The sequence below is a fragment of the Bombina bombina genome, chromosome 1 (genome assembly GCF_027579735.1).
Source record: "Bombina bombina isolate aBomBom1 chromosome 1, aBomBom1.pri, whole genome shotgun sequence".
Taxonomy (NCBI): Eukaryota; Metazoa; Chordata; class Amphibia; order Anura; family Bombinatoridae; genus Bombina; species Bombina bombina.
The window spans coordinates 100,322,974-100,611,331 of NC_069499.1; the positions used below are offsets into that span (position 1 = coordinate 100,322,974).

The 288,358-nt window shown below is 37.4% G+C and overlaps 2 protein-coding genes and 1 long non-coding RNA gene across 3 annotated transcripts in view; 2 read left to right on the forward strand and 1 right to left on the reverse strand.

Moving 5' to 3' along the window:
* The first annotated feature begins 69,229 nt into the window (after positions 1 to 69,229).
* FBLN5 (fibulin 5) lies at positions 69,230 to 216,613 on the forward strand. Its single transcript, XM_053697550.1, has 11 exons — positions 69,230 to 69,394; positions 96,352 to 96,406; positions 111,208 to 111,259; positions 112,262 to 112,489; positions 129,136 to 129,258; positions 174,605 to 174,721; positions 187,758 to 187,877; positions 199,568 to 199,690; positions 206,050 to 206,176; positions 207,052 to 207,247; positions 213,684 to 216,613. Exons 1-11 carry the CDS (start codon positions 69,381 to 69,383, stop codon positions 213,843 to 213,845), a joined length of 1,317 nt encoding a protein of 438 aa, XP_053553525.1. The 5' UTR covers positions 69,230 to 69,380; the 3' UTR covers positions 213,846 to 216,613.
* A 59,013-nt stretch (positions 216,614 to 275,626) lies between these two features.
* Positions 275,627 to 284,333, reverse strand: LOC128644903 (uncharacterized). Its single transcript, XR_008400059.1, has 2 exons — positions 284,125 to 284,333; positions 275,627 to 277,233 (listed from the first exon to the last, which is right to left on the reverse strand). It is a non-coding gene; the product is annotated as an uncharacterized LOC128644903 (long non-coding RNA).
* Positions 284,327 to 288,358, forward strand: part of TC2N (tandem C2 domains, nuclear) — a 135,352-nt gene continuing 131,320 nt past the window's right edge. The window contains exon 1 of the mRNA XM_053697551.1: positions 284,327 to 284,493. The gene's annotated coding sequence lies outside the window, so the exon portion shown is untranslated. The remainder of the gene's footprint in view (positions 284,494 to 288,358) is intronic.

Sequence of the window (288,358 nt, forward strand, 5' to 3'; positions counted from 1 at the left end):
AATAAAGGGCTTATTATGGGCTATAAACTGGTAGACACTTTTAGGGGCTAAATCGATTGCTTTATTTAAGTATTATATGCAGTTTGAAGTTGTATTTCACACTTTTATAACATTGGGGAACGTTTTTAGCACCAGGCACTTGTTAAGACACCTTCCCAGTCAGGAAGGGCCTTTCTCTGTAGTAGGCAGAGCCTCATTTTCGTGCCATTACTGTGCAGTTAATATTGAGTTCAGTACATGCAGCTGCATGTGTGAGGGTCTGGAATCCACTAAAAACGTTCCTAGAAGGCTTCATTTGGTATCATATACCCCCCTGGGATTGGTGAAGTTGCAGCAAAGGCTGTGTCTGGGACTGTAAGGGGGTTAAAATTAAAAACGGCTCCGGTTTCCACATTTTAAGGGTTAACAGCTTGAAAATTGGGGTGCAATACTTTGAATGTATTAAGACACTGTGGTGAAAATTTGGTAAAGATTGGATAATTCCTTCATAGTTTTTCACATATTCAGTAATAAAGTGTGCCCTGTTTAACATTTAAAGAGACAGTAACGGTTTTGTTTTAAAACGGTTTTTGTGCTTTATTAACCAGTTTAAGCCTGTTTAACATGTCTGTACCTTCAGATAGATCATGTTCTATATGTATGGTAGCCAATATGGTTCCCCCTTCAAATATGTGTGATAATTGTGCCATAGCGTCCAAACAAAGTAAGGACAGTACTGCCACAGATAATAAAGTTGCCCAAGATGATTCATCAGATGAAGGGAGTAGACATTGTTCTACATCATCTCCTTCTGTGTCTATACCAGTTATGCCCGCACAGGCGACCCCTAGTACTTCTAGCGCGCCAATGCTTGTTACTATGCAGTAATTGACGGCAGTAATGGATAACTCCATAGCTAATATTTTATCCAAAATGCCAGCATTTCAGAGAAAGCGCGATTGCTCTGTTTTAAACACTGTAGAGCAGGAGGGCGCTGATGATAATTTTTCTGTCATACCCTCACACCAATCTGAAGTGGCAGTGAGGGAGGGTTTGTCAGATGGGGAAATTTCTGATACAGGAAGAATTTCTCAGCAGGCAGAACCTGATGTTGTGACATTTAAATTTAAATTAGAGCATCTCCGCGCATTACTTAAGGAGGTGCTATCTACTCTGGATGATTGTGACAATCTGGTCAACCCAGAAAAATTGTGCAAGATGGACAGTTCCTTTAGGTCCCGGTGCACCCTGATGCTTTTCCGATACCTAAACGGGTGGCGGACATAGTGAATAAGGAGTGGGAGAAGCCAGGCATACCTTTTGTCCCTCCTCCTATATTTAAGAAATTGTTCCCTATGGTCGACCCCAGGAAGGACACATGGCAAACAGTCCCTAAGGTCGAGGGGGAGTTTTCTACTCTAGCCAAGCGCACGACCATTCCTATTGAGGACAATTGTGCTTTCAAAGATCCTATGGATAAAAAATTGGAGGGTTTGCTTAAAAAGATTTTTGTACAGCAAGGTTACCTCCTTCAACCTATTTCGTGCATTATTCCTGTCACTACAGCGGCGTGGTTCTGGTTCGAGGAACTGGAAAAGTCGCTCAGTAGGGAGACTCCGTATGAGGAAGTCATGGACAGAATTTACGCACTTAAGTTAGCTAATTCCTTTATTTTAGACGCCGCTTTGCAGTTAGCGAGGTTAGCGGCAAAAAATTCAGGGTTTACAATTGTGGCGCGCAGAGCGCTCTGGCTAAAGTCTTGGTCGGCGGATGTATCTTCCAAGACAAAATTGCTTAATACCCCTTTCAAAGGTAAGACCCCTTTTGGGCCAGAATTGAAAGAGATTATTTCAGTCATCACTGGGGGAAAGGGCCATGCCCTCCCACAAGATAAACCTTTCAAGGCTAAGAATAAGTCCAATTTTCGTTCCTTTCGCAATTTCAGGAACGGACCGGCTTCCAACTCGGCAGCCTCTAGACAAGAGGGTAACGCTTCCCAGACTAAACCAGCTTGGAAATCAATGCAAGGCTGGAACAAGGGTAAACAGGCCAAGAAACCTGCTGCTACTACCAAGACAGCATGAAGAGGTAGCCCCCGATCCGGAACCGGATCTAGTAGGGGGCAGACTCTCTCTCTTTGCTCAGGCTTGGGCAAGAGATGTTCAGGATCCCTGGGCACTAGAAATAGTCTCTCAGGGTTATCTTCTAGAATTCAAGGAACTACCCCCAAGGGGAAGGTTCCACATGTCTCACTTATCTTCAAACCAAGTAAAGAGACAGGCATTCTTGCATTGTGTAGAAGACCTGTTAAAAATGGGAGTGATACTCCCAGTTCCAACTGTGGAACAAGGTCAGGGGTTTTACTCAAATCTGTTTGTAGTTCCCAAAAAAAGAGGGAACTTTCAGACCAATTCTGGATTTAAAAATTCTAAACAAATTTCTCAGAGTGCCATCGTTCAAAATGGAAACTATTCGAACGATTTTACCTACAATCCAGGAGGGTCAATTTATGACTACCGTGGATCTAAAGGATGCGTATCTGCATATTCCTATCCACAAAGATCATCATCAGTTCCTAAGGTTCGCCTTTCTGGACAAACATTACCTATTGTGGCTCTCCCATTCGGACTAGCCACTGCTCCAAGGATTTTCACAAAGGTGCTCGGGTCCCTTCTAGCGGTTCTAAGACCCAGGGGCATTGCAGTGGCACCTTACTTGGACGACATCCTAATTCAAGCGTCGTCTCTTTCAAAGACAAAGGCTCACACAGACATTGTTCTAGCCTTTCTCAGATCTCACGGGTGGTAGGTGAACATAGAAAAAAGTTCCCCGTCTCCGTCAACAAGAGTCCCTTTCTTGGGAACAATAATAGATTCTTTAGAAATGAAGATTTTCCTGACAGATGTCAGAGAGTCAAAGCTTCTAAACGCTTGTCAAGTTCTTCACTCTGTTCTATGGCCTTCCATAGCTCAGTGCATGGAAGTAGTAGGGTTGATGGTTGCAGCAATGGACATAGTTCCTTTTGCGCGAATTCATCTAAGACCATTACAACTGTGCATGCTCAAACAGTGGAATGGGGATTATACAGACTTGTCTCCAGTGATTCAAGTAGATCAGAAGACCAGAGACTCACTCCGTTGGTGGCTGACTCAGGATCACCTGTCCCAGGGAATGAGCTTCCGCAGACCAGAGTGGGTCATTGTCACGACCGACGCCAGTCTATTAGGCTGGGGCGCGGTCTGGGATTCCCTGAAAGCTCAGGGTCTATGGTCTCGGGAAGAGTCTCTTCTCCCGATAAACATCCTGGAACTGAGAGCGATATTCAATGCTCTTCGGGCTTGGCCTCAACTAGCAAAGGCCAGATTCATAAGATTCCAATCAGACAACATGACGACTGTTGCTTACTTCAACCATCAGGGGGGAACAAGGAGTTCCCTGGCGATGAGAGAGGTGACCAAGATCATCAAATGGGCGGAGGATCACTCCTACCACCTGTCTGCGATCCACATCCCAGGAGTGGAAAACTGGGAGGCGGATTATCTGAGTCGTCAGACCTTTCATCCGGGGGAGTGGGAACTCCACCCGGAGGTGTTTGCCCAGTTGACCCAATTATGGGGCATTCCAGACATGGATCTGATGGTGTCTCGTCAGAACTTCAAGGTTCCTTGCTACGGGTCCAGATCCAGGGATCCCAAGGCGACTCTAGTGGATGCATTAGTGGCGCCTTGGACTTTCAACCTAGCTTATGCGTTTCCACCTTTCCTTCTCATTCCCAGGCTGGTAGCCAGGATCAAACAGGAGAAGGCCTCTGTGATTTTGATAGCTCCTGCGTGGCCACGCAGGACTTGGTATGCAGACCTGGTGAATATGTCATCGGCTCCACCATGGAAGCTACCTTTGAGACAGGATCTTCTAGTACAAGGTCCATTCGAACATCCAAATCTAGTTTCTCTCCAGCTGACTGCTTGGAAATTGAACGCTTGATTTTGTCTAAGCGTGGGTTTTCGGATTCTGTGATAGATACTCTGGTACAAGCCAGAAAACCTGTGACTAGAAAGATTACCATAAAATATGGAAAAGATATATCTGTTGGTGTGAATCCAAGGGATTCTCATGGAGTAAGATTAAAATTCCTAGGATCCTTTCCTTTCTCCAAGAAGGTTTGGATATATTGGGATTATCAGCGAGTTCTCTAAAAGGACAGATTTCTGCTTTATCTGTCTTGTTACACAAACGACTGGCAGCTGTGCCAGATGTTCAAGCTTTTGTTCAGGCTTTGGTCAGGATCAAGCCTGTTTACAGACCCTTGACTCCTCCCTGGAGTCTAAATTTGGTTCTTTCAGTTCTTCAAGGGGTTCCGTTTGAACCCTTACATTCCATAGATATCAAGTTGTTATCTTGGAAAGTTCTGTTTTTGGTTGCTATTCTTCTGCTAGAAGAGTTTCTGAATTATCTGCTCTGCAGTGTAATCCGCCCTATCTGGTGTTCCATTCAGATAAGGTTGTTTTGCGTACTAAACCTGGTTTCCTTCCAAAGATTGTTTCCAACAAGAATATTAACCAGGAAATAGTTGTGCCTTCTTTGTGTCCGAATCCAGTTTTCAAAGAAGGAACGCTTGTTACACAATTTAGATGTAGTCCGTGCTTTAAGGTTCTATTTAGAAGCAACAAAGGATTTCAGACAAACGTCTTCTCTGTTTGTAGTTTATTCTGGCAAGAGGAGAGGTCAAAAAAAGCTACTGCTACCTCTCTTTCCTTTTGGCTGAAAAGCATCATACGATTGGCTTACGAGACTGCCGGACGGCAGCCTCCTGAACGAATCACAGCTCACTCTACTAGGGCTGTGGCTTCCACATGGGCCTTCAAGAACGAGGCTTCTGTTGATCAGATATGTAAGGCAGCGACCTGGTCTTCTCTGCACACTTTGTCCAAATTCTACAAATTTGATACTTTTGCTTCTTCGGAGGCTATTTTTGGGAGACAGGTTTTGCAAGCCGTGGTGCCTTCTGTTTAGGTAACCTGATTTGCTCCCTCCCTTCATCCGTGTCCTAAAGCTTTGGTATTGGTTCCCACAAGTAATGGATGACACCGTGGACCGGACACACCAATGTTGGAGAAAACAGAATTTATGCTTACCTGATAAATTACTTTCTCCAACGGTGTGTCCGGTCCACGGCCCGCCCTGGTTTTTTAATCAGGTTTGAAGAATTTCTTTCTCTATACACTACAGTCACCACGGCACACTATAGTTTCTCCTTTTTTTCTCCTAACCGTCGGTCGAATGACTGGGGGGGTGGAGCCTGGGAGGGACTATATGGACAGCTCTTGCTGTGTGCTCTCCTTGCCTTTCCCTGTGGGGGAGGAGAATATCCCACAAGTAATGGATGACACCGTGGACCGGACACACCGTTGGAGAAAGTAATTTATCAGGTAAGCATAAATTCTGTTTTTATTGAATATTTTCGCAAATGAGGGTTAATCTATGTCTTTAGCTATTTTAGCTAGAAGAATTTTGTGATTTTTAAAAAAAAAAAATAAAATCCATATTTCTTTGTGTTCTAAGATAATCAATTATTTGTTTTATAATTGGATTCAATTCTTAACTGTTACTCTGGGCTTCAAGATTGAGTTCTAAGACTAAAACTTTAAGCTTATACTAGTTTGGTTGTTCTTATTAAGGAACAAATTCCTGAGTTCTTTCCCAAGTAACATGTTTATAATTGGGGTTCAAAATCAGCTCCCTAATATTGCGATGTACGTGCCGTATTCCAGCTTGGCTGGTAAGGGGCAGGTTAAGACTAATTTGAAATTTATTTGGTTCTATTTTGTCCAAATGTCTTTGATTTTATTCCAGTAAGGCTAACACTTTCTAATGTGTGTCTCTGTTCTATATATTTTGGGTTCTGTTGAAGCATGGCTGGGCACCCATGGGGTTCAAGCGCTGCTCAGACCTGGAATCTTCTGGGGTATTTCTTCCAGTTCCTTTTTTAGGAACCGGGTTTGGAGTTTTATTCAAACTATTTTGCCTTTTTATGGTCATTGATAGCATTATTTGTTTTCATTAGATACAATAAATGCATATTTTCATTTTTCTGTTTTCATTCAGATTATTTTCTGAGGATGCGGAATCTCATATAATTCACTTGCTCTTCAGGACATAGTTAGAGGATCTTTTTTTCGAAAGCTCTTGATTCCTCACACAAGGGTCACCTTTTTTAGGTTTCCAGATAGTTTGTGTCACTGTCTTTGTCTCTATCAAACAAGGGAAAATTCTATTGGGTTCCGTCTGTCGGTACCTTTAGTCTCTATTATTTCCTTCAGTTGCTATTTATGCATAGAAGTTTTAGGTCTTATGGCTACAGCATTGGATTCAATTCCCTTTGCTCATTTTCACTAGAAAGAACCTTTCCAGTCTTTTATGAGTGTTGTTTCTTCTAGAACATGGTTGAAGGATCAATTTACCAGAAAGTTTGTTGATTCCTCAGACAAGGGTAACCTTTTTAGGTTTCCTGATAGATTCAGTGTCCTTGACTCTGTTTTTGACGGACAAGAGACGTCTGAAATTGGTTTCAGCTTGTCGAAACCTTCAGTCTCAATCTTTCCCTTCGGTAGCCTTATGCATGGAAATTCTAGGTCTTATGACTACTGCATTGGACGCGGTCCCCTTTGCTCGTTTTCACATGCGACCTCTTCAGCTCTGTTTGCTGAACCAGTGGTGCAGGGATTATACAAAGATATCTCAATTAATATCTTTAAAACCGATTGTACGACACTCTCTGACGTAGTGGACAGACCACCATCGTTTAGTTTAGGGGGCTTCTTTTGTTCTTCCAACCTGGACTGTGATTTCAACAGATGCAAGTCTGAAAGGTTGGGGAGCTGTTTGGGGGTCTCTGACAGCACAAGGGGTTTGGGAATCTCGGGAGGTGAGATTACCAATCAATATTTTGGAACTCCGTGCAATTTTCAGAGCTCTTCAGTCATGGCCTCTTCTAAAGAGAGAGTCATTCATTTGTTTTCAGACGGACAATGTCACAACTGTGGCATATATCAATCATCAAGGAGGGACTCACAGTCCTCTGGCTATGAAAGAAGTATCTTGAATGGGCGGAATCCAGCTCCTGTCTAATTTCTGCGGTTCATATCCCAGGTATAGACAATTGGGACGCGGATTATCTCAGTCGCCAAACGTTACATCCGGGCGAATGGTCTCTTCACCCAGAGGTATTTCTTCAGATTGTTCAAATGTGGGGACTTCCAGAAATAGATCTGATGGCTTCTCATCTAAACAAGAAGCTTCCCAGGTATCTGTCCAGATCCAGGGATCCTCAGGCGGAAGCAGTGGATGCATTGTCACTTCCTTGGAAGTATCATCCTGCCTATATCTTTCCGCCTCTAGTTCTTCTTCCAAGAGTAATTTCCAAGATTCTGAAGGAATGCTCGTTTGTTCTGCTGGTGGCTCCAGCATGGCCTCACAGGTTTTGGTATGCGGATCTTGTCCGGATGGCCACTTGCCAACCGTGGACTCTTCCGTTAAGACCAGACCTTCTGTCGCAAGGTCCTTTTTTCCTTCAGGATCTCAAATCCTTAAATTTGAAGGTATGGAGATTGAACGCTTGATTCTCAGTCAAAGAGGTTTCTCTGACTCTGTGATTAATACTATGTTACAGGCTCGTAAATCTGTATCTAGGAAGATATATTATCGAGTCTGGAAGATTTACATTTCTTGGTGTCTTTCTCATCATTTTTCCTGGCATTCTTTTAGAATTCCGAGAATTTTACAGTTTCTTCAGGATGGTTTGGATAAAGGTTTGTCTGCAAGTTCCTTGAAAGGACAAATCTCTGCTCTTTCTGTTCTTTTTCACAGAAAGATTGCTAATCTTCCTGATATTCATTGTTTTGTACAAGCTTTGGGCCGTATAAAACCTGTTATTAAGTCAATTTCTCCTCCTTGGAGTTTGAATTTGGTTCTGGGGGCTCTTCAAGCTCCTCCGTTTGAACCGATGCATTCACTGGACATTAAATTACTTTCTTGGAAAGTTTTGTTTCTTTTGGCCATCTCTTCTGCTAGAAGAGTTTCTGAATTATCTGCTCTTTCTTGTGAGTCTCCTTTTCTGATTTTTCATCAGGATAAGGCGGTGTTGCGAACTTCTTTTAAAATTTTTCCTAAGGTTGTGAATTCTAACAACATTAGTAGAGAAATTGTGGTTCCTTCATTGTGTCCTAATCCTAAGAATTCTAAGGAGAGATCATTGCATTCTTTGGATGTAGTTAGAGCTTTGAAATATTATGTTGAAGCTACTAAGGATTTCCGAAAGACTTCTAGTCTATTTGTTATCTTTTCCGGTTCTAGGAAAGGTCAGAAGGCCTCTGCCATTTCTTTGGCATCTTGGTTGAAATCTTTAATTCATCATGCTTATGTCGAGTCGGGTAAAACTCCGCCTCAAAGGATTACAGCTCATTCTACTAGGTCAGTTTCTACTTCCTGGGTGTTTAGGAATGAAGCTTCGGTTGATCAGATTTGCAAAGCAGCAATTTGGTCTTCTTTGCATACTTTTACTAAATTCTACCATTTTGATGTGTTTTCTTCTTCTGAAGCATTTTTTGGTAGAAAAGTACTTCAGGCAGCTGTTTCAGTTTGATTCTTCTGCTTATAATTTCAGTTTTTTTCATTATAAGATTTAAACTTTATTTTGGGTGTGGATTATTTTCAGCGGAATTGGCTGTCTTTATTTTATCCCTCCCTCTCTAGTGACTCTTGCGTGGAAGATCCACATCTTGGGTATTCATTATCCCATACGTCACTAGCTCATGGACTCTTGCTAATTACATGAAAGAAAACATAATTTATGTAAGAACTTACCTGATAAATTCATTTCTTTCATATTAGCAAGAGTCCATGAGGCCCACCCTTTTTGTGGTGGTTATGATTTTTTTTGTAAAAAGCACAATTATTCCAATTCCTTATTTTTTATGCTTTCGCACTTTTGTCTTATCACCAAACTTCTTGGCTATGCATTAAACTGATTTGTGGGTGTGGTGAGGGGTGTATTTATAGGCATTTTGAGGTTTGGGAAACTTTGCCCCTCCTGATAGGAATGTATATCCCATACGTCACTAGCTCATGGACTCTTGCTAATATGAAAGAAATGAATTTATCAGGTAAGTTCTTACATAAATTATGTTTTATTAACCCCTAATCTGCCCCCCAACGTCGCCGCCACCTACCTACAATTATTAACCCCTAATCTGCCGACCGGACATCGCCGCCACTTTAATAAATGTATTAACCCCTAAACCACCGCACTCCTGCCTCGCAAACACTAGTTAAATTTTTATTAACCCCTAATCTGCCGTCCCTAACATCGCCGACACCTACCTACAATTATTAACTCCTAATCTGCTGACCCCAACGTTGCCGCTACTATAATAAATGTATTAACCCCTAAACCTAAGTCTAACCCTAAGTCTAACCCCCAGTCTAACCCCCCTAACTTAAATATAATTTAAATTAAACAAAATAAATTTACTACAATTAAATAAATTATTCCTATTTAAAACTAAATACTTACCGATAAAATAAACCCTAAGATAGCTACAATATAACTAATAGTTACATTGTAGCTAGCTTAGGATTTATATTTATTTTACATGCAACTTTGTATTTATTTTAACTAGGTAGAATAGTTATTAAATAGCTATTACCTATTTAATAACTACCTAGCTAAAATAAGTACAAAATTACCCGTAAAATAAATCCTAACCTAAGTTACAATTACACCTAACACTACACTATCATTAAATTAATTACCTAAACTACCTACAATTAATTACAATTAAATAAAATAAACTAAATTACGAAAAAAACACTAAATTACAGAAAATAAAAAAAGAATTTCAAGAATTTTAAACTAATTACACCTAATCTAATCCCCCTAATAAAATAAAAAAGCCCCCCAAAATAATAAAATTCCCTACCATATACTAAATTACAAATAGCCCTTAAAAGGGCCTTTTGCGGGGCATTGCCCCAAAGTAATCAGCTCTTTTTCCTGTAAAAAAAAAAAATACAATACCCCCCCCCCCACATTACAACCCACACACCCCTACTCTAAAACCCACCCAATCCCCCCTTAAAAAACCTAACACTAACCCCCTGAAGATCACCCTACCTTGAGCCGTCTTCACCCAGCCGGGCACAAGTGGTCCCCCAGAGGGTCCGAAGTCTTCATCCGATTGGGGCAGAAGAGGTCCTCCAGATGGCAGAAATCTTCATCCAGGCGGCATCTTCTAACTTAGGGGGATTAGATTAGGTGTAACTAGTTTAAAATTTTATTTTCTGTAATTTAGTGGGTTTTTTCCGTAAATTAGTTTATTTAATTTAATTGTAATTAATTGTAGGTAGTTTAGGTAATTAGTTTAATGATAGTGTAGTGTTAGGTGTAATTGTAACTTAGGTTAGGATTTATTTTACAAGTAATTTTGTACTTATTTTAGCTAGGTAGTTAATAAATAGTTAATAACTATTTAATATCTATTCTACCTAGTTAAAATAAATACAAATTTGCCTGTAAAATAAAAATAAATCCTAAGCTAGCTACAATGTAACTATTAGTTATATTGTAGCTAACTTAGGGTTTATTTTATCGGTAAGTATTTAGTTTTAAATAGGATTAATTTATTTAATTATGTTTAATTATGTTAAATTAATTTTGTTTAATTTAAATTATATTTAAGTTAGGGTTAGACTTACGTTTAGGGGTTAATAAGTTTATTATAGTGGCGGCGGCTTCAGATTAGGGGTTAATAAATTTAATATAGTTGCGGAGACGTGGGGGGGGCATATTAGGGGTTAATAACTATAATGTAGACGTCGGCGATGTTGGGGGCATCAGATTAAGGGTTCATTAGTATAATGTAGGTGGCGGCGGTGTCTGGAGCGACAGATTAGGGGTTAATAATTATAATGTAGGTGTCAGCGATAGCGGGGGCGGCAGATTAGGGGTTAATAAGTGTAAGATTAGGGGTGTTTAGACTCGGGGTTCATGTTAAGATGTTAGGTGCAGACGTAAATTTTCTTTCCCCATAAGAAACAATGGGGCTGCGTTAGGAGCTGAACGCTGCTTTTTTGCAGGTGTTAGGTTTTTTTCAGCCAGCTCAGCCCCATTGTTTCCTATGGGGAAATCGTGCACGAGCACGTTTAGCCAGCTTACCGCTGACTTAAGCAACGCTGGTATCGAGGTGAGATGTGGAGCTAAATTTTGCTCAACGCTCACTTTTCTGAGGCTAACGCCGGCTTGCAAAAAACTCGGAATATCAGCGTTGTTTAAAGGGAGCAGTAAGAAAAAAAGGAGCGCTAGCACCGCACAGCCTTACCGACAAAACTCGTTATCTAGCCCATAGTTTGAGGTTGGATCCTGTGAGTAGATACCCTACAGGTTTTTTTTACCACACGTTTGTGTTTGTTTCAAATAAATTGATTTGCACTATGTAGGTGCATTTGTGCGCTTTTCTACTTCTTTTGTTTTTATATATATATATATATATATATATATATATATATATATATATGTATATATATATATATAACTGAAAATATGTTAGAAACAGAACAAGGTTGCAGAAAACATTATGGGTGTTGACAAGGATTCATTGTAGAGGAGTTGCAAACAAAAAGTTCAAGGCTGCAGAAAACAGGACTGGTTTTGACACTGGAATGCAGTTTAAGAGCTGCAAAGTAAATTTCCAGCACAGAACATGAACAAAGCTGTCTCTTAAAGGCACAAAGCATCCAACATATGGTCTTGCATAAATGAGCTTCTTAAAGTAACTGCAACAGTACTGGTAAACCAGGCAAGTCTTGACAATCTCCTTATTAGACTTTTCATCAGGATAATGCTGTTTTACGAACATCATTTAATTTTTTGGCTAAGGTTGTTTCTTCAAACAACATTAGCAGAGAGATTGTTGTTCCTTGTTAGTGTCCTAATCCTAAAATTGCTTCTGAGAGATCTTTGCATTATTTGGATGTTGTTATTACATTGATGCTACTAAGGATTTAGGGTCAGAAAACTTCTGCTATTTCTTTAACCTCTTGGTTAAAACTTTTGATACACAAAGCTTATTTGGAGGTAGGTCAACCTTCACCACAGCAGATTACTCTCATTCTACTAGGTCAGTTGCCACTTCTTGGGCTTTGAAGAATAAGACTTCAGTTGATCAAATTTGCAAGGCAGCTACTTGATCTCCTTTGCATACTTTTACAAATTTCTACCATTTTGCTGTTGTTGCTTCTTTTGCAACAGCCTTTGGTAGAAAGGTTCTTCAGGTAGTTGTCTCAGGTTAATTATTTTGCCTGTTTGCTTATTTTAAGTGCATTAAAAAAAAATACATTTTTTTTTATTGGGGTTGGGAATTTAATTTCTCAGGGGGAAAAAAGATGTTTTTAAAGCCCTCCCTTTATGTTCTTACTCATGGACTCCAGAGCTTGGACTCTTACCGCCTGTATGAAAGAAAATATAATTTATGCTTACTTGATAAATTAATTTCTTTCATGGTGGTGAGAGTCCACAAGAACCCCACCTTTGTGTTTTTTTGGGATTATTTTTTTTCTCTTCAGCACATTTTTTACCTGCTTCTTTTATGGCTCTTAAGGGATAGGAAAGTGCATGATTCAGATAGAGCATGTAATTTTAAGACACTTAAATTCACTTCTATTTTCAAATGTGCTTCGTTCTCTTAGTATCCCTTGTTAAAAATGAATATGCACATATCATACACTAGTGGGAGCTGCTGCTAATTGGTGCCTGCACACATTTGTCTCTTGTGATTGGCTAACTAGATGTGTTCAGCTAGCTGCCAGTAGTGCAATGCTGTCCCTTCAGCAATGGATAACAAGAGAATTAAGCAAATTTGATAATAGAAGTAAATAGGTAAGTTGTTTAAAATTGTATGTTCTATCTGAGTCATAAAAGAAAATTTTGGGGTTTACTATCCCTTTATTCCTTTTTCTTACCTCACTTGCTTGGCTATACTTTAGACTAAGGTATGTGTGAGGAGGGAGGGGTTTTATAGAGCTCTTGGGGTTTGGGTATCTTTGCCTCCTCCTAGGGGTTGAGAAGGGTAATTCCCAAGATTAAAGGATTGTGGACACCACAAAAGAAATTCATTTTTCAGGTAAGCATAAATTATGTTTTTCCCAACCGTCAATCTTTCCATCTGGAAGAGTGGTCTCTTCAACTGATTATCAGATAATAGATCTTTAGAGTCACCCAGAGATAGTTCTGATGGCTTCTTGGTTGAATCTCAAATTTCCCAGGTACTTTGCAAGGTACAGGGATCTTTGAACTGTGTTTGTGGATACTCTGATAGTTCAGTGGCCATTCTGGCTAGCCTATATTTTTTTCCACATCTGGTCTTTTTTTCCCAGGGTGATTGCCAAGATTTGTCAGGAAGAGATTTGGTGATTATAATTTCTCCAGCTTGTTAATGCAGAATTTGGTATGCAGATCTGGTTCTGATGTCCAGTTTCTCTCCTTGACTGTTTCATTTGCACCCAGACCTCCTATTTCAAGGTCCCTTTTTCTATCCAGATTCTATATCTCTCAGCATGATGGCATGGAGACAGAATCAATAACGCTCTCCATCTCTGAACTTTCTGTTCAGTTACTGAGTTTCTTATACAGGCTTGTAAGTCTGTGACTAGGGGGAATGTTTATAAGGTATGGAAGACCTTTTTTTCTAGGTGTTCCAATCAGGGTTTTTTCTTTGCATTCTTTTAGAATTCATGGAATTCTTGCCATTTTAACAGGATTGTTTGGATAAGAGTTTATCTGCCAGTTCTTTAAAAGGTCTTTTTTTTTTTTTTTTTTTTTTTTACTAATGTTCGGTAAGAAGATTGCTAATCTTATTGTCATTCGTTGTTTAGTTCTAGCCTTTTATTATCCACTTTTTCCTCCTTGGAATTTTTATTTGGTTTTTATTTGTTTTGCAGGTTGCTCTTTTTGAGCTTATGCATCAGGTGGATATTAAACTTCTTTCTGGTAGTTTTGTTTCTTTTAGCTATTTTATCTGCTAGAAGAGTTTGAGTTTTCTACTCTTTCTTGTATTCCTTATCTTATTTTTCTTCAGAATAAAGTTGTGGTTTTTTTTACAAAATCAGTTAGGCCATTGTTGTTCCTTCTTTGTCTTAATCCTTAGAATGATTGTGATCTCTTCATGTTATGTAGACACTACTAAGGCTTTTAGAGAAATGTTTAGTTTGTGTCTTCATTTTGCTAGTTCCATGAAAGGGCAGAAACTTCCTGCTGTTTCTTTGGCTTCTTGGTTCCATATAGCTTTTTTGGACTCAGGTCAGCCTCCACCTAGATGGATTTCTGCTCATTCTATCAGACCATTTGCCATTTTCTTGTGTTTTCATTTTTTTTTTTTATCAGTGCACTATTTTTTCATGTCAGGTATTTGATCTTCTTTCCAATTTTTTTGAACCATTTTGATGTGTTTGCTTCTTGTTCAGCTCTATTGGGGTTGTGGATTTAGTTTTTCAGTTAAAAAAAGATGTTTTTTAGATCTCACGCTTTGTGTTATGACTTGTGGATTCTGCAGCTTGGTTATTAGTTCCCAGGAGTAATGGACCATGGACTCTCACCACCTGTATAAAAGGAAACAACATTAAGCTTACCCGATAAATTAATTTTAATTTTTCTGTCTTTTTTTTTTCTTTCAACAAAGTTCAGACCACATTGATAATGCTGCGATCACTTTTTCAATGTTATAATGGAAATGACTCACCCGAATACAAAATATATACTTCCATGATATCCTTTAAAGACTTGAGCTTTTTTGTCTTGTGTGAGACATTTGGAACTAATGGAGGTGATTACTCCAGTTCCAACTTCAGAATTACACCAGGGGTTTTATTCAAATCTCTTTATAGTGACAAAGAAAGAAGGTACTTTTCAGCCTGTTTTGGATGTCAAACTTTTGAACAAATTCCTCTTTGAAGATGGAGACAATTCACAATTTGCTTCCTTTAGTGCAGGAGGGTGGGTCAGTTTATGTCTTCCATTGACTTAAAAAATGTTTATTTGCATATCCCTATTCACAGGGATCATGTAAAGTTCTAGAGATTTGCTTTTCTAGACCAGCATTATCAGTTTGTGAGACCCTTTTGGTCTGGCTACAGCTCCCAGTTTTTACAAAAGTACTGGGAGTTCTGTTGTCTGTAATTCAAGCTTAAGGTATTTTTCTAGGTCCTTACCTGGACGACATTTTGGTTCAGGTTCCTTTGCATCTGGTTGTGTGTCACACTCAGATGGTTCTTTAATTGCTTTAGAGTTGCAGTTGGAAAATAAATATTCTGAAAAGCTCATTAACCCCTCAGAATTGTGTGTCTTTTCTGGGGTTCATAATCAATTCTGTGACTATGTCTTTCTCTGACAGATCAGTGCCGACTGAAACTGCAATATGCCTGTGCCCTACTGCAGTTGATTCCCCTTCCTTCCGTATCTCAGTGCATGGAAGTTGTCTCATGGTGGCTGCAAAAGATGTAGTTCCAGATTTAATCTTCAGGCCATCTAATTGCAGATGTTGCATTAATGGAAATTTCGACCACAGGCAAGGCAGTCCCTGACTTGGTGGCAGACTCATGAATTCCTGGTTCAAAGAGCCTTGCTTCTTCATCCAGTGTGGATTGTCATTTCCCCAGATGCCAGACTGTTAGGTTGGGGTGTAGCCTGGAGGTCTTAGAGAGCGCAGTGAGTTTGGTCCCCTCAGGAGGAGAAGTAACCAATACATGTTCCGGAACTCTTGAAGGATCTACAGAGTTAGCCTGACCTCAGACACAAATCTTTGCTGAGATTACAGTCAGATGATCATCCGGGAAGAATTCCTTAGCAATGAGGGAAGTGTCCTGCATCATCAGTTGGACAGAATGCTTTCATTTGCAGGGTTTATGAGGATGTCGTCTAAGTACACCACAACACACTGTTGCAACATATCTCGTAGGACATCATAAATAAATTCCTGTCAAACAGCAGGAGCATTACATAGGCCAAAGGGCATTACAAGATACTCATAATGCCCGCTCCTGGTGTTAAATGCTGTTTTCCATTCGTGGCCCTCCTTAATCCTAACGAGATTGTATGCTTCTCTCAAATCAAGTTTAGTAAAGCTCCCTTGAGGCGGTCAAAGAGTTCCGTAATAAGAGGAATAGGGTAAGCATTCTTAATGGTAAGACGATTAAGACCCCTATAATCGATACATGGTCTTAACTCGCCACCTTTTTTCTTCACAAAGAAGAAGCCAGCCCCTGCAGGAGAGCAGGATTTGCGGATAATCCCCCGCGACAGAGCATCGGCAACATACTCCTCCATAGCACAATTCTCTGCAACAGACAGAGGGTACACCCGGCCCGAGGAGGAATGGCTCCGAGTTGCAGGTCTATGGCACAATCGTAGGACCGGTGAGGAGGCAACGTACCGGCACGCACCTTGTCAAACACGTCTAGGAACTCTCGGTACTCCTCTGGCAATTGAGAAACCGAAGAAGTGCACAAGACTTTAACTGGCTTCCGAAGACAAGAGGAAATTCATTGCGGGGACCACGACAAAATATCGGACCTGCGCCAGTCGAGACTGGGATTGTGCTTTTGGAGCCAGGGATAACCCAGAACAACCGGAAAATGCGGAGAGTTTATCACCTGGAACAGGAGGGTTTCAAAATGGAGAGCCCCAACAGCCATGGACAACGGAGCAGTTTTGTGAGTAACGAGTGCGGGGTGTAGGGGCCTGCCATCAATGGCCTCAATAGCAAGCGGAACGGACCGAGGCAAAACAGGAATGGAGTGCTTTGATACAAAAGCACTGTCAATGAAATAGCCCGCAGCACCGGAATCAACAAGAGCCTGGGTGACTATGGAGGAGTCCACCCAGGAAAGGACAACGGTGACCAAAGGTTTCTCCTTAAGCGGTTCCAGGGACAAGGATAAACCACCCAAGGTCTGCCCCCGACAGGACCTTTGGTGTGAGTGTTTCCCAGCCGTGTAGGACAAGACTTCAAAAGGTGGCCCTGTAACCCACAATAGAGGCAGGGCCCTTCCCTCCTCCTAAAGGCCCTCTCCGCTGCGGAGAGGCGCGTGAATCCCAGCTGCATCGACTCAGCAGTACCTGCTGACTCAGGACCAGGAGGCATGGGAGGAGAGGGAGGTATGGGTGGGAACGAACATGTACGGAACTCAATAGCATACTGAGCAACAGATCTTGTACCTTGCTGAATGGACATGAGTTGTTTAGCAGCAGAGGGAGGAGCAAGCCGGGACATCAAATACCCTTCGAAAGGAGGCCACAAATTTAGGGTAATTTGAAATCACAGGTTTATTAGTCTCCCACTAGGGATTAGCCCAGGCAAGAGCTGTGTCAGAGAGTAATGAGATGAGAAATCCCACCTTAGCTCTGTCAGAGGGAAACGCCTGAGGTAACATCTCAAAGTAAATGCCCACCTGGTTCAAAAACCCTCTGCACTGAATAGGATCGCCTCCATATCGCTGAGGTAGAGGTGCAGAACCGGACATGCTCCTGGTAGGCATAGGTGCAGCAGCGGAAACAGGAGCAGCCATAACTTGCGGGACACTTTGGTCCAAATGTGCAGTGCGAGTCAGCAGGGTTTGCAGGGCTAGTGCAAATTGATCCAAGCGGTAATCCTGTTCATCCATCCTGGAAATGATGGCAGGTAAAGGTGGATTATTAGCAATATCAGGATTCATGGCCTTTGTGTAATGTCAGGGTGCCAGGAATCAGACTGAGACGAGAAGTGCAAAAATAATCACACCTTTATTAATAGCAGCACATGGCAAACACAACCCTGACACAAACACTGCCAATACAATTTCTGAGGGAATATTTAATGGAATTACAGAACATTGTTGATAATTACATTTGAGAAAAGATGCATCCTAGAGTGGGTAGAGAACACAATGTGTCGTCTTAGATGAACTGGTGGATTGAGATTTACAACTTTAACAAAATACCTCCAAGCAATATTTTTGCAAAGGATTACATAATAGTACACTGGGTATAATACATCTGGGTGAAATTAGAAAATACTAAAGCTTCAGATAAAAATGTAGGTGGACAATGTTGGATATTCCCTGAATTTAGAGTAAAAGAAATAGTACTTATCCAACAATAAAAGATAAGGGATAAGGTAGTGGGCAAATATCAAGTTTTGATATATATACCATCTCCATTGTTATCATGAGTGGACAACAAAGCTCTTTTAGCAGGATAAATACAGTATTTTAAAAGGGATGACTGTTTAGTAACATTATAGTTCATTCAGCAATGATCAATTGAAAGCTTAATATTCCAGATAAATTAAAAGGTCCTATCTGACTATATTGACAACTTGAATATTTTATAGCAACTAAAAATATATAGAAAATCTGGTTAGGACACTGACAGACTTTAAAAAATTATGTTTAATAGGTAAGAAATATAATCTATCCATGATATATAAATTGTCAAAATTCCATTTATATTCACAAAACTGGGAAAAATAGCTTGCTTGCTATAGTGATAAATTCAAAGATATGGTATTTTTTTACCAGTTAACAAGATCTTCAGTTTATGCTAGAATTATTAAAAATGAATTTACAAAATTGAAAAGATGGTATCTGACTCCTTGTAAAAATTAAAAAAAAAAAAAAAAAAAAAAAAATATATATATATATATATATATATATATATATATATATATATATATATATATATATATATATAAAGGATATATCCATGTACCAAGGGATTGTGCTGGAGAATCTCTGATAAAGGTTGGGGATATGGAACATATTTGGTGGTTATGCCTTCAAAAATATTGGTCAGGTATTTTAGCAATAGCTAAAAACAACATGAAGAGATGCAACATTAGATAATTTATGTACAGTAATACTGAACTAACCATGTAAAAATATGGGTAAGGATGTTACCAGCTTAATACATGTTGAACTGTGCTAAAAATTGTATTTAGATTCTGGAAAAAAATATTGTAGGATATAATATGTGGGTTGTAGGGGTTAAAGAAAATGTAATCTAAGAATTTTATTAATCTAGAAAAGGGGAAATAGATATCTATAATTCAAAAGTGGAATAGTGGAAAAAAAACTAGACAACTCAATCTAAGCCTATGAATAAGGCAATATAAGTTTATTGTTTGATACTATTTAGTTCATGTGTCACATGATTTTTGCAGCATAAGTCCTCTACTGGTATTGGGCAAGAAACTGACTGGAGCTAGTGCATGTGTCTCCAAGCAACCACTTAGAAAGGGGAAGCCCCTCTTTTGCACTTGTGGGGCTGTGGCAGGAAGTAATGGACACAAATGAAGTTAAATAAGAAATAATATGTAAAAAAAAATTAAACTGATGAATGCTACATGTTGCAATGGGGTCTATTAAGAAGAGCTCACTGCTTGGGTATTAGTTCCCAACAATATGGAATTGTGGACTCTCACCACCTTAAGAAAGAAAACATAATTTATTCTTATCTGATAAATTCCTTTCATTCTTGGTGGTGAGTCCACAACCCCACATTTTTTTTTCTTTCTTCCTTGTTGGCAGCCGTTCTAGTTAGCACCTCTTTACCCTACTGTCATTCTTACTTCCTTTCTCCTGTTTCTTGGCTTTCTTTGTACGGGGAAGTAGGAGGAATACCAAAGTCTTGATGTAGGGTGTCTTTGCCTCCTCCTGGTGGCCAGGTGATGAATTCCCAACAGTAAGGATTCATGGACTCTCACCACCAAGAAAGAAATAATTTTATCAGGTAAGAATAAATTGTTTTTGAGTAGATGCTGGTGGTTATATTAAACTAGTATGCCACATTGAACTCTTAAATTGATGATTGATACCATGACACAAACTTGATTTTTTTTCGGGAAAAAAAAGACATTTCTTTCTTTCATGTAATTGGCAAGTGTCCATGAGCTAGTGACGTATGGGATATACAATCCTACCAGGAGGGGCAAAGTTTCCCAAACCTCAAAATGCCTATAAATACACCCCTCACCACACCCACAATTCAGTTTTACAAATGTTGCCTCCCTGTGGAGATGGTGAAGTAAGTTTGTGCTTGATTTTCTTCTGTGATATGCACTTCTCAGCATTTTGAAGTCTAATTCCTCTCAGAGTACAGTGAATGTCAGAGGGACGTGAAGGGAGTATCACCTATTGAATTCTATGGTTTTCCTTGTGGGAAATTTTTTCATAGGTTCTCTGTTATCGGTCGTAGAGATTCATCTCCTACCTCCCTTTTCAGATCGACGATATACTCTCATATTCCATTACCTCTACTGATAAATGTTTCAGTACTGGTTTGGCTATCTGCAATATGTGGATGGGTGTCTTTCAGTAAGTATATTTTCATTACTTAAGAAACTCTCAGCTATGGTTTGGCGCTTTATGTATTAATGTAAAGTTGTAAATATATGTATTGTACTTATATTTGCCATGAGTCGGGTTTATGTATATTTCCTTTTGCAGACTTTCAGATTCAAAATTGGGAAAACATATTTAGGAAGTTAATTTTTCTTACCTGGGGGTATAGTCTTTTCTTTAAAATTTACTATTTTTCATTAATTTTCGCAGGCAAAATTAAGCTTGTGAGGCCGCAAAATGCTGATATTTATTGCATTATTTTTAGCATGAGAATTTTTTTGGCGCGAAGGTACGTTCGGTGATGCAAATTTGTCATTTCCGGCGTCTAAGTTGACGCTAGGTCTCCTTGCACAAGGTTGTGTCTGCCATGATTCGAGTTGCGTCATTTCCGGATGTTGTTAGCGCCCAAAAAATTTATTTTGTGTTGCGTGTCATACTTGGCGCAAAATAATTTTATTATTTAAACCCCACTTCCGATATGCCTCTTGCCTTTTTCTATGCTCAGAGGGCTATGCTGTTTGCACTTTTTTCCCATTCCTGAAACTGCCATATAAGGAAATTGATAATTTTGGTTTATATGTTGTTTTTTCTCTTACATTTGCAAGATGTCTCAATCTGATCCTGTCTCAGAAATCACTGTTGGATCCCTGCTGCCTGATAACTGTTCTACCATAGCTAAGTGTATCTGTTGTAAATTAGCGGAGATTATATCTCCAGCTGTAGTATGTAACAGTTGCCATGATAAGCTTTTACATGCAGAGAATGTATCCATCAGTACTAGTACAATGCCTGTTGTTCCTTCAACATCTAATGTACATGATATCCCTGTGAATATAAAAGATTTTATTGCTGATGCGATTCAGAAGGCTTTGCCTGCTATTCCACCTTCTAATAAACGTAAAAGGTCTTTTAAAACTTCTCATAAAGTTGATGAAATTTCAAATGACCGACAATATACTGAATTATCCTCCTCTGATGAGGATCTATCTGATTCAGAAGACCCTACCTCAGATCTTGACACTGACAAATCTACTTATCTCTTTAAGATGGAGTATATGCGTTCCTTGTTAAAAGATGTGTTGATTACTTTGGATATTGAGGAAACTAGTCCTCTTGATACTAAAACTAGTAAACGTTTAAATTCTGTTTATAAACCTCCTGTGGTTACGCCAGAGATTTTTCCAGTTCCTGATGCTATTTTTTATATGATTTCAAAGGAATGGAATAGGCCTGGTACTTCTTTTATTCCTTCTTCTAGGTTTAAAAAGTTGTATCCTTTGCCAGCAGTCAGATTGGAGTTTTGGGACAAAATCCCCAAAGTTGATGGGGCTATTTCTACTCTTGCCAAACGTACTACTATCCCTATGGAAGATAGTACTTCCTTTTAAGAATTCTTTAGATAGGAAACTTGAATCTTATCTAAGGAAAGCTTATTTATATTCTGGCTATCTTCTCAGGCCTGCCATTTCTATGGCTGATGTTGCAGCTGCATCAACTTTCTGGTTGGAAAGCTTAGCGCAATAGGAAACAGATCCTGATTTGTCTAGCATTGTTCGCTTGCTTCAACATGCTAATAATTTTATCTGTGATGCTATGTTTTATATCATCAAAATTGATGTTAAATCTATGTCTTTAGCTATTTTAGCTAGAAGAGCTTTATGGCTCAAGTATTGGAATGCTGACATGGTATCTAAGTCTAGATTACTATCTCTTTCTTTCCAAGGTAACAATTTATTTGAAGTGCAGTAGGGGAATGGTTAAGGTGTATGCACTGTTATTCAAAAAATGTAAAGAGTCTAAATTGTTAAAGGTAACTTATGAATAAGTCCTTGTAAGACCACTGCAAAAGTTAGGCTGTTTGTAGAGATAGGAATGTGACGGTGTTCCCCAAAACAACCCCCACAATATTATTATTCAAAAGGGACCACTCCCAGACATCCGTATGTAGAATAAATAGAATAAATTGACTGACTCACCGCTATTCAGTCTCTTGGTGAAATGCTTCCTCAGATTCGGATGCTGTATCCAGTGTTAATGTGAACAGTTAAGCCATGTAATCCAGGTTTCCTATTTTCTGCCCACTAGTTTTACTTTTGGGGCCATAAAAAACATCCACCTGAATCCCTTGGAAGAAAAGACAGTCCACTAGCTCACCAACCGCAGTTAGTATCCAAATCCTGTGCTCACTGTTTGGCCAAATGATAAGCTAAGCTTCAGAAAAAATGTATAACAGGAGCACCAGGTATATGGATAAAACATCAAACTTTATTAGAACATAAAGGGTATCTTAACCCCTGGGTAAGAACATACATATATAATAGTCAAACAGATTAAAAAAAGGCTGACCGGTTTCGGCTGTTGCCTTACTCCTAGCCTGCTTAAAACTGTCTAGCAGTTCCCTGATTTAAAAACCATCATCTGAAATCCTATTGGTTCAGGAACTCACACCCCTGATTAGTATTCCCTTCAGCTTAAATCAATCAACCCTCCTTTCAATTACAGCTGAAATTGTCCTATTGATTTACCTATACATATGTGATTACTAACAATCTATTTCTAACTTCCTACTTGTCACTAATATTGAAAAAGATGAAAACAGTGGAAAAAATGGAAAAAATTATTAAATAAGTCTAATAAACATTCACTTTACACCACTGTGTAGGAAATCTGTCTTAGGACCTAACCGCTTTATATATAGATATTTGTATTATGTATTCCTGGTAGTTACTTTATCTTTTAAACAGATCTCACTGCTCCTACCTAGTAGCGGTTCCTATTTTGGTGTGTTCATCTTAGACCGCCTTACGTCATTGTAGGACAAATGTATTATGCTTCCAAATCTGTATTCGATCGTGTTTACTATTGACTGCTGGAAACTATTTACTAAATCCTTATTGGACAGATAACGTATGTATCAGCCAATCAGATGCGGTCTAACAAACCCCAGCACAATGCGTGGAGTCTTGAAGAAAACTACAGGTCTCTATTTGCTTGATCCTGATTGGTCGAATATCGTGTTTATGCGCCAATCAAACGTAGCCTGTCACAACACAACATCGTGTGTATAGTATTATACCCTTCCTAAGCTGTCAGCTGTTCAGGCCATGGTCACTCCTATTGTTAACACTATGTGTTCGTGACTCGTGAGCACCATTCTGGAATGTGTGTTATGTAGTCACTACCTGTACTATGTGCATTTACATGATTTGAGTGTGCTTGACAGCTTAGGTGTGGGCTCCAACCTGTATTATAGATTGTTAGAGCCGGATAAACTAGTGTTGGGGGGAGGTTTCCTTACACTTATAATAAACTCGTATTAACATTCAGATCATAAATGAGCTACTTCTTGTCTTGGACCTGGGATGTTTATGCTTTATCTATGTGCTTATTTTGAGGTAAATGTCTTCTCATAAAGTTGATGAAATTTCAAATGACCGACAATATACTGAATTATCCTCCTCTGATGAGGATCTATCTGATTCAGAAGACCCTACCTCAGATCTTGACACTGACAAATCTACTTATCTCTTTAAGATGGAGTATATGCGTTCCTTGTTAAAAGATGTGTTGATTACTTTGGATATTGAGGAAACTATCCTCTTGATACTAAAACTAGTAAACGTTTAAATTCTGTTTATAAACCTCCTGTGGTTACGCCAGAGATTTTTCCAGTTCCTGATGCTATTTTTTATATGATTTCAAAGGAATGGAATAGGCCTGGTACTTCTTTTATTCCTTCTTCTAGGTTTAAAAAGTTGTATCCTTTGCCAGCAGTCAGATTGGAGTTTTGGGACAAAATTCCCAAAGTTGATGGGGCTATTTCTACTCTTGCCAAACGTACTACTATCCCTATGGAAGATAGTACTTCCTTTTAAGAATTCTTTAGATAGGAAACTTGAATCTTATCTAAGGAAAGCTTATTTATATTCTGGCTATCTTCTCAGGCCTGCCATTTCTATGGCTGATGTTGCAGCTGCATCAACTTTCTGGTTGGAAAGCTTAGCGCAATAGGAAACAGATCCTGATTTGTCTAGCATTGTTCGCTTGCTTCAACATGCTAATAATTTTATCTGTGATGCTATGTTTTATATCATCAAAATTGATGTTAAATCTATGTCTTTAGCTATTTTAGCTAGAAGAGCTTTATGGCTCAAGTATTGGAATGCTGACATGGTATCTAAGTCTAGATTACTATCTCTTTCTTTCCAAGGTAACAATTTATTTGAAGTGCAGTAGGGGAATGGTTAAGGTGTATGCACTGTTATTCAAAAAATGTAAAGAGTCTAAATTGTTAAAGGTAACTTATGAATAAGTCCTTGTAAGACCACTGCAAAAGTTAGGCTGTTTGTAGAGATAGGAATGTGACGGTGTCCCCAAAACAACCCCCACAATATTATTATTCAAAAGGGACCACTCCCAGACATCCGTATGTAGAATAAATAGAATAAATTGACTGACTCACCGCTATTCAGTCTCTTGGTGAAATGCTTCCTCAGATTCGGATGCTGTATCCAGTGTTAATGTGAACAGTTAAGCCATGTAATCCAGGTTTCCTATTTTCTGCCCACTAGTTTTACTTTTGGGGCCATAAAAAACATCCACCTGAATCCCTTGGAAGAAAAGACAGTCCACTAGCTCACCAACCGCAGTTAGTATCCAAATCCTGTGCTCACTGTTTGGCCAAATGATAAGCTAAGCTTCAGAAAAAATGTATAACAGGAGCACCAGGTATATGGATAAAACATCAAACTTTATTAGAACATAAAGGGTATCTTAACCCCTGGGTAAGAACATACATATATAATAGTCAAACAGATTAAAAAAAGGCTGACCGGTTTCGGCTGTTGCCTTACTCCTAGCCTGCTTAAAACTGTCTAGCAGTTCCCTGATTTAAAAACCATCATCTGAAATCCTATTGGTTCAGGGACTCACACCCCTGATTAGTATTCCCTTCAGCTTAAATCAATCAACCCTCCTTTCAATTACAGCTGAAATTGTCCTATTGATTTACCTATACATATGTGATTACTAACAATCTATTTCTAACTTCCTACTTGTCACTAATATTGAAAAAGATGAAAACAGTGGAAAAAATGGAAAAAATGGAAAAAATTATTAAATAAGTCTAATAAACATTCACTTTACACCACTGTGTAGGAAATCTGTCTTAGGACCTAACCGCTTTATATATAGATATTTGTATTATGTATTCCTGGTAGTTACTTTATCTTTTAAACAGATCTCACTGCTCCTACCTAGTAGCGGTTCCTATTTTGGTGTGTTCATCTTAGACCGCCTTACGTCATTGTAGGACAAATGTATTATGCTTCCAAATCTGTATTCGATCGTGTTTACTATTGACTGCTGGAAACTATTTACTAAATCCTTATTGGACAGATAACGTATGTATCAGCCAATCAGATGCGGTCTAACAAACCCCAGCACAATGCGTGGAGTCTTGAAGAAAACTACAGGTCTCTATTTGCTTGATCCTGATTGGTCGAATATCGTGTTTATGCGCCAATCAAACGTAGCCTGTCACAACACAACATCGTGTGTATAGTATTATACCCTTCCTAAGCTGTCAGCTGTTCAGGCCATGGTCACTCCTATTGTTAACACTATGTGTTCGTGACTCGTGAGCACCATTCTGGAATGTGTGTTATGTAGTCACTACCTGTACTATGTGCATTTACATGATTTGAGTGTGCTTGACAGCTTAGGTGTGGGCTCCAACCTGTATTATAGATTGTTAGAGCCGGATAAACTAGTGTTGGGGGGAGGTTTCCTTACACTTATAATAAACTCGTATTAACATTCAGATCATAAATGAGCTACTTCTTGTCTTGGACCTGGGATGTTTATGCTTTATCTATGTGCTTATTTTGAGGTAAATGTCTTCTCATAAAGTTGATGAAATTTCAAATGACCGACAATATACTGAATTATCCTCCTCTGATGAGGATCTATCTGATTCAGAAGACCCTACCTCAGATCTTGACACTGACAAATCTACTTATCTCTTTAAGATGGAGTATATGCGTTCCTTGTTAAAAGATGTGTTGATTACTTTGGATATTGAGGAAACTAGTCCTCTTGATACTAAAACTAGTAAACGTTTAAATTCTGTTTATAAACCTCCTGTGGTTACGCCAGAGATTTTTCCAGTTCCTGATGCTATTTTTTATATGATTTCAAAGGAATGGAATAGGCCTGGTACTTCTTTTATTCCTTCTTCTAGGTTTAAAAAGTTGTATCCTTTGCCAGCAGTCAGATTGGAGTTTTGGGACAAAATCCCCAAAGTTGATGGGGCTATTTCTACTCTTGCCAAACGTACTACTATCCCTATGGAAGATAGTACTTCCTTTTAAGAATTCTTTAGATAGGAAACTTGAATCTTATCTAAGGAAAGCTTATTTATATTCTGGCTATCTTCTCAGGCCTGCCATTTCTATGGCTGATGTTGCAGCTGCATCAACTTTCTGGTTGGAAAGCTTAGCGCAATAGGAAACAGATCCTGATTTGTCTAGCATTGTTCGCTTGCTTCAACATGCTAATAATTTTATCTGTGATGCTATGTTTTATATCATCAAAATTGATGTTAAATCTATGTCTTTAGCTATTTTAGCTAGAAGAGCTTTATGGCTCAAGTATTGGAATGCTGACATGGTATCTAAGTCTAGATTACTATCTCTTTCTTTCCAAGGTAACAATTTATTTGAAGTGCAGTAGGGGAATGGTTAAGGTGTATGCACTGTTATTCAAAAAATGTAAAGAGTCTAAATTGTTAAAGGTAACTTATGAATAAGTCCTTGTAAGACCACTGCAAAAGTTAGGCTGTTTGTAGAGATAGGAATGTGACGGTGTTCCCCAAAACAACCCCCACAATATTATTATTCAAAAGGGACCACTCCCAGACATCCGTATGTAGAATAAATAGAATAAATTGACTGACTCACCGCTATTCAGTCTCTTGGTGAAATGCTTCCTCAGATTCGGATGCTGTATCCAGTGTTAATGTGAACAGTTAAGCCATGTAATCCAGGTTTCCTATTTTCTGCCCACTAGTTTTACTTTTGGGGCCATAAAAAACATCCACCTGAATCCCTTGGAAGAAAAGACAGTCCACTAGCTCACCAACCGCAGTTAGTATCCAAATCCTGTGCTCACTGTTTGGCCAAATGATAAGCTAAGCTTCAGAAAAAATGTATAACAGGAGCACCAGGTATATGGATAAAACATCAAACTTTATTAGAACATAAAGGGTATCTTAACCCCTGGGTAAGAACATACATATATAATAGTCAAACAGATTAAAAAAAGGCTGACCGGTTTCGGCTGTTGCCTTACTCCTAGCCTGCTTAAAACTGTCTAGCAGTTCCCTGATTTAAAAACCATCATCTGAAATCCTATTGGTTCAGGAACTCACACCCCTGATTAGTATTCCCTTCAGCTTAAATCAATCAACCCTCCTTTCAATTACAGCTGAAATTGTCCTATTGATTTACCTATACATATGTGATTACTAACAATCTATTTCTAACTTCCTACTTGTCACTAATATTGAAAAAGATGAAAACAGTGGAAAAAATGGAAAAAATTATTAAATAAGTCTAATAAACATTCACTTTACACCACTGTGTAGGAAATCTGTCTTAGGACCTAACCGCTTTATATATAGATATTTGTATTATGTATTCCTGGTAGTTACTTTATCTTTTAAACAGATCTCACTGCTCCTACCTAGTAGCGGTTCCTATTTTGGTGTGTTCATCTTAGACCGCCTTACGTCATTGTAGGACAAATGTATTATGCTTCCAAATCTGTATTCGATCGTGTTTACTATTGACTGCTGGAAACTATTTACTAAATCCTTATTGGACAGATAACGTATGTATCAGCCAATCAGATGCGGTCTAACAAACCCCAGCACAATGCGTGGAGTCTTGAAGAAAACTACAGGTCTCTATTTGCTTGATCCTGATTGGTCGAATATCGTGTTTATGCGCCAATCAAACGTAGCCTGTCACAACACAACATCGTGTGTATAGTATTATACCCTTCCTAAGCTGTCAGCTGTTCAGGCCATGGTCACTCCTATTGTTAACACTATGTGTTCGTGACTCGTGAGCACCATTCTGGAATGTGTGTTATGTAGTCACTACCTGTACTATGAAACAAAAAAAGAAAGGGCGCCTCCTAGTGTAGCCAGTATATATAAGGATAAATAGAATGAGATATAGATTTTGTACTCACATGTAGTGAAGGCAAAGATAATGCCTAGATAAGCAGTCTGGAAACTTATCAGTGTCCCAGTTGACTGTGCATTAGAATGCTAGGGCAGCTCCTCTTAGTAGATTTCCAAAATCATCTGAAAAGTAAGAAGATATACAGAGGGCGACTCCTAGTGTGGAATTAGTAAGCAGAGTGTGAACCCACCAGCTTTACCCTTCAGAGATATACTCACAAAGTATAGAGCACACTGTAGTGCTAATGAAGCAAGCTGGGTATATTAAAAGTGGCCCAGCGCACATACCACTCCGGTGAAAGATGGTCCAATGTATTCAGAAGGTTCAGATAAAAAATTCAGGAGACTCCAGATATATATAAAAAACACTTTATATAAAAATATAACAGTGTACAATAAAAATCAGTAGAATTCGCTACGCGTTTCTCAGAGCTACCACTCTGTTTCCTCAGGCAAGTTATACTGATCTAAAACTGAAGTCTCCTATTTATACATCCTCAAATAAATTAAAACATTGGTCACACCCAATTTACCAATTACTTATGCAAATGTTGCTATGGTGACCTTCACAATACAAACTGACTTTTCTTGATACCAGTATGTGAATATATAACTCATTGTATGCATAGATCTACTTTAACATATACAGCTAGTATCAAAACAAGTATATAGCAGATATTACAATATATCTCATAAACATTTCGGAAGAAAACATATATAGTATGCACAATAGTGTTTCAGCAAAAAAACAAATACAGCACTCATATAGTTGGTTCATTAAATTTTCAGCAATCTCTCTTTATGAAAGTGAATGCACTATTTATTTCTATTTTATATGGTTAATAACTTCTTTATTTCCTGAGGATTTCTTTCCTCCCCTTTGTTCATAGTAGAAAGTCTAATTTATTTATTAATTAAAAGCATTAGCTAGTTTGTTTATATCATATATAAAGCTGTCAGCTTGTGGGTGTGTGTCATTAGCCTATCTCACACTTCCATATGTGTGGGTAATGGCTAGTGGGCGTGTATCATTTATCGCCGGTCTTTAAATACAATTCCTCAACTTTCTTCCTAATATATTCTTACCCCTTTTGACATGATCTCCTACAATAAACTGTTTAAATGTTATCTGAATTGTTGTATTGTGCATATCATAAGCTGATTTTATGAAGGGCTATGTCTATTTGTTTAAAGCTCCCTCTCTGATTTCACAATGTCCAATGTGTAGGTGATAATCCGTGGGCGTGTAGCATAAACCAATCACGCGTCACTATGTGTGTGAATCCCAGCTTATAGGCGTGTGTTTTCTATCGTTAAAAAAAAAAAAAAAAAATCAACTATTGTCTATTTATTTTTTTGGGATATGAACTGCTTTGCTATTATGATATATTTATATATAACCCTATGGCTATGTTCGAGATAGCATCAGCCAATTTGTGTAGCCCTTTGGTATTACTGCTCTGTGAAAGCATATCCTATCCTCACAGTATTCGTCAATTTTTACTGAATCATAACATTCAAAATAATGCCAGTCTCGTAATCATTGCGCTTCAATCGAATAGATGCATATACTCATATATTTTTATATATTGGTAACCTGTATAATGTATATAAATAAAACTATATATATATAAAAAAATATGAATTATAGTCTTCCATTTTTTGTGTGTGCTTTCTGTGCCCTAGTGAATAAATTAATAAATTGTTCTATATGAAAAGACATGTGAAAAAACATATAGAGGAAAATTATGGTTACTATATGCTATAAATAGTGATAATTAGTGAATTCTATGTGTGACTAGTGTTAAGTACTCTAACTATATCTTATTTTATGTAAATAAATATATATAAATAGATGTGCTATTATAAAAACCTATGTGACTAGAGTAATAATATATAAATAATATAACTATAATAATATTATGTGTATGACCATGAATATATCAATTCCTATGTGACTCATATGATTAAATGTGTATAGTGTGACAATGTTAAGTGTTTATAATTAATATAATAAATACTCTATGTGTATGAATATAGACAAATTGTATGTTTATAGTATTCTAAATATACATATCTCCATTAATGTGATTAAATGTGTTTTATAGTGATATGATGCTTGAATGATTGTAAGATGGATAGTAAATACTGAATATATTTTCAAGATGAAACATTACTGGTATATTAAGATATTTACTGGGTGGTGACCTCAGGTGATCTATACTTACATTCCTTCTAAATAATATATATCAATATCAATGAGGATATGATCCATTATATACACATTAATATTAAGTGCACTACTAATGTGAGAGAACAGATATGAAGCTTGTATAACAGAACCCTTAAATTAAAAGATAGAATGAACTGAATGTTTGTACTGGATTGATCTAAAAGGCTGCTGTATCAATTACTTCATTGAGGCCTTCTGGATGTAAAGATGAAAATCTATAGATCCAGAAGGTCTCCCTTTGACGAAGTTTAATCATTCTATTTTGGGAATTACTAGCAGTCACTACCTCGAGTGGGGTTATCTTCATAAGGCATTTGTTAGTGCCATGTGATGCTGTATGATGTCTAGAAGTACTGTATTTATCTAATCCTTTCACAATGCATCTGAGATGTTCAGACCATCTCTGTCTTATCATCCTGCAGGTGCGGCCTATATAATGTAGGCCACAGATGCAGGTGATACAATAGACCACATAAGTAGAACTGCATGTTATTTTTTGTGTTAATGTAAAAGTTTCCCCTGTGTTATTTACTTTGATACTCTTTTGTCCATTGATGGTATATTTACACATACTGCATCTATTTTTGTGACATCTGAAAAAGCCTATTTTTGCACCTTGAGTGCTATCTTGTATGTTTCCTCTATTGAATGGTGCATTTGTTTCCCTTTTGCACATCACTATCTTACTAGGTGCAAGTTTTTCCTTTATTGTTGGGGCTCTCCTAAAAGTGCATATTGGTTTCTCCCCTAAAATGGATCGCAGAACAGGGTCTTTCTTTAATAGTGTCCAATGTTTAGATAAGATCTTTCTAATCTCCCTATGGTTGTCGTTATATCTCGTAATGAATGTTGATTCATATCCTGAATCAAATGTAGATTCTTTCTTCTTTTTACTAGTGAATAATTCATGCCTATTTTGGGCACGTGCCCTATGGTAACTATGTTCAATGAGAGATGCAGGGTAATGTTTTTCTTTAAAACGATCTATGAGGGTCTGGCTTTGGATATCAAATGTATTGATATCTGTACAATTTCTTCGAATTCTTCGAAACTGACTGTATGGTATGTTTATTTTCCAACTGGAGTAATGGTTACTGTGATAGTCTAGTAAATTGTTGCTATCGACTGTTTTGAAAAAAGTGCATGATTCCACCTTATCATCTATGCCCCACATTAGGGAAACATCCAAAAAATCAATTTTATCTATTTGTACGTTCCATGTGAACTTAATCCCCATATTATTCATATTTAATTCATTCTGAAAGGCTGTCAGAGAATCCAATGGACCCTTCCATAAAAAAAGCAGATCATCTATATAACGGCCATAGAAGACCAGATTTTGCTCCCAGTTAGAATCATAGATGTAAATTGATTCAAAATAACCCATGAATAGGTTTGCGAAACTGGGAGCAAATCTGGTCCCCATGGCCGTCCCTTTAATTTGTATATAAAAGTTATCTAAAAACTGAAAATAATTATGGGTCAAAATAAAATTGATGAGTTCTAATATGTAATTTTTTTGAAGGTCCGACATATATATGTCTTCACTTAGAAAATAATCTATTGATTTTAACCCTATGTTATGTGCAATATTTGAATAAAGCGAAGTGACATCACAAGAGACCCAATACAAATTTTCTTCTTTTTTGATGTTAGAAAGTTTGATTAATAGATCAGTAGTGTCTCTAATGTAGGACCTCAGTTGTGATACATATTTTTGAAGATAAAAATCAATATAAGAAGATAGATTGTCAGTGATACTATTCATTCCTGCAATGATAGGCCTACCGGGTGGGTTATTTAGTTGTTTATGTATTTTGGGTAGGTGATAATAATAAGGTATGTTCGGACTTTTGGGAATCAAATATGTTTTTTCTTTTTTATTCAAAATGCCATTTGTATGTCCAAAATTAATCAATGTTATTAACTCTTTTGAAAAGTTGTCTGTGGGATCTTTTTCTAATTTATTATAATATTCTTTGTCAAGAACTATTCTGTATGCTTCATTGATATAATCCAGGTAGTTTTGGATCACTATCCCCCCGCCTTTGTCCGCCTGGCGGATGACTATGTTCTTATCTCTAGTAAGTTCCAAAAGGGCTTTCTTTTCATTGGGCCAAATATTACTATGATTGCTGTTGCGGATGGGAAGTTTTTCCAAATCTTCTAACACTAGACTTTGAAAAATATCAAGATATGCTGTATCCTCTCCTTTTGGATTGAATGAAGATGGTGGTGCAAAATTTGTGTGAATCACTCCCTCAAAAAGTTGTTCTGATAGATCTTCAGGATCAACATATATTACTGTAGTATTCCTACATGTTGGCATGTTATCTGTGAGAATGGGGATACCTATATTTCTATTTGTTTGAAGTGATTTTTTTGCAAAATATCGTTGTAATGATAACTTTCTCGTGAATTTATTTAAATCCACATATATTTCAAACATCCTATGTGGATTTGAGGGGCAAAAACTTAAACCCTTACCCAAAATTCTTATTTGGTCATTAGTGAGAATTTTGTCGGATAGATTGAAAATACCTTTACTTAATTGCTGTAACTTTTCTTCCTGGGAGGCAATTCCCCTTCCCCTCCGTCCCCGTTTGTGTGTGTTCTTTTGGTTTTTCCTGGTTGTTGATAAGGTGTATTTTGCCCTTCCCTTCTCCATAGAGGTGCTAGGGGAATACGTTCCTCTAAAAAAGGAGGGGGATTCTGTGGTAATGGTGAATTGTGTGTCTGTAAATTATCCCTATTGTTAATGTGTTGATCTTCATATGTCCTATTATTGTTATTGGCGTTTACTCCATGGGTCCTTGGTGTTTCTGCTACATAATCCCTAGCTTGGTGTGTTCTATTATGATGTTGATTATCTCTATAATCCGATGAATGATTATCTCTATATTGATTATAAGTGGGTTTATATGTAGAATAGTGATGTGGCTGCTCTCTATAATGAGAGCTAGTGTTCTGTCTATTTTTATCTTGTTGGTCTCTTTGGTCTCTTTGATTGAAGTGTTGTCTATCATATTGTGTGTAATTTTGATCATTAAGTGGTGTGAACCTATTTGAAATGGGTATCTGATAAGGTTGTTGTTCTCTATGTTCTCTAAAATCTGTGTATGCCGTGTTAGTTTTATTATTTTTTTGTTGTTGAGACTGGGTATTAGAATAATGTCTATTTCCCATGTATTGGGGTCTATTAGAATAGTTTTGGTTTCTAAATCTATTTCTATTGTGATGTGTCACTTTAGTCCAAGTAGATTCATCTGGTTCTTTGTTCTCCTTCTTATTATAGGTATAAACTGTTCCCTTTGTATAATCCTCATCATCCCTTTCTTTTTTCTTATTTTTTTTAAAAATAATTTCATCTTGATATTCATCAGTAGCTTTGATAGTTCTCTCATTGAGTGCTGAATACTCAGAATGATCTTTAAATTGTTCAAGTGATTTTTGGATATTTTCAATTTTTGAGGCTATTTCCTCTGCTAATTTTTCTCTATGGGAAATCAAAATGTCTATTAGATTAAAGGAACAGCTGTCCAGAGCTGAATACCATTTGTTAAGTAATGTGTCATCTTCTTTAAATGAACAACTTTTCAGTAGTCTTAAACCTCTTGGTATTTGTTTTTTGTCTCTATAATATTTCAATGAGTCCAGGTCCCACCAATGTCTATGTTCAGTCTTGATTAATTCTTCCAACTGAGAAAATAATTGTTTAATAGACATTGCACCAGTGTGATCTGTACTCATAGAATTGACATTTGGTTGATATATAGATCTCTTGTTGGCCCTTTCTTTTAGAGATAACATATTCTTATCTATCTATATATATAACAAAAATATACAGTGACCTCTTAGATAGATGATCTCTTAGAAAAAAGAACAGATAGTAAAATACTAAACCCAATACATAAATATTACTTAAATATGTATATGGTACCTGTAACTGGTATTATAAACAGATATAAATATAGATCAGCAGTGACCTCTAGATAAATAAACCAATATTCAATGCCAATGCATGAATACAGCTAAAATAAATATATGATACCTGTGGCTTGTATTATAAATGCAGCATTAGCCAAGACAAAGAACAAAAGAAAGTCCAAAAGAAAGTCCAAAGATGATAGTAAATCCGTTTGTGTGTTGATGATCCAATGATTTATTGCAAAGTTGTTGAGCAGCTCCTTTCAAATGAAATCCTCTACCAGAATTCACTAGACAAATGAAACAAAAAAAGAAAGGGCGCCTCCTAGTGTAGCCAGTATATATAAGGATAAATAGAATGAGATATAGATTTTGTACTCACATGTAGTGAAGGCAAAGATAATGCCTAGATAAGCAGTCTGGAAACTTATCAGTGTCCCAGTTGACTGTGCATTAGAATGCTAGGGCAGCTCCTCTTAGTAGATTTCCAAAATCATCTGAAAAGTAAGAAGATATACAGAGGGCGACTCCTAGTGTGGAATTAGTAAGCAGAGTGTGAACCCACCAGCTTTACCCTTCAGAGATATACTCACAAAGTATAGAGCACACTGTAGTGCTAATGAAGCAAGCTGGGTATATTAAAAGTGGCCCAGCGCACATACCACTCCGGTGAAAGATGGTCCAATGTATTCAGAAGGTTCAGATAAAAAATTCAGGAGACTCCAGATATATATAAAAAACACTTTATATAAAAATATAACAGTGTACAATAAAAATCAGTAGAATTCGCTACGCGTTTCTCAGAGCTACCACTCTGTTTCCTCAGGCAAGTTATACTGATCTAAAACTGAAGTCTCCTATTTATACATCCTCAAATAAATTAAAACATTGGTCACACCCAATTTACCAATTACTTATGCAAATGTTGCTATGGTGACCTTCACAATACAAACTGACTTTTCTTGATACCAGTATGTGAATATATAACTCATTGTATGCATAGATCTACTTTAACATATACAGCTAGTATCAAAACAAGTATATAGCAGATATTACAATATATCTCATAAACATTTCGGAAGAAAACATATATAGTATGCACAATAGTGTTTCAGCAAAAAAACAAATACAGCACTCATATAGTTGGTTCATTAAATTTTCAGCAATCTCTCTTTATGAAAGTGAATGCACTATTTATTTCTATTTTATATGGTTAATAACTTCTTTATTTCCTGAGGATTTCTTTCCTCCCCTTTGTTCATAGTAGAAAGTCTAATTTATTTATTAATTAAAAGCATTAGCTAGTTTGTTTATATCATATATAAAGCTGTCAGCTTGTGGGTGTGTGTCATTAGCCTATCTCACACTTCCATATGTGTGGGTAATGGCTAGTGGGCGTGTATCATTTATCGCCGGTCTTTAAATACAATTCCTCAACTTTCTTCCTAATATATTCTTACCCCTTTTGACATGATCTCCTACAATAAACTGTTTAAATGTTATCTGAATTGTTGTATTGTGCATATCATAAGCTGATTTTATGAAGGGCTATGTCTATTTGTTTAAAGCTCCCTCTCTGATTTCACAATGTCCAATGTGTAGGTGATAATCCGTGGGCGTGTAGCATAAACCAATCACGCGTCACTATGTGTGTGAATCCCAGCTTATAGGCGTGTGTTTTCTATCGTTAAAAAAAAATTGATATATAAGGAATTGATATATTCATGGTCATACACATAATATTATTATAGTTATATTATTTATATATTATTACTCTAGTCACATAGGTTTTTATAATAGCACATCTATTTATATATATTTATTTACATAAAATAAGATATAGTTAGAGTACTTAACACTAGTCACACATAGAATTCACTAATTATCACTATTTATAGCATATAGTAACCATAATTTTCCTCTATATGTTTTTTCACATGTCTTTTCATATAGAACAATTTATTAATTTATTCACTAGGGCACAGAAAGCACACACAAAAAATGGAAGACTATAATTCATATTTTTTTATATATATATAGTTTTATTTATATACATTATACAGGTTACCAATATATAAAAATATATGAGTATATGCATCTATTCGATTGAAGCGCAATGATTACGAGACTGGCATTATTTTGAATGTTATGATTCAGTAAAAATTGACGAATACTGTGAGGATAGGATATGCTTTCACAGAGCAGTAATACCAAAGGGCTACACAAATTGGCTGATGCTATCTCGAACATAGCCATAGGGTTATATATAAATATATCATAATAGCAAAGCAGTTCATATCCCAAAAAAATAAATAGACAATAGTTGATTTTTTTTTTTTTTTTTTTTTTTAACGATAGAAAACACACGCCTATAAGCTGGGATTCACACACATAGTGACGCGTGATTGGTTTATGCTACACGCCCACGGATTATCACCTACACATTGGACATTGTGAAATCAGAGAGGGAGCTTTAAACAAATAGACATAGCCCTTCATAAAATCAGCTTATGATATGCACAATACAACAATTCAGATAACATTTAAACAGTTTATTGTAGGAGATCATGTCAAAAGGGGTAAGAATATATTAGGAAGAAAGTTGAGGAATTGTATTTAAAGACCGGCGATAAATGATACACGCCCACTAGCCATTACCCACACATATGGAAGTGTGAGATAGGCTAATGACACACACCCACAAGCTGACAGCTTTATATATGATATAAACAAACTAGCTAATGCTTTTAATTAATAAATAAATTAGACTTTCTACTATGAACAAAGGGGAGGAAAGAAATCCTCAGGAAATAAAGAAGTTATTAACCATATAAAATAGAAATAAATAGTGCATTCACTTTCATAAAGAGAGATTGCTGAAAATTTAATGAACCAACTATATGAGTGCTGTATTTGTTTTTTTGCTGAAACACTATTGTGCATACTATATATGTTTTCTTCCGAAATGTTTATGAGATATATTGTAATATCTGCTATATACTTGTTTTGATACTAGCTGTATATGTTAAAGTAGATCTATGCATACAATGAGTTATATATTCACATACTGGTATCAAGAAAAGTCAGTTTGTATTGTGAAGGTCACCATAGCAACATTTGCATAAGTAATTGGTAAATTGGGTGTGACCAATGTTTTAATTTATTTGAGGATGTATAAATAGGAGACTTCAGTTTTAGATCAGTATAACTTGCCTGAGGAAACAGAGTGGTAGCTCTGAGAAACGCGTAGCGAATTCTACTGATTTTTATTGTACACTGTTATATTTTTATATAAAGTGTTTTTTATATATATCTGGAGTCTCCTGAATTTTTTATCTGAACCTTCTGAATACATTGGACCATCTTTCACCGGAGTGGTATGTGCGCTGGGCCACTTTTAATATACCCAGCTTGCTTCATTAGCACTACAGTGTGCTCTATACTTTGTGAGTATATCTCTGAAGGGTAAAGCTGGTGGGTTCACACTCTGCTTACTAATTCCACACTAGGAGTCGCCCTCTGTATATCTTCTTACTACCTGTACTATGTGCATTTACATGATTTGAGTGTGCTTGACAGCTTAGGTGTGGGCTCCAACCTGTATTATAGATTGTTAGAGCCGGATAAACTAGTGTTGGGGGGAGGTTTCCTTACACTTATAATAAACTCGTATTAACATTCAGATCATAAATGAGCTACTTCTTGTCTTGGACCTGGGATGTTTATGCTTTATCTATGTGCTTATTTTGAGGTAAATGTCTTCAATGAGTTGATGAAATATTTTTATTTTTACATTTTAAGTGTATTATGACCTAAATTTCCTCTGATACAATACACTTGTAATAAACACAGATTAACGTTCAGATCATAAATGAGCTACTCCTTATCAAGGGCCTGGGGTAATTATACTTTATCTATGTGCTTATTTTGAAGTAAATGTCTTCAATAGGTTGGTAAAAATATGTTTACATTTTAAGTGTATTATGACCTAAATTTCTTCTGATACAATACACTTAAAATAAACACAGATTAACGTTCAGATCATAAATGAGCTGCTTCTTATCAAGGACCTGGGGTATTTGTGCTTTATCTATGTGCTTATTTTGAGATGAATGTCTTCAATGAGTTGGAAAAATATGTTTACGTTTTAAGTGTATTTATGACCTAAATTTCCTCTTATACAATACACTTATAATAAACACATATTAACGTTCAGATCATAAATGAGCTACTTCTTACCAAGGACCTGGGATGTATGTGCTTTATCTATGTGCTTATTTTGAGGTAAATGTCTTCAATGTGTTAGTAAAAATATGTTTACATTTTAAGTATATTATGACCTAAATTTCCTCTGATAAAATGAAATGTAAAAGTCAATTAATATTATTCCAAGTGAAAATTACCAAAAATTGATAAGGTCGAATTCTGAATTGAGGCCGTCTGGAATCCTCGTTTTCAAACGAAAGATCCAGAAGGCCTCTCTTTCACCCAATTTACGGGTTCTGTCACCCCCTTTTGTCTGGACTGGTACTTTCTCTATAATGGTCCAAGAAAAGAAAGAATTATCTTTGTTATGTGTAATTGAAAAATGATTAATAAGTGGCGTTGTGAGAACCCCAGCCTTGATGTCCGCTAGGTGTTCTTTTATCCTTACCCTAGCTTCCCTTGTCGTGAGGCCTACATATTGGAGGGCACAATGGGTGCATGAAATCAAATACACTACAAAGGTAGACCTACAGTTAAGGCATAAATTCTTCTGAAATTGTTCTCCCGTAGCCAGAGAGCTAAAGGAGTCCCCTACAGTTACTTTCTCGCAAGCTTTGCAGGATAAATGGTTGCACCTATAGGTCCCATTTAATCTCAACCAGGAAGACCCATCTGTCTGTTCCCTCCTTAATCTCGTGGGTGCAATCATATTGCCTATTGTTCTGTTTCTTTTGTAGGTACACCTAATGCCTTCAGTTACTGTCTCTTTTAGAGCATCATCCGCTGACAAAAGATGGTAATTTTTTCTAATAATCTGACATATTTGTGTGTACTGCTGTGAATATTCTGTCGTGAATGTGATTTTCCTGTCCACAGTCCCTTTTGTCCCTTTTTTGAACTTTGTGTTTTTTTTGTTTCAAAAGATCAACTCTGTTAATTTTAGTGACAGCGTTCCTTTCCTTTGTAATTATTGATCTTGGATAGCCTCTCTCTATGAGTCTAACAGACAGTTCATCGGCCTGTTTCTCATATGTACTATAATTAGTACAGTTCCTTTTCAGGCGAATGAACTGTCCTCTAGCTACACCCCTAAACACCCTCCTTGGCTGGCAACTTGAGGCGTGCAGCAAAGAGTTCCCTGTGATCGGCTTCCGATAGGTCTCTGTGGTGATCTTCTGACCTGTTTTTCCCTTTAGTGTGATGTCCAAAAGATTTACTGTGTGTTCTTGTATCTCGGATGTAAAGCTAATGCCTACGTTGTTGTTGTTTAGTCCCTCTACAAACTTCTCTAGATCATTATGGGAGCCTTGCCAAATGAAAAGGAGGTCGTCAATTAAGCGCCTATACCACACTATCTTCTGCTTGAACAGGTTCCGCTCCCCAAAGACGTGGGAGAGCTCCCACCAACCTATGAAAAGGTGTTTATTACAAGTGTATTGTATCAGAGGAAATTTAGGTCATAATACACTTAAAATGTAAAAATAAAAATATTTCATCAACTCATTGAAGACATTTACCTCAAAATAAGCACATAGATAAAGCATAAACATCCCAGGTCCAAGACAAGAAGTAGCTCATTTATGATCTGAATGTTAATACGAGTTTATTATAAGTGTAAGGAAACCTCCCCCCAACACTAGTTTATCCGGCTCTAACAATCTATAATACAGGTTGGAGCCCACACCTAAGCTGTCAAGCACACTCAAATCATGTAAATGCACATAGTACAGGTAGTGACTACATAACACACATTCCAGAATGGTGCTCACAAGTCACGAACACATAGTGTTAACAATAGGAGTGACCATGGCCTGAACAGCTGACAGCTTAGGAAGGGTATAATACTATACACACGATGTTGTGTTGTGACAGGCTACGTTTGATTGGCGCATAAACACGATATTCGACCAATCAGGATCAAGCAAATAGAGACCTGTAGTTTTCTTCAAGACTCCACGCATTGTGCTGGGGTTTGTTAGACCCCATCTGATTGGCTGATACATACGTTATCTGTCCAATAAGGATTTAGTAAATAGTTTCCAGCAGTCAATAGTAAACACGATCGAATACAGATTTGGAAGCATAATACATTTGTCCTACAATGACGTAAGGCGGTCTAAGATGAACACACCAAAATAGGAACCGCTACTAGGTAGGAGCAGTGAGATCTGTTTAAAAGATAAAGTAACTACCAGGAATACATAATACAAATATCTATATATAAAGCGGTTAGGTCCTAAGACAGATTTCCTACACAGTGGTGTAAAGTGAATGTTTATTAGACTTATTTAATAATTTTTTCAATTTTTTCCACTGTTTTCCTCTTTTTGAATATTAGTGACAAGTAGGAAGTTAGAAATAGATTGTTAGTAATCACATATGTATAGGTAAATCAATAGGACAATTTCAGCTGTAATTGAAAGGAGGGTTGATTGATTTAAGCTGAAGGGAATACTAATCAGGGGTGTGAGTTCCTGAACCAATAGGATTTCAGATGATGGTTTTTAAATCAGGGAACTGCTAGACAGTTTTAAGCAGGCTAGGAGTAAGGCAACAGCCGAAACCGGTCAGCCTTTTTTTAATCTGTTTGACTATTATATATGTATGTTCTTACCCAGGGGTTAAGATACCCTTTATGTTCTAATAAAGTTTGATGTTTTATCCATATACCTGGTGCTCCTGTTATACATTTTTTTCTGAAACAATTTATTTGGTTCTCAGTTGGATTCAATTATTTCAACTGTCGTTGGGGGGAAGGGATTTTTTTTACCTCAGGATAAAAGATCTAAGGGTAAATCTAAAGCTTCTAATCGTTCTTCGTTCTTTTCGACAGAATAAGGAACAGAAACTAAATCCTTCCCCCAAAGAATCTGGTTCCAATTGGAAACCTTCTACAAGTTGGAATAAATACAAGCCTTTTAAGAAACCAAAGCCAGCCCCTAAGTCGGCATGATGGTGCGGCCCTCATTCCGGCTCAGCTGGTGTTGGGCAGATTCAAATTTTTCCAGAACATTTGGGCAGATTCTGTCCAAAATCATTGGATTCAGAGTATTGTCTCTCAAGGGTATCGAATAGAATTCAGAGTAAGACCTCCTGTGAGAAGATTTTTTCTCTTACGTGTTCCAGCAAATCCAGTGAAGGCTCAGGCTTTTCTGAAGTGTGTTTCAGATCTAGAGCTTTCAGGGGTAATCATACCAGTTCCGTTTCAGGAACAGGGTCTGGGGTTTTATTCAAATCTATTCATTGTCCCAAAGAAAGAAAATTCATTCAGGCCAGTTCTGGATCTGAAAATTTTGAACCGTTTTGTAAGAGTGCCAACTTTCAAAATGGTGACTATAAGGTCTATTCTGCCTTTTGTTCAACAAGGTCATTATATGTCCACGATAGACTTACAGGATGCATAATCTTCATATTCCGATTCATCCAGATCACTATTGGTTTCTGAGATTCTCTTTTCTAGACAAGCATTACCAATTTGTCGCTCTTCCATTTGGCCTAGCGACAGCTCCAAGAATTTTTTCAAAGGTTCTCTGTGCCCTACTCTCTGTAATCAGAGAACAGGGGATTGCGGTGTTTCCTTATTTGTATGATATCTTGGTACTAGCTCAGACTTTACATTCTGCCGAATCTCACATGAATCAACTAGTGTTGTTTCTACAAATACATGGTTGGAGGATCAATTTACCAAAAAGTTCCTTGATTCCTCAGACAAGGGTCACCTTTTTAGGTTTCCAGATAGATTCAGTGTCCATGACTCTGTCTCTAACAGACAAGAGACGAATAAAATTGGTTTCAGCTTGTCAGAACCTTCAGTCTCAATCATTCCCTTCAGTGGCTATGTGCATGGAAGTTTTAGGTCTCATGACTGCAGCATCGGACGCGATTCACTTTGCTCATTTTCATATGAGACCTCTCCAGCTTTGGATGCTGAAACAATGATGCAGGGATTATACAAAGATATCACAGTTAATATCCTTAAATCCCAATATTCGACTCTCTCTGACTTGGTGGTTAGACCACCATCGTATAGTTCAAGGGGCCTCTTTTGTTTGTCCAACCTGGACTGTAATCACAACAGATGCAAGTCTTTCAGGTTGGGTAGCTGCCTGGGAATCTTTGTCAGCACAAGGGGTTTGGAAACCTCAAGAGGCGAAGTTACCAATCAATATTTTAGAACCCCATGCTATTTTCAGGGCTCTTCAGGTTTGGCCTCTGTTGAAGAGAGAACCATTCATTTGTTTTCAGACAGACAATATCACAACTGTGGCATATGTCAATCATCAGAGTGGGACTCACAAGTCCCCTGGCTATGAAAGAAGTTTCTCAGATACTTTTTTGGGTGAAATCCAGCTCTTGTCTAATTTCTGCGGTACATATCCCAGGTGTAGACAATTGGGAAGCGTATTATTTCAGCCGTCAGACTTTACATCCGGGGGAGTGGTCTCTCCATCCACATGTGTTTTTTTCAGATGTGGGGTCTTCCAGAAATAGATCTGATGGCTTCCCATCTAAACAAGAAACCTTTGAAGGTATGGAAATTGAAAGCTTAGTGCTTAGTCATAGAGGTTTCTCTGACTCATAATACTATGTTACAGGCTCGTAAATCTGTTTCTAGGAAGATTTATTATCGAGTTTGGAAGACTTATTTTTCATGGTGTTCTTCTCATAAATTCTTTTGACATTCTTTTAGAATTCCTAGAATTTTACAGTTCCTTCAGGATGGTTTGGATAAAGGTTTGTCTGCAAGTTCCTTGAAGGGACAAATCTCTTCTCTTTCTGTTTTATTTCACAGAAAGATTGCTAAGCTTCCTGATATTCACTTTCTTGTGCAGGCTTTGGTCCGTATCAAGCATGTCATCTAATCAATCTCTCCTCCTTGGAGTCTTAATTTGGTTTTGAAGGCTTTACAGGCTCCTTCTTTTGAGCCTATGGATTCTTTGGATATTAAACTACTTTCTTGGAAAGTGTTCTTCCTTTTGGCTATCTCTTCTGCTAGAAGAGTTTCCGAGTTATCTGCTCTTTCTTGTGAGTCTCCTTTTCTGATTTTCCATCAGGATAAGGCAGTTTTGCGGACTTCATTTAAATTTTTACCTAAAGTTGTGAATTCTAGCAACATTAATAGGGAAATTGTTGTTCCCTCAATGTGTCCTAATCCTAAGAATCCTTTGGAGAGATCCTTACATTCTCTGGATGTTGTAAGAGATTTGAAATATTATGTTGAAGCTACTAAAGATTCCAGGAAGACTTCTAGTCTATTTATTGTCTTTTCTGGTCCTAGTAAAGGTCAGAACGCTTCTGCCATTTCCTTGACATTCTGGTTAAAGGGACACTGTACCCAATTTTTTCTTTCGTAATTCAGATAGAGCATCACATTTTAAGCAACTTTCTAATTTACTCCTATTATCAAATTTTCTTCATTCTCTTGGTATCTTTATTTGAAATGCAAGAATGTAAGTTTAGATGCCGGACCATTTTTGGTGAACAACCTGGGTTGTCCTTGCTGTTTGGTGGATAAATTCATCCACCAATAAAAAAGTGCTGTCCAGAGTACTGAACACAAAAAAAGCTTAGATGCCTTCTTTTTCAAATAAAGATAGCAAGAGAATGAGGAAAAATTGATAATAGAAATAAATTAGGAAGTTGCTTAAAATTGCCTGCTCTATCTGAATCACAAAAGAAAAAAATTGGGTTCAGTGTCCCTTTAAAGCTTTTGATTCATCAGGCTTATTTGGAGTCGGGTCAGGCCCCGCCTCAGAGAATCACAGCTCATTCTACTAGATCAGTTTCCACTTCATGGGCTTTTAAGAATGAAGCTTCAGTTGATCAGATTTGCAAAGCAGCAACTTGGTCTTCTTTGCATACATTTACTAAATTCTACCGTTTTGATGTATTTGCCTCTTCGGAAGCAGTTTTTGGTAGAAATGTTCTTCAGGCAGCTGTTTCAGTTTGATTCCTCTGATTATGTTTTAAGTTTTTTCTTTTCAATTATGAGAAAAAATTATTGTATGGATGTGGATTTAATTTCAGCGGAAAATAACTGTTTTTTATCCCTCCCTCTCTAGTGACTCTTCTGCGGAGTATCACATCTTGGGTATTACTATCCCATACATCACTAGCTCATGGACTCTTGCAAATTACATGAAAGAAAACATCATTTATGTAAGAACTTACTTGATAAATTAATTTCTTTCATATTGGCAAGAGTCCATGAGACCCACCCTTTTTATGGTGGTTATGATTTTTTGTATAAAAGCACAATTATATTTCCAGTTTTTTGTATGCTTTTTTACTCCTTTTTCTATCACCCCGCTATTCGTTAAACTGAATTGTGGGTGTGGTGAGAGGTGTATTTATAGACATTTTGAGGTTTGGGAAACTTTGCCCCTCGTGGTAGGATTGTATATCCCATACATCACTAGCTCATGGACTCTTGCCAATATGAAAGAAATTAATTTATCAGGTAAGTTCTTACATAAATTATGTTATTACGTACTATAAACATAATACCAATCTATGCCTCTTACTGCTTTTAAATGAGTGATTTTGTTCATTACGTTTGCTTTTAAACACCTATGACATATGTTTGATATAACAAAAAATAGATCTTTGATGAAGCATAAATTATTGGAACAATTTCAGTTTTTTTTTAAATTTTACAGGTTAATTTCAATCTTCCATAGACTTTAACCCCAAAATCCATAATAGTAGATTCTTGTCAGTATTTGTCAGATTCTGCTGCTGCTTCTCTAAACCAGAATTTATAAAAAAAAATATTTAGGAATATGCCAAAACATTCTTAAAAAATAACCAGCTATAATAAGTTAAAAAAAACACCCTATTTACAATGAGTTACAATGTTCCTAAATTACCTAGAGTCCCAAGTAACTTGTCTGAATTTATGTTCGAAAGCTGTAAGAGGCATAAATCAGTATGTTCCCGGAAATATGCCAACAATAATGGTGCCAAAAATACATAAAGAACGTGAGACAATTTCTGCATCATTTTCCAAAAATTACTGAGAAAAAAATTCTGAAATTTGTAATGCCATATGAATCTAAAGAGAAAATACTTGATTATGATCAGTGACCACCTGTGTGTTTAAAGAGACATTATGTCTAAGCACAGAAATGTAGTTTTGTCAATGACACTTCTGTACTGGTCAGTATATGTCAACTGATTACTTGAGTAAGAGCCATTACCCCCTACATGTACCTGCTTTTACTTGAGTCATTTATGTTTTTACCTATATAGACTGATCTACAGCTCTGCTCTTGCAGAAATTTCCCCTGCCAGTTACCCTCACTTGTTCAGCACAATTAAGTAACAGGCAGGATTGTGTAGGGGCAGGGCCAAGCTTAGCATTTGCGGGGCCCTGGGCAAGAAATAATTTGTGGGACCCATCAGCCCAGTGTCCTTATACCTAGGGTTACCATATTGCTGCTTTAAAAAGGGACACATATGAAAAATAAGTTAGGGTTTTTATACAAAACATTTCTTTAAACAGCCCTGACATATGTATTGTTCATATGTGTCCCTTTTTAAAGCGGCAATATGGTAACCCTACTTATACCCCTCCCCTGAATGCCCTGCCACTTGTATGGCCCACCCATGTGCCAACATTCATTGATACCTATATAAAGAATAGAAAATATTAGACCTCCAGATACTATAATCTAAATAAAACATATACATCGGACCATCTCATAACCTCACCGCTGACATTGCGGGGTCCCCCAAAAAGTGGGGCCCTGGGCAGGTGCCTCTTTCACCCTGCCCAAAGGGCAGGCCTGTGTAGGGGTTTAGCTTACTTCTGGCTTTAATTTTAAATATTTGTTATGTAAATCCTGGTTATAGTACATACATCACATCTACACTAGATTAATTTCTGCTCAGGTAGTCCTTAACTCCATATATAGGAAGTATTTTCCATGTTGTGTATACTGTATCTCAGATAGGAAGTATTTCAACATTCTCTGAACCTATATTCATGAGTGTTTCTGTGATGTATTGTGTAACACTTTTCTCCTTTCTATAGTCTTTTATATGTCATTTATGAATCTTCACAGAAGCGTTCTGTTTCTGAGAATTTTTTTTATATCCTTTTCTTGGCAGTTTAAGCTTGATATATATATATATTCGTTTTATGGTATAGTTAATTGATTTAGGATTGATTTTTTTAGGATTGTTATTTTAGCACTTCCGGTTTGGCGATTTTCACACTGTGTTTTGAATTTTGGCACTCAGCACTGGGGGAGGTAATTACTTGATTATTTGATTGCCTTATTTATGTGGATGCTGTGCATCAGTTTGGGTTCTGAAGAAGGGGAAGAATGTCCCCGAAACGTTAAAATAAATTTGTCTACATTTGAAAAATCCTGGGTCTTCACTGTTCATTGTGCAGTGTATATATATATATATATATATATATATATATATATACACACACACATATATGTTATGGGTAAAGTCAGATATTGGGTAATCCTAGGATTACCCAGGTAAAATGGACATTACCCAATCGGCTTCAGGGAAAGCCCGAAGCTTCAAACATATATACGATGCACTGTAATTCAACCATCTTCACTATCTTTTTTGCCTCCGCCTGGGGGGTTCAAGGGGTGTGAAGCCCCCCTTGTAAACCTCATTCCCTGAGGTTCACTTTGGGTGGATACCAGAGGATTGGCAGGGTGTCCCCTTCAACCCCAAAGGAGGAAGCAAAAAAAAAAATAGTGTAGATGCAGGAATTACAGTACATCGGACTTTACCCAGAGCCACTTGGGTAATGTCCGTTTTACCTGGGTAATCCTAGGATTATCCGAATATCTGACCTTACCCGTAACGTATATATATATATATATATATATATATATAAGTACTGTTGATTATAATTCTGTTTTCTGTACCTCCATGACCACTCTGTCAGTTTTGCATACCTCCTAACATTTATCTTTTTTTGTTTGGACCTGGGGCAAGAAGTTGATTTAAGTATTGGTTCTGGTTGTGCGTCTGGGGGCTTGATATTCAAAACTTCACTGGCATGGAGAAAAATAACACAATATCTTTGGGATTTTTTTAAGACCTTACATTGTAATGTAGTAGTCTCTGTTTCACATAAAGAACACTACATAGCAACATAAACATTTCTCAAGATAAAATTTGTGTTTCTAAAATGTTTAAGGGCCTCGCCGTACCAACGATCCTTCTTATATCTCGCCTGAGCAGCAAGTTTTTGAACCTCATTTTTGTGTAAAGATATTAGCCTAATTATGTTTGAAAATGTTTAAAAGGTTTTTGGAAATCCCGATTTGGAAATCTGGGAATAGGTTCCTGCAACAAGTGTACCTATATGTTCCATATCCATCAGGACCCCTTTCCTTTGAAGGGCCTGGATCTTGTGCAGAAATAATGCAAAACAGCCATTACAAATGTTTTTTTTTTTAACACTTTAGGCTACATTTATATTCCAGCCATTTGGCTTAAATATATTAGGCTGCCAGTATTCTACAAGTGTTTGTATACTTGTCCTCTTTCAGTTTAATATAATGTTTAGCTGCAATGCTTTTTAAAAAGCACATTAAGGTACTAATGCTTCTCTTTTCAATGGCATAGTGCTTATAGTTTGAACTCTGGGCTTCATTTCACATAATCTATTCAGGAACCAGTAAATCATCCTGCAATTCTAATTCCACAATTTTTAGGAAGGCATGAGCCAATTTCATCTCTAGTCATAATTACACATTTGTTAAGCATTGTCCGAAATAACAGGCACTAAGAGTTGGGGGGAAAGGGTTTGCCACAGACACATACATTTTGCAAATCTACCTTGTATTTTTGAAGGCACTGTTTATTGCATACAAGGTCAAAAGCTTCCTGGAGTTCTTATATTAAATAAGATGGAAGCCACAGTCACAGTCCTGAGGCAGAGGACATATGTGTAAGACTGCTACTAACCTAAGTAACATGTCCAAATATCTGTTGTGGGAGCAGGGATGTTAGGAAAATAAATAGGCTATTTGTCATCCCTCATGCACGTCTTCAAGAACTTCCATGTTTAAGTAGATTGTTGTCTATTTTGATGGAATATTAGCCAAAAGGAATTCCAGCTGTGAAAGGTCTCAGGTCTCTACTGTCAACCATGGAGGTATAAACTTTCTGTGCTTTAGAGGCTGATGCAATTTTTTTAGCAGATGTTTGGAAGACACCTCATATCTTTGTTTCCCACTAGGATGTCAGGCAGTCAGGCTCAGCTAAATTAAGGAGACTCATATCTTCTTTTTAGGTATCAGAAATATCCTTTTTTTTCCTTCTAATTTTCAGTTTTTCTACTCCTTTGTACACTGCTTAGTATTGGCAATACAGCTATTTCTATATTTTGGCTCATATCCCTGGCTTATACTGACCAGATTCCCTAGTCTTTTGTTCTGTCCATCTTTCTCTAACTAACAAAGTTTATGGGGTAGTGATTTTGTCTCACCATTTTCTCCCCCCCCCCCCCCCAAAGTGAGGCATCTCTTACTATTGAGTATTAACAAGAGATATGAGTCAAGATCCACACAAAAAATAGCAGTATAGTTCAGTACAGTCTAAACTGTGCTCATTTAACTTATTATGTTTTCATGCACATTTTTTATTTTTTATTTTTTTATTCTTAAGTGAGTATAATGTTTAGCAGCAGTTGCCTTTACTATTTTTTCCCATTTATTTGAAATTGCTTTCACCATAAATTATAGCAAGAACATTTGTCATATTTTTGTTGTATTTTTTTTTGTTCATCATTCCTAGTTTTTGTAAACATGCACTTCTATGGTTATTGGGTAACTCAGTCCAGACTGTGATTTATGCAAATTATATTGTGTCTGTTCACGACACCTCATAATGGAATTTACTTTTTTGAGGCTACCCATAATGGAAGGGGGGGGGGGGTAGACTGGACACAGTATTGTTGAATTGGCTAAAGACTTCCAAAACCAAGCATCTTTAGATCCCAATCTGTTTAATTTGTCTATTATTCTACAGAATCACTAGTTATGTAATACCGCTAAAAAATATTTTATTCTAATTACACTCCACCACTGATGACTAATAATCATTTTTTACTCTACATCATTCTCATTTCTGCCTTTAATTTAGACAAAACACTATCAATAAACACTACATTTCAGTTCTACCCCAAGGAATAGTTGGAATTTTGTATATATTGGGTAGGACAGTGCCAAATTCCAACAGTCCTATACATCCTTATCTCCCTCTAAAATATCTGACATCTTCTGTCTTGTCTTTTTCTCATTTCACTAAATTATTAAGACATCTCTTTCCACTAAAGAATGTAACTGATCCATTTATCTTGGCTCACCCTAGTAGCATTATACCGACAACAAATATTAAAGCAGTAAAATACTAGGGTGGATAGAAAATAAAAACATATGACCCAGCAAATCATAGTGCACAAATTAACTTTATTTATATGTTAATACAGAATATAGAACTTTTATGCTAAACATGGCATCTGCATAAGAATGGACAACCAATTCATAATGCTTCATATAAATATAAAGTAAACATTTCTAACTTTCTGGAAGGATCTAAAGACCACACAGTTGCCTTAGATAAGAGATTACCTCTTCAACCACCCTTGTTGTGTTGAATCTGAAGAAAAGGTGTCGTCATGACCTCACAGGCTGAGATGATGCCCCAAAAAATCCTCTACTAAATCCTGTTTTTCTTACATATATGATATACTTGCAGAATGATAAAGAGTCTGGCAATCTGCTTTCAATCTTGTTAAGTTGTATTTAAAGATAGTGAACCACATCCAAGGTTTAAAGCCATTTCTCATTCACTATCTTCAAGACAAAGATAAGGAAAGACAAATAAATGGCCAGCGAGGAATGAAACTGAGAAACCAGCTTAGTTTAAAAACTTTATGAATGGACCATCTTGTCCTGATGGGAAAAAAATAAGGGGAATGACAGGATAGTGTCTGCACCTCAGTCACATACTTAATCAAGGTAATAGCCACAAGGAGAACTGAGACCAGTGAGATAATCGCCATAAATGGCCAGATTACAAGCGTTATTGGGTTTTCATGATCTTTTGCGCACAGGTTAAATTGCGCTGGTATGAGTTGAAAGTAAATGCGATCACTTAAGCGCAAACGCGATTTACACAACTTCAGATCTCTGGGTAACTGTTTTGTAAAACATAAAAGTTGCACAAAACAAATCAAAAATACATTACAAAGTGTAGTTACACCAGCTAATTAAAATGATTACAAAAAATATTGCACACAAAAGTTATAAGTTCTCAAAGATATATATATACATATTTTTATATGTGTACAGATGTATTTATATAGTTATATGTGTATACATGTTTTTACCGACATATAAACACATATGTACACATATCTAGACATATATAAGTGTATTAGAGTCCTTTGCAGTTAAAGGGACATTAAACACTGAATACATGCTAGATATAATGATTCATTCAAAGAAAAGATTAGTCCATGACTAACATGTAGATGTATTTTTTAAAGTTTCATTACTTGTTTAAAAAGTGACAAAAATAAGTGTAAAGTTTTAGTGTCTATAAAACACTGGGAGCTGCCATGTTGTAACTTGTTACCTTCTCTGCTGTGGCCAATTAGGGACAGTTATACATAGGTCATTAGAGTGTGCAGCCAATGGTTGTGCTGGATTTAACAGTGTTCTGCACTTCCATTTCTAACAGGAACTGAAAAGCTCACAATTTCAGAATGGAATTACAGGCAAATAGGACAAAATAAATAATGAAAGTATATTGCAGAGTTGTTTTATATATACAATTTATCATTTTATATTACCATCTCAAAGTGTTTAATGTCCATTTAAAGGGACAGTCAAGTCCAAAAAAAACTTTTATGATTTAAATAGGGCACGTAATTTTATACAACTTTCCAATTTACTTTTATCACCAATTTTGCTTAGACCTTGAAGGCTGCCTCTAATCTAAAAGCATTTTGACAGTTTTCCCCCACTAGTGGGCGTTAGTTCATGTGTTTCATATAGATAACATTGAGCTTACGCACATGAAGTTACCTAGGAGAAAGCACTGCCACTGATTGGCTGAAATGCAAGTCTGTCAAAACAACTAAAATAAGGGGACAGTAAGCAGAGGCATAGATACAGGGTAATTAAAGAGGTAAAACATGTATTATTATAACATTTAGGGGCAATGGGTAGTTTAGGTTTTTTAGTGTTAGTTTTTTTTTATTTTGGGAGGTTTGGTGGGTGGGGGGCTTTTGCTGTTAGGGGGTAATTGGTAATTAGTTTAGTTAAAGAGCTGTTTAACTTAGGGCAATGCCCTACAAAAGTCCTTTTAAGGGCTATTGGTAGTTTAGTATTAGATTAGGGGGTATTTTTATTTTGAGGGGGATTTTTATTTTTATAGGGGTATTAGTTTAGGTTTGCATTTTTTATTTTGGATAGCTTTGTTTATTTTTTTCTGTAATTTTACATTTTCTATTGTTTTTTTTTGCTTTGGGGGTTGTAGTTTTTTTAAAAAAAAAATAGACTGCCCTCTGGGCAGGCTTATCACCTAGTATATATATACAGGGAGTGCAGAATTATTAGGCAAGTTGAATTTTTGAGGATTAATTTAATTATTGAACAACAACCATGTTCTCAATGAACCCAAAAAACTCATTAATATCAAAGCTGAATAGTTTTGGAAGTAATTTTTAGTTTGTTTTTAGTTATAGCTATTTTAGGGGGATATCTGTGTGTGCAGGTGACTATTACTGTGCATAATTATTAGGCAACTTAACAAAAAACAAATATATACCCATTTCAATTATTTATTTTTACCAGTGAAACCAATATAACATCTCAACATTAACAAATATACATTTCTGACATTCAAAAACAAAACAAAAACAAATCAGTGACCAATATAGCCACCTTTCTTTGCAAGGACACTCAAAAGCCTGCCATCCATGGATTCTGTCAGTGTTTTGATCTGTTCACCATCAACATTGCGTGCAGCAGCAACCACAGCCTCCCAGACACTGTTCAGAGAGGTGTACTGTTTTCCCTCCTTGTAAATCTCACATTTGATGATGGACCACAGGTTCTCAATGGGGTTCAGATCAGGTGAACAAGGAGGCCATGTCATTAGATTTTCTTCTTTTATACCCTTTCTTGCCAGCCACGCTGTGGAGTACTTGGACGCGTGTGATGGAGCATTGTCCTGCATGAAAATCATGTTTTTCTTGAAGGATGCAGACTTCTTCCTGTACCACTGCTTGAAGAAGGTGTCTTCCAGAAGCTGGCAGTAGGACTGGGAGTTGAGCTTGACTCCATCCTCAACCCGAAAAGGCCCCACAAGCTTTCTTTGATGATACCTGCCCAAACCAGTACTCCACCTCCACCTTGCTGGCGTCTGAGTCGGACTGGAGCTCTCTGCCCTTTACCAATCCAGCCACGGGCCCATCCATCTGGCCCATCAAGACTCACTCTCATTTCATCAGTCCATAAAACCTTAGAAAAATCAGTCTTGAGATATTTCTTGGCCCAGTCTTGATGTTTCAGCTTGTGTGTCTTGTTCAGTGGTGGTCGTCTTTCAGCCTTTCTTACCTTGGCCATGTCTCTGAGTATTGCACACCTTGTGCTTTTGGGCACTCCAGTGATGTTGCAGCTCTGAAATATGGCCAAACTGGTGGCAAGTGGCATCTTGGCAGCTGCACGCTTGACTTTTCTCAGTTCATGGGCAGTTATTTTGCGCCTTGGTTTTTCCACACACTTCTTTTGACCCTGTTGACTATTTTGAATGAAACGCTTGATTGTTCGATGATCACGCTTCAGAAGCTTTGCAATTTTAAGAGTGCTGCATCCCTCTGCAAGATATCTCACTATTTTTGACTTTTCTGAGCCTGTCAAGTCCTTCTTTTGACCCATTTTGCCAAAGGAAAGGAAGTTGCCTAATAATTATGCACACCTGATATAGGGTGTTGATGTCGTTAGACCACACCCCTTCTCATTACAGAGATGCACATCACCTAATATGCTTAATTGGTAGTAGGCTTTCGAGCCTATACAGCTTGGAGTAAGACAACATGCATAAAGAGGATGATGTGGTCAAAATACTCATTTGCCTAATAATTCTGCACTCCCTGTATATATATATATATATAAGGACAAAGGAAGGCACTCTCTGGTCTTTTAGTGAATGAATTTTAATAAATAAAGCGTGACGTTTCGGGGACACACTCCCCTTCCTCAGACACTAAAAGACCAGAGAGTGCCTGTCCTTATATCTAACTGCTGGCACCCTGGCATTTGAATTTGAAGGTGAGAGTGCTGTCTTTGAACTTTGTATATATATATATATATATATATATATATAAATATATATATATATATATATATATATAAACCAGGGGTTGAAAATGAACCCAAAATACTAATGGTCCTAGTTTACTAGTACATTATACAATTCAGAGTCACTATATGCTAAACTTTAATAAAATGTTTTAGGTATAATAAAATAAATGTTTTTCTAGACACCTAACTTATAACTGAAAATAGAAGGAGCATATAGTGCACATAGACATCAAGATACACACTCCCAGAGACACTAGTTAGTCTTACCGTTTAACAAACAAGTTTTCTTTTGCAGTGAACGGCACTGAGAGGGAGGGAAATAAATAAGGTAAATGGGAAGGATCAGTGAGGTTGGTAATAAAAGAGGCAATGCTACTGCAAACCTGCCTGTGATACAGAGAAATCAAAGAGTTAAAGGGACAGTCTACACCAGAATTGTTATTGTTTAAAAAGATAGATAATCCTTTTATTCCCCAGTTTTGCATAACTAACACTGTTATATTAATATACTTTTTACCTCTGTGATTACATTATATCTAAGCCTCTGCTGACTGCCCCCTTATCTCAGATCTTTTGACAGACTTGCATTTTAGCCAATCAGTGCTGACTCATAAATAACTCAACGGGTGTGAGCACAATGTTATCTGTATGACACGTGAACTAGCAGTGTCTGACTGTGAAAAACTGTCAAAATGCCCTGAGATAGGAGGCAGTTCAAAGGCTTAGAAATAAGAATATGAGCCTACCTAGGTTTAGCTTTCAACAAAGAATACCAAGAGAAAAAAGCAAATTTGATGATAAATATAAATTGGAAAGTTGTTTAAAATTGCATGTCCTATTGAAATCATGAAAGTTTAATTTTGACTAGACTGTCTCTTTAACCACTATGGAAATATTGAACTGTTTTACACCCACCGACTTCCAGTGATATAGACATAGCAATGAGTTTACCACTATAGCAGTAGAGGACTGTTTTACACCCCTTGACTGCTGGGAAAACACATAGATAAAAAAGATAAGTTTAAAAATGATTTCAAATGATATAAGCCTTCTAGCTTGACAATGGAAGTAAAACAGCTGTACCCTTTTGAATTAGCCTTGTAACCGTTTATAAAATGCTGGCTTTTTTTTATTTTTTTAATGCCACATCCACTCACTATGTAGTTGTCTGCTTTTACACAGGTGTTGCCAGGTACATATGCTCTGTGCAGTGAGCACGGCTACCAATCAGCACCTAATAATGACAAATATTTAAAATGGCTAAAGTAGCATTTTTATTTTAACATATTTCATATGGAGCAGGATCTCATCAGATCTTTCTATTAGTAACTGGGTTAAAAACAGATATTAGAATTGTCCTCAGATCTCTCGATCTCTCTCTCTCTCTCTCTCGTTTTGAAGATTTTGCAAGCTCCTCCTTTTGAGCCTATGCATTCTTTGGATATTAAACTACTTTCTTGGAAAGTGTTGTTTCTTTTGGCTTTCTCTTCAGCTTGAAGAGTTTCCGAATTGTCTGCTCTCTCTTGTGAGTCTCCTTTTCTGATTTTTCATCAGGATAAGGCTGTGTTGCGGACTTCGTTTAAATTTCTTCCTAAGGTTGTGGATTCTAACAACATTAGTAGGGAAATTGTTGTTCCGTCCTTGTGTCCTAATCCATAGAATGCTCTTGAGAGATCTTTACATTCTTTGGATATTGTAAGAGCTTTGAAATATTATGTTAAAGCTACTAAAGATGTCAGGAAGACTTCTAGTCTATTTGTCTTCTCTGGTTCTAGAAAAGGTCATAAAGCTTCTGCCATTTCTTTGGCATCTTGGTTAAAGCTTTTGATTCATAAAGCTTATTTGGAGGCGGAACAGTCCACGCTTCAGAGGATAACTTCTAATTCTACTAGATCAGTCTTCACTTCTTGGACTTTTAAGAAAGAAGCTTCAGTTGATCAGATTTGCAAAGCAGCAACTTGGTCTTCTTTGCATACATTTACTAAATTTAACATTTTGATGTATTTGCTTCTTCGGAAGCAGTTTTTTTGATAGAAAAGTGCTTCAGGCAGCTGTTTCAGTTTAATTCTTCTGCTTATGTTTTAATTTTTTTCTTTAAATTTATGAGAAAAACTTATTTTTTTGTGAATTTAATTTTTTCAGTGGAAAATAGCTGTTTTTATTTTATCCCTCCCTTTCTAGTGACTCTTCTGTGGACATCCACATCTTGGGAATTTCTATCCGATGCGTCACTAGCTCATGGACTCTTGTCAATTATATGAAAGAAAACATAACTTATGTAAGAACTTACCTGATAAATTAATTTCTTTCATGTAATTAACAAGAGTCCATGAGCTAGTGACGTATGGGATATACATTCCTACCAGGAGGGGCAAAGTTTCCCAAACCTTAAAATGCCTATAAATACACCCCTCACCACACCCACAAATCAGTTTTACAAACTTTGCCTCCAAGGGAGGTGGTGAAGTAAGTTTGTGCTAAATTCTACGTTGATATGCGCTCCGCAGCAAGTTGGAGCCCGGTTTTCCTCTCAGCGTGCAGTGAATGTCAGAGGGATGTGAAGAGAGTATTGCCTATTGAATGCAGTGATCTCCTTCTACGGGGTCTATTTCATAAGGTTCTCTGTTATCGGTCGTAGAGATTCATCTCTTACCTCCCTTTTCAGATCGACGATATACTCTTATATTTACCATTACCTCTACTGATTCTCGTTTCAGTACTGGTTTGGCTTTCTACAAACATGTAGATGAGTGTCCTGGGGTAAGTAAGTCTTATTTTTTGTGACACTCTAAGCTATGGTTGGGCACTTTATTTATAAAGTTCTAAATATATGTATTCAAACATTTATTTGCCTTGACTCAGAATGTTCAACTTTCCTTATTTTCAGACAGTCAGTTTCATATTTGGGATTATGCATTGAATTATCATATTTTTCTTACCTCAAAAATTTGACTTTTTTCCCTGTGGGCTGTTAGGCTCGCGGGGGCTGAAAATGCTTCATTTTATTGCGTCATTCTTGGCGCGGACTTTTTTGGCGCAAAAATTCTTTTCCGTTTCCGGCGTCATACGTGTCGCCGGAAGTTACGTCATTTTTTTGACGTTATTTTGCGCCAAAAATGACGGCGTTCCGGATGTGGCGTCATTTTTGGCGCCAAAAGCATTTAGGCGCCAAATAATGTGGGCGTCTTATTTGGCGCTAAAAAATATGGGCGTCGCTTTTGTCTCCACATTATTTCAGTCTCATTTTTCATTTGCTTCTGGTTGCTAGAAGCTTGATATTTGGCATTCTTTCCCATTCCTGAAACTGTCTTATAAGGAATTTGATCTATTTTGCTTTATATGTTGTTTTTTCTCTTACATATTGCAAGATGTCTCACGTTGCATCTGAGCCAGAAGATACTACAGGAAAATCACTGCCTGCTGGATCTACCAAAGCTAAGTGTATCTGCTGTAAATTTTTGGTAGCTATTCCTCCAGCTGTTGTTTGTAATAATTGTCATGACAAACTTGTTAAAGCAGATAATATTTCCTTTAGTAATGTACCATTGCCTGTTGCAGTTCCCTCAACATCTAAGGTGCAGAATGTTCCTGATAACATAAGAGATTTTGTTTCTGAATCCATAAAGAAGGCTTTGTCTGTTATTTCTCCTTCTAGTAAACGTAAAAAGTCTTTTAAATCTTCTCTCTCTACAGATGAATTTTTAAATGAACACCATCATTCTGATTCTTTGGACTCTTCTGATTCAGAGGATTCTATCTCAGAGATTGATGCTGATAAATCTTCATATTTATTTAAGATGGAATTTATTCGCTCTTTACTTAAAGAAGTACTAATTGCTTTAGAAATAGAGGATTCTAGTCCTCTTGATACTAATTCTATACGTTTGGATAAGGTTTTTAAAGCTCCTGCGGTTATTCCAGAAGTTTTTCCTGTTCCTAATGCTATTTCTGCAGTGATTTCCAAAGAATGGGATAAATTGGGTAATTCATTTACTCCTTCTAAACGTTTTAAGCAATTATATCCTGTTCCGCCTGACAGGTTAGAATTTTGGGACAAAATCCCTAAAGTTGATGGGGCTATTTCTACCCTTGCTAAACGTACTACCATTCCTACGTCAGATGGTACCTCGTTTAAGGATCCTTTAGATAGAAAAATTGAATCCTTTCTAAGAAAAGCTTATCTGTGTTCAGGTAATCTTCTTAGACCTGCTATATCATTGGCTGATGTTGCTGCAGCTTCAACTTTTTGGTTGGAAACCCTAGCGCAACAAGTAGCAAATCGTGATTCTCATGATATTATTATTCTTCTTCAGCATGCTAATAATTTTATCTGTGATGCCATTTTTGATATTATTAGAGTTGATGTTAGGTTTATGTCTCTAGCTATCTTAGCCAGAAGAGCTTTATGGCTTAAGACTTGGAATGCTGATATGGCTTCTAAATCAACTCTACTTTCCATTTCTTTCCAGGGAACAAATTATTTGGTTCTCAGTTGGATTCTATTATTTCAACTGTTACTGGTGGGAAAGGAACTTTTTTACCACAGGATAAAAAATCTAAAGGTAAAAACAGGGCTAACAATCGTTTTCGTTCCTTTCGTTTCAACAAAGAACAAAAGCCTGATCCTTCGTCCTCAGGAGCAGTTTCAGTTTGGAAACCATCTCCAGTCTGGAATAAATCCAAGCCTGCTAGAAAGGCAAAGCTTGCTTCTAAGTTCACATGAAGGTACGGCCCTCATTCCAGTTCAGCTGGTAGGGGGCAGGTTACGTTTTTTCAAAGAAATTTGGATCAATTCTGTTCACAATCTTTGGATTCAGAGCATTGTTTCAGAAGGGTACAGAATTGGTTTCAAGATGAGACCTCCTGCAAAGAGATTTTTTCTTTCCCGTGTCCCAGTAAATCCAGTGAAAGCTCAAGCATTTCTGAATTGTGTTTCAGGTCTAGAGTTGGCTGGAGTAATTATGCCAGTTCCAGTTCCGGAACAGGGGATGGGGTTTTATTCAAATCTCTTCATTGTACCAAAGAAGGAGAATTCCTTCAGACCAGTTCTGGATCTAAAATTATTGAATCGTTATGTAAGGATACCAACGTTCAAGATGGTAACTGTAAGGACTATATTGCCTTTTGTTCAGCAAGGGAATTATATGTCCACAATAGATTTACAGGATGCATATCTGCATATTCCGATTCATCCAGATCATTTTCAGTTCCTGAGATTCTCTTTTCTAGACAAGCATTACCAATTTGTGGCTCTACCGTTTGGCCTTGCTACAGCTCCAAGAATTTTCACAAAGATTCTCGGTGCCCTTCTGTCTGTAATCAGAGAACAGGGTATTGTGGTATTTCCTTATTTGGACGATATCTTGGTACTTGCTCAGTCTTTACATTTAGCAGAGTCTCATACGAATCGACTTGTGTTGTTTCTTCAAGATCATGGTTGGAGGATCAATTTACCAAAAAGTTCTTTGATTCCTCAAACAAGGGTAACCTTTCTGGGTTTCCAGATAGATTCAGTGTCCATGACTCTGTCTTTAACAGACAAGAGACGTCTAAAATTGATTACAGCTTGTCGAAACCTTCAGTCACAATCATTCCCTTCGGTAGCCTTATGCATGGAAATTCTAGGTCTTATGACTGCTGCATCGGACGCGATCCCCTTTGCTCGTTTTCACATGCGACCTCTTCAGCTCTGTATGCTGAACCAATGGTGCAGGGATTACACGAAGATATCTCAATTAATATCTTTAAAACCGATTGTTCGACACTCTCTAACGTGGTGGACAGATCACCATCGTTTAATTCAGGGGGCTTCTTTTGTTCTTCCGACCTGGACTGTAATTTCAACAGATGCAAGTCTTACAGGTTGTTGAGCTGTGTGGGGATCTCTGACGGCACAGGGAGTTTGGGAATCTCAGGAGGTGAGATTACCGATCAATATTTTGGAACTCCGTGCAATTTTCAGAGCTCTTCAGTTTTGGCCTCTTCTGAAGAGAGAATCGTTCATTTGTTTTCAGACAGACAATGTCACAACTGTGGCATACATCAATCATCAAGGAGGGACTCACAGTCCTCTGGCTATGAAAGAAGTCTCTCGAATTCTGGTTTGGGCGGAATCCAGCTCCTGTCTAATCTCTGCGGTTCATATCCCAGGTGTAGACAATTGGGAAGCGGATTATCTCAGTCGCCAAACGTTGCATCCGGGCGAATGGTCTCTTCACCCAGAGGTATTTCTTCAGATTGTTCAAATGTGGGGACTTCCAGAGATAGATCTGATGGCCTCTCATCTAAACAAGAAACTTCCCAGGTATCTGTCCAGATCCCGGGATCCTCAGGCGGAGGCAGTGGATGCATTATCACTTCCTTGGAAGTATCATCCTGCCTATATCTTTCCGCCTCTAGTTCTTCTTCCAAGAGTAATCTCCAAGATTCTGAGGGAATGCTCGTTTGTTCTGCTAATAGCTCCGGCATGGCCTCACAGGTTTTGGTATGCGGATCTTGTCCGGATGGCATCTTGCCAACCATGGACTCTTCCATTAAGACCAGACCTTCTGTCGCAAGGTCCTTTTTTCCATCCGGATCTGAAATCCTTAAACTTAAAGGTATGGAGATTGAACGCTTGATTCTTAGTCAAAGAGGTTTCTCTGACTCTGTGATTGATACTATGTTACAGGCTCGTAAATCTGTATCTAGAGAGATATATTATAGAGTCTGGAAGACTTATATTTCTTGGTGTCTTACTCATCATTTTTCTTGGTATTCTTTTAGAATTCCGAGAATATTACAATTTCTTCAGGATGGTTTAGATAAGGGTTTGTCCGCAAGTTCCTTGAAAGGACAAATCTCTGCTCTTTCTGTTCTTTTTCACAGAAAGATTGCTATTCTTCCTGATATTCATTGTTTTGTACAAGCTTTGGTTCGTATAAAACCTGTCATTAAGTCAATTTCTCCTCCATGGAGTTTGAATTTGGTTCTGGGAGCTCTTCAAGCTCCTCCGTTTGAACCTATGCATTCATTGGACATTAAATTGCTTTCTTGGAAAGTTTTGTTCCTTTTGGCCATCTCTTCTGCCAGAAGAGTTTCTGAATTATCTGCTCTTTCTTGTGAGTCTCCTTTTCTGATTTTTCATCAGGATAAGGCGGTGTTGCGAACTTCTTTTGAATTTTTACCTAAGGTTGTGAATTCCAACAACATTAGTAGAGAAATCGTGGTTCCTTCATTATGTCCTAATCCTAAGAATTCTAAGGAGAAATCGTTACATTCTTTGGATGTTGTTAGAGCTTTGAAATATTATGTTGAAGCTACTAAATCTTTCCGAAAGACTTCTAGTCTATTTGTCATCTTTTCTGGTTCTAGAAAAGGTCAGAAAGCTTCTGCCATTTCTTTTGGCATCCTGGTTGAAATCTTTAATTCATCTTGCCTATGTTGAGTCGGGTAAAACTCCGCCTCAGAGGATTACAGCTCATTCTACTAGGTCAGTTTCTACTTCCTGGGCGTTTAGGAATGAAGCTTCAGTTGATCAGATTTGCAAAGCAGCGACTTGGTCCTCTTTGCATACTTTTACTAAATTCTACCATTTTGATGTATTCTCTTCTTCTGAAGCAGTTTTTGGTAGAAAAGGTACTTCAGGCAGTGGTTTCGGTTTGAATCTTCTGCTTATGTTTTTCATTAAACTTTATTTTGGGTGTGGATTATTTTCAGCAGGAATTGGCTGTCTTTATTTTATCCCTCCCTCTCTAGTGACTCTTGTGTGGAAAGATCCACATCTTGGGTATTCATTATCCCATACGTCACTAGCTCATGGACTCTTGTTAATTACATGAAAGAAAACATAATTTATGTAAGAACTTACCTGATAAATTCATTTCTTTCATATTAACAAGAGTCCATGAGGCCCACCCTTTTTTGTGGTGGTTATGATTTTTTTGTATAAAGCACAATTATTCCAATTCCTTATTTTATATGCTTCGCACTTTTTTCTTATCACCCCACTTCTTGGCTATTCGTTAAACTGATTTGTGGGTGTGGTGAGGGGTGTATTTATAGGCATTTTAAGGTTTGGGAAACTTTGCCCCTCCTGGTAGGAATGTATATCCCATACGTCACTAGCTCATGGACTCTTGTTAATATGAAAGAAATGAATTTATCAGGTAAGTTCTTACATAAATTATGTTTTCTTTCATATTGGCAAGAGTCCATGAGACCCACCCTTTTTCTGTTGGTTATGATGTTTTGTATAAAAGCACAATTATATTTCCAGTTCCACTTTTTTGTATGATTTTTTACTCCTTTTTCTATCACCCCACTACTTGGCTATTCATTAAACTGAATTGTGGGCGTGGTGAGGGGTGTATTTATAGGCATTTTGAGGTTTGGGAAACTTTGCCCCTTGTGGTAGGATTGTATATCCCATACGTCACTAGCTCATGGACTCTTGCCAATATGAAAGAAATGAATTTATCAGGTAAGTTCTTACATAAATTATGTTTTTCCAACTTTTTTGCCCCATTGACTTCCATGGGGAATATGTTATTGCTCACGATATTCTAATTGCGCTAGAAGAAGTGTTTGTGTGCATCGAGATAGCGCGAGACAGACCTGGGTGACCACTCCTTCAGTATATTTTGTAATACAGGGGCTGCTGAGCTACATAAAAGGGTACATCTTGTGTCAGTTTTGAATGATAAAAAGGCAAAAGAAAAGGATTGTTATTAGAAGTTTTATCTGTTTACTTTTTGGATTTAAAAAACAAAAAACAAAAAAAAAAACAGACACACTAGTTAAAAAACTCTATTGTTATTGGAACTATTTATTCCTTAAATATTAGCTAATAGGTTAAAGTAAAAGATTTAAATACTGCAGGCAGTCAGACCTCCAGAGATGGTTAAGTGATGTCTAACATAATCCATCTCTACAAAGTGTTATATACACTTACTGTTATACATGCAACAAAGACAGGAAAATTACATATGAATGAAACAAATACTAAAGCAAATGTTTTTCGATAATTAGGTTTGTTTTAGCTACAGTGAGTGACGTCATTATAAGTGTTTGCTGCAACCTAGTACAGATAAACACATTCCTAATAAAGGTATGCAGGTGGGGGTCTAGAGTATCCTAGAAACTGAATAAGTGAATACAGCCATGATATATATATATATATTAGCCAATTATATATGTTATGTTGGAAACTATTATATCTCGTCTTCATGACTGCTATATTTCTGTTCAGGCATCATGTTCTCTAAAGAATTTCTTGAGGACTTTGCCAAACTGTCTGATAAATGCTTGACCCTTATAGATGGACTGCAGTTAAGTTTAGGGGATGTATTTCTACTCACAGCAAAATAAGTCTAGTTTCTGTCATCAGCAGAAGACTTCAAATTTGCTGTAGGACACTACTGACATATTGTCCAAGAGGAATTAAACCTCTGTATTCTTCAGTCTTGAAAATGCTTTATTTTTTTCTGGAATGTAAATGCAAGTCAAGATACATTGTGGTTTGGCCTCAGCTATACCAAAGGTTTGGTATGCTAAAGGAAAATTTATTCAGATGAGATCTCAATATTGGCTAATTTTCCTATCCAAACGGACTTAAAAGCTTTGTCAAAATCTGCTGTGCTGAAAAAAATCTTCTGGGAGCACTACCATGTTAAAACGAGTCTGGATTTTTGCTCCAAGATTTACAAAATCTATACTGGGAACATCTTCTGATGGGACCTCAATTGTAATTATAAAGTAATTATGTACTGGGATGCTATATTTTTTGGGCTCTGCAACAACCTTACAATCTTTGTATGATTGAAGGTCTAGCAAACATCACCATAAAGCTCTTTTCTGCGGAAACCAAGAAGAGTCAGGGATAAAGGCCAGGAATTGAGAAGCAGTAAAAATGTATTGTCTTTTCCTTAGGTCTGCAGGAATTTAATGATTTAGAAATATATCTGCTGCCAAAGCATTTTTTAAATAAGATTACAATTGTTTGTTACATCCAAATACCATGCATCATACCAAGGCATGATAGTGTGTTCCACTGGAGAGTTGTAATCTCATGTTTACTTATCAGGAATGAAGGCTGCATATGTTATTTGTACTTCACCCTCTTACTTACATTGACTGTCTTTTGAAGAATGTTAGGTGGAAAGAAAGCAACAGAAGCTTTAAAATCGTTCTTTGGCTTCCTAAGGATAGACTTTTGAACAAAGAACTTCCTAATATGATTAGTGACTACCAGATAATGTTTAAATGCACTTACTTCATTAGGATTAGAAAAATTGAATGTAATAATCTCAGATTTAATAGTCTTTGCATAGCTACAAGAAAGATGCTATCCTTCGGATGATTTGTCCTAAAGAGAAACGTTAAACAGAGTGAACCAAAGTAAACCTTCCAAATATGATTTAGCTATAGATAGAGCCTTCAATCAATTTGTTTTGAACTCAATGCCTAAATTCTAATTGAACGTAGCTTCAACTTTCAAATGGATAATGCTGAAGGATCTAGTGCGGCACGAAAACCAGATTTTGATGAAAATACTGAATACAAGTTGACACAGTGTCTATAACCAGAAAATCACCTGGTCTAGTAAAATACTAAGCATCCTTAAAGTTACCATGAAACCATGGAATCTGTCTCTTGAAACATATAGTTTGGTGTAATTTTCTTCTGAATTGGCTGTTGGTTTATAAAATTGGCCTCCTAAAATGGAAGTTCTGGGATATAAGACCAGAAATTATTTTTTAGTTGCAAGTAGTTTATAAACTATATAGATGATGCTGGAAAAGCTTATGTCTGCCAGGAATGCTCTTGACAGGCCTATGTCTAAAAATATTTACTTTTTGAAGCAGTGATGAAAACATGAGTGGGGTTACCTACAAACCATATGTCTGCATGGTCCTATCCTGAATGTCCTTGTTTTGTAACTCTAAATTACCCACATAAAGAATTATGAAATTCTCTCTGTCCTCTTTGAATTGTAGCAAGAACAAAGGGCAGGGCTACAAACTGGAAATTATATTCACAAGGAACCTGAGTGTTTGAAATTAAATAGAATCATTTTCAGCTCAACGGGAGTCCAAGTCTGATTAAATCTGATCAGTTTAATTATTTATAGTGAAACATTTTGTAAAGAAACAGATGAATACTTTCCAATTAATAGGATGAATGACACAGTCCAGACAATGTTCATTTTCTAAGCAAATTAGTCCTTGCTGCATAAAGCAGGGAAGTGTTTATGAACTTATATAAAACATATTTGGAGGAAGAACAAACTAAACTTCATGGAATAATCTATTGGAATGCACTGACTACCCCTCTTGTCCAGCATTTCAAAAGGTTCCACAATAAGGAGAACTCAAGTTTTGAATGGACTATTATTGAGGTGGTAAATGCTGGGAGTGTTTTGGATTTTTCATTTACAGACGAGATTCCCGAAAGGACTTAATTCTTCTTATGATTTAATTAATCATTGGAATTAAAAATTAAAATTAAAGTAAAATCATTCTGACTGTTTGGTTGAACAGCGGGAAGGCCATTGTTCTCTTACTGGTGCTTGTAGTAGTACACTTCAATATGTCTTTGGTTACTTAGTATCAGGTAATCTAACAACAGTTCAAATATATTATACACACATGGGGTGCATGTGTATTTGTTTAAGTACTTGGTGCACATATACACGTTTACATGGGTTTAAACTAATAACTTCCCATGTAATATTAAGATCCCTTTAAGAAATGAAATATAGCTAAACATATTATTATTTTGGTATAGTCATATATAAACAAATATTACTGCAATCTTGCTGTGAGATTCAAATTTGTTCATTACATGGTAAGTGAGGAAGGGGTTTGTCAGTACATCCTAATGAAAAGGTTGTGCACTCTTATTATTACTTTTTGAGAAGGAATTATGTATTGAGTACATGATGACATTAATAAGAAATAGCGTTATTCAATAAAGGATATAATGACAAGTAATAAGTTAGAATATGTATGAATATGTAAATAGACCTATGCAGACCAGTATGCATGTAATTATTATCTTATTGACACACTTATGGTTTACTGTTTCTATTTTATTTGTTTAATATTTTATATTTGACAGCACTTAACAAGTATATGGTGTTAATCAATATTTCCTTTTATAAAATGTATTTTTCGTAACAGGTTTTGGTATGTAGCAATTATCATAGTGTATTGGAACATGTAACAAAGGCAGTATCACTTTAAGTTAATTGCCTCTTTGATGATTAGTAGGGTTGCACCGATACCATTTTTTTATGACCGAGTAGAAGTACCGATACTTGTTTTCAAATACTCGCCGATACCAATTACCAATACTTTTTTTTTTTTATGTCATGTGACAGTATACCAAGCACAATACAGATTAATTATTTAAGATTCCTTCTTTATAGTTATAAAGGACTGTAATTCAAAAGACATTATGAAATAATAAAACAGTTTTATTTGTCACAAAGTTTATAAATAAAAAATATTACAATAAAATATTAAATTTAAAGGGGTGATGCAATTGGGTTGTAGGGTTGTTATATAACATCAATCTGACATTTGTATAGAGGTTCGACTCTAAGTTGAACAGTCTTTCACTTTCCACACTACTGCATGGGGCAGAAAGATATTTTTGGGCCATTTTAGCCAGAGCTGGAAATCTGTTTATTAACTGCCCAGTTCTTCAGGGGTTTGTCTGAACGAGGTACAGTGATCTCACCTACAATAATACAAATAACAGCAATTTGTATTGACAGAACAGTAGTAAACATTTTATTTTTAGTTTAGTCTCCACTCCAGTTTAAAATGAAATGGGAACATGCAGTTTTAAAAAACGCCACAAGATAGCATATGGGTAGGAAGTGGAGGTATCGGTTTAAGTATTGGTGCATTTGCACAAGTACAAGTACTCATGCAAATACTTGGTATCAGTGCAACCTTAATGATTAGTATACACCTGCCCATTAGCGAATAGTTTGTTTTTACTTCCTTTTTAAGCTCAGAAGCTACAGGAAACATTAGAGGGCTATGAGTACGGCACCAATGCTGAAACGCGTAAGCCTTGATTACAGCTGATAGGGCTGTTCTGATACACCATTGTACCTGTTTTTAATGAAACCAATAAAGTCCGTTTTAAGCTGATTACTCTTCTGCATTATCATTCTTTTTGGATTATTGGAATGCACTGACACACACCTTTGCACTTACATCAGTAATGTACTTCATTGAGTTTTTTACAAGGAGTAACATAACTCATTTAGCATAGGGCCACAGTCAGGTTCCCATAAAGTGTCTATTTACTGGATGAGCTTGGGCCCAGGCACCACTGATTAGGAAGTTAGTAGGTGTGGCCTAACCTTTGTAGCTCTACAGTTCATTCAATGAGCAGGGCCAGATTTATAATAAGGCAGAGTAGGAATTTGCCTACAGGCACTCTACATAGAGAGACACGTTGCCGGCACATCAGTAAATGGTGCGGGGGGCGCCTCAGATTTTGGTGCCTACAGGCGCCTGGTCTGTAAATGCAGCCCTGACAGTGAGGACTCACTTCTTTCTTCATCTGTACAACATAAAAAACACTACTGCAATACACTACCATGCTCAAATATAGAATGTAGAATCTAAATTTATGCACTGAGGTAGATATAGTGTATTTATGAAGATGGAGCGGCAGACTGAGAGGTTTGTACCTACTCAAAGTGGGCACGGACATGAGTACTGAATAGCCATGAACAAACTCAGTAATAATAAATTGAAAAATTGAAAAAAATAATTTCTATCACATCATTTTTGGTTAAGCATTAACATATGGTACATGTATGTTCAAACATTCTGATTGTAAATACATTTAAATAAATCTTCAACATTGCCAAATTATTTGCTGTTGCAATTACTGTATTTATGATAATGTGGCATATTGAAGACAATCAAAATGTTAATGTATTTAACATTAATAATATCAATAAACTGCTTGATTAGGAACTAAATTAACTAAATGCAGAAGGACGTCAGACAGAGCATATTTGTGGGAGCTGTCAGAGTGGGAGAAGACATCTTGACTTGTGTGGGCTGTGCAATGCCAGTTGCCCACTTGAGAATGTCATAAATGCAGTCTGTGCCCTTTTGCTGTGAATGTGACAATACATAATGTTTTGAAGACACTATATGCAGCAAAGATTTATGTGCCATGGAACTACAAGTAACGTATTCTGCTTTGGAACTCTTGGTATATTTATGTGCCAAGCCAGACTGAGCAGAGATGGCTTGTCTAGGGAAGGTTTGGCAGCGTTCAGCTCTGGTGCAATGGGTACTTAATTTTCCTAGAAAACCATCCAATGACCCAGACAACCCATTGCATATAATATGTGTGTAATAGATAGATAGATAGATGATAGATAGATAGATAGATAGATAGATAGATAGATAGATGTATTACATACACACATGCAAACAAAGTGATTGTTCATAATTAGGGGTTAGCCTATAATATTAATAGCAGGTGAAAACATTCCCCAAATTCACTTTTTATTCCCCATTGACATAATCCTATAGAAATGAAGTCATTTGTGTCACAGTGCCCTCTGGCCACACAACAGTTAAGGCATTTAGTGAGTTTCACCTCCCCTATGCTATTTTGGCAGTCACCCCAAAATTGTTGTGAGGAGTCTGGCCAGTTGGTGAGCGGTGTAATCAGAACCATCTGTCTCAGACAGAGGCCCCCATTTGCATTGTTTAACATACTCTGAAAATGAAGTGTTCATTTTTAACATTCCTGCTGCAATTGGTCTAATGCTAAATTACAGAAGAGAGTTAAACTGAACCAGGTGCACACTCAGTCTCACTCCAGTCTGCTAGGAGCAAGAAGCAGACATCTCTACGTATGTTACATCATTTTAAACAGATTCTGGAGACTCTCAGCAAGAAATATCTTCTAGCAAAGTAGCTGAATTGAACAGTTTTGCAGCGCTTCAATAACGATCAAGTCCAATCTTTAGAAGATGCTACAATTAAGGTGGGTTTCTCCCTTAAATGATATTATTCTTTCTCCCTAATATTATTTTGTTTAACTATAATATTTTTTTAATTATAGTTTGCTTTTCCAGATTTGGACATTTGTCAGATGAGCATTTAGTTTTCCATTTTTGCTATTCTGGATATAAAGTAAAAGCATTTAGGACTGAAAACAATTATTATTAATAATAATAAATGCAATTTTTTAACATTTTAACTAGATTTCTATTTGTTATTAGTAATTATGTTTTACCTGATACAGTGTGTAATGATAATATGATCTCTTCACTTAGTATAGGTTTATAACTGGCTAAATAGATTTGTAACGTGCAGGAGGATGTAAATAATATTTAAGCATATTATACAATCTAAGCTCATGATAGTTTTTTTCCAGATCATCATTGCAAGTTGTTTTTTTTTAATCTGTTTACTGAGCATAACATTTATACACAGCTGGAACCTTAACATCTGCAGCCCACACTGCTCTCAGAGGCAAAGTTCACTTTAGATGAGTATTTTACTTGATTTGACCTGCATCCTAATCCCATAACAAAATCCAGCAAAGGAAAATGTCAATCCAGCTTTCAGTTCTGTAGTCATAATTATCTGCAACATTAAAGAGGGCTACATAAAATTAGAGTAGATAATATGCTATGGGTATATTATATTGCAAATTAATATCTTATTGAGTTCAAGAGCAAGTTTCTGAAGCAAAGCGTTTACAGGAAGGGTGGTTAAAGCATAGTGTAGTCTTTTGGCTGAAGTGGTAGCTACAAATACAGAAATACTATTACATAAATGGAAGGGATGTGCATATGGTGGATTCATTAAAGTAATATTAAAATAAACATGTTATTCCTCATATTATTTTCCTGTTATTTATTCGGAAAATGGCCCCTTCCAATAAAATAATTCTGCACTGCAAATAGACTAGAGTGCAAAATACTTCACAGTGCTTGCTTGTTCAGTGGCCATAGTGCTCATATTCAAAAAGCTTTTAAAATGTATGTTCCTGGTGTGCAAAACAATGCAAGCTTTACTAAAAAAATGTAAATGCTTTTAAAATGTGTGTGTGTGTGTATATATATATATATATATATATATATACAGTATATACAGGGCTTGTACTGAGTGCCCCCACCTCTGCCAACTCATAGCAGGTAATATTTGTAATCATCATGTAAATACTCTAGTTTTCACAAGAGGGGGGTGTAAAATACATCAAACATTGTAAATAACAATGTCCTTTTGATTTTCTCAAAGTTACTGAGCAGAATATACCAATTAATAAATAATGAGTACCGGCACCTTTTCCTTTACAAAAAACACTATATATATATATATATATATATATATATATATATATATATATATATATATATATATATATATATATATATATATATATATATATATATAATAAATAGAAATTTCATACTGCAAAATGGGGAAAATTTTTAAAAGAGCATTTGTTTTTTTAATTATCATTTCTAAAAAAACAACTAGCGTAGCTAAAGAAAAATGCCTCCAAAAAGATTCATTATGTTGTCCTGATTTTAGGACTACCCCATATGTCTATGTTGCCAAGTGATTCATAGTAATTATAGGCCAAATACTACAAATATAGAATTATTGGTTTCCAGTGCTTCAAGGGACACTGCACTGTAAAATTTGTTTTCCCTTATACCAGCTGCAGTATATTAAATGTATGTAAAATTGTTGCTTCATGTTTATTTTTATACCATTGTTCTCAAGGACACGTCCATTCAAACTGACTGAGCCTGCAGGAAATGCAGACCTGCTCATGTTATCTCTCTTACTGTATACATAGACCATTAGTTGGGTATTGAAATGTTATTTATGCGTGGGGTTCAATTTATAAAATCAGATACTACAGATACACAAATATATCTCACCCCTATTGGCTGGTTGATTTCAGCTGTTCCTCTTGTTTACATAGCTGTTCATGTTTTTATTATAGATGGGGTTTTCATCAAGCAAAATCAGATATTTCAAATGACAAAATAAATGTAAAAATGTTCTGTAAACAACAGCAGAGATAACTGGGAGAACATTAAAGGGGATAGATAATCCCTTTATTACCCATTCCCCAGTTTTGCATAACCAACAATGTTATTTTACTACACTTTTTACCTCTGTGATTACCTTATATCTAAACCTCTGCAGGCTGACCCCTTATTTCAGTTGTTTTGACAGACTTGCCTTTTAGCCAATCAGTGTCCTTTCATAAATAACTCCACATGAGTGAGCACAATGTTATCTATATGGCACACATGAACTAATTCCCTCTAGCTGTGAAAACTATTAAAATGCACTGAGATAAGAGGCGGCCTTCAAGGGCTTAGAAATTAGCGTATGAGCCTACCTAGGTTAAGCTTTCAACAAAGAATACCAAGAGAACAAAGCAAATTTGATGATTAAAGTAAATTTTAAAGTTGTTTAAAATTGCATTTCTTATTCTAATCATGAAAGTTTAATTTTGACTAGAGTGTCCCTTTAACCATGATCCTCAGGATACAAGGACAGGTCAGATTGTCAAGTACCAGGGTCAAGAAATGCTACAGTAGAGGGGACACTAGATTTAAATGTAAAGGTTCTAATGATCACCCTAATTGTGTTGTTTATTTACTAAATACATATAAATATATCATTAGACAATTTTGATATTTCATTAGAACGTCCCTTTAAAAGAAAGTAAAAGATAAGTAGAAAAAAATATTAAATAAAGTAATAAAAAATCATATAATCTGGTCAGTCTTTAACCCACCCAAAAATCTAGTTAATTAATTCTCATTATAGTGATATCAGTAGTAGTTCTCCTTATTTCTTTACATTTTCAGTAGGAAGGCTGATCCATGTAGCTGAATAATTCTGTAAAGTGTTACTTTTGTTAACGGGGCAATAAATAAACAACTTGTAATTCTAACATTTCTTGCAGTCTTCTAATAGACTGATATGTCAGCAGAGTCTGAAAGTTATTATAACAGATTGTTTGCTGCAATTGTTTTACAGTGGTCAAACCCTGCCCACTATTATCTTTATTTGAGGGAGCTAATCCAAACATGTGTATGGAGGGCTAGGCACTCTCTATTGTTTAGCCTCAGCAGAAATGATATGATAACAACCTGTAAATTAGGGACAGATAAGTAACAGAGTTAGGCTTTTGTAGCCTGCCATGTCCTCTTTCAGACCTAAAGGGACATGACACCCAAATGTTGAAGAACATAACTATAAAAAGCTGACTAGAAAATAGCTGAACATTTCTATGAAAAATAAAGATATTTTACCTCAAAATTCCCTCAGTAGCCACATCCCATTGTATAAGAACTTAAGCAACCAATCAGGATGCTATAATTGTGACTTACAATGGAGAGTTCATCTGGCATGTGCAGGCACAGTCATGTTATTTCCCTCCACAGTTTAACAATGTTTACTATGAGATCTCGTGAGGTATATAAAACCCACATTTTTTCTTTCATAAGGAAATGCAATTTAATACAACTTTCTAATTTACTACTATTATCAATTTTCCATTGTATTCTCTGTCTGAATAACAAAAGAAGACATTTGGATTTCATATTCCTTTAATTGAAATCTCATGAGATCAGAGTAAAGCAAAGTGGGACATCAGCACTGATGAAGTTGATTGGCTGTTTTTTATCAACATTCAGCTGACTGTTGCTAAATAATGACTGTTCACAGAGCACTTACTGTTCTTAGCTGAAGAAATGTTTTTAACTTTTTACAGTTATAGTGATTTTGCATATGGATATTATATCCCTTTAAATTACAGGAAAAGGGGGCAAAATTAATAATGAAAGTTTTTTTACTACACATAATTAAGCATTTTATATTTCAAACTTAAACTGTTTACTGTCCCTTTAAATTAATTTGGTTATTTGAGGTCTAACCGAACATGCATAACGTGAACTCCTGCAGAGTTCATGTGGCTACAGTGAGGACAGTACGCAGATTTCTGTGCATGATTACTCAGTATTTATGTGGTATGTATAAATGAACAGCTAGTAGATTCCAGCTCTGGGCAAGAGCCAGGAATGTGATTCTCTTTGCAGAGTGAATGAGAATGTTCTGTCACTTGTAATCTAATTCCTTCCCTGTATCTCCTGAATAATCTGATTTCCGGAATATTTAAAGAGGGGAGTGTTGGCCACATGGGACACACTGCTGCAGGTTACAGCTGAGGTCTGAATGCAGATGTTATGACTTGGATATAAGAAACAAATTATGAGATTATTTTCCAAACAGTATAGTTAATAAAATTATTATTTTTATATTCGCACTTTCTCAGGCTCCAGCTCCTAGTGAGCATGTGCAAAAGTGCAAAGTATATACATATATGCATATCATATATATCATGAGAATATGCCCTTTTAAGGGGCACTCGATGACAGGAGTTGAGAAACACTGCTCTAAGGGATGCTGGGGGTGCCATTCACTTTCATGCACTACCACAGTGTCACGGATACCAGTCCACCAAGACTAACCCCCACCCCCCTACTACAGGGCTCACTCCTATCTGCATTGGATTTGGCCTTTTCATGGCTTATGCAATCTCCCAGATTGATGCTCGATGTTGTTTTTTGCTATGAGTACTCTGTCAGAGGCTAGCTGATCTCTGACCAGGAAAACCCTTCTAGGCTGGCTGGGCTCCTGGAACTGCCGGCTGGCCGCACCACAACGGTTACCCACCTAACTCCTCTCAGGCTAGCCGGGCTCCTGGAACTCCTGGTCGGCCGCTTCACGCTGGACACCCGCTAACTTTACCCCTGGTCACTCCAGCGGCCCTTTGTCTCAGAGCTCCGCTCTTTTGGGGATTGGTGGATTGACGGAGGGAAGCTCCTTTGGGAACCGGGGGTTTTGGACACCCCTACCCCCTTTCTTTAGAGGACTGTAACTCCGGTTCCCAGTATCGAATCACACCGCTTTTTGGAGTGTGGCATCTGGGGACCAAGAGCTTTCAAATGACACAATGGAAGTGCCTCCGCTCCCCCAGGATCACCACAAAACCACCACCTCTGGGCCCTGGGGCTCTGTGGGACTGTTGCTGCTATGGAGGAGCCAGCCTGTCTGGAGGGGTGGGAATGGCGGGAAATTTGGGAGGGAGATAAGACCCTTGGTTTGTGTATAAAAGGAGTGTGTGTTTCCCAATAAAATCAGTTATTGTTTCACCTGAATGCTAGTCTGTCTAGTTATTTGGGTGGGCTCCTGCTATAATCACTTTCTCTGCTATATAGCGACCTGTTGTCAGGGATAGGAAGGACCCTCTGGCAGAGATTCCCAGTCGGGGTATCCAGAGTCTGTCACTGGGTGGGATCCTGAATACTGGTGCTGTCTGGTATCAGGGTGGGCTACTGACTGTAGTCACTTCCCAGCTACACAGCTGCAGTCAGCAGGGAGGATGAAGCAGGACCCTTTTGGTGGAGCTACCCAGTCGGGACAGTCGGGGTATCCATCACATTGGTGGCAGCGGTGGGATCTGCTTCTTGCACATGGTTCCTGCTGACAGAGGAGAAGTGCCACAGTAGCCGGTAACTATGGAGGCCGGGCTTCTGAAGAGAGTAAAGGAGGAGCTGGCCCAGCTAGATGGTCCTCATTCATATCAGGACCTGCTGGCGCCAGAGGGCCTTTTTCCGCCAGCAAATATCGAGGAAAATGCTTCAACGGGAACAGGACTGTGATGCAAAGGTCCTCCCCATGGATGATAAGAGGTACTGGGTCTGGTGGGACTTGCGAGTGCCTCTCCTGGGAGAGCAACCCAGGAAGGAATGGCTATCTAACCTGGATGAATTGGTCCAGACAGAGATGTGGGTGGAGGACAGCTACCGAGCCCTCCGATGGCACGTTATGCAAGCGTGGCCCTGGCTGGAGACCCCCACAGAGGGCTTTGGCTTTGGTGGCCCTGGATTACTATTTGACAAGATGAGGGGGGGGACCCAGATTTTGGGAGCTCTGCAAAACAGCAGAGAGCATAGGAAATTGGCAGTGCCTGAGAAAAGCTGCTGGATCTCGGGGGTACCCTGGCCTGGCTGCAAGCCAATATGGATGATATATGTGGTCAGGAATGGGAGCTGGAAGTGGCATACAAGAGGCTGCTAGACCATGTTCAGCAGCATGCCACGGATTCTGCACGTAGCTGTGGTTCAGCAGTCTAAGAATCCTGATGGTTGGCCTCCGAGGAGTGGCAAGAAGGAATAAGCAACGGAGAGCTGCTAGATACAGATCAGCAGCATGACCCCGAGCTTATGGTCTTAGACCAGGGAGCCACCCCAGCAGAAGTGCTGGCAACAGGGCAGAGAGCCTCTGGCCTCTGCACAGCACCAGCAGCAGCTCCGGGAAACCAGGGAGCAGAGGTCGCCAACCTCTCTCCCCACCAACAGTCGGTCTTCCTCTCCAGTGGCAGAACCCCTTGCGGGAGAGACAACAGTCAATATCTCTCCCCAGCAGCAGAACCCCTTCCAGGGAGTGGAGACAGTCGGTATCCCTCCCCAGTGGCAGAACCCCTTGTAAGGAGAGATGGCAGTCAATACCTCTTCCCAGTGGCAGAACCCCTTCCAGGGAGCGGAGACAGTTTGTCTCCCTCCCCAGCGGCAGAACCCCATGCAGGGTGAGACAGCAGTCGATACCTCTCCCCAGTGGCAGAACCCCTTCCAGGGAGTGGAGACAGTCGGTCTTCCTCCCCAGCAGCAGAACCCCTTGCCGGGAGAGATGGCAGTTGATACCTCTCCCCAGCAGCAGAATCCCTTCCGAGGCAGTGGAGACAGTCGGTCTCCCTCCCCAGGGGCAGACACCCTTTCTGGGAGAAGAGACAGGCGGTCTCCCTCCCTAGCAGCAGAGCAGTTTCCCAAGGAGCAGAGGTAGCCAACCTCCCTCTCCAGTGGCAGAAACCCTTCCCGGGAGAAGAGACAGCCAGTCTATCTACCCAGCAGCTTGGCATAATTGCCACCCTATACCTGCCCAAGAGGATTTCTCACAGGGGGCAGGCATTGCATTGGGCAAGGAGGATATCGGCTTATGCAGTTGGTGCCACACGTTTGGGCACCCGAGCTTTGCCTGCCCCACCAAGGAGCAACCTCAACTACAGTCTGCGGTGGGAATACAGCTGGAAACCCGGCAACAACTTTGTTTGTGGGTGGCTCGGCCGGTACTTAGCTGAGTGTCACAGAAGAAGGCGGTGTGACCCTGAGACTTAAGGACACTGGGACTTGGGGGAGAGCAAGTGTTTTGGAGCTGGCCTTGGAAACCTGTTTTGGGACTGTGCCTTATGTGAATATCCCTGCGCTTAGGGTGCAGGGGGATGAAGGCCAGCGGGGAGCAACAAGGATACCATAAGCCTAGGAGGGATGGGATGTCCCCTCCCAGCCACCAACAAGTGGAGGGCCACCATCGGACAGGGGGAGATGTCACGGATACCCGACCACCAAGACTAACCCCCACCCCCCTACTACAGGGCTCACTCCTTTCTACATCGGATTTGGCCTTTTCATGGCTTATGCAATCTCCCAGATTCATGCTCAATGTTGTTTTTGCTATGAGTACTTTGTAAGAGGAGAGCTGATCTCTAACCGGGAAAACCCTTCTAGGCTGGCCAGGCTCCTGAAACTGCTGGCTGACCGCACCGCAATGGATACCTGGAACTCCCGCTCGGCCGCTTCATGCTGGACACCCGCTTACCTTAACCCTTGGTCACTCCAGCGGCTCTTTGCCACAGAGCTCCACTCTTTTGGGGATTGGTAGCCCGGGGTTATTGCAGAAGGGGAGCTCTTTTGAGAACCGGGGGTTTTAGACACCCCTACCCCCCTATCTTTACTGGGCTGTAACTCTGGTCCAGTAACGAATCATGCCGCTTTTTGGACTGTGGCATCTGGGGACCGAGAGCTTTCAAATGACACAACCACCACCTCTGGAGTCTCTCACAGGATGGGATCCTGAATACTGGTGCTGTTTGGTATCAGGGTGGGCTACTGGCTGTAGTCACTTGCCAGCTACACAGCTGCAGTCGGCATGGAGGAAGCAGGACTCTTTTGGCGGAGCTACCCAATCGGAGCAGTTGGGGTATCCGTAAAACAGAGCAAATCCAACTGCAAAGGGGTTAGACACATAGTTAAAGGACCAGTAAAGTCAAAATTAAACTTTCATGATTCAGATAGAGCACAGCATTTTAAACAACTTTCCAATTCACATGCATAATTTAAATTCTTTCCGCGGACATTAAGGGCAAATATAATTAAACTCCAACACATATCAAACAATCACTCCATATAAAGTTGCAGGTCTTGAATTCTGGTGGATATATTACTGCCTCACTGGCTCCAGTGGGGAAAAAAACCCCATCTAAATGACAGGACAGTAAGAAAATAAATAATGAACATAGGCCTAGATTTGGAGTTTGGCGTTAGCCGTGAAAACCAGCGTTAGAGGCTCCTAACGCTGGTTTTAGGCTACCTCCGGTATTTGGAGTCACTCAAAAAAGGGTCTAACGCTCACTTTTCAGCCGCGACTTTTCCATACCGCAGATCCCCTTACGTCAATTGCGTATCCTATCTTTTCAATGGGATCTTTCTAACTCCGGTATTTAGAGTCGTGTCTGAAGTGAGCGTTAGACATCTAACGACAAAACTCCAGCCGCAGGAAAAAAATCAGTAGTTAAGAGCTTTCTGTGCTAACGCCGGTTTATAAAGCTCTTAACTACTGTACTCTAAAGTACACTAACACCCATAAACTACCTATGTACCCCTAAACTGAGGCCCCCCCACATCGCCGACACTCGATTACATTTTTTTAACCCCTAATCTGCCGACCGCCACCTACGTTATACTTATGTACCCCTAATCTGCTGCCCCTAACACCGCCGACCCCTATGTTATATTTATTAACCCCTAACCTGCCCCCCACAACGTCGTCGCCAGCTACCTACAATAATTAACCCCTAATCTGCCGACCGCAAAGCGCCGCCACCTACGTTATACTTATGTACCCCTAATCTGCTGCCCCTAACACCGCCGACCCCTATATTATATTTATTAACCCCTAATCTGCCCCCCTCAACGTCGCCTCCACCTGCCTACACTTATTAACCCCTAATCTGCCGAGCGGACCGCACCGCTATTATAATAAAGTTATTAACCACTAATCTGCCTCACTAACCCTATAATAAATAGTATTAACCCCTAATCTGCCCTCCCTAACATCGCCGACACCTAACTTCAATTATTAACCCCTAATCTGACGACCGGAGCTCACCGCTATTCTAATAAATGTATTAACCCCTAAAGCTAAGTCTAACCCTAACACTAACACCCCCCTAAGTTAAATATAATTTAAATCTACCAAAATAAATTAACTCTTATTAAATAAATTATTCCTATTTAAAGCTAAATACTTACCTGTAAAATAAATCCTAATATAGCTACAATATAAATTATAATTATATTATAGCTATTTTAGGATTAATATTTATTTTACAGGTAACTTTGTATTTATTTTAGCCAGGTACAATAGCTATTAAATAGTTAAGAACAATTTATTAGCTAAAATAGTTAAAATAATTACAAAATTACCTGTAAAATAAATCCTAACCTAAGTTACAATTAAACCTAACACTACACTATCAATAAATCATTAAATAAACTACCTACAATTACCTACAATTAACCTAACACTACACTATCAATAAATTAATTAAATACAATTCCTACAAATAAATACAATTAAATAAACTAGCTAAAGTACAAAAAATAAAAAAAAACTAAGTTACAAAAAATAAAAAAATATTTACAAACATAAGAAAAATATTACAACAATTTTAAACTAATTACACCTACTCTAAGCCCCCTAATAAAATAACAAAGCCCCCCAAAATAAAAAAATGCCCTACCCTATTCTAAATTACTAAAGTTCAAAGCTCTTTTACCGTACCAGCCCTGAACAGGGCCCTGAACAGGGCCCAAGAAGTTCAGCTCTTTTGCCTGTAAAAAAAACATACAATACCCTCCCCCCAACATTACAACCCACCACCCACATACCCCTAATCTAACCCAAACCCCCCTTAAATAAACCTAACACTAAGCCCCTGAAGATCATCCTACCTTGTCTTCACCTCACCAGGTATCACCGATCCGTCCTGGCTCCAAAATCTTCATCCAACCCAAGCGGGGGCTGGCGATCCATCATCCGGTGGCTGAAGAGGTCCAGAAGAGGCTCCAAAGTCTTCATCCTATCCGGGAAGAAGAGTAGATCCGGACCGGCAACCATCATCTTCCAAGCGGCATCTTCTATCTTCATCCGATGAGGACCGGCTCCATCCTGAAGACCTCCGACGCGGACCCATCTTCATCCGGCGACGTCCAACTGAAGAATGAAGGTCTTTAAGGGACGTCATCCAAGATGGCGTCCCTCGAATTCCGATTGGCTGATAGGATTCTATCAGCCAATCGTAATTAAGGTAGGAATATTCTGATTGGCTGATGGAATCAGCCAATCAGAATCAAGTTCAATCCGATTGGCTGATCCAATCAGCCAATCAGATTGAGCTCGCATTCTATTGGCTGTTCCGATCAGCCAATAGAATGCGAGCTCAATCTGATTGGCTGATTGGATCAGCCAATCGGATTGAACTTGATTCTGATTGGCTGATTCCATCAGCCAATCAGAATATTCCTACCTTAATTCCGATTGGCTGATAGAATCCTATCAGCCAATCGGAATTCGAGGGACGCCATCTTGGATGACGTCCCTTAAAGGAACCTTCATTCTTCAGTTGGACGTCGCCGGTTGAAGATGGGTCCGCGTTGGAGGTCTTCAGGATGGAGCCGGTCCTCATCGGATGAAGATAGAAGATGCCGCTTGGAAGATGATGGTTGCCGGTCCGGATCTACTGTTCTTCCCGGATAGGATGAAGACTTTGGAGCCTCTTCTGGACACTACTATAAAGAATAAGATGCACAGATACTGATATAAAAATCCAGTATATAAAGGTTTAAAAACTTAGAAGCTTTCAGTTTAGCTCTGTTGAAAAGGTAGCTGGAAAGCCCACTGCAAGTGGGAAATAAGACAATCCCCCCCCCTCCCCCTTCTTTTGCATATGAAAAGACCCTTTACACAAACAGGAGCAAGCTGGAGAAGGTAGCTGACGGTATTCAAATAAAGTTTGGGGCTTGGTTAGGAGTCTGAAAATCAGAGCAATGTTATTTAAAAATAAGCAAAATTATACATTTTTTAAAAAAAAACAAACTTTCTGGGCTTTATAAATAGATCATCTACAAAACATTTATGCAAAGAAAAAAATGAGTGTATAATGGCCCTTTAAGTCTGTCACTTGTTCAATATATTCTGTATTAAAGTGTGTGCAGTACCGTACTCCCACCACTGAGGTTGCTGTGACTTTTGATTTAACTTTATTGTAAGTACCAGTTTCATTGCTTACAGTATATTTTTTTTTATCTGTGGTCTTCTATTACATTGAAGTTTAGCAGTGTGTAGTCAGGTGTCGGGTAAGGAAAGCCACAAGAAGTGATATACTAAGGAGGGTAGAATGCAATGTGTGATCAGCATCTCAATAGTGTTGCACAATTTGGAACATTTGATTTAACATGTTGTAAGTGAATGGAAAATGTTCATGATCCACAAATAATAAATAAACAGTGAATATATTAGTAGTTAAAATTAAAACCTTGCTTTTAGAGAACATATGTATCACATATGCCTTTAACATATATATGCCTTTAAGAATTAAGACTTATTTGCCTTTAATAAATAAGTTACACTTGTTTTTTCACTCTGCTTCCCCTTTCTAGGCAGATGCTCTTATCTAGGTTGGGGGATGTTGCATTCCAATACAATTATAGTGTTAGGCACTAACATGAGAATATTTGATTGTTATGAGAAAAACACTTATATGGCTAAAATGCTTGGTAAATTAAATAATTGACATAACGTTAAACATGCTTCTAAACCTAAGGTTTAAAGAATTTTTCTTTCATGGTTCAGATAGAGAATATAATTTTAAAACACTTTCCAATTTACTTTTAATTTGCTTCATTATCTTTTGTGGAAGAAGTAGCAATGCATTACTGGGAGCTAGTTAATGCATTGGGGGAGCCAATAACATGAGGCATATATGTGCGGCCACCAATCAGTAGCTCCTGTGCCTACCTAGGTATCCTTTTCAACAAAGGATACCAAGAGTACAAAATAAAATAGATAATAGAAGTAAATTGGAAAGTTGTTTAAAATCACATTCACTATCTGAACCATCAAAGACAAAATTTGTGCTTCATGTCCTTTTTATTATAAGAATTGCTAAGGGGGTAATGGAGTCTTTTGTGTAACATCTTGGAGTATCACATACAGCACCTGTGGAATTTGCCTGCATTCCATTGAATGATGACTCTCAGCGCTGTTGCATGCTTTTAATGCATTATCCGAAACCCGAAGATAAGTAATGCATGTATAGTTTAATCACTGCCTTGTGTTACTATATTGTAACTGCTTAGTTGTGATACATTTATAAGCTGATTACTGATTTGTGTTATTACAATAAGTTCATAATAAACACTCATTATTATTCTGTATTTTGGGTAATTTTCTCTTTTCCAGTAATATAGAAAGAACAAGTGTTTGCTTCTCCAGCGCCAGGACGAAACATGTTACATTTTAATGAATTGGAGTATGTCATATTGCATTGGAATGTAACTTTTAGTGATATTAATTAATAATTGCAGGCATTATCTTAAGAAGTATTGCCTCTCTATGATAATGTATTTGCAAATAGTACAAAATAAATAATTACATTTTCTTGAATTATAGTCTGCCCCTTCACTCTTGCCACAGTAATATAACCACTGCTTTTTGCCAAAGGGAATAGTCACTACTGTACATTATCTTTGACAACAAGCATGCTTGGTGTACACTCACACTGAGTTTGCTGTCTCAAACAGTACAGCCTCTCATTGACTCTATCGATTTGCCCTTAATGATTTATTTATTTATTTTCTGTCAGAACAAGTTTTGGTTCTGCAAAGTACAATTCAGGTATGTTTAATAATAATAACATATTTTGCAAATCTACAAATGCGCAAAAGATGATGTTGCATTATTGCAATTGATGTATTAATAGGACATAAGCAAGTTAGAACCAAAATACAATAAATGGCGCTAAATATGACCACACAAGTTACCCTAGACTATAGTGTTATTGGCTCTTTCCATATTAATATAGGGAACCTTTTTTTATAAGGTTACATCCTTCTGTTTAGAAATGAGCATAAATGTACAAAAAGAATATGCTCTAATGCAGTGTTTGTAAACCGCGGTCCTCAAGTACCCCAACAGGTCAGGTTTTCATTATAGCTGAACAGGAGCACAGGTGAAATAATCAGCTGATGGGTGAGAGCAGCTTAGTAACCATGGTTACTGATCAGCTGATTATTTCACCTGTGTTCAGCTATAATGTAAACCTGGACTATTGGGGGTACTTGAGGACCGTGGTTGAGAAACACTGCTCTAATCCTTTATAATAAAAGCCTAAGTGTGTTTTTTGTCTGAAGCTGTCATGCGCAGTAGAGACTGCGCGCGAGGACAAACACACCTGGCCTTCCAACTGACCTGGTGTGGAATGGGCGTGGCCGGGTGGGTGCGGAGTGGGCGTAGCCGGATGGGTGCAATGTGGGCGTGGCCAGGCGTGACATGGGCGCGGTCGGGCATGACGCTGGCGGGGCCAGATGCCGAGAGACAGAGAGATCTAAAGAGGGGGGATAGAGAGAGCAGAAGGATAGAGAGAGAAGAAGAGGGGGGATAGAGGGATAGAGAAATAGCAAAAGAGAGAGGGGGAGAGAGAGGGGTAGAGAGACAGCAAAAGAGAGGGGGGAGAAAGACAGCAAAAGAGAGGGAGGAGAGAGACAGCAAAAGAGAGGAGGGAGAGAGACAGCAAAAGAGAGGAGGGAGAGAGATAGTAAAACAGAGGGGGGGGGGAGAGACAGCAAATGAGAGGAGGGAGAGAGACAGCAAAAGAGAGGGGGGAGAGAGACAGCAAAAGAGAGGGGGGAGAGAGTACAAAAGAGAGGGGGAGAGAGTGATAAAGAGAGGGGGGAGAGAGCGCAAAAGAGAGGGGGGAGAGAGCGCAAAAGAGAGGAGGGAGAGTGCGCAAAAGAGAGGAGGGAGAGTGCACAAAAGAGAGGGGGGAGAGTGCGCAAAAGAGAGGGGGGAGAAAACGCAAAAGAGAGGGGGGAGAGTGCGCAAAAGAGAGGGGGGGAGAGAGCACAAAAGAGAAGGGGAGAGAGCGCAAAAGAGGGGGGGGAGAGAGCGCAAAAGAGAGGGGGAGAGAGCGCAAAAGAGAGGGGGAGAGAGCGCAAAAGAGAGGAGGCAGAGAGGGGCATAGAGCGCAAAAGAGAGGGGGAGAGAGTGCAAAAGAGAGGGGGAGAGAGCGCAAAAGAGAGGGGGAGAGAGCGCAAAAGAGAGGGGGGGAGATAGCGCAAAAGAGAGGGGGAGAGAACGCAAAAGAGAGGGGGAGAGAGAGGGAGAGACAGCAAAAGAGAGGAGAGAGCAAACGAGAGGAGAGAGAGAGAGCAAACGAGAGGGGTAAGAGAGAGAACAAAAAAGAGGGAGAGCGACAGCAAAAGAGGGGGGAGAGAGAGCAAAAGAGAGGGAGAGAGACAGCAAAAGAGGGGGAGAGAGAGCAAAAGAGAGGGGGGGAGAGACAGCAAAAGAGAGGGGGGAGAGAGAGAGCAAAAGAGAGGGGGGAGAGAGAGAGCAAAAGAGAGGGGGAGAGAGCCAAAGAGAGGGGGAAGAGAGAGCAAAAGAGAGGGCGGAGAGAGAGAGCAAAAGAGAGGGGGAGAGAGAAAGCAAAAGAGAGGGGGGGAGAGAGAGCAAAAGAGAGGGGGGGAGAGAGAGAGCAAAAGAGAGGGGGGAGAGAGAGAGCAAAAGAGAGGGGGAGAGAGCCAAAGAGAGGGGGAAGAGAGAGCAAAAGAGAGGGCGGAGAGAGAGAGCAAAAGAGAGGGGGAGAGAGAAAGCAAAAGAGAGGGGGGAGAGAGAGAGCAAAAGAGAGGGGTAGAGAGAGCAAAAGAGAGGGCGGAGAGAGAGAGCAAAAGAGAGGGGGAGAGAGAAAGCAAAAGAGAGGGGGGAGAGAGAGAGCAAAAGAGAGGGGGGGAGAGAGAGAGTAAAAGAGAGGGGTGGAGAGAGAGAGCAAAAGAGAGGGGAGAAAGAGAGAGCAAAAGAGAGGGGGGATAGAGAGAGAGCAAGGGGTGGGACCGCTGTACTGCAAAAAATGGCCCTTGTACACGGGCTTTAGGACTAGTATTTTAATATTTCACTATTGCTTACATGTTACTCAGCTCGAGGGCAGCAATACACTATTGGGACCTAGCTGAACACATCTGGTGAGCCTATGACAAGAGGCATATGTGTACAGCCACCAATCACCAGTAATGTATTGCTGCTGCTGAGCCTACCTAGATATGCATTTCAACAAAGGATGCAAAAAGAACAAAGTCAGTGTGTTAATAAAATTAAATTGAAAGTCTCTTAAAATTGCATGCTCTGTCTGATCCATGAAAGTTTTAATTTTGGCTTTTATGTGTCTTTAAATTATGGCTAAATATAATAGGGGCTTTCATATGGCGTTATGGTGTTGCCATTAAAGCGCTGGAAAGAGAGAATGTATTATTAGCTGTATAATACTTTTGTACTGACAGGTTAGGCACGCATGTGCTCTGTAGTATGTATTTTTTATTAAAGGGACATGAAACCCCAAATGTTTCTTTCATGATTTAGATAAAACATACTATTTTAAACAATTTTCGAATTTTTCTATTATCAATTTTGCTTCATTTTCTTGGTATCCCTTGTTAAAGGAGCAGCAATGCACTACTGGGAGCTAGCTGAATACAGTGAGCCATTGACAAGAGACATTTATGTGCAGCCACCAATCAGCAGCTAGCTACTAGCTCCTGAGCCTACCTAGGTATGCTTTTCAACAAAGGATACCAAGAGAACTAAGCAAATTTGATAACAGAAGTAAATTGGAAAGTTGTTTAAAATTGTACGCTCTATCTGAACCATGAAAGAAAAATATTTTTCCCAATACGTAAATATTGTTGACAATTGGATTGTGATTACTCAGAACTTTATAAACACTGATCGGGAGCAAAAAAAAAACGTAGACAAACAGGATTGGAATTGACACGAAAGTTTAAACTAAGGATACAGAGTTAAAGTGATAGTAAATCCTAGCGTTTGTGGAATGCTAGGATTCTCCAGTGTAGCAAATAAAGGGGACTTTCAGTGATGAAGTGTAAAATACTTTATTTGTCTGCAGCGTTCACCGCACTGAGCGCCTCAGGCCACCCACAGCAGAACGCTATTTTACACCTCTTAGCCAATGGCTGTGCGCCCTAGCTGGCATTATGCTGGATAGCTAGCAGGCTATTGGCTAAGATCACCTCAGTGATAAAATAACACTCTGCCGTGAGTGGCCTGAGGCGCTCAGTGCGGGGAATGCTGCAGAAAAATAAAGGATCTTTCAACATGAAGTATTTTAAACTTCATGACTGAAAGTCCCCTTTATTTGCTACACTGGTGAACCCTAACGTTCCACAAACGCTAGGATTTACTATAACTTTAACTCTGTATCCTTAGTTTAAACTTTCGAATCAATTCCAATCCTGTTTGTCTACGTTTTTATATTTTTGCTCCCGATCCGTGTTTATAAAGTTCTGAGTAATCACAATCAAATCGTCAACAATATTTTCGTATTGGGAAAAGTTCAGATTGGATCTGAGCAGATAATTGCCCATACAATGCTTGCACAGCAATGGCTTTGGCAATTATAATGCTCTCGACCATGGGCGTGACCATTTATTTAGGCGACAAAATGGACACATCTAATTCAACTTATTAATTCTATAATATTGCTTAAGAGCTATACACTCAAGTGTCAATATGTGGTCTAGATTCATTAAACCTATATTATTTATATTGTATAGTCTCTCAGCAGTGAGTAGGACAGACATTTACATATGTATTTGTATTTAATAGACAGATGTCTTGTACAGCTAATGAGATCTGCAGACAACGCAAGAAATTGGAAATCACAACTGAAACATAGAGAAATGCCGTTTAGCAACCACTCTCTTAATATCGTAGTTTTTATTTAAGGCTTTCAATTTTGGAATGTGAAAGTACAGTATTGTGGTCTTTAAGAATGAGGTTTGGCTTGGCAATCGCATCTTCATGATTGGGAGTTAAATATTTGCTATTTAGTCTTGTTTGTTTAAAACCGCAGCCTTCCTACAGTTATAAACCTTATTCTGTACAATCAGAGAATTTGTGCACATCTTCAAGCATTTTATATCAGCAGTGTTTTTAATAATGTCTTAGCCAATATTATACATATACACACCTGGTGTGAGCCCGCCAAGATATGCTCTACTGTGAAAGTGTTTAAAATAGAACATTAATACAAAGAGATAAATATAATTAAAAAGGGAATCACTGTCTGAATCACATAAGTTTTATTTTAACTTCTATGTCTGCTTAAAGGGACAGTCAACACAAAATGTTTTATTGTTTAAAAAGATAGATAACGCCTTTATTACCAATTCCCCAGCTTTGCACAACCAACATGGTTATATTAATATACTTTATAACATTTAAACCTACAAATTTCTGTCTGTTTCTAAGTCACTACAGACAGCCTCTTATCACATGCCTTTTTATTAGCTTTTCACAACAGGAAACTGCTAGTTCATGTGAGCCATACAGATAACATAGTGCTCACTCCCATGGGTTCTAGCAACAAAGCACTAATTGGCTTAAATGTAAGTCAATAGATAATAAATAAAATGTCATGTGATCAGGGGGCAGTCAGAAGATGCTTAGATACAAGGTAATCACAGAGATAAAAAGTTTATTAATATAAATATGTTTTCTGCGCAAAATAAAGGGATTATCTATCTTTTTAAACAATAAAAAAATTTGAGTTGACTGTCCCTGTATAAATTTTCAATCTTGTAATTCTTTTTAATGTAAAATAGTAATGTACAATATTTTAGACACTGGAGTGTCAGAGACATTAAATTACTTAATCAGTGATGCCACATAAATTTCAAAAGTATGTCAAAGGATCCCAGCAGGAAAAAAACCCCTGAGAAACAGTGACCTTCTGGCATAAACCAATCAGAGCTATTCTACATACACAATACTGTCCTCAAGTCATCAAAGCACACAAATGAGCACAGGTGAAATTAGCAGCTGATATTTGAAACAGATTAGTAACCATAGCTATTGATCAGCTGATTATTTTGCCTCTGCTTTGGTTCAGAAACCATGAAAATCTGTCCTGTTGGTGTGCCCTAAGGACTGGTGTTGAAAACAAGGCTCTATATCACTGCGTGTGCCCTGACCTCAATGGCTGTGTCAGAAGGATATTGAATGGAAGGAAATGTTTCCTAGCTTGCATGGAAAATACTGAATTAATGGAGAGGAAAATGCGTCCATTATTTTCCTTTGGTTATTATTTCCACATCTGTCCATAGAAATTAGTAAATCATTTCTGTATGTGCTTTTGCTGCCAGTTAAATGAACACACAATAAAAATGTTCTATCTGTCTCAAGCTATAAGAAATATTTCTCAAACCAATATATCTAATGACTTTTAACAATTTGAAGCAAATAGACATTACAGTCATGCGCCTAGATTACGAGTTGTGCGTTAGGGTAAAAAAGCAGCGTTAAGAGGTCCTAACGCTGCTTTTTTACGCCCGCTGGTATTACGAGTCTTGAACGTTTAGGGTCACCGCACACTTCTTTGGCCTTACCGCAAAACGACTTACGTAAACTTTGTAAAGTCTTTTTTCTATGGGACTTCCATAGCGCTGATATTACGAGTCTGTCCTGGGAGGCCAAAAAGTGAGCGGTACACCCTACTCCGTCAAGAGTCCTAACGCATTTAAAAGTCAGTAGTTATGAGTTTTATGGTACAATGCCGTAACATAAAACTCATAACTAAAGTGCTGAAAAGTACACTAACACCCATAAACTACCTATTAATCCCTAAACCGAGTCCCTCCCGCATTGCAAACACTATAATAAAAAGTTTTACCCCTAATCTGCCGCTCTGGACACCGCCACCACCTACATTATATGTATTAACCCCTAATCTGCTGCCCCCAACATCGCCGACACCTACATACTATTTATTAACCCCTTATCTGCTGCCCCCAATGTTGCCCCAACCTACCTACATTTATTAACCCCTAATCTGCCGCCCCCAACGTCGCAGCCACTATATTAAAGTTATTAACCCCTAAGTCTAACCCTAACACCCCCTAACTTAAATATAATTACAATAAATCTAAATAAAATTACTATCATTAACTAAATTATTCCTATTTAAAACTAAATACTTACCTATAAAATAAACCCTAAGCTAGCTACAATATAACTAATAGTTACATTGTAACTAGCTTAGGGTTTATTTTTATTTTACAGGCAAGTTTGTATTTATTTTAACTAGGTATAATAGTTAGTAAATAGTTATTAACTATTTAATAGCTACCTAGCTAAAATAAATACAAATTTACCTGTAAAATAAAACCTAACCTAAGTTACAATAACACCTAACACTACACTATAATTAAATAAATTAACTAAATTAAATTAGCTAAAGTACAAACCCCCCCCACTAAATTACAGAAAATAATAAACAAATTACAGATATTTAAACTAATTACACCTAATCTAATAGCCCTATTAAAATAAAAAGCCCCCCTTAAATAAAACCCCCCTAGCCTAAACTAAACTACCAATACCCCTTAAAAGGGCCTTTTGCGGGGCATGCCCCAAAGTAATCAGCTCTTTTACCTGAAAAATAAATAAAGACAACCCCCCAACAGTAAAACCCACCACCCACACAACCAACCCCCCCAAATAAAATACTATCTAAAATAACCTAAGCTCCCCATTGCCCTGAAAAGGGCATTTGGATGGGCATTGCCCTTAAAAGGGCAGTTAGCTCTATTGCAGCCCAAAGTCCCTAACCTAAAAATAAAACCCACCCAATACACCCTTAAAAAACCTAACACTAACCCCCGGGCCGAAGTCCTCAACGAAGCCGGGAGAAGTCTTCATCCAAGCTGAGCGAAGTGGTCCTCCAGACGGGCAGAAGTCTTCATCCAGACGGCATCTTCTATCTTCATCCATCCGGAGCGGGTCCATCTTCAAGACATCCAACGCGGAGCATCCTCTTCATCCGACGACTAAAGCTGAATGAAGGTACCTTTAAGTGACATCATCCAAGAGGGCGCCCCTTAGATTCTGATTGGCTCAGCAATCATGCAATCAGCCAATAGGATTGAAGTTCAATCCTATTGGCTGATCCAATCAGCCAATAGGATTGAGCTTGCATTCTACTGGCTGATTGAACTCCAATCCTATTGGCTGATTGCATCAGCCAATAGGATTTTTTCTACCTTAATTACGATTGGCTGATAGAATTCTATTAGCCAATCGGAATCTAAGGGACGCCATCTTGGATGACGTCACTTAAAGGTACCTTCATTCAGTAAGAAGACTCCGGATGAAGAGAATGCTCCGCTTCGGATGTCTTGAAGATGGACCCGCTCCGCATCAGATGGATGACGATAGAAGATGACGTCTGGATGAAGACTTCTGCCCGTCTGGAGGACCACTTCGCTCGGCTTGGATGAAGACTTCTCCCGGCTTCGTTGAGGACTTCGACCCGGCTTGGATGAAGACTTCTCCTGTTAAGTCGATCTTCAGGGGGTTAGTGTTAGGTTTTTTTAAGGGTGTATTGGGTGGGTTTTATTTTTAGGTTAGGGACTTTGGGCTGCAATAGATCTAACTGCCCTTTTAAGGGCAATGCCCACCCAAATGCACTTTTCAGGGCAATGGGGAGCTTAGGTTTTGTTAGATAGTATTTTATTTGGGGGGTTGGTTGTGTGGGTGGTGGGTTTTACTGTTGGGGGGTTGTTTGTATTTATTTTTCAGGTAAAAGAGCTGATTACTTTGGGGAAATGCCCCGCAAAAGGCCCTTTTAAGGGCTATTGGTAGTTTAGTTTAGGCTAGGGCTTTTTTTATTTTGGGGGGGGGCTTTTTTTTATTTTAATACGGCTATTAGATTAGGTGTAATTAGTTTAAATATCTGTAATTTGTTTATTATTTTCTGTAATTTAGTGGGGGGGGTTTTTGTACTTTAGCTAATTTAATTTAATTTAGGTAATTGTATTTCATGTAGTTAATTTATTTAATTGTAGTGTAGTGTTAGGTGTTATTGTAAATTAGGTTAGGTTTTATTTTACAGGTAAATTTGTATTTATTTTAGCTAGGTAGTTATTAAATAGTTAATAACTATTTAATAACTATTCTACCTAGTTAAAATAAATAAAAACTTGCCTGTAAAATAAAAATAAATCTTAAGATGGCTACAATGTAACTATTAGTTATATTGTAGCTAGTTTAGGGTTTATTTTACAGGTAAGTATTTAGTTTTAAATAGGAATAATTTAGTTAATGATAGTAATTTTATTTAGATTTATTTTAATTATATTTAAGTTAGGGGGTGTTAGGGTTAGGGTTAGACTTAGGTTTAGGGGTTAATACATTTAATATGTTGGGGGTGACAGATTAGGGGTTAATAAATGTAGGTAAGTTGCAACGACATTGGGGGTGGCAGATTAGGGGTTAATAAATAGTATGTAGGTGTCGGCGATGTTGGGAGCAGCAGATTAGAGGTTAATACATATAATGTAGGTGGCGGCGGTCTCCGGAGCGGCAGATTAGGGGTTAATAATTATAATGTAGGTGTTGGCGATGTCGGGGGTGGCAGTCAGATTAGGGTCAATAAGTGTAAGATTAGGGGTGTTTAGACTCGGGGTTCATGTTAGGGTGTTAGGTGTAAACATAACTTTTTTATCCCCATAGGAATCAATGGGGCTGCATTAAGGAGTTTTTGCAGGTGTTAGACTTTTTTTCAGCCGGCTCTCCCCGTTGATTCCTATGGGGAAATTGTGCACGAGCACGTACGACCAGCTCACCGCTGACTTAAGCAGCACTGGTATTGGAGTGCGGTAAGGAGCAAAATTTTGCTCAACGCTCACTTCTTGTCTTTTAACAATGGGTTTCTGAAAACTCGTAATACCAGCACTGCAGGTAAGTGAGCTGTGAGAGAAAACAGCTCGTTAGCACCGCACAGCCTCTAACGCAAAACTAGTAATCTAGGCCTGTGTTTGTAATCTGCATTTTATGAGGTTTTGAACAAAAGAGAGGAAGCTGGAGAGCAATACAAAATGTCAATAACATCAAAGCGTTTAACATATGTAAAGTTTAGACAATGAGAAATGCCAGAACAAAAGGGCAATGATCTTAGAGAATCTTGGTGAAATAATAAGAATGTGTGCCTACATGGGCTGATGTGGTGTATATCATTTGTACAATATAGAAAGATCAGATATTATAGCTACAAACATTATAGATTTTATCTGAAGAGGGGCAGAGTCCAAAAAAGCACAAACCTAAATATCAAGGACACCGGGGGTATTGGCGATGGACCTAGTCGCCTTCTGCATACTCCTATCATTACTTTTTGATTTTATGCTTGCTTATCTTTATACACGCATACACTGAGCAGACCCTTCTGGTCTCTCTACATATATGTTCTACAGGGTAGACACGTTTCTAGCCTACTTTCACACCCAATCATGTGCACGCTGGAAGACTGACTCATCCATTGTTCCCCTTGACTAGTTAAATGTTGTATTGGGCTGGATGAATATTGCAGTCCCAAGACAGAGTGCTATTGATATGTGGCCATGGTGAGGGCTTGTGGATAACTGAGACAAGCAACAGTGAAGACAAAAGGCAAAAAAAAAAATGTTATTCAGAGCAGAGGCATAAAAAAAAAGAAATTTAAAGTAGGCGAATAGGAATAAAGAAACACTACCGTAAGCAAGGAGATATACTAATGTGTTGGGCAGTTTAAGAACCATCTTTAATTATACATTTGAACAGAGGCTGCTTACTGTAATATACTGCTGAGGGAGGGTGCGCAGGTTGATGCTGATTGGTTTTGCATTTGCCAGATGTCTAGCAGTGATGGAAGACTGAAAGAGCTGTGGAAATCAGACTATCAGTGCTCAAAGCAGACTGGATTTTGCATCTTTCTTTATACCACAAAGTTACTATGGAAGAAGAAAGGTGGAAAATGTGCTGCAATAGCAGGTTTATACAAGCTGAAGGCCGAATAAGTTAATCAAAGGACTGCTTCAGGCCAGAGTGTGACTGGGCTTGGGCCAAAACAAAGATCTAGATCATTGTAAAGAATCAGGCTTAGTGTCATGTTCCGGTGTATATGCGCTCAGGACACAGACCCTCGGGGCAGTGGTAGGGAATTGGAGACACCGACCCCTGACCCGGGGAAGAGTATCCTGGACGTGGATAGATGGTATTCTGTGATTCATAGTTGCAAGAAGTTATTGTAGAAATCATGGAGAGTAAAACATATGTATACAATATATTCTGGCTTCAATGGAAACATATATTGATACTTTATAGTTAATAGGAGTAGCTGCAGGATTCATGAGTAAAAAATATAGCAATGTAAGATGTTCAGGCTTCAGAGTAAACTGGTAGTAGATTGTAACTCATAGATGCAAAGAGTTGTTGCAGGTTCACAGTACATAATATTATTTAGAGCTGTATGCCAGAGTAATAAGTAGAGCAGCACAGGTGATAGACAAATTGCAAGTTTAAGGAATTAAATACTGTTTGTGCATATATTGGAGAATCACAGGAAAGCTGTTTAACTGAACACATAGATGCAGAGTTCGGAATATATTAATATATTTGCAGGAGGATATTTCAGCTATGACAACTTGTAACAGTGAATAGTTATAAAGTTTTGAGTATGATGCTGTTGTAGCAATTAGAGAGTTAGTATAACCAAATGCATACTTGTAATTTAGAATAAGTTCAGAGTTTGTAGCAGTGTCCTGGAAACAAAATGGGAATTATATGGATACTTGCGATTAGATGATTTTAAGCTTAGCTAAAAGGAAAGGCTGTAGTTTGAATATGCTGGTAAAATCCATACTGGAAAAGTGACAGACCTCTGTTGTTCTGGAACAAAACTTCAAAGCTAATGCAATGCACATTAGGCCTTAGATGATTAAATAAAGAGGCTGAGGGAATCTGCTGCATGAATGATTAATTAATTTGGCAGGTAAGTTGAATGCAGATACTCCCCATACTGTATGATTGTCAGTAGCAGGGAAGGGAGTCTTAAAGGGACAGTGATATCAGGCAGGCATATGTTACACTTAAAATCTTGGAAAGGATGTAGCTCATTATACAAAATGTATTTTATTGAGTCTGATAATAATAATTCATTCATTAGAGCAGTGTTTTTCAACCAGTGTGCCGTGAGAGATCCTCAGGTGTGCCGCGGCAGACTGACAATCACTATGATTGTTTGTGAATGAATGTCAATATGTCATGTATAGTTTGTAGGAGGCATGGCATGACAGCAAAGTACAGTGTGTGTATATATATATATATATATATATATATATATATATATATATATATACTGTATATATATCCTGTATTAGGCTACAATGTGTGATTTTGTAAAATTTTGGGATGGTGGTGTGCCACAGGATTTTTTAATGCAAAAAAAAGGTTGCAAATCACTGCATTAGGGAACTTTCACAACCAGGTAAAGATTTCACCTTGAGGACTCAAAGTACTAATTTAGTTTCCTTTATTTCGGGTAAGATAGTCTGTGAAAAATCTCTGTTCCTATGTGGTTTCTAGCATCTTTTGGGTTGACCTGTCCCAGTTTTAATTTTGACCTAGTAGTTTCTTTATCACTAACAGAACTATTACTTTGAGAGAAACATTAAAATTATTAATAAAACCCAGTAAAGCCAAAAGATCTCATAAATAATGTTTGTTTTATACAAATAAAGAATAATTATTAATTTTTTACAGTACATCTATTTGCTTTTCAATCATTTTTATCCCACCCTATAGGTTATATTCAGTGTATTTGTCTGGGACAAATCTAGGAGTGGCACAATATGGTCCCTATTCAATTGGCTGGAAAACCCTGCTATTAATATGAGATCACGAATTGTACATCTTGTTCCTCTAATTGTACATAGAAGGGGGTATAAGGAATATACCATCCAGTTGTGGTTGCCAGTGCAGCTAGGAGTGCGTATATTTTAAAGATTTATTTACCCTTAATAATCAAAACTAGGTAAAGAAAATATATAAGCCAATGCATAACAAAACATACAAAGTTATCAGGGGTGGATTTATAATAAGGCAGAGTAGGCATGTGCCTATAGGCGCCCTCCATAGAGTGACCCCTGTCTGTGCCTATTATAAATACTGGTCAATCGGTGACCTTAACTAAGATGGCAGTGAAATAATAGCACTGTGCATGCATTGTGGCCTCTTTGTTAAGGTCACTCTGAGTATTACACATGCATGGCATGCGGCTTCCCCTAAGCATGCACAATAACGGATGATCCTATTATTTCACTGCCAGTGGTCATCTTAGTTAAGGTCGCCAGCAACTCGGTGAACAGTCCACAGGCCTGCGGGGATTCAGATTTTGGTGCCTACGGACACCTGGGCTGTAAATCCAGCCCTAAATATTATTCTGATGATCAGTGCAGAAATGCCACACAGCACAGCTGGAAATTGCTCAAATGTCCCAAAGACTCAGAGAATGTTTACTGAAGCCCCCATGAGATAGGGGTGCCTTAAAATTATGCTTTCCCTTAGTGGACATTCCTTCCATTAACATCTTTAGTGGCATGAGGTTGGAGATACATGCTGTCTCACACATCAAATGAGAACCGCGACACTTTATGGAACAGTTTATCGAAATGTTTGTAAAATATTAGTGTCTGCTTTGTTATAATATAATAATGTCTCTCTGAATAGAACAAAAGGTATAACCGGGGGACTGGCTAGGGATTCCGCTGTGTTCTAAAGGATTAGTCAGGATTTTACCGGCATCTCAGCCCAGCGTGCAGAATTCATAAATACTCTATTGTCCATGTGAAGTGTATTGTTTCCCGGTCATGTCTCCCTATGATGAGATTTTTATTTTATTTCACTTTAACTGTTATTTTTTTTATTTTTTTTTATTTTGCAGAGTGTATTTACACCTTGTAATTTCAAGATATTTTGATATCCTGCTACAACCAAATATAAACATATTTATAACAAATGCTGCAATTGATTTTCATTAGTTAAATTCTACCCACCACTTTATTTAGAGGAGTCAATCCCAGCTTGAGTCTGCAGACAACAAGGCTAGCTGTGGTCAGATTGTTAGAGTTAACCTGCAGTGTGCTTTTTCAGTTCTGAAAATCAGAAAATCAATAACTTTCAGAGCTAAATTGTATGAAAAGGAGGCAAAATAGACATTTTTTTGTCTTTGTTGTTTTGATATGCACAATAAAACATTTTATATTACAATCTCAAGGTGTTTATCATCCTTTTAAATAATGGCAGCCATTTCAAAGTGGCCAGAAACAATATTAATTTTAAAATAACTTTTTTACGGTTCCTGGTGCATGATATAGAAAAGGTGCAGAAGGCTATTTGCAGCTTAATCTAAGGTAAGACTTTAAGATGACTAAGGTGTAGACTGTCTCTTTAAACTCCATAAAACAGAATTAATAAAAAAGATTTGAAAAAACAAACAAAAACCCAAGAAAGATCAACACTATAATGATGATGAAGATATTGATAATGAGGAACAGAAATATGATTTCAGGATGCCGTGTAAATCAAGAAAAAAAAGTTTCAGGCTCCTATATTTCTAGTGGGCAGACTGACTATCACTAACATTATCACTAATCTGTGTTTATTGTCTCTTTGTTTCAGATTACTGACTCTATTCACACTCATCCTCTGCTTTACAGACTCTCCGCACGCTCAGGTAAGAGTTCTCTCTCCCTATAGCAGATTAACCATACTAAATTAAAGGGACAGTTTACCCAAAAAAATTCTCTCCTTTAAATTATTCCCAATTATCCATTTTACATGCTAGAGTGTATTCAATTGTTTACAAGTAGGTCCTTTACTCCCATTTCAGCATTTGAAATAGCTGATTTAGCCTGAGGTATCCCCACCTATACTGAGAGTTTCTATACTGGAGTGCACACTATTAATAAGCCTATGTTAAACACTGCCTCATAAGAAATTCGACTCTCAGAAGGGGTGCAGGATAATTAAGTATTAAAATGCTTTTTTTCCATTGTTCACTCTAAGTATTGAGCTTTGGTTTACAGACAAATATAAGATAAGGCAACAAGTGTATGTACACAAAGTGATAACATAATGAGATCTGATATTACCTAAAGCTCAACCCATTGTAATAGGCTGTGGTTTAAAAGCACAAAACCAGCTACTTCATATACACAAATAAACCTGAAAATGCAATTTCTCATACATTTTATACTCTGCAGCTGGTATAAAAAGTCATTGAAAATACATTAATGGAAAAACAATTTTACAGTGTACTGTCCCTTTAAGGAGCCTTTGTTTATGCAGATAATTTACAAATGTCGCAGCAATTAGTAAATTAGTAATGAGTGCTAATTATTCTCACTGAAATGTTTGTACTGATCTCTCCTATATACAGAAATAAGTTTCTTATTCAGAATAAAAAGTTACATATTTCCTTGTGTTATATATACTGTATATATTACCAATGCATAAAAACATTAAGATATCTCTTGTTATTTACTTAAAATTACAGCTTTTCTCTTCATTATACCTGGGGAATAAATTCTGGCTATTAATTTGCTTAAGTTGAGCCCATGTATCCAATGTCAGTTCCCACATCCTAGTATATCTGCTGCCAATATGCACAGCTGTACAGAATCTCTGAAAGATCTGTTACTATTGTATCCATAAGATCCCTATGAGATAATTTTAACATATGTTGTGTAATTGCTTTTAAGAAATTTTACGGTAATAATCATAAACTTATTATCATTTAAATAAATTTTTCCACACAAAATCTGAATTTTATTTTATGTCTATTTAGTAGTGTTGAAATTACTGTTAATAGATTATAGGGACATTACATTAAGATATCTTAAAGTTTACTAATGTATACTGCATAGTGAAATAAAGAAATGCTTGTTTAAACAAAGATGCCTCATTTTACCTATTTTGGGCCAGATTACGGGTAGGCATGGGCGAATGTTCTGAACGTGTCATTTATTTGGTAGAAAGCGTCATTTGTTTGGTAGAACGAAGAGACCTATGGACATTCGTTTGTTGATAAGGATGAAAATCCAATAAAATTCGGTAATCGAATGTTTGCGCCCCGAGTGATAAGGGGTTTATAACGGGGTTTGTGTTCATCTGACTTACCGCTCATATTACAAGTTGAAAGTAAACACAATCGATTGAGTGCAATCGCAACTTACGCTAGAATGATTACTGTGACTTTAGAGCTCTGGGTAACTGTTTTGCAAAACAAAAAGTTTTGCAAAACACATCAAAAATACAATACTAAATGCACTTACACTCATAATAACACCATCTATTAAAAAATATTGCACAAAAAAGTTATGTGCTCAAAGATATGAGATCTCAGGTGTTAGAAAAAAAAGGCAGACAAAGGGCTTTAACATAGAGATACACACACATACATGCCTAAACATGTATATGTATGTATGTATATACTGTAGTGTATATATATATATATATATATATATATATGTGTGTGTGTGTGTACATATGTATTTATGTATTGACAGACATATATACACATATAAACACAAAAATACATATGTACACATATGCAGTTAAGTAGATGAAAACATGTTAAAGCATATTTATGCAATATTCATTTTTAATAAAGTGTTATACTGTGTATTCACTGTAAATATTATACATTCCAAGTATTTATAAATAGATATTTCTATATATATCTGTATATATCTATAGTCACAGATACCAGGTTGCCAAGGCTAAACCCACCCCCCTACTACCTGGCTCACTCCTTTTTACACCACTTTTGGCCTTTTCAGGACTTATGGGATCTCCCAGACTCTTTCTATAGCTTGTTTTGCGGTTTGTACATCCTCACAGAAGAGCTGACCTCTGACCGCCTAAACCCTCTCCAGCTGGCTGGGCTCCTGGAACTGCCGTTTGGCCACATCACCCAGGACACCTGCTTACCTATACCCCAGGTCGCTCCAGTGGCCCTTTGCCCCAGAGCTCCGCTCTTTTAGGGATTGGTACCCCCTAGGGAGGGCAAGAGGTGGAGTGATTGCGGAAGGGAGCTCCCTTGGGAACTTGGGTTTTCGGAGCCCCCCCCCTACAACCTCTACTTCCCCTGGCTTTCCCGATGTACGTTTGATCACCCGCAGCTCCGGCCCCCAGCAACGGATCATGCTGCTTTTTGGAAGTGCTGCCGCTCACCCGGGATCACCCCCTGAATAACCACCTCTGTACCACTGGGACTCTATGGGACTATGAACACTATGAGGGGTGCCAGCCTGTCTGGAGGGGTGAGAATGGCGGGAGATCTTGGGATCAGATAAGGCTCTGAATGTGTATGTAAGCAGTGTGTGTTTCACAATAAAGTATGTTCTTGTTCCACCTGAATACTGGTTTTGTCTGGTTATTTGGGTGGGCTCTGCTATAATCACTTTTCTCCGCTACATAGCAGCATGTTCCAGGCTTGGGAAGGACTCCACTGGTGGAGCTACCCGGCAGTGGGTAGCTGGTGTACGTCACAACTGGTTGGCAGTGGTGGTATGCTTCCGTCTACCTGGAACATCGAAACTAACCACTTAAGTCTCCTTCAGATGGAACAGCAGTACGCTGAGCTCAGATTTTTTGGAAGCAAGGAGTCAGCAACAAGTCCAAGGCAGCAATCATGGCCGAACTGATGGAAGGTGACAGGGCCAATGATCCAGCTGGTGGGTCCGATAGCGACCAAAGCAGTGAGCGGCCAAGCGAGGCGTCGACAGGGGAGACAGTAATGTCCGAGGTTCAGAGGGAGATTCAGTGGCGAATGGCTCTCTATGAGAACACCCCACCCGAGGACGTAATCACTCGGCTATAATCCGACACTACCCGACTCAAAATGATGGAGGTCCAAAGGTCTATGGGGGGAGCCGTGCCGTCTCCCCTGGATCCACCTTCCCAGCCAAAGAAGTTACCCCATGAGGGTTTTCAAGCATTCAAAGACAACGAAGAGGAGATCGACAGCTACCACTAAGTGTTTGAGACCCAGTGTAAGTTGCAGGGCATTGCCAATGCCGACCAGGTCACCCTCCTGCTTGGAAAGCTGTCTGGATGAGCCCTAGAGGCATTTCATACTGTGCCTGCGGGGGACAAAAAGAACTATGACCGGGTAAAGGAGTGCATCCTTGCTCAATATGGCCTCACCCCGGGAACTAAAGAGAGGGGCAGCCTTTCACGTAGTGGACACACCGGTTCACCCATTACTTGGACTCTTGGTTCACAGGCTGTCACGTAATCACCCTGGCTGAAGCAACCCAGCTCACTCTGTTGGAACACTTTTATAATCACTCTCTGCCGGAGATACAAGAATGGGTCCAAGATCGGTGGCCCGAGACAGCCGACCAAACTATTAAAGAGGCCTCGTATTTTCCCTGGGAGCCAATCAATGCCGGTCATGTATTTTTCTCCTGATGAGTGACGGCACCAGGAGAACATACTAACCGGAGTTGTTTGACTCCCTGCTGCACTGCGCATGCGCAAAAAAGGACCAATCTGGCGGGAACAACAGTGACAGACAAACACTCTTGCCTATTGGGACACTGAGCACAGCACAGCCATCAAATTTAGTGAGCGACAAATCCGGATTGCAATCAGATGATAACATGCTGAGGACCGATCCGGTTAATAATTATTGACATTAGCAGCGAGGCTAGTGAGCAGTTGGTTGGCACTTCTATCTTCACTGACTGTCACACTACTGTGGCCCTGAGGAGCGGACGACGACCAGACAGACACAGCTGCTATACAAGTAAGTCAGATCGATGTCACAGACTGACTGATAGACTAGTCTTAAACTTATACTGGTCCGATAGGAGGAGGCGGCCTAGGCCGGGTAGGGGCTCTTGAACTTCTTATTGACTGGTCACTTGTCACTTAACGGTCTCTGTGGTGACCACTACTACTCTGAGTCTCAGACTGACTCTGTGCAGGCCCTTAGCAGTTGGTTGGCACTTCTATCTTCACTGACTGTCACACTAGTGTGGCCCTGAGGAGCGGACGACGACCCAACAGACACAGCTGCTATACAAGTAAGTCAGATGTCATAGACTGACTGATAGACTATTAGACTTAAACTTAAGCATGCTATGTAATTGGAGTTCTGACGCTGGGCAAACCCTTCTGATTGTTGTTTCAGAGACAGGGTTGTTGTTTTTTCCAGATGTCGTACAGGATGCTCTATTCCTGTTTATTTGTACAGTAACTAGGAAACTTACATTACACACATTTCTCACCTGGCAGCCAGGGGACTGAATTTTTGAATTATTTGCAACCTTAGCCATAACTAGTGATTATAAGTTATGTTTTTCTGCTTTGATTTGATATGATCCAAAGACCACTCCAGATATTATATTATTCTCTAAAACATATTCACTATAGTCTATGTTGTACAGCTCTCTGCAAATTGTCTATTTTGTTTACTGTGCTCAGTCTGATATTGTTGTAAAGGAATACAATAAACCTTCCTTTTGCTTGTATGCATTACAAAATGTAATTATCTTATATTGCATGAGCCTGCTTGGGAAGCCGCTGTCTTATAACTAGTGATGTTGCGAACCTAAAATTTTCGGTTCGCGAACCGCGGACTCGAACTTCCGGTATTGTTCGCGAACCGCCATTGAATTCAATAGGCAGGCGAACTTTAAAACCTACAAGGACTCTTTCTGGCCACAATACTGATGGAAAAGTTGTTTTAAGGGTACTAACACCTGGACTGTTGCATGCTGGAGGGGGATCCCTGGCAAAACTCCCATGGAAAATTACATAGTTGATGCAGAGTCTGCTTTTAAGCCATAATGGGTCTAAATCAACTAACATTCCCAAAGTGGCTGTTTCAAAACATCCCGGACAGAAGATAGATTGATAGTGATAGATAGGATAGATAGATATACATAGATTGATAGTTAGATAGAATCGATAGAAGAGAAATAGATAGATTTGTTAGATATATAATTACCCTAATAAATTCTAATAATCAAACATGCGTTCTTGGACCCAACTAGCTTGTGTCAATTAGTACTTTTCTTAGCACTTTAATCCCTGTTCCCCCCCCCCTATCTGGGGAGTTCTATATGGCCTGCCAGATTATCCTGATTACCCTATATGATTGGTGCAAATATTTTTTAAGTAGGCCTGCCACACAGGCTTGGAAGGCTGTAGAAAAGTGCAATTCAAAGGCACGAGCAAACTGAGGGTTAAGATCATCAACAATAAAGATTTTTTTAATTGTAATTAGTAACTATACTGTGACAAAATATTTGGATTGGTGTAAATAGTTGGCAAGACGGCCTGGCACAAAAGGATGGCAGGCAGGAGGGAGATGCAATTCAAGGACACTAGGAGACTGATTACTGACAGTCTAAACAGTGATGATTGACAATTTTTGCAATACTGTTAACAGAAATATGATTGCTGACAACAATTGGCTAGGTGGGACTGGATCACAGCAGGCTGCAAGGCAGGAGGAAAGTGCTATTCAATGGCACCAGCAAACTGACGATTCAAATCACAGCAACTATTACCAAAAATTTTAATATTTAATTATTAGAATACTGTCACAACAAATATGATTGGTGTAAATATTTTTTAAGTAGGCCTGGCACACAGGCTTGGAAGGCTGTAGAAAAGTGCAATTCAAAGGCACGACCAAACTGAGGGTTAAGATCATCAACAATAAAGATTTTTTTAATTGTAATTAGTAACTATACTGTGACAAAATATTTGGATTGGTGTAAATAGTTGGCAAGATGGCCTGGCACAAAAGGATGGCAGGCAGGAGGGAGATGCAATTCAAGGACACTAGGAGACTGATTACTGACAGTCTAAACAGTGATGATTGACAATTTTTGCAATAATGTTAACAGAAATATGATTGCTGACAACAATTGGCTAGGTGGGCCTGGCTCACAGCAGGCTGCAAGGCAGGAGGAAAGTGCTATTCAATGGCACCAGCAAACTGACGATTCAAATCACAGCAACTATTACCAAAAATTTTAATATTTAATTATTAGAATACTGTCACAACAAATATGATTGGTGTAAATATTTTTTAAGTAGGCCTGGCACACAGGCTTGGAAGGCTGTAGAAAAGTGAAATTCAAAAGCACGAGCAAACTGAGGATTAAGATCATCAACAATAAAGATTTTTTTAATTTTAATTAGTAACTATACTGTGACAAAAAATTTGGATTTGTGTAAATAGTTGGCAAGACGGCCTGTCACAAAAGGATGGCAGGCAGGAGGGAGATGCAATTCAAGGAAACTAGGAGACTGATTACTGACAGTCTAAACAGTGATGATTGACCATTTTTGCAATACTGTTAACAGAAATATGATTGCTGACAACAATTGGCTAGGTGGGCCTGGCTCACAGCAGGCTGCAAGGCAGGAGGAAAGTGCTATTCAATGGCACCAGCAAACTGACGATTCAAATCACAGCAACTATTACCAAAAATTTTAATATTTAATTATTAGAATACTGTCACAACAAATATGATTGGTGTAAATATTTTTTAAGTAGGCCTGGCACACAGGCTTGGAAGGCTGTAGAAAAGTGCAATTCAAAGGCACGAGCAAACTGAGGGTTAAGATCATCAACAATAAAGATTTTTTTAATTGTAATTAGTAACTATACTGTGACAAAATATTTGGATTGGTGTAAATAGTTGGCAAGACGGCCTGGCACAAAAGGATGGCAGGCAGGAGGGAGATGCAATTCAAGGAAACTAGGAGACTGATTACTGACAGTCTAAACAGTGATGATTGACAATTTTTGAAATACTGTTAACAGAAATATGATTGCTGACAACAATTGGCTAGGTAGGCCTGGCTCACAGCAGGCTGCAAGGCAGGAGGAAAGTGCTATTCAATGGCACCAGCAAACTGACGATTCAAATCACAGCAACTATTGCCAAAAATTTTAATTTTTAATTATTAGAATACTGTCACAACAAATATGATTGGTGTAAATATTTTTTAAGTAGGCCTGGCACACAGGCTTGGAAGGCTGTAGAAAAGTGCAATTCAAAGGCACGAGCAAACTGAGGGTTAAGATCAACACTAAAAAATTTTTTTATTTAAATTAATAACTATACTGTCTGACTGTGACAACAATTATGATTGGTGTAAATACTTGGCTAGACGGCCTGGCACAAAAGGCTGGCAGTGGCAGGCAGGAGGTAAATGAAATTCAATGGCCCTAGGAGACTGAATATTTGCAGTCCAAAAAATTATGTTTTTTTATTTTTTTATTACTGTTACAAGAATTGTGATTGGTGCCACTAATTGGCTACTTGGGCCTGGCAGACAGGCTGGCAGATATGAGTCGTGGATGGTAGGTAGGGCAGTAATTTAACATAGTATGCTGTGTAAGTGACAAAAACACAGGACTGATAGAAAATTAAGTTACATTACACTAGCAAAATATTTTAAAATTTTAGATTTTAATATTAAAATTATGTTAAGAAGTGCAATGCACATATGACTCTATGAGTGGTCGCACTGGCTGGCTGCTACGTAGGGCAGCAATTATAACAACAGTATGCTGTGTAAGTCAGATAGACAGTTAGACACAGGCCTGATAGAAATACAATTAGATTACACTAGCATAATGATTTAAAGACTTTTTTTTGGAAATTTTAATAAAAAGGTTAAGCACATACATATGAGTCGTGGCTGATAGCCTTGGAAGGGCAGCTATTAAAAACAGTAGGCTATGTATGTCGGATACACAAACGCCTGATAGAAAATACTATTAGATTACACTAGAAAAATTATTGAAATTATTTTTTTGGGGGGGAAATTAAAAAAAGGTTAAACACATATGAGTCGTGGCTCATAGACTAGGGAGGGCAGCAAGTAAACACAGTAGGCTCTCTATGGCCTAGATTTAGAGTTCGGCGGTAAAAGGGCTGTTAACGCTCCGCGGGTTTTTTTCTGGCCGCACCATAAATTTAACTCTGGTATCGAGAGTTCAAACAAATGCTGCGTTAGGCTCCAAAAAAGGAGCGTAGAGCATTTATACCGCAAATGCAACTCTCGATACCAGAGTTGCTTACGGACGCGGCCGGCATCAAAAACGTGCTCGTGCACGATTCTCCCATAGGAAACAATGGGGCTGTTTGAGCTGAAAAAAAACCTAACACCTGCAAAAAAGCAGCGTTCAGCTCCTAACGCAGCCCCATTGTTTCCTATGGGGAAACACCTCCTAAGTCTGCACCTAACACCCTAACATGTACCCCGAGTCTAAACACCCCTAACCTTACACTTATTAACTCCTAATCTGCCGCCCCCGCTATCGCTGACCCCTGCATTACACTTTTAACCCCTAATCTGCCGCTCCGTAAACCGCCGCCACCTACGTTATCCCTATGTACCCCTAATCTGCTGCCCTAACATCGCCGACCCCTATGTTATATTTATTAACCCCTAATCTGCCCCCCACATCGTCGCCGACACCTGCCTACACTTATTAACCCCTAATCTGCCGACCGGAGCTCACCGCTATTCTAATAAATGGATTAACCCCTAAAGCTAAGTCTAACCCTAACACTAACACCCCCCTAAGTTAAATATAATTTTTATCTAACAAAATAAATTAACTCTTATTAAATAAATGATTCCTATTTAAAGCTAAATACTTACCTGTAAAATAAATCCTAATATAGCTACAATATAAATTATAATTATATTATAGCTATTTTAGGATTAATATTTATTTTACAGGCAACTTTGTAATTATTTTAACCAGGTACAATAGCTATTAAATAGTTAAGAACTATTTAATAGTTACCTAGTTAAAATAATAACAAATTTACCTGTAAAATAAATCCTAACCTAAGATATAATTAAACCTAACACTACCCTATCAATAAAATAATTAAATAAACTACCTACAATTACCTACAATTAACCTAACACTACACTATCAATAAATTAATTAAACACAATTGCTACAAATAAATAAAATTAAATAAACTATCTAAAGTACAAAAAATAAAAAAGAACTAAGTTACAGAAAATAATAAAATATTTACAAACATAATAAAAATATTACAACAATTTTAAACTAATTACACCTACTCTAAGCCCCCTAATAAAATAACAAAGCCCCCCAAAATAAAAAATTCCCTACCCTATTCTAAAATACAAATATTACAAGCTCTTTTACCTTACCAGCCCTGAACAGGGCCCTTTGCGGGGCATGCCCCAAGAATTTCAGCTCTTTTGCCTGTAAAAAAAAACATACAATACCCCCCCCCAACATTACAACCCACCACCCACATACCCCTAATCTAACCCAAACCCCCCTTAAATAAACCTAACACTACCCCCCTGATGATCTTCCTACCTTGTCTTCACCATGCCAGGTTCACCGATCCGTCCTGGCTCCAAGATCTTCATCCAACCCAAGCGTGGGCTAGACATCCACTGAAGAAGTCCAGAAGAGGGTCCAAAGTCTTCCTCCTATCCGGCAAGAAGAGGACATCCGGACCGGCAAACATCTTTTCCAAGCGGCATCTTCTATCTTCTTCCATCCGATGACGACCGGCTCCATCTTGAAGACCTCCAGCGCGGATCCATCCTCTTCTTCCGACGACTAGACGACGAATGACGGTTCCTTTAAGGGACGTCATCCAAGATGGCGTCCCTCGAATTCCGATTGGCTGATAGGATTCTATCAGCCAATCGGAATTAAGGTAGGAATTTTCTGATTGGCTGATGGAATCAGCCAATCAGAATATAGTTCAATCCGATTGGCTGATCCAATCAGCCAATCAGATTGAGCTCGCATTCTATTGGCTGATCGGAACAGCCAATAGAATGCGAGCTCAATCTGATTGGCTGATTGGATCAGCCAATCGGATTGAACTATATTCTGATTGGCTGATTCCATCAGCCAATCAGAAAATTCCTACCTTAATTCCGATTGGCTGATAGAATCCTATCAGCCAATCGGAATTCGAGGGACGCCATCTTGGATGACGTCCCTTAAAGGAACCGTCATTCGTCGTCTAGTCGTCGGAAGAAGAGGATGGATCCGCGCTGGAGGTCTTCAAGATGGAGCCGGTCGTCATCGGATGGAAGAAGATAGAAGATGCCGCTTGGAGAAGATGTTTGCCGGTCCGGATGTCCTCTTCTTGCCGGATAGGAGGAAGACTTTGGACCCTCTTCTGGACTTCTTCAGTGGATGTCTAGCCCACGCTTGGGTTGGATGAAGATCTTGGAGCCAGGACGGATCGGTGAACCTGGCATGGTGAAGACAAGGTAGGAAGATCATCAGGGGGGTAGTGTTAGGTTTATTTAAGGGGGGTTTGGGTTAGATTAGGGGTATGTGGGTGGTGGGTTGTAATGTTGGGGGGGGGTATTGTATGTTTTTTTTTACAGGCAAAAGAGCTGAAATTCTTGGGGCATGCCCCGCAAAGGGCCCTGTTCAGGGCTGGTAAGGTAAAAGAGCTTGTAATATTTGTATTTTAGAATAGGGTAGGGAATTTTTTATTTTGGGGGGCTTTGTTATTTTATTAGGGGGCTTAGAGTAGGTGTAATTAGTTTAAAATTGTTGTAATATTTTTATTATGTTTGTAAATATTTTATTATTTTCTGTAACTTAGTTCTTTTTTATTTTTTGTACTTTAGATAGTTTATTTAATTTTATTTATTTGTAGCAATTGTGTTTAATTAATTTATTGATAGTGTAGTGTTAGGTTAATTGTAGGTAATTGTAGGTAGTTTATTTAATTATTTTATTGATAGGGTAGTGTTAGGTTTAATTATATCTTAGGTTATGATTTATTTTACAGGTAAATTTGTTATTATTTTAACTAGGTAACTATTAAATAGTTCTTAACTATTTAATAGCTATTGTACCTGGTTAAAATAATTACAAAGTTGCCTGTAAAATAAATATTAATCCTAAAATAGCTATAATATAATTATAATTTATATTGTAGCTATATTAGGATTTATTTTACAGGTAAGTATTTAGCTTTAAATAGGAATCATTTATTTAATAAGAGTTAATTTATTTCGTTAGATAAAAATTATATTTAACTTAGGGGGGTGTTAGTGTTAGGGTTAGACTTAGCTTTAGGGGTTAATACATTTATTAGAATAGCGGTGAGCTCCGGTCGGCAGATTAGGGGTTAATAAGTGTAGGTAGGTGTCGGCGACGTTGTGGGGGGCAGATTAGGGGTTAATAAATATAACATAGGGGTCGGCGATGTTAGGGGTAGCAGATTAGGGGTACATAGGGATAACGTAGGTGGCGGCGATTTGCGGTCGGAAGATTAGGGGTTAATTATTTTAAGTAGCTTGCGGCGACGTTGTGGGGGGCAAGTTAGGGGTTAATAGATATAATACAGGGGTCGGCGGTGTTAGGGGCAGCAGATTAGGGGTACATAAGTATAACGTAGGTGGCGGTCGGCAGATTAGGGGTTAAAAATTTTAATCGAGTGGCGGCGATGTGGGGGGAGCTCGGTTTAGGGGTACATAGGTAGTTTATGGGTGTTAGTGTACTTTAGGGTACAGTAGTTAAGAGCTTTATAAACCGGCGTTAGCCAGAAAGCTCTTAACTCCTGCTATTTTCAGGCGGCTGGAATCTTGTCGTTAGAGCTCTAACGCTCACTGCAGAAACGACTCTAAATACCGGCGTTAGGAAGATCCCATTGAAAAGATAGGCTACGCAAATGGCGTAGGGGGATCTGCGGTATGGAAAAGTCGCGGCTGTAAAGTGAGCGTTAGACCCTTTAATCACTGACTCCAAATACCAGCGGGCGCCCAAAACCAGCGTTAGGAGCCTCTAACGCTGGTTTTGACGGCTACCGCCGAACTCTAAATCTAGGCCCATGTCAGCAAAACACACAGGCCGGATAGAAAATTAGATTTGATTACACTAGCAAACAAATTTAAACTTTTTTTTTTATATTAAAATTAATGTGAAAGAAAAATAGATATGAGTGCTGGGTGGCTGCCTGGCACAGACCAATTAACCAAAAGACTGAAAAAAAAAGAGGTATATTAATGCTGAGTGAGCCTGACAGACACAGGCATGATAGTAAATGTAATTAGATTACACTAGAAAAATATTTTTTTGTGTTTTTTTTTAAATTAAAAATAATGTGTTATAAACGGATATTAACACTGCTGGCTGCTGGCTGGCACAGAGCAATGAACCAGAGTATATGCTGTGTGACACTGGCCTGATAGAAAATGAAAAAAAATTACACTAGAAAAATAATTATATTTTTGGGTTAGTTAAATTTAAACTAATGTTGTTAGGGAGATATCAGTGGTGGCAGTAGTCACAGCATATGCTGTGAGCCTTAAACACACAGCTGAAAGCCAGGCAAATGCTAATAAAAAAACAAAAAAAAACAACAACAAAAAAAAAACGGCACGAAATATAGCCCTAAAAAGGGCTTTTTGGGGTGCTGTGCTTGCAGCAGAGATGAGTGGAGTCCTTCTGGACTGTAAATACACTAGCCTAGCGGATCATGGCGATCTTTGGAATGTGGCATCTGGGGACCGAGGGCTTTTTAATGACACCCTGGAAGTGCCGCCTCTCCCCGGGATCACCCCCTGAATAACCACCTCTGTACCACAGGGACTCTATGGGATTATGAACACTATAGGGGGCGCCAGCATGTCTGGAGGGGCAGGAATGGCGGGAGATCTTGGGATCAGGCTCTGAAGGCTCTGAATGTGTATATTAGCAGTGTGTGTTTCACAATAAAGTATGTTCTTGTTCCACCTGAATACTGGTTTTGTCTGGTTATTTGGGTGGGCTCTGCTATAATCACTTTTCTCCGCTATATAGAGGCATGTTCCAGGTTTAGGAAGAACCCTACTGGCAGAGCTACCCGGCCAGGGTAGCCGGTGTCCGTCACATCTATACCTATATATAATCATGTATGTATGTGTGTGCATATATATATATATATATATATATATATACTGTATATGTGTGTGTACATATATAGATATATTGTACCAAAATAACTTCACACACACACACACACACATATATATATATATATATATATATATATATATATATATATATATATATATATATATATATATATGTATTTATGAATAAGTAGAACATATTCTTGTATGTGCATAACATTGGAATGTGAAATATTCATATTTTCATGAATGGTTAGCGCACATGGGAATATGCGATCAGGTTTGCACGGATTTCCACTTTTTTTCTCCTTTGACTTCTTTGGGTGGAATACATGAACGTGCACGCAATATTCTAAGTTCGGAATTTTGCGCTTGTCTGGTTAGCGCCAGAGCAAAAACAGTTTAGGAGTGTGTTAAATAGGCTCATTCCTGGGAATCACAGAGGGCATTTTGTTTAATTGTGCAAAATGATGATTCTTTGTCACCATACGGTACACGAACAGTGAAATAATACTGCAATAATCCTTTAAAAATGTAATTGCTGAAAAGGTCCCAGTATCCTCTGTCTCACTTGTCCGTCACTAAATACATCTGTACCTGTCTGTTTATTTTATCTAAACAGGGTTAGTCATAATTATCACATAAAGCCATCAACAAATCGTATGAATGACAAAATGAGTCAACTTAGTAGCAATACATTGACTGCATATATGGATAGAAAGGTCAAAGCTCAAATGTGCATGGGAGCATTTTGGTTTGAAATAGAATAATTTTGGCAATATACTTCCATTAGCCAAATATGCTTCTAGTAAACGTTATGAATGGTTTTCAGTGGCATACGCACATATCCTGTGAGGACCTGTGCACCAGTATTCAAACACCACAAGAGTCAGCAGTGGCTTGTATGACACAAATTAAAGGGACATGAAACACATTTTTTTTTCTTTAATGATTCAGATAGAAAATACAATTTCAATAGAAGTAAATTAAAAACTTTTTTTTATCAAATTTGCTTTGTTCTCTTGTTATTCTTTGTTGAAGGGATATATAGATAGGTAGCGTGCACATGACTGGGACACTACATAACAGGAAGTAGTGCTGCCATCTAGTGCTCTTTCTAATATATAACAGTGTTGCAAAACTGCTGCTATATAAGGCTGCAGACACTTGCACACTCCTGAACTTCCTGCCTTTCAACAAACGATAACAAAGTAAAGAAGAGAATTTGGTAATAATAGTAAACTGGAAAGTTGTTTAAAATGGTATGTTCTATCTGAATCACAAATATTTTTTTTTTGTGTTTTATGTCCTCACAGAATAAATAAGCCCACTGTGACTATGCCACTGAAACATAGTAATACCTTTAACTAGTAGCATTTCTGCTAATGAAAGTATATTGCAGAAATACTCAGATTTCAAATTGAAATTCACATTGCAATTTTGACCTTTCAATCCCTTTAAACTCCTTTTGCCGTTGTTTTTTCTGTCTCTTTTAACAACAGAACATTTTGAACAATGGTTTGATAAAAAAAAATCTTAATTGCTGTCTTCTCTTTTTTTTTTCAGCAACAATGTAACAATGGCTTTGAAATGGATCGTTCAACAGGACAATGCTTAGGTATGACCATAAGTTATTTGTACCCCATTACCCCAAAATTATTACATAGTGACAAAATGATGGAACAATAATCATGAGCGACAGAAACATTTGGGATTCTGGTGACATAAAAACCCTTAGATTATTCTAATGGTGTCCTACTCTAAGCCATGAAACCTACAAACAGCCAAATAAAATAATAATATGAAATGTAATGGGTTTAAGCTTTTTAACAAACAAGAATAACCCACATTTTTTTACTTGAAGGGCCAGTCACCAATGGCGAGATTGGGTACCGTGCACACTATGTTTTATTTAACCTTTATGCTGACAATAATGCCTCGATTTTAATTAAACATCAGAAAATTAGTTACTTTTAATTTAAAATAACGTTTTTTTGGGGCACAAATTCATGTGCTTATTTACCTAATGAGTGTTTAACGGCTTTTTCAGTAGATAAATGTTATTCATTGGTGCTGAAGACCATACAAAAAGCTTGGTGGGCCCAGATATGTGCAATGCAAGTTGAAAGAATGTAGCCACCAATCAATACCCAGGTGCTGAACCAAAAATGGGCCGGCTCATAAGCTTACATTCCTGCTTTTTCAAATAAAGATACCAAGAGACCGAAGAAAAAATGATAATAGGAATACCCAGGTGCTGAACCAAAAATGGGCCGGCTCATAAGCTTACATTCCTGCTTTTTCAAATAAAGATACCAAGAGACCGAAGAAAAAATGATAATAGGAGTAAAATAGAGTTGCTTAAAATTGCATGCGCTATCTGAATCATGAAAGAAAATAATTTGGATTTCATATCCCTTTAAAGCTTTCATATCTTGTCAATTTATACCTGAATATCCTGCTGTTCACTTAACTTACAATATTCCATATTTTGTTTTTCAGCCCAAGTTTCATCATTTGGAATATTTAGTAAATAACAGAAATACATAGATAAGCAATTTTATAAACACTTAATATTAGTAGAATAATTATTTCTTGTACCTTTCTGGATTTTCTTTAGACGTAGATGAATGCCGGACGATCTCTGATGCTTGCCGGGGAGATATGATGTGTGTAAACCAAAATGGAGGCTACCTCTGTATTCCCAGAACAAGCACCCTCAGGTCACCTTACCGCAACCCGTTCCTTCCCTTGCCTGCACCACTTCCTCCTCCAAACTTCCCACCTCCGTCTAGACCTCTTGTATGTCGCTTTGGATACCAGATAGATGAAAGCGGCCAGTGTGCTGGTGAGTATTATCAGCCTAATTATTTTTCCAAATATAAATATATTCATAAAGTTAAAAACACTTAAATTGGTGTTTGAATGAAATAAGTACAAAATACTGAAAACGGCTTCAGCACAGGTGTTTGAAATAGCTTAACAACATAACGGCTAGATTACGAGTTGTGCGTTAGGGTAAAAAAGCAGCGTTAAGAGGTCCTAACGCTGCTTTTTTACGCCTGCTGGTATTACGAGTCTTGAAGGTTTAGGTGTACCGCACACTTCTTTGGTCTTACCGCAAAACGACTTAGGTAAACTTTGTAAAGTCTTTTTACTATGGGCCTTCCATAGCGCCGGTATTACGAGTCTGTCCTGGGAGGCCAAAAAGTGAGCGGTACAACCTACCCTGTCAAGATCCCTAACGCATTTAAAAGTCAGTAGTTATGAGTTTTATGGTACAACACCGTAACATATAACTAAAGTGCTAAAAAGTACACTAACACCCATAAACTACCTATTAACCCCTAAACCGAGGCCCTCCCACATCGCAAACACTATAATAAAAATTTTAACCCCTAATCTACCGCTCCGGAGACCGCCGCCACCTACATTATATTTATGAACTCCTAATCTGCTGCCCCCAACATCGCTGACACCTACATACTATTTATTAACCCCTAATCTGCCACCCCCAATGTCGCCGCAACCTACCTACACTTATTAACCCCTAATCTGCTGCCCCCAGCGTCGGCGCCACTATAATAAACATATTAACCCCTAAACCGCCGCACTCCCGCCTCGCAAACATTAGTTAAATATTATTAACCCCTAATCTGCCGTCCCTAACATTGCCGCCACTTACCTTCATTTATTAACCCCCTAATCTGCCGCCCCAACGTCGCCGCCACTATACTAAATGTATTAACCCCTAAATCTAAGTCTAACCCTAACACCCCCTAACTTAAATATAATTTAAATAAGTCTAAATAAAATTACTATCATTAACTAAATAATTCCTATTTAAAACTAAATACTTACCTATAAAATAAACCCTAAGCTAGTTACAATATAACTAATAGTTACATTGTAGCTATCTTAGGGTTTATTTTTATTTTACAGGCAAGTTTGTATTTATTTTAACTAGGTAGAATAGTTATTAAATAGTTATTAACTATTTAATAACTACCTATCTAAAATAAATACAAAAGCACCTGTAAAATAAAACCTAACCTAAGTTACACTAACACCTAACACTACATTATAATTAAATAAATTAACTAAATTAAATACAATTACCTAAATTAAATTCAATTAAAAAAAAAAATTACAAAAATTTACAAAAAAAAAACACACTAAATTACAGAAAATAATAAACAAATTACAGATATTTAAACTAATTACACCTAATCTAATAGCCCTATCAAAATAAAAAAAGCCCCCCCGAAATAAAAAAAAACCCTAGCCTAAACTAAACTACCGATAGCCCTTAAAAGGGCCTTTTGCGGGGCATTGCCCCAAAGTAATGAGCTCTTTTACCTGTAAAAAAAAATACAAACAACCCCCCCAACAGTAAAACCCACCACCCTCACAACCAACCCCCCAAATAAAATACTATCTAAAAAAAACTAAGCTTCCCATTGCCCTGAAAAGGGCATTTGGATGGGCATTACCCTTTAAAGGGCAGTTAGATTTTTGCGGCCCAAACCCTTACCTAAAAATAAAACCCACCCAATACACCCTTAAAAAAACCTAACACTAACCCCCTGAAGATCGACTTACCGGGAGAAGTCTTCATCCAAGCCGGGCCGAAGTCCTCAACGAAGCCGGGAGAAGTCTTCATCCAAGCTGGGCGAAGTGTTCCTCTAGACGGCAGAAGTCTTCATCCAGACGGCATCTTCTATCTTCATCCATCTGGCGTGAAGCGGGTCCATCTTCAAGACATCCGACGCGGAGCATCCTCTTCATCCGACGACTAAAGATGAATGAAGGTACCTTTAAGTGACGTCATCCAAGATGGCGTCCCTTAGATTCCGATTGGCTGATAGAATTCTATCAACCAATCGGAATTAAGGTAGAAAAAATCCTATTGGCTGAAGTTTTCATCCAGACGGCATCTTCTATCTTCATCCATCTGGCGCGGAGCGGGTCCATCTTCAAGACATCCGGCGCGGAGCATCCTCTTCCAACGAAGTATTCTTACTAAATGACGGTTCCTTCAAGTGACGTCATCCAAGATGGCGTCCCTTAGATTCCGATTGGCTGATAGAATTCTATTAGCCAATCGGAATTAAGGTAGAAAAAATCCTATTGGCTGATGCAATAAGCCAATAGGCTTGAAGTTCAATCCTATTGGCTGGTCCAATCAGCCAATAGGATTGAGCTTGCATTCTATTGGCTAGGTGACCCTAAAGCTTCAAGACTCGTAATACCAGCGGGCGTAAAAAAGCAGCATTAGGACCTCTTAACGCTGCTTTTTTACCCTAACGCACAACTCGTAATCTAGCCGTATGTTTTTTTCAAAATACTGCAAATCAATAACTGGTTTAGGCAATTAATTTTGAAGAAAACCTAGATTACATATTTTAGATTACATGCTTTTTTACACATACTCAGTAGATATTTAATGTCTCTTTAACAGTGATTTGTCCAGTGAACTTAAACTATAGCTTCCCTACTGTGCAGCTGTAATATATGTTAAATGGCAAATGTGAATAAAAGAGTTGTATTGCTTATCAAGCATTACAAAGCATGGTCATTATAAAATTACCCCCCCCCCCATCAAAAACCATACTGGTATTATTATAGTATATTATTTTATTATGTGGGGTAGTAGCATTATATTTTGGAATTTTCATACTTTTTAATGTTTGATTGGGTTCTCTTGCATTAAAGGGAGTTGAAACCCCAAAAATGTATTTTGTGATTCAGACAGAGGATACAATTAAAAAAAGTTTCAGAATAACTTCTATGATCAAATGTACTTCTTTCCCATAATATTATTTGTTAAATGAATACCTAGGTAGGTGTGTGGCAAGAAATACAGCTAACATTTAGTTCTCTTGCAAATGGATAACATTCTTGTAAAACTGCTGCCATTTAGTGCTCCAGACACGAACACACTCCTAAGCTTGGATCCTTCGTTTTTAGAGTGTCTGATCACTATATGGCAGAAGTTTTGTATGAATGCTTTTTTTAACAATATACATCACACAAACCCTGCTGCCAGAAAAGCATAACTGAAAAACTGTAGCTATACACTGTAGTTCTCTAGACTCGTGCACTCTGCCTATCTAGATACTCTCTTAAAAAAAAAATATCAACAAAGCATTTATTTTTGTAATACATGATAGAAAAGTTGTAATGTTTGTTTCTCTCATTTGTAATCAATATATAAAAGAATAATCAAAATAGTTCTCATTATATAAAGACATTGACAGTCGCTAACAAATTCCATGTGAGTTGTACGGCAGTCTGGGTTTTCTGGATTCTGTTATTTTTTTTTCTATGAAAATCCAAAACTTCATTCATTCCGTCATGGAACTTGGCTTAACTACAAGTTTGAAAATGTAGACATTAGTTGATTTATTGGAGTTGAGAGGTGTCCAGGTGTCTCAAGTTCTTGAATCATTAACAGTTCCTGGAGAGGACTATGTTCTTTAAGACTGAAATTGTGGTGCTTTTTTTGGCTCACAAATTATATTTCTTGGTTTGACTCTTTTTGCTATGGTATAAAATTAGCAACACGTCAAAGTTGAGGATTAAGATGAAATGCATAAATTCAATTTGGCCTCAATTTTTCTTCATATTTGGAACTGCCAGACCAATATTCAGTGTCTCCGTTTCTGAAGGAAAACTTGGATAAATGGTTATAAAATGCTATTATTAAGACTCTGGCATATTTACATAGTAAAAGAAATCCAGAAGATGCGATAAGCTCATTTATCTTTCCATGTGCCAGCATAAGACTTACGGCTCACGTGATAAATTAATCAGAGATTAGTTGTAATTTAAAAGCTAAAAGTTTACACTTTCATTCATGGAATTGTGGGCATACGACTAAGATATATAGAATAGAGTGTGGGTTTGAATGATGGCAATGTATTTAATAGTTAACGGGACATTAAACACTAAATAATTGCTAGATAGAATGATGCATTCACAGGAAAGATTAGTCTGAGAATAACATGTAGATGTATTTTTTAAAGCTTCATTACCTGTTTAAAAAGTGACAAAATAAGTGTAAATTTTAGTGTCTATAAAACACTGGGAGCTGCCATGTTGTAACTTATGTTACCTTCTCTACTGTGGCCAATTAGAGACAGTTATAAATAGGTCACTAGAGTGTGCAGCCAATGGCTGTGTGGAATATAACAGTGTTCTGCACTTCCATTTCTAAAAGGAATTGAAAAGCTCACAATTTTAGAATGGGATTACAGGAAAAGGGGACAAAATAAATAATGAAAGTATATTGCAAAGTTTTTTTTATATATATATACGATTTATCATTTTATAAAGTGTTTAATGTCCTTTTAAGGGTCAGTCTCCCTTTTTTTTTAAAAAAAAAATCCTCTGTTTTCTTTGGATTTGATGTTTACGTATCATGCCAGTAACAAATATGTAGGATGCCAGGAACGTTCTGTAATGGCTTCTTTACTAAGAAATTAAGGAAAACAAAAATTTTACCCATTTGAACTCTCTCCATTGAGCCCTCTCGCCATACCAACTGTTTGCCCCCAACTGGAACCTATTTTAGATTGGATACAGCAAAATGAACGTTTTCGATATAGAATCAAGTAAGGTATTCAGGACTGTACATTATCACAAGTTAAAGGACATTATGGGGCAGAATTATCAAGGGCCGAACAGCCCCTGATGCCCGTTTCCGTGCGAGCCTTCAGGCTCGCCGGAAACAGCAGTTAAAGGGACATGCCACCCACATTTTTTCTTTTATGATTTAGAAAGAGAATGCAATTTTAAACATATTTCTAATTTCTTATATTATCTCATTTGTTTTATTCTCTTGATATTCTTTGATGAAAAGAATATCTAGATATGCTCACTAGCTGCTGATTGGTTGCTGCACATAGAAGCATCATGTGATTGGCTCACCATGTGCATTGCTTTTTCTTCAAATAAGGATATTTAACAAATGAAGCAAAATAAATTATGGAAGTAAATTGTAATGTTGTTTAAATTTCTATTCTCTATCTGAATAATGAAAGAAAGATTTTGGGTTTAGTGGCCCTTTAAGAGGAAGCAGCAGCAGTCTTAAGACGGCTGCTCCTTAACTGGTCCGTCTGCTCTGAGCGGCGGACAGCAATCAACTCGATCAAATATGATCGGGTTGATTGACATCCCCTGATAGCGGCCGCAATTTGGCCGCAAATCTGCAGGGGGCGGCATTGCACAAGCAGTTCACCAGAATTGCTTGTGCAATGATAAATGCTGATAGCGTATGCTGTTGGCATTCAGCGATGTCTGTCGGACATGATTGGATCATGTCGGACAGAACGATGATAAATCGGCCCCTATATATCAACTTTCAAAATGTTTTTTAATTATCTAAAAAAAACTCATGTTCATGTTCTGAACAAATAATTGTTTTCTTGTCACATATGCAGAGGCAGAACCCTCTCCCCCTGTAAAGCCGTGGGAGTTGTCCTCATCAGCCAATAAGGATTAGTAGATGCTACAAACTAAAACAAATATTTTCAACACGTGTAAATGTAATTACTGCTCTGTCATATGAATGATAGAAAATGCAGTGTCTAAATGCTCATAAGTAGATCCAACTAAAATAAAACAGCAGAAACAAATTATTATATTTGTAGAGCTCCAACAGATTTGCAGCACAATAGCAAAAAGGAGCAAAAAATTGATTTTGGTATATTTTCCAGCATCCCAAATTTATTGCATTTCTTTCTCCTTTAAAGGCACAGTAATTTCACAATGTCATGTGTTATTTAAAAAAAAGTTTAAAGATGCATTGTAAAACATCTATGTAATATATTTGTATTATTTATTTTATTGCTGCTTATACAGTAATTTAACTCTAGGCTAGATTACAAGTTGCGTGCTAAATAACGTTTTCGCTCGCCCGCTAACTGCGTTCAAAGTAAAATTTTAAACGTGACCGGGTTAGCAAGCCTATAGCAAGTTGAAAGTAAAAAGTTAGCTCATGAGTGAAAATCTGTGAAAGTCAGGACTTTCTTTTTTTAAAAACAAAAAAAACTATTATCACTCGCACGTTAACCCAATACTAAGTTAGACCTGCTGCGCTAAACCTGAAATGAGTTACCAATACTTTACATTCCAATTTTCTTCACATAGAAGAAAATGTCCTTTTTATTTTAATATATATATGATTATGATTATTTTTTTGTAAAATATGTCTATACATACATATCTGTATGAATATATACATATATATACAGTATATACACAGATATATATATATATGTGTGTGTGTGTGTGTGTATTTTAAAATAAAAAATTCTATGTAAACATTGGAATGTAAAGTATTTCTATTCAAAACAAATTAAAACACATTACAATTGTTAAATAATTATATTGCATGTTTCAAGGTATTTGGCTGGGAATGGCTCAAAAGTGTGTATGTGTGTGTGTATATATATATATATATATATATATATATATATATATATATACGTAGCAAGTAAATGCACTCTCAGGTCTTGTTAATAGTGGGTCATAAACCAATGTTTATTGACGTTTCGGAGTTCACACAGACCCCTTCATCAGAATAAAGAAAATAGTGTCACATACGTAGTGCCAACTGTACTGTGTGAATAAATCGTAAAAACCGGAAGTGACATCACTTCCGGTTATCTGTGTAAAAAAATTGTTGCCATCTCATCTGTCACAAAACATTAAACAGATTATGATGAACTGCTACAACACTTATAGACTAGGCATACTATGGCACCACTTCTTATTTGATATAACAGGTATCAAACTAGCTTTGAGTATCAAATTGTTTGACAGATAGTTGTATGAACCTATATAGCTGTCTATGTTGTCATGGTTACCTGTCCTAATAATATAAAGACCTGCCTGGTTGTATATCACTTTCTAAAAGGTCACCCCTATCTTGTCAGGCTATTATATTACAATCATATATAATTGTACCGTCACTGCTATATGGCACCACTTGATATAACAGGTATCAAAGTGTTGTAGCAGTTCATCACATTCTGTTTAATATTTTGTGACAGATGAGATGGAAACATTTTTTTACACAGATAACCGGAAGTGACGTCACTTACGGTTTTTACGATCCATTCACACAGCACAGTTGGCACTACGTGACATACACCAAGAGCATGTTATTTTGATAATGTTGTAAAACACAACTTGGGCACACAAAAGGTTTTCACTACTACAGAATTTTCGTAAGACCGGAAGTTGCGACACTTCCGGCCTGTTGGAACACATACATGCGTTCCAACCACGATGGAACACATTATGAGAATTATGTATAACCTAAAACCAATAACCGGAAGTAATAGCCCTTCCTGTATCAGTGGAACACATGGCGTGTGTTCTACTGCAATACACAGGAACTTAATTGACCAGCACAGGTGGTTTGTATTTGTAATTTTGTCTGTATAACACTATTTAAGTTTGTGTTGTGACACTATTTTCTTTATTCTGATGAAGGGGTCTGTGTGAACCCTGAAACGTCAATAAACATTGGTTTATGACCCACTATTAACAAGACCTGAGAGTGCATTTGCTTGCTACCGTATTGTTTTCATTTTTGCACCCAGGCTGCTGACCCAGGAGGGCAGATTTACCTCTAGGATTGCTTTATATATATAAATATATAAATATATATATATATATATATATATATATTTGTGTGTGTGTGTGTATACATGTGTATATATGTGTGCACAAACATATTTACACATATAAACACATAACTATACACATATATATACACATAAACATATTAAGACATATTTCTAGTCAAACACTTTGCCATATACCAAATAACTTTTAATTTTTTTTTTATCAATATTAAAATTATATATTTTTATTAAAATATGTATATATTTTAATAAAAATACTTTATATTAATGTGTTTTTGTTGTGTTTTGTGCAACTTTTTTTAACTCTTACAGTTTACTTCAAGTCTAAAGTTGCACCTAAAGGGACAGTCTACACCAGAATGTTTATTGTTTTAAAAGATAGATAATCCCTTTATTACGCATTTCCCAGTTTTGCATAACCAACACAGTTATATTAATATACTTTTAACCTCTGTGATTATCTTGTATCTAAGCCTCTGCAAACTGCCCCTTTTTTCAGTTCTTTTGACAGACTTGCAGTCTAGCCAATCAGTGCCTGCTCCCAGATAACTTCTCGTGCACGAGCACAGTGTTATCTATATGAAATACGTGAACTAACACCCTCTAGTGGTGAAAAACTGTTAAAATGCAATCTGAAAGAGGTGGGCTTCAAGGTCTAAGAAATTAGCATATGAACCTCCTAGGTTAAGCTTTCAACTAAGAATACCAAGAGAACAAAGCAAAATTGGTGATAAAAGTAAATTGGAAAATTGTTTAAAATTACATGCTCTATCTGAATCATGAAAGTTTATTTTGGCCTAGACTGTCCCTTTAATATTCTAGCGCAGTTTTGGATTGTGCTCAGCCACAAACATAATACCGGCGCAAATTAGTGCGGTGATGATATACATTGAAAGTATAGGCTGAGCTTGAGGGTAGTCAGCCGTGCTAACCCTTTACTGGACTTGTTATATTAATGTTGCATGCTAATGGTAGCACGGTCAAGGGATATTGGTTAATGCGTGTGCGCTATCATTAGAGCGCCACTTGTAATCAAACCCAGTGTTCTTTTTACTGCCCCTAGAGAGTGCATTCTGCAGGCGTCAGAATATGACACTACAACATTCTATACACTATAATTTATATCTGTGCCTTATTGACCTCAACAAAGGAGATAAGATAATCAATAATACTAAAAAAAAACATTACAATGGTTATTCCTAGACTATAAAACAATACAATTTTGATTTTAAATAATTTGTTTTGCGCACATTTTTTATTAAAAGCAGTGATTATGATTTTAATATCCTATTAGTAATGTATAATGTTCCAGCCATTATTTTTATTTCTTTTAGAAACTCTGCAACAATACTTTACTATATTAATTTGGCAGAAGGCCAAGTAGTATCACTTACATAATATTTGAATGTATAACATGTAAATGGATGTTTATACAAGATGATAACAGAAAGCCATATGCCAGAATAGCAGAAATTAAATGCAAAGCCACAATGAATTACATAATGTTTTTATAATTAATTCTCTGTGGGAATCCAGAATTCCAGCAGATCGTTTGATATTCCTGTCATTTGGTGTTTTTAGTGATCGCTTACAAACCCAGACGACAGATTTGCTCTTAAAAAGAAAAAGATTAATTGTGGCAGCTAAACTTCAGACACACAGCAACTGATATCTATAGTGGAGACGTATGTATGAGAAAGTCCCTCCCAAAGATATGCTGTGTTCCCACAAGATAGCTATCACCACACACAATTATGGGCTGCATGAACATGGGGAAATGTAAAGAGAGAGACGGAAAAGAGAAGATAAAGACTGAGAACCACATAGTATATATCCTTTGTGGATAATACAATATCTGACCATGAAAATAAAGAGCAGGCAAAGGCCTTCCTGTTGTCCTTTTAAGAACCATTACTGACTATGACATGACTGCTACAAGCTGAACTGATTGCAATTGATAGGACCTCCTCATTGGCCTCTTTGTGAACAGAGGAGCCCTCATATGCCATTTTACTCGAACAGTTTATTCAATAGAGGCTTTCTGCATGTGTCTTACCTATACAAATAGCACTTTTTGGACCCATGAAACAATAATGATATCACTGTCAGATGGTTGCGAAATAGATCATTTCTATTTCACATCAAATCGTTGGATAGGCAGTGGGCCTATGCGACCCCCACTCTGACTTTAGGCCCTTGTTTAGTGATCGGATGCTCCATACAGGTCAATAGGTAAAAGTAGCTACCTACCCTACCACACTTAAACGTGACCGGGTTAGCAAACCTATAGCAAGTTGAAAGTAAAAAGTTAGCTCATGAGTGAAAATCTGTGAAAGTCAGGACTTCAGATACCGAGCTAAATTTTTTTCTCTCCATAGTATTCGCGAGTGAAAGTCAGGACTTCAGAAACCACACTAACTTTTTCTCCCCATAGGATTCTTTTTGTGGTATGCTTTTTTTTTAAAAAAAAAACTATTATCACTCGCACGTTAATCCAACACTAAGTTAAACCTGCTGCGCTAAACCTGAAATGAGTTACAAATACTTTACATTCCAATTTTCTTCACATAGAAGAAAATGTCCTTTTTATTTTAATATATATATATGATTATTTTTTTGTAAAATATATGTCTATACGTACATATCTATATGAATATATATATATATATATACACATATATATATATATGTGTGTGTGTGTGTGTATTTTAAAATAAAAAATTCTATGTAAAGAACAATGGAATGTAAAGTATTTCTATTCAAAACAAATTAAAACACATTACAATTGTTAAATAATTATATTGCACGTTTCAAGGTATTTGGCTGGGAATGGCTCAAAAGTGTGTATGTGTATATATATATATATATATATATATATATATATTTATTTATACGGTAGCAAGTAAATGCACTCTAAGGTCTTGTTAATAGTGGGTCATAAACCAATGTTTATTGACATTTCGGGGTTCACACAGACCCCTTCATCAGAATAAAGAAAATAGTGTCACATACGTAGTGCCAACTGTACTGTGTGAATAAATTGTAAAAACCGGAAGTGATGTCACTTCCAGTTATCTGTGTAAAAAATTGTTGCCATCTCAACAACATTTCACCCACTACAAATAAACTTAATGGTCGACATGATCTCACTAAAACTAGGCTTCCAGGAGATGTCTACTGAAAATAAAAAAAAATTGCAGTGCCCCAGTCTTTTAAGATGTACCCAACTGAACACTTTGGGATTAGGGGGAGAATAAAAGACCAACCAGAACATGCCCATCTTTGCCCAAGATACCCATACCTCTGCTTCCCTAACTCCCAATGAATAAATATGACCTCCCCAAGGGCCTCCATCATTCCTCAACACTCTGTGGATTACTGCAGGGTAAGCATTAACTCCAAGTCCTTGATCTTCTCCATGCAAGGAGGATCTAGCCCTTTGTTTTTATACCATGATACTATTGGCCCCATATACAAAAAGCTGATTGTTCCAATAAAGTTTTGAAAAGAATACAGTGCTGGTGGCTCTTTGTGATACACATATATAAAAAGCTGGACAGACAAGGTTCCAGACTTGAGAAACTGACAATCCCCCTTTGCGGCGAATGGGCAGCAGAAACTGTACACCTTCTGTCCACATGTACTATTGCATACGGACTTTCACATTAGGGCAGGACCTGTCTCGCAAGGGCTCAAAAACAGTATCCACTATCTGCTGACATTGAGGAGCACAAGTTCAATGCTTCTCCAATTGTAAACACTTTAGGGTCAGCTTTAAAATATTCATAGAAATCATGTTTGAAGATATAATAGTCATGTTGATTGGAGTAGCTGTATTAGTCCACTGATTTAGATGCTACAATTACAGGAATCTTCCCCTAAGTAGTAATACTTTTTTTTGGACTAATAATATATTTAAAAAAAAAAAAAAAAAAAAAAAAAAAAGCTTTACTCCAGAATCTGCTTTCCGAATATTTAACTATTTCCAAATATACTATATGCATCTCACTATAGCTTCATTATAAGATACAAAATGTATTTGATATAAAAATCTGGGCCTTCTTAATTAATCTTTTTCTTAATATAAATTAATAAAATATTCACTGAGTTTGAGATGATCGTGATTTTTGGCCAATGTATTTCTGGAATGTTAATAGAGAAGCCAAAATATAGAAAAAAGACTTACAACATTTGCGTAATAAATTATATTTATGGTTATTGCGACATTTGTTGGCAATACAATAACAGTAACAATATGCAGACTGTGCTGAATTGGAAGAATTTAAAACATTTTGGCTGATTTGCCAAAATGAGGGTTGTTTGCATTAAAGGGATAGTCTAGTCAAAATGAAACATTCATGATTCAGATAGAGCTTGCAATTTTAAGCAACTTCCTAATTTTCTCCAATTATCAATTTTTCTTTATTCTCTTCCTATCTTTATTTGAAAAAGAAAGAATGTAAGCATAGGAGCCAGCCCATTTTTGGATCAGCACATGGGTAGCACTTTCTGATTGTTGTCTAAATGTAGCCACCAATCAGCAAGCACTACCCAGGTGCTGAACCAAAAAACGGCTGGCTCCTAAGCATACATTCAAATAAAGATACCAAGGGAATGAAGAAAAATTGATAATAGGAATAAATTAGAAAGTTGCTTAAAATTGCATGCTCTATCTGAATCATGAAAGTCTAATTTTGACTAGACTATACCTTTAACTAACGATATTGTTACTGAATATAAAATTATTGCAGCACAATGGAGACATTTTCAAAAACAGTGTAACCGTCTACATTCTCTTTTTTACTGCGATTTGCGACCTTGTAATATGTTTACACAATAGCTTATACACTCCCATAGAGCGATGTCAGTACTGCTTGGTATATATATATATATATATATAGTGCCTGTCTTTTTGAGTAGCTAGAATTGTTAGACGCCAGATGGATACTGGTCCCCCATTTTCTGCTTCAGTTAATTCAATTTCAAGTAAAGATAGAACTCTAGCAGAAGTGTATGTGTTTTGCATAGATAATTAAGAAGGTATAATCACTCTCTGTACAGCATTCTAAAAAATGGAGGAACCAGTACCATACATGTATGTAGTAGAACAATGTAATGCTGGTTGCATATATCAAACATCAAGGACAATCTCACAACAAACAAGCTATGTGAGTGGCCTATGTTATTTTCAGATTAACTGAAGTATTCCATGACATTTGATAGAATAGACGTAGTTCCTAGAAGTCAGAAGGTCAAAACTAGGGAGTATTTCCTCCAAAGAATATTTGTTCTACATATTCTCAGGAAGGAGAGAAAATGTAAATTAATTTAAAAATAAAACTGAAAGAAATCAGTATAGGTGATACAGATGGCTTGGCTAAGATGCTTGCTTTGTGGCTTTAGAGCAGCATTGCATAGGGCTGAGTGTGCCTGAACTAAGTTGATATCCTTGGTGGGAAATTCCCCGCTCAGCAGTTGGTTCCAGGGAACAAGGACACAGACGGGAATATCTGCTCCACCACCAGAAACTCAAACAATAATGGACAAAGCTCCATCTGATTAAAATTAAACTTAAATGTATTGGATAGAGCATAGCATTTTAAACAACTTTCCAATTCACTCCTTTTATCAATTTAGCTTAATTTTCTTGCTATTCCTTCCGAAAAAGTAATTATAGGTGAGTAAATTATAGGTGAGTTCAGGAGCGTGCACATATCTTTAGCCATTTGCACAGCAATGATTGCAACAATGTTTATAGCAGTTTTATACATACCGGTAGTTCCAAACACTGCAGCCATAGACTTCTATAGACACGTGCACATTCCTGAGCTTTTATCAGTCTACCTAGTTTAATTTGTATTTTACTGTCCCTTTATGAAATAGAAGCTGTACATGCAAAACTAAGGAATAAATAAAGCACCTACCATATTAAATAATTAAAATCTGTATGTGTTTTTAAGATTAGAAAATGGCAAAAGCTACGTTTCTTAATTATGTTACAGCTAAAAATAATTTTCTTTTTGCACTTTTACATCCGTTAAGTAAGAAGATTAGAGGAGAGACATTAATGTCAAGAAAGTATGTTTTCTTTGTGGCAACATTATATACATTTTATAGCAGGGGTGCCCACAATTTTTTGTGCTGGGATATACATTTCAAATGACCAGCTCAATGAGATCTACCCACTAAAAATGGGCCGGTTCCTAATCTTACATTCCTGCTTTCTTACCATGTCAACGTGTTCATTTGCCAGACGTCAATCAGACTTGTTCCTTTAGCATAGCACAGCAGCCTCCGCCTTTACTTTTTCTATATATTGACGCTTACCCTCCTAACTATACTATACAGCCATATCCATTGGGAGAGTACTCACTTACCATGCTTTTTATAGGCCAATTGTGTTGTCATTCAAAAATCATTTACATTGGTTGGTAGAAATCGATGTCCCTCAAGATCCAATACTGTAGTACTTGTTGTGTCCAACCATCAGACTATTTAATGACCTGCCCCTTCACACACTATGGTAGATAAAGTAGTATCCCTAGCAACATACTCTACTCTCACCCCAGTGTTGATATTGCATAACTTCACATCATTTTGAGCACATCGTCCGTGATCTACCAGCAGTGCCTTTGGGATCTACTAGTAGATCCCGATCTTCCTATTGTGCACCCCTGTTTTATAGGTTATGAGACATATAAATCTGGCAAGGGACATTTATGCCAATGTTTTGTTGGTTTTGCTGTCTCAATAAAAATGACATTTTTTTATCAGTATTGAATGATTTATACTAAAAACTAAAGAACAGGAAAAAAAATGAAGTAGCACATGTATTTTTGGGATGGAACAGTTGAGATCTATGTGACATTTGTTGATATAAGTTTGTCTACTTTTAAGATCTCTGGTCTTTGTTCTGTGTATAGTGTATTTGGTGCTGCCTTATTTGCTGTATAAAATCAAATATATAATACTTATTTAAAAAATGGAATATGGAAATGGTGAAAATGGGTATACAACTGAGAACTGTTAAAAGGGGTTATCCTGTAAATACATTAATGCGTTCAACGTTAATTCCTCTATGATCAAGTTTCTTGGAATCACCTTGTCCAATGAGCTTTCAGATATATTCAGTTTAAATTATATTCCTTTATGTCAATATATTCAGTCCTCCCTCTCCTCTTGGCTTTGCCGTTTAGTTTTATTGCTGAAACTCTATGGTTGTGGGATACTTTGCCTTACAAAATATCCATCCTTATCTTCAATCTCATCTCCCGTAACATCTTTATTGGTCTGCAAATGCTTTATATTTTCACATCTGGCTGCAGAGATTAGAATAGATGATAGTATCACCCATATTCCTATTGATAAAGTATTTAATGGTGATGCACTTAAAACCTTAATTGAATTGACGGAGGCATTTCTGTGCCTCTTCAATTCCTGGTTCTCCTATTTCCAATTATGCCACAATATTTCCAATAATCCTGACGGGAGGCATTTGTCAGATCACAAACACCTTTTGAAATGTTATGTTCTAAATGTGTTCTATCGCAAGAAACAATTTAAAATTTCTTACAAACTCCTGCTTGATATTATTTCCCAAACTCTTCCTCCCTTTACCTTGTCATGAGGTAGTGACCTCATGAAAATATAACATCTACAAAAAAATCCTCCATATCACTTTCTGCTTTAGAAACCAACTTCAAGTTGTTGATGAGCTGGTATTTGACACCAGCTCACCTTAAATCTATTTATCGCTTGGTTTCAGGCAGTTGCTGGAGAGAGTGTGGGGAAGAGGGTATTCTTGGTCATACTTGGTGGGATTGCAAGGTGCTTCAGCCATAGTAATTTATCAAATGGAATCAATGCTAAGTGCTCCCATAGACCTATCTCCATTGATCTTTTTGCTCAAATACTATCCCCAAATTAAATGTAAAGACAAATCCACTTTTTTTTAAAGATAAAGTTGAATTGAGCAAAATGTCTAAATTCCTCATTACTGGAAACAATTACAATGCCCGTCCTTTACTGAATGAAAACCGTTAATGACCAGAACTCTTAAACTGGAAAAACCACATTATATTAAAAAGGGTAAACTAGACTTCTTCCTTAATGAGGAACTTTATTGGAATGGAACCTTCTAGGAGCATCCTGATGTTGATGGCTGGTATGCCTCCTAAATACTGAGGGCCAGATTACAAGTGGAGCGCAAAATATAACTTTCGCTAGTGAAAGTGATATTTGCGCTCCACTTTGTAATACCAGCGCACACTAATGTGCGCTGGAATTACGACTTAGGCGCAATGTGAATGCGACTTTCGCATTTGCATTTCACGAAAGCACGACATGAGAACTAGGGTAGCAAAGGGGGTAAGTCGGACAGCGATGTGGAGCAAATGTAAATATATATGAATATATTTATATATATTTATGTGTTAATTTGAGTGTTAATATGTGTATATGTAGGACCGTTTTTTTCCCAACACTCTACAGCCGCCAACTTTAGCCTCCAAACTTTAGCCCCCAAAAAACTGCCTAGTGTAGTTATTTTATTTTTTTTTAAATAAAAAATGCTAATATTTTTTTTTTTTTTTTTTTTTAAAAAGCAATACACACTGTATTTTGGGGGCAATTGGGAACCATTTAGAAAATGAACCCGAGGTCTGACCTCTGGTTAATTTTTTGAGCGCTAATTGCTCACTTGGAATGGTGATAAATTAGCGCTCCACTTGTAATCTAGCCCTGAATAGATATCCATCATAATTAGGGATTGCATATACCAGAAATATGTTTTTCTGACTATTGTGTGGTCTGACTATTTTGTCTATTTATTTTACAGATATTGATGAGTGTTTAAGTGAATCCAATCACTGTAACCCCACCCAGGTCTGCATAAATACAGAAGGGGGTTATACCTGCTCATGTACAGAGGGATACTGGCTGCTTGAGGGGCAGTGCTTGGGTAAGTGCTCAGAATATACCTACTGTATATGTTTGTTGTGTTTTGAAATAAAATAAAAAGTAAATTCTCAGTAAATATTTTATTAATTCAACTTTTCCATGTCGTAATTTTTTAAAAATAAAAGTATAATATGTATTAAAGTGTCTTACGCATTTTGTCCATAGTAGACATGGGGTAAATTTACTATATGTCGAGCGGACATGATTCGCTATATCGAATCATGTCTGCTCAACATCACTAAATGCCGACAGCGTACACTAACGGTGGCGGACAGGTTAAGGAGCAACGGTCTTATGACTTATAACTTATATAGTTATTTTCGATAGATTATCCATATCAGTTCAAGGCATAAATCAATTTATACATACTTTTTGCAAAGATTTTAGTGATGATAATAATAATATTTAAAAAGCAAAGGTGCTTCTCAATATGAATGAAAGCTGATTTTTTTTAAATCACATAGTCCCAGACCTAAACCTTACCCACTACTGGTAGCTGATAAATAGTAATGGTTATTATAAACCAACAGGAAGTTACTCAATTAATTGACCTCAGAAAGATTAAATGATGAGTTCATCTTGCCAGAATTTGAACCTGGAACCCTGAGGTTTGGACAGGTCCACAGCTGGCCCATTATCCAATTGAAGAATCTTTAGCCAGTGCCAACTTACTGAGATTTTAGCAGATATTCTAGTAAATATTATTGTTTGAATTTTGATAACGTTAATGTATTTTCTACTTGCAGCACATTTGGTACTAATACTGAAATAAAAATGCAATGTTGTTAAAATTGTTGGGAAACTTAAAGGGACATTCTACTCCAGAATTTTTATTTTTTTTATCACATATCAACAAGGCAGTCTTGGTGAAACACCAATCAGTAAAATAATACTAGGAGTTAGGCTCAAATATAAGATGAACAATACCTGGAGCAATAAAATCATTAAGCAATAGTAGGCAGAGAAGATGCACACTGGATACAAGAAGGTCATTATATATACTGTATATATATATATATATATATATATATATATATATATATATATATATATATATATATATAGCAGAAAATTGGTCAAGTAAATGGCAAACAGTGACACTGGAACAAGAGGTTCTACAAGGACATGAAACATAATTATAGCGTTGATATAGGTATTAAGGTGTAGTAAATAGGTTAGATGATACACAGTTATTAAGTCAGTAACTTGTTAAACTAAAGCAATTTTCATTAAGCATCTTCTGGTAATCAAGAAGGGGCAAACCAAGGTATTTAAGCAACAAATAAGGATAAATAAGTTAATCCAGTTAAGAGTCATACACAGAAGTCAGCAGAAATGATTATCATAACCAGAGTACAGACAAACTGATTTAAGGGAGCTTTTTTTTAAAAAGACAACTCCAAGCAAAACCTGTGATCATGATCAATGGGAAATTACTGCACACTGATAAAACTCGACATGAGCTACACATTCAGAAATAGTGTCAGTAAGTTTGATAACACAGTAAGATCATAATAGTTATAACAATAAAATTATGTTGATTTATCAAATTAAAAAAATCATAAAATCTTTACAGTTCTATTACATATTAATCAAACACCATTACATTTAGGGAAATGTTTCCAAAAGCTGCAACATCACTTAAGAATCCCCTGGTTCTGGCCAAAATACAGTCAATAGCTACTAAAAATGGAGAATTTGTGTAGTTCTTCTGATTAATGAGGAAACACCAGGGGCGAGATTACATATACCGCCGCAAGCTTCAGCGCAACTGCTGAAACCCGCGTTGCCCGTAATTTCCCCTCGCAATTCGGGGTATCACATAAACCCTGCCGGCAGTTCATAAAGTGCCGTAAGTCGGATAAACTAGCGATGTCCAGAAATGAGCGTAAATACAAATTTCTGGAGTCACCTCCACAAATTCCTGGAGTCATCTCCTGTAAAAGTCTAACCCGCCTCCCAAAAATAAACCCGACACGTAAAACCCGTATATCCGCCATCAAACCCACATCGGAACTAATTATAAATGTATTAACCCCTAAACCAACAACCCCCCACAACACAATATGCCTGATTAAACTATTAACCCCTAGCCCGCCATTCACACACATCGCAATCTAGCTAATAAAAGTATTAACCGCTAAATCCGCCAACCCCAACATCGCAAATTACCTAATAAATGTATTAATCCCTAATCTGCCATTCACCCACATTGCAAAGTCCCTATTAAAACTATTAACCCCTAATCTGCCATTCACCCACATCGCAAAGTACCTTTAAAAACTATTAACCCCTAATCTACCATTAACTCACATTGCAACAAACCTTATAAAACTATTAAGCCCTAATCTGCCAAACCTCCACAATGCATGTACCCTAATTAACCTAATAACCCCTAATCCGCCAAACCCCCACAACACAAATAACTAATTTAATTACTAAGCCCCCTAACCTAACACCTACTAAATTAACCCCAAATTGCATAAAATAATAAAATACTACATTATAATTAAAATAAAAAATTGATTGAAGAATCAAATCAGACAATAGGAATGCAAGGGACGCCATATTTAAAAACATACCTTGAATTCACTATTCAGTGTACGGCGGCGATTGTACGAAGAGGATCCACCATGCTCCATGGCCCTGCGGTTGCCGGTCCTGCTCCACGCTCATCTCCGCTCTGTGCTGGCTTGGTCCTGGATGAAGAAGGAAGTGGTCCCTGCTTGGAAGAAGATGTTGGCCGCTTGGAAGAAGACTTCACCGCCGCATGGAACAGGACCTTCTCCGCCGGTCTTCAGGAATGGTGAGTACCTATTTGGGGGTTAGACTAGATTTTTTTTAGATTAGGGATTTATTGGGCACTATTAAAAGAGCTGAATGCCCTTTTAAGGGCAGTAATAGAGCTGAATGCCCTTTTTAGGGCAATGCCTATACAAATGCCCCTTAAAGGGACAGTCTACACCAAAATTTTTCTTATTTAAAAAGATAGATAATCCCTTTATTACCCATTCCCCAGTTTACCATAACAAACACAGTTATATTAATACACTTTTTACCTCTGTGATTACCTTGTATCTAAGCCTTTGCAGACAGCCTCCTTATCTAAGTGCCTTTGACTGACATGCAGTGTAGTCAATCAGTGAAGACTCCTAAATAACTTCACGGGAGTGAGCACAATGTTATCTATATGACACATGTGAACTAGCACAGTCTAACTGTGAAAAACTTTCAAAATGCTCTGAGCTAGGAGGCGGTTTTCAACTGTTTAGAAATCAGTTTGAGCCTAGCTAGGTTTAGCTTTTCAAAAATACCACCAAGGGAACAAAGCAAATTTGATGATAAAAGTAAATTGGAAAGTTGTTTAAAATTGCATGCCCTATCTGAATCATGAAAGTTTAGTTTTGACTAGACAGTCCCTTTAAGAGGCAATGGGTAGTTTAGGATTTTTTTATGTTAGGTTTTTTATTTTGTGGGGTGAGGGGTTACTAATAGAGGGGGGACTTAGGGGCCGATTTATCAAGCTTCATATGGAGCTTGATGCCCCTGCTTCTGTGGGATCCATCAGGCTTGCCGGAAACAGAAGTCTAAAGACCGCTGCTTTATAACTTGTCCGCCTGCTTTTCAGGACAAAAATCAACCCGATTGAATACGATCGGGTTGATTGACACACCCTGCAAGTAGTTCACAAGAACTGCTTGAGCAATGATAAATGCTAACAGCGTATGCTGTGGGCATTTATCGATGTGCGGCGGACATGATACGCAACATCGTATCATGTCCGCTCGCACTATGATAAATTGGCCCCTTAGTGTTTTTTTGCAATGCCCTACAAAAAGCCTTTTTAAGGGCTATTGGTAGTTTAGTTTTAGATTAGGGGCTGGGTTTTTTTTTGGGGGGGGCTTTTTTTCATAGGGATTAGGTTTAATTTTTTTATTTTTGATCATTTGGTTTATTATTTCATGTAATTTTAGACTTTTTTATTTTTTGTAATCTTAGATTAGTTTAATCTTAGTTTTTTTTTATTTATAAGTAATGTTAGATTTTTTATTTTAATTGTAACAGTATTTTTTATTGAGGTGATTGAGGTTAATTTAGGGGATGTTAGGTTAGGGGGCCTAGTAATTTAATTAGTTATTTGCCTTGTGGGGGTTTGGCGGATTAGGGGTTAATATATTTATTAGGATTATTGCGTTGTGTGGGTTTGACAGATTAGCGGTTAATAGTTTTATTAGGTTTATTGTGTTGTGGGTTAATAGTTTTATTAGGTTTATTGCATTGTGGGTTGATGGCATATTAGGGGTTAATAGTTTTATTAGTTTTATTGCTATGTGGGTTAATGGCGGATTAGGGGTTAATACATTTATTAGGTTTATTACAATGTGGTCAATGGTGGATTAGGGGTTAATACATTTATTAGGTTTATTGCGATGCAGGTTAATTGACGGATTAGGGGTTAATATACTTGTTACGTTAGGCATCAATAATTTATGAATATCAATAAATAAATTAATATGCAACAATCAAAGCACCGAATTACAACATTAATATTTTTTAGTTCTTAAAAATGTGGAATATGTGGAAGAAAAACACACGAAACAGTATAATATAAATTGACAATTTACTTGGCAATCCATATTAAAAGTTAATACAATAAAACAATACTAGTGCAAAAGACAGAAACAATACTCGACACAGTGATAACACATTACAATACAATAAACATAACCATGAATCAAAACAATACTCACAACAGTACAAATTCTAACCTAAAGGGCCCAGCCTGCCAGCTGGGCCCAGCATAAACTCCAGTCCTTAATCCTTGCTGGCTCATTTTGGAAAGAGACAAGCCTTTTCCAAATGCCCCAATTTACTCTAAACATGGGAGGTACTATATCAGGTAGGCTGGTCTATGATGTCACTGCCTGGAAATGAATTCTACACACTGCCCCCAGTGGACCCTCTAGCAAATTGCATAATTATGCTTAATTTATGACATAAATCATTAGTGAATAATAAATACAATACTTTATTAGTTATTGCGGTGGGGAATTGCGGTTGACAGGTAGATAGATGTTGCACATGCGTTAGGTGTTAGTTTATATTTTCAGGCAGTTACAGGAGTTATGGTGCTTACATTTTTAGCACTAGGCTTGCTGCGCCTGCCTTTGTGTGGCGTGGTGAAAACGGAGTCAAATTTCTCCTTGCGCTGAATATGTGATACCGATTTGTGACAAGGTTCTATGTTAGACTATGGGAGTTAAAATTGCGGGCGACGGGTGACATATATGTGATACCAAAACCGTGTGAAAAACGCCGGCTTTTGGGGGCGACGCTGCATATGTAATCTTGCTCCAGATTCCTTGTTTAAGCCAACACAATCTACACCAGACTGATGAAGAAAGAAATTGTCTTTTTTTTAGCTTTGAATGAAGACATATTTATTGGTCCATGTAGTAAACTTGCATTTCTTTTAAACCAAAATAACTTAATTTTTGCACCTACAATTCTTTCCATGGTTTCAGCTAACTGTGCCCTGACAGTCACCAACAAAGCCAAGTGAATTTGATGTTTTTATAATTTTAAGCATAAAAGAAGTATCCCATGTGTTAAGTGATGTAGACCACAGATATGGATGGTTGTTATTATTGCTTTCATAACCTTAAATAGAGTAATCGTTTATCTGCATGAAAGAACAATCAGATCAAAAACATTGGTTCATCCTAACCATGAAATTGTTCCACGTGGAAGCCTAGCAAAGATATTAGGTCCAGATGTTAGCGGCGCGTGTTCATTGTGTGTAAACTAAATATCTGTAAACTAGAAACATATGCGTCTTCTATACTCTAGACAGGATATATTGAACATCTGAACATTTGTTGATTTTGGTTGTTATTGTTTTGGGGCATATTGTATCTTGTGTAACAATACAGTAATGGATTTGGGGTCCTGGAGTCAGTTGTAATTACTTTGGTCTCTTTTTATAGACTTCATGCTGATTTTGGAATCTAAAATGTAAATACATGTTTTTTCATTGTTTCATTGCTGTTTCATTGTGTCATTGCTGTTTCATTGTGCCATTGCTGTTTCATTGTTTCATTGCTGTTTCATTGTTTCATTGCTGTTTCATTGTTTCATTGCTGTTTCATTGTGTCATTGCTGTTTCATTGTGCCATTGCTGTTTCATTGTTTCATTGCTGTTTCATTGTGTCATTGCTGTTTCATTGTGCCATTGCTGTTTCATTGTTTCATTGCTGTATCATTGTTTCATTGCTGTATCATTGTTTCATTGCTGTATCATTGTTTCATTGCTGTATCATTGTTTCATTGCTGTTTCATTGTGTCATTGCTGTTTCATTGTGCCATTGCTGTTTCATTGTGCCATTGCTGTTTCATTGTGTCATTGCTGTTTCATTGTGTCATTGCTGTTTCATTGTGCCATTGCTGTTTCATTGTTTCATTGCTGTATCATTGTTTCATTGCTGTTTCATTGTGTCATTGGAATTTGAAACAGTTGGTAAACTTGATGAACACTTGTAACAAAAAGGCAGGATCAGAAGCTTTCTTAGGTCTTTAGTTTACTCTGAATCAATGTCAATGTTAAAGCTTTAAATCCTCTTGTTATACTTACATGACTCACTTAGACTTAAATTACTCAACCTAGAATCCTTGTATCAAAGCTTGCAAATGTGACTTTTTTCATTAAAAACATATGGTTAGATAAAAACAGAGCCACGAAAATAAAGCAGCTTTTAAAAAAACAATGTTGACAGCAATTATCCCCATTACCTGATGGCCAGTAATGTTAACTGTGACCCCAAACACAATAAATCATCTCAGACCACTAACTGCTATGAACTCTATACAGCCAGAACCCCTTCAGCAACAAACCCTAATTGCAATCACTAACTTTAAATGGACACTGAACCCAATTTTTTTTCTTTCAGGATTCAGATAGAGCATGCAATTTTAAGCAACTTTCTAATTTACTCCTATTATCATTTTTTTTCTTCCTTCTCTTGCTATCTTTATTTGAACAATAAGGCATCTAATCTAAGGAGCCAGACAATTTTTGGTTCAGGACACCGGACAGCACTTGCTTATTGGTGGGTGAATTTATCCACCAATCAGCAAGAACAACCCAGGTTATTGACCAAAAATGGCCTGGCATCTTAACTTACATTCTTGCTTTTCAAATAAAGAGAATAAAGAAAAAATGATAATAGGAGTAAATTAGAAAGTTGCTTAAAATTGCATGCTCTATCTGAATCACAAAAGAAAACATTTGGGTTCAGAGTCCCTTTAACTGTGTCTACACTCCCCACTAATCCCTAAATGTATCCATTACCCCTTACTACCTACTGCATTAAAGGGACACTGTACACTAGATTTTTCTTTGCATACATGTTTTGTAGATGATCCATTTATATAACCCATCTGGGAGTGTTTTTGTAACAATCTATAGTTTGCTTATTTTTTAATAACATTGTGCTGATTTTCTGACTCCTAACCAAGCCCCAAAATATCAGCTGTACCCAAGTCTATAGACTCCTGCTTGCTCCTGTGTGTGTAATAGTCTTTTAATTTGCAAGGGGAGGGGAGAGGGTGTGCTCTTTCTGCTTTCTCAGCCACTTTCAGTGGGTGTCACAGCCAAACCTCATTAACAGTAATAAACTGGGAGTAAGCTTTTAAAAGTTTTATACTGTATTTTTAGATCAGTATCTGTGAATATTTTTCTTTATAGAAGTGTCTATTACATGCATTTATATGAAAATTGGTGTAAACTGTCCCTTTAACTCTAATTATAACCCAAATTCAGGTATCCCCAATCACCTTAACAGATAATGCTATCCTTAGCACCCAACCACCACCAACATTTCACTCAATAGAATCCCTTCCAAAACTGAAGGAAACTCAATGAATGCAAGACGACTTTCCTGTAAGATACTGGTACTAAGCTGGGTTGGAATCCAATAACTGATACAGACAGGCAGACGTAGAACAAGCTGTGATAGCGCTGGCAATATTGGAGAAAATCACGTATACCAGAGGCATTCATTATGTATTGTAAAGGAGATAGATGGCAGCTATAAAGACCAGAGAGGATGGAGTTGCAATAGTCAAGACGGAAATTATGAGAGAGTGGATTAAAAAATTAGAAGTGCCTTGTGTAAGGAAGTGGCAAATTTTGGAGATGTTATTAAGTTGGAAACAGCAGGAACTGACCAAAGACTGGATGTGAGGAGTGAATGAAAGTCAAGTGTGACCCTAATCATTAAGCATGTGGAGTTGGGGGTTATAATGTTATTATCAACAGTTATAGAAATTTGGGGGTAGAGATTTTAATAAAGGGGGAAATAAGGAGCTCAGTTTTGGTGAGATTTAGCTTAATACAGTAAGAGGAAACCCATGAAGACAGTGACAAGAGTTAGCAAGGAAGGGAATAGGTCTGATGAAGAGAGGTAGATTTGGGTGTAATCAGCATAAAAATTATACTGAAACTCTTGGGACTTTATTAAGGAACCTAAAGATTAAGTATTGATTCAGATGAGAAGGGAACCAAGGACAGAGCATTTTGGTACCCTGACAGAAAATGGTAGAGGGTTAGAGGATGCACTAGAGAAGGCTACACTAAATGTATGGTTAGACAGGAGGAGAACCACAAAAGGGCTGTATTACAAATACCGAAGGATTCTAGGGTTTGGAGCAACAGTATCAAGAAGGATTAACAGAGAGAAGAGGCCTTTCAATTTTACTGTAAGTAGGTCATTAGTACCCTTTATTACTGCAGCCCTCTGTATAGTGTTGGGGAAACATACAGATTGCAATTACTCAAGGAGGGAGTTTGGAAATGTGATAGAAGTGTACATGCTAGCTTATTCAGAAGTTTTAAAGCAAGTGGGAATAGGGAGGTAATTGGAGAGGAAGGTTGGATAGAGAGAAGGTTTTTTGAGGCTAGGTGTGACTGGTGCATGTTTAAGGAATGAAGGAAATATACCAGTGCTGAGGGAGAAATTTAAAATATGTGGTGAAGATTGGAGTAAGAGTAGAAGAGAGGGAGGTCAGTAGTTTTGAGGGAATTTGATTGAGGTGACAGGTAGTGAGGTGAGAGGATAATATAAGAGCAGAAACTTAACTCTTAGTAACAGGGGCAAAAGAGCTGAATTTGTGGCTATGTGGGTTTTGGGCATTTTTGAACAGTTGAAGGGGCTGGAGACTGGTAGTATGTTAAGAATGATTACATTTCTTATGGAATCAGTGTTTTTGTTGAAGTAGTTGGCAAAAAAGAGCTGAGAGAGAAGTGGTAATAGGAGGGTGGGGGTAGGTAGTGAAGGTTATTGAAAGTGGAGAACAGTTTTGAAGAAAGAGTGGAGAAGTAGTAGAGAGGTTAAGGGCAGAGCAGTTGGAGCTCAAGATGAACTTGTAGTGAAAAAAGTCAGCTACAGAGTGAAACTTTCTCCAATGATGCTCATTTGCATAAACAGAATGTCAGAGGAGAATGTCAGGGCTGAGGATGATTTTGTGCTTTCCAAGCTATGGTAGGAGGGGTCAAATTGTCAACGACCAATCTAAAAGTGGAATTATAGTGACAGATAGATTGATCAGGGCAGGAAATTTAAGGAGAGGTTTGAGGAGCTTGAGAAATGTTGTAGATCAAATGCTTCTGTGGAGTTTGGTGGAAGATTTAGATGGAGGGGATTACTAGGGAGTCCTGTGATACTGCAAGTGAGGAGACGATGGTCAGATAGAGGAAAAGGGTAATCTGGAAAGTGTGAGACAGTAAATCGATAGTTGTAAATCAGATCAAGGGTGTATCCATCTTTGTGAGTGGAAGAGTCAGTCCATTGTAACAGACCATAAGAGGAAGTGAGCTGGAGAAGGTTTTTTTTTCTCCAGGGGCAATGGAATTGTCAACAGGGAGGTTGAAATCACCAGTGAGGGCAGGGGTGTCTGATGAGAGGAAAAAATGTAGCCGCTCAAAATTCAGGAGGCAGATTGTAACATACAATACTGGATTACTGCTACAATTATAAAGCAAAGAGTTTTTGCAGAAAGTGGGTTTTCCTAGGTCCAATCAAGTCACATGGTCAGATTCAGGTGTAAGTAATTCATGAAGTTACACAGATTCAGGTACAAGGATATCAGGGCACAGGAAATTATCTGAATTCAGAGTGGCCGATAAACAGAGCAAACGAACAGCAACAGAAAAACTAAAGTTGGAATCCAGCCAAGGAAAGCTCCTGACAACCCCCAAAAACATCACACCCAAAGTGTATTCACCTCTCTTATTTCTTGTTTCAAAGTTACCCAGCTTTTGTCTCCTCTGTGCAAGGTCCCAATTACTTATCAAAGAATAAAATGTAAAAGCAAATATCCTCTCTGTTGTTTTATTAATATTTATTATTCGTGTAATTAGGGGTGGGTTAATTAGGTCAGCTGACGGTGATAGCTACAGGGTAGCTAGCTACAGGGTTTCTATTATTTTGTAATTAGAACCCTAATAACTTCATCTAAATTAGGTTGTTGTATTTAGTTAAAGGTTAAGAATATAACATATTTTTATTCTAAAGAAAATACTAATATGATATTTTGCAACTGAAGGTCACATGTCATCCTGGGAATAGTAGTAGAGTCATAAGGTGGGACTCATTAAGTCAGTAAGTGGGTGGTAAGTCTCAAGGGAACTTACAAGACATTAGGTTTTAGTTTGAACTGTGGTATGTTCTATTAAATTGTTTTCCTGTCTTAGGATTTACTGCTATTCTGTAGTATTTGCCACCTTCACTTGTTTCAAAGGTGTTTAGAGAACTCCAAATAAAATAAAAGCACTTTTTTAAATTAGCCACATGATCGCTACCATTTAAAAGCTTCCCTCCCCCAATTATAACCTCTTTTTAAGAGTTGATCAATGTGTTTATCAGATTTTTTATAATAAGACTCATAGATACTAAAACTGTGTGAAACACCTGGAACATCTGATTTGTTTTCTATTTGACTGCCTTGACATTGTTAGCAAACCTAAATTAAATATTTATTTCCTACAGGTGGTAAGAGTCCACGATCCATTTCTCCTGGGAATTACTCTTCTCTATAACTAGAAGATTCCAAACACCAAAAGCTCTATAAAACCCCTCCCACCTCAGACATACTTTACTTTGCCTCTGCTAGAGGTGATTATAGAATGAAGATGCTCATGTTGGGTTAGCGCTTGTCGGGTTAGTGCATGTTTCTTTAGATTATTATAGTTACTTTTATGCACATCGGTTTATCGCGCGTTCTTCCATGGCTATTTGCACACTGGTTTTTGGTGCGCTAAATTCCTTATAGCTGTTTTCCCTGCATATTTTCTTCATACTGATGAGCGTTATCTCTCCTTCAAATGTAATGATAATGTCTCCTGCTTTGTTTTGCAGTTCAGCTTAGCACACAATTTACCTGTGAGTTAGCTATCTAGGAGGGGGAAAGTGATTTCCATTTTTCAAGAGCTTTCTAATGGGGTTATAGTGTTCATTGCATTGCTTTGTCATATGCTATAATGCAGCAGGCTGATTTCTGTCCCTAAATCAACCTGAGAAATGCAGTCCCCTGAACACCTTTCTATCATTATTAGGTGTGCTTATTTATGTGACTCATGTTTAGAATTATTAATGCAGTCAGGCTAACAATGCTGTTTCATTTGGTATTAATGCACCTTCTGTTTGTTCATTACAGGAGAATATTAATAATGTTTCACCTACTGTGAATTATTTTTTTTTTATCAAGGCTGCAGTTTCTGAGGTGCTGGCTGCTCTCCCGCCTTTAAACAAACGTAAAAGGCCATTGGGAAGTTTCCTCTGGTGATGAGGAATCTTCAACTGATATTGAACTTTATATTTGTTTTTTTATATTTTAACATATTCATTGTCTTTTCAAAGAGGTCTTAATTACTTTAGGGGTTAAAGATCCTAAAGTTTCTGATGATAAGCCTTGTAATCGTTTAAATTCAGCTTTTAAGACTGTTGTTAATCTCCCTAAGGTACTCCCTATTTCTGATGCTGTCTCTGACATGATTTCTAGGGAATGGTCTAAGCCAAGTAATTTATTTACTCCTTCTGCAAGGTTTAAGAAGTTATATCCTTTACCTGCTACTAATGTTAATTTGTGGGAAACTGTTCCCAAGGTGGATATGGCCATTTCTACTCTTGCTAAATGTACTACTATTCCTTTAGAAAACAGTACTTCTTTTAAAGACCCTTTAGATAGAAATTAGAATCTTTTCATAGAAGAGCCTTTTTACAAGCAGAGTATTTGCTCAGACCAGCTTTTTCATTGCTGATGTGGCTGCTGCTCCAACTTACTAGTTGTCTAGTCTTTCAGGACAGTGTTCTGATGACTCCGCTAGTGCTAATCTTGGGTTTACTCAAAAGTGCCAATTCTTTTATTTGTGATGCTGTGTTATTATGAAGATTAATGTCAAAAGCATGGCTTTGTTAGTCCCTGCCAGGAGAGCCCTATGGCTTAAATCCTGGTCTCCTGATATGGTGTCAATATCCAGATTATTATCTCTTTCCTTTCAGGTAAGAAGTTGTTTGGATCTGATTAGATTCTATAATATCTACTGTAACTGAAGGTAAAGGGGCTTTTCTTCCTCAGGAAAAAAGTCCACAGGGAAATATAAAGCTTCTAATCATTTTTGGTCCTTTCATGAGAATAAGGAACAAAAGTTTGACTCCTTTGCTCAGAAGCAAAGCACCTCTGGCTCAGTCTGGAGACATAGTGCTAACCAAAACAAGTCAAATCAGGGTAAGAAATCTATCTCTACTACCAAAACTGCATGAATGTGCGGCACCTGATCCAGAGGTTCTGGTAGGGGGCAAGTTAAGCCTTTTTAGGAGGCTTGTTTTGAGTCTGTTTCAGATCCCTGGGTTCTGAATATAGTTTTTCAGGGATGTCGAATAGTATTCATAACAAGGCATCCCAGAGGAAGTTTTTTTCTGTCCAATGTTCCAAGGAATCCTTTAAAATCTAAAGCTTTTTTCCAGTCTATCTTAGTTCTGGAAGCTATGGGAGTTATTGTTCCAGTTCTTTTGGAATAGGGGATGGGCTTTTATTAAAATCGCTTCATTGTTCCAAAGAAAGAAGTTGCTTTCAGACCAGTTCTGGATCTGAAAGCTCTGAACAAGTTTGTAACGATTCCATGTTTCAAAATAGAAACTTTTGCCCACACCCCACTGCCAGGGCAGCTTGCTGCGGCCTAGCTGCGAAGAGGTTGGATCATGATAGATCCCTGCATGGCTATTTTAGCCCTTTTTGAGGAATACCACAACAAACTGATGCACAGGCTAGACCGGCTTATTCTAATTGCCAGTCACTGGGATGCGGAAGAGGATGGCACTGAGACCTACGAGCCTGCGGCAGTGGCGCCCGACATACATATGGGTTCTACTCAGGAGACTCCAGCCAGCCGCCACCTGTCGGAGTTAGCCTGCCTGTCAACAGCCGCCCCAGTACACGGGAGCGGCGGTCACTTGACACATACTTCAGGCCAGAGAGCTGTGACTGGAGCCCGTGCATTGAACGCAACCTGTGCATCCCCGCAGGAGGAGACAGTTGGAAGCAGAGTCGTAGCTGAGGTCCCTGAGTTGAGTGGAGAAGGCCGCGAATATACCTACACAGATGGTTGCGACTTCGGAGGCAAGTTATTTTACCGGATGGGCTTTTTTCTCCCACTGCCTGGATTTGCAATGCTATCACTCTGATGAAATTCTGTCTTTGCTATCATTACGGCGTCATGCCCCTCAGGGTCTCCGGACTGGCATCGGATAGGTGAGGGACTGTGGCTTTGAAGATGTGCTGGTGTCTGTGGGATCAGCTGTGGATGGGACACTCTCTCTATGAAGATATTGTTCTGCTCCCAAATAATAATTTTTGAAGATACCTGTTGCGGCTCGCTATGAAGGCCTTGGGGCCTGATATATGAACTTGCACTATGAACCTGTTCATTTGTTTAGGACACGCTTGTAAGCTCCATAATTTTATTGTTCAATGTTACCATGTTTCCCATTTTTGTGTGCCTAGCCTTCAATAGGTGCTGTATCTTATTATTGGGACCTTTATACTATGAAGTTTTTGCTAACATGTGTATTTTCCCTATCTATTCTTACTGTTATGCTGCAGGTTATTTACAGTTTTGTTAAGGGATTGGTTTGACTAACTAGCATGCAGATTGGCCAGGGCCTTCGTTGGGTTTGACTCAGAGAGATCCATAAATTTAAGGTGTCCCCCTATGGCGGATCTCCTTAGCCACTAGAAAAACATACGCCCTAAACACTGTGAGGTGGCTCCCCATGTAAGTGTGCTCCAAACGTGAGGATGCGCTTGTCCCAGGCGGTGGTTACTGCGCTATTGTATAAAGTCCAGTGCTCAGTCTTTTTGCTTAACTGTATCTTTGCCAAAAATAACGAACCTACATTGCAGAATAATAATATTAGTGGGCGTGCAGTATGCATCACTGATTCTCCTTAATGTGGATACTGTATGAAGATTTAGAGATAACAGAAGTAAACACTTAGATGCCTATATATTGTGCTATGCTACTACTTGTTCTTGTCTTTTACTATGCACCCATTGTAGATAGCTATTCACTCCTTATATATAGACCGCTGCTCACCCTTACTCCTCTGGGCCAGCATCCACGCCTTTTGACTGGGGTGCTAAGTGGGTTTTGAGGAAATGTATTAATGGCAGGGGAGAACCCCTTGGTGATACACTATTACTTAGAATAAGATATGCACTCTTTTGTATACGATTCTTGGAGTAGTTTTTTAAGAAGCCATTCTCATGAACATTTATGCTCATATGGATCTTACTGGACTAAATGTATTTATGTCTATTACTACCTATAGCCTTCCATAACTATGATGATAGTGCCCATGGCGCAGGCCAGAAGTTAGTGAGCACAATACCGCCAGTTGTCACCCATTACTCCGTCCCCCCCCCTCTATGCGGTAGGGGACGAGTAACTTTCCCTCCGCATTTATACTCCCACCCCTTCATTGTATGGTAAGGGATCACTGTCTTACCCTCCATACTCACTATATGACAGAGTTAAGTAGTCTCTGTCCTGTTCGTAGAGCCTCTGTTATGGTTTGTTCCTGCATGTATGTATGAATGGCTTTCCGGATCTCACTATTGAAAGATGTATTATGTATTATGATTATTACTATGTACTTCAAAAACTGAAAACTGTTTATCTCCGCAACTTTTTGTATTGATGTTAGCCTAGGTCTATACTTGCTGTATATGATTGATTTGCTGGTAGGATGCTTTATAGTTAAAGGGGTCGGGGTAACTAGCCTAAATGTTTCCTATGTTCTTGCAGATTGTGACCCCGATGAGATGTATAACAATGAAAAGTGGCATTGAATATTTTAACTAGTATTTAGATACATATAGTTCCATTTGGGTGAAATATTTGCTCCTGCTCCAGTACCATATGATTGAACTTGCCTATGAATGACCGTATCCTTTTACCTATTAATACTTAGCCATATTGAGATAACAGTTAAAGCAGCTCTACTTCTCAGATATACTACCTAGTATGTGCATCTCCAATGTTGTTATATTTCAGTTTGCCTTCTCCTTCAGTTTTATTTCTAGTTTTCCGGACCCTTTCGTGGTCCTAGCAGTCATATGAAGGAGCGAGTAGGTATAGGCATTGAAAGGGCCCGTATCATTTAACAGCCCCCTGATTTGTGAAGTAAATCTATTGGGGTCCAAAAGTGGCCTCAGGTGTTTCTGGGGAAAAAAGAGGGCGCTTGTTGGTTTGCTCCTTAAATTCCTATTCATTTACACTTTGTTTCGCTTGGACATACTACTCAATCGTTATGTTAAGGGATTTCCCCTTTCTACATTTTTGTGTATTTTATATGTCCATGATAACTGTTTGTATAATCACTATTTGTCATAAGTTTGCAGGAGCAAGCGGTTTGCTGTCTTTGTATATGCTATTCCCTCAATAAAAATATTAAAAAAAAAAAAAAAAAATAGAAACTTTTTGGACTATTCTGCCTTTTGTTCAGCAAGGTCAGTTTATGTCTACAATAGATTTAAAGGATGCTTACCTTCATATTCCAATTCACAGAGAACATTACCGGTTTCTGAGGTTTGCCTTTCTGGACAGGCATTTTCCGTTTGTTGCTCTAAGGTTCTGGGTTCTGTAATCAGAACTCAGGGTACTGGAGTTTTCATACCTGGACGCTATCTTGGTTCAAGCTCCATCTTTTCCATTAACAGAAACTTACACCAACTGACTCTTGTTGTTTCTTCAACAACATGGTTGGAGGATCAATTTTCCAATAAGTTCTTTGATTCCTCTAACAAAGGTAACTTTTTGGGGTTTTCAAATAGATTGTCTCCATGAATCTTTCTCCAACAGAGCAGAGAAGGTTAAGATTGGTGTCAGCCTGTCTGAACCTTCAGTCTCTCTCTTTGCCCCCAGTTGCTCTTTGTCTGGAAGTTCTAGGTCTGATTATTGCAGCTTTAGATGTAATTAATTTGCTTGTTTCACATGAGATCACTTCAGCGTATGCTTTGTCAATGGTGCAGATACTATACTCAGCTGTCTCAAAAGATATTTTTTGATCCCAATACAAGTCAGTCTCTGACTTGGTGGCTGGATCATCAGTTTATTGTTCAGGGGGCTTCTTTTGCTCATTCTACCTGGACTGTGATCACTACAGATGCAAGTCTCTCAAGTTGTGGAGCTGTTTGGGGGTCCTTGAGAGCACAGGGAGTTTGGGATCCTCAAGAGACAAGGTTAGATATAAATGTTATAGAACTCTGTGCTATTTTCAGGGCTCTTGAAGCTTGGCCTCTGATAAAAAGAGAATATTATCTCCGTTTTCAGACAGACAATTTCACAGCAGTGGCTATGTCAACCATCAGGGGGAACTCACAATCCCCTAGCCATGAAGGAGGTGTCTCAGATTCTCTCATGGGCAAAAATCAAATATTGTCTAGTTTCTGTGATTCACATTCCAGGGGTGAACAACTGGTAAGCAGATTTTCTCAGTCGTCAATCTCTACATCCAGGGGAGTGGTTTATTCACCACCATTCTTTCAGAATATCAAGGATTTTGCAGTTGTTACATGATGTTCTAGATAAGGGCCTATCTGCCAGTTCTCTGAAGGGGCAGATTTTTACACTTTCAGCTTTTTTCTATAAGAAGATTGCTAATCTTCCTGATATTTATGGTTTTGTAATCATTTCTCCAGACTCATGGACTGTTTTCTTAGTAGTAGATCACAACTGCAGAGAATGTGACTATAGCTCCTAAGGAGACGTCATGAAACAGTACAATGATTCTTTATAAAAACTTTTTATAAGTAGTAGGACTGTCCCAACATAGTTTAGGGTAATTGTTCCTTCAGCTGTTATTCTTAATTGTTTGCGGCTAATATATAGCGGTCTAATGATTGTTGATGCATTGGTAGCTACTGCGTAGCAGTATATTATTAATAGACACGTAGCTGCTGTGTAGCACTATACTGTTCATGTAGCTACTATGTAGCAGTTTGTTAAGCTGTTATGATGTTGGTGTAGCTACCATGTAGCAGTTTGTTATGCTATTAAGATGAGCTGAGAACTGAAATCCTGTGATTCTCTATTCACTGGTTTCGCTTCCCGTAGGCAGGTTGTGTTCGATCCTGACGTCACTGTGAGGCCGTAACTAAATCGGACCGCGATTGGGGGTCAGGAACCTGTTTGCTCTGACGGTCGGCAGTCAGGCTACCAATAGTTACTCCCGTGAGTAAGTTTGTTACCAGGCACTCTGGTGTTTGATTGGTAAGTGTCAGTTTCTGAAGTCACGGTGATGGGCGTTGCTGACTCTGACCGTGTCTGGCGGTCGGGACAGTTGGTAATTTCCCGGTTTGTCTGTGGCCAGTAATCCTTGCAGGTAAGAAAGGATTTAGAAATCTTATTGGTAGATGATCAGAGAATCCGGTTAATTTAGACACAACAATGATGATGATCAGGCTGAAGAATGTCGGCAAGGATTCAAACTTTAGTTGAATTGGAAGTCTATGAGACAGTTAGGCTCAGACCTGCAGACTTTAGTTCTGGTTCAGGAACTCAGGAGAAGCAAAGTTTTTTGCCCAGATGTGTGTATGGAAAACACACCTAAACAAATTACTAAGCACTGAGTAGAATAGAGGGAGGCTATTTATGCGGAATTAGGTAAAAGACCTCCCCCATTTAAAGGAGAAAGGAGAATGTATAAGCAGGGATGATATCATGTAATCAAGCCAATTTCTTCTCCATGGAATCTTAACTTGGTTTTAAGGTTTTTTCAGGCTCCTCCTTTTGAACATATGCATAAGGTGGATATTAACCCCTTAAGGACCACAGCACTTTTCTATTTTTTGACCATTTTGGACCAAGGCTTTTGTTACATTTCTGCTGTGTTTGTGTTTAGCTGTAATTTTCCTCTTACTCATTTACTGTACCCAATCATATTATTTACAGTTTTTCTCGCCATTAAATGGACTTTCTAAAGATACCATTATTTTCATCATATCTTATAATTTACTATAAAAAATATATAAAATATGAGGAGAAAATGTTACACATCTACAACCACCAAAAAACACCCATGCTAAATAGTTTCTACATTTTGTCCTGAGTTTAGAAATACCCAATGTTTACATGTTCTTTTTTTGCAAGTTATAGGGCCATAAATACAAGTAGCACTTTGCTATTTCCAAACCACTTTTTTTTCAAAATTAGCACTAGTTACATTGGAACACTGATATCTTTCAGGAATCCCTGAATATCCCTTGATATGTATATATTTTATTTTAGAAGACATCCCAAAGTATTGATCTAGGCCCATTTTGGTATATTTCATGCCACCATTTCATCGCCAAATGCGATCAAATAAAAAAAATAGTTCACTTCTTCACAAATTTGTTCAAAAACGTTAGGTTTCTCACTGAAATTATTTACAAACAACTTGTGCAATTATGGCACAAATGGTTGTAAATGCTTCTCTGGGATCCCCTTTGTTCAGAAATAGCAGACATAGATGGCTTTGGCATTGATTTTTGGCAATTAGAAGGCCACTAAATGCCGCTGCGCACTACACTTGTATTATACCCAGCCGTGAAGGAGTTAATTAGGTAGTTGTAGGGAGCTTGCAGGGTTAATTTTAGCTTTAGTGTAGAGATCGGCCTCCCACCTGACACATCACACCCCCTGATCCCTCCAAAACCGCTCTCTTTCCTCCCACCCCACAACTGTTCCTGCCATCTTAAGTACTGGCAGAAAGTCTGCACTTACTAAAATAAAAGGTATATATTTTATTTATATATATATATATATATATTTTTTATTTTTTTTTAAACCATATTATGCTGTGTAGGATCCCCCCTTAGCCCCCAACCTCCCTGATCCCCCCCAAACAGCTCTCTAACCCTCCCCCTCTACCTTATTTGCGCCATCTTGGGTACTGGTAGCTGTCTGCCAGTACCCAGTTTACAATAAAATGTATTTTTTTTCATTTTATTACCTATTTTTCTGTAGTGTAGCTTCCCCCCCTTAAAAAACCAACCCCCACTCCCTCCCAGATCCCTTCGATCATAATTCCCTCCCTCCAATCTCCCACTTTTTGGGGCAAATGTTCCATAGTGTAGCGGTTCCCATCCTCTCCCGCCCCGTGCACGCTCCCGCCCCCCTGTGCACGCGTGCGCTCCCGGTGACTCCGCCCATGATCCCGCCCTCTATGATGTCGATGGCCGCCCACTCGCCTCCCACATCGGCTCCCACCCACCAACGATCACGGCCATCGATGTCTGATGCAGAGAGGGCCACAGAGGGCTCTCTCTGTATCGGATGGCTAAAAACTGTTATTGCAGGATGCCTCAATATCGAGGCATCACTGCAATAACAGGAAAGCGGCTGGAAGCGATCAGTATTGCTTCCACCGCTTTCAAAGACCAATGACGTACGGGGTACTTCCTCAGTCGTTAACTGCATTTTTTTGCAGGACGAACCCCATACGTCGTTGGTCGTTATGGGGTTAAATTGCTTTCTTGGAAAGTTTTATTTATTTTGGCTATATCTTCTGCTAGAAGAGTTTGTGAGTTATCTGCTCTTTCTTGTGATCCTCATCTGATACTTCATCCGGATAAGGCAGCTTTACAGACTTCTTTAGACTTTTTGCCTAAGGATGTTTCTTTAGATAACTTTAGCAGAGAGATTGTTTGTGTCCTTGTCCCAAGAATGCTTCAGAGATATCTTTGCATACTTTGGATGTTGTTACGTCATTGAAATATTACATTGATGCTACTAAGGACTTTAGAAAAACTTCTAGTTTGTTCATTCACTTTTCTGGTCCTCAGAAAGGTCAGAAAGGTTTTGCATGGCTTACTTGGAGGCAGGTCAGTGTCCACCGTAGCGGATCACTGCTTCTTCTACTAGGTCAGTTGCCCCTTTTTGCGCCTTCAAAAATGAGGCTTCAGTTGACCAGATTTGCAAGGCAGCTACTTGGTCTTTTATATATACTTTTACAAAATTCTATTATTTTTATGTTTTTGCTTCTTCTGAAGCATTCTTTGGAAGGAAGGTTTTTTTTTTGCCTGTTTTATTTTTTTCTAAGTGCATTCAAAGAAAATATTTGGGGTTGTGGATTTAATTTGTCAGTGAAAAAAATATGTTTTTAAATCCCTCCATTTCTGTTATTACTTGTGAACTCCACAGCTTGGGTATTAGTTCCCAGGAGTAATGGATTGTGGACTCTCACCACCTGTATGAAAGAAAACATAATTTATGCTTACCTATTAAATTAATTTCTTTCATGGTGGTGAGAGTCCACAAGACCCTACTCTTATGTACGTTAGGGTTAATTTTTTTTTTTTTTTTTAAGCACATCTTTTTTCCCTGCTTCTTTTAAGGCTATTGTTCCTTTTTCTTATCTCACTTGCTTGGCTATACATTAGACTGAGGTATGTGTGAGGTGGGAGGGGTTTTATAGGGCTCTTGGGGTTTGGGAATCTTAGCCTCCTCCTAGTGGTAGAGAAGAGTAATTCCCAGGAGTCTTTATTTCTCTCAAACATTAATTAAAGGGACAGTCTAGTCCAAAATAAACTTTCATGATTCAGATAGAGAATGTAATTTTAAACAATTTTCCCATTTACTTTTATCACCAATTTGGCTTTGTTCTTTTGGTATTCTTAGTTGAAAGCTAAACCTAGGAGGTTCATATGCTAATTTCTAAGCCCTTGAAGGCCGCCTCTTCTTTCAGGACATTTTGACAGTTTTTCACCACTAGAGGGTGTTAGTTCATGTGTGTCATATAGATAACACTGTGCTCACGCACGTGAAGTTCCAGTGAGCCGGCTCTGATTGGCTAAAATGGATGTCTGTCAAAAGAACTGAAATAAGGGGGCAGTTTGCAGAGGCTTAGATACAGGATAATCACTGAGGTAAAAAGTGTATTTATATAACTGTGTTTGTTATGCAAAACTCGGGAATGGGTAATAAAGGGATTATTTATCTATATCTTTAAACAATAAAAATTCTGGTGTAGACTGTCCCTTTAAAGTAAGACTTTATGCTCAAGGAAAACACTACTTAAATGCATTAAAGATAATTCTTCTGCTTGAAAAAAAAGTTGAACTTATTTTGAATGTAAAAGGAGGTGCATATTTTTCACCTCATCTCCATAAACATATTGCTCACTATTAGTCACATCTCTATTGGTGAGCAGTGACACTCCCAACTAGCATACTAAAAAACAAAACTTTTTTGTTGTTTTTTTTTTTTTAACACAGGTGAAATAAATAAAATGTGTTTTACATTTTAAAATGCCCTCTGTTAGGAATACTGACATTGACCCAGATTACAAGTGGTGCACTATTTAGTGTTTTGTAGCACGCAGATCCCGCTAGAAGTAAACTTTAAATGTACGTCGGTTTGTGCCCATATCACAAGTTGAAAGTAAAATGTCTGCGAGTGACCCCAATGCACGCTAAAGTCAGAACTTTGGATATCGCAACTGCGCTAACGCATTAACCCCATAGACTTCAATGGAGCACTTTATGGGAAAAAAAATAAAACTTAAAGATTGTGCGCTAACCTGAACCGTGTAAGATATACACCTATTTACATATTTAGACATATATGTATTATTTATTTATAAAATATTTTACCAGGAAGGATACATTGAGATTTTTCTCGTTTTCAAGTATGTCCTGGGTCCACAAAACCTTGCATTGATACAATAGGGTACAATAAAATACAAAAACAATATTAATACATAATATATGCAAAATTTAACATAGAACAGGTAGGAAATATATAATCAACCATGACAGGTGCATTCTGTTTTGAGATATGCAAAGAGGGATCTCTTAAAGGATTTTAGGCTTGGGGAAGGTTTGAAAGTGTGCAGGAGGTCATTCCATAATTGTGGTGCTCTGTAGGAAAAGGTGGATTGAGCTGCTTTCATTTTGTATGGAGGCAGACTAAATAATGTGCTGGTACTGGATCAGAGGTTATGGGAGGTGGGAACAACTGGAGAGAGCATTCTGCTCAGGTAGGGTGGGAGCTTCCCAGAAAAGCTCTTAAACACAAAGCTGGAAAGATGGAGGGTGCGTCTGGATTCCAGCGACAGCCAGTTTAGTTCTTTTAGCATGTCACAATGGTGGGTCCTGTAGTTATATTGTAGCACAAAGCGGCAGAACGAGTTATATAGTATATTAAGTTTATTTAGGTGAGTTTACGGTGCAGGTGCATATACTACATCCCCATAATCCATGATTGGCATCAGCATTTGCTGTACAATCTTTTCCTTTACTGTAGGGCTGAGGCAGGATTTGTTTCTGTACAGGGCACCTAGTTTTGGATAGAGTTTAGATGCAAGTTTTTCTATGTGAAGGCCAAAAGATAGATTGGGGTCTAACAACATACCCAAGTATTTGAAAGAGTAGACTGCGGTTAGTGTGCAATCTGATTTTGTTTTGATGCGTAGATGGGAATTTTGTAGTTTGTGCAATTTAGGTACCGTTCTAAAGATCATTGTGACAGTTTTGTCAGTGTTTAGGAAGAGTTTGTTTTTTGAGATCCACTTTTCTACCTCTGTTGACTGGTCTTGGAGCACTGCCTCAAGCTGCGGCAGATCAGATTTGTTTGCATAGATTACCGTGTCGTCTGCGTACATATGTACAGTTGAGGACTTGCAGACATTTGGCAGATTATTTATAAATAATGTGAATAGTAGGGGGCCGAGAATGGAACCTTTGGGAACACCACACATGACTGGGAGAGGGAGGGAGTCGCTGTCAGAAATGGAGACATACTGTGATCGATCCGATACATATGATCGAAAACCAGGTTAGCGGACGATCACCAATACCTGAGTTTTTTAGTTTGAGCAGTAGTATGTCGTGGTCTACTGTGTCAAAGGCCTTTGCAAAATCAAGGAAAATAGCTCCAGTTAGGTCTTCTTGTTCCATGCCAGTTTGGATTTCTTTGCAAACTATTAGGAGGGCAGTTGTAGTGGAGTGATTCGGGCAAAATCCTGATTGAACAGGGGTCAGATAGTTAGATTGTTGGTAATACTCACATAGTTGCGTATGGACACGTTATTCTAAGATTTTTGACAATACTGGGAGCAATGATATTGGGCGATAATTAGTAACCAAGGTTAACTCACCACTTCAACAGCATTGCTGGGATTTGATCAGGTCCAGACTGGTTTTTCATTTTTAGATTATTAAGGTGTTTCTTAATGACATTGATGGGTACAGGTCTAAAATTGAACTTCTCTATATTGGGTCTTTGCAGATTTAGCGAGGCCTGATCCACATTTGTAGTTTCAGGATTTGTATCATTTATTAGTTTGTCAATCAGGGTGGTGGAGCATCTGACAAAATAATTGTTAAAGTAATATGCTACTTCTAAGGGAAGTTGCACGGTTTGGTTGTCCACTTTGACAGTGGAGGGTTGGGAGTCGATTGGGGGAGTGTGTAAGTTATTTATTACTTTCCAAAACTTTCTAGGGTTTGATATGTTATTGTTCAGATTTTCACAGAAATATTGGGCCTTGGCCAATTTTGTTTGTTTAGTACATATATTTCACTATTGTCTATATACACAGTGATCATTCATAGAGCCAGTATGCTTGAACTTTGACCACAATGAATCCCGCAACTGGTACATTTGAATGAGGTCAGCTGTGATCCAATTCATATGCGCTCCTTTTACTCTCACCTTACGCAGCGGGGCATGTAAATTTCAAACTTGTAGGAGTTCAGACTGAAAGAATTTAACTGCAGAGTCTAAATCTGGAATTAGGTTTAATCTGTGCCAGGGGAGGTTCTTGATGTCATTTAGAAATTATTGAAGATTACATTTTTTTTTTGAAGGACCTGGTGATTTTAACCTTGGGAGAGGATTTAGTAGCCTTTATTTTGCGCACGCAGTACACTAAGCAGTGGTCACTGAAACTGTTAGGGAGAACACCTGCCTCCTGTATTCAGTCAGGAGAAGTGGAGAGAATCCAATCGAGCAGGGTGTGGTTATGGCTTTTAATGTTTATGCGAGTTGGGGAGGAAATTAATTGCGTTAGCTGCAAAGTCTTAAATGGTGAGCAAGAACTATTGTTTTTAGGATTCAGCCAATCAATATTAAAATCTCCAGAGACCAAAATTTCACTTTCTTTCATGTAATTAGCAAGAGTCCATGAGCTAGTGACGTATGGGATATACATTCCTATCAGGAGGGGCAAAGTTTCCCAAACCTCAAAATGCCTACAAATACACCCCTCACCACACCCACAATTCAGTTTTACAAACTTTGCCTCCCGTGGAGGTGGTGAAGTAAGTTTGTGCTAGATTCTACGTTGATATGCGCTTCGCAGCAGGCTGAAGCCCGGTTTTCCTCTCAGCGTGCAGTGAATGTCAGAGGGATGTGAAGAGAGTATTGCCTATTTGAATTCAATGGTCTCCTTCTACGGGATCTACAGGGAGTGCAGAATTATTAGGCAAATGAGTATTTTGACCACATCATCCTCTTTATGCATGTTGTCTTACTCCAAGCTGTATAGGCTCGAAAGCCTACTACCAATTAAGCATATTAGGTGATGTGCATCTCTGTAATGAGAAGGGGTGTGGTCTAATGACATCAACACCCTATATCAGGTGTGCATAATTATTAGGCAACTTCCCAATATCAGGTGTGCATAATTATTGGGTCAAAAGAAGGACTTGACAGGCTCAGAAAAGTCAAAAATAGTGAGATATCTTGCAGAGGGATGCAGCACTCTTAAAATTGCAAAGCTTCTGAAGCGTGATCATCGAACAATCAAGCGTTTCATTCAAAATAGTCAACAGGGTCGCAAGAAGCGTGTGGAAAAACCAAGGCGCAAAATAACTGCCCATGAACTGAGAAAAGTCAAGCGTGCAGCTGCCAAGATGCCACTTGCCACCAGTTTGGCCATATTTCAGAGCTGCAACATCACTGGAGTGCCCAAAAGCACAAGGTGTGCAATACTCAGAGACATGGCCAAGGTAAGAAAGGCTGAAAGACGACCACCACTGAACAAGACACACAAGCTGAAACGTCAAGACTGGGCCAAGAAATATCTCAAGACTGATTTTTCTAAGGTTTTATGGACTGATGAAATGAGAGTGAGTCTTGATGGGCCAGATGGATGGGCCCGTGGCTGGATTGGTAAAGGGCAGAGAGCTCCAGTCCGACTCAGACGCCAGCAAGGTGGAGGTGGAGTACTGGTTTGGGCTGGTATCATCAAAGATGAGCTTGTGGGGCCTTTTCGGGTTGAGGATGGCGTCAAGCTCAACTCCCAGTCCTACTGCCAGTTTCTGGAAGACACCTTCTTCAAGCAGTGGTACAGGAAGAAGTCTGCATCCTTCAAGAAAAACATGATTTTCATGCAGGACAATGCTCCATCACACGCGTCCAAGTACTCCACAGCGTGGCTGGCAAGAAAGGGTATAAAAGAAGAAAATCTAATGACATGGCCTCCTTGTTCACCTGATCTGAACCCCATTGAGAACCTGTGGTCCATCATCAAATGTGAGATATACAAGGAGGGAAAACAGTACACCTCTCTGAACAGTGTCTGGGGGGCTGTGGTTGCTGCTGCATGCAATGTTGATGGTGAACAGATCAAAACACTGACAGAATCCATGGATGGCAGGCTTTTGAGTGTCCTTGCAAAGAAAGGTGGCTATATTGGTCACTGATTTGTTTTTGTTTTGTTTTTGAATGTCAGAAATGTATATTTGTGAATGTTGAGATGTTATATTGGTTTCACTGGTAAAAATAAATAATTGAAATGGGTATATATATTTGTTTTTTGTTAAGTTGCCTAATAATTATGCACAGTAATAGTCACCTGCACACACAGATATCCCACCTAAAATAGCTAAAACTAAAAACAAACTAAAAACTACTTCCAAAAATATTCAGCTTTGATATTAATGAGTTTTTTGGGTTCATTGAGAACATGGTTGTTGTTCAATAATAAAATTAATCCTCAAAAATACAACTTGCCTAATAATTCTGCACTCCCTGTATTTCATAGGTTCTCTGTTATCGGTCGTAGAGATTCATCTCTTACCTCCCTTTTCAGATCGACGATATACTCTAATATACCATTACCTCTACTGATTCTCGTTTCAGTACTAGTTTGGCTATCTGCTATATGTAGATGAGTGTCCGGGGGTAAGTAAGTCTTATTTTTTGTGACACTCTAAGCTATGGTTGAGCACTTTTATATAAAGTTCTAAATATATGTGTTTAAAACATTTATTTGCCTTGATTCAGGATGATCAATATTCCTTATTTCAGACAGTCAGTTTCATTATTTGGGATAATGCATATGAATAATTAATTTTTCTTACCTTAAAATTGACTTTTTTTCCCTGTGGGCTGTTAGGCTCGCGGGGGCTGAAAATGCTTCATTACTTTTTTGGCGCAAAAAAATTTTTCTTTGTCATTTCCGGCGTCATACTTGTCGCCGGAAGTTGTTAGTATTTGCGTAATTTTTTTGACGTTTTGTGCCAAAAATGTCGGCGTCGCCGGATGTGGCGTCATTTTTGGCGCCAAAAGCATTTAGGCGCCAAATAATGTGGGCGTCTTTTTTGGCGCTAAAAAATATGGGCGTCATTATTGTCTCCACATTATTTAAGTCTCATTGTTTATTTGCTTCTGGTTGCTAGAGGCTTGTTTATTGGCATTCTTTCCCATTCCTGAAACTGTCATTTAAGGAATTTGATAGATTTTGCTTTATATGTTGTTTTTTTCTCTTACATATTGCAAGATGTCTCAGATTGACCCTGGATCAGAAGCTACTTCTGGAAAAACGCTGCCTGATGCTGGCTCTACCAAAGTTAAGTGTATTTGTTGTAAACTTGTGGTAACTGTCCCGCCGGCTGTAGTTTGTGATGAATGTCATGATAAACTTGCTAATGCAGATAGTATTTCCATTAGTAATGTTCCATTACCTGTTGCTGTTCCATCAACATCTAATACTCAGGGTGTTCCTGTTAATATAAGAGACTTTGTTTCTAAATCTATTAGGAAGGCTATGTCTGTTATTTCTCCTTCCCGTAAACGTAAAAGGTCTTTTAAAACTTCTCATATTTCAGATGAATTTTTAAATGAACATCATCATTCTGATTCTGTTTCTGACGATGATTTTTCTGGTTCAGAGGATTTTGTTTCAGATATTGACTCTGATAAATCTTCATATTTATTTTAAATGGAATTTATTCGTTCTTTGCTTAAAGAAGTCTTAATTGCATTAGAAATGGAGGAATCTAGTCCTCTTGATACTAAATCTAAGCGTTTAAATACGGTTTTTAAACCCCCTGTAGTTATACCGGATGTTTTTCCTGTCCCTGATGCTATTTCTGAAGTAATTTCTAGGGAATGGAATAATCTGGGTAATTCATTTACTCCTTCTAAAAGGTTTAAAAAATTGTATCCTGTGCCATCTGACAGATTAGAGTTTTGGGACAAAATCCCTAAAGTTGATGGGGCTATCTCTACTCTTGCTAAACGTACTACTATTCCTACGGCAGATAGTACTTCCTTTAAGGATCCTTTAGATAGGAAAATTGAATCTTTTCTAAGAAAAGCTTATTTATGCTCAGGTAATCTACTTAAACCTGCTATATCTGTGGCTGATGTTGCTGCAGCTTCAACCTTTTGGTTGGAGGCTTTAGCGCAACAAGTGTCAGATCATGATACTCATAGCATTGTTAAACTTCTTCAACATGCTAATAACTTTATTTGTGATGCCATCTTTGATATCATTAGAGTTGATGTCAGGTATATGTCCTTAGCTATTTTAGCTAGAAGAGCTTTATGGCTTAAAACTTGGAATGCTGATATGTCTTCTAAGTCAACTTTGCTTTCCCTTTCTTTCCAATTTAAAAAATTGTTTGGTTCACAGTTGGATTCTATTATTTCAACTGTCACTGGGGGGAAGGGAACTTTTTTACCTCAGGATAAAAAATCTAAAGGTAAATATAGGGCTGCTAATCGTTTTCGTTCCTTTCGTCAGAATAAGGAACAGAAGCCTGACCCTTCCTCTAAAGGAACTGTTTCTGTTTGGAAACCATCTCCAGTCTGGAATAAATCCAAGCCTTTTAGAAAGCCAAAGCCAGCTCCCAAGTCCACATGAAGGTGCGGCCCTCTTTCCAACGCAGCTGGTAGGGGGCAGATTACGATTTTTCAAAGAAATTTGGATCAATTCGATTCACAGTCTTTGGATTCAGAACATTGTTTCACAAGGGTACAGAATAGGTTTCAAGATAAGACCACCTGCAAGAAGATTTTTTCTTTCTCGCGTTCCAATAAATCCAGTGAAGGCTCAAGCATTTCTGAAATGTGTTTCAGATCTAGAGTTGGCTGGAGTAATTGTGCCAGTTTCGGTTCTGGAACAGGGTCTGGGGTTTTACTCAAATCTATTCATTGTACCAAAGAAGGAGAATTCCTTCAGACCAGTTCTGGGTTTGAAAATATTGAATCGTTATGTAAGGATACCAACATTCAAAATGGTAACTATAAGGACTATTCTGCCTTTTGTTCAGCAAGGGCATTATATGTCCACAATAGATTTACAAGATGCATATCTGCATATTCCGATTCATCCAGATCATTTTCAGTTTCTGAGATTCTCTTTTCTAGACAAGCATTACAAGTTTGTGGCTCTGCCGTTCGGCTTAGCAACAGCTCCAAGGATTTTTACAAATGTTCTCGGTGCCCTGCTATCTGTAATCAGAGAACAGGGTATTGTGGTATTTCCTTATTTGGACGATATCTTGGTACTTGCTCAGTCTTCACATTTAGCAGAATCTCATATGAATCGACTTGTATCGTTTCTTCAAGAACATGGTTGGAGGATCAATTTACCAAAAAGTTCATTGATTCCTCAGACAAGGGTAACCTTTTTAGGTTTCCAGATAGATTCAGTGTCCATGACTTTGTCTCTGACGGACAAGAGACGTCTGAAGTTGGTTTCAGCCTGTCGAAACCTTCAGTCTCAATGATTCCCTTCTGTAGCCTTATGCATGGAAATTCTAGGTCTTATGACTGCTGCATCGGACGCGATCCCCTTTGCTCGTTTTCACATGCGACCTCTTCAGCTCTGTATGCTGAACCAGTGGTGCAGGGATTATACAAAGATATCACAGTTAATATCTTTAAAACCGATTGTACGACACTCTCTGACGTGGTGGACAGATCACCATCGTTTAGTTCAGGGGGCTTCTTTTGTTCTTCCAACCTGGACTGTGATCTCAACAGATGCGAGTCTGACAGGTTGGGGAGCTGTATGGGGGTCTCTGACAGCGCAGGGGGTTTGGGAATCTCAGGAGGCGAGATTACCAATCAACATTTTGGAACTCCGTGCGATTTTCAGAGTTCTTCAGTCGTGGCCTCTTCTGAAGAGAGAATCGTTCATTTGTTTTAAGACGGACAATGTAACAAACAGTGGCATATGTCAATCATCAAGAAGGGACTCACAGTCCTCTGGCTATGAAAGAAGTATCTCGAATACTTGTATGGGCGGAATCCAGCTCTTGTCTAATTTCTGCGGTTCACATCCCAGGTATAGACAATTGGGAAGCGGATTATCTCAGCCGCCAGACGTTACATCCGGGCGAATGGTCTCTTCACCCAGAAGTTTTTCTTCAGATTGTTCAAATCTGGGGACTTCCAGAAATAGATCTGATGGCTTCTCATCTAAACAAGAAGCTTCCCAGGTATCTGTCCAGATCCAGGGATCCTCAGGCGGAGGCAGTGGATGCATTGTCACTTCCTTGGAAGTATCATCCTGCCTATATCTTTCCGCCTCTAGTTCTTCTTCCAAGAGTGATCTCCAAGATTCTAAAGGAGCGTTCGTTTGTACTGCTGGTGGCTCCAGCATGGCCTCACAGGTTTTGGTATGCGGATCTTGTTCGGATGGCTACTTGCCAACCGTGGACTCTTCCTTTAAGACCAGACCTTCTATCTCAAGGTCCTTTTTTCCATCAGGATCTCAAATCATTAAATTTGAAGGTATGGAGATTGAACGCTTGATTCTCAGTCATAGAGGTTTCTCTGACTCCGTAATTAATACTATGTTACAGGCTCGTAAATCTGTGTCTATGAAGATATATTATCGAGTCTGGAAGATTTACATTTCTTGGTGTTCTTCTCATCAATTTTCTTGGCATTCTTTTAGAATTCCTAGAATTTTACAGTTTCTTCAGGATGGTCTAGACAAAGGTTTGTCTGCAAGTTCCTTGAAAGGACAAATTTCTGCTCTCTCTGTACTTTTTCACAGAAAGATTGCTAATATTCCTGATATTCATTGTTTTGTACAGGCTTTGGTTTATATAGAACCTGTTATTAAGTCAATTTCTCCTCCTTGGAGTTTAAATTTGGTTCTGGGGGCTCTACAAGCATTCTCTGGATATTAAATTACTTTCTTGGAAAGTTTTGTTTCTTTTGGCCATCTCTTCTGCTAGAAGAGTTTCTGAGTTATCTGCTCTTTCTTGTAAATCTCCTTTTCTGATTTTTCATCAGGATAAGGCAGTGTTGCTGACTTCATTTGAATTTTTACCTAAGGTTGTGAATTCTAACAACATTAGTAGAGAAATTGTGGTCCCTTCATTGTGTCCTAATCCTAAGAATTCTAAGGAAAGATCGTTGCATTTGGATGTAGTTAGAGCTTTGAAATATTATGTTGAAGCTACTAAAGATTTCCGAAAGACTTCTAGTCTATTTGTTATCTTTTCCGGTTCCAGGAAAGGCCAGAAGGCTTCTGCCATTTCTTTGGCGTCTTGGTTAAAGTCTTTGATTCATCATGCTTATGTCGAGTCAGGTAAAACTCCGCCTCAAAGGATTACAGCTCATTCTACTAGGTCAGTTTCTACGTCCTGGGCGTTTAGGAATGAAGCTTCGGTTGATCAGATTTGCAAAGCAGCAACTTGGTCTTCTTTGCATACTTTTACTAAATTCTACCATTTTGATGTGTTTTCTTCTTCTGAAGCAGTTTTTGGTAGAAAAGTACTTCAGGCAGCTGTTTCAGTTTGATTCTTCTGCTTATAATTTCAGTTTTTTTCATTATAAGATTGAAACTTTATTTTGGGTTGTGGATTGTTTTTCAGCAGAATTGGCTGTCTTTATTTTTATCCCTCCCTCTCTAGTGACTCTTGCGTGGAAGTTCCACATCTTGGGTATTTATTATCCCATACGTCACTAGCTCATGGACTCTTGCTAATTACATGAAAGAAAACATAATTTATGTAAGAACTTACCTGATAAATTCATTTCTTTCATATTAGCAAGTCCATGAGGCCCACCCTTTTTGTGGTGGTTATGATTTTTTTGCATAAAGCAGAATTATTCCAATTCCTTATTTTTTATGCTTTCCCACTTTTTTCTTATCACCCCACTTCTTGGCTATTCGTTAAACTGAATTGTGGGTGTGGTGAGGAGTGTATTTGTAGGCATTTTGAGGTTTGGGAAACTTTGCCCCTCCTGGTAGGAATGTATATCCCATACGTCACTAGCTCATGGACTCTTGCTAATATGAAAGAAATGAATTTATCAGGTAAGTTCTTACATAAATTATGTTTTTTGGGTTTTGAGCTATGGTTTCACTAATGAGATGGGCCATGTCAGAAAGGGAATGCACAGGGGAGCTAGTTGGGTGGTAGATTCCTGCAACAATGATTGATTTACTGCACGGGATCTCAATTGTGCCAGAAAGGAAATCAACGGTGGAGAGAGAGCTAAATTGTTGTAAGGGGGTGTACTTTATGGAATTGTCAACATAAATTACAATGTCGCCTCCTTGTTTTGCTCTGTCATTTCTATGGCATGAATACCCATGTATTGAAATGGCAGAGTCAGGTATTTTTGTGATTATATGTATACAATATAGCCTTTCCATTGAAATGCCTTGTCATGTACCATATACCTTTTAACCCTTTTATAATTTTTTTTTTAATATCTTTTTTAATATTTGTTTATCAGATAGTGTCTATATGAGTGTAACACTTTATTTTAGTGTATTTTTGTTGTGCTTGGTGCACATATTTTATAATACATGGGGCCAGATTACAAGTGGAAAGCTATTTAAAGCTCCCACTCAATCTTTTACTGTGCTAGAAGTAATGTTTTTGCGCTCCTCGGGTTGCGCTTGTATTATTAGTTGAAACTTTATTTTAGTGTATTTTTGTTGTGCTTGGTGCACATATTTTATAATACATGGGGCCAGATTACAAGTGGAAAGCTATTTAAAGCTCCCACTCAATCTTTTACTGTACTAGAAGTAATGTTTTTGCGCTCCTCGGGTTGCGCTTGTATTATTAGTTGAAACTTTATTTTTGCTTGCGCACTAACCCGACGAGCGCAAAAAGCCAAACTTAGAATATCACATGTGCGTTCACGTATTGCCCCATAGAAGTCAATGGAGAAAAAAAGTTGAAAAAAAAAAACACACCACTCGCATGCAAACCCTGTCGCTTTATTTTTATATGCGATAACCTGACATGAAAATACGAATATTTCCCATTGCAATTTTCTTCACATAGAAGTATATACTCTTTTTATTCATAAAAAAATATATTTATACATATATCTGATATTTTTTGGGACAGTATATATCTATACCTATATCTATACATAATTATATTCATCTACTTAACTGCAAGGGACTCCAATGCACACACATATATATGTACAGTGTATATTTATATATATATATATATATATATATATATATATATATATATATATATATATATATTAAAAGGTGGATACAGCGCCTATATGTCCAATATACTGTTGAGGTATGTGAGGATTAAATGTTGTGACAAAAAGAAAAAATACACTAATAAAAGATACAATGATAAAAGAAAATTAAAAAATAATAAACAATAAATAATAATGTTAAAAAATAAAATAAATTAAATAATAGTCCAGCTAAAAATAGCATATGAAATATATGAACTTAGAAGTAGTGTTCATACGAGTCCTAAAAATGGTATAATTCGTAATGAGTCTCCAGACGTAGTGGTTATACAGTTATAGTTGGTATATAATACCCTTACCAGATATTACCTCAATCGAATGAGGTAAGTATGCCGTACTGGGGGTATATATAGATGATTAGATTTCCTCCTTGTATCCTGCTGTGCCTCTTTGTGGTATTCGTTACCCTCTTGGAGTATGCAGGGATATGTTTCTGATGATGAATTACTCCCTTACACTTCCTGTGGGTTAATGGTTCGCCTCTTGGAGTGCTCTTTCTGTTCTGGTATTAACTTTCTCCAGCGTGAAGATACCCAGGGAGACACAAAAAGAATATATAGTGTAATACCGTTTATTTTCTAGATAAGCATTAAAATACAATTTATATAGCACTCACATTTGACATCCTCAAACACTATGAGGTATGTATATGGCACATATATTTTTAAAAAAGGATCCTTCCACAGGTTAGAATGGGATGCGAGATCTCCAGTCTTAATTACAAACTTCTTAAAGAAGTTGCATGCAGCTGTGGTGTATTCCAACGTGAATAATATAGTACAGTACAAATTGCACACAAAGCGTCGCTAGTAAACTAGCTACAAGGAGGAGCAAGATAGTATAATATAAGAGACAATAAATAAAACGTAAATTAAAATGTGTTTACACAGAATTAAATTCCCTGACGCGTTTCAAAGGTTAAAATCCTTCTTCTTCAGAGGGTAGGATGAAGTGCTGAGCCATTATCGTTTGTTTTATACGCTTCGGGCGGCGGCACGCCCTCAGCGTATGATTGGTCAAGAAGGCCCGCGTGACGTGACGTTAGTTTCACGTTTGTTTAGGTATATTAAGTATATTACATTGTATAGTAATTGGTTGCTTATCGGTACACGTGATTGAACAGAAGTGTGTACTGATAGGTTGAATACAACCGAGATCTGTGGGATATGTAGTTTTTAAATTACTTCGTATTTTCCCTTATTATTTTCGATCACATTCTTTACAATATATTAATATAATGTGATATACATTCTGCAGGAGTAAGGTCGTATTATGATGTAAGTGTGAGGTAGATGTTCACATAAACACTTATTCACATTTTGTATTTCATAGGTTTTAAGTGTTGTATATATACCTTCAATATTTTTATATGATTATTATTTTATTTTACGGAGCATATATATATTACTTGCTTTTTTAGAAACCCATGTGTTATTCGGTTCTGCTTATTCTGGGGTGTATATTATATGCTCCGTACATTAGGAATACAGTATGTATACGTGGCATTTCAATATAGCGATTTACCTAAGGTTCTAGAGTTTTATATAGCCCCTTTGGAAGGCTATTATTTAGTTTATAATAGGAATATATCTTTTGTGTGTATTTGAGTCATATTACTATGTATAGGGTTCATGCTATATATAGTATCAAGATATCTATGACTTCATACATCATAATTCTAAGGTCCAATATTAGACTAATCTCATTGGCTAGTTAGGATCTATGTATGTATAGTTTCTATTATTTATATCACTCAGGTTATTTGGTCTCAGGGTAGTTTAGTATGTCGTGATATATACGTATCTATATAACATATTATGTTATTATTGGTATACGTTATTAAATAAATAGTACTATAGTGTAGTTATTAGTTCTTAGTCTTGTAAGAGATAGATAGATATGGATAACACTTGTATGTCGTTACAGAGGATACTGCATACTCCGAAATTATAGAGTTATGTGGCTTACTGAATAAGGAAAGCTGCTATATCTATGTCTTTATTGAGGCCTTTGGGGGTCATGGAATCTAGTTTGTGTATCCATTGTGTTTCCCTCCGTCTTAGATGGAGTTCTCTGCTTATACCCTCTGGGGGGTCCCTGATGTGTTCAAGTATGGTGCCTCTTAGACATGCTGGATTAGAATTGTGTATTAGGCGAAAATGGTTTGACACACTATGTTTTTTGAAACTACTTTCTATATTTCTAATGTGTTCCAAAAGTCTGATCTTGTAGGGTCTAATAGTACGCCCAACATATTGAAGCCCACACTTACATTCGATGAGATACACTACATATTCTGTTTTGCAGTTAGTAATTGAATCCAATTCCCAACTTTTATGATTTGAGGATGAAGTGATTTTTTTGGTGGGTTTATTATTATTGTAGTGGTGTTTACAGGCCTCACAGTTAAGACGGTTGCATTTAAAGAACCCTTTTGTCTTGTTTTGCAGCCAGTTGGTAGTTTTTATAGTTTTGGTTATTGGTTTCAATTTACTTGGGGCTATGATTGCTCTAATATTCTTACCCTTCCTAAATACTAGTTTAGGGTTATTTTTAGTTATTTCATTTAGCAGGGTATCCTTTTTCAATATATGCCAATGTTTATTTAAGATGGTTTTAATAGCATTAGCACCTTCATTATATGTTGTAATCATTAGTGGTATGTCATTTTGTTTTTTGCTGTTTTTATTAGAATTTTTTAGTAGTGTGTTTCTATCCATTTTGTTTACCTTATTAAATGCCTTGTGGATATTATCAGCTTTATATCCTTTGTTTAGTAATTTGTTAGTTAAAATATTTGATTCATGTAAGAAGTCTGTCTGTCTGGAGCAATTTCTTTTTATACGTTGAAATTGTCCATATGGTATGCTCTGTATCCAGGCCGGATGATGGCAACTGGTAGCTGTTAAATAACTGTTGCTATCTGTAGCTTTACTGTATAATTTTGTTTGGATAGAGTTTCCTTCATGATAGAATATGAGGTCAAGGAATTCAATTTCTTTTGAATTAGTTTTATCTGTAAATGTTAGATTAAAATCATTAGTGTTGATATAGTTTACAAAATCTTGAATTGTGTTGTTATTGTCCTTGTGTTCCCATATTACTATAATGTCATCAATGAACCGGAAATATGTTTTGATGTTATCTTTAAAGGGATTATTATCCCAAATATATTTGTCCTCCCACATGCCCATATATAGGTTGGCATAGCTAGGGGCGAATTTCGTCCCCATAGCTGTGCCACCTATTTGTAAGAAATGTTCATTATTGAAGGTAAAGTAGTTTTTTTGTAGGATGAACTTTGCAGAATCTTTTATAAATTCAATTTTATTTGTTTCTAGATTGGATAGTTTATTAAGCCAATAGTCTAGTGCTTCTATGCCTTTATTGTGGGGGATATTGGTATATAAGGAGCTGACGTCCAATGTGAGCCAGCAGAAATTGTCTTTCCATTTAATATTTGATAGTTTGCTTATGGTGTCTGGTATATCTCTAATGTGTGATTGGAGTTTGGGTACCAGTGGTTGGAGAAATTAGTCTATATATTCTGACAATTTGGTCGTGAGTGACCCTATTCCAGAAATGATAGGTCTTCCAGGGGGATTAATGTTTGATTTGTGTATTTTGGGTGTATGATAGAAGGTGGCTACTTTCGGGTTAGTGATAGATAGGAAGAGGAATTCATAATTGTTAATTATGTTTTCATGTTTAGCCGTATCTAGGAGATTCCTATATTCTTGTAAATAACACTCTGTTGGGTCAGTTTTAAGGGGTCTATATGTTTCCTTATCACTAAGTAATCTCATAGCTTCCTTGATGTAATCTGCCCTATCCTGTATGATAATCCCTCCTCCCTTGTCAGCCTCCCTTATTACTATTTCATTGTCTTCTTTTAGTTGCTTTAAAGTAATCTTTTCTTTCTTAGTGAGATAATCTCACTAAGAAAGAAAAGATTACTTTAAAGCAACTAAAAGAAGACAATGAAATAGTAATAAGGGAGGCTGACAAGGGAGGAGGGATTATCATACAGGATAGGGCAGATTACATCAAGGAAGCTATGAGATTACTTAGTGATAAGGAAACATATAGACCCCTTAAAACTGACCCAACAGAGTGTTATTTACAAGAATATAGGAATCTCCTAGATACGGCTAAACATGAAAACATAATTAACAATTATGAATTCCTCTTCCTATCTATCACTAACCCGAAAGTAGCCACCTTCTATCATACACCCAAAATACACAAATCAAACATTAATCCCCCTGGAAGACCTATCATTTCTGGAATAGGGTCACTCACGACCAAATTGTCAGAATATATAGACTCATTTCTCCAACCACTGGTACCCAAACTCCAATCACACATTAGAGATACACCAGACACCATAAGCAAACTATCAAATATTAAATGGAAAGACAATTTCTGCTGGCTCACATTGGACGTCAGCTCCTTATATACCAATATCCCCCACAATAAAGGCATAGAAGCACTAGACTATTGGCTTAATAAACTATCCAATCTAGAAACAAATAAAATTGAATTTATAAAAGATTCTGCAAAGTTCATCCTACAAAAAAACTACTTTACCTTCAATAATGAACATTTCTTACAAATAGGTGGCACAGCTATGGGGACGAAATTCGCCCCTAGCTATGCCAACCTATATATGGGCATGTGGGAGGACAAATATATTTGGGATAATAATCCCTTTAAAGATAATATCAAAACATATTTCCGGTTCATTGATGACATTATAGTAATATGGGAACACAAGGACAATAACAACACAATTCAAGATTTTGTAAACTATATCAACACTAATGATTTTAATCTAACATTTACAGATAAAACTAATTCAAAAGAAATTGAATTCCTTGACCTCATATTCTATCATGAAGGAAACTCTATCCAAACAAAATTATACAGTAAAGCTACAGATAGCAACAGTTATTTAACAGCTACCAGTTGCCATCATCCGGCCTGGATACAGAGCATACCATATGGACAATTTCAACGTATAAAAAGAAATTGCTCCAGACAGACAGACTTCTTACATGAATCAAATATTTTAACTAACAAATTACTAAACAAAGGATATAAAGCTGATAATATCCACAAGGCATTTAATAAGGTAAACAAAATGGATAGAAACACACTACTAAAAAATTCTAATAAAAACAGCAAAAAACAAAATGACATACCACTAATGATTACAACATATAATGAAGGTGCTAATGCTATTAAAACCATCTTAAATAAACATTGGCATATATTGAAAAAGGATACCCTGCTAAATGAAATAACTAAAAATAACCCTAAACTAGTATTTAGGAAGGGTAAGAATATTAGAGCAATCATAGCCCCAAGTAAATTGAAACCAATAACCAAAACTATAAAAACTACCAACTGGCTGCAAAACAAGACAAAAGGGTTCTTTAAATGCAACCGTCTTAACTGTGAGGCCTGTAAACACCACTACAATAATAATAAACCCACCAAAAAAATCACTTCATCCTCAAATCATAAAAGTTGGGAATTGGATTCAATTACTAACTGCAAAACAGAATATGTAGTGTATCTCATCGAATGTAAGTGTGGGCTTCAATATGTTGGGCGTACTATTAGACCCTACAAGATCAGACTTTTGGAACACATTAGAAATATAGAAAGTAGTTTCAAAAAACATAGTGTGTCAAACCATTTTCGCCTAATACACAATTCTAATCCAGCATGTCTAAGAGGCACCATACTTGAACACATCAGGGACCCCCCAGAGGGTATAAGCAGAGAACTCCATCTAAGACGGAGGGAAACACAATGGATACACAAACTAGATTCCATGACCCCCAAAGGCCTCAATAAAGACATAGATATAGCAGCTTTCCTTATTCAGTAAGCCACATAACTCTATAATTTCGGAGTATGCAGTATCCTCTGTAACGACATACAAGTGTTATCCATATCTATCTATCTCTTACAAGACTAAGAACTAATAACTACACTATAGTACTATTTATTTCATAACGTATACCAATAATAACATAATATGTTATATAGATACGTATATATCACGACATACTAAACTACCCTGAGACCAAATAACCTGAGTGATATAAATAATAGAAACTATACATACATAGATCCTAACTAGCCAATGAGATTAGTCTAATATTGGACCTTAGAATTATGATGTATGAAGTCATAGATATCTTGATACTATATATAGCATGAACCCTATACATAGTAATATGACTCAAATACACACAAAAGATATATTCCTATTATAAACTAAATAATAGCCTTCCAAAGGGGCTATATAAAACTCTAGAACCTTAGGTAAATCGCTATATTGAAATGCCACGTATACATACTGTATTCCTAATGTACGGAGCATATAATATACACCCCAGAATAAGCAGAACCGAATAACACATGGGTTTCTAAAAAAGCAAGTAATATATATATGCTCCGTAAAATAAAATAATAATCATATAAAAATATTGAAGGTATATATACAACACTTAAAACCTATGAAATACAAAATGTGAATAAGTGTTTATGTGAACATCTACCTCACACTTACATCATAATACGACCTTACTCCTGCAGAATGTATATCACATTATATTAATATATTGTAAAGAATGTGATCGAAAATAATAAGGGAAAATACGAAGTAATTTAAAAACTACATATCCCACAGATCTCGGTTGTATTCAACCTATCAGTACACACTTCTGTTCAATCACGTGTACCGATAAGCAACCAATTACTATACAATGTAATATACTTAATATACCTAAACAAACGTGAAACTAACGTCACGTCACGCGGGCCTTCTTGACCAATCATACGCTGAGGGCGTGCCACCGCCCGAAGCGTATAAAACAAACGATAATGGCTCAGCACTTCATCCTACCCTCTGAAGAAGAAGGATTTTAACCTTTGAAACGCGTCAGGGAATTTAATTCTGTGTAAACACATTTTAATTTACGTTTTATTTATTGTCTCTTATATTATACTATCTTGCTCCTCCTTGTAGCTAGTTTACTAGCGACGCTTTGTGTGCAATTTGTACTGTACTGTATTATTCACGTTGGAATACACCACAGCTGCATGCAACTTCTTTAAGAAGTTTGTAATTAAGACTGGAGATCTCGCATCCCATTCTAACCTGTGGAAGGATCCTTTTTTAAAAATATATGTGCCATATACATACCTCATAGTGTTTGAGGATGTCAAATGTGAGTGCTATATAAATTGTATTTTAATGCTTATCTAGAAAATAAACGGTATTACACTATATATTCTTTTTGTGTCTCCCTGGGTATCTTCACGCTGGAGAAAGTTAATACCAGAACAGAAAGAGCACTCCAAGAGGCGAACCATTAACCCACAGGAAGTGTAAGGGAGTAATTCATCATCAGAAACATATCCCTGCATACTCCAAGAGGGTAACGAATACCACAAAGAGGCACAGCAGGATACAAGGAGGAAATCTAATCATCTATATATACCCCCAGTGCGGCATACTTACCTCATTCGATTGAGGTAATATCTGGTAAGGGTATTATATACCAACTATAACTGTATAACCACTACGTCTGGAGACTCATTACGAATTATACCATTTTTAGGACTCGTATGAACACTACTTCTAAGTTCATATATTTCATATGCTATTTTTAGCTGGACTATTATTTAATTTATTTTATTTTTTAACATTATTATTTATTGTTTATTATTTTTTAATTTTCTTTTATCATTGTATCTTTTATTAGTGTATTTTTTCTTTTTGTCACAACATTTAATCCTCACATACCTCAACAGTATATTGGACATATAGGCGCTGTATCCACCTTTTAATATATATATTTACTCTTACTGTCTAGGGCCTTTTAACCCTCCCAGTATCTGTCCTATACAGCCGCCACTATCTCCTATTCACTTATTGACCAGCGCCCACTACAGAGTATCACTTGTGTCAACTCAGTTTACTGAGGAGACACATTTTACTTATTCCTTCATATATATATATATATATATATTATTTTTTTAAGGGATATGTATGAAACTAATTGTTAAGCCCTTTGCTTGCCTTTTTTTCTAACACCTGAGACCACATATATTTGAGCCCTTATAACTTTTGTGTGCAATTTATTTTTAAATATTTTTTTTATTATTTAGTGTTATCATGAGTGTAACTATACTTTCTCATAAAAAAGTGTACTAGTAGATTATCAATCTTAAAAGTGTAATCTGTTTTGAAAATATTTTTTCCCTAAGTGTGTCCCTGGTTTGCAGCTGTGGTGAAATGTTTGATCTATAGATATATTTATTATTAAAATAAATATAAAGGAATTTTTGAAAAACTTGAACTAAATATCATCTTTCTTTGTGCACAGGCCAAAGCTGACAGTGTATGCAACTTTACCTCATGTTGGCTTGTGTACAAAGGCATAGAGTCACTTACTTGGCAATTAAATGTAGACGTTGTTCCCTTCCTGTTTTAGTAAATTATAGTTATAACTCTCATTTAAAGCAAAGTTTAGAAAGAAATGCACATAATCACACAGCACAGAAACAATATAGAAATAAATATACACCAGCAAATCTTCATAAGAGAAAATATATATATACTGTATATAGATGTTTAGGATAAAATTGGGTAAAATAAAATAAATATTTGTTCAGTACATGTGTCTTTGTGTATGTGCAACAGGCACCTGGAAATACAGATTAAGATAAATTAAATTATACATTTACCTGGCTGGGGTATTTTATAAGGAACAGTTCTTATTAAACAAGTTCTCAGAAATGGAGATTTGTATAAGTAAATCGAAAAATGCAATAATTGTCCAGATTATATATTACCCATTATGTAAAACTAATGGGGGAAAAAACCTCACCACAATATTGCAACATAATTTGTTTTTAAAGGGACAGTAATGTCAAAATTAATTTATTCTATAGAAGACTAAGACCACCAATAGGACCAGGGCCAGTAATCAGTTTAATATTTTGGTGCAGACACTTAAATTAACAATTTTTTATAATCAAATAAAAAAGGATATAGTGTTGAAAATACATCCACTAGTAAAAAGACAGGGAATCAATAATCAGCCTGGAAAAGACCCCAGTGGTTCAGTGAAGGGGGGGAACTTGCGTCGGCATCAGTGGGAGGAGTCCAGGAGTCCAGTGTTGGCTTACACTCGTGATTTGTGAGCACACAACAGTGTTTCTTTGCCACCATGCTTTAAGCAGATGCCAGCACTGTAGCAACAGTGCCGAACCACATGTGGCGGTGGCGATTCCGCTGTGTGAGGTAGCTAAGGTTAAAAGGTGAAGGTTGTGACAACGGTATATCTGCATCAGCATTGGGTTCTCCCAGTGCTGGTGTTTCGTCTAAATTTGCTCCTTCGTTGACATTTGCTACCTCAAGTAATCACACTCCCCATATTTCTGAAAATAATGTGTGGAATGCGATTACGTAATTAGAAGCATGAGCGGTTTGAAGTAGCAAATCTCAACGAGGAAGAACTAAATTACTCCTCACATTTAATTAAGCACCCGGCAGTGTATTGCTGTCATGCGGTTGGATGTCAATATTCAGGGGTGAAACTACCATTGGTGCAGCAATTGCAGTGGCACCGGGGCCCAAGAGCTGGAGGGGGCCCATAACAACCAGCCTATACATAGACCAGGGATAGGCACGAGCCAAGGCTGTGGCGGACATTTTCTAAAGTAAAGACCTTTAGTGAAGGACACCAAGGTACATTTACAATTAAAACTATTATTTTATAGTGCTGAATTTTATTATACTGATGCAGATACCACTGATCCTATAACCAGCCCTTGTCTGGCTATACACATGTGCCAGTGTCACTTCTGTGTCTTTGTATAGAGCTGGGTGTTATTATATAGATGCAGATACACATCCAGTGTTTCACTCAGGCTTTATTTATTCCATAACTTATCACCTAATATCGCTAGCAGTCTCTTGACAAGCCACTAACTTTATTCACACTACATATTCTCCCTTTCCTATAATTTAATCAGAAAGAAAATATATACTAAGGTTATGAATCACAACCTTACTATATCTTTTCTTTCTATTTAAATACTACTTATAATAAACCTCAAGTGCTGGTTAAAGTGTTTTACCTTTGCATATAAAGCTCCAGGGACACAGTGGCAGCTTGCTTCTTGAATCTTCCCTCTCTCTCTGTCTCACTTAGAGTCATTTTCTGGTACTAAGCGGCATCATGTGTGAGTGGCCCCAACCCTGCAAAACGTGGCGCTGCATGTGTTAAGGAGGAGTCAGGACCAGTATTCATCTGTCTTACTCCTCCCTCCCCACAGCAAAATGGGCGGCGGACACTGCAAGGGCCAGTCACGGACACCAGTGTCCGTGTACGGACACCTTGCCTATCCCTGACATAGACGTATGCAGAATGTGTACAATCCTAATGCAGGGAAGACTTTTATTAGTGCAAGTTGAAGGTCCATCTATCTATCTATCTATCTATCTATCTATCAATCTATCTATCTATCCTGAAAATCATTACATTGAGCAGAATGTATTTGATTACTTTTGCTTTTTATTGAGATACCTTTGGGGGGGGGGGCAAAAAAAATCTTGCACCAGGGCCCTCTGTTGAGTTGGTCCGCTACTGGCGATATTGTTTGCCTTCATTAGCTTTGATGCCATAGCGTCTTTTGTGCCTGAGCCGTCTGGACTTTTCTATAATAAATATTTGTGCACTTTGTATGATTCGAGTATTGCTTTGCCTTACTGCTAAATTGTGGATAGGCAGTAAGAGTATTGCGATGTATTTTTTATTTTTCACGGTATCTAATAAAATTATATTATCTTTTTAATGGATACTTTATTCTCTGTCATTTTATTAGTGGGTATATTTCAGTCCACTGTATCCTTTCTTATTTGATATAAAAATGTAAATTTAAATAGATTGGATAGAGCATGAAATCTTAAATTATTTTCCTATTTACTTTTATTGTTTTACTTAGTTCTCTTGGTTTACTTTGTTAAAGAGTAATCCTAGGTGAGCTCAGGAGCGTGCACTTGTCTTTAGTCATCTGGCAGCAATGTTTGCAACATTGTTTAAGCAATGTTATAGACAGTTGGATTTTTTGGGATAATTTGAGATAGTTGGAGATAAGCTATCCTTCTAAATGTGATTCCTCCTCCAAGAAAAAAAGAGTACAACAAAAACAAGAGTAGGATAAAAGGAAGCGCCCCTAAGACAATCTCTCACTAGGAATAGCTTCTATTATAATGACTGAAAGTTCAGAACTATATGCACAAAAATAAATACATAGATAAAGTCAAATGCACAAAATGGAGAAATGAATTGTCAAAATATATATTTAATTATGCAAAATATAAAATAAATAAAGCTTATCATAAGACATATATATTGCTCATCATAAAACCTGTTTCATATAAAGGCAGTATTAAAAATATAGTCTAGTTTTGTCAATATTGTTTGTATGTTTAAAAATCAATAAAAAAAATTCATAAAAAAAAAAAAAAATACTAGTAAGTACTAAAAATACTAACTATCTCAGACTTAATAGGTTAGCCAACCTAATGTAGATAATACAAAGAATAGGAAATACTTTTGTTTACCATTGTCTGGAAATATTTCCTATTCTTTGTATTATCTACATTAATTGTCCAACCTACTAAGTCTGAGATAGCATTTTTAGTATTTATTAGTATTTTTAATATCGCCTTTAATATTAGTATTTTGTAGATATGGAGAGCATTGTATTAAGTGGACCACAGTTAGCTTTGGGCATGGGCTGAGTCATATATTAACAAACATGAAAAAGAAGAAGTTTTATTCAGGAAATGAACATCCATTAAAAAATAATTTTATGTCTTTTAAAAAACATTTTAAATGATTTTATTTAAATGTTTTTGGTATATTATTATAAAATGTTTGTTAATGTATTAATATATCATTGTTATTAACTGTTGACTGATATTGATTTCCTATAGATATAGATGAGTGCCGGTACGGATACTGCCAACAGCTGTGTGCTAATGTTCCTGGATCCTATTCTTGCACATGTAACCCAGGTTTCATCCTTAATTCTGATGGGAGATCCTGCCAAGGTTTGTACTCACTTCAGTAAGCTGAACTCTCTCTGCTCTATAATTGGTTAGATCCTGTGAGAGCTGCGGTCTATAGTTGCAGCTTTCTTGCTAATAGCCAACAACCATGCTGTGATTAGGTGAAATTAAAAAGAAATAACAATATCTCATTCCTGATGTAATTTCTAGCCTTTTGTAAATAAAGCCCCTTTTCATTATGGCTGCCTTGATCTAGGGTAAAGTCTTTATACAAAGCACAAGGCCGGCTGAAACTTAAGCTTTATGATCAAAAAGTACTGATCATCCACACTGTTTATCTCCTTAGGTCTCCTATAGTAATAAGCCCTAGATGAACCCTCCCAAACATAATTAACAATCTGCACTACAGTCAATCCTGGCTTCTATAGGCCCCCTTCACCAAATGTAATCCAACATCATCACTCCAACACCAAATTGACCGATACATTATCTTCTACTGATCTACCCCCAACATATTCACAACTTCCCAAGCACTTTTCAACCTCCCAACACTTAAGGTACATCCCTAAACACCTCTCTCTAACCTCAAGATCTCACATTAAAGAAAAAAAAAGAAAACATAATGTTCAATAACTTTATGAATTCCTATTTAAGGGTAGACTGTCTTCAGCCTCTTCCAGCAAAAGTAACAACATTTCTCAAATTCATCTTCATCTATGTTGGTCTGGCCTAATCTGGGCTTCTTTCCTATTTATATATTATTAATATTATTATTATACTTTATTTATAAAGCGCAAACATATTACGCAGTTCTGTCCATGGGTACAATTGATATAAGTAAAACAGTGATACAATACTTGTGAGAGACAAGACAAAATTTTGACAAAAATACAGGAGGAATTTAGTGCCCTATTCCCATGGGAATTTACATTCTAGAAGGGTGAAAAACAGGAGGTGAGTACTGTAAGGGTGAGAATGACGTTAGTACAGAGGGCAAATATTAGGTAAGTGGAATTTATTTATTACTGAGTTGGGTGGTAGGCTTCCCTGAACAAAAATGTCTTTAGTCAGCGTTTCAAAGAAGGCGGACAAAATAGTGTGTTCCAGTGGGAGAAGTACTGCAGTCTAGCATGGGAAGAGATGATTATAGGAGATGCAAGGCACAGGTCATTTTTTGATCTTAGGAGGTGGACTGGAATATATTTGTTGATTAGTAAGGACAGGAAGTGGGGAGCGGCGGTGGTGAGAGCTTTGTAGCCCAATGTAAGAATTTTGATTTTAATTCTGCTGTGAATGGTGAGTCAGTGAAGGGACTCGCATAGAGATGCAGCAGATAGAGAGCCACAGGTAACGTGGATGAGCCTGGTAGAGGCAATTAGGATGGATTGAATGATGGAGAGGTGGGAGAGAGGAAGGCCAGTTAGTAGGTTATTGCAGTAGTCAAGCCACAAAATGACTAGAGAGTAGATTAGTTGCTAAGTGATGTCAGCGCTCAGAAACTGACACATTTTGGAAATATTGTGTAGGTTGTTGTGGCAGGATTCAGACAGCAATTGGATGTGGAGAATGGACTCAAGTGTAACTCTGAGGCAGTGAACTCTGGGTGATGGGAAGATAGTGATGCTGTCGACAGTGAAAGAAAAGTCAGAAATCGGTGTAAAGCCAAAGAGTGGATTAGAAGTAGCTCAGTCTTGGACATGTTGATCTTTAGGTGGTGCAAGGCCATCCAGGAAGAAATACTAGATAAGCAGTCGCTGACATGAGAAAGGACAGAGGGAGAGAGAGCAGGGGTGGAGAGGTAGATTTGAGTGTTATCAGCATAGAGGTGATATTTAAAGCCATAGCAGTTGATACGTTTACCCAGTGAAGAAGTATAAATGGACAAGAGTAGAGAACCCAGGACAGTCTTGAGGTACTCCTACTGATAGAGGCATTGAAGAGGAGGAGTCTCCAGCAAATGACACAGAAAAGGACCAGTTGGATCCACTCTTATCTTTCTAAGAGAGAGCAGTGTCACAAAGAGCGGAGAGTCTATAGGAGGAGGGGGCGATCAACTGTGTCGAAGGCAGCTGAGAGGTCATGTAAAATAAGTATAGAATAGAATAGCAGAAAGAATATCATTATTAACTTTACTGAGGGTAATTTCAGTTGAGTGTTGGGACAGAAGCCAGAATGCAGTGAATCAAGAGAGAAGTACTGCAGTCTAGCATGGGAAGAGAGATGATTATAGGAGATGCATTTCACAGGTCATTATTTGATCTTAGGAGGTGGACTGGAATATATTTGTTGATTAGTAAGGACAGGAAGTGGGGGGCGGCGGTGGTGAGAGCTTTGTAGGCCAATGTGAGAATTTTGATTTTAATTCTGCTGTGAATAGTGAGCCAGTGAAGGGACTCACAGAGAGATGCAGCAGATAGAGAGCCACAGGTAATGTGGATGAGCCTGGCAGAGGCATTTAGGATGGATTGAATGATGGAGATGTGGGAGAGAGGAAGGCCAGTTAGTAGGTTATTGCAGTAGTCAAGCCACAAAATGACTAGAGAGGGGATTAGTTGCTAAGTGATGTCAGAAACTGACACATTTTGGAAATATTGCGTAGGTTGTTGTGGCAAGATTCAGACAGCAATTGGATGTAGAGAAAACCAAAATACTAATGGCACTGCACAAATTTACAAAATAGGGTAGCCTATTGTTCTCTGGACTGGTAAATGTACTTTGTTTGTATAAATCTATCTATGATCCAGATTTTTTATCTGTAGAGTGGCTGAGGTGCTGTGTACTGGTTATTTGAGACAAGGAGTATCAATCCTAGGATTGATGGAATGTACACCTGTGTAGCACTCTTTCCCTATTTAACAATGGCAAGAGTTGGACAAGGTATAGTAGTCTAGAATAGGAGGAGTAAGTGTGGATGAATTAAAATATAACCTTTATTGGTAAAAATAAAAAAAGCAACAACAAAAACAATCTACATACATACTAAGTTAAAAATTGCAGGATTGGGTCTGATTAAATTATATCTGTTTTCACAGAAAATTTGGGTGGTTGTGATGTGTATATAGAGAAAAACTTGGATCAATAGTCCAATTTCACGTTGTGGTATTCAAGTGTAACTCTGAGGGAGTGGACTCTGGGTGATGGGGAGATAGTGATGCTGTCGACAGTGAAAGAAAAGTCAGAAATCGGTGTAAAGCCAAAAGAGGGGATTAAAAGTAGCTCAGTCTTGGACATGTTGATCTTTAGGTGGTGCGAGGCTATCCAGGAAGAAATACTAGATAAGCAGTCGCTGACATGCGAAAGGACAGAGGGAGAGAGAGCAGGGGTGGAGAGGTAGATTTGAGTGTTATCAGCATAGAGGTGATATTTGAAGCCATAGAAGTTGATACGTTTACCCAGTGAAGAAGTATAAATGGACAATAGTAGAGAACCCAGGACAGTCTTGAGGTACTCCAACTGATAGAGGCATTGAAGAGGAGGAATCTCCAGCAAATGACACAGAAAAGGACCAGTTGGATCCACTCTTATCTTTGTAAGAGAGAGCAGTGTCACAAAGAGCGGAGAGTCTATAGGAGGAGGGGGTGATCAACTGTGTCGAAGGCAGCTGAGAGGTCAAGTAAAATAGAATAGAATAGCAGAAAGAATATCATTTTTAACTTTAGTGAGGGTAGTTTCAGTTGAGTGTTGGGGCAGAAGCCAGAATGCAGGGAATCAAACAAGGAGTTGGAGGACAGGAAGTGGGTTAGGCGGTCATAAACTAGTTTTTCCAGGAGTTTTGATGTTAGTGGAAGCAGTAATATAGGCAGTAGTTTTCAGGAGAATTAGGGTCAAGGGAGGGTTTTTTGAATATGGGTGTGACTTTTGCATGTTTAAAAAGAAGATGTGAATGAACCGGTAGTAAGGGATAGTATGAAGATGTGAGTAAGAGCAGGAGTAAGGACAATCACTCTGTCACAATCTTGTTTATAGGTTAGTTTGAAATTGACTTCTCATGTGTGTATATTAGGATACATATTCTATTAGAATATTCTATAAAATTATATAATCCAGAACTTCTACCGTGAGATTGTTTTACATATTTATACCTATGTTCTGTCACCTCTAAAGACAGATAATAAAGAGAATACATTTTGAGTGTAACATGATACTCATCTAGGCTGCTTGTATATCTCTAACCGTAGGCGCTGTTAAACAGGATTGATGAAACCCTTTACTGACTTTGCCCAGACCACTACTACTATTATACCACCAATGTATCTACTAACTTATATGTCATGTAGTCTTTACACAAACTATCCCAGTATCCTCCAGTTCAGGCAAGGTTCTCGTATAATATAATTTATCCTTTTTTTTTTCTTTTTTTTTCTTCTTATACCTTGACATGTTTAAATATGTTAAGGTCTCTATTGCATCACCACTTTATTAAATTTGCCTTTTTTGGTTAGCACATAATGGAATAAAAACAAAGTACTTTTTACCCTCTTGTACAGAAGAATTCCCTTGAATACTGAGAGACATTTGCTAAGAATTTTTTAAATCACCAGCTTTTAGTTCCAGAAGCATACTTACATATGGTATAGCCAGAAGTTAATACAATTAATATCTCATGATTAAGATAGAGCCTGCAATATACTGCTGTTATCTGTTGGTATCCTTTGTTGAAGAGCATACCTAAGTAGGATCAGGAGTATCAATGTACCATTGGGAGCTAGCTTCTGATGTCATGCTCTCCCATAATATATTGAGTATATTTTCTATTTAAAAAATATTATCGCATATTCGTGGAATTCTTTGTAGTTCTCAAAACGGTGAATTTGTGTCTGCAGAAATAACACGCCCCTTCTTCACAGCAAACATATTATAAAATAAACATACATAAAGGTAGCCACCAATCAGTAAGCACTACCCAGGGTGTTGAACCAAAAATGGGCCGTCTCCTAAGCTTACATTCATGCTTTTCAAATAAAGATACCAATAGAACAAAGAACATAGATCATAGGAGTAATTTAGAAAGTTGCTTAAAATGTAATGCTCTATCTGAATCATGAAAGAAAACAATTTGGGTTTCATATCACTTTAAAAGGGCATAACCCCAATTCTTTCTTTTATGATTCAGATAGAGCATACAATCTTAAATAGCTAGTTCATATTCAGTCCTTCATTCTCATTATTTTGTTGAATGAACAACAACGCACTACTGGGAGCTAGCTAAACACATTGGGCTCCATTTATCAAGCAGCAAATGCTGCTTCAGAGGCCTGTCATAAGACCGCTGCTCCTTAACCTCTCCACCATTGAATTCATCCCAATCCAATCGGGATGATTGACATCCCCTGCTAGCGGCCTATTGGCCACCAGTGAGCAGGGGGCAGCATTGTACAAGTATTTCACCAGAAATGCTTGCGCAATGATAAATATATAGCGACTAATGTCCGCTCGACACTTGATAAATCAAGCCCATTGGTTGAGTAAATAATAAGAGGTATACATGTGTAGCCAACTATCAATAGCTAGCTCCCAGTAGTGCATTGCTGCTCAACAAAGGATACCGAGAGAATAAATAAAATTAGATATAAGTACAATGGTAAGTTATTTTGACATTACAGTTCCTTTAATGCCATTGTTCTCCTGCAATTACATTTTAAAAAGCTAACGGCTAGATTACGAGTTTTGCGTTAAGCTGAAAAAGCAGCGTTAACAGGTCCTAACGCTGCTTTTTCACTACCGCTGCTATTACGAATCTTGCAGGTTTAGGGGCACTGCAGACATCTTGGCCTTACCGCAAACCGACTTAAGTAAACTTTGTAAACCCTTTTTTCTATGGGACTTCCATAACGCTGGTATTACGAGTCTGTCCTGGGAGGCCAAAAAGTGAGCGGTACACCCTCTACCTCCAAGATTCCTAACGCATTTTAAAGTCAGTAGTTATGAGTTTTACACTACAACGCCGTAGCATAAAACTCATAACTAAAGTGCTAAAAACTACACTAACACCCATAAACTACCTATTAACCCCTAAACCGAGGCCCACCCTCACCGCAAACACTATAATACCATTTTTAAACCCTAATCTGCCGCTCCAAACATCGACGTCACTAGAATAAACATATTAATCCGTAAACCGCTGCACTCCCGCCTCGCAAACACTAGTTAAATATTATTAACCCCTAATCTGCCGCCCCTAACATCTCCGCCACCTACATTATATTTATTAACCGCTAATCTGCCGTCCCCAACGTCGCCGCCACAATATTAAATGTATTAACCCCTAAATCTAAGTCTAAACCTAACCCTAACGTCACCCCCTAACTTAAATATAATTTAAAATAAATCTAAAGAAAATTACTATAATTAACTAAATTATTCCTATTTAAAACTAAATACCTATAAAATAAACCGTAACAAGCTACAATATAACTAATAGTTACATTGTAGCTAGCTTAGGGTTTATTTTTAATTAACAGGCAAGTTTGTATTTATTTTAACTAGGTAGAATAGTTATTAAATAGTTATTAACTATTTAATAACTACCTAGCTAAAATAAATACAAATTGACCTGTAAAATAAAACCTAACCTAAGTTACAATAACACCTAACACTACACTGCAATTAAATAAATTAACTAAATTAAATACAATTAAATAAAATAACTAAATTAAATACAATTAAATAAATTAATTAGCTAAATCACACAAAAAAAACACTAAATTACAGAAAATAAAAAACAAATTACAGATCTTTAAACTATTTACACCTAATCTAATAGCCCTATCAAAATAAAAAAGCCCCCCTAAAATAAAAAAAATCCCTAGCATAAACTAAACTATCAATAGCCCTTAAAAGGGCCTTTTGCAGGGCATTGCCCCAAAGTAATCAGCTCTTTTACCTGTAAAAAAAAAAATACAAACAACCCCTCCAACAGTAAAACCCACCACCCACACAACCAACCCCCCAAATAAAATACTAACTAAAAAAACCTAAGCTCCCCATTGCCCTGAAAAGGGCATTTGGATGGGCACTGCCCTTAAAAGGGCATTTAGCTCTTTTGCAGGCCCAAAGCCCTAACCTAAAAAATAAACCCACCCAATACACCCTTAAAAAAATCCTAACACTAGCCCCCAAAGATTCACTTACCCCGGAAGTCTTCATCCAAGCGGCAAGATGTCCTCAACGAAGCCGGCAGAAGTGGTCCTCTAGACGGGCAGAAGTGGTCCTCCAGATGGGCAGAAGTGGTCCTCCAGACGGGCAGAAATGGTCCTCCAGACGGGCAGAAGTCTTCATCCAGACGGCATCTTCTATCTTCATCCTTCTGGCACGGAGCGGGACCATCTTCAAGACATCCGACGTGGAGCATCCTCTTCAAACGACGGCATCTTCGTAATAAATATCTCTTTAAGTGACGAGTTAAAGGGACAGTAAACCATAAAAATAATGTTATATAATTCTGCACATAGTGCAGAATTATATAACATTATATTAGCGCAATCTTTATAAAACATCATATCCCCTTTGAATTTTAAAAAATAACTGCTGTTTTTCAAACAGCGCATCGGGCCAGCTGTATAGTCACAGCCCGGCCCGACTGCGCCATAGCGAGCTGCACTTATTCTATCAGCCAATCGGAATCTAAGGGACGCCATCTTGGATGACATCACTTAAAGAGATATTCGTTACAAAGAAAGCCGTTGTTTGAAGAGGATGCTCCGCATCGGATGTCTTGAAGATGGACCCGCTCCGTGCCGGAAGGATGAAGATAGAAGATGCCATCTGGATGAAGACTTCTGCCCGTCTGGAGGACCACTTCTGCTGGCTTCATTGAGGACATTTTGCCGCTTGGATTAAGACTTCTCCCGATAAGTGAATCTTCAGGGGTTAGTGTTAGGATTTTAAGGGTGTATTGGGTGGGTTTATTTTTTAGGTTAGGGCTTTGGGCCTGCCAAAGAGCTAAATGCCCTTTTAAGGGCAATGCCCATCCAAATGCCCTTTTCAGGGCAATGGGGAGCTTAGGCTTTTTTAGTTAGTATTTTATTTGGGGGGTTGGTTGTGTGGGTGGTGGGTTCTACTGTTGGGGGGTTGTTTGTATTTTTTTTTTTACAGGTAAAGGAGCTGATTACTTTGGGGCAATGCCCCGCAAAAGGCCCTTTAAAGGGCTATTGATAGTATAGTTTAGGCTAGGGGTTTTTTTTATTTTGGGGGTGCTTTTTTATTTTGATAGGGCTATTAGATTAGGTGTAATTAGTTTAAAGAGCTGTAATTTGTTTTTTATTTTCTGTAGTTTAGTGGGGGTTTTTTGTGATTTACCTAATTTAATTTATTTAATTGTATTTAATTTAGTTAATGTATTTTATTGTATTTAATTTAGTTAATTTAATTAATTGTTGTGCAGTGTTAGGTGTTAATGTAACTTAGGTTAGGTTTTATTTTACAGGTCAATTTGTATTTATTTTAGCTAGGTAGTTATTAAATAGTTAATAACTATTTAATAACTATTCTACCTAGGTAAAATAAATACAACTTGCCTGTAAAATAAAAATAAACCCTAAGCTAGCTACAATGTAACTATTAGTTATATTGTAGCTATCTTAGGGTTTATTTTATAGGTAAGTATTTAGTTTTAAATAGGAATAATGTAGTTAATGATAGTAATTTTATTTAGATTTATTTTAATTATATTTCAATTAGGGGGTGTTAGGGTTAGACTTAGGTTTAGGGGTTAATACCTTTAATATAGTGGCGGCGACGTTGGGGGCGGCAGATTAGGGGTTAATAAGTGTAGGTAGGTTGCGGCGACATTGGGGGCGGCAGATTAGGGGTTAATAAGAATAATGTACGTGTCGGCGATGTTGGGGGCAGCAGATTAGTGGTTAATAAGTGTAAGATTAGGGGTGTTTAGACTCGGGGTTCATGTTAGGGTGTTAGGTGTAAACATAAAATGTGTTTCCCCATAGGAATCAATGGGCTGCGTTACTGAGATTTACGCTGCTTTTTTGCAGGTGTTAGACTTTTTCTCAGCCGGCTCTCCCCATTGATGTCTATGGGGAAATCGTGCACAAGCACGTACGACCAGCTCACCGCTGACTTAAGCAGCGCTGGTATTGGAGTGCGGTATGGAGCAAAATTTTGCTCTACGCTCACTTCTTGTCTTTTAACGCCAGGTTTGTAAAAACCTGTAATACCAGCGCTGCAGGTAAGTGAGCTGTGAGAAAAAACTGCTCGTTAGCACCGCATAGCTCCTAATGCAAAACTCGTAATCTAGCCGTAAATAAGTAGAAGATAGTTTAGAGTGGAATAGATCTGCACAAGGACTTAAGAGTGAGGACCAATCAGTAATAATGAAAGTAAAAGCTATACAGTTATTGTTTAAGTTAAATAAAACTAATTAAATTGATATTATTAAAGGGACAGGAAACCCAAAACTTTGCTTCCATGATTTGGATAGAACATACAATTTTAAGCAGCTTTCCAATTTGCTTCTATTATAAAATTTGCTTTATTCTCTTGTTATCCTTTGCTGAAGGAACTGCATTGCACTACTGGCAGCTTGCTGAACACATCCAATCACAAGAGACAATTGTGTGCAGGCACCAATCAGCAGTTAGCTCCAACTAGTGTAGGATATGTGCGTATACTTTTTCAACAAGGGATACCAAGAGAACGAAGCACATTTGAAAATATAAGTGAATTTAAAAGTGACTTAAAATTACATGCGCTATTTCAATTATTCAGATTTAGTTTTGACTTTTCTATCCCTTTAAGGTAAATAGTTATTTATTATTATTATTATTAGTTATTTGTAGAGGGCTAACAGATTCCGCAGCTCTATAAACAAAGGCGGAGTACAACAAAACAATTATAGGGATCAAATGGGTAGAGGGCCCTGCCAAGAGTTGCACTGTTGTAGTCAGCTCTTAAGAAGGTGATCTACAAACAGCTGGACTCTTAGGCTTACATGCTAAGGGGGTTCAGGGGATAGCAATGGAGGAGAGGAACTGGTATAAAAAAAGGTTAGCGTAGGTTGTATGCATCCCTGAACAGAAGAGTCTTTAGGGAGCGCTTGAAGTTTTTAAAACTAGGGGAGAGTCTTGTGGAGTGAGGCAGAGAGTTCCACAAGATGGGAGCCAGTCTGGAGAAGTCCTGTAAACGGGAGTGTGATGAGGTAACAAGAGAGGAGGAGAGTAGGAGGTTGTGAGAAGAGCAAAGGGGACGGGAGGGAGAGTATCTGGAGACAACGTCTGCTATATAGGGGGGAGCAGTGCAGTTGAGGGCTTTGTAGTTTGATCAAATATGAATGATTACCTATTAAACTGGGTAGTTCACCTCCTAACAATTTAATAATTATCTATGTGTTTCTATTGGTATATAACTAAATCAGTAATTTTATGATATAACAGGAAAAATCATTGGAAAATGTATTATTCTAAAAATGAAAACTATGTAGAAAACCATGATTTAAATTGAGTCTTACTGACTAGTGATTTAAATTGTGATTTAAATCATATCAATCCTGGTGGCTGCACAGTTATATCTCTTGTTATTGCTCCCAGAAGTGCATTGCCGCTCCTTCAACAAAGGATACCAAGAGCATGAAGCAAAGTCAATGATAGATATATAATAAAAAAATGTTTAACATTGTATTCTCTGTAAGAATCATGAAAGAAAAGGTTTGGGTTTCACGTCCCCTTAGTATTTTGTTACACCTCTTTTTCCATTTACATACCCATTCTTTCAGTTTATACACAATCTATCCATGCTGTTTAGAATTACCTCAAATTATATAATATCATTAGTAAAGATGGAAACACAACTCTCTCTCATACTGTTTACAGATAGGTAATAGCAATGTTGAAAATATTATTGTTTGTAAACCCAAAGGGATTCCTTTTACATTCAGTTAAAATATTTTTAATTTACTAATCCTACTTGGCTAACACCCAGATTTGTACCAATGAGCATATACAGTTGTAATCAAAATTCCTCAACCACCATTGCAAATCAGGTTTATTGTTAAAATTTACAGACCTTCAGCTATTTGCAATGAACAAATCAAACAAAAGCAATTAAAATAGCTCACAACTGAAAATGCAACTTTTAATGAATTTTGCAGTCTCAAAATTAGTCAACCCCTTCATAGCAAGCATCTTTAGTACTTAGTAGAGCACCCTTTTGCTGTTATGACCTGCTGCAAATGAGATGCATAGCCAGACACCAGCTTCTGGTAGCGTTCCTGAGGAATCATAGCCCATTTATCATGAGCAAAGGCCTCCAGTTCAGTAATATTCTTGAGTTTGCGTGCTGCAACCACCTTCTTTCAAATCTCACCAAAGATTTTCTATGGGATTCAATTCAGGTGACTGTGATAATTGCCACTGTAGAATTTTCCAGTACTTCTGTAGCCAAGCCTTGGTGGCATTTTAGGTATGCTTGGGATCATTGTCCTGTTGGAAGGTCCAATGATTCCCAAGCTTCAGCTTCCTCACATATGGCATGGCGTTTTTTCCTAGGATTCCCTGACACTTCAATTAATCCATCTTGCCTTCCACATGCTGCAGGTTTCTAGTGTCCAAGGATGGAAAGCATATTGGAGCCTACTTTTCTTGTGCTTTTGGGTCAGTAGTAGTGTACGTCTTGGAGTACTGGCAAGGAAGCCTTTTAAGTTTAGTACATGCCTTACTGTGCAAACTGAAAGCTCAGTGTCTATTGCCACCAAGTATGCAGGTCTTTTGGACTCAAGGGTTTTTCCACAAACTGCCTTCTCAGAAATCTGGTTGTAGCTGTTAATAGTTTCATTTTTCTGCTGCATTCAGGTAGTGTAACTACTCTTCCTTTAACTTTGAACTTGCAAACTATTTTCCAACGATGTCTTTAGAAACATTCAGGGCCTTCGCTATCTTTTTGTATCCTGTTCCTTGTTTGTGAAGGGTGATGATCTCTTCTCTTAACTTTTTGGGCCCATTCTTTTGACTTAGCCATATTTCTAACATGCAGTCAAACGTGACACTCAACAAAACCCTAGCCAGTTCAGGTATTTCATGTGTTCTAGCTCAATCACACTTGGTGCAACTAAAGAAGCTCTTGATTAGTTTTATCAGGTGTGCTTGAGACAACACCTGTTTTACATATTTGTGCTGTTGTGAGGGATTCTATTCAGGGAGTTGCATAATTTTGAGACTGCATTTTCAGTTGAATTTTGGGAAACCACTTGAAGCATTCATTTGTGTTACAGGGACACTGAACCCAAATTTATTTTGTGATTCAGATAGAGCATGCAATTTTAAGCAACTTTCTAATTTATTCCTATTATCAATTTTTCTTCATTCTCTTGGTATCTTTAATTGAAAAGCAAGAATGTCAGTTTAGATGCCGGCCCATTTTTGGTGAACAACCTGGGTTGTTCTTGCTGATTGGTGGATTGATTTAACCGACCAATAAACAAGGGCTGAACCAAAAAAATAACTGAGATGCAAATAAAGATAGGAAGAGAACAAAGAAAAATTTATAATAGGAGTAAATTAGAAAGTTGCTTAAAATTGCATGCTCTATCTGAATCCCAAAAGAAAAAAAATTGGGTTCAGTGTCCCTTTAAGCTATTGCAATTGCTTTCGTTTGATTTGTTCATTGCAAACAGCTAAAAGTCTGTACATTTTGACAATAAACCTGATTTGCAATGGGGTGTTGAATAATTTTAATTACAACTGTATTTGCCTTAACTATACGTATAAAAATCATAGGACCTTATATTTTCTCATGATTCCTGGTGGATTTATACCTAGCCATATCCTTGGACAGTCTATCCACTACCTGAACTGTGTAGCCACACACTAGACTGCCCAGCTCCAGCCAGAGAACACTCATACCCACAGGCCTCACAGACTTGTTGTCCAGCTTACTGGACCCTACACTGAGCTCTGTGGTGTGTTTATCTGGTTGAAAACCATGTATATCACTTCACAAAATGATTCTAATGGGCAGGAATGGAGCCATTGTTGTTTATTTGCATCATTCACACTAAATTTATATTTTGCACAAAATTTATGTATATCTAGAGAAATTAAATGTTACTTTTTATTTTTTTATTTTTTAGATGTTGATGAATGTGTAACAGAGAATCCTTGTGTACAAAACTGTGTAAACACCTATGGGTCCTACCTTTGCCGATGTGAACCTGGATATGAACTGGAGGAGGATGGCATACAATGCAGTGGTAAAATATCCAGCCTAACAAACACTATATGTCACTGGTCTGGGTTATGAACACTCAGCCTTTGAAATTTCAGTATTCAGGTGCATCAACACAAAGTCCACCATGTTTGCAAATACCAATCAATATGGTAAATTACCAATACTTGGCTCCCTATGTAAGAATGTTATGGGGCACATATCCAGGAATGTTTTTCTTTGTGTTCAAGCGTAAAGGGACACTAAACCCATTTTTTCTTTTCCTTAATGATTCAGATAGAGCATGCAATTTTAAGCAACTTTGTAATTTACTCCTATTATAAATTTTCTTCGTTCTCTTGCTATCTTTATTTAAAAAGCAGGAATATAAAGCTTCTTAGCTGGCCCATTTTAGGTTCAGCACCCTGGATAGTGCTTGCTTATTGGTGGCTATATTTAGCCACCAATAAGCAAGCATAACGCAGGTTCTGAATAAAAAATGGACCGGCTCCTAAGCTTTACATTACTGCTTTTTAACTAAAGATAGCAAGAGAACAAAGAATAATTGATAATAGGAGTAAATTAGAAAGTTGCTTAAAATTGCATGCTCTATCTAAATCATGAAAGAAAAAAAAAATGGGTTTAGTATCCCTTTAAATTGTAAAATAAAATAATTTCCATTTTGCTGCAGTTTTATAGTTCGACCAAGCACTAGATGGAATATTATGCGCATATTTTTCTATCATGTATTTGAGTCTCATTTAAACATGATGGGCCAGATTACAAGTGTTGCGCTAATAATAGCGTGGATTGACATAAGCAATATTGCTGGATCCTATTTATCAGAGAAGAGTATATATATAGAGGTCTGGTGAGCACTGGTATGTTTTTTTCCTAACCCTTGTTGAAATACATCGCTTTTAGAGGACTGAAAAATTGAACTTTTGGAGATTATGTCCAATATGGATTAAACTGCAGTTTACTATCTATATAGAGAGCTTGGCTATGAAACGTGTTACTAGGTAGGGCGAATGTGCTGAAAGTGTAATTCGTTTGGTAGAAGGAATAGTCCTGTGGACATTCGTTTTAGACAATCGAATGTTGATACGAATGAAAATCGTTTGAAACTCAATAATTAAAGGCTATTTCTGGTTTTCGAATGTTGCTTTCATTTTCAAATGTTCATAATTAGATTGAATATCCACTTTCGAAATTTCTAATGTATCATTCCATTTAACAAATACTATTCAGAAGTTCAATAGTTCATGTGGTAGGACATTTAGTAAATTCATACAAAGTAGGTACAAATATATCAATTCGAATGTTTCTATTTCGAATATTACACAATTTACATATTACAAAAGAAAGCATTAGAAATACTATTACATTACACGAATGTTAGAATGTTGTACAAACATTAAAACTTCAAAACGAACAAACAAATGTGTTAAGATTCGTGTAATTTTTCAAATGTTGTAAAACAATTGCACATCCCTACTTGTTACAGTATAAGGATTATCCGAGACTGTGAGGAATTTTCTGTTGGTTCTTTTGCCGAAGCAAGTACAGTATATAAATATTAATTGATGGCATTTAACTGTTCATAATCAGGAACTCTAGGACAATCTGTAGAACTTAGACAACTGCGGGTACCCCTATTAATATGTTAGCAATAGTTGCAATGGTGTGTTTTGCTATATTTTGCTCATATGAGTATGTATATTATTTGTCACTAATAAATCTATGAATGGTTGCCTATTCGGGATGCCTTTCTTTCACTGTTTTTCAGTTTATACTGAATTAAGCCTCATATAAGCAGTGCTGGATAGGATTTACATTTTTCTTGTCTTTTAATTTTTTAATTTTTAATATACATACATATATACAGTATGTATGTGTGTGTATGTATATATATATATATATATATATATATATATACTGTATATATATATATATATATATATATATATATATATATATATATGTGTGTGTGAGTGTATTTATGTGTTTTTTTTATGTATAACTATGTATGTGCACACATACATACATATATATATACAGTATATATATTTATAATGCATGTGTATATATATATATAAATGTCAGGTTTCTGTGATGTAAAAAAATGAGACAAAGATAAATCATTTCAGAACTTTTTCCACCTTTAATGTGACCTATAAACTGTACAACTCAGTTGAAAAACAAACTGAAATCTTTTAGGTAAAGGGAAATAAAAAAATAAAATAATATGGTTGCATAAGTGTGAACACCCTTAAACTAATACTTTATTGAAGCACCTTTTGATTTTATTACAGCACTCAGTCTTTTTGGGTATGAGTTTTTCAGCATGGCACATCTTGACTTGGCAAGATTTGCCCACTCTTCTTTGCAAAAACACTCTAAATCTGTCAGAATGCGATGGCATCTCCTGTGCACAGCCCTCTTCAGATCACCCCACAGATTTTGAATTGGATTCAGGTCTGGGTTCTGGCTGGGCCATCCCAAAACTTTAATCTTCTTCTGGTGAAGCCATTCCTTTGTTGATTTGGATGTATGCTTTAGGTCGTTGTCATGCTGAAAGATGAAGTTCCTCTTCATGTTCAGCTTTCTAGCAGAAGCCTGAAGGTTTTGTGCCAATATTGTCTGGTATTTGGAACTGTTCCTTATTCCCTCTACCTTGACTAAGGCCCCAGTTCCAGCTGAAGAAAAACAGCCCCAAAGCATGATGCTGACACCACCATGCTTCACTGTGGGTATAGTGTTCTTTTGGTGATATACAGTGTTGTTTTTGCGCCAAACATATCTTTTGGAATTATGGCCAAAAAGTTCAACGTTGGTTTCATCAGACCAGAACACCTTTTGCAACTTGCTTTTGGGAAACTTCAGATGTGTTTTTGCAAATTTTAGCTGGGCTTGGATGTTTTTTTTTGTAAGAAAAGGCTTCCGTCTTGCCACTCTACCCCATAGCCCAGACAAATGAAGAATATGGGCGATTGTTGTCACATGTACCACACAGCCAGTACTTGCCAGATATTCCTGCAGCTCCTTTAATGTTGCTGTAGGCCTCTTGGCTGCCTCCCAGACCAGTTTTATTCTCGTCTTTTCATCAATTTTGGAGGGACATCCAGTTCTTGGTAATGTCACTGTTGCACCATATTTTCTTCACTTGATGATGACTGTCTTCACTGTGTTCCATGGTATATCTAATGCCTTGGAAATTATTTTGTACTCTTCTCCTGACTGATACCTTTTAACAATGAGATCCCTCTGATGCTTTAGATGCTCTCTGCAGACCATGGCTTTTGCTGTAGGATGCGACTAACAAAATGTCAGGAAAGACCTACTAGAACAGCTGAACTTTATTTGGGGTTAATCAGAGGCACTTTAAATGATGACAGGTGTGTACTGACTTCTATTTAACATGATTTTGTATGATTGCTTAATTCTGAACACAGCTACATCCCCAGTTATAAAAGGGTGTTCACACTTATGCAACCATATTATTATAGTTTTTTATTTTTATTTCCCTTTACCTAAAAGATTTCAGTTTGTTTTTCAATTGAGTTGTACAGTTTATAGGTCACATTAAAGGTGGAAAAAGTTCTGAAATTATTTATCTTTGTCTAATTTTTTTACATCACAGAAACCTGACATTTTAACAGGGGTGTGTAGACTTTTTATATCCACTGTATATATATATATATATATATATATATATATATATATATATATATATATATATATATATATATATTACAAAACATATACAGAAATATATATTTAAAAATAAAAAGAAGATTTCCTTCTACGTGAAGAACATAGGAATGCCAAGTATTCCTAACGCACCTTCAGCTTTAGCACAGTTGATAATAGCGCAGGATAGCGTGCAAGCAATAACAAATAGGTTATTTTGTAGTGTGCCCCATAGAGCATGGCGAGAGGGATATAGCGCAGACGTAATATCCAAAGTCCTGAAGTTATCAAGCCTGAGTCTTTTGCCCACTCACTAACTTTTTACTTTCAACTTGTAATACCAGCGCTAATGCTGTTGCGCTAGTTTTATCATTTAAGCCCAGTTAGTGCACGAGCAGGGGAAAAAATAGCACACCACTTTAATTTAAGTTGAAACTTACATATCAATATCAGTTGCTACAGTTCCTGCTATAGATCATTGGCTTATAGGTACTATAATGGTCTATGATTAATCTCTTTGCTACCGAGAATTTCATAGAAAAACTTGCCTAAAGTACCGAAGATTTTTTTAGCATTTTTGCTATCACTCTGTTTGAACAGAAATACAGCCTCTGTGTTTTTTTATGTACCTATGAAAACTATATATTTTTTTAAAGTAGACAACCCAAGGTATTGATCTAGGCCCATTATATTATATTTGATGTCACTATTTAGCCGCCAAATATGATCATGTAAAACCTCAACTTTTTCTGCAAACTTTGGCTTTCCCACTGAAATTATTTACACACAACTACAGCAGTCGTATGACAAATGGTTGTAAAAGCTTCTCTGGGATCCCCTTTGATCAGAACTAGTAGAAATGCATGGCTTTGTTTTTAGTTTTTGGCAATTAGAATAGTCCACTGATTGCAGCTGCTCAACACTTCTGGCATTCTCTGCAGTGAAGGGCTTAGCCAGTTAGCTTGTAAGGTTAATATTTGCTCTAGTGTACAGATTGCCCCCCCCCCCCCCCACTGATCCCTACCTGATCTCTCCCAAACAGCCCCCCCACACACACACACACAGTTCACCACCATCATAGGTACTGGCAGTCTGCCAGTGTGCAGTTTAGGGCTTTTTCAAAAATATTTATTTATGTTTTAATTTCTGTAGAGAAGAAATCCATCCTCACCCTACCACCTCCCTGATCCCCCCCCAACAGCTCTCTAACCCACCCCCCTCTCACTGTACCCTTCCATTTTTGTTACTGGCAGCCAGTCTGCCAGTAACAAATGATTACTTTACATTGTATTATTATTTATTAAATATATTTTTTTCTGTATTGTTGGGTTCCCCCTCACCACTTTCCCCCTTTAGGCGATCACTAGTTTTCTGTAGTGTAGGGACATCCCCTCCCTCATCCTGGGGGTGCCCACCCACCTCCCTCCTTACCTCTTCTACCTCCCACCGGCAGCAACAGGAGATAATTACAGACAGTGACACAGACAGTGTCACTGTCTGTAATGATCAGGCGATCTGGCTTCATATGCTACCAGATGAGGGCAGATGCCTTCTGCCCCTGGTTGCAGCTTCTGCTGTGTAAGCTGACATCGAGGACCGCAACATGCACTGTACATAGGTACCACTTCAACACAGTACACTAGGCAATGTACTGTGTTACATAGTAACTACGTCCATTTGGTGGAAGGGATTTAGGCGAGTGTGCCAAAACTTGTAAGACAATGTGCACTGTGCAACATCTTTGAATAAAGGATGATATATTTAGTTGCCAGCTTTTTATTGTGAGATTTCCTAATTATTCTCATTTGTTGATAGGTATTTCTAAATAATGCTGATCAGCTATCAGCCAATGCTCATAAGAAGGGAACATCTATCAATCATTAAAGGGATATAAAACATTAAGGGCCAGATTACAAGTGGAGTGCTAAATATCGCTTTTATAAAAGCGATATTTGTGCTCCACTTTGTAATACCAGTGCACGCTAATGTGCGCTGGTATTACAAGTTTTCAGCAATGTAAATGCGACCACCCATTCGCATTTCTGGGAAGCATTGTGCTCACGACAGTGCGCTTCCATAGGCTCCTATGGGAGCCTCATTCTGATGCCATCAGAGACGGCATCAGAACTTCAATGCAGCGAAAGGAGTAAGTAGTGCAGCAATGGCAGCATGTTTAAATATATATGTATATGATTATATACATATATATTTATGAGTTAATATGTGTATATACACATATAAGCACATACATATCTATACTATAATTGTGTTTGTAAGTGTCCGTCACCGTCGACAGTTGCGCACGCATCCTCAAAGGAATGTTGGATGCGCGTGCAGCCACCTCGCAGCGACAGACAGCTTCAGGAGCTCCAACTCTCAGCTGTAACATAACAGCTGACAGCTGGAGCTTCAGTCATCTGCCGCATATGGAGGTGGAGCGTGATCGGTGCTCCACCTCCATATGAGGCCAGATGCCTGATCGTTACAGACGGTGACACGGTGTGTGTCACCGTCTGTAACGATCTTCTGCTGGTGCCGGTGGGAGGTGTGGGCGGCTCAGCAGGGAAGGGGAGGCAGTGGGAGTGCCCCAATTAAAAAAAGGACAGGGGGAGAGAGCAAAAGAGAAGGGGGAGAGCGAAAAAGAGAAGGGGGAGAGAGCAAAAGAGAAGGGGGAGTGCGAAAAAGAGAAGGGGGAGAGAGCAAAAGAGAAGGGGGAGAGAGCAAAAGAGAAGGGGGAGAGAGCAAAAGAGAAGGGAAAGGGAAAGGGAGAGCAAAATAGAGAGGGGAGAGGGAGAGCAAAAGAGAGAAGAGAGAGAGAGAGAGACATAGCAAATGAGAGGGGAGAGGGAGAGTAAAATAGAGGGAAGAGCAAAAGAGAGGGGGAGAGAGCAAAAGAGAGAGGGGGGAGAGGGAGAGCAAAAGAGAGGGGGGAGAGAGCAAAAGAGAGGGATAGAGGGAGAGCAAAAGAGAGGGGGAGAGGGAGAGCAAAAGAGAGAGGAGAGAGAGAGAGAGAGAGAGAGAGAGAGAGAGCAAATGAGAGGGGAGAGGGAGAGCAAAATAGAGGGGAGAGCAAAAGAGAGGGGGAGAGAGCAAAAGAGAGAGGGGGGAGAGGGAGAGCAAAAGAGAGGGGGGAGAGAGCAAAAGAGAGGGGGAGAGGGAGAGCAAAAGAGAGAGGGGGAGAGGGAGAGCAAAAGAGAGGGGTGACGAGAGCAAAAGAGAAGGAGAGAGTAAAAGAGAAGGGGGAGAGAGCAAAAAAGAAGGGGGAGAGAGTGCAAAAGAGAGGGGGAGAGAGAGAGAGAGCAAAAGAGAGCGCAAAAGAGAGGGGGAGAGAGAGAGCAAATGAGAGCTGGAGAGAGAGAAAAAGAGAAGGGAGAGAGAGCGCAAAAGAGAAGGGGAGAGAGAGAGCAAAAGAGAAGGGGAGAGAGAGAGCAAAAGAGAAGGGGAGAGAGAGAGCAAAAGAGAAGGGGGGAGAGAGCAAAAGAGAAGGGGGAGAGAGCAAAAAAGAAGGGGGGAGAGAGCAAAAGAGAAGGGGGGGAGAGAGCAAAAGAGAAAGGGGAAAGAGCAAAAGAGAGGGGAGAGGGAGAGCAAAAGAGAGAGGAGAGATAGAGAGCAAATGAGAGGGGGGAGGGAAAGCAAAGGAGAGAGGAGATCAAAAAAGAGGGGGGAGAGCAAAAGAGAGGGGGGAGAGAGCAAAAGAGAGGGAGAGAGAGAGCGCAAAAGAGAGGGGGAGAGAGAGAGAGAGGAAAAGAGAGGGGGAGAAAGAGCAAAAGAGAGGGGGAGAGAGGGCAAAAGAGAGGGGGAGAGAGAGCAAAAGAGAAGGGGGGAGAGAGCAAAAAAGAAGGGGGGAGAGAGCAAAAGAGAAGGGGGGAGAGAGCAAAAGAGAAGGGGGGAGAGAGCAAAAAAGAAGGGGGGAGAGAGCAAAAGAGAAGGGGGGGAGAGAGCAAAAGAGAAGGGGGAGAGAGCAAAAGAGAGGGGAAGAGAGCAAAAGAGAGGGGGAGAGAGAGAGCAAAAGAGAGGGGGAGAGAGAGCGCAAAGGAGAGGGGGGAGAGAGAGCACAAAAGAGAGGGGGAGAGAGCAAGCGAAAGAGAGGGTGAGAGAGCAAGCGAAAGAGAGGGTGAGAGAGCAAAAGAGAGGGGGGAGAGAGAGAACAAATGAGAGCTGGAGAGAGAGCAAAAGAGAGGGGAGAGAGAGAGAAAAGAGAGGTGGGAGGGGGGAGAGAGAGAGAACAAATGAGAGCTGGAGAGAGAGCAAAAGAGAGGGGAGAGAGAGCAAAAGAGTGGGGAGAGAGAGAGAGCAAAAGAGAAGGGGGGGAGAGAGCAAAAGAGAAGGGGGGAGAGAGCAAAAGAGAAGGGGGAAAGAACAAAAGAGAGGGGAGAGGGAGAGCAAAAGAGAGAGGAGAGAGAGAGAGAGAGAGCAAATGAGAGGGGGGAGGGAGAGCAAAAGAGAGGGGGGAGAGAGCAAAAGAGAGGGGGAGAGAGCAAAAGAGAGGGGGGAGAGAGAGCAAAAGAGAGGGGGAGAGGGGGGAGAGACAGCAAATGAGAGCTGGAGAGAGAGCAAAAGTGAGGGGGAGAGAGAGAAAAAGAGATGGGGAGAGAGAGAAAATGAGAAGGGAGAGAGAGCAAAAGAGAGGGGGAGAGAGCAAAAGAGAGGGGGAGAGAGAGAGCAAAAGAGAGGGGGAGAGAGAGCGCGAAAGAGAGGGGGAGAGAGAGTGCGAAAGAGAGGGGGAGAGAGCGAGCGAAAGAGAGGGGGAGAGAGCGAGCGAAAGAGAGGGGGAGAGAGAGAGCAAAAGAGAGGGGGAGAGAGAGAGAGAACAAATGAGAGCTGGAGAGAGAGCAAAAGAGAGGGGAGAGAGCAAAAGAGAGGGGAGAGAGAGAGAGCAAAAGAGAGGGGGGGGAGAGAGTAAAAGAGAGGGGAGAGGGGGGGAGAGAAAGCAAAAGAGAGGGGGGAGAGAGAGCAAAAGAGAGGGGGAGAGAGAGAGCAAAAGAAAGGGGGGAGAGCAAAAGGGGTGGTGAAAGAATCCACCTGGATGGCAGAGTGGTGAAAGAATCTACCTGGATGCAGCGTAAGCTGCATCCAGGTGGATTCTTTCACCATCCTGCCATTTTTTGAATTCACCTGGATGCAGCGTAAGCTGCAACCAGGTGGATTTCCGAAAATGGCAGGGGGGTTCCGTCACCACAATAGAACGCCCTTCCAAAAATGGCAGGGTGTTTTCGTCACCACAAAAAACTGCCCTCTGGGCAGGCTTTCCCACTTATTTATATAAAAGAAGAGTTACAAAATAGCTTATCGACTAGTATATGTATATAAGCATATACATATATATTTACAGGGAACACAACAAAAATGCAAAAAACGCAATTTTCAGTGCCATTTTTATTTCTAACATCCGACTCCAACCAACTTTAACCCTGAAAATACTGCCTAGTGCAGTAATTTAATTAAAAAATAAAGATGTTTCCATCTTTATTTTTAATAAAATACACTTCACAATATTTTGGGGACATTTGGGGCAGATTTATAAAATTAACCAGAGATCTGATCTCTGGATAATTTTACAAGCGCTAATTGCTAACGCAGGCTCGCAGTATCAATAACCGGCCACTTGTAATGGCTGATTAATTACTGCATGCCCGCAAACGGGCAAATTTGCACATTTCCAACGTGCAATAATTTAGTGCTCTACTTGTAACCTAGCCCTAAATAAACGCTACATCAAATGATGCATTCAAAGAAAAGATTAGAGTGAGAATAACATGTAGATGTATTTTTTAAAAAGTTTTATTAGTTGTTTAAATATTGACAAAATAAGTGTAAAGTTTTGTGTCTATAAAACAATGGGAGCTGCCATGTTGTGACTTAGGTTACCTTCACTGCTGTGGCAAATCAGGGGCAGTTATAAATAGGTTGCTAGAGTGTGCAGCCAATGGCTAAGCGGAATAAAAGTGTTCTGCACTTTCATTTCTAAAAGGAACGGAAAGGCTCACAATTTCAGAATGGAATTACAGGAAAAGGGAACAAAATATTTTATGAGTATATTTTTTATATGTACGATTTATCATTATATTACCATCTCAAAGTGTTTAATGTCCCTTTAAAAATAAGAAGGAAATAAACTATTTATACTATTGGTTTAGAATTAAACAACTTTTACTTTATTTGATTCAGACAAACATATTTTAACATATGTAAATGCTGTTCTTTCATATAGATGATATAAAATGTACGAGGAAATACAAAGCCTCTTTTATCTTATCTTATACAAACAGGGTTTAGGCCCAGGATAATGATCAATGTACATACACAAGGCTTGTGACACTTCTTATATTTACTCACACAGTAAAGTAATTCACACAGAACCTCAACCACTTAACGCCCCTTTGCAGCTGTCTTGATTAGGGAAAACAGCCAACACTCTAAATAAATTCACATAGAGGTTACCATCTCATTCAGCATAAGACTTTTATTCAAAATAGTGATTTGTTAAAAAGGGACACTACACCCTATTTATTTTCTGCATTGATTTAAAAGCATCTAAAAGTTTACTACCAGACGGCTGAATTGATTTTAAGGTCTAGCTCAATGTACTAAGCACCTGCTTTTTAAGCCCTCGCGGGGCACGCTCGCACATACAGGCCTGCTTCCCGTAATTTAAGGGGACATTAAGTACTAAACAAATGCTAGATAGAATGATGCATTGAAAGAAAAGATTAGTCTAAGAATACCATGTAGATGTATTTTTCAAAATGTCATTAGCTGTTTAAATATTGACAAAATAAATGTAAAGTTTTTTTGTCTATAAAACAATGGGAGCTGCCATGTTGTAACTTAGGTTACCTTCTCTGCTGTGGCCAATTAGAGACAGTTATAAATAGGTCACTAGAATGTGCAGCCAATGGTTAAATGGAACATAAAAGTGTTTTGCACTTCTAATCCTAACAGGAACTAAAAAGTCAACAATTTCATAATGCAATTACAGGAAAAGGGGACAAAACGAATATTGAAAGCAGAGTTTTTTTTTAAATTTATATATGATTTATCATTTTATATTACCATCTCAGTGTTTATTGTCCCTTTAAGAAGCAGACCGCTGCTTCTTATACTCTCCACTACCTCTGAGTTGACAGATACAAATCATCCTGAACACATTTGTTCAGGGTAATTGACAGGCGCACAATAGATAGAAGGGGTGGACATTAAACACACACATGTGTGTAACAATACATATGGGCTGAGGATGCACAGTGCCCTAAGCTGGGCGGATAGGTTCTCAAGTCAGGAACTTGTCCCCACCAGCTTTGTAGATGGAGCAAATACTGCACCTCAGTAGAGTGTCCCTTTAAGTACACACAGGAAATAAATTCAACAGCTGCACTTACTGTGTTGAGCAGTATCATATATATATATATATATATATATATATATATATATATATACATATAGAGAGAGAGATATAGATATATATACAATATGTATATTGTGTATTATGTACTGTAGGTTTTTGTAGGAATTGATGTACACATCTAAAATTATAATTATATGAAATGAAATCTTATTGGACAAATTTTCAACAAATAGTTTTAAGTTATAGATGTATAACAGAATTAATTAAATATCCTACTAAACTTCGGTATGGTATTTTATAAAGTTTTCTTAATAAAGTTTGAATTATATAGCTCTATGATACCATCTGATAAAAAACTTCTTGTGCCAGACTCATGAATGAACTATTTATCCTGACTAGTAATTTCTTAGTAAATATAAGATGTCAATTTCCTAGAAGTCATTCGTGTAATTTTCAACTACAGTGGAGGTTATTTTTTTTTTTTTGTTAAACAAGAGTGTCTTATTGCAATTCTGTAATTGTATCCTAATTACAGATATACTGTTACTACAATGGGTACATTGCCTGTTATGTTTTCCTGTTTAAAGATATCCCCCAGAGCATATGTAGATACTCATGTATGTGCTTTACATGATGAAATGCACAAATATACTTCTTCAATAAAAAAAAAAACTTTTGATGGACTCTTGTCATTTCAGATATGGATGAGTGCAGTGTTTCTGAGTTTCTGTGTCAGCACGAGTGTGTCAACCAGCCAGGTTCCTACTACTGTAGCTGTCCTTCTGGATATGTTTTGCTTGAAGACAGTAGAACCTGTGAAGGTAAGGTCTATTGACGATCTGCTGAAGTTCCTCAACGGTTGACTGTTACTATGAGTTCCATGGAATGTAGAACAAAAAAAAACACCATAATCCCAGTGTCATGCAGAAGGCTACTTAAAGGTTATTAATTATAACAACCACTGTAGACAAAGAAAGAGAACAAAAACATAAAATGTTGAGTTAAAGGGACTTGTTAATAGAACAATAAAATGTTCATTATTGTATGATTGTCTTAATGTCCTAATTATGTGTAAAAATGGGTTAAAACATAGCTATGCTGTCACAGCAGAATGTGATTGGTTCTCAAGTGGGAAAGTAAAAGGAACCTGAACATTTGATATGCTTTGTTGAGGAGCATACCTAAGTGAAAATATGTATTGAGCACTACACTACACCGGTAGCTTAAGTTATATATAGATAAAAGTAGTTTGTCAAAATACAGTGTTGCTATATCTGTAGCTTAATTATATTAATAAAATATTGTTGTTCCATCTGTAGCTTTATTATATATAACATAATAACATATTTTGGATATATTTAGGACAATAGTCCATCCAAATAAGGTTGTTGCTAAGCCTGTAGGTTATATATATATATATATATATATATATATATATTTCAAATAAGTCTGGCCAAATAGGGTGTTGCTACACCTGTAGATTAATTATATAATATGACAGCAGACCATCCAAATAGGGTGCCACTACACCTGTAGCTTCAATATATATTTAGTTTAAGTCTGACCAAATAGGGTGTCGCTACACCTGTAGCTTAAATATATATATTAAATAACTAATAATATTTTTTTTAAAACATGCCCCCTAAAAGAAAGTTATCTTTAGAAGAACAAGCTGATGCAAAAAGGAGGCGAAATGAGAGAGAGATAAAAAATAAAAATAACATGACTGATGAAAAAAGGGCCCATTTAAGGGAAGCAAAAGCAGTTTAGAAAAGAAAAGAGAGAGCAAATATGACAGAAAATCAGAGACATAAAGAACAACAAAGAAACGCATTTGTTAATAGAAAAGCACATGCAGAAAATGAACGATCTCACACAAAAAAAAACGCATAAGCAATACAGAAAGGTGACGTAAAAGCAAACTTAGTGCAAGTCGTGTTCAACGCCATCGTACATATTTTGCAAAACATACTCAACACATTGCTGCAATTGAGAGATATGATGATTCATTTGATCATCATAACTGTGGAGAGCTAAATGTTATATGCACCAACTGTGATGCACTACATTCCAAAAGAACAGCCATCAGACAAACTATTCAGTCAATGCTGCAGCAGAGGAAAAGTAATTATTGAACCTATTAAAGTCGCTCCTTTAATACAAAGCCTAATGACAGGAACTCATAAACATTAAAAAAAAACTTTCACAAAAACATTAGATCTTAAAATAATTCTTTAGCATTTGCTTCAATGGGGACGAATATTGCTTCTCCTCCTGGCTATGGGCTGCTTTAGAATTAATAGACACATTTATCACAGAACTTGATCACTTCATCCTTCCAATGAGGATAACCAAAAGTTTGCCCAACGATATATTCTTGATCTTGATGAGGCTGCACAACAGCACCTTATGATTACTGGAAATGCAAATTGCAACCCTGAACTAATGACTGAGTTGAGTTCTTTTATGGCTTTAAACAATCCTTTTGCCGAAGCATGCAAAATGTTGTATGAAGTAGAACAGGAATGCTTAGAAGATGCATCTCGAAATGGTGTTACATCTGCAACTGTGACCATGGCAATAGTACAACATAGCTACAATGCTCCTCGGTGTAATGAGGTAGCTATTATTTTTCAAAATGCAGATGGTGAAACTCCTCTTGAGCAAGATCTTATTATTCATTGTCAAAGTCCTAACAATGAAAAAAACAGAAAGGATAAGTATTTCAGATCCAAATTTGGAGCCTCTGGCCTCTATTTATCAAAGGTCTTGCGGACCTGATCCGACAGTGCGGATCAGGTCCGCAAGACCTCGCTAAATGCAGAGAGCAATACGCTCTCCACATTTAACATTGCACCAGCAGCTCACAAGAGCTGATGGTGCAACGCCGCCCCCTGCGCCAGCAGGGAGGTGTCAATCAACCCGATCGTATTCGATCGGGTTGATTTCCGGCGATTCCTGTCCGCCTGCTCAGAGCAGGCGGACAGGGTTATGGAGCAGCGGTCTTTATACCGCTGCTTCATAACTTGTGTTTCTGGCGAGTCTGAAGACTCGCCAGAAACACGGCCCTTCAAGCTCCGTATGGAGCTTGATAAATATGGGCCAATGTATCCACTTCTTTTTCCTTTTGGGGACCAAAGTTGGTCACCTAAAATGAAACTTAATTACAACCCTTCTACTGTTAGAAATATAAGAACTCAATCCTTAGCAAAGCCAAGAGAAAGGGTCTCACAAATGCAATTTTATGGGTACATGCTTTCCGTTCGGCATGCGTTTAACCCATTTCTGAGTGCTGGTAAATTGACCCAGCAGTACTTTGTAGATGCATACGTTAAGACAGAGGGTAATCGTTTAAACTATGTTATACAAAATCAGTCAAAATTTCGGGTTGAAAAGTATAGAGGTCTCATGGACCATCTTCAAATTGTAGCTGCAGAATAGGGCTTACTTCCATCTACATTTAAGGTAGTCCAAGAAACATGGTACAGAATTACCAAGATGCCATGGCTATTGTTAGAAAGTATGGGAAGCCTGATTTTTTCATTTAAAACGTCAAGAACTTCTTGATGACATCACAAAGAAACATGTTTTGGGTATACTAGTTGCCAAAGTTCATATTATTGAATTTCAGAAAATAAGCCTAAAAAGGCTGAAGTAATTGATAGCTTTATTTCTGCAGACATACCTGACATTTAAGTCCATCCCCGGTTACATGCAATTGTAACCAAGCAAATGAGTCATGGGCCCTGTGGGGATCATAATCTATGATCTAAATGTATGGTTGATGGTGTTTGCTCTAAGCAATTTCCAAAATACTTCCAGGAAGAAACAACTATCATATTAACATTGAAAGCTGTGCTTCCATAAAAAGTGTAAAGTACATATTCAAATATATTTATAAAGGGCATGACTGCGCTAATATAGCAATTAAAGAACATTAAACATGATGAGATAACTTCCTTTATGGATTCTCGATATGTCAGTGCTCCAAAAGCAGCATTGCGGCTTTTTGGTTTCCATATGTACCATCAATCGCATACCATCGTGCGATTACAAGTTCACCTTACTGGAAAACAATCAGTATATTTTACTGAAGATAATATTGAAACTGCTGTAGAAAATTCACAATCAACAGACACAACAATTAGTTTAAGTTAAACCAAGAAGATTTGTCAACTCATGCATTTCTATATACAGATATTCCTCAGCATTTTGTTTTTCATCAAAAGACAACAAAATGGAAAAAAAGAGTACAAGATCGAGCCAATGACACCATTGGTCGCATGTACTCTGTAAACTTAACTACAGATGTTGAGAGATTTTGTTTAGGATTACTTTTACTCCATGTTAAAGGAGCAACTTCTTTTGAAGATATTTGAACAGTTGATGGAGTTCAATTTTACACTTTTAAAGAAGCAGCTCAAAAACACTATCTTTTTGAAGATGATCAATCATGGGACTTAACTCTGCATGAAGCTACAAGTGAAATAATACCTTGACTGCTTAGAGAGCTTTTTGCTCACATTTGTGCTTTAGCTTCTCTACCAAATGCTAAAGAGCTTTTTGAAAAGTACAAAGAAACTCTTTAAAGACTTTTCAAGACACCCTGGTCACACACCAGACTGTCAAAATTGTTTAAATTATGCACTTAGAGATATTCAGGATATCTTGATTGTTAATAGCAAAAATTGTCAGGATTTTGGTTTACCAAATCCTCCAAACAATTTACCAGAAAATTCCAGAGACCTCTATGATGCTGCTTTTGAAAGTTATACTGGAGTCCAAATGAAGGCATCTTTTAATGACCTTCAAAGACAAAGTTTTGAAGAAATCATTGCTGCATCAGAAAATAACACTATACAACCTACCTATACAAGACTTTGTTGAGGACATTTAGAGGAAACAGTGAGGTAGTGCAGTTGCTTCAACAGGTATTGCGGCAAACTTGCTTGAAGGTGGACGAACATGCCACTCGCAGTTTAAGTTGCCAGTTCCTTTGTTGGATACTTCAACCTCTTCCATGAGGCAAACCTCTAATGATGTGCAAATGATTCATACAGGAAAGATTATTATTTGGGATGAATCTACTATGTCTTCAAGTGATGCACTCAGATGCGTCAACAAACTCCTTCAAGAGCTGATGAATAACAACAAACCTTTTGGAGGAAAAACAATTCTGCTCGGAGGCGATTTCAGACAAACTCTTCCTGTTGTTGCACATGGAAGTGGATCAGCTATAGTTAAAGCCAGCATAAAATTCAATCCACTTTGGCATAAGTTTATGCTTTTAAAGCTGACAAATAATAAGATCTGTTGATCCTAAGATTAGCTCTTGGCTTCTAAAGCTTGGAAATGGAATACTCACAAACGAGCATGGCTTTCATAAAGATATCTTTGAAATTCCATCTCAAATAATCTGCAAAGACTCCTTTGTAAAGGAGATTTTTTGGTGAACAGTTAAAAGATTCTGATGCTTTTATGTTTGCCAAAATGGCAATTTTATGTCTAAAGAAATAGTGATATTGACAAGATCAATGAAGAAGTTCTTAGTTTGTTAGAAAGTGAAACCTCTACTTATTTAAGCACTGATTTTATTGACGATGAATCACAGGAAGACACGGATAATTAACCAGTTGAGCTTTTAAATGAATTGGCTCCTTTTGGAATGCAAGTTCATAAACTGAATCTCAAAATTGGCAGTATTATTATGCTTTTGCGTAACCTTAATACTAAGAGAGATCTCTGTAACAGCACCAGATTGGTTATGAAAGCTTTGCGGCAAAACTTAATTATTGCTCAATTACTAACAGGTACCGGTGAAGGGCAAAATGTCTTTATACCTTAAATATAAAAGTAATACAGAACTTCCTTTTATATTATGAAGAAGACAATTTCCTGTTAAATTGGCATTCACTATGACTATTAACAAGTCTCAAGGTCAAACTTTAGATAGAATTGGCATCTATTTGCCTGATCCTGTTTTCAGCCATGGTCAGCTATATGTATCTTTCTCTCAAGTAAAAAGCTCTGCTGATGTTAAATTTAAAGTCATAGATGGACGAGAACAAGGCTACTTATTAACAGGAAGTGATGCCTGTTTTACAAAAAATGTGGTCTACAAAGAAATATACTCAAAGTAGATATAATTAGAAGAGCAGCAATTTTGGATATATTTAGGACAGCAGTCCATCCAAATAGGGTGTCGCTACACCTGTAGCTTAAATATATATATAAAATAAGTGTGACCAAATAGGGTGTTGCTACACCTGTAGCTTATTATATATATAAAATATTTTGGATATATTTAGGACAGTAGTCCATCTAAATAGGGTGTCGCTACATCTGTAGATTAAAAAATAAATAGACTGCCCTCTGGGCAGGCTTATCGCCTAGTTTTAAATAAAAGTAAATTGGAATTTTTAAAAAAATTGTATGCTATTTTAGTATTATGAAAGAAAAATATTGGGTTTCATGACTAAAGTAACGGCCAAACGAAAGATCACGCTGGGCATTTTTTGTGTGCTGGTCCACTATTTTTTGTTTTGTCTCTAGTCTCTTTTTCTTCTCTCTGAATTTCTCTCAGCTTGTCCGTACACAGGGTCAAGGGGAGAAGAGTATACTTATATGGGAAAAGGATGAGCATAAAAACTTTAGGGTTTTTCTTTTTCCTTCCCGTGAGCATAGACTTACTTTCTAAACAATGAATTCTCTCAGCATGAAGATATGGATTGAATAGAAGTATAAATACTGCAGGGATCCAAAGTATAATTCACTAAATGGTGTCATACAGGGCTACAAATATCATACAACAAGCCATTAACCTTTTCCCGACGTTAGGACATCCCATGACATCTTAACTGTGCTGGGCTTTAGTGCCGTTAGGACGGCATGGAACATCCTAGCCGTTTGGCTGTACTGAAACAAATGGCGCTTACTGAATGGGATCGGGTCATGATGGGTGCACCTAGCGTTGTAGGCTTGCCCCCTGACCCAATCTCATCATTGAAATCCCGCGATCACATGCATGAACGTGTGATTTCCATTTGTTTACATCGGAATGTTGTTCCGATGCAGACAAATTTAACCCGACATGAAAAGGTTAAGGTTGAGTAGAAATTGATGCATTGTATGACTACATAATATTTATTTGTATGGTTCACTATATTCCATCATTTTACAGATGTTGATGAATGTGACACAAGAAACAATACTTGTACCTTAGAACAAACTTGCTTCAATATCCCTGGGACATATAAATGTCTAGATCCTGATCGATGTGAAGAGCCATATATAAAAATAAGTGAAAAGTAAGTATATAGCTAACTTAAACATTCTATATTAATTCCAATCTTTCCATGGTGTGTACCACTACCATAAAGCGAATAGCTACTTTTTTTTGTTTCCAATTGCATATAAAAGTTATATTTACACTATACTGTAGTCTATTAAGTGTGTAATAGCATTATGTCTAAAAACTATGTACATACCTTAATTAAAAAATACTTTATTGCTAAAAAATAAAGCCTTCAGTGAGTCATAATCATTTTGCTGGTGGTGAGTTTATATAGGTGTGTATATATGTGTATTCATGTGTATTTATGTATTTACATTTGTATATACGTTGGAAAAATTGCACCGACAGACTTGCTTGACACAAGGTTGCCACAAACCTTCAATTTATAAAAAGAGCAATATCTACAAAGCGCAATAAAACCAGGTATGTGTGTGTGTATTTATATATATATATATATATATGTATATTTACAGTATATATATATATATATATATATATATATATATATATATACACACACACACATATATACATAAATATCAATGCTGTAGTAAATAACAGTTTTGCCTGGTTTATACAACTTTGCATCAAATCTCGTCCATACACTGTGCCAAATAACCAGTAAATATATATATATATATATATTAATAATTGTATTAAAACATATCTTTCTGTACAAAAAGCAGATGCTAAAGAAGTACTAAAATAAATGTTCGTCTTCCGTATATAAACATTTATTTATGTGTTGCCGAGATATTCCCAGGTTTTCACCAGACATTTTTCATTCTGAAATCTTTATGGCTTTCATTAGAAGTATTCAGCTTGAACACTTTGATAATAAGGATATTGAGTACATTGATAAGACTTCTGATTCCTGTTATTTTTCAGTCGGTGCATGTGTCCTGTGGAGAACCCTGCCTGCAGAGATCAACCCTTCACCATTGTACATAGACACATGGACATAGTGTCAGGCCGCAGTGTGCCAGCTGACATCTTTCAAATGCAAGCCACTAGCCGTTTTCCTGGAGCCTACTACATCTTCCAGATCAAGTCAGGGAATGAAGGAAGAGAATTTTACATGAGGGTGAGAGCTTTAATTCAACACATTTGTTTAATATTTTAAAACTTTCTATCACCAAGTCAATCATTAAAAAGAAAACATATTCTCAGGGATGATTAGCGATAAGCAAATATTTGTTGTTTATTTTGTTGATCACAAAATATTACACAAAATAGAGCTGAAATAAAATGTATCATAACATATTAGTATTGTACTTACAAATTAATAAATTACTCTGTAATATATCATCACAAACCAACATAGCTGACAAAGATACAGGTGCCCTCAGAGAGATGAGGGAGCTGACATGTTGATTCTCAAGTAACATTCTGTCCTGTACTGAGCATTGGCAAGAAACGGACTTCCTGTTACTGTTCAATGAATGCTAGAGAAAAAGTTCAAGTTGCTCTAAAAGATTTATAACATCAAACTATATATGCCTTCCTGTAGAGACCACAGCTCCCTTGTGGTGCTATTCCAGAAAGTAATGGAGCCTACACAAATGAAGTTAAAAATAAATAAAAGGTAAAAGCCTTTTATAATGTTGAATAGTAAATGGTGTAATGATTTCTATTAAGTATAACGACTGCTTAGCGCTTTTTTTATTACAAAATAGAAACATAGATGAAAGAGACTGTTTTATATCCCTTTATTGAACCAAAATAGAATTATAAAGTATCATATAATTTCAGTCAGGCTTGAAAGCTAATTTATGGCCTGCTATATAAGGGTGGCTACTTGCCTTGCCCCCTCTCTGAAAGGGACTGGCCAGAAACCTGACCTGATACAAAAATGTATTTAATTTTGTATTTGGCTAAATAATGTTGTCATAACATTTACAAGGGAGGCTACTATAGAATAAGTGACCATCTTTCTTCCAAGTCACAGACTTGCCTGGAGTGGCTTGGCTGTGGCAAAATGGTGACAATCTTATTAATGTTGAAAAGGTTGGTTAACCATATAAATCGCAAACTGGTGACATTTGCAGGGTCGGTAACCATTTCCTTCATAAGTACTGTTTTTAACTACATTCCCTTTATAAATGTGTCATAGTTATGCTTGTTATTCTAAAGAGCTATATTGAGCTCTATAATTAGAAAAAAGTAATGTAATATGGGTAGACTAGATGGACCTTTTTGGTTCTTATCTACCGTCAAATTCTATGTTTCTATGTCTACAACAAATTATTAAAACTAATTGTGTTTGCAATATTAGCACCTTCCAGTACTATACCATTTTAAGTTTGCATCTAAGCTCCATTCTCAGATGGGTAGAAATCCATCTCAGAATGATTTCTGCATTACATATTTCAGGTCATTTGAACTCACTGGCAGATTCTTAAAGGGACAGTCTACTCCAGAACTTTGATTGTTTAAAAAGATAGATAATCCCTTTATTACCCATTCCCCAGTTTTGCATAACCAACACAGTTATATAAATATAATTTTTACCTCTGTGATTACCTGTATCTAAGCCACTGCAGACTTTATTTCAGTTCTTTTGACAGACTTGCATTTTAGCCAATCAGTGCTGAACAAAGCAAATCAGAAAGTTGTTTAAATTCTAACTAGACTATCCCTTTAAGCATCAACAAATTCATTATGGAGAGGGATTTCTTCATAAGAGTGTTTTTATTGTTATATTTCCTGAATATGGGACACCTTAAAGTTAATGTCAAACAACGGATTCCCAAGTATTGTGCCAGAAGCAGAGATTCTTACACATTTGAAGTGGCTGCTGTGCAGATGTCAAGCAGTACAAACAGAGGGGGGAATTGGATATAGTTATTCTGACTGGACAAAACTATTGACTTTTTCCACATATTCACAATCTTCTGTCTATTTCTTTACAAAGACTTCACATGAATTAGCTACTATTGCACTGAAGGCTCGTAAGCCCATAAAAGCTAAAGAACATTAGTAGCGTATAGCAAATGGGTGCAGTCTTTAAGTTTCTTTTGGCATTTCATGTCTATTAAAGGGATATGAAAACTATCTTTTTATTTCATGATTCAGATGGAGCATGCCATTTTAAGCAACTTTCTAATTTTCTCATTTTTTCTTCATTCTCTTCGTATATTTATTTGAAAAAAAGCAGAAATGTAAGCTTAGGAGCCAGCCCATTTTTGGTTCACCACCTGGGTAGAGCTTGCTGATTGGTGGCTAAATGTAGCCACCAATCAGCAAGCACTACTCAGGTTCTGAACCAAAATGGGCCGGCTCCTAGCCACCATTTACCAACTGCTACTCAGGTGCTGAACCAAAAATGGGCTGGCTCCTAAGCTACTTTCCTGCTTTTTCAAATAACGATACCAAGAGAACGAAGAAAAACTGATAATAGGAGTAAATTAGAAAGTTGCGTAAAATTGCATGCTCTATGGGTTTCATATCAATTTAAGCAAATGTCAGATTTTCTAAAACATATGGGTTTAGCCAATAGTTCTCTGAACGTTTCCTATCACCTTTGCATCCTGTTTTTCAGGCTCTGTAAAAAAAAAAAAAAGTATACTCCCTTCAAAAGATCATATTCCTCCACGTTTAAATTTGGTTCTCATCTCTTCACCGTCATCCATTATCCTTTTGTACTATTTACACAAAGTATATTTTTACTTATTAAGTTTAATCTGTTGGTGACTTTGTCCATAGCTTGATCTGTTTCCGAGCCAGGCACTGTACTACCTTCTTCTCTATCATATTTTCCATTAGGACGTTTTCAGAACCCCCATTCTAATGGTCTTGGAATCTTGATTCTGAGATTTTGGTTCCTTCACTCTGTCTGGATCTTAGGAATGAGCAGAATGCTCTTCTGTACAAGCTCAATGTCAAAGTTTTCAAATAATATTTGGACGCTATTCAGGAAATCTGTGTGCGTGTGGGGAGAGAGTTTGCTCTCAATTCTTGTTTGAAAAAGGTCTAGTAAGCGTCAAACATTTCCTTGGCCGGATGCATTTGTGCTGTATGGCTTATGAATTCAGGAAAGCCAGTTCCTTTTAAGGTCCATGCTAATTCCATGTGGTTGCTGCTTCTCAGGAATATCATCATGATGCTTACACCAGTATTATCAGCATTTAGTAGACAACAGCATCATCAGCATTTAGTAGAAACGCTTATTAGACCCAGCATCCTAAGGCCTATGCAGAATATTCCCCCCCCCCCTGCCTTTATATAGTACAGCTCTGACTCCGGCTCACCATTAATGATATAGTTCTACAAGAGTGTAAGTGAAAAGCAGATTTATATTTACTGATAGATCTGTTTATTTAAACTCTTAGAACCATTCTACAAACCTTTCCCTTATTTTCTAAATAGATTCTTGCTTGGCTATGCCTAGACTACCTAGGTTACCTGTGATCTCAATCAGCAAGGGTGGGTATATAAAAATCACTCACTAATTTTATTTTATTTACTTTCTGCTCTTTTTTGCCAGATCCACTTTATCCATTCCATTCCATTTCAACAAACATTAAATATTACACATTTATCCAATGTGATAATTAAGTAAACAAAAAAGAAAGCCGGGAAGAAGATTGTTAAAGGGACACTGAACCCAAATATTTTCTTTTGTGATTCAGATAGAGCATGCAATTTTAAGCAACTTTCTAATTTACTCCTATTATCAAATTTTCTTCATTCTCTTCTTTATTTGCATCTTTATTTGAAAAACAAGAATGTAAGTTTAGATGCCGGACCATTTTTGGTGAACAACCTGGGATGTTCTTGCTGATTGGTGGATAAATTCACCCACCAATAAACAACTGCTGTCCAGGGTACTAAACCAAAAATTGTCTAGTTCCTTCTTTTTCAAATAAAGATAGCAAGAGAACGAAGAAAAATTGATAATAGGAGTAAATTAGAAAGTTGCTTAAAATTGCATGCTCTATATCAATCATGAAAGAAAAAAAAAATCGGTTCAGTGTCCCTTTATTGTTAATGTATTTAAAGGGATAAAAACCCAATTTTTTTATTTCATGGTTTAGATAGAGCATTACATTTTAATTTTAATTCTATTATCTAATTTGCGTTGTATTCTTGGTATCCTTTGTTGAAAAGAATACCTAGGTAGGCTCAGGAGCTGAGAATTAGCTGCTGATTGGTAACTGCACATATATTCCTCTTGTCATTGACTTACAGGTGTGTTCAGCTGACTCCATGTAGTGCATTGCTGTTCCTTTACTAAAGGATATCAAGAAAATTAAGCAAATTGGAAATTTGGAAATTTGTTTAAAACGATATGCTCTTTCTGAATCATGAAATAAATACATTTGAGTTTCATGCCCCTTTAAGTCAATATTGCGTCTTCTTTTCATAGGTACTTTATGTTTGCAGTCAGTGAATAATAAAGTTTATAAAATGAAGCGCCCAGTAAGCATCTTCTGATGCACAATAATGTTAGAATACTTAGGTTTATTGTCCTATACAATTTATATTTGTCTTAAAAGAGATAGTAAACATTTTAAGATTGTAATAAAAAAATACTCGATTGTGCATATTACAACAAATCTGCAATATAATTTATTTATTTTGCCCCTTTTACTGTCATTTAAATCTAAAAATTTTAATTTCCTAGTGCTGAAAATGTAAAAAACACATGGCAAGATACAAGCCTACTCCGATCACATATCTCTCCCTAGTAGGCCTAAGTAGAGATAAGATTATAAATCGCAAAACAATGCAAGTTTTGTAAACAAAAGGTTAGTGGCTAGCCTTTTCTATTACAGTAATAGGTCCAGAAAGGTTCTTCCAGATAAGGGATTTGCAGCAAACAAGGTGGTAATCTCATATGAAATATATGATATTAAAACAGCTATGTGGGACTGTTTAATTAAATTTAAAAATCATGTGAAAACTTGTGAGAAAAGTTTTGAAATGGATTACAATACTGCTCATGAAGGTTTTGTGGCGCAAAGTCATCTGAAACTGTTAATAATGGGGTATGGCTTCACCCATTAAGTCTTCTGGTATGTCCAAAGCAGCTGAATAAAATGATGATGCATTCTGTAAAGATACGGTATTACCTTTTATAACCAGCAGGTGGTGCACTGCACTAGAAAACAAGTGAAAACCAAATGTAATGTTAGGTATGAAAGAGCATTTTAATCAGAAAACACTTTCTTTTTGTACAGTTAAATCAGACAAAAAATAAATTAAGCTCGCATCTTATAAAGTTTAATCTTTGTTGCAAAAAACTGCAATTTATGTTGATGACCATTGAAAACAGAGTGATTTTTTGTGATATTTGAACATCTTTTGCTACTGAATTGGTTGAATGATCTTTTAAATAAATTATTTATATATTGATTCAGAGCAAGCTGTTCCCCAGCGTCACATTTTTTATCAACATGATTTTATAAAACCCCAATTTAAGCAAAACTGAGGGATTAATATATCTTGCTAAAATACTATCTAATCTTTCATTTCTCCATTAAACAAGATAGATTTGATTAAAAACTAACATGCAGCTGAATAGCTTACTGAAACATCAAAGTAATTCATTTATTCATTTCAAGGAACTTTAAAAACAGTTACATAACTAATTAAATGGCCATTATAGTAAAAACATAAATGGCATTCTTTAATCCATTACAGCATGTCATTTTAAGACTGTTGACCCTACACTACAGTGTGTTTAACCCAAACAAATGGGTTAAATAAACATTATAAATATCGCTTGGGACACACAGAGCACTGCTGGTCTCACATGAAAAATGCTGCTGATCTAATCAGCAGCGCTTATCGTACTGCTCAGATGAGGAACTACCGCTATTGATTGGATCAGCGCCATTTTCTGTGTGGGACCAGCAGTGCTCTGTGAGTCCTGAGTGGTATTTATACTGTGTGTTTAACCCCAATGCAGAGGTTAAAGTAACAATAGTCTAGGGTCCATCGTTTTATAATTGCATACTCTAACAGATTAGAGATGTCATTTTTTTTTTACTAAAATGGCCTTTTAATGAGATCATTAGTGTGTCCGGCATAAAAACCAACTCATGTATAAATGACAGATATGTTTGTTTTTCTAAACTTATACAAATAATTGGTTACATATGAATTGATGAACATTCCAGGAGTTTTAAAGCAGATACGGAATAGAACTGTTATGACGTAAAAACTATTTGATTTTAATGGTTTTGCAAATAGACGTCTTGAAATTGCTCTTCTTTGAAAAAGTGAAGAAAAAAAAATACAATAAAAGCATAAAAAGATCAACTCGACAATCAACAAGTCTGAGCAAACTTTGCTGACATTATTATTACTTGGATTTAACCATACTTGATCTGTAAAATATGCGTGGATTTAAATAAAATGTAGATATCCCCCTTGAAAATGTTGCTTCTAGAGACCCCATTAGTTTCTACAGGGAGCAGATTTATCACATCAATACCTCTGATTTATTTGTATATTTACTACCTAGTTGTGTACAATTCCTGACTAGTATTTTTTTCATTCTTTATTGGTTATAGCAAACAGGACCTATCAGTGCCACCCTGGTAATGACTCGACCAATCAAAGGACCCCGTGATCTAACGCTTGACCTGGAAATGGTAACTGTGAATACTGTGGTCAATTTCCGAGGCAGCTCCATCATCAGGCTGAGGATATTTGTATCGCCACACTCATTCTGAGGCCTGATTTTTATTTCTGTGCTTGTTACCCTCATAAAACAGTTATCCCTTTTCTGATGCTCTAACCCTAAACAGGGTCTTAGGTGACTGCAATCAAGGGGTACTGGTATTCCTAGATATCTAGGCATTTTTATCTTAGGGTTTGTATTCTTTATGCACAAAGCTCCAACAATTAGCAGGTCTGTGCTCCTGCCCATAAACAGTGTACAAAATGTATCTTGGAGTCACTGAGCTAGATTCATGAAAACTCAGCTTGGGAGGCTATTTTGGTGAGGTCTAAGTAAGATCTAATTACTTTTAAAGGGACATTAAAGGGACACTGAACCCTAATTTTTTTCTTTTGTGATTCATATAGAGTATGCAATTTTAAGCAACTTTCTAATTTACTCCTATTATCAAATTTTCTTCATTCTCTTGGTATCTTTATTTGAAAAGCAAAAATGTTAGTTTAGATGCCGGCCCATTTTTGGTAAACAACCTGGGTTGTTCTTGCTGATTGGTGGATAAATTCACCTACCAATAAACATGTGCTGTTCAGTGTACTGAACCAAAAAAGTGTCTGGCGCCTTAGCTTAGATGCCTTCCTTTTCAAATAAAGATAGAAAGAAAACAAAGAAAAATTGATAACAGGAGTAAATTAGAAAGTTGCTTAAAATTTCATGCTCTGTATGAATCACAAAAGAAAAAATTTGGCTTCAGTGTCCCTATAAACTAAAAATATAACCCCCCAACGTGTAATTACAGAAAATAAAAAATGCAATATACATAATTTATTTTGTCTGCTTTTTCTGTGAAATGCCTCTGAAGATTGTGCTTCTTTCCCTCATTATCACCTTGCAACATCCTACACAGTGATTGTTTAGGTCATAGCACATTCCTATCTGTTCCAAAATGGCTACAAGAAAAGAAATAAAAAGCAGGGATTTAACAGACTTTTTTTTAAAGGATGTGTCCCTGGAGTGCACTTTGTTTCCAAAATCTTTTCAATTGGGATAACAAAATGGCAACATTAAACACTTGTAAAACATGACTTTTATATACAGATTTCTTGCACTGTAATATTTAATTGCTGATATACTCTAAGCATTTAGAGAAAAAAAATACTTTAATGTCCCTTTAATATTATTTTGCGTTCCTAATGGTATTTTGAAAATGAATGTTTCCTTAATAAGCCCTGTTGTGGTATATCATTTAATTTGCTATAGTCCACCCGTCTTTATGACCCTGCAAAATAAAATCTTGCCTACCTTTCTGAGTTTAAATAAATCAGCAAGTCAAGAATTTAAAACGGATCCTTGAGTTATATTTAAAATTACGGCATCATTAGAATACATTGCATGCTAATTGCAAATGGTGCACAGATACCTTATAATTCAATTTACTTTTATTATCAAATGTGCTTTATTCTCTTAAAGGGACAGTAAAGTCAAATTAAATTATTGGATAGCCCATGCAGCGTTAAACAACTTTTCAATTTACTTTCATTATCAAATCTACTTAGTTCTCTTCGTATCATTTGTTAAATAGTAATCATAGGTTGAGCTCAGGAGCGTGCACGTGTCTTTAGCCATTTAAAAGCAGTATTTGTAGCAATGTTATACATATTTGCAAACATTGCTGCCATAGATTGTTAGATGTGCACACTCCTAAGCTCCTATCTGCCTACCTAGATTTACTCTTCAACAAAGGATACTAAGAAAACAAAATTTATATTAGAAGTAAATTGTAAAGTTGTTTAAAATTGCATACTCTAAATCATTTTTACTTTACATATATTAGCAGCTACCAATCAGCAAAAACAAAGGATACCAAGAGAACAAAGCAAATTTGATAATAGAAGTAAATAGGGAAGTATTTTAAAATTGTATATTCTATTGTCTATCTGAACTATGACAGAAAAACTTGGGGTTTTATGTGTCTTTAATTTCAGCTATGATCGCACACAAAACTCTTAAAGCTTAGAACCAAAATGAACGAAAATGAAAGGACCACTATAGTGAAAAAATCTTACATTTTATCACTATCATTTTATCACTATTTACCTTGTAAAGCTATGTGTTTAACCCCCTCAAAGGATTTAAACACATAGACAAAGTACAGCTTTGGATTAATACCAGTTTCCACTCTGGACCAGCAGTTCTTTGCCTATGTGTTTGACCTATTTGCGGGGGTGAAACACATCGATTTACACAGTTGGCAGTGACAAAATGACATGTTCTTATCTCACCCTTAATCACCCTTTAAATTTCTTATGATATGTAAATACATTTTTTAGACTAGAGAAGCTCTATTTTTCCTCTGAGCTAAATATTTTTGTTTAGTTAAAAATATTGTTATATACTCACGTGTGTGACCAAAACCATCTGTTATTATTACAGATTTTGTAGGACAAATTTTTGTATATTAAATAATATAATGAATTAAAATAATGTAGGGTATGTTGGTTCAGTAATCATATTCATGCAGAATGGAAGAAACTGTCTCATAACCATAAATATTGTTCGTTATAAACCACATATATAATAACAAAGCTCTGTCCCTCTAATAATTCAGACTGAATCCAAAAATCTCCCACTTAAGTTTCATAGTATTTACAGATTTTATGTATTTGTACCACAAAACTTTTGACATTTTTTTTTACACAACCTGTAGTTTTTGTTGCATTGAGAAAGTGATATTGTAATTTAAGCATCATTTTTCTTGAATTGTTGAATTTTTGATGAAGTGTTGGGGAAGACTTTATTAAATCAGACCTTTTTTTGGACAAATGATGTGTTGTGTCATTCTTTCAACAACAGGACAGAAAATAAAAAAAACATGCAATATCAAATGATGGTGAGATTATATTAATAAAACAAAAATCTATTCTTTTTTAATTAAAACTTGTTTCAAATGGCTGTTGCATACTGCAGTATTCATTTTCATTAGTTTATACCACTGGTTTTCAAACCTGTCCTCAGACTTCCCTAACAGGCCAGATTTTCAGGATTACCTTGGGTGAGCGTAGATAAAATAACCTTATTTACTAATCAGCTAATTATTTCACCTGTGCTCCGGTTCAAATATAGACAAAATGTGGCCTGTAAGGGAGGTCTGAGGACAGGTTTCAAAACCAGTGGTTTTTACTGACAACTATCATATCTGTGATAGATTATTCCACACAGATACCTTGTTGTTGTTTGAGCAGTAATATGTTAACCCTTTAAGGACACAGCTTTCAGTTTGCTCAATTGTTTTATGATAGTAAAATTCCGTCATATGTCCTTAACCCTTTAAGGACACAGCTTTCAGTTTGCTCAATTGTTTTATGATAGTAAAATTCCGTCATGTCCTTAAGAGGTTAAAAGGACATAAAAATACAAAAGGACCCTCTATAATACATGTCAATTTATCTGGAGCCCTATATATTATATACCTAAAATACAAATATATTATTATGGTTCTCTCTCTATTTAAAAGGGCTAACATATCCCTAGTTTCATTTTCATTTACCTGCCTGTGCTGGAAGGAGTTAATCAGAGTAGCTAGAAATAAAACAGACAAAAGCTGCAGGACTTCTTCAGCTCTCAGGATGATGAGTAATCATATCCTTATCTTTAGGCTACTACATCAATTTCATACTGATGGAACATGTTATATGTATACCTGAGAAGTTAACTCTTTGTAGCTACCTTCCTATAGATGAGACTTTGATAATATTGTGTACACTCCTGTTGTTAAAGGAATAGTCTAGTCAAAATTAAACTTTCATGATTCAGATTTAGCATGCAATTTTAAGCATCTTTCTAATTTACTCCTATTATCAATTTTTCTTTGTTCTCTTGCTATCTTTATTTTAAAAACCTGGAATTTAAGCTTAGAAGCCGGCCCATTTTTCGTTCAGCACCTGGGCAGCACTTGCTGATTGGTGTCTAAATGTAGCCATCCAATCAGCAAGCGCTGCCCAGGTACTGAACCAAAAATGAACTAGCTTCTAAGCTTAACATTCCCTTTTTAAATAAAGATACAAAGAAAAAATGATATTAGGAGTAAATTAGAAAGTTGCTTAAAATTGCATGCTCTATCTGAATCATGAAAGTATAATTTTGAGTAGACTATCCCTTTTAACTGGTTTTAATGAGTACTTATCATTAGTGATGTCGCGAACCTAAAATTTTGCGTTGGCGAACGCGAACTTCCATAAAAGTTCGCGAACCGGGCGAACCGCCATAGACTTCAATAGGCAGGCAAATTTTGAAACCCACAGGGACTCTTTCTGGCCACAAAAGTGATGGAAAAGTTGTTTCAAGGGGACTAACACCTGGACTGTGGTATGCCGGAGGGGGATCCATGTCAAACTCCCATGGAAAATTACATAGTTGATGCAGAGTCTGGTTTTAATCCATAAAGGGCATAAATCACTTAACGTTCCTAAATTGTTTGGAATAACATGCTTTAAAACATCAGGTATGATGTTGTATCGTTCAGGTAGTGTAAGGTTTTTTTTTAAAAAATGTACACTACTGTTTTAGCAGATATGACTTGCACTGGTGTGACACTGTGCCCTGGCACTACCTGGTATTGCACACGTGTGAGGGAAACTGACTGCTATTATTTCACAGTAAAAAAAGGTTTTTTGTTTTTTTTAAATGTATGTACACTACTGTTTTAGCAGATATGACTTGCACTGGTGTGACACTGTGCCCTGGCAGGACCTGGAGCGCACACGTGTGAGGGAAACTGACTGCTATTATTTCACAATAAAAAAGTTTTTTTTTAAAATGTATGTACACTACTGTTTTAGCAGATATGACTTGCACTGGTGTCACACTGTGCCCTGGCAGGACCTGAAACGCACATGTGTGAAGGAAACTGACTGCTATTATTTCAAATTAAAAAAAGGTTGTTTTTTTTTTTTTTTAAATGTATGTACACTACTGTTTTAGCAGATATGACTTGCACTGGTGTCACACTGTGCCCTGGCAGGACCTGGAATGCACACGTGTGAAGGAAACTGACTGCTATTATTTCAAATTAAAAAAAAGGTTTTTTTTTTTTTTTTTTAAATGTATACTACTGTTTTAGCAGATATGACTTGCACTGGTGTCACACTGTGCCCTGGCAGGACCTGAAACGCACACGTGTGAAGGAAACTGACTGCTATTATTTCAAATTAAAAAAAGTTTTTTTTGTTTTTTTTTAATGTACACTACTGTTTTAGCAGATATGACTTGCACTGGTGTCACACTGTGCCCTGGCAGGACCTCAAACGCACACGTGTGAAGGAAAATGACTGCTATTATTTCAAATTAAAAAAAGTTTTTTATTTTTATTTTAAATGTACACTACTTTTTTTTAGCAGATATGACTTGCACTGGTGTCACACTGTGCCCTGGCAGGACCTCAAACGCACACGTGTGAAGGAAAATGACTGCTATTATTTCAAATTAAAAAAGTTATGTCTATTTCCACTCTTCCAGTATCATGTGACAGCCATCAGCCAATCACAAATACATAAACGTATATTCACTCAAAAAGTGTAAACATAAAAAAAGACTGCACATTTTTTTAATGGAAGTAAATTGGAAAGTTATTTAAAATTGCTGCTCTATCTGAATAATGAAAGTTTAATTTGGACTTTATTGTCCCTTTAATTGTAAGGAGGAAATACTTTTCTTATACATTACAGACGTTACTGTCATTTATTAGTTATCCAGCCTGATGAAACGGCATATGTGTTGCTGAGAAACGCGTTGCTGTGTTAGTGTTGTTCACAATAAAGTTTACACACTTTTTATTCTACTTGCTCGGATCTCCATTTTATATTTCACTGGATGATCAGTATCTGCCTATCTGATCTCCTACATCCACTATGACGTCTCTTACTGCCGCCTTGGGCTGTCCGCTCTGTGATTGGCTTGACCCACCGCTCACAAATTACAAACCTTTTCTGGTCCTAATCAGTTTGGGTAAATGATTTTCTACCTGTACCCCAGTGTCAGTGATGGGCACTTTAGAAATAACCCTACTAAATTAAACGCACAAAAAAAAGTCTAATAGAACATTATACTACATATACAACATGACCTGTGATGGGCCTTTGTCAAGCATTTTAAAAGTTTATGGCCAGGAAAACAATAGGCACTGGGTGGAATATTTAATTCTTTTTTTCATAGTCTTAGACTGATTTAGTGACCATATGGGTTTTAATTAAGAATTGGTTTGTTTAGAAATATGTGTACCACAATGTTTATGGATAACTGTAGTATAATTATTAAAGGGATAGGAAACCCCAAAATTTTATTTCCTCATTTGGATAGTACATACAATTTTAAACAACTTTCCAATTTACTTCTATTATCAAATTTGCTTCATTCTTTAGCTATCCTTTGCTGAAGGAGCAGCATTGCACTACTGGTAGCTAGCTGAACACATCTAGTTAGCCAATCACAAGAGACAAGTGTCTGCAGTCACCAATCGGCAACTAGCTCCCACTAGTGTAGGGTGTGTGTATTCTTTTTCAACAAGAGAACAAAGCACATTTGAAAATAAAAGTGAATTTAAAAGTGTTTTAAAATGACATGCTCTATCTGAATCAGGCAAGTTTAATTTTGGCTTTCCTATCCCTTTAAGAAATACCAGATCTAGTCAGCCAAACACAAGAAACAAATGTGCGCAGGCACCATTTACCAGCAAGCTCACACTAGTGTAGGATATGTACATATTCTGTTAAAGAAATAAATACTAAGAGAACAAAGTACCTTTGAAAATAGTAGTGAATTTAAAAGTGTCTTAAAATGAATCATGCAAGTTTAATTTATACTTTCCTATCCCTTTAAGTTTGCTTTAGTTTCTCTTTAACAGACATGGGGGCATTTTTATCAAGCTCCGCATGATGCCCTGTGTTTCTGGCGAGCCGGAAACATAAGTTATGAAGCAGCGGTCTAAAGACTGCCGCTCCATAATCTGTCCGTCTGCTCTTTTGCGGCAGACAGACATCGTCAGAAATCAACCCGATCGAATACTGATTGTCTGCGAATCTGCAGGGGGCGGCATTGCAAGAACTGCTGGTGCAATGATAAATGCCGTGAGCGCATGCTGTCGGCATTTATCAATGTGCAGCAGACATGATCCGCAATATCGGATTATGTCCGCTCGCACAATGATAATTCGGCCCTATGGAGTCATTCGCACTGTCACTTGTAATACATTTGTCTATAAATTCCTGGTCTCAAGCATATACTGTATAAATATAACTAACTATAATGTTGTGTAAAACTGCATCTAAAAATGTAACCTGATTTGAACAGAGTACATAGTAAAATATATGTCAGTTGAAGAGAAGAGAGCGCTCTCCAAATTTCGAGAAGTGGAGATGTTATGCGCTGTATACAAATCAATGTGTTGAGGCCTCAGGCCATTAGGTTAGAGAACTATTACATTGTTTAAAGGGACAGTGTTGTCAATTAGATTCCAATTGAAGCCAATTTGAATATACCACATACATCCTAATGTATTTTACTTATCTTGCTTTTTTTGAGCTAGATTACAAGTGGCAAGCTATTTAGCTATTTAGCACTTCAGTTTGAGCGAAAACTTTGCTACAAGTAATCTTTTTGCACGCGTCTGGTAGCTTTGGATATCGCAACCCATAAACTTCAATGGAGAGTGCAGAAGTTAAAAACCTGACACCTAGCGCTCGTGCAATAACCCGACAGGAGTTATTAATATTTCACATTACAATGTTCTTCACATGCAAGACAATGTTATTTTTAGTGTAAATATATATTTCTATCTATATCTGTATATACCTACATAAACATAGGTATGGATACATATTTTACATTAACATTATCACATATATATAGAAATGCATATTTAAAGGGTCACTGAACCCAAATTTTTTCTTTCGTGATTCAGATAGAGCATGCAATTTTAAGCAACTTTCTAATTTACTCCTATTATCAATTTTTCTTCATTCTCTTGGTATCTTTATTTGAAATGCAAGAATGTAAGTTTAGATGCCGGCCCATTTTTGGTGAACACACTGTGTTGTTCTTGCTGATTGGTGGATAAATTCACCCACCAATAAACAAGTGCTTTCCATGGTCCTGAACCAAAAAAATAGCTTAGATGTCTTCTTTTTCAAATAAAGAAAGCAAGAGAACGAAGAAAAATTGATAATAGGAGTTAATTAGAAAGTTTCTTAAATTTGCATGCTCTATCTGAATCATGAAAGAAAAAATTTGGGTTCAGTGTCCCTTTAACAATACAAATTAAAAAAAATATACGTGAAGAACATAGTAATGTAAAATATGTGTAACACGATTTATGTTTCGCTCTTTAGGACTAATACAGTGGTTAGTGCACATGAAAAATTAGTAATCTTAAAGTGCGTTCTTGAAATATTATATATAAAAGATTCAAAAATATTCTAAATAATCCATAATATAAATATATATATATATATATATATATATATATTACAGTATGCATAATCATTTTTAACAATTATTATTAGTATTTTTTAATATTTTATATTTCAAGAACACACTTTATGATTACTAATTCTTCATGTGTGCTAATCCGAGACTATATTAGACCTAAAGCACGAAACACCAATCGCGTTACACATATTTTACATTCCTATGTTCGTCACATAAATGAAAATGTAATTTGTAATCTTAAATATGTATTTCTATATAATCTGTGATAATGTTAAAGGGACACTGAAACTAATTTTTTTTCTTTAGGGATTCAGATAGAGCATGCAATTTTAAGCAACTTTCTAATTTACTCCTATTATCAAATGTTCTTTATTCTCTTGGTATCTTTATTTGAAAAGCAAGAATGTAAGTTTAGATGCCGGCCCATTTTTGTGAACAACCTGGGTTGTATCTTGCTGATTGGTGGATAAATTAACCCATCAATAAACAAGTGCTGTCCAGGGTCTGAACCAAAAATTGTCTGGCTCCTTAGCTTAGATGCCTTCTTTTTCAAATACAGATAGCAAGAGAACAAAGAAAATTGATAATAGGAGTAAATTAGAAAATTGCTTAAAATTGCATGCTCTATCTGAATCACAAAAGAAAAAATTTGGGTTCAGTGTCCCTTTAATTTAAAATATATATCTATATACCTACTGTATGTTTCCATAGGACTATACGGATATATATAGAAATATGTATTTACACTAAAAATACCATTTCCCTGTATGTAAAGATCATTGGAATATTTATGCATACACACACATATTTAGATGTGTATATGTATGTAAATATACAATATAGCCCTCTGCTGTCAAACACCTTGTCATATACCATATAATTTTTTTTTTTTTTTATATTTATATGAATATTTTTTATCAGAGAGTATTTATGAGGGTAGCTATAGTTTTCAATGTATTTATGTTATGTTTAGTGCACCTTTTTAACACACTACCCTTAAAGGGACAGTCAACACCAGAATTTTGTTGTTTAAAAGGATAGATAATCCCTTTATTACCCATTCCCCAGTTTTGCATAACCAACACAGTTATAATATACACCTTTTACCTCTGTGATTACCTTGTATCTAAGCCTCTTCAAACTACCCCCTTATTTCAGTTCTTTTGACAGACTTGCATTTTAGTCAATTAGTGCTGGCTCCTAGGTAACTTCCCGTGCGTGAGCTCAATGTTATCTATAAGACACACATGAACTATCGGTCTCTAGTGGTGAAAACTGTCAAAATGCATTCAGTTTAGAGGCGACCTTCAAGGTCTAAGAAATTAGCAAATGAGCCAACCTAGGTTTAGCTTTCAACTAAGAATACCAAGGGAACAAAGCAAAATTTGTGATAAAAGTAAATTGAAAAGTTGTTTAAAATTACATCCCCTATTTGAATCATGAAAGTTTATTTTGGACTTGCCTGTCCCTTTAATGTGAAGTTTTCAGTCGCGCTAACCAGATGAGCGTAAAATGCGATTGTGCTCTGCCGATCACGTTTACTTTTAACTTGTAATATGATCGCTCTTTCCGTTGTGCGCAAAAAAAGGGGATACCGCTCGCATGCAACAGTTAGTGTGCCCCTTGTAATCTAGACCATAATTGGTTAATAAGCCAGTGCTCTAATACTGACCTTCAGTTAACATACTGCACAGGGTACAATAGATTCCAATTGAAAATGCTCATATCTCACTTCTATAGCATACAAGATTTGTCTTTCTAAAATATTTGTATCTCCTATACCGCTGAGAAGCAATTGTAATAACTTTAAAAATAATACAGTATTTTCAATCTGCAATTTCATATTTACAGCCGGATATTAGCCTAAAATGTATCTAAGACTGATAAAATACCCTCTTTTTAGATCATTCCCATTTGATAGGTTTCTGTACATTCTGGGAAGGTCTAAGTGGGTTAGATTCATTAACAGTTAGCTCCCAAGTTCACTAAAGCTTACTCATATCTCAATTTAAAATTATTATCAATTATTTGTAGAGCACCAATAGATTCCATTCTTTCTCAAATTGAAAGTGTGTTATTGCACTTAATAAACATTACAGTATATGTTTCTGAAGCTTTAGAAAAGAAAATTAGTACTAATTATCTTTGAAAATATTATTATAGTCACTCTAATTTGATCAAAAGGGTGACATTCATAAAATTATTAGCATCGCTTCTTGTTTATATTAGACAAGGAACCTCCCTAGGCAGGATGAGACAATATCTGTCTGGGAATGTATGGCAGATTAAAGTTATGTGATTTTAAATATAATTGTGCTAAAATGTCATAACAATGAAAAGCACTATAAATATTAAAGGGCTATTAACCCCATTGAAATTGTAATATAAAATGTTTTGGTTATGTGTAGTAAAACAACTTTGAAATATACTTTCATTATTTATTTTGCAACCTTTCATGTAATAAAGCTGTGAAAACTGTGGATTTTCTCATTCTCAGAACTTGAAATGCAACCTGCTGGTTTCCCAAGGCTAACCCTGATACACATCTTTCCCTAATTCAACTGATAACATCTGCCAAAGAATGCACTCTATACTAATATAATGATTGTGGCTAGCCTTATCTCTAGACTCGAGCTTGAATTGGCTCCACCAAATGAGGCAAGTATGAGTGGAGTGGCAAACAAGATGTTCATTTGTTTTAAAATGTTTGTACTTGTCTGATATGTTATTCTATAGGAACAGAACATAAATATCTTGTAATTCCAATGTGCTTACTGTCCCTTTAACACACTGGGTGTATTTTAGTCATTTGTACATGTTGCAAAATGTTTACTACAAAGCTAAATGTCAATAGTGCAGTACCCTGATCTACCTTTTCTTGCCGTTGAGGCAACTCTGCTGTATACACAAAGCGGTTCATGTACAAAGCATTATAAACTGCTATGGAGCCCTTGTGGGGCAGGTTCGTACATGCAAGCCTACTTCCCTCTGTAAGAAGCCTGAGGTGGCAAAGTGAAATCACCCTGTACTTGCTCGCTCTGGGTTTTAGACAGACCCTTCTCTAACGCGATTGGTCAAGTCGAGAAGCTTTTCTGCACGCCGATAAAATACATGGGGCCCATAATGCTTGGGGTCAAGTCCTACACAAAATGGTGTGGGAACTCACCAAGACATACTCCCCCTCACAATTAAAATTGTTTTATACACACACACTGTATTTATATGTGTATAATGTATACACATTGGTTAATGAAATTAAAGGGTTGAATGGTTGCCTTTGGGCCTGAGACGACTCACAGAGTCTCATCCACTTAAGGTGCAATAGTCCTATTTCTGCTGACCCTATTTCTGATAACCCAGAGAAAGCCACAGAGAAATGTAATCACCATGTGTTCCACACAGTGCTGAGTGATCACACAGCAGGAATGCTGACAGGCTTGCATTTAGTGTACTGTATGAAGTGTTACTGCCCATTACTAGAGGATCTCACTATCCCTCCAACCAGGCTGTGCTCCAGCTCCTCCCACCAACAGCAGCAGTGTTTACTGAAGTGTTTCTGTTCGGGAAACTTAGTTCCTCCTGCAAAAATAGTGCAGGAACTCTGTTCCCATGTGTTCCTGCTGGACTTGACCACTGATGCTTATACATATTTACCATTATGATTAAATGTTGAAAGCATGGGGGGGCGTGTCCAAGCATCGAACATGGCTGGCAGCACATTTTAGAGCTCTGTATATCTACCAAACGAATTGCAATATATCTTCGGATAGACCCTGCATCTATATTCTCAGCATTTGTCTTTTGATTCAGAAGCTAAAGACGGCTTCAGTGAAGATACTTATATACCAAAAGGAGCCTTACACTTGCTACTTTGGAAGAAACAAGCTGCGAGCCATATCAAACTATTTCTAATTTTCCCCTCGGTTTGTCCGGGTGATCAGTTATATTTCACTAAATATTGCAGAAGTGTAGCAGAAGTATAGCCATATCTGGAGGACTACGCAATTTTTTAGACGAAGGGGTTCACGCATCTCCATAGTGCAGCAGACAAAATGGAGGCGATGATAAATTTCATGTTACTTGGACTTGAGGCTAAGCTGGATGCCCACTTCGGCAATTTACGGGACATTATCAAGGAAGAATGGAATTTTTCACAAGAAGCCTGTAACTCCCCACAAAACCAACTCACGCCTGCTGCAGACTGTTCTGCAAACTACCTTTCAAGCTGTGATCGAGACCCTACCTCTGTTCTGGTTCCTGCGGAAGACCCCCTGATGAACATAGTAGAGAAGTCAACCTGCTCAAATCAGATGAGACGAGAGCCATTGAACGACTCCGCTACCGAGAGTCCATCAAGAGAACAGAGCAACCCACCGAGAGAAGTTACCACTCTGGATGACCGTCTGACAGTTGCGTGGGAAGAGCGCTCAGCCCTCATCCAGAACGGTCACAAAATTGAGGCGCCAACAAGACTACCGCTATGGCCCGGATCTGCCAAGTCATCTAATATGGCCTACATGCCGTGCGGCCCAGTTCTACAGCCATCTAGTAGGGTTAACGCACCGGGCGGACTAGCACTACTATCAGGTTCCTTGGTTATTTGAATCACAACTGCAGAGACTAAATAAATTATATTTGTTTCACAACTGAAGTACAGGCTATTATATCAGCATAGACTGTTTTATTCAGAGTGATTTTTATAAGTAATGGCAGTAAGTCTTTATATGGTTATATTATATCGTTATACCATATAAATATTTAGAGGCTGAAAAATAAGTATTATTATTAATAACAACTTTTGACAATAATTGTGCTCAAACCCAAATGTGAGAGATAGTGTTCATTGTAATAATCACTGAGGCATGAGAGATGTGAGACACACAGACTGCAGCTGCTGACAGGGGCGTGACCTGCTGCGAGACACAGCACACAGAGTAAGGCTTGCAGCGTGGATATCTGAACACAGACTAGTGATTGTAAATGGAGCTGTGAGACACGCTGAGTTGTAAGGAGCTGTATGGCACGCTGAGATGTATGAAGCTGTGTGACGTCACATAAAGTCCGTTACTGTCCGGTATGAGAATGTATTCAAAGGAAGTTCATAGAATTAAATAAAACATTCGTTGCAATCAAAGTAATTTCTGAGAGACAAAGTCAGTTTACAAAAGTTCAAAAAGGAAACATGAAATTTGTAATTAGCCGTTACCTAAGGCATCCAAGGTAAATTAGATTTGATACTAATACCGTAGTAGTAGTTGGTAGAATCCTCCTGTTGGAAATTAGATAGCAATTCCTGTAGAGATGAGGAGTTGAATAACTTAATACTTCTTGGAATAGCAATCTTCAGGATGAATGAGACTAGTTGTTATTAGTCCCTTTGTGACCAAACTGCAGCTGGTATTTGTAAATCCAAATGTTAAAGTAGTAGAAGTAAAACTTCTTTTGATAAGTATATAGCTTATAAAAAAGAGAGCACTGGTTTCAGCAAACAATACTCAACAACTAAGCACTTGTTTGGGGCGGGGTGATGCCTTAAGTACAGGTGAGGAAGGTGAGTTGAGGCAAAAAGTAAAAGCAGGACTGGAATCCTTACAGATCCCCCCCCTCAAGCAAGCCGACCACGGGTTGGAATTTAGGTCTGTTTGGATATCGTCTATGAAAACGAGCAATAAGCTTTGGAGCATTAATGTGTGCATGAGGTTCCCAAGTATCATCCTCTGGGGCGAACCCTTTCCATCGGACCAGATACTGTAATTCCCCATTATAAAATCTTGAGTCCAAAAGATCATAAACTTCATAGACATCAGTGCCCAATTGAATAGGAGAAGGGGGTAGAAGAGGTACATCAGGTTTATCTCCCAAGTAGGGTTTCAATAATGATACATGGAAAGTTGGGTGGATGGGTAAAGAATCAGGTAGATCAAGCCTGACGGCATTTTCATTGATGATGTGTAGAATTTTGAATGGGCCAAGGAACAATCCAGCCAATTTTTTACTTGGTAAGTGCATTTTAATGTTTTTGGAAGATAACCAAACATAGTCCCCTATAGAATATTTCGGAGAAGCTCTACGACGTAAATCATAAAATTTCTTCTGAGACGCCTGAGCTTGTTTGATGTTATCTCGTAAATGTAGGAAATTTTCAGCTATGTTTTGTGTTAGCACATCAACAGATGGTGAGTCATGTGTTGAAGTCGTTTGGATAGTGAATCTTGGATTAAAACCATAGTTGGCGAAAAAGGGAGAGTAATTTGTAGTGCTGTTAATGGTATTGTTATAGGCAAATTCAGCCATGGAGAGAAAGGAAGTCCATTTATTTTGATGATATGAGCAATAGCATCGTAGATATTGCTCAAGCCACTGATTGAGTCTCTCAGTTTGGCCATTAGTCTGAGGGTGGAAGGCTGTGCTTAACCTTTGATCGATTTGGAGTGCATTAGTGAGTGCTTTCCAGAAGCGTGAGGTGAATTGGGTTCCTCTATCAGTAGTTAAAATGGATGGTAACCCGTGGTATCGTACAATGTGGTTTAGAAATAAATATGCTGTTTCAATGGAAGTGGGTAACTTATGAAAAGGAATAAAATGTGCCATTTTAGAAAAATGATCGGTAACAACTAAAATGGTGGTTTGACCAGAACTAGGTGGTAGATCAACTATAAAATCCATTCCCAAATGAGACCAAGGAGATTCCGGTACTTCCAAAGGAATTAAATAGCCATAGGGAGGTCTCCTTTCTGGTTTTGATACTGTACAGGTTGTACAATGTTGTATATATTCCTTTATACTGGTTTTCATCGATGGCCACCAGTAACTTCTGGAGATGAGCTCATGTGTACGTTTGATTCCTGGATGACCAATTAGTGGAGGGTCATGATGATCTTTGATTATTTTCTGTCTGAAACGTTCTGGAATATAAAGTTTAGAACCATGGAAGTAAAAACCATCCTGGAGGGTTAGACTATCTAGTAGGGTTTGGTCTTCTGAAGAAAGATCAGATTGGTATTCCTTATCCTGTTGAGATAGGATAGCAAGGAATCGAGTAGGGGGAAGAATGCTAGTAGGAGAGTCTTCCTGTATAGGTCTTGGATCTCGTCGTGAGAGTGCATCTGCCTTCCCATTTTTTGAACCCGGCCTGTACATGATTTGGAAATTGAAACGACTAAAGTAGAGACTCCATCTCACTTGACGTCCAGATAAAGTTTTATTGTTTTGTAGATATTCCAAATTCCGGTGATCCGTATAAATCACTATAGGTAGGGAGGTACCTTCAAGGAGATGTCTCCAGAATTCGAAGGCTCTTTTAATGGCTAGAAGTTCCTTGTCCCCAATGGAATAATTGATCTCTGCTGGAGTCATAATTTTTGAATAGAACCCAACTGGGTGTAGTGGTTCTGTAGGAGACTGTCTTTGGGAGAGGACAGCGCCAAGAGCATAATCTGAAGAATCCACCTCTAGGGTATATTGAAGGTTTGGATCAGGATATTTCAGAATGGGGGCAGATGAAAAGGAATTCTTTACGAAGTTGAACGCATCATCCTGTTCTTTAGTCCACTGGAAAGAGCAATTAGCACTAGTTAATTTAGTCAGAGGTTTTGCAATTTTAGAAAAATTGCGAATGAACTTTCTGTAATAGTTACTGAAACCAAGAAACTTTTGTAGTTCTTTCCGTGTTGAAGGTGTGGGCCATGATTTTACTGCTTCCACTTTGTTATCTTGCATTTGAATCCCATTTGGGCTGATGGAGTAACCCAGGAACTCTATTTTGTTGGTGTGGAAAATACATTTTTCCAATTTGGCGTATAGCCGATGCACTTGGAGTCTTGCTAAAACCCAACTAACATGTTTGATATGTTCTTCTAGATTTGTGGAATAGATTAAAATGTCATCTAGGTAGACAACAACACATGTGTCAAGGAGATCATGGAAAATGTCATTAATAAAGAACTGGAAAGTTGCGGGTGCGTTAGTTAAGCCGAAAGGCATAACTAGATATTCAAACAACCCATACCTAGTTCTAAAAGCGGTAAGCCACTCATCCCCCTCACGGATACGCACTAAATTGTACGCCCCTCTCAAATCTAATTTAGTAAAAATCTGAGCATGTCTGAGTCTTTCTATGAGTTCAGGAATGAGGGGGAGAGGGTATCTTTTTTTTATGGTTATTTTGTTCAATTGTCTGAAGTCAATGATAGGCCGAAGAGATTGGTCTTTGTTCCGCACAAAGAACATTCCTGCACCAGCAGGAGAAACCGATGGACGGATAAACCCTTTCTTTAGATTTTCATCTAGGTAAGTTTTTAGATGATCCAGTTCCGGTTGACAAAGTGGGTATAAATGTCCAATAGGTGGCGTGGTTCCAGGTTTCAGTTCAATAGGGCAGTCGTAGATTCTGTGTGGGGGAAGGGTATCTGCTTCCTTCTTACTGAAGACTTCAGAGAACTGCTTGTACATTTCTGGTATCAGAGTTTCTGATGTGGAGGATAAACTGTGAAAAAAGGTTCTATGGCAAGTCTGTTGACAGAAATCAGAATTTAATTGAACTTTTAAGGATTTCCAATTAATATCAGGTTCGTGTAGCTGTAACCAAGCTAGCCCAAGTACTATTGGGAATAATGGAGAAGTGATTACATCAAAAGTGAGATGTTCATGATGTGTTTTTAATGTAGTGACAGAGAGCGGGATGGTGTGATGTGTAATTGGCCCTGATGATATCTCAGAGCCATCAACCACACGAAGGAAAATAGGAGACAACTTTTTTATCAATGGTATTTTATTTTTAGAAACCAGAGAACTGTCAATGTAGTTTCCTTGTGCTCCTGTATCCAAGATGGCTGGAATGGTCAGTTGCTTATTTGCCCACTGTAGAGAAAGAAGTAAAGAACAATGAAGAGGGTTGTTATGCTTTGACTGGAGAGAAAGATTGGTATGGTACTTACTCTTCTTGTTCTGTGGCAAAGATGGGCAATCCTTTAAAGTATGAGATGAGGATGCGCAATACATGCAGAGGCCTCTAGTCTTCCTTCTGATACGTTCTTCAGGAGTTAGAGGTCCTCTGAAAAAACTTATATCCATTGCTTCAGCACCAGTTGAACCAGTATGAGGACTGTTAGAAGTGGGATGGTTAAAAACCTTATCCTTCTTATGAACAATTTCAGGGTATTGACGTTCAAATCTTCTTTCACGTAATCTCCTATCAATTTGCCTGCTGAGCTTCATAAGGCCTTCCAATGTTTCAGGTAACTCAGTTCGGGCTAATTCATCTTTTACTGCGTCAGAGAGTCCAAGCCTGAACTGGTTTTTTAAAGCAATGGCGTTCCACTGAGAGTCAATAGAATATTGCTTGAATTCTGTTATGTAACATTCAACAGGTTTGTTACCTTGTTTTAAGTTCCTCATCTTTTTCTCAGAAGTATACCGTAGGTTAGAATCATAGTATAATTCATCCATGATATCCAGAAAAGATGAAAAAGATGAAAGAACAGCATTATTTGTCTCAAAGAGAGTGTCTGCCCAAATGCGAGGTTCACCTCTTAAATAGCTTATCATTGTAAGGACTTTAACCCTATCATTTGGGTATGTTTTAGGTTTAAGGGTGAAATTAAGCAGACAAGCATTTTTGAATTGACGGTATAAATTCCTATCTCCATTGAAAAAATCTGGAGGTGCAATAAATGGTTCTGACAGATTGTCAGGAAGGCTCTGTTTAATAGAGACAGTGTCTTTTATTACTTTTCTTAAAGTTTCATTTTCTAATTGTAACTCTCTAAAGGCTTGACTAAGTTGGTCAACTCTTTGTGTTAAATTATAAACAATTTGAGGAAGCTCTGCTGGATCCATATTTTATGGCTTAGTTGTTATATCAGGTTCCTTGGTTATTTGAATCACAACTGCAGAGACTAAATAAATTATATTTGTTTCACAACTGAAGTACAGGCTATTATATCAGCATAGACTGTTTTATTCAGAGTGATTTTTATAAGTAATGGCAGTAAGTCTTTATATGGTTATATTATATCGTTATACCATATAAATATTTAGAGGCTGAAAAATAAGTATTATTATTAATAACAACTTTTGACAATAATTGTGCTCAAACCCAAATGTGAGAGATAGTGTTCATTGTAATAATCACTGAGGCATGAGAGATGTGAGACACACAGACTGCAGCTGCTGACAGGGGCGTGACCTGCTGCGAGACACAGCACACAGAGTAAGGCTTGCAGCGTGGATATCTGAACACAGACTAGTGATTGTAAATGGAGCTGTGAGACACGCTGAGTTGTAAGGAGCTGTATGGCACGCTGAGATGTATGAAGCTGTGTGACGTCACATAAAGTCCGTTACTGTCCGGTATGAGAATGTATTCAAAGGAAGTTCATAGAATTAAATAAAACATTCGTTGCAATCAAAGTAATTTCTGAGAGACAAAGTCAGTTTACAAAAGTTCAAAAAGGAAACATGAAATTTGTAATTAGCCGTTACCTAAGGCATCCAAGGTAAATTAGATTTGATACTAATACCGTAGTAGTAGTTGGTAGAATCCTCCTGTTGGAAATTAGATAGCAATTCCTGTAGAGATGAGGAGTTGAATAACTTAATACTTCTTGGAATAGCAATCTTCAGGATGAATGAGACTAGTTGTTATTAGTCCCTTTGTGACCAAACTGCAGCTGGTATTTGTAAATCCAAATGTTAAAGTAGTAGAAGTAAAACTTCTTTTGATAAGTATATAGCTTATAAAAAAGAGAGCACTGGTTTCAGCAAACAATACTCATCAACTAAGCACTTGTTTGGGGCGGGGTGATGCCTTAAGTACAGGTGAGGAAGGTGAGTTGAGGCAAAAAGTAAAAGCAGGACTGGAATCCTTACAACTACAGCCTGGATGTAATCTACCCCTAAGTTACCGCACGAGAGCTGGAGTAGGGTAATATGGACGCTACGCTATCGAAGCCATAGTCTTCCGCTCTCACATAAGGCTTCCTTGTAACTGTGCTTCCTAGACATTTTTTTTTTTTTTTGAGAATTTTACAGCGAGTTACACTTAGTTATTAACCTGGCTCTAAGAGCCCTAAAGCCTAACCATATACAGCAATAACCTTGTGACTACTCTTACTTCGGTAAACTTTAGCTCTCAATGGTGGGGCTTACGCACATGCCATTCATTCCCTGTTGAAGACTGTTATATTTTATGTTTCAATCGTTATCTTACTAGTATTTTACTTTATCTGCCCCTCATGACTCGTTGCATGCTCTCTGACAGAACTTGCCTTATTTATATTGTAGCCACATTGCCCTAGGCCACACTTATGCTGATATCGGTTGGGGGATGTTTAATCCTCCCCTGACGGATATGCAGTAGGTTATATTCTGTATTCATTTTGTCCACCCCTGGAGGTATAGCTTGATGTATCCTTATTAATATATATCTAATTATGGGGGGTTCTCATATTTTATCACCTTGCTTTCAGATACATGGCCAGAATAGCATAGTACAGGCATTCATTGGCATTCTCTGTGATTAATGTTAAATCTCCTTAATAGTTCTGTTTCCTCTTACTAGTTTACTTGACTCTGTGTTCTGATTATGTGTCTTGGTTATATGTTTACTTGTGCTCCGTTTTCTTTTTTATACTATATACACTAGTGATGCTTTCCTCAATTGCTAAGGTCTGAGACGGAGATGAAGCTTCAGTCTTCCTATTTGAGGAGAAATGTCAGACGGTGGTTCATCGCTCTTAAATGTAGATGATGATGTGCCCCAATAGCTACACCCAGTCCCAATATCAAACAGTTTTTTCGAAAATTTGAATCTCATCTGTACTTTAGAGTCACACAAGGTGATGCTCATGGTTTTTACGCTCTAAGGTGATAATATTTAGAAGAGTGGTTCAGCAATAATAATCACATATTATACATTGTGGTCCGCCTGAGGTAAATAATAACAAGTTTGCAGCCTAGCGCTCTAAAATTATCTTTCTGCTTATTTAATTTTTAGATAGCTCTACTTGGAATATATGAGCTCTTTGGGAAACACAACTCTCATATCCTCATAGTGAAACTCATATTAAACAAGAGCTGTTCCCCACCTCAATGACACTGCCCTTTTATGGTTAATATGTTAAAACAACTAACTAGAGTAATAATGAGCCCTGGGTTATCATACTGGCCACCCTAACCCTAGCTCCCTAGCGTTGCTCTGCTCTTTATAATATTTTAGGTCAGCTCTAAAAACCATTAGGAGCGCTGGTGTGGCTTCCTATATATTTTAACATAATTTTATTGTCTTATGGCAGCCTGTTATAAGCTATAATCCCCCTGTAGGGGCTGTTGTGATACCTTAGGAATATGGCTAAGTTCAAGCATATATATACATCTGCACAACCAATAGCTGTTAGTTGAGTATATTATATTTCCTCTATTCCCCCCGTTAGAGTTGCGGACGTTAGTTTCTTTTCACCCACTCTCATTTACTATATACTCCAGGATATTTAATATTATATAAATTCACTATGGGGCCTAGATCTCCTATATGTCATAGAGGATGCCTAACAAAATTGGAGATCTCAAATTTACTGCCTGTGTACAGAACTACCCTTAGGTTTTAGATGAGTGTAGGCTTAAGTAAAATATTCATATATTCCCTATCTCTATTCACCCATGCTAATGAGTACTGTATTCAAGTTTCGTCACCACTGAAGGTATGAAACCATATGTGTTATACTCCTACTTCTCCCTGCTAACACCCTACCTCCACATTAAGCACATCTTGGTAATTTGAGTTATAAGCCATCATTACTTAATCCTTAATCCTACCCATTTCATTAATCTGACCCCACTTACATTTTAGCTAGTCCACATGAAGCCACACACACATCCAGCTTCCCTTATAACTATGATTTCTGTGCCCTTTTCTCACTACCTCCCCGTGTCCCCCCTCTCGGATAGTATACACAATATGTAAGGACCTACTCTCATGGCATTTTCTATTCTCACATAGCTTATGTGATACATTTATACTAATATATGTTAGAATGACTAAACTCTCAGGTAATAGTTCTGCTATAGGTAATATATTGGTATACTACGTACAGTAGATATAAGTCTCACGCTCAGAATAATAGAGGGTTAGTTTTGTATATTAATCACTCTTTTATCCACCCCAGTAAGTTGAGCTCATAATGGCCCCAGCAGAGACCCTACAAAATAGTACCATAACAACACCACTCTGTTTCTTAACACCTGGACATGCCCCCCCCCTTCCCTGAATCCCTTTTATTATACAAGTGGCTCTTGCCCACTGCATTCCCTCCCCTAATATCTTATACAACAATAGTCCGAAGTTACTGCCATTTGATACAGCAATTACGATACACTTGGCCCAAGAGTGACCAACTTAGCAGTTACTTCGCATTTATATACTAAAAGAAAAACGAGGTTCCATTTATGTTTGTCTAGTTCTTTTGCTATTCTCACTTCTATTTCAGATACCTATTGTTATAAAGAATGTCTGGTTTTACACTTTTCATGCACAGGTAAATATTCTTGCCTTACCGATCTTTGTGTACTTGAGACCTTTGAAAATTGTGAATTATATATGCGCAATTATATACTAGTTATTTATTACTAAGCCTAGATCTCTTTAGGTTCCCTATCCTATGGTCTGCTATATTGTTATTAGCAAAACATACATTTCCCTGTGAGCATTAATATTCTTATCTGAGAAGTCAATGTACATTTCTTTATTATATGTCTGACAAACTCTGTATTTCCTTTAATGTTGTATCACATAACAACCTCAATAAAAAACTGTTTAAAAAAAAAAAAAAAAAATGTTGAAAGCATTTTATTTTAACATTTCAGAAATTAAAAAATATATTTTTGTAGAGAATTACATTGTATAGTTTTTTTTACTGACAATAACAATTACAAACATATTTAAAATATGTATATCTGTGCTTTCAAGCAACAATTTCATAGTAAATGTAATACAATCTTTGCTTCAACAGAGTTCCCAACTGTCCTGCTTTTGTCACAGATTGAGAGCTGTCTCTCCCACAATATTCATTATATTGTTAAATAAAGTACATATTCCAGACTTCAGAAGCCTAAACCTGCTACTACAACACAGTCTCAGCACTGTAGTAGTTCATTTGCTTCTGTCCTTACAGGACATGAAATTCAGAATTAAACTTTCATGGTTCACATAGATGATGCAATTTTAAAGGGACATTGCACTTTAAAAGTTTTCTCTAGGAGTTGTGCATTTATTCTTATGAAAGTTCAACACACTAGGGTCTGGACTTGCACAGATTCTAGTGTGTTGAACTTTAAGAAGAGTGTTCGCCTTCTTCCGCATTTGGATCCTTATAAAGTATCTAAATGCACACCCCTAGTTTTCTCCCCTTTAATGTCTTCCCAATGATCCAGTTTACATACTGGAATATATTTAATTGTTTGCAAACAGCTCCTTTACCTTTTGTTATTTGAAATAGCTAATTGTGCCCGTTGGATGTCCACTTATACACTGAAAATGTGAGTAACATTTTCTATGTGGAATACCTATGTAAACAGGATACAATAGCATTATTTAATCTCCCAGTGGGGGAGAGATGTTGTATCTAACAAATGGCTAGATTACGAGTTTTGCATTATGAGGAGTACGGTACTAACTTGCACAATATTGTCACCGCTCACTTACCTACAGCGCTGGTATTACAGGTTTTCAGAAACCCGGCGTTAAAAGGCAAGAAGTGAGCGTAGAGCAAAATTGTGCTCCATACCGCACTCCAATACCAGCGCTGCTTAAGTTGGCGGTGAGCTGGTTGTACGTGCTCGTGCACGATTTCCCCATAGACATCAATGGGGAGAGCCGGCTGAAAAAAAGCCTAACACCTGCAATAAAGCAGCTTAAAGCTCCGTAACGCAGCCCCATTGATTCCTATGGGGAAACACATTTTATGTTTACACCTAACACCCTAACATGAACCCCGAGTCTAAACACCCCTAATCTTACACTTATTAACCCCTAATCTGCCTCCCCGACATCGCCGACACCTACATTATACTTATTAACCCCTAATCTGCCATCCCAACGTCGCCACCACTATAATAAACATATTAACCTCTTAACCACCGCACTCCCGCCTCGCAAACACTAGTTAAATATTATTAACCCCTAATCTGCCGTCCCCAACGTCGCCGCCACTATATTAAATTTATTAACCCCTAAACCTAAGTCTAACCCTAACACCCCCTAACTTAAATATAATTAAAATAAATATAAATAAAACCTACTATCATTACCTAAATAATTTCTATTTAAAATGAAATACTTACCTGTAAAATAAACCCTAAGCTAGCTACAATATATCTAATAGTTACATTGTATCTAGCTTAGGGTTTATATTTATTTCACAGGCAAGTTTGTATTTATTTTAACTAGGTAGAATAGTTATTAACTATTTAATAACTACCTAGCTAAAATAAATACAAATTTACCTGTAAAATAAAACCTAACCTAAGTTACACTAACACCTAACACTACACTACAATTAAATAAATTACCTAAATTAAATACAATTAACTAAATTAAATACAATTACCTAAATTACAAAAAAAACCCCACTAAATTACAAAAAATAAAAAACAAATTACAAGATATTTAAACTAATTACACCTAATCTAATAGCCCTATCAAAATAAAAAAAGCCCCCCCAAAATAAAAAAAAACCCCTAACCTAAACTAAACTACCAATAGCCCTTAAAAGGGCCTTTTGCGGGGCATTGCCCCAAAGAAATCAGCTCTTTTACCTGAAAAAAAAATACAAACAACCCCCCCAACAGTAAAACCCACCACCCACACAACCAACCCCCCAAATAAAACCCTAACTAAAAAAACCTATGCTCCACATTGCCCTGAAAAGGGCATTTGTATGGGCATTGCCCTTAAAAGGGCATTTAGCTCTATTCCGGCCAAAACCCTAACCTAAAAATAAAACCCACCAAATAAACCCTTAAAAAAACACTAACACTAACCCCTGAAGATCCACTTACAGTTTTGAAGACCGGACATCCATTCTCAATGAAGCCGGGAGAAGTCCTCAACGAGCAGCAAGAAGTCCTCAACGAAGCTGGGAGAAGTCTTCATCCAAGCCGGGAGAAGTGGTCCTCCAGACGGCATCTTCTATCTTCATCCATCCGTCGCGGGTCCATCTTCAAAACATCCAACGCGGAGTATCCTCTTATTTCCGACGACTAACGAAGGTTCCTTTAAATGATGTCATCCACGATGGCGTCCCTTAGATTCCTATTGGCTGATAGAATTTGATCAGCCAATTGGAATTAAGGTTGAAAAAATCCTATTGGCTGATCCAATCAGCCAATAGGATTGAGCTTGCATTCTATTGGCTGTTTCAATCTTTTGTTGAAACTTTGTTCCATTTCATGACAGAATATCTAGGTATTCTCAAGAGCGTGCATGTGTCTTGAGAACTATATATTTAACATTATTACAAACATAGTTTCAAACACATGCTGCCGTATAGTGCTCAACACGTGCATACTCCTGAGCCTACCGCAGTATGCTGTCCATGATAAAGGAGTTAATTTGAAAACCGAATACCTTCGATTTTTTTTTTTAATTGTGAGCTCTTTCTGAATCATGTCTTGAATGGGGGACTAATTTTAGTAATAGTTATTATTTATCAGCCGCCACAAGAGTGACCACTAAAAAAAATTGAGAGTTCATGGGAAAGGAAAAGCACTACATAAATAATCTATAAATTATTATTTTTAACCACCATTTTCAATCTGCACTCACATACTCAGATGCTCATTGTCTTATATATATATATATATATATATATATATATATATATATATATATAATTTCATGCGTTTTAAAAAAATATATATATATATATATATATTTTCTCTAGTTTAATATTAATGTTATTGTTCTCTGAACCAAGAGAATTGTATACATTGTTCTTGCCAACCTTTTCCCTTTAGATGATTAAATATTGAAATAGGATTATAAATTGTAGAATTAGCATCCCAGAGAGAACAATAGCGCTGCAGGGTATTCCAGGATATTCCGTGTTCTTGACAGACAGTTACAAAATGAGATGTCACAGCCCCCTTAGGCTTCAAACGCATTCCAAGCTTTGGGAATATGTATTTGTTTCTATGTATCAATCCTTGGATACATGAGCAAGTCTCACACACACAATGAATAAGATGTTACCAGACTTTAAGAAGCCCAAATACTCTGTGTCATTGATTAAGAAGCCATGAATAATGTAGCTGAAGAATTTTGGTGACTGGTCTTTAGAATAAGATACAATACAATATTGTTAATTATGGTGTTATTACATTATAATTATACTATTTGTTATTATGGTGTTAGAGAGAGAGAACGGTGACCTTTGGCTAATGAAATAGCTAAAGATTGTAAATGTTTAAAGCACATTAAAATAATCTCTTCTTTCCTGCATCTTTAAAGAAGGCGCTTTAAAATGTGTTAATATTTGTATTTTTTTAAAACTGATATATTCCTGTTCTGAGAAAAAAAAACATTACAAATTACATATATCAAATTAGGTATGATAAATTGTACATGCAAGAGATATATAATCTATGGCATAAAGATCAAACCATATAGTCCGATAGGATCAGGGAATGGAAGTCCCAGCAACAGTCCCAATTGGAATATTGGAATGGTGGTTATGTATATAATCTAACTATGCTTGTGGAATAAGATGGGATGGCTGCTCATCTCCACATAGACGTATCCGGGTGTAGCTATGAAAAAAACAGAAGGCATAGGGGCGCCTCATGTGTACATCAGCATAACAAATGATGAATGGAACAGAAAGCAAGCAAATACTCACATTTGGACCAAGTACACTTATGTACTGGTAGGAGCAGGCTGGTAACTTGGGGTGTACCAGCTAACCCTCTCCAGGTGAAAGGTAGATGGTGCAGGTGCACACTGACCCACTCTGTGTGCAGGTAGATTCCTGTCAGTGGATGTCAGGAACTGTAGCAATGCCACTTAAAACAACATACATTAAAATAAAGTGTAACACCCATACATAACTTTCTTATAAAAATTATTCATATAAATATTAGTATTTTTTTTTTATAATGGTTAAAAGGGATATGGTATATGACAAAGTGTTTGATTGGAAAGGGCTATAATGCATATATATATATATATATATATATATATATATATGTATATGTGTGTGTGTATAGGTATATACACATGTGTATATATGTATGTTTATAGGTAAATACATTCATATATACAGATATGTACACATATACACGTGTATATATATATATATATATACTCTATATACTGTATAGTATACACACACACTCTGCAGCCCTTTCCAGTTAGTTACCAGCCTGCTCCTATGTACTGGTAGGAGCAGGCTGGTAACTTGGGGTGTACCAGCTAACCCGCTCCAGGTGAAAGGTAGATGGCGCAGATGCACACTGACCCACTCTGTGTGCAGGTAGATTCCAGTCAGTGGATGTCAGGAACTGTAGCAATGCCACTTAAAACAACATACATTAAAATAAAGTGTAACACCCATACATAACTTTCTTATAAAAATTATTCATATAAATATTAGTATTTTTTTTTTATAATGGTTAAAAGGGATATGGTATATGACAAGGTGTTTGACTGGAAAGAGCTATAATGCATATATATATATATATATATATATATATATATATATATGTGTGTGTGTGTGTGTGTAGGTATATACATGTGTATTTATGTATGTTTCTAGGTAAATACATTCATATATACAGATATGTACACATATACACGTGTATATATATATATATATATATATATATATATATATATATATATATATATATATGCTGTATAGTATACAAACACACTCTGCAGCCCTTTCCAGTTAGATACCTCAAAACTTTGAAAATTGTTTTTAATTAATTTGAATGTTTTATAATGTGTTTTACTGTGTATTTAATGTAAATATTTTATATTTCAATGTTATTCATATAGATATATAGGTATAGATATATATTTGAAAAAAATCATATATATAGAAATAAATATTTTAAAAGAACATTGGAATGTAAAATATTCATAACTGCCATCGGCTTTAGCGCTGTCTTACGTGGTGTTAAGTAAGTGCACGAGCGATGAGTTAGATTTATTTCTGAACAGACCACTCCATTAAAGTCTATGAGGAGAAGTTAGCACGGTCACAATATCCGAAGTCCGGAAGTTAGCGTGCACAGGTTTCACTCAAACGCTAACTTTTACTTTCAACTTGTAATACGTGTGCTAACCCGCTTGCATTAAAATTTTTACTTTCAGCGGGATTGTGAAAGTTTAATTTTGGCTTTATGGCCTCTTTAAATAAAACCTGTTTGTGAAACTAATATTGCACAGAAAAACGTGATGCAGCATTTCAACTTAAAAAATAGGGAATTCATAAAGATCTGTACCGGCCCCTTGCTAGAACTGAGAGTTGTGAATCACTCTCCATTATAATCCATGGAGAGGTATCTATGTTGTAACTGGTCCCGTGTAAAACACTTGCGATTACCAGCATCACAAAAACATATTTAGAACCTTTTGGACAAATAAATTAAAAGAAAAAATCCCGTATAAAACAGTTCACACTGGGGATATGCATTAGGCAGTTTCGTTAGCTGCCAAATGCAATAGAAGGCGTACACTCTTTTTGAAGCCGGATTTCTTTTTGTGAAAGTGCAAACCACTAAGATTTGTGCAAATCCAGTTTTTATGGTGTTGCACTTTCACAAGAAGAAATTATGCTCCTGAAAAGAGCTGAATGCCGTGAGCATCCACCTTCTTTTGCATTCGGCAGCTAAGGAAGTTGCCTAATGCACATCCCTAGTCCACATTCATGCGCACAACCGTGAGACAAGGTTCTTCACAAGGGCAATATATTATTTGTGAATTTCAGATGCTGGGCCGAGATGTAAGTAAAAAATTCCCAACTGCACCACTAGAACGTCTCAGACCACCTACAACCAGCCTCTGGAGACACTTGCCATTCTATCCAGCAATGCTCTTTATCATAACAAAACCAACGGGAATATTTTACGATTACAATCATTTTGAAAACGTCTTTCTACAGTTGTAATTATTGCTTAATAAGTCGTTATGTTCCCCTAACAGCCCAGATTTTCATGATATCTGAACTAGGCCTCAGGTAAAATAATTAGCTTATCAGTAACCATGGTTACTCTCACCCATCAGTTGATTATATCACCTGTGGTCTAGTTCAGATATAATAAAAATCCGGCCTGATAGGGGTACTTAACCCCTTAAGGACCATGGTTCTTCCTAGTTTCCATGCTTAAATGACACAAGTAATTTCGGCATTTTTGCTCACTATTGGTTTAAATATTGCTCTCTTGTTAAGTGCATCCATAAACAAAATACAATTTTTTTTGCAGTTTTCTTTATAATCATTTCTACAAAACTAGTGTAGCTAAAGTTTTTTTTAGGAAATATAGGCCAAATATTGTAAATATCATCAGTTATTTGTAGAGCGCCATCAATATACTACAGAGATGGAATTATTGGTTTAAAACTAAAATTTGCTATGCTTGGACAGTAAGCTAAATAGTAGTCACACAATTCAAAACTGCTACACAAAAGTATATCGGCTAGATTACGAGTCTTGCGTTATGAGTAAAAAAGCAGAGTTAAGCCTCATAATGCTGGTTTTTCACTACCGCTGGTATTACGACTCTTGCAGATTTAGGGGCACCGAACACATTTTTGGCCTTACTGCAAATCAACTTACGCAAATTGCGTATAGTCTTTTTTCAATGGGATTGTAATAGCGCCGGTATTACAAGCTTGACCCTATCCCGTCAAGATTCGTAACGCATTCTAAAGTCAGTAGTTATGAGTTTTACACTACAAAGCTGTAGCATTAAACTCATAACTAAAGTGTTACAAAGTACACTAACCCCCATAAACTATCTATTAACCCCTAAACGAAGGCCCTCCCGCATCGCAAACACTAAAATTATTAACCCCTAATCTGCCGCTCCGGACATCGCCGCCACTATAATAAACATATTATCCCCTAAACCGCCGCACTCCCGCTTCTCAAACACTACTTAAATATTATTAACCCCTAATCTGCCGCTCCCAATGTCGCCACCACCTACATACAGTTATTAACCCCTAATCTTCCGCTCACGACATTGCTGCCACTAGAATAAACATATTAACCCCTAAACTGCCGCATTCCTGCTTCGCAAACATTAGTTAAATATTATTAACCACCAAATCTGCTGTCCCTAACATCACCGCCACCTATCTACATTTATTCAGGGTCGGCTCTAAGGGGGGGCATTGGGGGCAATGCCCCCCCAAATGGAATGCTGTGCCCCCCAGGGCAAAAGAAGTGATTTAAAAAAAATGTCCCAAATGTCGCATGAACCATTTGCAGCCACTGGACTGTGGAGATCTGCCACTGGAGGGCTCAGCTAATCTCTTTACTCTCTTCTATTTACAACCAGATAACAAATAAAGTTGCATTTCCCTGCTGGTGCTCTCAAAGTTAACCTAGGGCTTGCAATGCCCCTCCTCCTGCTAGCCCACTTACTACAGAGCTGAAGTGAGATGATGACATCATCAGACCTCTGCAGGAAGTGCTGGGAGAAGCTAACAGTCAGGGAGAGGGAAGGCAGAAGTAATTTTGTGAAAACACAGCCGTATAACCAATGTGTGTGTAAGAGTAGTATCCCTTCCCTATTGTGCTTTATATCCTGGCAGCCACAGATAAAGAAGCAAATTGGGAATTCCTTGGTTTCCCCACTGCAGGTCACACAAAACAAGTGTGCATTGTGCCTGCTTTATCTGCAGTGATCAGTGTAAAATGTGTGTCAGATTATAGGTGCTCAAATACACACACTTCAAATGTAGCTGTGGGACAATGAGTGAAATAGCCTTATGTTTATTATTTACATGTTTCAAAACATCTCCTATTGGTCCCCAAGGTTGTTTTATTATATATATATATATATATATATATATATATATATATATATATATATATATAGATAGATAGATAGATAGATAGATAGATATAGATATACACACACACATACATACATACACACACTGTGTGTATATATATATATATATATATATATATTGTTTGTATATATATATATATATATATGTGTGTATATACATATATACTGTCTGTATGTGTGTGTGTGTGTATATATATATATACTGTGTGTGTGTATGTGTATGTATATATATATATACATATATATATATATATGTGTGTATATGTATATATATATATATATATATACTGTATATATATATATATATATATATATATATAATTTGTGTGTATATACATACTGTATATACTGTGTGTGTGCTGGTAAATATCATTAATAATATCTGTACAAGTAATGTACTGCTTGGCACTCAAACTTATTGTCACGTAAAAGCTTATTTGATCATTAGTAGGGTCATTGGTAGAGCTACACATGCAAACAGTGTCCACTGGCTGTGTCATATGTGGGAGACATTCCTGAGATATGACAAATGTAACCCCTGCACTGCCATAAATCTGGTAAATGTAACTGCTGCGGCACTGCCAGACATCTTATAAATGTAACCCCTATACTCCTTGAGATATGACACATGTAACCGCTGTACTTCCAGAAATATAAACAAATCTAACTCCTGCACAGCCAGAGATCTGATAAATGTAACCCCTGGACTGCCACAGTAGGTCTGCTCTTATTATGACTCTCATACATGCTTTTTAAATGCGTGCCCCCTCGTGAAAAAAAATGCCCCCCCATTTCATTCGTTCTGGAGCCGACCCTGCATTTATTAACCCCTAATCTGCCGCCCCCAACATCACCGCCACTATACTAAAGTTATTAACCTAACCCTAAGTCTAACCCTAACTTAAATATTAACTTAATTATAATTAAAATAAATATAAATAAAACTTACTATTAATAACTAAATAATTCCTATTTAAAACGAAATACTTACCTGTAAAATAAACCCTAAGCTAGCTACAATATAACTAATAGTTATATTGTATCTAGCTTAGGGTTTATTTTTATTATACAGGCAAGTTTGTATTTATTTTAACTAGGTAGAATAGTTACTAAATAGTTATTAACTATTTACTAACTAGCTAGCTAAAATAAATACAAATTTACCTGTAAAATAAAACCTAACCTGCCTATACTACCAATAGCCCTTAAAAAGGCCTTTTGCGGGGCATTGCCCTAAAGAAATCAACTCTTTTACCTGTAAAAAAAATACAAACAACCCCACCAACAGTAAAACCCACCACCCACACAACCAACCCCTCAAATAAAATCCTAAATTTAAAAACCTAATCTCCCCATTGCCCTGAAAAGGGCATTTGGATGGGCATTGCCCTTAAAAGGGCATTTAGCTTTATTGCAGCCCAAACCCCTAATCTAAAAATAAAACCCACCCAATACACCCTTAAAAAAATCCTAACACTAACCCCCGAAGATCCACTTACAGTTTTGAAGAGCTGACATCATCCTCAACAAAGCCGGGAGAAGTCTTCATCCAAGTGGCAAGAAGTCCTCAACGAAGCCGGCAGAAGTGGTCCTCCAGATGGGCAGAAGTCTTCACCCAGACGGTATCTTCTATCTTCATCCTTCCGACGCGGAGCGGTTCCATCTTCAAGACATCCGGCGCGGAGCATCCTATTCAATCGACGGCTTCTTCTACAATAAAGATTCCTTTAAATGTAGTCATCCAAGATGGCGTCCCTTAGATTCTGATTGGCTGATAGAATTCTATTAGCCAAATCGGAATTAAGGTTGAAAAAATCCTATTGGTTGATGCAATCAGCCAATAGGATTGAGCTTGCATTCTATTGGCTGATTGGAACAACCAATAGAATGCGAGCTCAATCCTATTGGCTGATTGGATCAGCCAATAGGATTGAAGTTCAATCCTATTGGGTGATCCAATCAGCCAATACGATTTTTTTAACCTTAATTCTGATTGGCTGATAGAATTCTATCAGCCAATCGGAATCTAAGGGACGCCATCTTGGATGATGTCATTTAAAGGAAACTTCATTGTAGAAGAAGCCGTGATTGAAGAGGATGCTCCGCGCCAGATGTCTTGAAGATGGAGCCGCTCCGCGTCGGAAGGATGAAGATAGAAGATGCCGTCTGAGTGAATACTTCTGCCCGTCTAGAGGACCACTTCTGCTGGCTTCGTTGAGGACTTCTTGCCGTTTGGATGAATACTTCTCCCGGCTTCGTTGAGGATGGATGTCAGCTCTTCAAAACTGTAAGTGGATCTTCAGGGGTTAGTGTTAAGATTTTTTAAGGGTGTATTGGGTGGGTTTTATTTTTAGATTAAGGGTTTTGACTGCAATACAGCTAAATGCCCTTTTAAGGGCAATACCCATCGAAATGCCCTTTTCAGGGCAATGGGGAGATTAGTTTTTTTTAGTTAGGCTTTTATTTGGGGGGTTGGTTGTGTGGATGGTGGGTTTTACTGTTGGGGTGGTTGTTTGTATTTTTTTGACAGGTAAAAGAGCTGATTTCTTTGGGGCAATGCCCTGCAAAAGGCACTTTTAAGGGCTATTGGTAGTTAGTTTAGGCTAGGTTTTTTTTTATTTTGGGTGGGCTTTTTTTATTTTGATAGGGCTATTAGATTAGGTGTAATTAGTTTAAAGATCTTATAATTTGTGTTTTATTTTCTGTAATTTAGTGTTTTTGTTTTTTTTGTAATTTAGCTAATAGTATTAATTTAGCCATTGATTGTATACACAGCAACTGTCATATTTGACAGTTACTGTACTGTTGCTGGATAGCCTTACATGCAGGCTTCCAGCAACGGTATAAGATACATACTGATTGCAGCGTGTACCTCATGAATGCAGGCACCCCCACTGACAGGCATGTCCCTACAATCCCTAGCTAGGATGTCCTCCATTACGCTATTTCTGCAATGCCTCACTCTTGAGGCATGTGAAATAGCGTGGTCACACCGGCAGGGCAAGGTGCTGGTCTTTAAAGGGACGTTCTACTCCAGAATTTGTATTGTTTAAAAAGATAGATAATCCCTTTAATACCCATTCACCAGTTTTGCATAACCAACACAGTTATATTAATACACTTTTTACCTCTGTGGTTACGTGGTTTCTAAGCCTCTGCAGACTACCCTCTTATCTCAGTTCTTTTCACAGACATGAATTTTAGCCAATCAGTGCTGACTCTTTAATAGCTCCATGGGAGTTAGCACAATGTTATCTATATGACATACATGAACTAGCGATGTCTAGCTGTGAAAAACTGTCAAAATTCACTGAGATAAAAGGCAGTTCAACGGCTTAGAAATTAGCATATGAGCCTACCTAAGTTTAGCTTTCCACAAAGAATACCAAGAGAGCAAAGCAAATTTGATGATAAAATTAAATTGGAAAGTTGTTTAAAATTGCATGCCATATATTGGAATCCTGAAAATTTAATTTTGACTAGACTGACCCTTTAGAGCTAAACAACGAGCATCGTACCCTGTACGGCACTGGTCGTTAAGGGGTTAAAGACCAACTATGGGCTAGATTACAAGTGGCGACCTAATGTTAGTGCACAAGCAATATTGAAATATATTGAAATTTGCGCACGTTACAACTTACAAGTAAACACGTTAGCTTGAGCACAATAAAATTTAATGTGCGGTTTAGCGCGATTAAAGACCACACATAAAGGGTTAAGGATAAGATAAAAGTTACACCAAACACAACATAAATACATTTAAGTAACCAGTTCAGGGGCGTATTATGGCCTAGGCCAACAAGGCCGGTGCTTTGTCCGGCAGATTTGGGAGGGGCAGCACATCTGCCCTATTCCCTCTCTAAAAGTCAGCACACAGTACAGTGAGCGATAAAGTGCAGGCCTTTACAGAGAAGTCAAGGCATGTGTGCTGATTAAGGTCACTCTTCACAGGCAGTGCTCCTTTAAACCTTTGCTTCATTTAGAGCCGCCGGCATTTTTGCAGTGGAAGCGTTCTTGTTGAGAAATTTGCCCGGGGATATGCTTACAAGGTGAGGCTGGAGGAGAAGACCTTGTGCCGATATGCTGCCTCCCCTTGTCAGCTGTGGTGGGTCTGTGAGCACAGTGCTTATTGCAGGTCTTAGTAACTAACAGACTGGATGGGTCTGTGCACTGCTTAGATCAGCTTGTGATGTCTAATCATAAACTCTCAGCGCTAATGTATGTTAGCTACTAATAGCTACTAATAGTTAGCTTTCTCTGCATTCATGTGATGTCTAATCATAAACTCTCAGCGCTAATGTATGTTAGCTACTAATAGCTAGCTTTCTCTGCATTCATGTGATGTCTAATCATAAACTCTCAGCGCTAATGTATGTTAGCTACTAATAGCTAGCTTCCTCTGCATTCATGTGATATCTAATCATAAACTCTCAGCGCTAATGTATGTTAGCTACAAATAGCTAGCTTTCTCTGCATTCATGAACCCAAGGAGTAAATACTAAACGGACACTTAAAAAGTTTTATTACTTGAATGATGTTAATTACTGTATGCTGTTGCATGTGAAGGGCAGTGATTGTTTCAAAGTGTATTCTTCTTTCCCTCCCTTCCTCTCTCCTTTCTGTCCCTTTATCCCTCCCTCCCATATTTAATTCAACCCACCTGTATGCAAGTGTTTTGTTAGCCCATTTTCTTTTGAATTGTTATGAAATAAAGAAAAAAAAAAACAACAACATTTTACACACTAACCCAAAAAAATATTAAAGGGACAGTCAACACCAGAATTTTAGTTTTTTTTAAATATAGATAATCCCTTAATTGCCCATTCCCCAGTTTTGCATAACCAACACAGTTATAATAATACACGTTCTACCTCTGTAATTACCTTATATCTAAGCATCTACAGACTGCCCCCTTATTTCAGTTCTTTTGACAAACTTGCATTTCAGCCAATCAGTGCTCACTCCTCTGTAAATTCACGTGCATGAGCTCAATGTTATCTATATGAAACACATGAACTAATGCCCTCTAATGGTCAAAATGCATTCAAAACCTAAATACGCCACTGAACCAGTTTCACTCATATAAACATAATATATGTGTCTAAATAATAATTCTATAATAATATTTACTAATGTGTTTTACTGTGTATTTACTTTAAATATTTCACATTCTTATGTTCTTTATCTTTTTTTGGGGAAAATGTTCTTTGTATTTTGAAATATATATATTATATATCTAAAAAGATATTCCTATATATATGTATATAGTTATATCTGTATATATTGATATAGATATATACTGTAGGTATAGATATATATATTTGACATTAACATTATCAGATATATATAGAAATATGTTTAAAAATAAAAAGCACATTGTTTTCTTTGTGAAGAACTTGGAATATCAAATATGCGTAACGTGCTTTGGGTTGCGCACTTTAGGTCTAATGTGGTGTCAGGTTAGCACACATGAAGAATTCGCTATCTTAAGGCGCTTTATGTATTTATTAAATATAAAAAATATTGAAAAATATTAAGAATTTAAATAATTATTATTAATGTACTAAACTATTCTAAAAAAATCAATAGAATATATACATGTATCTATATTTTACAGCATCTATACTATTTATTATTAATATTTTATTAATTGTTTTATAGTTAATATTTACATAATGCGCCTTAAAATAACTAATTATTCATATGCACTAACTCAACACCACGTTAGACCTAAAGTGTGCAACCCGAAGCGCGTTATAGATATTTGACATTTCTTTGTTCTTCATATAGAAAAAAAATTACTTTTTATTCTGATAATGTTCATGTAAAATATATATCTATACCTATATATATGAATAGATATAATGGTATCAATATAAACAGATAAATATAGGAATATATATTTAACATAAAAATAAAATGTTCCTGTATTTGAAGAACATTGGAATGTGAAATATTAAAAACTCCTGTAGGATTAATGTGTGGAGAATAAATAAACGTAATTGTGATATCCAAAGACGTTTAGTTAGCGCGCGTGGGGTTTTGCTTGCATACAGAAGTTTTATTTTCAACTTGTAATGCACAAGCTAACCTTTACTTCTGGTGGTGTTATCGCTCGAGCGAAGCGCTAAATAGAGCGCCACTTATAATCTACCCCAATATATGCTAACAGCAGGAATGCAAACTAACTAAACTTTGGAAAAAAATAGGTAAAGTGATGCTTAATGATTTATTACACACTGACACTTTAAAAAAGGCTATTTGTATATTTATTTTAAAACATAATCAAAAGGACATAAACGTCTCTAAATAATTTATACTTGACTTTTTATAATGAATAGGATATTTAACATGTGAACATATAATGGGAGGGTAAAAATGTATTAAATAAATTCCAGCCACCAATCAGCAAGCGTTACTCAGGTGCTTAACCAAAAATGGTCTGGCTCCTAAGCTTACATTCCTGCTTTTCAAAAAAGATACCAAGAGAATGAAGAAAAAATGATAATAGGAGTAAATTAGAAAGTTGCTTAAAATTGCATGCTCTTTCTGAATCATGAAAGAAAAAATTGGGTTTCATATCCATTCAACAGGCCATATATTCATACTCTTAACTAGGACACAAGGGAAATAATCATTTGTTGGGTGCGCTGATTATTTCACCTATGCTCTGGTTTAGATATAATGAATATCTGGCCTGTTAAGGGTCCTGACTACTGGGTTTGGGAAACACTGGTCTAGATAATTTGGAATGTCCCGCTAGAAGGAAGTCAATATTTGACTGACAGGATGTGTTTCCATGACATAGTCAGTTGCTATAGCAGAGAAGTTTTTGTTGCTTTCTTGCAATTTTAACTGATCAAATAACAAACAGAGAAAAATTTCTCTTGTTAACCGTTGATCCGCTAAAGTATAGTTGTCGTGAATATTTGAGAAAAATATTTGAGAAAAAAAAATATTTTATGAAAGTTAAATATGTAGCATATATATATATATATATATATATATATATATATATATATATATATATCATTATTGATGGGAGATTGCTATTGTTATTTAGGTATACAAATTATTACTAGATTTTTCTATGAATAATTTTGTTCAATAACTGAACATTCCATGGTCCAAGGTCTACTGTATGGGGGAATTTGATGGTATTTCTTTAAGTAAATATTTTTTTACTATATAAACACAGCTGACCTGTAATGAGTAAAGTGCACCATAATTAAGAAAGATAACTGTGCACGTGGCACATCCATAGGCGGAAATAGACTGGGAGATTACATGTTTTGGGAAAATCAAGACAGTCAGTTAGTGTTTAACAAGGTTGTTACAGATGTAAAACAAGATACAGTAAAGAAATTAAAAAACACTTTGGACAGATAAAATATCTTGTTAAAAGTAATAAATGGCTTAGCAGGCATAAAAAATGTTGAAGGCAATAATTTCTTATCTTGCATAATGTACGTAAATGCTCTGTGTATACTGCTGACAGATTACAATTCATGCACACTGAAAACTAAAAAGGCATGGAAGTAAAAATTAAAGTTTCAACAGTGCTTGTAAGAATGCTGTACATATAGGTAGTTGCCAGGTGTCCAGTATTTAACCGGACAGTCCAGTATTTTAGCAGGCTGTCTAGTAAATTATATACAAAGTATTTATCTGATGACCGACGCTTCCTAGCCTCTTCTCCACCTTTTGGGTGGAGAATTTCAATCTCCCCGGCTCGTCCGACTGTGGAGATTGACCGCTCCTGCCCGTGCGTGACTGGCTGTGTGCGGGCAGGGGGTGGTGTTGCATGCGAGCGCTAAATGTAAACGGCCTCCTATGGCTCTATTAATTACAAATCTGGCCAAAAAAAAGAAGTACAACTGTTAATTTTCTGTTACAGGCAGCCATGGGTGTTAAATCATGGCTGTGTGTGTGCTCATGTGTTACTGGCAACCAAGGGGATAAAATTACTACTCAGTTGTGAAAAATATAGATGGTGGGATCAAGAGTTGAGCTTTTAGGGAGATATTGTGTGACCCCACTTACCACCTGTACCCAGTCACCTATAGGTTGCTGGCAACCCTTGATATAGGCTTAGATAACAAGTGCAGCGCTATTGATAGCCCATGATGTGCTATCCATATTGTGGCCCTGTGCTAAGAATAGTGCACCATGTGGAATTACAAGTCAATGGTAAAATATATATATTTTTTTTTATTTAAGAAAGCAAACGGCTAGATTACGAGTTTTGCATTATGAGGGGTGCGGTGCTAATTTGCACGTTATTGTCACCGCTCACTTTCCTACAGCGCTGGTATTACAGGTTTTCATAAACCCGGCGTTATCAGGCAAGAAGTGAGCATAGAGCAAAATTGTGCTCCATACCGCACTCCAATACCAGCACTGCTTAAGGCAGCGGTGAGCTGGTTTTATGTGCTTGCGCACGATTTCCCCATAGACATCAATGGGGAGAGCCGACTGAAAAAAAGCCTAACACCTGCAAAAAAGCAGTGTAAAGCTCTGTAACGCAGCCCCATTGATTCCTATGGGGAAACAAAATTTATGTTTACACCTAACACCCTAACATGAACCCCGAGTCTAAACACCCCTAATCTTACAATTATTAACCCCTAATCTGCCGCCCCCGACATCGCCGACACCTACATTATACTTATTAACCCCTAATCTCCCGCCCCCAATGTCGCCACAACCTACCTACGCTTAATAACCCCTAATCTACTGCTCCAGACATCACCGTCACTATAATAAACGTCATAACCTCTAAACCGCCGCACTCCCGCCTCGCAAACACTAGTTAAATATTAACTCCTAATCTGCCGCCCCTAACATCGCCGCCACCTACCTACATTTATTAACCCCTAATCTGCCGCCCCCAACGTCGCCGCCACTATACTAAATTTATTAACCCTTAAACCTAAGTCTAACCCTAACCTTAACACCCCCTAACTTAAATATAATTAAAATAAATCTAAATTAAAATTGCTATCATTACCTAAATAATTCCTATTTAAAACTAAATACTTAAAGGGACAGTCAAGTCCAAAAAACACTTTCATGTTTCAAATAGGGCATGTAATTTTAAACAACTTTCCAATTTACTTTTATCACCAATTTTGCTTTGTTCCTTTAGTATTATTAGTTGAAAGTTAGACCTAGGAAGGCTCATATGATAATTTCTAAGCCCTTGAAGGCCGCCTCTAATCACATGTTTTTGTATTTGCTTTTCACAGCAGGGGGGAGCTAGTTCAGGTAAACCCTATAGATAACATTGTGAGCACGCCCGTGGATTGTGGCAGACACTGCACTAATTGGCTAATATGAAAGTCATTAGATAATAAATAAAATGTCATGTGATCAGGGGGCTGTCAGAAGATGCTTAGATACAAGTTAATCACAGAGCTAAAAAGTATATTTATATAACTGTGTTGGCTGTGGAAAACTGGGGAATGGGTAATAAAGGGATTATCTATCTTTTAAAACAACAACAATTCTGGTGTTGACTGTCCCTTTAACTGTAAAATTAACCCTAAGATAGCTACAATATAACTAATAGTTACATTGTATCTAGCTTAGGTTTTATTTTACAGGCAAGTTTGTATTTATTTTAACTAGGTAGAATAGTTACTAAATAGTTATTAACTATTTACTAACTACCTAGTTAAAATAAATACACATTTACCTGTAAAATAAAACCTAACCTGTCTTACACTAACACCTAACATTACACTATAATTAAATTAATGAAATACAATTACCTATATTAAAAAAAAATACACTAAATTGCACAAAATAAAAAACAAATTATCAGATATTTAATCTAATTACACCTAATCTAATAGCCCTATCAAAATAAAAAAAGCCCCCCCCCCCAAAAAAAAAAAACCCTAGCCCAAACTAAACTACCAATAGCCCTTAAAAGGGCCTTTTGCGGGGCATTGCCCCAAAGAAATCAGCTCTTTTACCTGTAAAAAAAAAATACAAACAACCCCCACAACAGTAAAACCACCCACACAACCAACCCTCCAAATAAATCGAATGAAGGGATCTTGGATGACGTCATTTAAAGGAACCTTCATTCGTCTTTAGCCGTCGGAAGAAGAGGATGCTCCGCGCCAGATGTCTTGAAGATGGACCTGCCCCGCTCCAGATGGATGAAGATAGAAGATGCCGTCTGGATGAAAACTTCTGCCCGTCTGGACGACCACTTCTCCCAGCTTGGATGAAGACTTCTCCCGGCTTCTTTGAGGACTTCTTGCCGCTTCACTGAGGACTTCTCCCGGCTTCGCTGAGGATGGATGTCGGCTCTTCAAAACTGTAAGTGGATCTTCAGGGGTTAGTGTTAGGTTTTTTTTAAGGGTTTATTGGGTGGGTTTTATTTTTAGGTTAGGGTTTGGGCAGCAATAGAGCTAATTGCCCTTTTAAGGGCAATGCCCATCCAAATGCCCTTTTCAGGGCAATGGGGAGCTTAGGTTTTTTTAGTTAGGATTTTATTTGGGGGGGTTGGTTGTGTGGGTGGTGGGTTTTACTGTTGGGGGGGTTGTTGGTATTTTTTTTTACAGGTAAAAGAGCTGATTTCTTTGGGGCAATTGTGTAATGTTAGGTGTTAGTGTAACTCGGGTTAGGTTTTATTTTACAGGTAAATTTGTATTTATTTTAGCTAGGTAGTTAGTAAATAGTTAATAACTATTTAGTAACTATTCTACCTAGTTAAAATAAATACAAACTTGCCTGTAAAATAAAAATAAACCCTAGGCTAGCTACAATGTAACTATTAGTTATATTGTAGCTAGCTTAGGGTTTATTTTATAGGTAAGTATTTAGTTTTAAATAGGAATTATTTAGGTAATGATAGGAATTTTTATTTAGATTTATTTTAATTATATTTAAGTTAGGGGGTGTTAGGGTTAGACTTAGGTTTAGGGGTTAATAAATTTAGTATAGTGGCGGCGACGTTGGGGACGGCAGATTAGGGGTTAATAAATGTAGGTAGGTGGCGGCGATGTTAGGGGCAGCAGATTAGGGTTAATAATATTTAACTAGTGTTTACGATGCGGAAGTGTGGCGGTTTAGGGGTTAATATGTTTATTATAGTGGTGGCGATGTCCGGAGCGGCAGATTAGGGGTTAATAAGTATAATGTAGGTGTCGCGATGTCGGGGGCGGCAGATTAGGGGTTAATAAGTGTAAGATTAGGGGTGTTTAGACTCGGGGTTCATGTTTGGGTGTTAGGTGTAAACATAAATTTAGTTTCCCCATAGGAATCAATGGGGCTGCGTTACGGAGCTTTACGCTGCTTTATTGCAGGTGTTAGGCTATTTTTCAGCCGGCTCTCCCCATTGATGTCTATGGGGAAATTGTGCACGAGCACGTAAAACCAGGTCACCGCTGACATAAGCAGCGCTGGTATTGGAGTACGGTATGGAGCACAATTTTGCTCTACGCTCAAAACCTGTAATACTAGCGCTGTAGGTAAGTTAGCGGTGACAATAACGTGCAAATTAGCACCGCACCCCTCATAACGCAAAACTCGTAATCTAGCCGTTTATTTTTAAACAATAACAATTCTGGTGTAGGCTGTTCCTTTAACACCCAATAGATATGTAGTAGATTTGAAAAGGAAATGTCCTATCCCATTAAACATTTGTTTTAAATTAATTATGTTGGAGGGATCTAAAATTATGTTTCACTCATTCACAAATTAAGTCATACACCCATGACCACCATAGTTTAAAACAGGAGAATCACCTTTTTCAAAGGGCAAGAAATAATCCATAGGGAAACTTGATAGTTTCAGAATTCTGGATTATTTTAAAAGTATTTCAAACATATGGATATGCATTGCATTATATATATTTGCCTAATGGTGTAACCACATTTAACTTGATGCATTTCATTAAATAATGACATGCCTTTGCTAAGTTTATGTGAACTTTTAGTAGAGAAGGGAGTTTAGTAAAATAGCAAAGTCCTGTAGTTGCAACACAGTCATTTTAGATAGTTATAGGAATTAAAATTTGAATGGGCTTCATTGACTGTATTGACCAATGAATGGAACTCTATCTTTATTGAAGTTATTAGAGACAAATCTCAAACTGATTACCAGATGGTACCTTACGCCACAGAAACTTAAAGTAATGGTAAATCCTAGCATTTGTCAAACACTACCTCTTAGCCAATAGAAACGCTACTCTTAGCCAATAGAGTGATAGCTATCTGGAATGGCGCCAGGTGGCCCGCACGACTATTGGCTAAGAGGAGGAAACATCACCTCACAGCAAAACAGTGTTCTGTCATGGGTTGCCTGAGGAGGTCAGTGCGGTGAACACTTCAGACAAATAAAGGAACTTTCAGCATGAAGTATTTTATACTTCATGACTGAAAGTCCCCTTTATTTGTTCCACTGGTAAATCCTAGCGTTTCACAAACGCTAGGATTTACCATCACTTTAAATACTTATTCTTGGGAGCCTCAAACAGTTGTTGGTGATCATGTTCAGACGAGAGAACTATGTATCACATCTGGTGGTTCTGTCCTAAAATCCAACCATTTTGGAAGTTATTTGAGCAATATGTGAATGTTGCCTTATAAAGTAGTGTGAAATTAGACCCTTTAAAATTTCTTTTTAACCTAGCCCCTAAATTCAAAACTAAGCCCAATATGAGACTCTTTCAACTGATGGTGAATAGTGCCAAACAATTAATACCATGTTTGTGGGAAAAAAGTAGAAATTCCCTCTTTACAGAGGTGGTAGATAGAATTCAGGCAGAATCTAAAACTTGAAAGATATCACTATTTTGTCACTAAAACTTTGAATGTATACTATGATATGATGTTTGTGTGGGAATCCTATCTTAATTAAAATCCTCTGACCCTTATAATTAACGCATTTTATCTCAAACTCCATTACAAGTATATCCTAACGACTTCAACATTCTTCTAACACTACATCCCTGTATTGTATTCTCAGCAGAAGTTCTGATGTTATATTTTTTTAAAATGATGTAAAACGTAGAGCTGTTCTGGGGTTAGGGTCCTGTACTTCATCTCTTTGCTGCTGCAGGAAAATGGTGCTCACGTTCGCATTAGGGGTTGACATCTCACTGGTACATCCTAATTGGTTCTTACACAAGTGATTCCCCCCCCCCCCGTACATGCGTATTGGACTACAATGCACATATAGCTTCACCTGTTTGGATGTATATTGTAACCCTATAGATGTAAACTCAGTCTGTAGATGTTTTTGTAGCTCTCTGACAGGCAATTCTAATCCACCTATAAATGTTTTTTTCTTTTTTAACCAATGTAGATCAGCATAACATTAAAGGAATAGGAAAGTCAAAAATTAAACTTGCATGATTCAGATAAAGCATGTCATTTTAAGACACTTTTAAATTAACTTCTGTTTTCGAATGTGCTTCGTTCTCTTAGTATCCCTTGTTAAAAAATGAATACGCACATATCATACACTAGTGGGAGCTGCTGCTAATTGGTGCCTGCACACATTTGTCTCTTGTGATTGGCTAAATAGATATTTTCAGCTTCCTGTCAGTAGTGCAATGCTGTCCCTTCAGCAATGGAAACAAGAGAATGAAGAAAATTTGATAATAGAATTAAATTGGAAAGTTGTTTAAAATCGTATGTTCTATCTGAATCATAAAAGAAAATGTTGGGGTTTACTATCCCTTTAAGGTGATAAAGGTCAAATAGTAACTTACATACTGTACCCATTTACAGTTCAGCTGTGTTTCTGTAATGTTATCATAATCATGTAACTACTCCCATAGCCCTGCATAATAGGTTGGCATTTATAAATTAATTAAAATAATAATCATATTTTTCATGTGCCAAATAGATGCTTAGTTGCTTGGATTAGTGGATAATTGTTATCAAGTCTTAAGTAAGCTTTGTTTTTATAAAGTTCTCTTTCAACTTTCCCATAAAGTATTATTAACATCAATGCTATGTTTTACGCTGAGGTTTTAGCAAAAGAAAAACTTGTTTTAAATAGGAGCAATTTAGCTTGGCTTAGAGAAATGTGCTCGGTGCAAGTAATTGTGAGGTAACATTATCTTAACATATCGCTTTGTAAGTAGTGTTTTTTTTTTTTAGAAAATAGGCCACTTTGTGAATTTTGTACATAAGTATTTAGATTAGCCTAGGTATGTTTTCTTTTCTTTCTTTTTTTAGGTGTATTTTTTTATAATTATATTAGTTGCTTTCACTTGCTTTTTCATTATCTAAATTCTCTATAAGTTAAGGGGTGCTGTCATATTGCAACATAAGTCTCCCTGTATATAAAAGCCTGCCGTCTCATACTATCCCCCCTGCTGAGGTCACTTACTAAGATGGTTATACATGAGCTGTAGTGCAAAACATACATACTCTAATTCATTAGAAGATGTCATTCCAGCATTTCCAACATTACAAGTTAAACAAACGCTTAAAAACATAGCCGAAGCACCACCATGGAGCCTCAGGGAGCCGCAGGGAACCGCCGGACCCAAGCAGGCAAGCCAATCAGTAGCGACAGCAATGCAACCTAGATGATCATTTGCCAATATTGATTGTGTCAGTGGCCGCAACAGCCCGGGACCAGCAGACCCCAGCAGCCTTCAAGCAACATCCCAACCATGTGTTTAACCCCAACAAAGGTCTGTAATGCTAAAACAACTTGCTCCAATTAAAAATAGCTTTTTTTGTACAACAATGTCCCTATAACAATTACTGTATAGATCAATGCTGGGAGGTTATTCCCTGTAGTGAACAGAACTATTTTTAGTTAAGCTATATACTTATTTCACAGTTTTTTTATTTAGATGAAATGCAAGAATACAACAAAAGCATATAGGTCTGAAAATTATGGCCATAGTGAATGCTTTGTGAGATACTAATAAAAGATCAAGGCTTTTCAGACAATATATATTTTTATAGCAATTATATTAGTATTATTCCATACCTAATTCCCCACCCCTTTGTAAATTAAGGATAGCACATAGTGAAATAAAACAAAGAAGTTCACATTAATACTAACTGCATCATATGTATGCTAGAATAATACCATTAAGAGCTTCCAGTCCTGTGAGTCCCCTTTGGCCTGACAAGGAACCATGGACCCAAGACTGGCTTTCAAACCTGAAGCTTTTAAGATTAGTTGTAACAAGACAAAAGAGAAAGGTAGGAAGGTTAGAAAGAGGAGAAGGAGAGAGAGGGAAAGGAGGAAAAAGGGGTAGGGGGAGGGGAGGAGACCATATATACTAGGGGTTGACAAACCTGTTTAAAATTTAGGAGCTAGTAACAATATTTAGGAGCCAGACAGTGGTATTTGTATATAGATATATGGAGAAGAACCCAAGGTAAAATTATAGGTGCCAGTTGCTCCTAAACTCCTGGGTTTGTCAAACTCTGATATACACCATACTCCATTCAGTTTGAACTTACTGGTTTGTGTGAAACTTCACAATCGGTTAAAGGGACATAATACTCATATGCTAAATCACTTGAAAATGATGCAGTATAACTGTAAAAAGCTGACAGGAAAATATCACCTGAGCATCTCTGTGTAAAAAAGGAAGATATTTTACCTCACAATCTCCTCAGCTCAGCAGAGTAAGTTCTGTGTAAAAAGTTATACTCAGCTGCTCCCAGCTGCAGGTAAAAAAATTAAAAAAAATGAAGAAATGAACAGCAGCCAATCAGCATCAGCAGTGCTGAGGTCATGAACTTTTACTGTGATCTCATGAGATTTGACTTAACTCTCAAGGATTTTCATAGTAAGCTTCCTTTACCTGATTGGTGAAATAATATGAGAGTGCACGATGATCATCCCTTCAGATGTCCCAGGACAGACACACTAAAATGCTGCTTAGAAATCCTTTACAATGGGAGGTGGCTTCTGAGGAACTTTTGAGGTAAAATATCTTTCTTTTTTACATAGAGATGTTCAGGAGATATTTTCTAGTCAGCTTTTTACAGCTATGCTGCATCACTTTCAAGTGTTTCAACATTTGGGTATTATGGCCCTTTAAGACTGAGCAGTGGGTTGAGTAGCGATGTGAGTGCAGGGATTCCTCCCATAGGAATAGCCTAGGCATGTTTTAGCTTTCTAGTACTCCACCATGAAAGGTAAACACATTGTAATTACAAGACATGTCTACTATCTTGCTAATCAGTAACATATCTCAAAAACTTTATTAAAGATATTGTCATACAAAATCTTACATTTGAAATGTATATTCAATCTAGCTTAGGTTCCTTTTTCTTTTACAAAGATATGACGAGTCCACGGATTTTATCCTTACTTGTGAGATATTAACCTCCTGCTAACAGGAAGTGGCAAAGAGCACCACAGCAGAGCTGTATATATAGCCCCTCCCTTCCCCTCCACCTCCAGTCATTCTCTTTGCCTGTGTTATACTAGGAAGACATGGTAAAGGGAGGTGTTAGTTTTAGTTTCTTCAATCAGGAAGTTTTTTATTTTAAATGGTACCGGTGCGTACTATTTTCCTCAGGGGGATATGGAAGAAGATTTCTGCCCTGAGGTTTAATGATCTTAGCATTTGTAACTAAGATCCACGCTGGTTCCCACAAGACTTCTGAAGGTAACCATGAGACATCTTCAGTGTGGAGACCGGTTTTATGCTACAAGCAGCATTAAGGTATGTGCAGCCTTTTTTTCTGAGGAGACTTGGTGTATCAGAACAGGCTGGCATTATGTATGGGGATGGGGTAAGCAGTAAAACCTATTTTAATAAGAGGGGTGTTACTGGAGTCCCTATATTATATTTATCATTAGTTGATATTTGGGCATTATGTGACATGGGAGACAATGTTAAAAACAATGTTTTATGTTTTTTATTTTTGGCACTTAAAACTTATTGTTTTTATGCTTGAAGGTTGTATTGTGTGTGTATTTCTACTTTAGTGCAAAACTGCATTCCCATGCGGTGTTGTTTGGGCCTACTCCAACTTTTGACCTTAAGGGGCGGAGCCTATTTTGGCGCATTTTCTTCAGGCTTAGCAGCAGCAAACAGTGACTCGGTGGCTCCTGGACTGTGTAGCCTGAAGGGTTGGAAACTTGATTCAAAGTACTTTGGGGGCAGGTAGGCGCCACAGCAGAGCTGTGGCGAGGTGTAGAGGGTATTTTTATCTATCTTTTGACTAGATGTTGATATAAGTACTTCTAAAGCCTTATTTCTGCCTTTGCTTCTGGGTGCAGTAATTTTTGGATTAACCAACGATATTTAAGTTAAATTTGGGAATAATTTAACGTTTTTTGAGCATTTTGGAAAAATTGTTCACTTTTTCTTTTCTTAAAGGCACAGTACACGTTTTTTCTAATGTTTATTTTATGCTATAAATGTTTAAACGACTTTTGTGGTATTACTAGTCTGTTCAACATGTCTGACATTGAGGTTTCTCATTGTTCTATGTGTTTAGAAGCTATTGTGCAACCCCCTCTTACATTGTGTAACTTTTGTACTAAAAGAGCTTTACAATGTAAAAAGCATATTTTAAATAAAGTAAGTGTGCCTAAGGATGATTCTCAGTCTGAAGAGAATCAGGATATGCCATCCTATTCTCCCCAAGTGTCACAACCTTTAACGCCCACACTAGCGATGCCTAGTACTTCTAGTGCGTCTAATTCCTTTACTCTGCAGGAGATGGCTGCAGTTATGTCAACTACCCTTACAGAGGTATTGTCTAAATTACCAGTGTTGCAGGGTAAACGCAGTAGGTCAGGTATTAATGTAAATACTGAATCCTCTGATGCTTTATTAGCTATTTCCGATGTTCCCTCACAGTGCTCTGAGTTGGGGGTCAGGGAATTACTGTCTGAGGGTGAAATTTCTGATTCAGGAAATGTTTTACCTCACACAGATTCGGATGTTATGTCATTTAAATTTAAGCTTGAACACCTCCGCCCTGTTACTTAGGGAGGTTTTTAGTGACTCTGGATGATTGTGACCCTATTGTGATTCCTCCAGAGAAATTGTGTAAAATGGATAAATATTTGGAAGTACCTACTTACACTGATGTTTTTCCGGTTCCTAAGAGAATTTCGGAAATTATTAGAAAGGAATGGGATAGACCAGGTATACCGTTTTCTCCCCCTCCTAATTTTAAGAAAATGTTTCCCTTATTAGATACCATTCAGGACTCATGGCAAACGGTCCCTTAGGAGGGAGCTATATCTACCCTAAGGAAACTACTATACCCATTGAGGATAGTTGTGCTTTCAAAGACTCTATGGATAAGAAATTAGAAGGTCTACTAAAGAAATTATTTGTTAATCAGGGGTTTCTTTTACAATCTACGGCTTGCATTGTTCCAGTAACTACTGCAGCAGCTTTTTGGTTTGAGGCTCTAGAAGAGTCTCTTAAAGTTGAGACTCCATTAGATGACATTTTAGATAGAATTAAGGGTCTCAAGCTAGCTAATTCTTTTATTACTAATGCCGCTTTTCAAATTGCTAAATTAGCGGCAAAGAATGCAGGATTTGCTATTTTAGCACGTAGAGCATTGTGGCTCAAATCTTGGTCTGCTGATGTGTCATCAAACATAAGCTTTTAGCTATTCCCTTTAAAGGTAAGACCCTTTTCGGGCCAGAATTGAATTAAATAATTTCTGATATTACAGGAGGTAAAGGCCATACCCTACCTCAGGATAAGTCGGTTAAAATGAGGGGTAAACAGAATAATTTTCGTTCCTTTCGGAACTTTAAAGGAGGACCCCCCGCTTCTTCTTCTTCCTCAAAGCAGGAAGGGAATTTTACCCAATCTAAGTCGGTCTGGAGACCTAATCAGAACTGGAATAAGGGTAAACAATCCAAAAAGCCCGCTCCTGCTCCTAGGACAGCATGAAGGGGCGGCCCCCGATCCGAGACTGGATCTAGTAGGGGGCAGACTCTCTTTCTTTGCTCAGGCTTGGGCAAGAGATGTTCAGGATCCCTGGGCACTAGAAATAGTGACCCACAGTTATCTATTGGAATCCAAGGACTTTCTCCCAAGAGGGATATTTCATCTTTCAAAGTTATCTGCAAACCAGATAAAAAGAGAGGCGTTCTTACGCTGTGTAAAAGACCTTTCTACTATGGGAGTAATTTGTCCAGTTCCAAAATTGGAACAGGGACAGGGGTTTTACTCAAACCTATTTGTGGTTCCCAAAAAGGAGGGAACATTCAGACCCATTTTAGATCTCAAGTGTCTAAACAAATTTCTAAGAGTTCCATCATTCAAGATGGAGACAATACGAACAATTTTACCAATGATCCAGGAGGGTCAATATATGACTACCATGGACTTGAAGGATGCTTACCTTCATATTCCTATCCACAAGGATCATCATCAGTTTCTAAGGTTTGCCTTTCTGGACAAACATTATCAATTTGTGGCTCTTCCCTTCGGATTGGCCACAGCACCCAGAATCTTCACAAAGGTTCTAGGGTCTCTTTTGGCGGTTCTCAGACCGCGAGGAATAGCGGTGGCGCCTTATCTGGACGACATTCTGATTCAGGCGTCAACATATCATCTGACAAAATCTCACACGGACACAGTGTTGTCTTTTCTGAGAACTCACGGCTGGAAGGTGAACATAGAGAAGAGTTCACTTGTCCCACAGACAAGGGTTCCTTTCTTGGGAACTCTGATAGACTCGGTAGCCATGAAAATATTTCTGACGGAGGTCAGAAAATCAAAGATTCTAAATACTTGCCGAGCACTTCAGTCCATTCCTCGGCCATCATTGGCTCAGTGTATGAAAGTAATTGGATTAATGGTAGCGGCAATGGACATCATTCCGTTTGCTTGCTTTCATCTCAGACCACTGCAACTGTGCATGCTCGGACAGTGGAATGGGGATTATGCAGATTTATCTCCTCAGATAAATCTGGATCAAGAGACCAGAAACTCTCTTCTTTTGGTGGTTGTCGCCGGATCATCTGTCCCAAGGGACTTGTTTCCGCAGACCCTCGTGGGTAATAGTGACAACAGATGCCAGCCTTCTGGGCTAGGGTGCAGTTTGGAACTCCCTGAAGGCTCAGGGTGTTTGGACTCAAATGGAGTCTCTTCTTCCAATCAATATTCTGGAATTGAGAGCAATATTCAATGCGCTTCAGGCATGGCCTCAGTTGGCTTCGGCCAAATTCATCAGATTCCAGTCGGACAACATCACAACTGTGGCATATGTCAATCATCAAGGGGGAACAAGGAGTTCCTTAGCGATGATAGAGGTATCCAAGATAATCAGTTGGACGGAGGCCCACTCTTGTCATCTGTTAGCAATCTACATCCCAGGAGTAGAGAACTGGGAAGCAGATTTTCTAAGTCGACAGACTTTTCATCCGGGGGAGTGGGAACTTCACCGGAGGTATTTGCCTCATTGATTCTCAGATGGGGCAGACCGGAATTGGATTTGATGGCATCCCGACAGAATGCCAAGCTTCCAAGATACGGATCCCAGTCAAGGGATCCTCAGGCCGAACTGATAGATGCCTTGGCAGTGCCTTGGTTGTTCAGCCTAGCTTATGTGTTTCCGCCGTTTCCTCTCCTCCCACGCGTGATTGCTCGAATCAAACAGGAGAGAGCTTCAGTGATCCTGATAGCGCCTGCGTGGCCACGCAGGATTTGGTATGCGGATCTAGTGGACATGTCCTCTCTGCCACCGTAGAAACTTATATTGAGACAGGACCTTCTCATTCAAGGTCCTTTCCAACATCCAAATCTAATTTCTCTGCAGCTGACAGTGTGGAGATTGAACGCTTGATTTTATCTAAGCGAGGATTCTGTGATTCAGTTATCAATACTTTGATACAGGCTAGAAAGCCTGTCACTAGAAAAATCTATCATAAGCTATGACGTAAATATCTTTATTGGTGTGAATCCAAGGGTTACTCATGGAGTAAAGTTAGGATTCCTAGGATTCTGTCTTTTCTCCAAGAAGGATTGGAGAAAGGGTTATCAGCGAGTTCCTTAAAGGGACAAATTTCAGCTTTGTCAATTCTGTTTCACAAGCGTTTGGCAAATGTACCAGATGTTCAGTCTTTTTGTCAGGCTCTATCTAGGATTAAGCCTGTATTTAGACCTATTACTCCTCCCTGGAGTTTGAATTTAGTTCTTCGAGTTCTTCAAGGGGTTCCGTTTGAACCTATGCATTCCATAGATATTAAACTGTTATCTTGGAAAGTTTTTTTTTGGTTGCTATTTCTTCTGCTCGAAGAGTTTCTGAGCTTTCAGTATTACAGTGTGATTCGCCTTATCTCATATTTCATTCTGATAAGGTGGTTTTACGTACCAAACCTGGTTTTCTTCCTAAGGTTGTTTTGAATAAGAATATTAATCAGGAAGTTGTTGTTCCTTCCTTGTGTCCTAATCCTTCTTCTAAGGAGCGTATGTTACATAACTTGGACGTGATCCGTGCCTTAAAGTTTTACTTACAGGCAACTAAGGATTTCCGTCAATCATCTTCATTATTCATTGTTTATTCCGGAAAGCGTAGGGGTCAGAAAGCTACGGCTACCTCTCTTTCTTTTTGGCTGAGAAGTATCATCCGCCTGGCATATGAGACTGCTGGACAGCAGCCTCCTGAAAGAATTACGGCTCATTCTACTAGGGCTGTTGCTTCCACATGGGCTTTTAAAAATGATGCATCTGTTGAACAGATTTGTAAGGCTGCGACTTGGTCGTTCCTTCACACTTTTTCCAAATTTTACAAATTTGATACTTTTGCTTCTTCTGAGGCTATCTTTGGGAGAAAGGTTTTCCAAGCAGTGGTGCCTTCCGTTTAGGTCCCTGTCTTGTCCCTCCCTTTCATCCGTGTCCTATTGCTTTGGTATTGGTTTCCCACAAGGATGAAATCCGTGGACTCATCATATCTTTGTAAAAGAAAACTAAATTTATGCTTACCTGATAAATTACTTTCTTTTACGATATGACGAGTCCACGGCCCACCCTGTTCTTTTTAAGACAGTTTTTCTTTATATTTTTTGTAAACTTCAGTCACCTCTGCACCTTTTTAGCCTTTCCTTTTCTCTTCCTATAACCTTCGACCGAATGACTGGAGGTGGAGGGGAAGGGAGGGGCTATATATACAGCTCTGCCGTGGTATTCTTTGCCACTTCCTGTTAGCAGGAGGTTAATATCCCACAAGTAAGGATGAAATCCGTGGACTCGTCATATCGTAAAAGAAAGTAATTTATCAGGTAAGCATAAATTTAGTTTTTTTTTTAAACTTTTTCATTGAGGACTGGAAACAAACAACATCCATATGTAAACAAAAATTTAAATATTCACATCACATTTGATTTGATATGCAATTAAACAGTTATAGTCCTTATTTTCTTTTTCCCCTTATGTTGCTGGTTCAGGTCACTCTCGGACCGCCTAAACTGCTCTTATATATCTCCAGAGGTTAACTTAAAGTAAGAAAGTAAATAAACATATAAAGGAAACAGCATCTATACGATAATTATTGTAGAAGTAATAGTTTCACTATGCTCATAGACATGTTAGTGCCAGATCCGGACACAATGACATAATGGTATTTCTGTAAAACCCACATGCAGATGTAAATCAATAATTTAGCCCCCTTTGTCAAAGTTAGGGATCTATTTTATATCCATGTTGCTAACAGGGTGAACAGTTATTATGCGCATAAGGCTATATAAAGGAGCCACATTTTGCATCGGAAGTATGGAAAGGTGACTTCTAGGGAATACCTATGAATTGTATGTTGTGGTATCTCTAACAAAATAATTTGCCCATCTATTATAACACAATCATAACAGCTTTCATACATAAAGGCTAGCGTCAGTGCTTCTTTGGGCGCCCTAACATGGAAAATGGCTTTGAAGGAGCCAGTTTTCAGTTAAAGGAGAGGGAGTTGCAAAATTAGGAGGTCATCCCTGCTTGCATTAATAATATTGCTAGTGGGACCAACACGCAAGTAGCGTGATCCTATTTATCGCCTTAAGATGGTGTGCCCCAAGTCGATAGTTTATTAGGTTCCCTGGTACTATCTGGGTTGCTCTGTTTTATCTATAATACTCCCGCAGTTACGGCCGCTAGCCGCATGGAGTAATTTGATAGTAGGACAACATCATATATGAGGGAGCTTCCCCACCTGCCTTCCCCACGAAAAACTCCTCAAAAGATCCACCCCATACATAGGAAAACATAACTATACCTCTTTGTTGTCGGCTTTACAGTTCGCAAAGCTTTTGTAATAACGTAGGACATATAGGATATATGCTGTAACCAACTACAAAAACAATAACAGTGCAATTAACTGATCAAATATTATACATTCTCTATTGAAACCGGTAGCGGTACTGCTATTAGCCATACAGAAGTGTTCCTTAAACCGGGGTAATAATATAAGTTACATGTTTTCTAACAGCAGTTCTACTAGTGTGCGATTGAGATCCGCTATCCCCAATGTCTCATTAAGTAAGACCTCTCTTTGTCTAAGTTCATGCGGTGTGCTGGGGGACCAAGGCCAAGAGCTGTTAACAAACCAGCTATCTTCCCAGAGACTTTTACCGAGAGGGAGCTAATGAAAATAGGCAGTACAACATCTCGGGTAGTTTCTCCTGTCCCTCGGATCACTATTGCTTGTTTCAGCGCTTTCCCATCCTGCCATTTTCTGTATTTTGTGTTCCCAATAGCTGTTACGCTCATTTCCATGAGCAGGGAGTAAGGCTTGTCTCACAGTGGTGTCCCAGCCTTGATCAGTGGAATCCAATTTGGCACAGTTACTATGTGGTCCGGTCTGTATGTTTCCGATGCTAGGGAGGGTTGCCTTGGTTTGTATGCGTCCTTTGATGCAATGGGTATTACTGTGGCATCGGGGCTGCACTGTTGCTTTGTCTCATATTCTGAATGCTCCTTCGGGTGTTTATCAATCTCGTTTTCCATAGATAGACGGCTCAGCAAGTTGTCATATGGTGCCCTTTCAATCAGCCGATTCATAAGGGATTCAAGCTTTGCGGGAAAAACCACTAAGTATGTTGAGCTGTTCTTTTCTACTGTGTCCGCCATAATGACGGATTGTTACTTCTCTGTTTCCCAGAGTCTCGCAACAACCAGGTGGTGATAATCAGTGGGTTAGTTTATTGTCCAGATGGCGATGTCGTTTGTAGAGATCCAGTAAGTCTGGTAATAGAGACAGAACTGGTAAACCTGCTCTTTCCGGGGGTGGGGGGGGGGAGGTGAATGCCTAAGAATAGTAGGCCGCCGCCCTAGGCCTTTATGCTCCGTTCTGAGCCCTTGGTGTCACAAAAACAGCCAAATTATGGTATAAAGGGCCACAGTTACTAGCACTGTGGAGAGGTTGTAGTTTTGTGGTCTTATTTTCGCTGTTCGATGATGATAGTCGGCAGATTACCAAAGATTCTACCAGAGCTATCAGAAAATGCGTCCTGTCCAGAACACTGTACGGACACGCCCCCTAGTTTAGGTTACTTTATACATGATGCTGTGTTTAAAGTTTCCACCAGAGTGTGCGTTATTCTTAGACCAAGCACAATTATGCTCCACTTTCAATCTAGCCCATCATTATTTAACGATAAATTAACATTGCTGTTGTTGCACTTAAATTGATGGTAAATCCAAGCACTAAACGCAATGCCTCCGGCCGCCCACGACGCATCGGTCTCCTTCAATGAGGAAACGTTTGCACCTCTGAACCAATTGTCATGCGTGTCAACTGACAGGGTTCTGTATGCACGCACGGCTATTGGTTCAGAGGTGCAAGCGGCACCTCATTGGTAGAAGAATGATGTGCCGTGGGCGGCTGGGGCCACTGAGTTTAGCGCTGTGCAATGGCACAGAAAGTGTGAGTTCACTGATCACTTAAACTCCCCTTGATTTTTAGTCATAGTAACTCCTAGCATTTGTTAAATGCTTGGATTTACCATCACCTTAACTATACATCTAATGTATGTTTGGGGATGTGTCTTAGCCACCAATAGAGCCCTTATGAGTCAGAGACATAAATCCCAAATTTTTATTTCATGATTCAGGTAGAGCATACAGTTGTAAACAACTTTCCAATGTATTTCTATTATTTAATTTGCTTAATTCTCTTGCTATCCTTTGTTGAAGAGTCCAGAGAAGAATAATCCAGAAAGAGCATTGCACTACTGGGAGCTAGCTAAGCACATCAGATAAGCCAATGACAAGAGGCATATAAGTGCAGCCAACAGCCAGTTCTCAATAATACATTGCTTCTCGAGCCTACCTAAGTATGCTTTCAACAAAGGATACCAAGTGAACAAAGCAAATTATATAAGTAAATTGGAAGGTTTATTTTTTTTTAAATTGGAAGTTCAGGAAAGAAAATGTTGGGGTTGTATGTCCCTTTATATCCTTTTAACCCCTTAGTGACCAGCATTGTTTAGCCCTTAAGGACTAGCGCCATACCATGTATGGCGGCTGAGTCGTTGGCTGTTAGTACGCTTCTCTCTGCACTGTTGGTGTGCCCTTGCTATTTCTGCATATCTCAGGAGTGAGGCAGTGCAGAAATAGGCATGGGATCACAGGGACGCCCTCCATTATGCTATCAGTGGGGTGCCTCCATTCATGAGATACACGCTGAGATCAACGTGTATCTCATGCTGCTGGAAGCCTGCATGTGAGGCTAGCAGTACAGTAACTGTCAAATGTTACAGTGATTGTAAACCTGAAATGAAGGTTCTGAATTGATACTGATATAGGACTATTTGCTTGCACTCAGGACCTCTTTTTTCTGTATTATTTAATTAAACTTAAAATGGAGCCTGGATACTAACATGCCCCAGTGCATGCTGGTATCAGGCTCAGTGGTCAATCACTGGATGCCTCAGGATTGAGGAAGTCCAATGATGCACAAAAATGCCTATGGTCATGTGATCACTGTGACAGCTAATCAAAGTGATCACATGACAAAAATGACATGTCATTGTTTGTTGATAATGGCTTGTCACCTTCTGTCCCAGTGAACACCTACAGTGATAAAAGTGTAAAATTTATTTTAATAAAGTGTTGATCTAAAAAAAAAAAAGTAAATAAATGTTATCATATATATATATATATATATATATATATATATATATATATATATATATATATTACCCCTAAATGTTATTTTCTGTGATAAAATGGTTTAACATAATGTGTCAAAATACCTCTACATAAATACCCTGGAGGCCTAAATTCTACAAATATATACTTTCGTGTAGCATTTTTTAGTTGAGTGACCACTATTTATCTTACAGTCCAAGCACAGCAAATTTTAGCATTAAACCAATAATTCCATCTTTGCAGTATTTTGCCTTTATTTGTTAAAAAATTACTTGGAAACATAGACATATGGGGTATTCCTGAAATTAGGACAGCACAATGAATCTGTTTGGTGGTATTTTTCTTTATCTATACTAGTTTTGTAGACACTGTTATAAAGAAAACTGCCAAAAAATGCTTTTTTTTTTACCCATTTTCCAGTATTAAATTCCTATTTATTGTTATGCTATATACTCATATAGGGTATCATTAGAAAGGCCTGTTTGTAAATAAACTGTGCATAATGAGTGGACAATTAAGGTGAAACCAATAGTGAGCAAAAATTGCTTATGTCATCACGGTAACCGGGAAAAACCTTGGTCCTTAAGGGGTTAATGATCCGTTTACATATGCAGCACAGAATTATTCAAAGGTTCATTAAAGGGACACAGAACCCAAATATTTTTTTTTCTTGATTCCGATAGAGCATAACATTTTAAGCAACTTTCTAATTTACTCCTATTATCAAATTTTCTTCATTCTCTTGGTATCTTTATTTGAAATGCAAGAATCTAAGTTTAGATGCAGGCCCATTTTTAGTGAACAACCTGGGTTGTTCTTGCTGATTGGTGGATAAATTAATCCACCAATAAAAAAGTGCTCTCTAGAGTTCTGAACCAAAAAAAAAATAATTATATGCCTTCTTTTTAAATAAAAAAAAAAAAAAAAGATAGCAAGAGAACGAAGAAAAATTGATACTAGGAGTAAATTAGAAAGTTGCTTAAAATTGCATGATCTATCTGAATCACAAAAGAAAAAATTTGGGTTCAGTGTCCCTTTAAATAGCAAATTTCTATCAGTAATCATTATCATTTTAATTATCCTTACTGACATGCACAGTTGTGTGTGATGGATATCAAATGTTTATTGGCTGGTAAGGACAAATCCCACACTCTTAGTGTAGACAGCTCCACATGCATAAAAACACAAAAATGTTTTTGTACACAAAAAGAATCTGTTTTGCAAAAAAGTTTGAACATACACTCTTAAAGTGAAAGTCAATTTTTACGAACTAGTGCCCGTTTTTTAATAATCCTATTAAAAACATGGGCACTTTAATTTATCAAAATTGACATTTCAAGCGTTTTCTTCAAAAACTTACCTTTTAATCCTGAGAGCCGCTGCAGCGCTTCCTCTGCCCGTCGCAAGCCCTCTTCGCGGGTCCAAAATGATGAATCCGGCTTCATCCAATCACAGCGTTCCCTCAGGGCCATGATCCCCCCAGGGGGGAACGCCATGATTGCAGGAAGCCGGATTCATAATTTCTGACGTAAGCAGAGGCTTCTGACGGCCGGGGGAATCGATGGAGCAGAGTTCAGGATTAAAAGGTAAGTTTTTGAAGAAAACGCTTGAAATGTCAATTTTGATAAATTAGGGTGCCCTTGTTTTTAATAGGATTATTAAAAACCGGGCACTAATTTGTCAAAATTGACCTTCACTTTAAATTCAATAAATAATGTTTTGCAACATTGTATCACAAAGCTACAAATAATGTTGCAAAAGAGTGCCCCAGAGTACTAAAGACACGTGCACACTCCTGAGCTCTTTTGAGCCTACTTTGTTTTAATCTTCAATAAAAGATAACAAGAGAATGAATCAAATTTGATAAATAGAAGTAAATTGGAAAGTTGTTTAAATTGCATGCTCTATCTGAATCATGAAAGTTTAATTTTGACTTTACTGTCCTTCTAATATTTGTTTAATTGTTCTATTATTTACTTACACAGTCAAGACTAATAGATATGAGACAACGCAAGTGATTCCAGCATATACACTGTTAAGATAAACTCATAGATGTTATGCTGTAGATATCTACAAGCTAGTCCAATAATCATATTTCAAATCCTATAAAGCTGCACAAGCCATCACACTAATCTTTTAATAAGGTAAATCTCTTAGGTCCTGAAGGGCTGGGCGTGTCTTCTGGTCATGTGCAGCAGAAACCCCAGAGCCGTTTCTGAGGAATCACTGTCATAGACAATAAGGTTCTATAAGGGCTTGTATTTATCAAGCCGTTCACCCCCATATGACTCACAAGAGAACCTGCAGTCAGTATTTATCAAGCCGTTCACCCCCATATGACTCACAAGAGAACCTGCAGTCAGTATTTATCAAGCCGTTCACCCCCATATGACTCACAAGAGAACCTGCAGTCAGTATTTATCAAGCCGTTCACCCCCATATGACTCACAAGAGAACCAGCAGTCAGTATTTATCAAGCCGTTCACCCCCATATGACTCACAAGAGAACCTGCGGTCAGTATTTATCAAGCCGTTCACCCCCATATGACTCACAAGAGAACCTGCAGTCAGTATTTATGAAGCCGTTCACCACCATATGACTCACAAGAGAACCTGCAGTCAGTATTTATGAAGCCGTTCACCCCCATACGACTCACAAGAGAACCTGCAGTCAGTATTTATCAAGCTGTTCACCCCCATATAACTCACAAGAGAACCTGTAGTCAGTATTCATCAAGTCGTTTACCCCCATATGACTCACAAGAGAACCTGCAGTCAGTATTTATTAAGTCATTCACCCCCATATGACTCACAAGAGAACCTGCAGTCAGTATTTATCAAGTCGTTCACCCCCATATGACTCACAAGAGAACCTGCAGTCAGTATTTATCAAGCCATTCACCCCCATATGACTCACAAGAGAACCTGCAGTCAGTATTTATCAAGCCGTTCACCCCCACATGACTCACAAGAGAACCAGCAGTCAGTATTTATCAAGCCGTTCACCCCATATGACTCACAAGAGAACCTGCAGTCAGTATTTATCAAGCCGTTCACCCCATATGACTCACAAGAGAACCTGCAGTCAGTATTTATCAAGCCGTTCACCCCCATATGACTCACAAGAGAACCTGCAGTCAGTATTTATCAAGTCGTTCACCCAAATATGACTCACAAGAGAACCTGCAGTCAGTATTTATCAAGCCGTTCACCCCCACATGACTCACAAGAGAACCAGCAGTCAGTATTTATCAAGCCGTTCACCCCATATGACTCACAAGAGAACCTGCAGTCAGTATTTATCAAGCCGTTCACCCCATATGACTCACAAGAGAACCTGCAGTCAGTATTTATCAAGCCGTTCACCCCCATATGACTCACAAGAGAACCTGCAGTCAGTATTTATCAGGTCGTTCACCCAAATATGACTCACAAGAGAACCTGCAGTCAGTATTTATCAAGCCGTTCACCCCATATGACTCACAAGAGAACCTGCAGTCAGTATTTATCAAGCCGTTCACCGCCATATGACTCACAAGAGAACCTGCAGTCAGTATTTATCAAGCCGTTCACCCCCATATGACTCACAAGAGAACCTGCAGTCAGTATTTATCAAGCTGTTCACCCCCATATGACTCACAAGAGAACCTGCAGTCAGTATTTATCAAGTCGTTCACCCCCATATGACTCACAAGAGAACCTGCAGTCAGTATTTATCAAGCCATTCACCCCCATATGACTCACAAGAGAACCTGCAGTCAGTATTTATCAAGCCGTTCACCCCCACATGACTCACAAGAGAACCAGCAGTCAGTATTTATCAAGCCGTTCACCCCCATATGACTCACAAGAGAACCTGCAGTCAGTATTTATCAAGCAGCGATCAATCAAACCGCTGTTTCCCAACCTCTTTTCTACCACTTAGGTAGATAATGTCAATCTCTCCGGTCTCGTCTGACCGGGGTGATTGACAGCTCCTGCCCGCTCGTGTGCAAAGCTAAATTCCGGCAGCAGATTGCTGCCCGCCACAGGTGAGCTGGGGTAGACAGGGGCGAATATGTGCGTCCCTGTCTGCCCTAACTTGATAAATCAAGCCCCAAGCATTTAAATAACGACTCCAACATTAAAAAACTTCATGAGAAACGAGTTCTTGAAAACTTTAGGTCAGGTTATTAAAGGGACACTGAACCCAAATTTTTTTCTTTCGTGATTCAGATAGAGCATGACATTTTAAGCAACTTTCTAATTTACTCCTATTATCAAATTTTCTTTATTCTCTTGGTATCTTTATTTGAAATGCAAGAATGTAAGTTTAGATGCCGGCCCATTTTTGGTGAACAACCTGGGTTGTCCTTGCTGATTGGAGGATAAATTCATCCACCAATAAAAAAGTGCTGTCCAGAGTCTTGAACCAAGAAAAAAGCTTAGATGCCTTCTATTTCAAATAAAGATAGCAAGAGAATGAAGAAAAATTGATAATAGGAGTAAATTAGAAAGTTGCTTAAAATTGCATGCTCTATCTGAATCACGAAAGAAAATAATTTGGGTTCAGTGCCCCTTTAAATATTTACATAGGGTGTCAAATATTTAAAGTGAATGTAAATTTTGATGCTAAAGTGCCTGGTTTTTAAATTTTTTTGATTAAAAACAGGGGCACTTTAATTCATCAAAATTTACATTTCCCTCCTGTTGTGAAAAAAAACTTACCTTTTAAACTTGACAGCCTCTGCAGCTTCCTCCGCCTGTCGCAAGCCTCTTCCTGGGTCTAAAATGATGAATCCGGCTTCCTCCAATCACGGCGTTGAATCTGACACTGATTCCCCCGGGGGGGGGGAAGCCATGATTGGAGGATGACCTATCCATCATTTCTGATGTCAGAAATGGCTTGCGACGACCGGGAGAAGCTGGAGCAGCTGTCAAGTTTAAAAGGTACGTTTTTTTTCACAACAGGAGGGAAATGTAAATTTTGTTGAATTAAAGTGCCACTGTTTTTAATCGAATTTTTAAAAACCGGGCACTTTAGCATCAAAATTTACATTCACTTTAAAGGCAGATGGTGATGTTTTATAAGGACACTCTTATGTAAAATGCATTCAGTAATTCATTAGATTATGTCATTTTGCTTTACTCACCTAATAAATAATATAGAACAATTGTGTATGGAGAGAGAGGAAAACATGGGAATGAGAGGCTACAAGGAGCCGTTAAAGGGACTTTAAATTTATTTTTATATAGGCATTACATTAAAGGAGTATTACATAGAGTAGAATTTAAATATAAACAAATACATAATAAAACGACAATGCAATTAAACTTATCCTGAATTTCAAATTAGTAGTTTTTTTGCTGACAAATTTCAAAATGAGTCCAATTTTGCACCCTGTATCACGTGACAGCTATCAGCCAATCAAAAAACACATATAAATATATACTGTGAACTCTAGCACATGCTCAGTAGGGGCTATTGCTTCAGTAAGACAAAAATATTGTGCACAATATAATAATGGAATTAAATTGGAAAGTTTTTTTTTTTTTAATTGCATGCTCTATCTGAATCATGAAGCCTGAACTATGAACTATCCCTTTAAGTACTAAATCACAAACTGTTAATTTCTAACAAAACTCTGTTAACAAACTACTTGACAACTCTAGTGAGTATAATTAAAGGGACAGTCATCTTCAAAATGTTTATTGTTTAAAAAGATAGATAATCCCTTTATTACTCATTCCCCAGTCTTGCACAGCCAACATGGTTATAGTAATATACTTTTTACCTCTGTGATTACCTTGTATCTAAGCCTCTTTTGACAGCCCCCTGATCACATGGCTATTTGTTTATTATCTATTGACTTGCATTTTAGTCAATTTGTGGTGCCCTGCACAACTCCAGGGGAGAGAGCACAATGTTATTTATATGGCTCACATGGACTAGCAGTCTCTTGCTGTGAAAAGCTAATAAAAAATAATGTGATAAGAGACTGTCTGTAGTGGCTTAGAACAGTCAGACATTTAGAGGTTTGAATGTTTTAAAGTATATTAATCTAACAATGTTGGTTATGCAAAGCTGGGGAATGGATAGTAAAGACGTTATTTATCTTTTCAAACAATAACAATTTTGGTGTTGACTATCCCTTTAAGGCTAGCTTTAATTGTGTTTGCTCACAGTTCTAAGCAATTATTGTTTATTATGTAGTTGGTCCAGATAATTTAACAACAGTTGTTTTCTGCAAATTACATTACATATTTTAACTTTCTGCCTCTCTAGGGGTGCACGGCACAAGTACCATTAGATAAAACAATACATTTTACAGCAAAATCAAGCAATCTAAATAATGAATGTATATTACAATGTTGTTTCATTTGATTAATCATATTAATTAGTAATTTAATTAATTGATATAAGAAGATATACCTGGTGAGTTTAATGTCCATTAAAGAATATAGGGACACATGTTTTAGAAATTATACACTGCATTCCAAAACATCTAAATAAAGTACTAAATGTTTGAAAAGTATTTAAAACAGTAATAGTTGTTTTGCAGACCAGGGACACACCCCTCTTAAATGTTGCTTATGTTATCTTGTTTTGGCCAATTAGGGGCAGATATAAATGACTAAAAGCAGCACATATATAAGTACTAATATATTTCTGGTAGTTTTAATTGACACCACACATAGGCAACTGTGGCTTTCTAAATTCATAGTTTAGGTGAGAAATCCTGAACAAATCTTGAGAACACCAGAAAGCACCCACGGCCACCCTGTTTCTTGTATCTGCGAAATTGCCATGACAAATTCTGTTCTGTCCAGCCTACAATAACATAAAAACAGAAGTGAATATTTAACATTTACACACATTTACAAGGTTTGTTTCCAATGTCTTGTGGTTATCAATTTTATTTTTTCTGTGTTATTAGCAGCTCTTGTTTGCTATGTGAGATATCATGTATTGCATCATTTAACAAAATAATATATGTTTATGGTAGGAACCTCCACTTGCTATTGGCAAGAAAAGATAAGTGTGGCTCATTGAATTTCAAACATGATCTGGTCTGAACAACAAAACCTTATGTCAGCTTAACAAGCCTCTATTAATCTTGCCCTCTGTGTACATATATACTTATTGTGACCAGATAGGCTCCTGACTATATATATATTTTTTAGTAGACAACCCAAGGTATTGATCTAGGCCGATTTTGGTAAATGTCATGCCACCATTTCACTGCCAAATGCAATCATATAAAAAAGTTAACTTTTTTTTTCCAAATGATTTTAAAAGATTCTCTGGGATCCCTTGTGTTCAGAAATAGAAGACATGCATGGCTTTGCCATTGTTTTTTGGTCATTAGAATGCCACTAATTGCAGCTGCACACCACACTATTATTCCTGGCACTGAAGGGGTTAATCAGTTAACTTGTAAGGTTAATTTTAGCTGTAGTGTAGACCTTACCCTCCCACCCCCTGATCCCTCCCAAACAGCTCTTTCTCCCCCACACACTCACCCCCTCTAACCCTCCCCCACCCCCCCATTCCAAATGTTTTCTATAGTGTAGCTCCACATCCCTTCCGCTCCCTTCCTTTTTCTGCAGTGTAGGCCCCTGCCCACTCCCACCGCCGCGGGGCCGCCCACCGCTTTCCCTCCCACATGACTTCTGCCTTCATATGGAACCGGAGCACCAGTTTTCACTTGTTAGCCGAAGATGCTGGAGCTTCCTGTAGCTGCAATGTATATATGCAGGAAAAAAGTAGAAAGGAACAGCACCTTCTGTAAAATGGGTGCTCGTGTAGACCGGTGAACTGCCTATTCACCTCACAGTAATCACAAAGAAGGTAATGTCCACAGCACTCCAAATAGCAAAATCTTTATTTCAGGACTTAAAAAAACAGCGACGTTTCAGGATTAATTTCCTTTAATCATTGCAAGATTAAGGGAAATTAATCCCGAAAGGTTGCTGTTTTTTTAAGTCCTGAAATAAAGATTTTGCTATTTGGAGTGCTGTGGACATTACCTTCTTTGCAATGTATATATAAGTAATGTGGTATGATGAGCTTCGTACTGCATGACGAATATATACGTCCTATTGGGTCAACCGGTTAAAGGGATATAAAACCCAAAAAAATATTTTGTGATTTAGACAGAGCGTGTGATTGAATTTTTTTCCACTTAACATATTTTTTGACTTTGATTTTTTTTTGTAAAACAGATGTTCCTGAAATTATTATTTTTTTGTTCTTATGTTTGTGAGGCATTTCAATTTTCACCAATAAAACTCTTTATCCACCAACGAGCAATAAGTCCTTAAGGTCCAATTGTACACAGACATACAATTCCTGTTTGATTCAAAATCACATTAAACAGCTTTATCTTAACATTTTTGTGTCCAAAAAAAAAATAAATGTGTTTAAATAGTGTATTTTTATATGTATGATGTTTTTCAGGATTTATAAAGCCCAGTAGCCAATTTGAAGCCAGATATGGGCATATGCAGGCTAAAATAAATAAGAAATAATATATATATATATATACACACACACACAGTATATATATATATATATATATATATATATATATATATATATATATATATATATATATATATATATATATAAATATATATATACTTTTTGATCTGATGAAAGGAATATCATATTCCTGAAACGTCATCTAATAAAGTTGACTTTTTGTTTAAAAATCCTGAGAGTGCATTCTTTACTGGAAGTATATATATATATATAGAGAAAGAAGAAAGTCCAGCACCAATTCACTTTGGTATATGGGTGCAAGCAGTCTCTGTCTCACCTCAAACAGATATTAATATCGAATGTAGAAATGACTGCAGCACTCCAATTGTATTTAATAATTTTAATTACAAGCAGTGAACATACAGGCGACGTTTCGGGCTTGTGCCCTTTCTCAAGCCTAATGATTAGGCTTGAGAAAGGGCACAAGCCCGAAACGTCGCCTGTATGTTCACTGCTTGTAATTAAAATTATTAAATACAATTGGAGGGCTGCAGTCATTTCTACATTCGATATATATATATATATTACATAAATATATATAGACCCACACATACACATATATATATTTATTTTTTGCTGCAAATGATTCAATTAATGTCATGCAAATCTACCTTTAGTCAGCTGGACTCCTTATGAATTACAGACACAAGTAGCAGCTAAGGAGTTAATAAGTTAAAAGTAAGCTTTCACCTTGGAACCAGACAAAGAGTAAAATAGAAAGTTCAGATTGTTAATTCCTCAATGGTATAGCCATTTCTGTAATAAGATAGTGTGTTGTAATGCAATTGGATACCTATGAATCGAGTTATTCTGCGTCTCAGCTGGAGGTATTGTGGTCCCCTTGGTGTTGTTATGAACCTTTATATAAAGGGGAATTCAGAGACGTGTTTTAAAGAAAATGAATTTACTGCTTTCTCCTGTTTCTTCTTGCTTGATGAAACAAAGGAAACAAACCACCTGATCTAAGGCACATTAAAAATGTTTAAAACACGTCTGACATATAACAAAAGTGTACTGCATTTAACTTACCTTCAATAGTACATTTGAGGAACTATATTAGTAATAGTGTTTGCTTATTTTGTAAAGAGTTTGATTAGCAGTGCATGAATTTGTTACCATTTTCAGCCCTATGCATGATAAAATAATGTATGAACCTTATTAAAATAAATATGTTGAATTGTGGTTTGCACACATGTTTTTAGACTGTGAAAATCTCAATCTTGTCAGTGCTACACATGACTCATTGTAGAGTGACCTATTTACTTGTGTGGGCAAAATTCCAAATAGGTGGCATTGTGTGGAACTGCAAATATCTTTGTGAGCTGGAGGTAATTATTTAAAGGGGCATAAAAATGATTACAGTCTCATGATTCAGATATAGTAGGCAGTTTTTTCTTTTAAAATGCAATCTACTTCCATTACAGGTATTTCGGAATAGTTTGGATTTTGGAATTTTTTCATAAAATGGAACAGCTTGGAGAGGGAATTGAACCAACTGTTAACAACAAAATCTTATGTCATTTAAAGGGACAGTATTATTTTTATCTTTGTTAAACAATGTTGCAAAACACTGCTGCCATAGAGTACTAAAGACATGTGCACACTCCTGAGCTCTTATTAGCCTACCTAGATATACTCTTGAGTAAAAAATACCAAGGGAAATAAGCAAATTTGATAACAGAAGTAAATTGGAAAGTTGTTTAAAATTGCACACTCTGGGGTCGATTTAACAACCATGTATCGGCCCCAATGTAACTGTTTCTGCGCAAGCCTTCAGGCTCGCCGGAAACAGGAGTTAAGAAGAAGCGGTACGATCGGGTTGATTGACAACCCCTGCTAGCGGCCGATTGGCCGTGAATATGCAGGGGGCGGCATTGCACAATCAGTTCACCAGAACTGCTTGTGCAATCTTAAATGCTGTTGGCATTCAGCGATGTCTGGCGGCCATGATCCGCTGCAGCCAGACATTGATAAATCGGCCCCTCTATCTGAATCATGAAAGTTTAATTTTACTTTACTGTCCCTTTAAGCAAAATGTACAGTTTATACATGTAATCTAAAGGTAGTTTTAGATCATTTTTAAAACTTTTGTATACCTAGAACCCTCAGAAAGATTGCACAGTACCACAATCAGAGAGGTACATTTTTTTGATTTAAATAAATATAATAGAATATCATTTGCATTTTAGAGCATACAAATCAAACCAAAGACACAGACAGAGAAGGAAAAAAAATAGTTTTAGATCATTTTATTTTTTACAAAAAAATTAATTAGAACGGTTGGATTTCAGAAGTTTAGATTTTGGAATTCCTGATTTGGTCATTTGTACTTGTATTAAATTGTGCTTTTTATGTGCACCAGCTCCTACTATCATGTGCAAGAGTTCAGAGTATATACGTATATGAGGCTGTGATTGGCTGATGGCTGTTGCAAGATGCACAGGACAGAGAAATGGAAGGGAAGTGTGGGAGCCTGCATTTGGTAATTGAGTGAGAGAATGCATGCCTTGTATGAGTCGGTTTGTAAAAAGTGAGTGTGGGTAACTACATTAGTGAGTGTGTAAGAATGTAAGTAGATGATTATGCACAAGAGAGTGTGAGAAACACAGAGGTCTGTTAACCCACTATTTAAAGATGTTAGAAGACATTTTAAAAAGTGCTATAGTGAGTGATAAAGATTATGCACGTGCATATGTGTGTGTACATGTATGGCAGTATACCTATTGTAAATTATTCCTTCCAGTTTCTGTATGATCCCACTATAATCCCAATTATTGCCTGGGATGTTTTGTCAGATGCCTTTAATTATTGGTATAGAAAAACTTCATGGGTAGTTATTATACTTACCTAATTAAACAAATATGCATACAGCAGGCTTCTTATAATCTGCAGTAGATCAGGGTGAGCCAGGGATCAAGTGTAATACAGACACGCACAGACACCACAAAATACAGCAGTTATATGCTCCCTAACACTACACCTATAGAAGCAGTACCCTACACTGCCTGACATCAGAAGAACACCCTAATCCCTGAACAGGACAAAATCATCACATATAGTGAACATTGGTCATAATGGCACATAAACAAGGCACACATATAGGCAGGCGCAGGCACACTCTAAGTCAGACAACTCCAGACTATGCTGAATTACACAACTAGCAGATGTTCCTGGCCCACCACAGTTACCTAGGGTCACTAAGAAGCTTTAATACTTGCAATGCCCTCTTCCTCCAATCTGCCAGAAACAAGAGGGAGAGAGCAACCTGAGTGCTTCTTCTGCCCTCACTGCACTGCTGCTCTCGTGATGTGCAAGAATAAGATAGTAGTACGCCCTCACTGCACTGCTGCTCTCGTGATGTGTAAGAATAAGATAGTAGGACGCCCTCACTGCACTGCTGCTCTGGTGATGTGTAAGAATAAGATAGTAGGACGCCCTCACTGCACTGCTGCTCTTGTGATGTGCAAGAATAAGATAGTAGTAGGCCCTCACTGCACTGCTGCTCTGGTGATGTGCAAGAATAAGATAGTAGTACGCCCTCACTGCACTGCTGCTCTCATGATGTGCAAGAATAAGATAGTAGTACGCCCTCACTGCACTGCTGCTCTTGTGATGTGCAAGAATAAGATAGTAGGACGTAGCGCAAGAGAGCTCCAATGTAAATTAAAACAAATGTCCTTTCTATTCACGTATTTTGTCACCTAAATAAAAATCCCTCAGTGCACGTCCTAATGAAATCTGCTGCGCACACCTGTGGGCATACATTTTACTGAAGTGCAGTAGATGTGTAAAGAGTGTAATAAACAGCACTCAGACTGCCCACAATACATATTTCCCTACACACGGTATGGGCAAAGCGTTCTTATATATAAAACTATAAACCCTATATTTAGTGTAAGAATCCCATGTACAGCACCCAGCACATTGAAGTCCTTATAAGGAAATATATGTGGTCACCTGCCCTCTTCCAGCCAGCCCCAGAGGGCATACAACTAGCCCAGCAGATTTACTTAGCACACAAACCTTCTATACCTGTCAGTTACTTGCACCACAACTTTAAAGGGATAGAAAGGTCAAAATTGAAATGTGCATGAGTGCAGATCAATGTGAAATGGAAGCATTTTTGCAATTTACTTCCATTAGCAAAAATGCTTCTAATAAATATTATTACTGTTTTTCTGCGGCATACCCACATATCCTGTGAGGGCCTGTGCATCAGTATTCAAACACCACACCTTCTCAGAGTCAGCGGTGGCTTGTATGACACAAATGATGTCTCCACAGAAGCAATACGCACCACTGCCAGCTCTCTGAGCTTGAATACGGGTGCACAAACCCACATAGGATATGTGCGTATGCCGCAGAAAATCAGTAATAGCTTTTACTAGAAGCATTTTTGCTAATGTAAGTATATTGATAAAATTTCACATTGTAACGCACCTATGCACATTTCATTTCTTACCTTTCTATCACTTTACTAATAACTTGGGCCCAGCCTACCATATGGTAAACTACACTTCTAATTAGATTTATTCCCTATTCTACCAAATCAGTTGAAACCCAGCTTTTTAAATGAAACTGCTACTCACCTCTCACCTTAGTCTGTAAACTGCAGGCCTCTAAAACACCTGGCACCCTTCTCAGTTTCCATTTTAGATTCAGGAAACATCTACTTCCACATCATCAGGCTGGTATCTACCTCAGTTCAGACCTGTCACACGCCACCCACTATACATAAAAGCTCACCCCCAAAACCCCAGGAAACCAACTATTTTCATACATAAAGGCTAGCACCAACTTCCAGCCATTGCAGGCACCTAGAGCTGAAATCCACACTCCTCTTTTCTGAGCTTCAGACAAATATTCATCAGCACTCACAGGCTGGTGTTTATCTCATCCCAGCCAACACTCTCCATACTTTATAGTTTGCACCCATCTCCCTCTATTAATTTAGGCAATCAAATAGCCAGCCACATTCTCAAGCTATCCACTTCTTCCATAGACTCAGAGAGATTCACTTACAGCCACTACAGACTGAACCTGCCACATCTATACACATCACATTCTCGTTCCCATCCATACCAAAAGTTATCACAAGCTTCCGTCTAATCAGATCTGCATTCTACCTACAATACAGCTCCAACGCGCACCCACCTACTGCCATTAGCTTATACCTACTTGTAGTTATAGCCGCAGCTGGCGCCCATCTCTCTCCTGAACCACGGCAGAGCTTTCCAGGTGCCAGGATTCCCCACGTGTTCCTCGGGTGTCTCCTGGCTCAATCCCCGACCCCTCCCTCCTCTTCCTGGTGCTACTGCTTACCGCTCCCATCTCTACTGCTGTCTCTGGGATGTTTACAGAGTGCCCCTGCCAGGAAAAGGGAGCACACCGGGGCAGGTAAGTCCCCTGAGTGTAACCAGTGGGCGGCTTCTAGGCTGAATCCTTTTGTCTGTATTGGGAAACAGTGATTTGCGGTTGTGGATTGCGGAAGATTTGATCACGGTTTAATTCGCATTCCATAGGACTTTGCCACTGTACTTCATATATGTAAGTGTCTGATATTATTATATGATCATTTAAAAAAAATCAGTAGAGAAATGATTCTGTTGCTAAATCTGTTTATAGAGAGAAGCTGCAATAAATATTTTTTGGAAGCTGAAATGAAGGTCAAGGTTTAATCTGCATATGGTTGTGTTTTAGTTGTGCTGTGCCTGTGCTATGTCTAACTTTTCGCTATGTTGTATTGGGACTTTTTTTGTTGCTGGTATAAAGTTTCTGTTTCTTTTTAGACTACAGGAATAGCAATAACGAATATATTGTGAGTGTATTGTGAGCCCTATCTTGTCCCAAATCTAAACTGTGACAATTTGCATCACATTTTTGACAAATGTAAGATAACTTTTTTTTTTAACCTGCTGTGTAAAAATGAATAATACGATTGTTTGCGAGGTAGCATTTATAGAACTAATAAATATACACATTTCTAAGTAGAACAAATATATATGAAATATTGCACATGCATATTGATTTTGGCTTTAAATAAGTGAACTCAAGTAATAACATTTGTTTCCAATAATATATATATATATATATATATATATATATATATATATATATATATATATATATATATATATATATATATATATTCATACATACATATATATATATATATATACAGAGTATATATATACTTTGTTTTCTTTAAATAAGTGTTTGGTATAAGGTCAATATGATGGTCAGAAAGTAGTCTGGAATACAGAATGCTTTATTAATTTGTTTTAAAATGTAATGGACAACTATTTTGGTCTTCTGTGTGTGTTTTAATATAGTTCCCTTTGAAGATGTATTGTCTTTTCTATATTTACTGACACATAAAAGATACAAGTGCAGTAAGTCTGCAAAATACAACATAAGACACACATTTGCCTGTTTTGGTGGAGATCCACTGGGGACTGTATCCATAAAAATACCTTAGAAAAATGATAACTATATATGTTTGTATCTTTAAGAAATAAATTACCCCATTATCTTTATATAAGTGTACTACTATTTACTTATAATAATGGTGTTGTACAGCAAATCAGAAATGTAAGTTCACCAGAATTACAGCCTCTGTGTGCAAAATAGGAAAATGTTACAGAAATTAAAGCTAGGGAAATTGTGGCCAAAATATTATTTATATATATCTATATATCTATATATATATATATATATATATATATATATATATATATATATATATATATATATATATATATATATATATATATAACTATGTTATGATTAAATTGAGCATTTTCTATCATATTTTGGAAGCATTAATTCAAAATTAAATGTATTTTTAAATGTGTTTAAATTATTGGCACTTTAAAATGACTTTTATGGCTATGTTTTGTGACAGTACAAACTGTATGTGTGGCTGTACATCTGTATTTAGCGAATACTGAAGTGTGTGCTGTGCTGTATTAAAAGGAAATTATAAAACAAAAATAGCATGTTCTATTTTATTAAGACTTTTTGTTTTGTTTTACTAACCATAGCTAACTGTGGAGTTGGTTATCTTAATAATTATCACCATATAAAAAGAAACAATCCTGTCAAAATTAAACTATCATGATTCATATAGATCATACGGTTTTAAGAGACCATAAAATTTACTTCCATTATCAAATTGTACACAGTCTTTTTATTAGCACACTTTCTAAGGCATCAGCCTACTACTGAGCATGTGCAAAAGTTCATGGTGTATACATATGAGACTGTGATTGGCTGATAACTGTCACATGGTACAATGGGCCATCAAATGAAAGGACATTTTGAAATTTGAAACAATTTGCTGCTCATTTAAAAGTCAGAGTAAGTGCCACTGCATTGTCTTTTTATTATGCACTTGTTAATTTTGCAATTCTACTGTATTTAATGGTCCTTTAAGGGCGGCAGATGATCCTTTTTTGGTGGGCTGAATAATAATCACCTTTACACCAATTAAAAAACAATAAAATTAATAACTCAGCAAACACACATGCCCACTATACCCATAATGCCCCAATTTAGATCCCTTAGAGTCATATACCCATATTGCTGTGATTTTGGATCACAACAGGTAAATAGCACACATCACCTATTAGCATCACTACACACTATAGAAGGGACCAATAAATATACAAGCTGTGATGTAAATGCTAAACCCCCAAATATCCCTATTTTGTTTTTCTTTAATCATTTATTTATTGAGGTATCAAGAGATTAATGAGACAAATAATGATTTTGTGTTGTGCTTGAGAGGTGACAATTACAAGTTTGAGGGATGTTATCAGCAGAAGCATTTTGTGATTGTGATCACTGGAAAATCACACAAACAATAACGGACGGCATTCAAAAATCATTATCTGGCAAAAACGAGTACAAGATTATGATCAAGGAATATGTGTTTAACTGCCGCAAATTCCCCTCAGGAGCCACAAGTAATGCAGTTCCCAAACAAAACACAGCAGGGGAACCAAAGCCCTCAGTCACCAGATGTGTCCTGCTCAGGAGTTGAGGGGTTAAACACACAGGAAACTAGGGTCACTAATGCAGAAAATGACATTTAGGCAATTAGAGAATGTTCATTTAAATGATCTCATTATTCAACCAATATGTGCACAGAGATGCCACAGCTATATTGTGTGCTCACTAATGCAAACCCACAAGTCTGTCCTATATTTTACCCTTTTGCTATTGTTTGGGTGCTGTTTCCATTAAGCTTAAAAATCATGTATATGAAAGTGCACTATTTAAACATGTTAAACAAATAAATAAAAATTATATATGTATATAAATATTGTTATTTTTTACGTGAAAAAATGGTTAAAGGGATAGAAAAGTCAAAATTGAAATGTGCATGGGTACATTTCAATTTTAATTAGAAGCATTTTTGCAATATACATCCATAGCAAAAATGCTTTTGGTAAATATTATTAGTTTTTCTGCAGCATATGCACATATGCTGTTAGGGCCGTGCACCAGCAGTCAAACGCTACACCTTATCAGAGAGTCAACAGTTGCTTGTATGACACAAGTACAATACACACCATCAACATCTGCCTGAGCTTGAATGGTGCACGGGACTGCACAGCATACGTACGTATACCACTGAAAAACAGTCATATTGCAAAAATGCTTCTGTTTAAAATTTAAATGCACTCATGTACATTTCAATTTTGACCTTTCTATCCCTTTAAGTTAAAAGGACAGAAAAGTCAATTTGAAACTGTCATTATTCGCATAGAGCATGCAATTTTAAACAATTTTACTTCTATTTTTAACCCCTTAACAACATGAACATGCTCTATACGTTGTGTGCCCTTAAAGTGACAGTCAATCCTAGCGTTTGTGAAAGGCTAGGATTGACTATTGAAACAAATAAAGGGGACTTTCATTCATGAAGTAGGAATACAAAGAAAAATCAAATTTGATTATAGAAGTAAATTGAAAAGTTTATAATTGCATGATCTATCGGAATAAAGAAAGTTTAATTTTGAGTTTACTGTCCCTTTAAAACCATTTCTATTAATTTTGATTCTAATAAGAAGATTTTTTTTTTCGTGCACAATTAATAGAGTAGCCAGGTGTGCAGTATTTTACTTTTTACCTCTGTATAAACCTCTGCAGACTGCCCCCTTATTTCAGTTCTTTTGACAGACTTGCATTTTAGCCAATCAGTGCAGACTCAAAAATAACTCCACAGAAGTGAGCACAATGTTTTCTATATGGCACTTATGAACTAGCGCTGTCTCGCTGTGAAAAACCTGACAAAATGGACTGAGATAAGAGACGGCCTTCAAGGGCTGTTTAGCTTTCAACAAAGAATACCAAGAGAACAAAGCAAATTTGATGATAAAAGTAAATTGGAAAGTTGATTAAAATT

Excerpts from the sequence above, each read along its gene's own strand:
- FBLN5 (XM_053697550.1), top strand. Across the intron at positions 111,260-112,261 it reads TTCAACAGGACAATGCTTAG|ACGTAGATGAATGCCGGACG; the intron begins GTATGACCATAA and ends GATTTTCTTTAG. Across the intron at positions 206,177-207,051 it reads TATATAAAAATAAGTGAAAA|TCGGTGCATGTGTCCTGTGG; the intron begins GTAAGTATATAG and ends GTTATTTTTCAG.